The sequence below is a fragment of the Callospermophilus lateralis genome, chromosome 18, assembly GCF_048772815.1.
Source record: "Callospermophilus lateralis isolate mCalLat2 chromosome 18, mCalLat2.hap1, whole genome shotgun sequence".
In the NCBI taxonomy this organism is placed as follows: domain Eukaryota; kingdom Metazoa; phylum Chordata; class Mammalia; order Rodentia; family Sciuridae; genus Callospermophilus; species Callospermophilus lateralis.
Genome location: NC_135322.1, coordinates 6,844,315 through 7,061,715, shown reverse-complemented (window position 1 = coordinate 7,061,715; position 217,401 = coordinate 6,844,315). Strand labels below are relative to the sequence as shown.

The 217,401-nt window shown below is 50.9% G+C and overlaps 17 protein-coding genes, 1 long non-coding RNA gene and 6 other non-coding genes across 54 annotated transcripts; 17 read left to right on the top strand and 7 right to left on the bottom strand.

Moving 5' to 3' along the window:
- The first annotated feature begins 1,095 nt into the window (after positions 1-1,095).
- Cd37 (CD37 molecule) lies at positions 1,096-6,705 on the top strand. Of its 6 annotated transcripts, XM_076838546.1 has the most exons (9): positions 1,096-1,174; positions 1,746-1,820; positions 1,929-2,001; positions 2,941-3,065; positions 3,162-3,236; positions 3,867-3,971; positions 4,573-4,812; positions 5,320-5,403; positions 6,417-6,705. In XM_076838546.1, the coding sequence occupies exons 2-9, from the start codon at positions 1,752-1,754 to the stop codon at positions 6,498-6,500; spliced, it is 855 nt and encodes a 284-aa protein (XP_076694661.1). In that variant the 5' UTR covers positions 1,096-1,174; positions 1,746-1,751; the 3' UTR covers positions 6,501-6,705. The 6 variants fall into 6 exon arrangements, with proteins under 6 accessions (XP_076694661.1, XP_076694663.1, XP_076694660.1 ...); XM_076838548.1 differs by lacking the exon at positions 1,096-1,174 and having other exon boundaries at positions 1,662-1,820; positions 4,603-4,812; XM_076838545.1 differs by lacking the exon at positions 1,096-1,174 and having other exon boundaries at positions 1,662-1,820.
- A 150-nt stretch (positions 6,706-6,855) lies between these two features.
- On the bottom strand, positions 6,856-21,538 carry Tead2 (TEA domain transcription factor 2). 7 transcript variants are annotated; one of them, XM_076837988.2, is made up of 13 exons: positions 21,479-21,538; positions 19,529-19,766; positions 19,092-19,156; positions 18,597-18,659; positions 17,639-17,650; positions 17,303-17,410; positions 17,138-17,196; positions 14,757-14,821; positions 13,616-13,758; positions 10,945-11,118; positions 8,874-9,044; positions 8,143-8,295; positions 6,856-7,476 (listed from the first exon to the last, which is right to left on the bottom strand). In XM_076837988.2, the coding sequence occupies exons 2-13, from the start codon at positions 19,758-19,760 to the stop codon at positions 7,363-7,365; spliced, it is 1,359 nt and encodes a 452-aa protein (XP_076694103.1). In that variant the 5' UTR covers positions 19,761-19,766; positions 21,479-21,538; the 3' UTR covers positions 6,856-7,362. The 7 variants fall into 7 exon arrangements, with proteins under 7 accessions (XP_076694103.1, XP_076694102.1, XP_076694099.1 ...); XM_076837987.2 differs by having other exon boundaries at positions 21,440-21,515; XM_076837984.2 differs by having other exon boundaries at positions 19,529-20,238; positions 21,479-21,495.
- On the top strand, positions 20,705-27,679 carry Dkkl1 (dickkopf like acrosomal protein 1). The gene is made up of 6 exons (XM_076837992.1): positions 20,705-21,101; positions 22,029-22,164; positions 23,190-23,361; positions 23,808-23,948; positions 24,072-24,161; positions 27,318-27,679. The coding sequence occupies exons 3-6, from the start codon at positions 23,209-23,211 to the stop codon at positions 27,624-27,626; spliced, it is 693 nt and encodes a 230-aa protein (XP_076694107.1). The 5' UTR covers positions 20,705-21,101; positions 22,029-22,164; positions 23,190-23,208; the 3' UTR covers positions 27,627-27,679.
- A 6,715-nt stretch (positions 27,680-34,394) lies between these two features.
- Positions 34,395-37,799, bottom strand: LOC143384498 (uncharacterized). The gene is made up of 3 exons (XR_013089345.1): positions 37,737-37,799; positions 35,942-35,998; positions 34,395-34,839 (listed from the first exon to the last, which is right to left on the bottom strand). It is a non-coding gene; the product is annotated as an uncharacterized LOC143384498 (long non-coding RNA).
- A 2,309-nt stretch (positions 37,800-40,108) lies between these two features.
- On the top strand, positions 40,109-61,585 carry Kash5 (KASH domain containing 5). Its single transcript, XM_076839102.1, has 19 exons — positions 40,109-40,151; positions 43,161-43,265; positions 43,716-43,902; positions 44,359-44,423; positions 45,509-45,575; positions 45,837-45,998; positions 46,567-46,684; positions 47,001-47,051; positions 52,527-52,604; positions 52,894-52,950; positions 53,237-53,296; positions 54,033-54,097; positions 54,259-54,346; positions 54,803-54,925; positions 57,933-57,991; positions 59,589-59,634; positions 61,081-61,145; positions 61,234-61,338; positions 61,441-61,585. The coding sequence occupies exons 1-19, from the start codon at positions 40,109-40,111 to the stop codon at positions 61,583-61,585; spliced, it is 1,689 nt and encodes a 562-aa protein (XP_076695217.1).
- Positions 61,586-65,311: 3,726 nt separating this feature from the next.
- On the bottom strand, positions 65,312-66,120 carry Pth2 (parathyroid hormone 2). Its single transcript, XM_076837626.1, has 2 exons — positions 65,993-66,120; positions 65,312-65,486 (listed from the first exon to the last, which is right to left on the bottom strand). The coding sequence occupies exons 1-2, from the start codon at positions 66,115-66,117 to the stop codon at positions 65,312-65,314; spliced, it is 300 nt and encodes a 99-aa protein (XP_076693741.1). The 5' UTR covers positions 66,118-66,120.
- Positions 66,121-68,591: 2,471 nt separating this feature from the next.
- Gfy (golgi associated olfactory signaling regulator) lies at positions 68,592-71,631 on the top strand. The gene is made up of 3 exons (XM_076837430.1): positions 68,592-69,759; positions 70,822-70,995; positions 71,432-71,631. Exons 1-3 carry the CDS (start codon positions 68,592-68,594, stop codon positions 71,629-71,631), a joined length of 1,542 nt encoding a protein of 513 aa, XP_076693545.1.
- A 1,488-nt stretch (positions 71,632-73,119) lies between these two features.
- Slc17a7 (solute carrier family 17 member 7) lies at positions 73,120-82,418 on the bottom strand. Its single transcript, XM_076838881.1, has 12 exons — positions 82,357-82,418; positions 78,026-78,278; positions 76,941-77,059; positions 76,587-76,701; positions 76,420-76,507; positions 76,132-76,218; positions 75,898-76,040; positions 75,169-75,318; positions 74,900-75,032; positions 74,160-74,270; positions 73,630-73,757; positions 73,120-73,413 (listed from the first exon to the last, which is right to left on the bottom strand). Exons 1-12 carry the CDS (start codon positions 82,416-82,418, stop codon positions 73,120-73,122), a joined length of 1,683 nt encoding a protein of 560 aa, XP_076694996.1.
- A 3,266-nt stretch (positions 82,419-85,684) lies between these two features.
- Positions 85,685-91,109, bottom strand: Pih1d1 (PIH1 domain containing 1). Of its 3 annotated transcripts, none has more exons than XM_076838693.2 (10): positions 90,888-91,109; positions 89,984-90,077; positions 89,283-89,349; positions 88,643-88,822; positions 87,344-87,405; positions 87,176-87,257; positions 86,724-86,853; positions 86,443-86,518; positions 85,931-86,074; positions 85,685-85,810 (listed from the first exon to the last, which is right to left on the bottom strand). In XM_076838693.2, exons 2-10 carry the CDS (start codon positions 90,071-90,073, stop codon positions 85,769-85,771), a joined length of 873 nt encoding a protein of 290 aa, XP_076694808.1. In that variant the 5' UTR covers positions 90,074-90,077; positions 90,888-91,109; the 3' UTR covers positions 85,685-85,768. The 3 variants fall into 3 exon arrangements, with proteins under 3 accessions (XP_076694808.1, XP_076694810.1, XP_076694809.1); XM_076838695.1 differs by lacking the exon at positions 90,888-91,109 and adding an exon at positions 90,508-90,699; XM_076838694.1 differs by lacking the exon at positions 90,888-91,109 and having other exon boundaries at positions 89,984-90,486.
- On the top strand, positions 90,849-103,239 carry Aldh16a1 (aldehyde dehydrogenase 16 family member A1). The gene is made up of 17 exons (XM_076838692.2): positions 90,849-91,042; positions 95,123-95,225; positions 95,592-95,718; positions 96,259-96,437; positions 96,528-96,605; positions 96,771-96,952; positions 97,037-97,189; positions 97,513-97,698; positions 97,814-97,909; positions 98,112-98,248; positions 98,395-98,500; positions 98,597-98,727; positions 99,045-99,212; positions 99,392-99,593; positions 101,976-102,161; positions 102,384-102,506; positions 102,961-103,239. The coding sequence occupies exons 1-17, from the start codon at positions 90,953-90,955 to the stop codon at positions 103,120-103,122; spliced, it is 2,409 nt and encodes an 802-aa protein (XP_076694807.1). The 5' UTR covers positions 90,849-90,952; the 3' UTR covers positions 103,123-103,239.
- A 4,525-nt stretch (positions 103,240-107,764) lies between these two features.
- On the top strand, positions 107,765-115,435 carry Flt3lg (fms related receptor tyrosine kinase 3 ligand). Of its 7 annotated transcripts, none has more exons than XM_076838932.1 (9): positions 107,765-107,822; positions 108,141-108,207; positions 108,615-108,728; positions 108,915-108,968; positions 109,235-109,378; positions 109,771-109,909; positions 112,391-112,563; positions 112,661-112,729; positions 115,248-115,435. In XM_076838932.1, the coding sequence occupies exons 2-8, from the start codon at positions 108,175-108,177 to the stop codon at positions 112,706-112,708; spliced, it is 705 nt and encodes a 234-aa protein (XP_076695047.1). In that variant the 5' UTR covers positions 107,765-107,822; positions 108,141-108,174; the 3' UTR covers positions 112,709-112,729; positions 115,248-115,435. The 7 variants fall into 7 exon arrangements, with proteins under 7 accessions (XP_076695047.1, XP_076695049.1, XP_076695048.1 ...); XM_076838934.1 differs by having other exon boundaries at positions 115,215-115,435; XM_076838933.1 differs by having other exon boundaries at positions 114,501-115,435.
- Positions 115,436-116,397: 962 nt separating this feature from the next.
- Rpl13a (ribosomal protein L13a) lies at positions 116,398-120,155 on the top strand. Of its 2 annotated transcripts, none has more exons than XM_076838795.2 (8): positions 116,398-116,489; positions 118,318-118,390; positions 118,654-118,719; positions 118,829-118,930; positions 119,128-119,213; positions 119,388-119,447; positions 119,779-119,901; positions 120,043-120,155. In XM_076838795.2, the coding sequence occupies exons 1-8, from the start codon at positions 116,475-116,477 to the stop codon at positions 120,127-120,129; spliced, it is 612 nt and encodes a 203-aa protein (XP_076694910.1). In that variant the 5' UTR covers positions 116,398-116,474; the 3' UTR covers positions 120,130-120,155. The 2 variants fall into 2 exon arrangements, with proteins under 2 accessions (XP_076694910.1, XP_076694911.1); XM_076838796.2 differs by lacking the exon at positions 116,398-116,489 and adding an exon at positions 116,539-116,726.
- Positions 118,432-118,515, top strand: LOC143384591 (small nucleolar RNA Z195/SNORD33/SNORD32 family). The gene has a single exon (XR_013089384.1). It is a non-coding gene; the product is annotated as a small nucleolar RNA Z195/SNORD33/SNORD32 family (small nucleolar RNA).
- LOC143384590 (small nucleolar RNA Z195/SNORD33/SNORD32 family) lies at positions 118,970-119,054 on the top strand. The gene has a single exon (XR_013089382.1). It is a non-coding gene; the product is annotated as a small nucleolar RNA Z195/SNORD33/SNORD32 family (small nucleolar RNA).
- On the top strand, positions 119,253-119,322 carry LOC143384592 (small nucleolar RNA SNORD34). Its single transcript, XR_013089385.1, has one exon. It is a non-coding gene; the product is annotated as a small nucleolar RNA SNORD34 (small nucleolar RNA).
- Positions 119,517-119,602, top strand: LOC143384594 (small nucleolar RNA SNORD35). Its single transcript, XR_013089387.1, has one exon. It is a non-coding gene; the product is annotated as a small nucleolar RNA SNORD35 (small nucleolar RNA).
- A 1,542-nt stretch (positions 120,156-121,697) lies between the features above and the next one.
- Positions 121,698-124,488, top strand: Rps11 (ribosomal protein S11). The gene is made up of 5 exons (XM_076839100.1): positions 121,698-121,806; positions 122,675-122,806; positions 122,985-123,060; positions 123,334-123,463; positions 124,311-124,488. Exons 1-5 carry the CDS (start codon positions 121,792-121,794, stop codon positions 124,432-124,434), a joined length of 477 nt encoding a protein of 158 aa, XP_076695215.1. The 5' UTR covers positions 121,698-121,791; the 3' UTR covers positions 124,435-124,488.
- LOC143384593 (small nucleolar RNA SNORD35) lies at positions 123,137-123,223 on the top strand. The gene has a single exon (XR_013089386.1). It is a non-coding gene; the product is annotated as a small nucleolar RNA SNORD35 (small nucleolar RNA).
- Positions 124,489-131,568: 7,080 nt separating the features above from the next.
- Fcgrt (Fc gamma receptor and transporter) lies at positions 131,569-143,223 on the top strand. Of its 2 annotated transcripts, XM_076838024.2 has the most exons (7): positions 131,569-131,681; positions 132,013-132,099; positions 132,492-132,743; positions 132,860-133,135; positions 141,417-141,686; positions 142,327-142,443; positions 142,718-143,223. In XM_076838024.2, exons 2-7 carry the CDS (start codon positions 132,027-132,029, stop codon positions 142,825-142,827), a joined length of 1,098 nt encoding a protein of 365 aa, XP_076694139.1. In that variant the 5' UTR covers positions 131,569-131,681; positions 132,013-132,026; the 3' UTR covers positions 142,828-143,223. The 2 variants fall into 2 exon arrangements, with proteins under 2 accessions (XP_076694139.1, XP_076694140.1); XM_076838025.2 differs by lacking the exon at positions 132,860-133,135.
- Positions 143,224-143,836: 613 nt separating this feature from the next.
- On the top strand, positions 143,837-157,472 carry Rcn3 (reticulocalbin 3). 2 transcript variants are annotated; one of them, XM_076837959.2, is made up of 7 exons: positions 143,837-143,885; positions 144,285-144,532; positions 147,286-147,488; positions 149,140-149,312; positions 154,201-154,261; positions 156,213-156,412; positions 156,959-157,472. In XM_076837959.2, exons 2-7 carry the CDS (start codon positions 144,291-144,293, stop codon positions 157,064-157,066), a joined length of 987 nt encoding a protein of 328 aa, XP_076694074.1. In that variant the 5' UTR covers positions 143,837-143,885; positions 144,285-144,290; the 3' UTR covers positions 157,067-157,472. The 2 variants fall into 2 exon arrangements, with proteins under 2 accessions (XP_076694074.1, XP_076694073.1); XM_076837958.2 differs by having other exon boundaries at positions 143,849-143,911.
- On the bottom strand, positions 151,310-151,383 carry Trnaa-ugc (transfer RNA alanine (anticodon UGC)). The gene has a single exon. It is a non-coding gene; the product is annotated as a tRNA-Ala (tRNA).
- Positions 157,473-163,876: 6,404 nt separating the features above from the next.
- On the bottom strand, positions 163,877-182,142 carry Nosip (nitric oxide synthase interacting protein). Of its 2 annotated transcripts, none has more exons than XM_076838856.2 (9): positions 182,108-182,142; positions 168,432-168,502; positions 167,797-167,902; positions 166,496-166,577; positions 164,967-165,126; positions 164,759-164,877; positions 164,463-164,650; positions 164,274-164,382; positions 163,877-163,988 (listed from the first exon to the last, which is right to left on the bottom strand). In XM_076838856.2, exons 2-9 carry the CDS (start codon positions 168,499-168,501, stop codon positions 163,917-163,919), a joined length of 906 nt encoding a protein of 301 aa, XP_076694971.2. In that variant the 5' UTR covers position 168,502; positions 182,108-182,142; the 3' UTR covers positions 163,877-163,916. The 2 variants fall into 2 exon arrangements, with proteins under 2 accessions (XP_076694971.2, XP_076694970.2); XM_076838855.2 differs by lacking the exon at positions 182,108-182,142 and adding an exon at positions 181,722-181,905.
- A 43-nt stretch (positions 182,143-182,185) lies between these two features.
- Prrg2 (proline rich and Gla domain 2) lies at positions 182,186-188,421 on the top strand. Of its 7 annotated transcripts, none has more exons than XM_076838862.2 (8): positions 182,186-182,260; positions 183,025-183,079; positions 183,689-183,785; positions 184,095-184,276; positions 184,465-184,504; positions 186,428-186,575; positions 187,379-187,513; positions 187,841-188,421. In XM_076838862.2, exons 3-8 carry the CDS (start codon positions 183,701-183,703, stop codon positions 187,857-187,859), a joined length of 609 nt encoding a protein of 202 aa, XP_076694977.1. In that variant the 5' UTR covers positions 182,186-182,260; positions 183,025-183,079; positions 183,689-183,700; the 3' UTR covers positions 187,860-188,421. The 7 variants fall into 7 exon arrangements, with proteins under 7 accessions (XP_076694977.1, XP_076694974.1, XP_076694978.1 ...); XM_076838859.2 differs by having other exon boundaries at positions 183,629-183,785; XM_076838863.2 differs by lacking the exon at positions 182,186-182,260 and adding an exon at positions 182,305-182,322.
- A 263-nt stretch (positions 188,422-188,684) lies between these two features.
- Positions 188,685-214,457, top strand: Prr12 (proline rich 12). Of its 2 annotated transcripts, XM_076837952.2 has the most exons (15): positions 188,685-189,221; positions 190,751-190,863; positions 191,847-192,008; positions 192,093-193,181; positions 193,368-195,403; positions 195,873-196,539; positions 197,957-198,411; positions 205,470-205,586; positions 205,827-205,960; positions 206,244-206,722; positions 209,777-209,902; positions 210,025-210,122; positions 212,353-212,499; positions 212,591-212,686; positions 212,907-214,457. In XM_076837952.2, exons 1-15 carry the CDS (start codon positions 189,136-189,138, stop codon positions 213,051-213,053), a joined length of 5,952 nt encoding a protein of 1,983 aa, XP_076694067.2. In that variant the 5' UTR covers positions 188,685-189,135; the 3' UTR covers positions 213,054-214,457. The 2 variants fall into 2 exon arrangements, with proteins under 2 accessions (XP_076694067.2, XP_076694065.2); XM_076837950.2 differs by having other exon boundaries at positions 192,093-195,403.
- The last annotated feature ends 2,944 nt before the right edge of the window (positions 214,458-217,401 follow it).

The window sequence follows — 217,401 nt, the reverse complement described above, 5'->3', positions numbered from 1 at the left end:
CAACTTCACATGTTTTGTTATCAACGAGAGGAAGAAATGATAAAAAGCTGTACAGGAATGTGAGTTCAAAGGGAAAACGTTTTTTTTTGTTTTGTTTTGTTTTTGTGCCAGGGATTGAACCCAGGGGTGCTTCACCACTGGGCCAATCCCCACCCCTTTTTGTGTTTTATTTAGAGTCAGGGCTTTGCTAAATTGATGAGATTGGCCTTGAACTTGGGATCCTCCTGCCTCAGCCTCCCAAGTCACTGAATCCCACCATGCCTGGCTCCAGGGGAAAATTTGTATGCTGATTGGATGGATAATAGGGAGAATGTGATGACTCAGAGGAAAGTGGAGAGAAGACACAAGAGAGATGTGCTTAAGCAGCAAGATCTGGCTTTGGGTCTGGCAGTATGGAGGAGGAGAAGAAGACAGCATTGGGGAATTGGCATAATGACTGGGTAGATGGTGGGGCTGCCTCAGATGGAGAAACCAGGTGGAGAGAATTGGGGGGAGCTCTAAAGCTTTGTATGGAATGTGGTGACGGTCCCAAGGACATCCAGGAGTAAATTGGGTAGAGCTCAGCAGAATGATTTAGAAATTAGAAGATGAGGACTGGGGATGAAGATCAGGGTAGAGTGCCTGCCCAGTGTGTATGAGATCCTAGGCTTAATGCCCAGTGGCACAAAAAGAAGAGTCTCATGGAGCTGGGTCCTCACAGGCCTGTTTCCCAGAGGCCAGTGGATGACTGGGTAATGGGGAAACCTCCAAAGTTGGACATCTGTGAGGGATCTGGAACTTGATAAGGGCAGGGAGCCTCTGGGGACTTTAGGGGCAACTGCAGAGGCTGCTAGGTGCCATCTAGCACCCTGGCTCCTCTGTGACCTCCTCCCTTCAGGCTCCAGGGGCAAAGGCAGGAAGTACTGCCTGAGGCTCACTTCCGGCTTCGCTGAGTGTGCTGGCACCACCTGGCCCCCTCAGCACCCCCAGGGACCTTCCCACCTCTGGCCCATAGCACTTTCACTTCTCCCAGGTGCCCAGCCCCTGCCCCCCGGCATGTGGTAGCACTCTGGTCTAGAACAGCACAGATTCCTCTGAGAGAGGGGGGCAAAGACAAGTGGGAGACAGAGGAAGGAGGAGAGGATCCCAGAGAGAAGGGACCAGAAACCCAGAGAGAGGGAGAATCGAGACACAGGTGTGGGAACAGACTCATAAGAGAACAGAGGCTCTGTGAGAAGAAGCCAGCCAGCCAGAGAAAGACTGAGACCCAGGGAGAGAGGGTTAGAGACCTAGAGAGGTAGGGAAAAGAGACCCAGAGCAGGGAAATGGGGACAGAGCAGATGCAGCGATGGGAAAGCTTAGCAGGCCATGAGGTCAGAGTGTCTGTGAGGTCGGTTGCTGTCCAGAGACAGCCCTGGGATACTGGTGCCCAGACAGATGTCAGTAGATTAGGAGTCCCTGTGGATCCCCCAGCAGGAGCCATGGAGACCTGGGAGGGACCACCCACAGTGTCCTTGGTGACCACCAATTCCAAGGCCCCTCAGGTACAAGAGTGCGTCCTGGTGAGGCGGGTTAGAGAGACAGAGTCATCTCCAGTGAATCGGACTGGGAGGGGCCCCACCCCTCCACCACTGGAACTTCCTCTTTCTGTGTTCTTCCTCCTCTTGGCCTTTCTTTGTGTCTCCTCTCGGCCTCTGTCGCTCTGCCTGTCTCCCGGCTGCCAACACCTCTGTCTGGTCCATCCAGCCAGTCACTCTCCACTCTAGGTGAAGATGTCGGCGCAGGAGAGCTGTCTCAGTCTCATCAAGTACTTCCTCTTCGTTTTCAACCTCTTCTTCTTTGTGAGTTGCCTCGCGTGGCTACCCAGCCCCAGCCCCAGCCCCAGCCCAGCCCCATTCGTCAACCTCATATCCCCTGTCCACTGTCACACTCTCATCTTCCTTCCCCAGGTCCTGGGAAGCCTGATTTTCTGCTTCGGCATCTGGATACTCATTGATAAGGCCAGCTTCGTGTCGTTTGTGGGTGAGGGGGCTGGGGCAGTCAGGGAGGGCCTTCCTGTAGCAGACCTGGACCCAGCCTGCCACCAAGCAGCCTCCCGCGGTCTCCCTTATCCTAACGAGGCCAAGAATGCCCAATTCCCCAGGCAGATGACAGCCTCACCACTGTCACTCGCTTCTCAAAGCCTGTCTTCCTCTGGAAAATGGGGTTGTGCGTACCAATAATAATAACAGTGACAACAATATTCATTTCTCAAGCTCTTCCTGTGTCAGATCTTGAACTGATGTTCATCAGGTCCTCCCATAAACCTTCCCATCTCTTGAGATTCATAGAGGGGAAGTCCCTTGTTGGTGTCACACAGCAGGAAGCAAAGGGCAAAATTAATAGACATAATGAAAGTAAGCTCATATTTACTAAGTGTTTGCCTTGCATTAGGGTTGGATTCAACTTATGCTCTATGTGTCCAGGTGCAATGACACAGTTATTCAGGAGGCTGAGGGAGGAGGATCACTTGAACTCAGGGATTTGAGGCCAGACAGGCAACAGAGCAAAACTAGATCTAAAAAAAAACTCTAGGAAATAAATGTCATTCTCTTGGCTTCCAGGGGTTTTAAGTGACAGAGGCAAAGTCACAGAACAAATGATGGGGCTGACACTATCAGTGTGAGGAGGAGTTAAAGGAGGAAAAGAGAAAATGAGAGCCAAATAGAGGGACACAGATGCTGATGGGGGAAAACACAGGTGGGGAGACAGTAGAGAGAAACTCTTAAAAGAGAAACAGAGACTCAGGATGGGGCAAAGATGGTCCCAGAGAAAAGCAAACATTCAGAGAATGGGAGGTCCAGGGCACAGGGAGAGGCCCCCAGGACACTGCACAGCACTTGGGTGGCTGCCTGGGTGGGGCATGGAGTTGCCTGGAGCTGTGTACTTGGGTCCACCATCACTGCCTCTCACTTCTTCCAGGTTTGACCTTCGTGGCCCTGCAGATCTGGTCCAAGGTCCTGGCCATCTCAGGAATCCTCACCATGGGCCTCGCCCTCCTGGGTTGTGTGGGGGCCCTCAAGGAGCTCCGCTGCCTTTTGGGTCTGGTGAGTGCCCTGCCCACTGGCCATCCTCAAGAACACTTCCCCATCGAAAAAGGCCAGGGGAAAAGGTCAGCCTGACCTCTCCCCTCTACTCACTAGTATTTTGGGATGCTGCTGCTCCTGTTTGCCACGCAGATCACCCTGGGGATCCTCATCTCCACTCAGCGGGTCCGGGTGAGCGCCTGTCAATAGCACCCCATCCCTGGCAGCTGAGTAGGTAGTGTGGGGTTTGCAGGAGTGGTGGAGAGATGGGGGGGGGAGGGGGGGAAGCAGATAGGCACTGACAAAGAAATAATCAGCAGAGGAAGATGGAAAGAAACAAGGATACCGAAGGACAGAGATGCAGATACAGAGGCTGACAGACACAGAGAAAGAGACAGAGAAAGACACAAGGACATAAACAGAGGGAGGGAAACGCAGAGATCCAAAGTCCAGCATGGTGGCCAGCCAGCAGTCTCAGATAATCAGTCACTCTGGAGGCTGAGGTGGGAGGATCACTAGAGTCTAGGAGTTCAAGGCCAGCCTGGGCGACATCAGCCCCTGCTGATGGAGGAGGGTGGGGAGGGAGAGAGATGGAGAAATAATAAGTCCCAGAAATGCTATAGACACCTAATGACCCCTAGAAATAGAGGATGATAGAAATGCATAGAAAGAGATTCTGAGCAACAGAGAAACAGCTAACCATTCAGGGAGGGACCAAGTCAGTGCAAAGATATGCCCAGGAACCCGTTGGCACTGAACAGCCTGGGAGGGGCTGGAGTGGGATGGGGCTGATGAGGCCCAGCCTCACCCACAAACTCTCAGGTGGAGAGAAGAGTGCAGGACATCGTGCTAGAGGCCATCCAAAACTACCGTGCTGATCCGGAGGAGACAGCGGCCGAGGAGAGTTGGGACTATGTGCAGTTCCAGGTACATGAGCCCAACCCCGAGGTGTACCCCTTCTCTAGCTCCAGTATTCTAACAAGGCTCAGTTCAGCTCGATCCACCAAGGAGATTCCGCCCTACTGGGCCCAGCCTCCAGCTCCAGGGCTCGCTCATTCTAACCCCACCCCCGACATGGCCCCACCCCCAGATAATAATATAACTGGCTCCTACGTAGCCCTGTACCCCGACTCCGCCCTCTTCCTCAAGACCCCGCCCCTGCCCTCACGAGGCGGCGGGAGTGCCAACAGCTCTGCATGACCCGGTGCTGGAACCTCTGACTCTGACAGATCCCAACCCTTGAAGAGACTCCACTCCCTAGATATGTAGCTCTGCAGCCATCCACCTAACCCTGGGGGAGGCAGTCTTGCACCTCCGACCCAATCTCCGCTTCACAACGTGATGCTTTCTTCTAGTCCCAGGTCACCCCGTGACTCACATCTCTCCGTGTTCTTAAGTGTCTCTCCTGGCCCTAGCCCTGGCTCCATCGCGATCCCAGCCCAGCTCACCTTTCCCTGCCCTTCATGAACCACTCAGCTCCCTGCTCCCCGCCATGACCTGATATTCCTGACTGGTATCCCTCTCTCAGCTGCGGTGCTGCGGCTGGCATTCTCCCCAGGACTGGTTCCCGGTCCGCGTCCTGAGAGGCAACGAGTCGGAGGCGCACCGCGTGCCCTGCTCCTGCTACAACTCCTCGGCGGCGACCAACGACTCCGCAGTCTTCGATAAGATTATCTTCCCCCAGCTCGGCCGGTTCGGACCGCGGGCACGACCCAGGCACAGTACAGACATCTGCGTGGTCCCTGCAAATGGCCACATCTACCGCGAGGTAAGAAAGGGTTGGAGGAGCTGTGGCTGTGGCTCAGCAGTAGAGTGCTTGCCTGGCACGTGCGAGGAGCTGGGTTCGATCCTCAGCACCACATAAAAATAAATAAATAAAATAAAGGTACTGTGTCCAACTACAACCAATATATATATAAATAAAAGAAAGAAAGGGGCTGGAGCAGAACTAACTCGACCAGACTGAACAGTGGGGGTGTGGCATGGGGTGTCGCCTGAGGTGGGGGGTGAGAGAAGGGTGGGGCTTGAACGAACGGAGGGGCGGGACCCTCCAAAGGGGGCGGAGTCTGATGAAAGGGCGGGGCCTTAACGCTGAGGTCAAGGGCGACGTTTGGGAGAGCTGAGGCGGCTGTACAGGAGCCGATTAGAGAATCCGAGCAACAGGAAAAAAAAATGGGTCGGTGTCTGAAAGGAGAAGGCCAAACTGGAGAATATTAGGGTTGGGCCTGAGGGCGAATCCTAGAAAGCTGCCTTTAACCTTTCCCTATACGTCCAGGGCTGCGCACAGAGCCTCCAGAAGTGGCTGCACAACAACCTCATCTCCATAGTGGGCATTTGTCTGGCCGTCGGTCTACTCGAGGTGATTTGGCTCCGCTCACACTCGCGATTGGCCCTAGTTTATAGACAGACCTACCCTTAACCCTAAATCCTCGGGTAACCTGGGAAGGACGCATGCGTCACGGAGTCCCGCCCCTCCTGGCTCTCGCGCTGACGCCTCAGGATGGGAGGGGGCGGAGACCTAGCTTCGGTGAGCCCTGATTGGCCGTAGCAGGAAAGCCTCCTGTTATTGGCCACACTATCCCTCCCCTTTCCTCGCAGGTGAGTGTGATGGTGCTGAGCTTACAGCTGCGGCGCAAAGCACCCCGCCCGGAACCCGAGCCACAAAAGCCGCATATGGGTCCGGGTACTTCAAGCCCTCCGCCCTGCCTTAGTGCTGACAGCGGTGGCGGTCGCTGTGGCGTCCTCACCAGCAGCGGGCGTACCAGTGCTTCGTGGGGTGGATGGGGCATGGCCGGTGCTTGCCCCAACTGGGGTGACAAAGTCCCGCAGGGCAAGCTTCCCATGGCCCTGGGGCCCTGGCGGCTTTCGGATCAAGAGGAAGAGCAACCTGATACTGGGAGTTCTAGCGCAGAGGTGGAGGCTGAGGTGGACGTAGAAGCTGAAGTGGAGGGGGAAACAGATGAACCTCCAGAATAAAGGACCCTCCGCTTGCTTCCGACCTGAGAGCTTGCTTCCGACCTGACTCCTTCTCGGCTCAACCTCGCCGCCTACCCACCTGTTGCCACAGGGCTTCCCCTACTTGTGGTTCCTGGACTCATCACTGCTGTAGCTCAGCTTATCATTCTCTAGCTCTCAACTTACCCACTTCTTCCTCTAGCCCCACCCATTTTCTACCTACACCACCCCCCCACACACACACACAACACAGGAGCCTAGGAGCCTTATTTTCTTACCTAACCCCACCCTCTGACTTTTCTGCTTCCAGGGCCAAAGTCACCCCTCACCCCCTTCACTGGAAGCCCTTTGTCATCTCTGATCGCGTCTCCTTTCTCCATAGCTCGGCTTCATGACGCTCTCCATATTCCTGTGCAGAAACCTGGACCACGTCTACTACAACCGGCTGGCTCGATACCGCTAGACCACACCCCGACCCCTTCAAGTGCCCTGGACTTGTAAATATTTGTTTCCCTTGAGCCCTCCACCTCCTCATTCCCTCGGGGACCCAGATGTCTGCCTGGCCACTGCCACCACCTCCCCCAGGGGACCTGGGGCTTCCTGCCCCACACATACTTCCTTTCCTTGACTCATCTGTTGGGCTACCACCTCCCACAAGATTATTTTTCACTCAAACCTCAAATAAATCCCCTGCATTTTGGTAAAATAGCCTTATTCTTTGTCAGAACACAAACCAAAACGCTTTGAATGGGGAAAGCAGCAATCTAACCCGAGGCTCACGTAGAAGAAGGGAGATGAGATTAGAAAGAAGCACCCCTCTCTTTACCCAGCTGCGAAAAAGTCACAACCTAACACCCACGTATAAATACGTTATATTTTTTAAAAAACAAAATATTTGCAGGGCCCACCTGGCTCTGCACAGAAAGGTTAATCCTCAATTTGTGACATCACAGATCAGAAGGGGGGGCAGACATTTAGGGGAGGAGACAGCTGGAAAAAAGGAAGGAAGACAAGCCAATGTGGAACCAGGGCCTGCCAAAACATCCAGAAGAGAGCTAGAGGTCAGGAAACCAGTGGTGTACCTGGGGGTGGTCTTATTCCTGTCCCCAATCCCTGATGCTCAGGAGTTTCAGACACCCCCTGTGAGGTCCCAGTACTGGGGTCTATCTTCAGTCCTGGTTTGTTCAGCTCACCAAGCACATTTGGGGGTCCTTTCTAATAGGAGACAGTCCTCGTTGTTCAGGCCTCTGTGGTCAGCCCCTTTCATCATAGCCCCCTTCCCAAATAAGAATCGTGAAGAGAGCTGAAGGGTCCTTCCTAGGAGGAAGGTGTTCTGGGGTTGAGCCAACTGTGGGCTCCTTCTTCAGTCCCTGACCAGGCGGTAAATGTGGTGCTGGGCCCCACGCTCACTGGTGGAGACCTCGAAGACGTAGGCGGTGCAGAGCAGCAGTTCCTGGGTATCTCTGTTTGTCACCACCTGCCAGGGAAGCCAGGAGAATGGGCTTATGCTTAGAAGGATCCCTGGGGCCTTCCCAGGCTACCAGGGGACTCCCAGCAGGCCTCTTTACCACCTGCCAGTAAACCACATTATGTTCCCCCAAGTAAAAAGGTGCCCAATGGGTCAGGTTCCCTGGACAATAGGGATTGTCCCTAAGCTGAGGAACAGCAGTGGAGAGGCCTCGAATCCTACCACGTCATATTCCCCAGGTTTCAGAGATCTCCACCATGTCATAGGTAAAAAGAGTCACCAGATGCCACAGTCAACAGGTCTCTACCTCAGCACATCCCCCCAAATTAAATGGACTCCCTTTAGCTCATGATCCCTGAGCCAAGGTAGATTCCCTGGGAAACTAAGAATCACCTTGAGGTGTCCCCCATGTCAATTTCCCCAATGAGAGGGATCCTCCTATGTGAGAGTGCTGTAAAGTCCCCCATCACATCAGCTCCCTAGGGGAACAGAGCCTATGAGCTAAGGGTCATCTCTGGAGTCCCTATTGCCTCAATTTCCAGGATGAGGGTTCCCTGTGGAGCTCCCTCTGCATCAGTCCCCTGGGTAAAGGGATCCCCTAAGCTAAGGATCTGTGGAGAGCACTCTTCTCTACGTCAGGGCCCCTGTTCCAGCCAGACCCCACCCCCACGTCACCTGGAGGATGGTGAAGTTCTCAAGGACACTGTTCATCATGTATCTCTCGGGCAGCTGCCGCAGCTTGTGCAAGAAATTCACCAGGTACTCGCACATAGGTGAGCGCAGCAGGCGGTACACAAAGCGCCCGTCCTCTAGCTGGGCCCGCTCCGTCTGAATGGGGACAGGGAGTGGGGAGGACAGTGGCTAAGACACACACAGGGCACCTAGGAATGGAGCCCAGCATGCCGCTCAGATGCCACACTCACTTCCACCACTGTCTCCCCTCCAGCAACCCACCCTCAGTGCCCAGAGACCAGGCACTGAACACTCAGTGTCTTCTGACATAGGATCTGAGCAGGCAAACCAGAAACCCCTCCACGTCCTCTGAACTCTCAACAACCTTATTGGACCTCCAAACCCTCCAAGACCCTTGCCCCATGATACCTACAAACTGTACTTGAAAACCCCCAAGGTCCCAGCAAGCCCTAAATGTGACTTCTGAACCTCTTTGCCCTGCAAATCCTTCATATCCATAGTCTTTTGAATCTTACTGACAATCTTCACACCTTTCCACCCTCAAAATGCCCCCTATCTGTGGCTTCCGAAGCCTGTATTAGCTCCAAGCTCACACACTAAAACCCCCAGAAGCTGCGACTGCAACCTACACCCCACAAATGCCTGTGCCATCATGGCTCACGGTCTGTGTGGCACCCCCAGAAGGGAGATGGCGCCCACACCTCCAGCCTCACCTCCACCTTCTCCACCACCTGCTTGCCAAAGGAGCAGACCTTGGAGGAGCAGGTGAGGGTCATGTGCTCCAGGCTCTCGTACTGGCTGCTCACTCCATAGAAGCCACCGCTGCTGCCGCCACTGCTGCCAGCCCCCGCCTCCTCACCACTTGGGCCCCAGTTCAGGTCCGCCTGGGAGATGGGGAAGCACAGGGTGAGTAGGAGGGGACATCTTTATAAACCCTGCCCCAGAGCCTGGTTTCCTGTTGCCCCTGTAGTTGTCCACCATCTTCCTCAGCTTTCAAAGTTCCCGTATCTCCATGAGCTGGTTTCTGGAGAAGACCCACACATCCCATCAGTATTAGAAAAGTCTGGGTCCTCAAAATGGTTCTGACACTCTCTCCCCAGTAGCCAAGGAATTCTGGAATTCATATTTTTCCCCTTGAAGCCCTAACATAAGAGTTCAGCCCCTTCCATGGGCCCAGTTACTAAGGAGGCAGTTACCCCTAGCAACAGGTTGAGACCCAATGGCCTCCCTCAGAGCCCTTCACTACCTTGGTTGTTAAGGTAAATACTACTCCCTAGCAACAGGGCTGGACTCCTCTCCAGAACACTCTCCAGCACTTTCAGCTGGTGCTCCCAGGTAAGGCCCCCTCCGTCATCCCAGATGCCAAGTGTGCAGACAGGTGGTCAAGTGTCATTAGACCAGGAGGGGCCTAATGAAGCCTGAGTCTGAGCCACCTCCTTGGGAGGTAGAGGATACCTCTCCTCTTCCTAACTTTAAGTTGTTAACATCTTGCCAGGTCAGTCTCCTCAAAAGCTCGACTCCATCCTCCATCCTGGCAACAGGACCCTGTGAAGCCAGGCAACACCCAAGCCCTTATCAGCAGGCTTCCTAAGTAGGTGTCTCTCAAGACCTGGGAGTTGGTGGGGCCTGTCTTAAGCCCTAACAGTGCCCAAGATCTCTGCAGCACATACCTAGAGTCATCTTGGGCCTTCACACCACAAATCAGAAAGCTTTAAAACCATAGTCAGTCATACCCAACAAGACCAGGACAGCTCAAGGCCCCAGCAGGCTTTCTCCTGAGAGACTAGATCCCTCCACCACCCTGGTTACCTCAGGAGTTAACATCCCCTTGAAATTCAGAAAACATTTGTTGAGCCCCTGTAGTGTCAGTTATTATACTGGACACAAACCAAATAGGCCTAAAAAACACCCAAGATGGATCCTTAGTCACAATTATATACAGTCATCCCTTGGTTTCCATGGGTACTGATTCCAGGATTCCCCATAGATTCCAAGGTCTGTAGACCCTGAAGTTCCTCATATAACCTACACACATGCTCCTGTATACTTTAAATCACTTCTAGGTGACTTATAACACCTCATACAATGTAAATGCTATGTAAATAGTTGTTATACTGTATTGTTTAGGGAATAATGACAAAAAAAAAAAAAATCTGTACATGTTAGCACAAACACAACCTTCGTAGCCCTAACTACATTTTCTACCTGCAGCTTGATGAATCTGTGGATGTGAAATCCAGATACACCAAGGGCTGAGTATGTATAGCACCTGGTATCAGGTATAATAAACGTTCAATAAATGATTGTTAAATACAGAACTTTACAAAGCCACTCCCCAGCTCCTTTAGTCACTTCCCCAGGGCAAGACATTCTCTAGCAATCTGGTGGAAACTAGCAAAGTCTCAGTCCCACCTATAGAGACCAGAATCCTCCACAACTCCATGGGCTAAGGGAGGTGGCTGTTCCTTAGCAACAAGGTTGGTGTGGTCAGGTGGGGCCTGGAGTGACCTGAACGTGGAAAGCCAATCCTAAGACACATTACTCCCATGACTTGGGGTGGCAGCCTAGTGGGTTCTGGGGAGTCTCAAGTGCCTCCATCCCGCTCCAGGGGCTGGACTCCTCAGCATTCCTTCTTGCAACAGAGACTGACACTCAAGCCCTGAGGACTGACCCGTAAGGCTCAGGCTGTCCTAAGAAGTCCTGAGACTCTTCCATCCAGCAAGTGGCCTTAGCTGGGATGTCACATGGTCTTTAAGCACTTTTGGTTTTGCTTCCAGAACTCACCCAGAACTTGACCAAGAAAAAGGCATGTGGAGGGCCTCGATCATACAGCTCCCGCAGACCACCCTTTTTCTCAGGAAATTTGTCGTAGATCTGCCGGACATCCACACTCTCCAATGGCGGTGCTCCAGGACTGGGACAATGCTGACTGATGTGCACAAACAGGTGCCTCTGGTACTGAGGAGGGGCAACCGTGAGTGGGGGGTGGGGAGTGGACTGGACTCCTGACCTCACTGCACGAGGCCATCCCACACTGTCACCATCCCCACAGACCTACCTGGTGCTCCACATTGTTCACTGGTACACTGTTCACACCCATCTGCCCCCAAAAGCACTCCCAGTTCCTGGGCCCCCAGCACGACCCCAGCCTCCGCTCTGAATTCCCAGTCTCCACCGTCTCCCCTCCATCTCATTCCTCACAGGGCTCTCCAGAGAGCACACCCTGGCCCTTTCCTGTCCATAGTCCTTCCATGGCTTCCTAGTGCCTCCAGGAAAAACCCACAACCCAGCCCTGTACACAACAAGTGCTCATGAACATTCAATGGATGGATAGGTGGTTGGATGGATGTATGGATGGGAATCCACATAGCCCATATCCAAGACTCCCTATCTGTCCCCATTCTCATGACTTCTTAATTTCTCCCATCTTCTCCTCCAGTATAAATCTTCTGTCCATCTTTCCAGACCCAAGTTAATCAAATCCACCTAACTCCGGAAGCCTCCTTTGATCACAGTCAGACAGGATCTCTCTACTCCCATCCTTTCCATGGTTCCCCAATTGCCCTTAAGAAGCAGCAAGCTGAAAACCAGCAGCACCCACCCATCCCCAGCCTCACCCCCTCCCTACTACTCTATTATTTGTTTCCCTGGAAATTCCATGCTCTGCCCATCTCTACTCCTGGAGCATCTAATGCTGCACACGGCAAACCCCTATGCAACCCTCAAAGCCCAATTCAATTACTGTCATCTCAGGAAGCCTTTGCTGACTCCCCGGGAGAATTATTCCTCTGTATTTCCACAAAAACTGAGTTTCCTCAATGCCAGCACATACTCATTATTCAACAGACATGCATTGAGAAACCTGCTGTATGCAGACATTATTCTGTCCTGGCACTACAAGACAAAGTCTATGACCTCATGGATTTCACAGTTTACTGGCAGGGAAAGAAAACTTAAAAATCAGCCTACAATTAATGTAAATTTCAAGGAGCAATGTATGCTATGAAAAGAAATCATAATAAAGAAGCTGAAAGTGACGGCACCTGAAATTTTCATCAAGTGGTTTGGGAAAGCCTATGAGAAAATAAACTGTCCTGAAGGTATGTGATTATGAGTCACGACGTGGTCTGAGGTTTGCACATTCCAGGTGTGTTCAAGAAAGAGCAAGCAGGTTGGTGTGGCTGGAGCAGACTAAACCAGTATGAGAGGACAGAAGGTCCAAGCAGAGAGGGAATGGAAAGGTACAGATGTCTTTTTTTTTTTTTTGGTACCAGGGATTGAACTTAGGGGTACTTGACCACTGAGCCACATCGCCAGCCCTTTTTTTTTTTTTCCCTTTTTTGTATTTTATTTAGAGACAGGGTCTCACTGAGTTGCTTACCACCTCGCCCTGTTGCTGAGGCTGGCTTTTGAACTCATGATCTTCCTGTCTGTCTCCCGTGCCGCTGGGATTACAGGTGTGTGACACTGCACCAAGCAGGTGCAGATCTTTGTGGGCAACTGAACGGACTTTAATTTTTCCCTCAAGTGGCATGGAAAGATTTTAACCTACTCTAATTCAAGTTTTAGCAGCATCACCATTTACTGTGATTGGTGATTCCATTGGTGCTTGTGTGGCTATGGATTCAAACTCCTTTTCACTGCACTAAACTACATTTCCCAGGTCCCTTTGCAGTTAGCTGGAACCACATGATAAAGTATTAGCCAATGGGATGTAACCAGACTTGATCAATGCCACATCCAAGCCAGAGGCAAAAAAAAAAAAAAAACCAGAATAATCTCGCCTCTCTCCCTTCCTCCATCTGCTGGCCAGATGCAGAGAATCCAGCAACAGATTTTGAAGTCCTAGAAAATGGCAGAACCATAAAATGGAAGGAGCCTGGATCCCCAAATCACCATGTGGAAGATTCCTGCTGAACACCTACATTGAAATATGAGTAAAAAATGTCTACGGTGTTCAATGCCTGAAAGCTGAGAGTTGTTTCTTCTAACAGCTAGCCCATCCTGACTAGCACAGCATCCATCTTCATCCTATCCAAGGAGAAATCTGAGCCCCCAGCAATAAGATCTGCTTCTCCAGGTTCCTAATGTATATCTCAAAAACCTATCAAACAGCAGGAATTCAAATGTGTTTGGTGAATGAATGAATAGATGGATGGATGATGTCCTGAGGAGTTTCTCTGATCTTCACACCCTGAGACCCCATGACCTTCCAGTTCCTTTATGCTAGTGGTTCTCAAAACGTGGTCTCTGGGACCAGCTGCCTCAATATCATCTGGGAAGTGGTTGGCGATGCAAATTCTCAAGCTTCCCATCTAGATCAGAAATTCTGGGGGTGGGGCCCAGCAGCCAGTTTCACACGCCCTCCATTCAGGGAGGCACCACTCTATGCATTCCCTCCCCATCACCCTCAAGTTCCCAAATCCCCCAGTGACAATCCCAAAACCTCACTCACAGAGTCAACTGCATCGGGTGGTTCCACAAAGGCTGAGAACTCCACTAGCTGCAACCGGGCAGTGCCCAGAGCCCGAGCCTGCCAGGCTGGCGGTGATGGGGCAGGTGGAGGCAGGGGTGAGAGGGCTTGGGGAGGCTCGTACCCTAGAAAAAGAGAAGAAAAAACAATAAAAATGGCTAACATTTACTGACTATCTCAGGCACTGTGCTCTCTTGCCTGCCTCCGCTTAGAAGCTGAAAAAGCTAAATACTCACTTTCCCAGCCTCCCATGCAGCTAGAGGTGGCCATGTGACACAGTCCTGGCCAATGAGACGTTAGGGGAAATCTGCTGGGGGGCTTCTGGGAAGGAGTTTCTTCCTGAATAAAAAAGACAGAACTTTGGGAGGAGAAAGTTTTTGGCCCTGGCCAAGTCCTGCTTGAGAATGTGATGTCTGGGGTTAGAGAAGCCATCTAGCCACAATAAGACAGAGGCCAAGGGAACTACAGAGATGCCAATCCTGATATTGTTGAGCTGCTGAACACAAAGGCAGCCCACCTGCAGAGTTGTTATGTGGAATCATTAAAGCCTCTACTATGTAAGGCACTAGTCGTTTGGATATTATATTACTTGCAGCCATAGGTATTGGACTTGCTCTTTCACCAGTTAATGTTGATGTTGAGGGTCACATCAGCATGGACTTCTGAAAACCATCTTGGCTGCCAGGTGGGAAATGGAAGTGCCATTGAAGAAAGCAGATGGAAGTAGGTCCTGGTGCTACCCTAAGAACCCCTAGAGCCAGCCATGCCTGAAGCCACAATTCTGGACTATATGTTACTTGAAACCAGTAAATTCTTTTTCTTCACTCTATTCAGTTTTATTTGGGTTTCTTTCTCTTGCAACTGAAAGAATCTTGATAATACACTTCCCAATGTCTTATAAACTAGCACGTGGCAGAACACGAATCCAGGATGTTTAGATACAGAAGCTGTGCTCCTAACCATTGCAAATTCTGCCACTTACCTTTCCAAACAAACACCCTCCCCCCGGCCAGACACCCTGCCTCGGTAAGAATGTGTTCCCTGACTAATGGAAGGTTGAAGGAGAGACCTGGGGTCAAAGGTAGAGAGGGCACACAAGGAGAGGAAGATAACAGACTCTTACCTGGGAGGTCAGTAGATGGGGGAGTCAGTGACAAGGAGAACGGTGTCTGTGAGAATGGCTTCACGCTAAGGGACAAAGGAAGCCAGGGTCAGCAGAGTGGAGAGGTGCAGGGAGGCGGGGACTGCAGACCCTGTGCTAACACATTACGCGCATGGTCTCATTGAACACTCACACCCAATGAGGTAGGTGTAATTACTGCTCTTCTCATTTTGCAAATGAGGAAACTGAGGCAAAGAGAGAACAATCAACCTGCTCAAAGCCACACAGCTAGGGTGAAGTGGAGCCTAGACTCAAACCCAGTGCCTTTCATAAAATGCCAGAAAGAGAAGAGAAAGCAGGTCTTAAGAGATGGGAGAAGACACAGAAGATGGAGGGTTTTGAGAAAGGAGAGATTGAAGGGTGAGGAGTATTGGAAGAAATGACTAGACATCCAGCCAAAGGCCAGGGTGGGAAGGCCATCCAGTGGAACTTTCTGTTTGATGGAAACATTCCACGCAATGCAGTAGCCACTGGCCACATGTGACTGAGCAGCAGCATGGCCAGCACACCTCAAGAACTGAATTTCCACATCATTTAATTTTAATGTAAATAGCCACCTACAGCTAATGGCCATAGGTTCAGACACAGCCCCAGAAGCCCAGAGGTAGCCCAGGAGAGAGGGTGGTGAGGAAACTTGGGAGTCAGAGGTCAGGAGAGAAGTCAAGGGTCAAAAGACCAGGATCAGAAAGGAGCTCCAGGGACCTTCGGACCCCACCTCCCGGGGCCTCTGCCCCAGTCCTTGTCATTTCAGTTCTGAACGCTAAACTCCAATGCTCTGCTATTGACATGATTTTTTGTCATCAGGCTCATTACTCTAATGCTACCTTCTCAGAAAGGGCTTTCCTGACTCCTGTCTAAAACAGAGCTCTTGAGGCTGGTGGGTAGCTCAGTGCTGGAGCTCTTGTCCAGCAAGTGGAAGGCCCCCCCAAAAAATAAACAAAGTAAATAAAATAGAGCATGTGTACCCTGCTTTATTTCTCAGTCATTCCTTTTCTTATTAATTCTTAATGTTTACATGTTTACTGTCTATCTCCTCCCCTCCTCAACTATATAAGCTCCATGAAGATGAGGATTCGGTCTCCCTTGTTCACTGTGGGATCTCAAAACTGAACACAGCACCAGGCACTTTATAGGTGCTCAGTAAATACCTGACTGGCCATTTGCTAAACACTGGCATCTTTCACTTCCTGGATCTCACCACTTTCCTACTTCAGGGTGCTATTTTCTCTGCCTGAAATACTCCCACCCCCATCCTTTACCTGGTTAAGCCTTCCTCGGTCTTCAATGTTATCTCCTCAAAGAAATCCCCAGAACTTTCTCTTCCAACCTAGAAGCTCCCGTGGTTCTTCACAGCACTTCACACATCTCAATTTCATGTTTTTATGTAGGTGATGATTTAATTAACATTCAGCACCCCAACACACACTTGAATATCAGCTCCATGAAAGCGGGGAGCCCAGCACTCAGTACAGTGCTGGTGAACAGCCCCTCCTGTAATGGCTTCCTGGCAAACCTGTGATTCCTTCAGCCCCAGGGACTTGTTCTAACATTCTCCTCTGTCCACAGTTTAATGTCTCCACTCCCAAACTGGATACCCCAGTCTGTCACCTAACCCTTTCTCTGCCAATACCCTCAACACTTCCCTGGGGCCACACTGCCCTTCCAATACCCAGGCTGGGTCCACTGGTTCCTCTCTGGGATGGAAAATGCCCTTCCCATGAGTCTCTGGAACTCCCCTCACCAGTCCCAGCAGCCTCTGGACATACAGAGGCTCCTAACACCCTGGACTTACAAGTGCCTTCCCATGAGCCTCTGGGGCCCAGACGATCCCTCTGGGAAGCTGTTTTCTCATAATATCCTCCAGGCCAAAACCCACTCCTCTCACAGGCTGCACATCTCCAGACAGCCCCTCCAACTCAAGTCATCAGCCTCCTCCCTCCGTCCCAGCCTGACAGGGCCTATGGCATCCCTTCTCCTCTGGGCTCCTGCTGCCCCATCCCCTCCCCACTAGCCCAGCTCAGACCCGGTCCTGAGCACTTCCTATATGCAGGTCCTACGCTAAACATTATACACAGGTTAAACTCATTTATCCCAACAGGGTTAAATCCCAACAAGGTTGTGAGACAGTTATTGCCCCCCATTTTAGAGATGAAGAAACTGAGGTTCTGAGCACTGAAATCACGTACCCAGGGGCCCATGAACAACAAGGAGCAGGACGAGGATTCACATCCAAATAGCTTGGCTCCAGAATTTGTGTTCAAAAGAGAGTTGGAAGGTGTAAGGTGAGGTCATAAATGTGGAGGGTGGGGGTCAGGTGCCAAGCCAGAACACAAAGTACTCACTCTGGAACATTCCAGGGTGGGCCAGAGCCCCCTGACCAAAACTGGAAAAGTTCAGTGGCCTAGAAAGAAGACAAAGAAGGTGGGGGGCGGGGTCAGGCGGTCCTCTGTTGGCAACTGCAGGCCCACCCCTCCAGCCCAACCCCCACAATTCCCAGCCTAGGCCACCTGAGGACCAGCAGGACCCAGTTTGGCCTGCAGGGAGGGTGCTGAGATGAGCTGGGCAGAGGACATGGTAGCCATCGTCTGGAAAGCCTTGTCCTTAGAAACCTGGTCCTGGGGGGAAGTTGAAGGTCCATATTAATGGGGGACACCAGTCAACACTGCTAGGGGGGACAATAATGAGGCGGGGCAAGGATGGGCGATACAGACCCAGGGAGTCAAGGCAAAGGGTCAAAGGAGGGTTAAGCCCTTTCCCCAGTGCCCTCTATCCCTCCTGGTCTCCTTAGGGATGGGGCAGTTGTCTGGGGTAAGTGTATGTGGGAAATGGGCAGGGGCACTTACCACATTCAAGGCCTGCAAAGAAGTGAGGGAAGGTTCCACAGGAGGAAAGAAAACACCACTTAGGAAGGAAGCCTGGACTCCCCCACCTCCCTACCCTACCAGCCTGCCCAGCCCTGGCACCCTGAGCTGAGCAAGGGGGGGAGTGATGGATGGATATGGATCAGCAAGCAGAGGTGGCCAGCCCTAGAGAGAAAAAGGGCTTTCTGCGACCAGAATAAAAGACCCTAATGAGAGTTTCTAAGTCAAGAAAAAGCCGGAAATAGAGGTTTCCAGATGCCCAGGCAACAGGAAATGAGAATTACAGAGCCCCAGGGAATAGAAGGTAAGTGTTTCCTAATCCCAAGCAGAACAGAGAGGGAACAGACACAGTATAGAAAAGGCCGGAAGCAAAGGTTTTCGACACAGAGAGAAAGGAAGGGAAAGCTTCCTGGTACAAAAAAAGAAAAAACGAACAGGAAGTGATTATCTCCAAGTCTAAAAGAAGAGGCAGAGAAGACCTTATACCCAGAGGGACAGAAAATGAGGGCCTCAGACTAAGAAGAAATAGGAAATCCAGAAGACAGAAAAAAAGAAAAAGAAAATGGATATGAAAATCTCCAACAGGAAATGAAGCTTTCTGAGCACAGAAAGAACAGCAGGCCCCATGGGGGCTGGAGATGGGGGGATGAACCAAACGAGTCAAAGAGGAGGCCCTCAGAGCACAAGAGGGGAAAAGCAATGAGATCACCAAGAAGGACCAAGAGCAGAGGGAAGAGGGACAACAGCACTAGCCTCTGGGGAGTCCCCACAGCCCTGCCTTCTTCCCTATCCCAAGCTCAGGCTCCTCCCTTTCTCAGGTCTTTCCCTATCCAGGGTCTCAGTACCCCCAGTCTTCTGGGTCTCCCTCCCCATCCCTCTGGGTCTCGGCCCTTCCCCCAGGTCTCCATCTGCCCCTCAGGGTGTCTGCCTGGGCATTTACCTTCAGTTTGGACTGGATTTCCCTCGATTTCCTTCGAGCCAAAACCTGGATATGACTAGAGACCTGCAGTATTGACGGAGAAGCAGACTGAGCTCACAACCACCCATCTCTGTCCATTCCCCCTTCCTTCCCTCAGGTGCCCCACAGAGCTGCCAGCACTTGAAGGGTGACAGGCAGACAGGTCATTTCTGCAGTGTTCAAACACGTGGTGCCCACAAGCTGTTTTTCCCAGGAACTAACACCACTCATCTTTCCTGACCCAGCAAATCCAGGCTCCTGTCCTGTCTTCATCCTTCCCTCTTTGACTTTTTCCTGGTCTCTCTGTCTGCTAGGAAACTGCTGTCAAGCAGAGAGACCAGGCCTCCAGACATGCCAAGGACACAAGCAAAAACACATGAACCAGAACCTCCTTTTGAGCCTGAATTAGCTCATACAAAGATGGCCCTAAAGGGACAAGCTGGCCCCAGACAGAAGCCCCAAAATGGGTTCTGAGACCTGTTTGCGAGTCCGAGTCTTCCCTGTTCTCAGCTTGATGTAGCGGGCAATCAGTTCATTACGACCTGAAGAGTCAAATTAAAACAGAGTTAGACCATTAGGAGAACTTCCCGACAGAGTGAACACCAGAAAAGAAGAGAGTAGCAACAGTCCCCAAAGGGTTATAGCAAGCTGGGGGGCTGGTCTCCTCACTTCTATGGGGCCAGACTGCCTAGGAGTACATCCCATCCCTGCCACATAACTAGCTCTGACCTTAGACAAACATCTTGACCTTCCCAGGCCCGCTTCCTCACCTGTGCAAATGGTGATGCTGGTTTCTAACTGAGAGTCACTGGGAGGGCACAATGCATGTTTTCAAGGACAATGCTCAGAGCTCCATAAGTGTTGGCTACTGTTATTACTCTGTGGGGGGTCAGGTCAAAAGCACTGGAACTCACCATACATCTTGCCTTCATCAGACAGAATGATTTTCCGACGGCCACATGGCGGGTAGATGGCCAGGGCTTCCTGGAAGCTCTGCTCAATGTCTGGGCTCCAGACACCCTCTGCATCTGGGCCCCCGTCTCCCCCAGCCCCCTCGCTGCCGCCGGTGCCCTCTTCACTGCCTTCCTCACTGCCTGTCCAGCCGCTGCCATCGTCCAGGGGGGCCCCAGCCCGGGGTTCCCCCATTTGGGCCTGGAGGAACACAGAGCTCAGCGGCCTTCCTCCCACCCAAAGAGGCTTGCAGCTGTGAGGGCTAGGAGTCAGACCCCCGAGCCTGAGGGAGGAGAGCTGGGTCCTGAACCCCTCCCTGGGTCTGAGGGAGAAGGGCTGGGGGTAGGACTCCTAGGTCTGCGGGATGGGGACTGGGCCTGGACCCCTGGGTCTGAGGGAGGAGGGCTGAGGCCAGGACTCCTGGATCCTAGAGGAGAAAGGGGGTAGATTTCTGGGGTAGCTTAGGAGAGCTGTTCTCCCCTGAGTTTCCAGAGGAACTTAGATTAAGATGAAGTTCGGAATACCCCAGAGTAATGCCAAGGGCCATGAAGGTTGAAACTCTGGGTGCAGATTACTGGTTTTAAAGAGAGGAGCCGTGTTATTGTCGAAATGGAGAGTGGTGAAACCTTCTAGTCCCGTCCAAGAACAGGTGCTAGGATGCCAGCGGCAGCTGCTAGAAGAGAAGGGGGAGGGGCATCGGCCCAAGGCAGACTGTGCATAGACCCAGAGAGAGGGGGCAGAGACCAGAGTGAATGAGATACATCCAGAGAGAAGCGGACTGACATCCAGAGAGAGGAAGAGGAGGAGGAGGTCAGAGAGAGAGGCAGAGAGATCAAATGAGATAGGAACAGAGACTAGGCCGAAACTGATACGGAGGCCAGGAAAGAGCCACAGAACCACAGGCTGGGGGACGGGGAAGCCCACAGAACCACAGGCTGGGAGCCAAGGGCACCCACAGAACCACAGCCTGGGGGACAGGCCGCCTGGCCATCTGGAGTGCCAGAACAAAGGGCCCAGGCGTCCCCTCCCCCAGCTTCCCACAACCCCCGTCGGGGAGGGGCTGGCCAGTGAGGGCGCCTCCCCTCCGGCCCTCGGCCCCGCCTCCTCCCTTCCCCCCGCGCCGTGGGCTCAGATCCAATCCAAGTTCCCAGTGACTTTCCGGAGGCCGGGAACAGGGAAAACTTTTTCCAATACAACCCGATCCCGCCTCCTTGGAGGCTCCACGTCTTTCACGACTTTCCCAGGACCCCAGAGTCCCAGGTTCCCATCCCCCTCCTTCTTCGGACCCTGGACCCGGGGCGGAGGCAGACAAAGACCCCAAGCCGAGTCCAGTGGCGCTGCAGCATTCAGGACCCCTGTAGGCCAAAATCCCAGCCCAACCCTCCCCCATGTGGCCAGACAAAGGGACGGAGGAGCAGGGTAAGAAAGATACCCCCTAATTTACCGCTCCAGTCCACAAATCTCCGAAAAGACAAGAAAGAGCATCCAGGACTCCAGATAGTTTTTTCGTCTACCACCCAGGACCCTTCCTCTTTGGTAAGGGAGATCAGACGCCCATAAATCACACGAGCTCACCAGTTCGGTCAGAAATACGCAAGGGGTCTTTCTCGCTGCAAAGGGACACCGCTCACACTCACGCACCGCACGCCCGGGCCTGGGTCCGCAGCTCTCAGCCACTCCCGCGCGCACACTCCCGGACCAGACCCGTCATCAACACCCTAACTCCCTCGAAAGTTCCAGCTCCACACTTGGGCTCGGTCACGAACGCAAACTCGGGCCCCCAGGCAAAAAGAGGGCGGCGAGCAGTTGCGGGACGGTCCCACAAACACACGCCTCACCTCATCACGCATAACTTCCCACCCCAACTCACACACCCCAAAGCAGGATCCCGACTCCCGCCGGCGCCTTCCTACCTCCCGGCCTGGGGCTGGGGAGCCGCGGGCGGGCGGGGCGCTGCCAGGGAGAAAGTTGCCGGGAGCTTTGTTTGGGAAAAGTGGGAGGGACCGGAGGGGGGGCGGGCCCGGGAGGCCGACTGCGGGAAGGGGAACTGTCGGTGACAGTTTGGGGAAGGATTTTTGCTCCGGGAGAGACGGAGTCTTTCTGGAAGCTGGGAGGGACTCGGGATTCGGATGATTGGGCCCTAGGAGAGGAGGGGGATTGGGAATTTGTGCTCCTGGGTGTGAGGGGGGCGATTGGTTGGGAGCCGAGAAACCTGTGTCTGAAGAAGGGGGCTGGGGCCGAGACTCCTGGGTCTGAGGGCGGAGGCACCGGGATCTGGACTTGTGGGTGCGATCGCGGAGAGGTCGAGTCCCGGGCTCCCCGGGCTTGTGTCGGAGATGTAGAAGTGATGTGAACACAAAAAAGTCGTATTGTTATCCCCAACTTTATTTTTGAAGACTAGTGTCATGGGATGGATTTTAATTGATTTCTTATGACAACACAGCATCCTTGTGTCCTTACCAGAATTAAGAGTCGTGAGCAAGACCCTCGGAATTTACTGGAGGTCCACAGAGGCGCACACTCCCCCATCCCCAGGCACTAGTGGACGATGGCAGCTGACCAGGACCCCGAGAGAGCCTCGGAGGCTACGGGAAGAGAGGTAAGGTCCCTGACTCCTTAAAGATGAAGGGCTCAGTGTTCTAACTCACAAGACTAGAGGAGGATGGCTCCAGACCTTTGGGTCCTGAAGGAGAGGTAGTTCAGGTTTAGGGTTCCTTGGAAGATGGAGTATAGGACTGTGTTTCTGAAGAAAACGTGGCTTTTTAAGTGGAACCGGAGAGGGAAAAAGAGAAGGGACACGTAGAAAGGCTCAGAAGTAGACATCGAACTGAAGAGTGAGGGAACTAGAAGAACCACTCGGACTCTGGAGTTTCCAGAGCACAAGGAACTTGAGAATGAAACAGCGCCGGAGCCAGATAAGGCGCTGAGGCGGGGCCCAGGTGCGGGGGCGTGGCTCGACGTTACGGGGCGTGGCCATCTGCGATTAGTGGAAGTCTCGGATGGGCGGGCCGGAATCAGAGAACACCTGCAGGGCCGAGGTGGACCGATAGGGGCGTGGTCCGATGAAAGAGGCGAGGCCCGGGAATGAGCGCGCGGCTCCAGGCTAAGGGGTGTGGTTAACAAAGAATGTGGGCGTGGCTCTGTCCTCAGGGGCGTATCCCTGAAGTAAAGACCTGGCTCTTGGGTGACGTCAGCAGGTGGGGGCGTGGTCAGACAATAGAGGGTGGCTACGGCTCGAGCGTTGGCTCGAGACCAGAACTGTTTGGATTTTAACAGTCCGTGGCCCGGAGTGGTCCGGTGACCGGAGTGGTCCTGGAGTCCGGTGGCCAGCCGGGCTGTGGTCTAGCATAAGGGCGGGGCCCAGAAGAAGGGGCGGGGCGTGGGCAAAGGTGAGGAATGAGAACCGTGTCTGTAGCAGAACCCAAAAGAGCTGGGTCTGGAAGGCGGGGTGGCTAGGCTGGATGGAAGGGATGGGGGTAGAAGAAAAGGGGAGTAGGGGCTAATCGGCATGGTGTGGGGAGTTGCCTAGACAGGGACCGGGCAAGGGGCAGGAAAGAGGTGTCTTGGGCGGGTGATGAGTAGCCACTGCTGGGATGAGGGTTCTAACTCCTTCCCTTGCCATAGCCTCCTCTCCCATCCCGCAATGTGGCATCCGCTGATTCTGCTGCTGCTCCGGTCCGCCCTGGCGCCCCTCTCCTCTGCGGCCCCAATCCGCGAAACTGACTCCCAGGAGATATCCTCGGGTTTTCTAGGCCTCCAGAGCCTACTCCAAGGCTTCAGTCGACTTTTCCAGAAAGCAAGTGATGGCAAGGGTTGCTTGGAAGAAGTAGTGAAAGGTTTCAGGAAGACAGTGAGAGACAGGTCAGGGCCGGGCATGGGATCAGACGGGGAAAAGACAAAGAGACAGGGCAACAAAAAAAAAGAACGAGAGGAAAAGTAACAGTCAAGGAGAATGGAAGATGAGACTGGAAAGAGAAAAAGGAAGAGGAAGAGGAGGAGAGGGGACAGGGACAGAGAGACAAATTGACAGGTGAGGGTCAGGAATGGTAAAGCAATTGAACAGAGAGTACAGACCAGACAAATGAAGCTGGTAAATGAAAGATTAGGTTCTAAGGATCAAAGCACCTAGAAGAAAAGTGATGGGAGGGACTGGGAAAGACCTCTAGGGCATCCTGGCAGGGCTGCAAATGCACTGGAGAGATGTGAGGTCCAACAGCTTACTGGTTACCCCTCTGGCATTAGGATGACCTGCTACGGGGTCTGGACAGCTTCTTCTCTGCACCCATGGACTTCCGGGGCCTTCCCAGGAACTTCCACCAAGAAGAGAACCAGGAACGTCACCTAGGGAATAACACCCTCTCCAGTCACCTCCAGATCGATAAGGTGAGTATGCAGGAAAGTCCCTGGTATCTCCCCATCAACCCTCCCTCTGCAGTACCTGTTGGGCGGGGAGGGCAGAGGAGGAAAGTAGGTTTACTTTCACTCTCTTAACTCATCCTCTCACAGGTAACTGACAACAAGACAGGAGAGGTGCTCATCTCCGAGAAGGTAGTGGCATCCATTGAACCAGAGGGGAGCCTGGAAGGTGACTGGAAGGTTAGTACATGCCCTTTCCCTAAAGTGTCAAGTCCCCAACATTTTCTATAGTTTAGGAGGAGGGAGGAGGAGTTGATCCACCTCCTCTCTCTTTGTGGAATTACTTCTTTCTAGGCCTCAGCTTTGTAACCTGCCAACTCAGAAAATGAGATTTACTACCTCAGAATACACCCCCAACTATTTACTAAACTCCAGAGGGTTTTGTGAGCTCCAAGTGTTTTGAAAGTAAGCCAAATAGGATATTGTGGCACACCCCAGACTGAGACAGGAGGACAGCAAGTTCAAGATCACTCTAGGCAACTTAGTAAGACCCTGTCTCAAAACAAAAAAAAAAATTAAAAAGGACTGAGTGTGTAGCTCCATAGTTAAGGGCCCTGGCTTTAATCCCCAGTACTGAAAAAAAGGAAGGGGGAAGACTGCTGTTGTAGTTCAGTGGTAGAGTGCTTACCTACCATGCATAAGACCCTGAGTTCAATTCCTAGCACTGAAAAAAAAAAAAAAAAAAAAGTAAATCAAGAAGTGCTTTTGATTGCAAGAGCTTGGTAAGCTCACCCTTGTAAACTTCAAAATGTGTAAGTGTTCTGAAATCCTCAGAATATTTTTTAAAATCTCAAAGTTCTTTGTCAACCTCTACCTTATAAACTGTAAGATGTGTTTTTTAATCCAGTTGCTTTATGAACTCCAAATACTTGTTGTACTTCACCTTTATAAACCTCTATGTGTGATTCTAATCCCAAAGTGCTTTGCAGTCATCAGAGTATATTTACCTAAAAGTTTTAAGAATCTCAAAGTGCTTGGTGTATCCATGGGGTTCCCACATTCTTATATAGTTGTTTTAAATTTTTCAAACTATAACAATTATATACTGCAAAAGAGCCAGTAGAGGGATTTTTTAAATATATATATATTTTTAGATGGACTCAATATCTTTATTTTATTTATTGATTTTTATGTGGGGCTGAGGATTGAACCCAGTGCCTCACACTTGCTAGGCAAGTACTCTACCACTAAGCCACAACCCCAGTTCTGGGATTTTTAAATGTCCCCAAACACAAAGAAATGATCAATGTTTTGAGGTGATAGATATACCAATAACAAGAAAAAAGTACAAACCTACAAAAAAAATTTTTGTTCTTGTTGTTTTTAAAATAGTATAGTCATTGTATTCCCTTTTCCATAGGCCAAAGTTTCTCAACCTCAGAGCCATTAGCATTTGGGGCAGGACAGTCCTCAGGTGCCGACCTGGACACTGTAGGATTTGTGTGTGTGTGTGTGTGTGTGTGTGTGTGTGTGTGTGTTGCTGGGAATTGAACCCAGAACCTTGTGCTTGCAAGGCAAGCACTCTACCAACTGAGCTATGTCCCCAGCCTGGCACTATAGGATGTTTGACAGCATCCTGGCCTCCCATTGGAAGAAAGTAGCACTCCCAACCCCGCCAATTGTGACAACAAATGTTTCCTGATTTGGATTGAGAATACCTGGAGTAGATTCATAACTTGTTAACATTTTGTTGACATCTGGATACTTCACCTCTAAATACATCAACAGTATCTACTAAGAAGAATATATTCTCCCTCAAGACCTAAGTACACACCTCAAATTTAATGTTGTTATCACTCTCTTCTTTTCTTTTTTCTTTTTTTTTTTTTTTTTTTTGGTGCTAGGGATTGAACTCCAGGGCACTCGACCACTGAGCCACATCCCTAGTTCTATTTTGTATTTTTTTTAGAGATAGGGTCTCACTGAGTTGCTTAGTACCTCGCCATTGCTGAGGCTGGCTTTGAACTCCCAATCCTCCTGCCTCAGCCTCCTGAGCCACTGGGATTACAGGCATGTACCACTGTGCCCAACTCCCAAACTGTTATCTCTTTGCTAGGACTGCCATAACAAAGTGTACTACAAGCTAGGTAGCTTAAAACGCAGAAATTTCTTGTCTCAAAGTTCTGGAGGTTGGGTATTCAAGATCAAGATGTCAACAGAGATGACTCCTCCTGAGGGCTGAGTGAAGAAATCTGTTCCATGCTTCAACATGGCTTCGGTGTTTCACTAGAAGTCTTTGGTGTTCCTTGGCTTATATATGCCTTGCCCCCCAATCTCTGTCTTCTCTTTGCCTGGCGTCCTCCCATTGTGTCTTTCTATGACCAGATTTCCTCTTTTCAAGGAGTCATCATCCTAAGACCTCATCCTAATTAAATCTGCAATGACCCTTTTCACAAATAAGGTCACATTCTGAGGTATTGAAGGGTAGGATTTCAAAATATGATTTGGGAAGCTGGGCACAGTGGTGTGCACCTATCATCCCAGCAGCTGGGGAGACTGAGACAGGAGGCTTATAAATTCAAGGTCAGCCTTAGCAACTTAAAGAGGCTCCCAAGCTACTTAGTGAGACCCTGTCTCAAAATAAAAGATTAAAAAAGGATTGGGGAGGTAGCTCAGTAGCAAATTGCCTCTAGGTTAAATGCCCAGTATCTCCCCCCATCCCCTGCCAAAAAAAAAATGTTTAGATAGATAAAAAGATATATACATATGTATATGTGTGTGAATTTGGTGAGAATAGACACCTCCTACAGTGCTTCTCAGACCTCCGTTTGTTACAGATGCAGACACTGCAACTGCTTGGGCAAGTCCAGATGGGGTGGAACTCACTAATTTACATGCCTCACAACAGCAGCCCACACATTGAGTAGCAAAGACCAATAAACAAATCAGCCCATATTCCCATTTGCCATTTGACTTAAAGCTGCCCTTGAAATCTGGTTTCATTTTTGATCCAGGATTCAATCAAGGATGACACGTTGCATTTATGGCCATGCTTGTTTAGTAAGCCCAAAAGCTTTTAATCCCAAAGTGCTTTGTCCATTTCAAACTGCCTTCAAAACCTCTGAAAGTGCTTTGTAATCCCAAAAGGCATTATAAACTCCAAAGCACTCTGTTATACATCCCTTTTGAAACCCCTCAAAAATATATTTTCAGTCCCAAAATGTTCTATAAACCTGAGTATTTTTAATCAAGTGTTTGCAAACCCAAGTGCGCAGTAAACCTCAAAGAAGCTTTTCAAAGTCCAAAGCACCCTATCAGCTGCATAGGGGGTGGACAATCCCATGGGAATTGATTGCCATGGGTGTGCTATTTGGTTTCCTTGTTCTTCCTCCCCAGGTACCCAAGATGGAAGAGAAGGAAGCCCTGGTTCCCCTCCAGAAATTCATGGACAGCTTTCACCCAGAACCTCATCCCCGAGTATCTTTCTGGATCATGAAGCTGCCACGGAGGAGGTCCCACCAGGATGCCCAGGAGGGTCACTGGCTCAGTGAGAAGCGGCATCGCCTGCAGGCCATCCGGGATGGGCTCCGAGAAGGAAGCCATGAGGAAGTCCTGGAAGATGGGACCCAGGGCTCCTCCCACTCTAAGCTGCCTGCCCGCAAAACCCACTTCCTGTACATCCTCAGGCCCCCCCAGCAACTATAAGAGTGGGGACCGGAAACCCACACCAAATGGAAATAAAATTCTTCTTACATCAAGCAGCACTATTTCCTTTGGGGATCTGTCCCCAAGCCCTGGCCAACCAGACCACAATAGTTGCCCCCAGTCTGAGCCTGAACACCATGTCCAGCTGTTCTAGCTCTCACCTAAGTCTCCAGGTTTGGTTTTCTCATTCATATTCTGTCTCCTGGTTGAGCAACTCCATCCCCTGTGGCCCCATTTATCCACTCAGTCCTCTGACCTGTTACCTCCAGCCTGCTCTGTCCTCCCAGCCCCTAACTCTCACTTCAGTTCTCTCTTTCCACTTAGTCCCTGAATTAGTTTCCTCTGGATGCCATAACAAATGACCACCAACTCAATGACCCAAAGCCATACAAATGTTCTATTCATAGATCAATAGGTAGGAAATCCAGGATGGCTCAGCTAGCCCTCCGTCTTGAGTTTCAAAATCAAGGCATCAGCTGGCTGGGCCCTTGTAATGGGGCTCTGAGAAGAAGTTGCTTCCCACTCAGGTTTTTGGCAGAATTTAGTTCAAGTCATGAGTGAGCTATGCCATTAATATAGACCAAACATATATTGTCTTTCCACAATGTCAGAATTTATGAAATAATAAGTTAACAGGGGCTGGGGTTGTAGCTCAGTGATAGAGCTCTTGCCTCACATGGTGGAGCACTGGGTTCCATCTTCAGTACACAAAAAATAAAGGTACTATATCCATCTAAACTAAATATTTTTTTAAAAAAGAGTAAATTAACAGGCTACATCAACTTTAATTCACAAAAAAATACTCATGGTTCCCTTGGTGTCATGGCCAAGGCAATTATGCATTCTTTTATTCAATTCCAAGCTTAATTTCTAATATCTGTAACACTCAGGTCACACATCATACTTCACACAATGATGTGGGTTACAGAAAGACTAAGGAAGGATTAAGGCAACCACAGGGTTACAGGATGCTGTGCCCAGAACAGAGACTGACCCTAGATATTAATGGAAAGAGTCATCTTAGGTGGTCAGACAAGGTTTTTTTTTAATTTATTCTTATCAGTTATACATGATAGCACGATGCTCTTTGATTCATTGTACATAAATAGAGCAGAATTTTCACTTCTCTGGTTGTCCCAAAGTAGGGTCACACCATTCGTGCAATCATACATGTACCTAGGTACCATCTTTCCTATCCCCATGCCCCCACCCCCCCACTTCCCTTTGCCCCAAACAAAGTTCCTCCATTCATCCCATGCCACCCCCATTATGGATTAGCATCCACTTATCAGAGAAAACATTCAGCCTTTTTTTTTTTTTTTTTTGAGATTGGCTTACGTCACTGAGCATGATATTCTCTAACTCTATCCATTTACCTGCAAATACCATAATTTTATTCTCTTTTATTGCTGAATGATACTCCATTGTGTATATATACCACAGTTTCTTTTTTTAATATTTTTTAGTTCTAGGTGGACACAGTATATTTTTTAATATTTATTTTTTAGTTCTAGGTGGACACAATATATTTCGTTTTTATGTGGTGCTGAGGATAGAACCCAGTACCTCAACCATGCTAGGCGAGCACTATACCATTGAGCCACAACCCCAGCCCCACAGTTTCTTTATCCATTCATCTATTGAAGGACATCTAGGTTGGTTCCACAGTTTAGCTATTGTGAATTGTGCTGTTATGAACATTGACGAGGCTTCATCGCTGTAGTATGCTGTTTTTAAGTCCTTTGGGTATAGACCAAAGAGTGGGATAGCTGGGCCAAATGGTGATTCCATTCCAAGTTTTCTAAGATTGGCAGCACCAATTTGCAGTCCCACCAGCATTGTATGAGTGTGCCTTTTTCCCCACATCCTCGCCAACACTTATTGTTGTTTGTATTCTTGACAACCGCCATTCTGATTGGAGTGAGATGAAATCTTAGAGTAGTTTTGATTTGCATTTTTCTAATTACTAGAGATATTGAACATTTTTTCATATATTGAGTTGATCAATTGTATATCTTCTTCTGTGAAGTGTCTGTTTAGCTCCTTAGCTCATTTATTGATTGGGTTGTTTATTGTTTTTTTTTTCCTGTTAAGTTTTTTGAGTTCTTATATATATCCTAGAGATTAGTGATCAATCTGATGTGCATGTGGCAAAAATTTGCTCCCAAAATGTAGGCTCTCTGTTCACCTCATTGATTGTTTCTTTTACTGAGAAGAAGCTTCTTAGTTTAAATCCATCCCATTTATTGATTCTTGATTTTATTTCTTGTCCTTTAGAGGTCTTGGTAAGGAAGTTGGGGCTTAATCCAACATGATGAAGATTTGGGCCTACTTTTTTTTCTATTAGGCATAAGGTCTCTGGTCTAATCCCTAGGTCCTTGATCCACTTTGAGTTGAGTTTTATGCATGATGAAAGATAGGAGTTTAGGATCTGGGGTTGTGGCTCAGTGGTAGAGCACTTGCCTGGCATGTGCGAGGCACTGGGTTCGATTCTCAGCACCACATATAAATAAGTGAACAAAATAAAGGCCCACCCAACATCTAAAATTTTTTTTAATTTATTTAAAAAGATAGGGGTTCAGTTTCATTTTGCTACATATGGCTTTCCAGTTTTCCCAGCACCATTTGTTGAAGAGGCTATTTGTTCTCCAATGTGTGTTTTTGGCACCTTTGTCCAAGATGAGATAATTGTGTTTATGTGGGTTTGACTCTGTCTTCTATTCTGTACCACTGGCTTACATGTCTATTTTGGTGCCAATACCATGCCATTTTGTTACTAGAGCTTTGTAGTATAGTTTAAGGCCTGGTATTGTGATGCCCCCTCCTTCACTCTTCTTGTTAAGGATTGCTTTGGCTATTTGGGGGTCTCTTTTTTTTCCAAATGAATTTCATGATTGCTTTTTCTATATCTATAAGGAATGACATACAAGGGTTTTAACCAAACAATTCAGCAGAGATGAAAAGGAAAGAATTCAAATGGATGGCAGTTACTACAATGTTAGCCTGAAGTGTTTGAAGTGAGGAGTCATGCATTACTGTCACCAGTAGCATAAACCTCTCTTGAGCTGAAACCCAGGGTCAGAGAGCTAGAGGTTCATCCATGTTGCAATTTTCCTGTATAAGATTCAAGACAAGTAAACAGGTGACAGGGTCAGGTGCCACTGTGTCTATTCTTGGGATACACTTTATTTTATGGATCTTAAATGAGATGGTTATATTTTATTAGGTTGACAAGCTATTGTCTGTTTTTTTTTAACATGTGCTCCTGATTTAATTTGGTAAGTTGACACAAGTTATCAAGTATTGTTTGTTTACTTGAATAAACAAGATGTAGAGTCATGCTACCTTGGCACCTGTGGAGTTACTCAAAGTGGAGTAACTCATGGCACATTACTGCTTTATAAAATGGAGTAACTCTGTGTTAAGCACAGCCTGAAAACTGTTGTTTTTTTCTTTGTTGTTGTTATCGTTTCTACTGAGGATTAAACCCAAGACTGCTTAACCACTCAGCCACATCCTCAGCCCTTTTTTATATTTTTATTTAAAGACAGGATCTCACTGAGTTGCTTAGGGCTTCGCTAAGTTATTGAGGCTGGTCTTGAACTCGTGATCCTCCTGCACTGCTGGGATTACAGCTGTGTGCCACCAAGCTCAGCCTGAAAACTACTGTTTGATAGACCATGGAATAACTCTCCACACTTGGGCTTCTGGGACTGAGACCTGCGTGTGTCTTCACTGGTAGCTGGGTGTCACCTGAGAAGAAGCCTTTCTCCAGTTCTGTCAGGTTTACCAACATCTCAGACCCGGCAATCCAATCTCATACTTGGAATCCCTCTCACTTCCCCTCCTATCCTGTCTCTAGTATGCCTTCTCTTCCTCTTCCAGCAAGAGACAGTTCTATGTTTTCAGGGTTCTTGGAATTGGACCTGGACAGCATATTCCCAGGCTTTCAGGACTTAGAGGGCAGTCACCTTTGGAGGACCATTATTCTGCCTACCTCAGGTACTGACTGCGTTATCGTTCATCTCTTTCCTCTCATTCCCTGACTTTCATTTTACATACCAATTCCATCTGTGGCTTCTTGTTTCTCTCTGTATCCCTGTCTGTTTGGATATGATTTGTCCCCCAAGAGTTCATACTGGTTCCCAATGCGGCTGCATAAAGTGTCACCAGCTGGCTGGGCTGGCAAGTAAAAAAACCACACAAACACAGAAATACCTTTTTGGGGGTCAGGATGGCCATGAGACCTCTGCTCCCACGCTGGAGGGCAAAGGGAGCTAGGGAGGCAAGAGGCAAGAAACCAAGCACAAACTGAAACTCCCTTCTTTATGGGAAAAAGCCATTTGGTAGAAACTTCCTCCCAAATAAGGCAAGGGATTGGGTTTTGACAGGTGATGCTTGGTGATGTCTTGTGGTCAGCAGATTGATTGACATCTTAGAAAGCCACACCCATCTCAAGTGCTGTGTGGGATCACAGGCAGAGCAAGAGAAAAAGCACACATATGTCACACAGCCCATTCAGGCAGTAATATCAGGCCAGTCCACTCATACACTCAAATGTGCATAGTTCACACATACCGCCCACGGATGGCTCGCGACAATAAAGAGGTGGTGGGCCTTTGAGAGATGGGACCTAATGGAAGATGATCAGGTCGTTTGGGCCACTGCCCTTGAAAGAGATTTAGTAGTTCACATGGACCCTCTTAGTTCTGCAAGATTGGGCTGTTGTGAAAGAGTGAGGCTGGCCTCTCTCTACTCCCTGGCTTCCTTCTCACCATGTGATGTGGCCCTCTTTAAACATATTCTGACCATGATGTGCTGCAGTGAAAGGGGCCCTTACCAGAACCATAGCCATGCAATTTGGACTTTTAGCCTCCAAAACTATGAGTTAAACAAAATTTTCTTTATTAAATACCCATACTTGGGTATATCGTTATTAAATACCCATGGGTATTTTGTTGGAGCCATGGAAAATAATACCTAACTCAGACCCCATCTCTGCTATGCCTGATGCCTCAGTCAAACCTGAAAGTCATGGGACCCTATCTCTGGAGGCCTGCCCACTTTGTCCTTCCCCAGAACATCTGCTATATCCTGTGAGACTCCCCCACCATGGCCTACCATCTAGAAGGCAGATCTGGGTCTCTCAGTACTGAGTCCCACAGGGGACCCGGACACAGCTTTCTCTATTGAAACCCCGTTTCAGGGTTGGATCACCCCACAAACAGATGGGCATACTCAGGAACCCAGGAATGCACATGTATAAATAAAAGTGACCTTTTTTTGAAATTATATATTTGGTAATTCCAAAAAACATATCAATATGGTCCTCATGGGGAACATCAGAACTTGATGAAACGTTCACTTTCCCCATTCACCTCTGTGCCATTAACAAATAGATATTCTGTTGATGTGTCTTTGATAAGTGTATTTGTTTGCTAGGGCTGCCAGAGCAAACCCGTGGACTAGGTGTCCTAAAAAATTATATTCTGTTGTGGACCTAGAAGACCAAGATCAAGGACATTTGGTTGCTTCTGAGGTATCTCTACTTGGCTGTGTTCTCACTCTCTCCTCTTGTGGTCTCTTTTATATGTATATACATGCCTGTGCCGAATTTTTTCCTCTTAGAGGGACACCAGTTAGATTGTATTAGGGTCTACCCTAGGAAACTCATTTTATTTTAATTATTTCTTTAAAAACCTTATTTCTAAATACAGTTACATGCTGAGTCTAGGGCTTTAAACATATGAATTTTAGGGGGTGGGCACTATAAAATTTGTAACAATAAATACTCTTGCATATTGTGTTGATGCCTTATTATGTGTGTATATTTAATCTACATCAGAGGTATTACATATCTCATTTGATGGGGCTTTTTTTTTTCTCCCAGCACCATCTTCAAGATTCATCCACAGGGATGGGGATGTGGCTCAGTGGCAAAGAATTTGCCTACCAAGCATGAGACTCTGGATTTGATCTCAAAACATAGCAACTGCCCTACATTTTCTTTTATTAACTTTGGGTTTTACCCTTTGCATTTAGGACTTCATTAGCAACTAGTATCCACCTTATATTATTATGTTCTCTTGTGGCAGGGACACAGGAATAGGGCAACCTCAGTCCTTTTAGTGCTCAGGATCCTTAAAGGCCTAACTTAGACCAACTAGAGGAAGAAAGCAGTAAAGGATAAAGAACAGAATACTCATCTCTCTTGGACTTTAATTCCTCCAAGAAAACCCCACAGGATGGCCCAGTCACAAAGACTGATCTCAGCATCTTCCTCCCAGTGGCTTCAAGTGAGAGCCCCAACATCTACTTGGTTATCCAGGGCTGGTGTTTCCTCGTGTCATCCTATTTTTTTTTTTTTTGGCGGGGGGGTGTTGTTGTTGTTGTTGTTTTTAAAAGAAGGTGTTCATAACAGAATTTTTTAAACTTTTATTATTTTTTATTTTTATTTTTTAGTTGTAGTTGGACACAATACCTTTATTAAATTTATTTATATGTGGTGCTGTGGATTGAACCCAGGGCATCACACATGCTAGGCAAACCTCTACCACTGAGCCACCACCCCAACCCCTACTTTTATTATTTTTATTATTATTTTGGTATTGGGGATTGAATCCAGGGGTGCTTTACCACTGAGCTACATCCCCAGCCCTTTTTAATTATTTTTTGTAGTTGTAGATGAACAGCATATCTTTATTTTATTTGTTTCATTTTTATGTGGTGTTAAGGATCAAACCCAGTGCTTCACACATGCCAGGCAAGTGCTCTACTACTGAGCCACAACCCTAGCCAACATTCATTTACTCAACAAATATTTATTGAACTCCCAACACTGTTTCAGGCACTGAAGTTTAAGCTGTGAACACAGCAACATCCAGCTTCAGTGGATTCAGTAGAGGAGACAGACTGAGGATGAATAATAATAATAATAATACATACTGAGTGAGGATGAATGCTGTACATGATAACATAGTGTGAGGCAAAAAGGAAATTCAAGGGCGAGATTTTTACAGAAAGAATGGTCAAAGAAGGACACTCTGACATATGAGCAGAGACTGAAACGAAGGAATGGGGTGAATTCTATCTCGGGGAATTCTGGAGGAAAAGACTTTCAGACTGAAGAAACAGTAAACACAAAGGCCCTGAGGTCTGAAATGATTTGGCTTGCGCAAAAGTAAGGAGGCCAGGGCTGACAGAGCACAGTTATCTGTGGAAAAAAGATCATAAAAAATCATGTGGAGCTTTTGGTTGATATTGAGTGTTTATGTTGTCTACTTGCAGGGGCAAATAATCTAAGTGTAATAATTAAGGAAGTAATATGAACTTATTTACTCATCAAAAATATCATCCAGGGCTGGGGCTGTAGCTCAGTGGTAGAGCGCCTGCCTTACATATGTGAGGTACTGAGTTCAGTCCTCAGCACCACATAAAAATAAATAAATAAAGATATTGTGTCCATCTACAACTAAAAAGTATCACCCAATTATTAAGTATAAACCATAAACAAAAATATTATCCAAGTCAGGTACATAACACATGCCCATATCCCAACTACTCAGGAGACCAAGGCAGGAAGTTTGCTAGTTCAACGTCAACCTGGGCAACTTAGAGATATCCCATATGGAAATTTAAAAAAAAAAAAAAAAATATATATATATATATATATATATATGTGTGTGTGTGTGTGTGTGTGTGAGTGTGTGTGTGTATATATATATATATATATATATATATATATATAAAGGGTTGAAGAGGTAGCTTAGTGATTAAATGTTTCTGGGTATAATACCCAATATTGAAAAAGAAATAGAAAGAAGAAAAAAGAGAAAATAGCAATTTTCATGGGGGACATGATTACATATATATGGAAAATCCAAAATAATTTACAAATAAATTATTAGAATTAGTAAATTTATCAAGATTGTTGTATATGGCCTCAATGTACCAAAAAATCAATTATATCCCTAAACTTTAGGAACAAAAATAACTTATCAAAAAATGTTAAAAGGAACAATAGCATACAAGATAAAATGCCTAGGATTAAATTAACAAAAAATGTGCTTAGTCTAAACAGAAAACTATGAGACATTCCCGAGATAAATTTTAAAGATCTAAATAAATAATTCATAGCAAAGTATTCATAATGGCCAGAAAATCAAAAACAACCTAACATCCATCATGAGTAAAATGGTTAAGTAGTGGCATAGTCATACCTTGGAATATTATACAACAATGGAAAGAATGATTTACCATGCTACATAATGAATTCACAATGTTGAGCAAAAGAAGCCATAATAAAAACTGGTTACCTTTGGGGCTGGGAATATAGCTCAGTTGGTAGAGTGCTTGTCTTCATGCACCAGTCCCTGGGTTGATCCCCAACACAAAAAAAGAAAAAAAAAAGTGGTTACCTTTGGAGAAGGTGTGAGGAAAGCTTCTGGGCTATGGACAATACTGTGTGTGTGTGTGTGTGTGTGTGTGTGTGTGTGTGTGTGTGTATGCAAATGTGTGTGTTTACATGCACAGGTAGTATTTCATTAATATACTATTCTATAAAAATCCCATTGAGCCATAACTTAAGATTTATCACTTTATGTATGTTACAACTATTCTAAAAACATTTTTTTCCAGATTTTACAAAATAAGCCTGATCTCAAAAGGGAAAGAAAAGGAGAAGAAAAACTGAAAGAATAAACAGAATGAATGATAGAATAATAATAAAGGGGCTGGGGTTGTGGCTCAGTGCTAGAATGCTTGCATTGCATGGGTGAGGCACTGGGTTCGATTCTCAGCACCGCATATAAATAAGTGAATAAAATAAAGGTCCATCAATAACTAAAAGAAGAAGAAGAAGAGAAAGCTAAGGGGTTCCATATACTTGCAGTAAATATTGAGAAACCACATGACATGTATTCTTATTGAACTCACGCAAGACCTCATGAGGTGGATATTTGTCCCAATTTAGAGAAATTGAGGTTCAGAAAGGTAATGTCACCCATCAAGGTCACACAGCAATGGCACTAGGTTTGCCTGATTCATCATCTCACCTTTTTAACCACTGGACGCACCATCTGCCCAAAGAGATTCCTTTCCAGGCCTTTAACAAAGCACCATCTGATATTCAAAATAGTGACTACAAATTAACAAGATGATCTATAAGCCTTTGATTAGCATCTTAACAAGTCATCATGATTTTCATTTCTGGTAAGAAAACTCAGAAAGGGTAAACCATTGTGTCAAGGTCACAGCTAGTAAGAGATGGAGCCAAAATTCAAACCCAAGAATATCTGACTTCAGGCCCACTGCCTTATCATCACTTTCACTGCCTGGTAGTTAAGAGGCCTGAATTTCACTCATTCATTCATTCCAACAAAACTTTTTAAGCGCCTACAATAGGCCAGGCCTGTTGTAGTTCCTAGTCTCCTCATGCACAGAACAGAACTAGGGGAGGAGGATCTGGGATGGTAGATACCCAAATAGATGAAACATGTCAGGAGGACCGCTACCGCAGAGTAAGTGGACAGTGCAGCAGGAAAAGGGCTTTCTGAAGAAGTGACAGCTGGTCTGATGGTTGGATGAACAAGAGGATTCTTTCTCGGAGTCTAACCTAGCAAAGGGGCAGAATGGATGGGACTGTGTGTGTGTGTGTGTGTGTGTGTGTGTGTGTGTGTGTGTTTGTGCGCGCGCAGTGGTGGAGATAGAACCCAGGGCTTCATGCAGTCCACCATTGAATCACGTACCCAGTCCTTCGATGGGATATCTGTCTACCCATAAAATCTAAGGTTTTTTTTTTTTACTCCCCCGCCCCCCCCAAAAAAGGAATAAATGGTTTAAGAAAGAAGCCTTCAGGACCTATTAATACAGCGTGACTGGAGTCATAAAAGGGCCCAGGAATGGACTGGGTTAAGGTGAGGCTAGACATCATTGTGACGGTGCAGGGCAACCAGGCACGGAATACAGGGCAAAAAGAGCCCGGCTTGTTGGCTGATAAGAAATGGGGGATGGACACAGAATCCTTCAGTCCAACTCTCCGCTACTCGGCCCTATTTCACCAATGCTCAAGGCAGAAAGGGACACAGCAGAGCAAGCCACACAGCCACCTACCCTTCGCGCCACCCGCCACAGACCCCGCAGCAGTCGCGCGCCGCTCAAGTACCACAGGCCCTGGACACCCTTACGCATGCGCGCCCACAGCTTTACAGGTAACTGGAGAGAGCCGGCGCCGGCCGCGGTGTGCGCCTGCGTCCCGGGAGGAGTCCGGACGGGGCGGGGCTTAGACACCGCCCTTCTCGGAACCGCCCCGCCCCTTTGAGTTTCTGGCGGGAAAGCTGCACGCGCGCTTCTCCCCCACCACGCGCAACTGCCGTTCGTCGTTCGTGGCCTCCAGCCGTGTCCCGAGACTGGGACACGACTCCAGGTACGCCCTGCGTGCAGCAAGGTTATCCAGAGTAACCCTTTCATAGTGTGCCTGAAATCCTGGCAAGGCTCCCCAAAACATAGGACAGGTTCCCCAGTACCAGTACCTTCCGAATTCTGTTAAAAGACCTCTTGAAAACCTGACCAAACTCCCTCAAGTGCTAAAAGGAACCCCCTAGGAAATATTGCTGGTGACCCCTGAAATCCTGTCAGAATCTTCTAGAAATTCTGGCAGACTGTGAAATCCTGCAAATTCCCTCCCAAGACCCAGAAATCCAGTCAGAAATGCAGGGACTTCCCAGAAATCCAGAGCCCTCCAAAAAAAAACATCCAATCAGAGACCCCATGAATTCCAGCCCAGACTTTCCTCCCCAGAATGCCTCCCGGGACCTCCTGCTGCCCTCCACCCAGGTCCCAGGCTTCCAGTGTATGGAGGACATGGCCCCCCTGCTCCCTCGGGAGCTTGTCCCAGGGCCCTGTGGAGCTCCAGAGCCTGTTGGCACACTTACAGGGACATGGCCCTGGCCCCTTCTGCCCCCTCCAGGATTCCTGGAGAGGTCTCTCTGTAAAGACCCCTCATTTTCTAGAACCTTCTAAAAGCTTCGGAGAAGTGTGCAGTGCCGGATCGTGTCTGGAGCAGGGAGAGCAGGGTCTTGGGAGCACTTGGTGAGGAGAGAAGGGCCGAGCAGCTCAGGGGCGGACACAGCACCCTCCTCCCATCTTTGGCCTTGGCCCGGGGTGTCCCCTTCAGCCCCAGGGGCTCGGGGTGTGGTTTAACTGCTAATGATGTCCCTTTTTCTCCTGAAAGTGTCCTGGAGTTCAGACTAATGGATAGGTCAATCTGGTTATAAATAGAGGAGGGACAGCACTTTCAGGCACAGGGGAAAGAGTCCCTAGCTCTCAGGGACCTCTAAAGGCTCCTCAGGGGCCTGTGAGGCAGAGTTGGACTTGAACAAGGAGAAGGGTGGGGTGGGTCTGGGCCTCAGGGGACCAGAGGTCATACTGAGCTGGAACCTGGAGAGCAGCAGGTTCAGAGGACAATGCTGAGCTCCCAAGGCCCATGGAGGGCAAGGGACCTGAGGTGGGCTAGTGAAAGAAAAAGTGTCAAAAAAGAGGCAAGGAGCTTCAGACACCTCTGTGTTTTTCCAGCCTGAAAGGCTGGGGCTTAATCTGGAGGCACTAGGGATCCATCAAAGGCTAGGAGCAGGAGAGAGACAGGGTCAAACTGTTATGAAAGGACAGTGGTCCAAATACAGGATAAAATTGCAAGAATGTCAGCTGCTGGGGCCATCTGGGAGCCAGACACAGCACCTCATTCAGCCAGGGGAGCAGAGACAGGAAGGCAAGAAGGGTGTCCCAGGCAAAGACCAAAGATGGGAACAGCCAGTCCAGTTTGAGGAGTAGTATATGGTTCAGAGTTGCTAGAAAATCAAGTGATTTGAGAAGTTGAAACAACTGCCCTGGCCATGCAGGGCCTTTGTTGCCACATCCAACCAGGCAATATCCCCAGAGCGCTGGGAAGCTATGGAAGGACACTGAGCAGGGAAGGGGGCAGGTCTCTTCTGGGACCCTATGGAGCTAGACTTGGCCCTATGGACAAGCCCAGGGAGAGGACATTGCAGGCCCAAGGCAGGGGTGTGGGAAAGAAGAGTCATTGGGAAAAAAGGATGGGGCTAGGGACTTGACAAGCTGGGGGAAGAGGGAAGGCCACATTATCTTCCTAGGGGGAGTAGTGGCTCCCACCCACTAGCGCCCCCACTTTGATCTCTGCTTACCCACTCCTCAGACCCCCTTTGCCAGCCCACACTTCCAATCCATAAAACAGGTCGGAGCAGGAGCTGTCAGGTTGAGGCGGGGGTGGAAACAGGTTCTGAGAGCCCAGAGGGCCTGGGGCACAAGTGGGCGGGTAGATCCCCACCTAAGGGTGATAATCTGAGAAAAACATTCCCCTGCTTGTCCTTCCAGGAGCTCTCTGGGCAGCTGGTCCCTTTCCCATCCCTTACAGTGATGGAGGGAGGCTGGTAGCTTCAATAGCAGCTGTGGAGCGGCAGGAGTGGCCAATGGACCTGCCAGAGGGCCGGGCTGGTGGTCCCGCTGCAGAAAGTAGGTGTTTGAGCCTTTGTTTGTCTTGGAGGAGGGAGAGAGAGTTGGGGGTGAATGGGCATCAGGCTGTGACTTGGACTCTTGGGAGACATGGCTTGGGTCACTGAGCAGGCTGGGCAGGAAGAAGCGGTGGTGAATTAAATGCCTACTTTGTACACGCCCTCCTAGCTCACCTGCTCAGGGAAGGTTGAGCTGTGCAAGAGCAGAGATCTTTGCACATGCTGTGCCACTCACCAGGAGCACCCTTCCCCAGTTGCCCACATACTCACCCCTCCTCCAACTCAGGTTGATGCTGGGATGGCACCTCTTACTCTAGGTAAAGCAGCTACTCTGTCACTCTTTTGCCTTCCCTGCTTCCCTTATCTTCAGAGCACTGGCATCTGTTTGTCACCTGTTTAGTCTCTGTTTCTTCCCTAAAGCATGAGCTCCACAAGGCAGCGTCTGTTTTATTCATTTTGGTATTCCCAGTCCCTAGAGAGTGCTAGCTCACAGAAGTATCATGCCAGTAATATGTAATTTTTAGTTATATTAAAAGGAAAGGAAACAAGGGAAATGAATGGTAATAATAGATATTATTTAACCTTATATATTCAAACTGGTATCTTTTCTGCTTGTAACCAGTATTAATATGTACTGAGGTATTAAGTCTTCAGATCTAATGTATACTTTATACTAACAAAACTTCTCAATTCACACTCCACCCAGTTCAAGTGCTGAAGAGCCACATGTAGCAAGTGGCTGCCCTATCAATGGCATTTCCCTAGAGTAATGCCTGAAGCATAGTAGGAACTCAGTTACTGTTGCCAAGCGAATGGATGGATGCAGATGTGTGGGTGTGATAGCCTGCTTGGAAGGCAGCTTCTGGGTCACCCTCTCCGCTAACCAGGAGAACTCAGTCTGACAGGAGAAGCAGCAGCCTTCTTAGAGGCTCTCAGGCATCACAGAGCACAACCTTCAGCTTTTTTTTCAAGGCCCCAGGACTGGACTCTGGCCCCAGGAGGCTTTCCAGATAGGAGAATCAGAGGCAGACACTAGGATGGGGGAACCCAAGCACAGGCTGATGGCCTAGTGACCACAAGCTAAACTTCGCCCACACCAGCAGAGGGCGTGCGGCCTCCAGGAACCATGAGCAAGGGCTGAGCCTCTGGGAGGCTCTGGAAGGAAAATGAGGGACACACCCAGAGATGGAGATGGAGAAAGCAGGTCGGGGAGGAAACAGAGATACAACAGAAGAAGTAAAGAGAAGACTCAGGGAACAGAGTCACCAAGACATGGGAAGAGAAGTACAGAGATGGAGAGACAGAAAAGAAAATAGGGGCAAGGGACATGGAGACAAAGAGGGGGAACACTAGTAATAGAGATTGGGGAAAAAATGGAGAGAAAACTAGAGAAGAGGCAAGGACAGAGAGACACTGAGGACGGAAATAAAGGAGAGAGAATAGAACAGAAATAGTGACATATTCCTTCAATGCCCTGCAGATGTGCTGGTCCTCAGAGACAGTATGATCTACCCAGCTTGGCTTTTCTTGGGCAGCAGATTTGGGCAGGTGAACTCACTGGGCCACAGAGTCCTTATCTATAACATGGGGTGGACACTAAGGAAGAAACCAGACTGTAGTTAAAACCTTGCCTCCCCCAGCCCTGGGTCCCCCGTTTTCCTTTCCAAGGGCTGAACCAAGAAGAATAGGTTCAACTAGAGGGCATCAAATTTTTCCCACAACAAAGAAAAGTTAAGAGGGATGAGAAAGATGACTCCTGTTTTGGACAGGTGACCTTGGGCAAATTTCTAAGTACTTGGTGCCTCAATCCCTCATCTGTAAAGCAGGGCTAACATAGCAGCCTCCCCTGGTTCATGTGAAGCCCTCAGAAGAGGCCTGGCACCTACTAAATGCTCAATAGATGTTCAATTCTATTTTTGAGTCTCTATCACATGCCAGGACCTCTGCCAGGCAGAGCCTTTCAAGATTTTGCTTCACTTTTTCTCTTGGAGGGAGGTAATATCACTCCCCTTTTTCCAGAAGAAGCAACTGAGGCTTAGAGGGACCCTTGCCCCATTCAAACTTGAGCCCAGGTTACCCAACCCTGCAACCTGTGTTCAGTGAGCTGCTGACTCCAGGTGTCCAAGGCCAAGGCAGGGACCTGAAAAGTTACTTCCAACCCTGAGAGAGAGGTTGAGCCAATCCAGTGGTGCCTGGAGAAGAGAATCTCCTCATGTTGCAGAGCATATTTTGAGTTCCTGCTGTGTGAAGTCATGGTGAATACAGTAGTAGGCAAACAGACCCTGGGAAACAGACATCCACATGTTCTTCACATACACAGATCTAGCCCTCCTAGCCCTGGGAAAGGGGGTTGCTCTACCCATCCCCCACGTTACCATTGTGGAGACTGAGGCTGCAAAAGGAGAAGCCTCTTGTCCAGAGACACGCAGCCAGGCTCTGACCCCAGGTTGTCTGACACCTGATGCAGGTCCTAATCGTTCTGTCACTGCCCACCTTGCTGGAATTGTCCCACTCCTCCACATCTCAGAACCGTGTTATTGCCACCCTTGCCTGGGGATGCCAGGTGGAGAGAGACTTGGGAGACCGGAGATGCAGCAGGCAGGATCGATGCAGGCTGCCCGCGCTTTATTGGATTGTTCCTGGCTCCTGGGCCCCCTTCACACTCTGCTCCTCCCAGACTCCTCTCTTTGTCCTCCTGCCTCTTCCTCTGAGCTCAGCTTGGGAGGGTGGAGAAGAGAGGAGGCTAGGGTGATCTCAGAGCTTGTTATCTGGGTTCCTGACACATGGGATACACAGAATTTCTGGCCTGAAAGAGAAGACACACATGGCAGGGATGGGGAGAGTTATTCAAAGACCCTCATGTTGCCTCCCCACCCAAAGCTACCAGCCCCAGCCCCAGGCAGCTCCCAGTGAACTCCCTCCCCTTTGTGGAGCCCAGGGACCTAGGACCTGTGTCACCCTCTTTCCTTTGGTCCTCTGACTGGTGGGTTGGGCCCTCTTGTCTCCTCAGTGTATCTCTGGGAGCAGCCTGAGGAGGTGAGCCCAGGACCATTGCTCAGCTTAGAGGAGCAGATACTCAACTCCACGTTTGAAGCTTGTGACCCTCAGAGGACAGGTGGGAGGGGCAGGTTGGGGGTTCGGGGAGCAGAGGGAGAGGATGGGGGTCTGGGAACTGGAGCCATAGAGAGAGGACTGGGCTACAGCTTCTTGGAGCAAATGGGTGACTCCGTGAATAAAGGAATGGCGGCCTTTCAAAATGAGAACTGGGGCCCTTGACAGAAGAGGGGTGGGACTTCTGGTGTCTAGTGGGGAAGGAGGCAGCCACAATGCCTGGAGAGGCACACAGTACTGCCCTTGACTTGATCCTCTTTGGCCCACTCTGTGAGGTGGGGTGACTGGGTTTCATTTCCAGGTGGAAAATTTGACAGAGAGGAAGGGACTTGCCCAAGGTGTCTCCACCAAGCTATGGGACAGGGATGCCACAAACCTAGCCAGTGACATCCTGTTCCCAAGCCACTGCCTGGCCTCACCCACCCAATCTCTTTCATGGTATGCTCTGTCCCAGGCACCGTGGCTGTGACCCACGTGCTGGCGTACCTGGAAGCTGTGACAGGCCAGGGCCCCCAGGATTCTCGCCTCCAAACATTGGCCCGAAGCCTGGACCCCAAAGGGGAGGGCCCTGGGGCCACTGTGGACTTGGACACCTTCCTGGTTGTCATGCGGAACTGGATTGCTGCCTGTCAGCTGCGTGGGTGAGTTCCTACATGGCCAACCCCCTCCTCTGAGAAGTCCTAAAAGCCAACCTCATACCTGGTTTTGCAGCTTGCATCCGCAGACCCGGGGACCTACTGTGGTTGGAATAAGACTGAGGAAGAGAAAAAGCGAAGAGATGGGGTCGGGGGGGCTGAGGACAAAATGCCTGGGATAAAGAGGCATGGGGGAGGGGACAGAAATAAACGGGGGCTGAAGATATGGGGAGTGCTTTGGGGGGCTGACAGAGGTCCCCCATCCCTTCACCAAACCCAGTCCCTGCCCCTCCTGCTCTTCCATCTGGCCCTGGGTAGTCACCATCTGGCCTCACCTTCCTTCCCACAGTGCCTCTCTCACCTGACCTGTCCCCTCCTCCCACCCACAATCCCCCTGCAGTGACAGGTCAGGATTGTGGGTTGGCTGCAGGGGGGCCCTAAGCCTCATCCCTTTGATAACAGGGGATTAGAGCTTGGAGAGGAGACCGCCTTGGAGGGAGCCCTGACCTCCCAGCAACTGCCATCTGGTGAGATTGCTATATATAGAATGAAGCAGGCAGGTCCAGGGTCAGCCAGTGGGGGGACTTCCCATGGGGCAGAGCAAGAGATAAGGTACAACCAAGCAAGGACCTTTGTTCCAGCCTGGAGCTGTGAGTTTGGCTTTCTAGGTGTCTCTGTGACTGCCCCCTGCCCACTATCCTCACTTTAACTTTTGGGTTTTTTTCCCTCCGCCTTGGGGATTATTTCTAACCCTTCTCCCCAAACTAGCCCTATTACAGAGGCCTACAAGGCCCTGCCTACTTCCTCTTCACACTCTTGGGCCGAAGTCCCTCTTGCCTTGGGAAGCCAGGGAATGCCCCAGGCCCACCTCCGGGCTCCCCACCAGCTCACAAGCCTGCAGGCCTTTCCCTCCTAGCCAGTCCTGCTCACCAGGTGAGGCCCCTTCCTTGTTGTTGGTTGGTTGGTTTGCTCACCATCCTGTGCCTAGGATCTCACAGCTAGGTGGCTGTCTGCTAAAAAGTGGCCATGTGATATTTCTCTCTCACACACACACACAAAAATGCAGTTTTCTTGATATTATCTCAGACCTCCTTCATCAGCCTTGGAGCCATGGAAAGACTATGAGCTGAGGAGAGACAGGTGAACTCTGGGCCAATAGGGGAAGGACAGGAGGGGGAGACCAGAGGCCAGGAGGTTAGGGAGGACACAGGGCAGGGGTCAGCAGGGGACAGAGAGTAGGAGTGGAGCAGAGAATCAGGGTACAGGGATGGACCTGGGTTCAGGTTGAGGAGGAGGCGGGAGCTAGGTAAGCTCAGGGGCTCTTGGATGGCATGGGAACTGGGAAGAGGAACAGGTTTGGGGAAGTTGATGTACTGCCCAGTGTTGGGCATAAGGAATAGGAAAGTGGGGCTATTCAGAAGATCCAGTCTGAGCTCAGAGTAGATGAGGAGCAGAAGTTCTTCATGATGGGGGTAACTAAAGCCCTGGGAGCCCAAGAGATCACCCAGAGTGAAGGGAGCAGCAGAGGAGCAGTCAGAGGAAGGGCGAGCCCAGAGCCCTGGGGCACACTGACATTTAAGGTGGAGTCCAGTACCCTCTTGTCTCCCTCCAGGATTCCCAGAAGCTGAGGAGCCAGCCAACCTGGAGAGTTTTGGAGGCGAAGACACCAGACCCGAGATGTACCTATCCTCAGACCCCTCCCTGCTTCTCCCACCCTAGCCCTGTTTTCTCCTGCCTGCCCAGGTCGGGGTAGGGATTGGGGTCCTCTGCGTCATGGGCGAGGCACACAGGCCTGTTGATAGCCTAGAAAGAGCAGAGGAGTCTCACTCCTGTTTCTGTTTCAACAGAAGAGCCCTGTCTCCCCACCACCAGAACCTCTACTGACCTGGGAAAGGAGGCAGGGACTCTGGCAGTGACCACAGCCCCTTTGCTACCGCCAGGCCTGCCACAGCTGACCTTCTGAGCAGCCTGGAGGACCTGGAACTCAGTAACCGGCGTCTGGCTGGGGAGAATGCCAAACTACAGCGCAGCGTGGAGACAGCCGAGGAGGGGTCAGCACGCCTCACGGAGGAGATCTTGGCCCTGCGCAGGCAGCTTCGCAGGTGGCTATGCCCCTACTCTGCCTCCGTCTTCCCGCAACCCCAGCCTGTCTCTCTGCTCTCCTGCTTAGTGACTTTGACTCTGCACCTGTCCATTTCTTCTTCCCCCTCTGTCTGTATCTTTCTCCCTTGTTTCTCTCTGAGTCATGTCTCTCAACCTGTCTGTTCTAGTCTGCCTGTATTTCCCTCTGGGTTCAGACTTCTCTCTTTATTCCTCTCCAGCTCTCTCTGACTCTCCATATCTTTGGTTTTTTCTTTTCTCTGTGTTCCTTGTGCCTCATGTCTGTCACAGTCCCAGTGTTTTAGTCTCCTACTCTCTATAGGTCTCTGTCCCACCTCCTCAGTCTTTTAAGTTGAAACTGGATCTCTGTCCCACTCTTATCTCTTGGTCTCTGTCCTTTCTTCTTTCTGGGTCTTTGTCCTGCCCTCTCTATCTCTGCCTCCCTACCTCTAGGTCTCTGTACTCCCCACTCCAGCCTGAGATTTCTCTGTGGCTGCTGTCTGAGTGGATCTATCTCTGCATTTCTGCCTTCCTCTCTTCTTGTGGCTCCTCTGCCCCTGCACTGCTCAGTACCCAGCAGGCTCTGCAGTTTGCCAAGGCAGTGGATGAGGAGCTGGAAGACCTGAAGTCTCTGGCCAAAAGCCTGGAAGAGAAGAATCGCAGCCTTCTGGCCCAGGCCCGGCAGACGGTGGGTGCTGACCCTGGCAGACAAAAGATGCCCTGCCTCTTCTCTCCTTCCTGGAGTGAGAGCAACAGAGCCTAGCAGTGAAGTGGGAAGGGGCGAGGTCACCTGGTTTCCTCTTTCACTCCAGGTCTTACAGTTCCCAGACTTTCTCAGGCCTGCCTACCACCATTCTCCTGATAATGGCGACATTTGGAGCCATTCTCCCAGCCCTGTGCTTCAATGACCCCAGGCCCTGATGTGTTCCCTGGGTGGGAAAAGGGTACTATGAGAGCTAGGAGACTGGAACTGAAGCCTTCCTCCTCTCTCTGGGGTTGGTCAGGAAAAAGAGCAGCAGTACCTGGTGGCGGAGGTGGAGACTCTGCAGGAGGAGGTAAGCTGAGGCCCGTATCACCCCTTATTCCCTAGTCCTCAAGGGCTTCCTAGCTCTAACCCTGCCTCCTGTAACACCCCAGCAGCCTAAGTTCAAACTAAAGCCTGCAGAGGGAGACCTCAGCATCCCAATGATTTGTGAATATCCCTGAGATCATTGATGACAAGAGCTTGGAGCACAGGGCCAGTGCCTGGGTTCACAGTAAAGCCACATACATAATAAGCATGTGCCATTCCCTCTTGTCATCTCACTGTCTTTGTCTGTACAATGAGTAAAACAGTGGCATCTCCCTTGGGTTGTGTGAGATTTAAACCAGAACATAACTTGGAAAGTTTCAGACACAAGGTAGGACACACAGGAAATGCTCCCTAAGAGTTAGTATGTATTAGCATTTTTTATGGTAAAAAGAACAGATTTTTCCAGGTATGGTGGTGTGCATACCTGTAATCCCAGCTACTCAGAAAGCTAATGCAAGAGGTTCACAAGTTTAAGGCCAACCAGGGCAATTTAGCAAGATCCTGTCTCAAAATAAAATGTAAAAGGCTGAGGATTTAGCTCAGTGGTAGAGCACTGAGTCCTGGGTTCTATCCCCAGTAATATGAGAGAAAAAAGAAGAACATAGACTTTGAAAGGTTTTGAAGTGAGTCTTGAATGTAGACCCCGTCTCTACCAATGATACAAGAGGCAGACTTTCAGTGTGTGGCTTTTCCTTTCCAAGCTTTAGTTTTTTGTTTTTGCTGTACTAGGAATGGAACCCAGGGCCTTATGCAAACTAGGCAGACTCTTTCCCATTGAGCTACACCCCAGCCCCCAAGCCTTAGTTTCATTCTCCAAGACCAAGGAGGAGGATTACCTGTTCAGTAGGTTGGTTGAAAAGATTAAATTTTGCCCTTTGCCTACCATATCATATGAAGTTCAGTCTAATTCTAGCTCCATTTCATCTGAAACAGGAAACATCATCTTAGTTCATTGTGGGTCTGTCTAGTTCTCTTAGGATGAAACACATGCATCAATTGATGAAACTCATCACTACTGCCTCCACTCCCCTGACCAAGGTAGCATCTAAGTTGCAGGCGATCCACACAGGGTCTCCAGGAAGCAGAAGGTCCTCAATGTCTGTCCCCTCTGCTGTTCACAAGATCAGTGATCTTCATTCCATCTGTTTCTCAGCCTTTGTCACCTCCACATCCATGGGGAGGCCAGCATGGCCTTCAGATCTCTGAACTTAACGGTCCTAGATGCAACTCCTGGCAGGATCCTTATCAGGGCTGGGTCTCTCACTTGACCATTTCTGAACTCTTTCAGGGCCACAGAGAAGGTTTGGCCACTTCTCTATGAAAGCCCACAGGGATTTCACTGGGGCCTCTCCCTCCATTCCCGACACAGCCATTTCTACTCTATCATTCCTACCCCTTCATGATTCTAAGACTGAGCTGAGAAGGGGACACAGGGCCTCTCAGATCTCCAGACTCTCCAACGGTTCTGTGGTCTACTGCATACGTCCTGTTTGCTCTTCACAGGTAGCTCAGGGCTTAGGGATGATGGCTCAGGGCTTAGGAATTGTTCTGGCCCATTTTCAGTCTATTGCTATGTGTTCTCACTCTCCTGCACCCTATTGCAGCTCTAAGGATCTCTGCCTAGTCTGAGCACATCATCTATTTCCCCCAAATCTCTTTGTCCAACATCTGGTTTATGACTTTCACACTGAAATCCAAAATTTTTCTGCTCTTCTGTGGCTTTTCCTTGAAAAATCTCCCCGCTGGAGCAGTGAGATCTCACAGCAGGATGGCTGCTGCAATGTGAGGCACGAGTGTAGACAGGATATGACGAGTTCTTGCAGAACATTTTTTTAAGAATGAGGAAAAAGTTTTCCCTGGAAGAACCTCCTTCCTAACAACTCATTGGCACCCAACAATTATAGCCAACAGCTCCCTGATATAATATGGCCACCAATGGGTTCATGATATTCTAAGGAAGAGAATATCAAGGAAATTGCAACTTCAATTTGAAGGACATGCATTTCCTTCACCAAACCCATGGCTGGGCATGATGGCACACACCTGTAGTCCCAGGTACTTGGGGGACTGAGGCATGAGGATCACAAGTTTGAGGCCAGCTTGGACAATTTAGTGAGATCCTATCTCAAAATAAAATAAAGGGGCTGGGAATGCAGCTCAGTGGTGGAGTATTTGCTTAGTGTGTGTGATGCCCTGGGTTCAGTCCCCTGTATGGGGCTGGGGTGGGGGTGGCTCTTAAGGAGGTGGTCTCTAGGTTGGTTTGGTGACTCACTGGGCTTTTTTGTCTGCTTATGGCTTCATTAACACAAATGACTCAAGAGCTCCCAGCCTCTTGTTCTCATTCAAAGCAGGACCAGGAGGTACCAAAAAATACCCCTCTGATGGCTTTTTCCTTCATGAAAAGAAAAAGCTTCTCCAGAAGCCCCTTGCCCCGTGCCTCACTCCTCACCCCCAGCACACTTCTCCTTTCGCACCAGCTAGAACTGGATCACAGGAAGGGTCAGAAAATCCTCAGCCTGTCGCTAGTCTGGGAGGCAAACAAGAAAGGATAAGAATGCCTGCTACATTTGATAACCAGCCATATCCCCCAGATCTGCCAAGATTTCCTTCTTCTTCATCCTCAAGTATGAGGCTGGCACTCTTCTTGCCAGAGTGAATCCTTGATAAAAACAAAAGGAACAAGAAGGGTGAATGGCAGCCAGTGGTCTCTAACCCCCCACCCCCACCTTAAGGCCCACTGCCAGATCAAGTGCCTTGAGCAGTGCTGGGGACATCCTAGGCGCTCGATGAACTAGAGCTATTCTTGGTTCCTTCCCCTCGCCCACAGCTGCCTAGCGAGCATCTATAGATTGAGTTCTCAAGTTACAGAGGATAATGCTGGAGTAACAAGACACTCAGAGCTCTGAAGCTCTGGGCAGTCTTCCTTTGGAGGACCCACAGAGCCAGCTTAGTTTACTGCAGAAGGAGGCAGGAGCAGATGAGTAACCAGGCTCCCTGCAGAGTGGCTCAGGATCTGGTCTGCAAATCCCCAACCAGGTGGACAGATGTTGACACAGCACTCCTGGCCTGTCCTTCCTCAGTCCTTCACCTGGCAGCCCAGGCCTGCTGAGACAGAGCGAGGGCGGCTGATGGAGGACTTGGAGCCTGGCTGGCTGGAGAGAGAGGAACTTGCCTGTGTCCCCTGGGGCACCAGGAGTGCTTTGGGTGAAAGGGAGTTCTGGAATGCCTCTGTGCCGCCTGATATGCATCTCCTGGTGACCACATCATCTCAGGGAAACTTGTAAGGCTGTTGGTGCCTAAAGACTTAAGACTGGAACTTGAATCTGGTGTGGGCTGCCCTCTCCTGGCCTTGGTTTCTTTCCAGATAACTCCCTTTGCCCCTGAGGACAATCCAAGCACTGCTGCCTCAGGAGGCCTCTGGCTCTGTTCCCACTTTCAGGCCCTGGGCCTCTTCAGAACCCCTGGTGCATTAGCATCATCTACTCTGAACTCCTTATGGCCAAGGTGAAACTGATTTTCTCTGTGCCCTGTTCTCCCTCGGAGATGCATCTGACTCAGAGGATTTAGAATCACACAGACTGAGTTTTGAGTCCATTCTTCCTCCACATAACCTTGGCCAAGTTTCAGTGACTCTACCTCCCATGTCTTCCATAAAAGAAGGAATAGTTAGGACAGTCAGACATGGCATTTCTCCTGAAGGGTATAGTGTGAGGTGTACAGCACCACCTCTGACGTCTTCTTATGAAAGCACAGAACAAGAGTGTGAAAAACCCCAACACGGTGTTGCACACCTGTAACCCCAGAGGCTCAGGAGAGTGAGGCAAGAGGATCTTAAATTCAAAGCCAGCCTCAGCAACTTAGTGAGACCCTGTCTCTAAATAAAAAATAGCTGGGATGTGACTCAGTGGTTAAGTGCCCCTGAGTTCAATCCCTGGTACCAAAAAAAGTCTGGACAGAGTCCTGAGTATACCAACCTGCTTAAAGGAAATAATGACAGGGGTATTTGGTGAGTATCACCATAGAGAGCAAGAATGATATTGGCCAAATGCAAATGTACCAACTCTACAGGGCAGATGACCTGGTTTCTTCCACAGATGAAGGACCTATAAAGTACCAGGGAGAGATTATTGTTACATTAAAAGAAATGAAATATTTGAGTCGATGGTAGGCCTTGTTTGGATCCTCATTCAAACCAACCATTAAAGACATTTTGGAGACAACCAAAATGAAAACAGCGAACACTGAGTATGAGATGATACTATAAATCACTGCTAATTTGGGAGAGGGTAATAATGGCCTTGTGATTTTACTAAAGGAAATAAGTCCTCAAGTAGGAGATAAATGCCAGAATGGCTATGGTAAAATAATATGATGCCTGGGGTTTGCTTTACATCTAGTTTAAACTCTAAAGAAAAGGAATAAAACTGGGAAAATGAATATGATAATTGGAACTGAATGACAGATAATATGGATAATGGTGCTTTGTTACACCATTCTTGTGTGTGTTTAAAAAATTGTGCCAGGCTGAGTGCAGTGGCACATGCCCGTAATCCCAGTGTCTTGGGAGGCTGAGACAGGAGGATGCCCGAGTTCAAAGCCAGACTCTGCAATGGTGAGGCACTAAGCAACTCAGTGAGACCCTGTCTCTAAATAAAATACAAAATAGGACTGGCGATGTGGTCCAGTGCCCCTGAGTTCAATCCCCGGTAACCCCCCCAAAAAAAATTGTGCCAGGCACAGTAGCACATACCTGTAACCCTACATACTCGGGAGGCTGAAGCAGCAGGATCTCACTCAAGTACAAGACAAGCCTGGGCAACTGTCTCAGAATTTTTTAAAAAATTCTAAAAGGTCTGGGGATATAATTCAGTGATAGAGCACTTGTGTAGCAAGTAAGTGCAAGGCCCTAGATTCAACTCCCACCAAAAAAAAAATATAGTGCAAAGTTAAAAGTTTATATATCATATAATATATAAATACCTGGTAAATATTATTTAATAAATAGATAGGTAAATGTTAACATTTACCCATTATGTGGCACATGCCAGGCACATATAACACTATTCTAAATGATTTGTTCCCACTAACGTTCATCAACATGTGTTGGCGTGAATTACTACCTGGGACAAGTTGCTCAATCCTTCTGTGCCCAAGTTGCCTTTATCTTTAAAACAGAGGATAATTAGTACATTAACATATGCAAAGTGCTAAGTGTTAGAAAGTTTTATTAATCCATTTAACCCTCACAGCAATCCCATGAAGTAAGTCCTGTTTATCTCTCTTTTTATTGATGGGAAGCCACACACAGAGAAGATATAGCTGAGGTCTCACTAGGATGGCTGAAGGAATTAATTAGGGACTAAGCTTATTATAAAGTGCTTAGGATGCACATCAAGTATTCATCAGATGTCAGCTGTTAGTGTCATGAATGTGACTGGTGGGCTCTTCCTTCCTCTAGAATGGGAAGCTACTGGCTGAGCGGGATGGAGTGAGGAGGAGGAGTGAGGAGCTGGCCACAGAGAAGGATGCTTTGAAGGTGCAGCCCCTCCCTGGTGCCCGGGAACTTCCCACCCTCCCTGGGGCCATTTTCACCACCACCAGTTAGAGCCACTGAGACCTGCTCAGAGCAGGGTCTTCCATCAAGATCAAGCTCTCAGGCTCCCAGGGCCACCCAGACAGCTGGGCTGAAATTCCCTGCAGTGCAGCTAATGCTCAGGAATTGGGCATTTGAGGAAAGAGCCCTGGGAGAGTGGGGCAGGCCAGAGGAGGGAAGGCCAAGGGGAACCAGGGAGGCCAGAGAGATGGACAGGCTCCTTCCTTGGCAGCGGCAGCTCTATGAGTATGAACGCCTCATTTGCCAACGAGACGCCATCCTGTCTGAGGTGAGGGGGCTGGGGAGGGAAATGGACTTGCCTTCCATGTACACCTGCTGTTCTCAGCCCCTAGTCTGGCAAGAAAAGTCCACCTGGATCTGATTCCTGGATACACAAACCAGAGGGGTCGGAGGGTTTCCCCAGGTCATAAGTGTGACTCCACAGGATTTAGAAGCTCTTTTCCCCAGTGTTCTACTTGGGCCCTAGCTCTACCCCCTGAACCCCAGCTGGACCCCAATGCCAGCAACCCTGGTCTGGGGAGCACCCAAACTCAGTCAGCTTTGGGCTTTCCCAGCGTACTCGCCACACGGAGAGCTTGGCCAAGACTTTGGAGGAGTACAGAATGACCACGCAGGTAGCCAATGCCTTCTGTCCACCTTGGCTCTCTTTACCTCCATCATTTCTGAAATTTTGCTGCCTCTCCTTCCCGTGCCTCTTTCTGTCTTCATGGATCTTTTTTCAAGTCTGCACATCTAATTTCTTTTATCCGTGCTACATGACTGTGGCTCTCTTTCCATCTCTTTTTCTTTGCACTTTTTCTCTTTTCCTTCCTCCCTCACTCTGTATTTCTCGGTTTCATTCTCTGTGGTGTCTTCTCCAGCATCTTCCCCATTTCTGTGTTTCTGCTTGGGCTCGCTGGAGTTCTTGTCTCTGACACTGGGTCAAGGCTACCAGTCTCTCTGGGCAACTCTGGTCTCTGGTCTCACACCCTGTGTTTCTCTCTGAGTCTTTCACCATCTGTGTCTCCCACTTTTCCATGTCTCTGCTTCTGCTTTCCTTCTCTTAAATTTCCTGGCTGTTTTCCGTTCTTGGTTCCTCTTGCTTTCTGCCTCTCTCTGATTTTTTTTTTCTTTTAATGGTGCTGGGTATTGGACCCAGGGCCTTGTGCATGCAAGGCAAGCACTCTACCAACTGAGCTACATCCCCAGCCCTTCTCTGAATTCTTGTTTCTCTCTGCTTTCTTTCCCCTGGTCCTTTGGTGGTATTTGTCTGGGGAAGTGAAGGGGATACAGAAGAGGAGCCCAGTGTGTGTTGGGGCGGGTGGATCAAAGTGGCAAGATAGGTATCACCATGTTCCACCTCGCTCACAGGAACTGAGACTGGAAATCTCACACCTGGAGGAACAGCTGAATCAGACCAGTGAGGGACCAGAAGAGTGAGTGGCATGTTGGAAGTGGGAGGAGGCAGGAAGGAACCCAAAGGCAGGGACACCCTGGCCTCCAGCTGAAGGTGGGCAGGGCAGGGACCCCAGGCAGGCTTACTGACAGTTGCAGGCAGGCCAGGAGATAGCCTTCCGGTGCCTGTCTGTGTGGCCAGCTTATTGGAAGAGGCCCAGGCAAGAAGCGCAGGCTGGACGACGCTGGTGCCCACATCACTGGGCTTGGAGATTGAGGCCATTTGTCAGGTGAGCCTAGTACCCTTGGAATATCCTGAGGGCCACCAAGACAGAAACTCCAAATGTCTCCCCACTTGACTCTCACACCTGGCCCAGCCCAGGGCTTCAGAACCCTGGGCAATTGGCTGCCAAAGAGACTCCCAATCCTCTCTAACTCTCTCTGTGTCTCAGATCCCAGCCCCAGAGCCATTGCCAGTGCCAGGCCCAACCTGACCCGGCATTGACCATCTCTATCCTGTCTGCCCGCCATGGCCATCTATTCCTTAACTATCTCTAACCCAGTCCCCAGCACCAAACCCTTTCCTATTCTTCCTTCCATGCCCTCCCAACCTCAGCTCCATACCAGGCCTTTTCCACCTCCCATCCTATTCCCAGCCCCACACTAAGCCCATCTGCAGCTCCATCTCTAACCTTATCTTGTGCCTTAGTGTGACCCTCTCTGACTCTGAAACAACTTCCTCACAGAAACAGGAAATGGCAGGTTCTGATCTCTCCAGTCCCCTGTGTGGAGTATGGCAGTGGGAGGAGGTCATCAATGAGCCCCAGGAGGAAACTGGATTTTCATCTGAAATCCTAGCTGGGGCACAGGTGAGCAGGGACGGGTATCTGAGACCACAAGAGTCTAGGAACTGGAAAAGGGGAGAACAACTCCATGGGCCACTCACTTTGGCTCCTCCTTTTACTTGTTTCCCATTCAATGAACAAATGTTTATTGAGGATCTGCTGTATGCTGGACATCCAGCCACAAGCCAAACGTGACCCCATCCCTGCCCTCCAGGGATTGCCTGCTGTCATGGGAGACACCAGAGAACAAAGTGAACATACGACTGGGCTGTGGCTTTTGGTGTTTTCTTTTTTCAGAAAACACTGTCAGGAATCACCTTACTTAATTCTGTAGGAAGATAAGTAAGTTGTATATCCTGTGGCCATAAGGATACATTAAGCATTTGTGGTTTTCTTTTTTTTTTCTTCCCAGTACTGGGGATCAAAACCAGGGTTTTGCACATGTGGGCAAGTGCTACCATGTAACTACCTCCTCAGCCCTTTTTCTTTGTTTTGAGGGGGGGTGGGGGCAGCAGGGGGGTGTGGGGGTGTCTCACTCAGTCTCACTCACTCACTGCTGACCTTGAACTTGAGATTCTTCTGCCTCAGCTTCCAGAGTAGCTGGAATTACAGGTATGTCCATCATGCCCAGCAAGCATTTATGTTTTGAAGAGGAGACACTTTTTTTTTTTTTTTTTTTTTAAATTTTGACACAGAATCTGGCTAATTTGCTTAGGGACTCGATAAATTGCTGAGGCTGGCTTTGGACTTCTGATCCTCCTGCCTCAGCCTTCTGAGCTGCTGGGATTACAGGTGTGAGCCACCATGCCCAGCCACGAGGCATTTTTAAGAAAAGCTTAGCAAGCTCACTATTAGATCTTGACCTCAGAAATAATCATTGTCTTCTAACTCCCATAATTATCTGAACAATATTTCAATATCATTTGAAAGAACTGAGTTAAGTTTTCCTCAGTGTCCACAACCTAAAAAGGGGATGTTTCATGACAAAATAATTTTTTTGTTAAAATAGTCAGTGAACTTGAGTATAGCTCAGTGATAAAGCACTTGCCTAACACACATGAGACCCTGGGTTTGATCCCCATCCAGCATTGTAAATGAAAAAAAATATATATTCCCAGCTTTATAAAAAATACTGAAATTTCTTGCTGGGCACAGTGGCACACACCTGTAATTCCAGCAGCTCAGGAGGCTGAGGCAGGAAAATTGTGAGTTCAAAGCCAGCCTCAGCAACAGCAAGGCGCTGAGCAACTCAGTGAGACCCTGTCCCTAAATAAAATACAAAATAAGGCTGGGGATGTGGTTCAATGGTCCAGTGCCCTGAGTTAAATCCCCCCCCCCACAAAAAATTGTATTTTCTTAAAAACTATACCACTTCAAACCTTCTCACTATCCTTAAGGAGAAATTTGTTCCTCTGGTCACTTTTTCACTGGGTTGAGAGGCCTGTCATCTCTCTTTACACCAGTGCTTTTCACTTAGCTCTCTTGCTAAGTGAAGAGGTGGGCATTCTCAGACCTCATCCTAGAATTCATGAGAAAATGAGGCTCAGAGAAAGATCACAGGTCCAGTCTCAGCCTCTTGGGGCAGAGCCACAGCCCTCAAAGGAAATGAAAGTTAGATTGGGCTTCTGGTTTGAGCTCTCAGGTGCTCCTGAGTGAGAGGCCTGAGAGGGGGAAGGCTGATCCAGGCCTCAGGGTGCCACTGGGCTGGGCCAGGACACACAGCTGGGTCACTCAGGTCCAGGCCCTTCTATGCTGAAGGCCTGATAGAGCATGCAGATGGGCCACTCCAGTGCAGGACAGTGGCGCTCAGAGAAGGAGTGTCTGGGAGATGGGGATGGGGGTCAAAGGGAAACTGACGTGAGAACTTATTTTGAGAAAAGATGCTAAGTTGTTCAAGGAATGAGGCCTTCCTGGGAACAGCCTGTGCAAGGCCTTGGGGTGTAAGACCAGTACTAACTTGGGAGCACCGGGCAGCTGTGGGGGGAGTACAGGGTAGCTAGAGGGGAGTACAGGGTAGCTGGCGGGGAATTCAAGGGATGAGGCTAGGAAGTTAATGAAAGGAACCTGACCAAGCTACAAGATTGGGTTTTTTTCCATAAAATCACAAAATAGTTGTGAGCAAGGAGGTACTGGATCAGCTCTGAGCATAGAAAGAACCGTCTGGGACCAACCAGAGGCAGTAAGGCCAGGGAGAAGGCTGGGGCAAGGAGGATGGAGCCTGTGTCAGGGAAGGATCCTAGAGATGGAGAAAAAGGGACAGAGAGTTAGGGTAAAGGGACAGGGCTGGGGACAGATGGGCTGCAGAGAGAGGGTGATCATGAGAAAAGAGAAGGAAAGACACTGAGCTTATCTTGTGACCATGAAGTGACATCTTGAGGGACAACAGGGCTATCAGAGGCAGTTGGGTACACAAGGCCAGAGGCAATGTATTTAGAAAACAGTGTCAAGTTGGCAGTTGAGGTCATAGGCAACAATGAGATATCTGTGGAGAAAACGGAGGTCCCTGGGTCCTGAGGGAGAGCAGATGGGGCCCCCCAAGACTGGGAACCAGGGAGGAGAAGGGGGTTGGGAACTCTGACCTCCTTGTGGACCCAGGTGAGAATGAGAGATTTTGGAGGTGTCCCAGGGATTTAGAGGACCTGGTTTACTGGGTCCTACAGCAAAAGGAGCCTTAACAGAATCAATAACAATGGCATTTTTGGCTTCTGCCCCTGGAGAGATAACAGAGTCATCTCTAAGTAGTGGGGAAGAAGAGGAGAGCTTAGAAGACAGTGGTCAGTTCATGGTCAGGTTGCAACCAGGAGAGCCATTGTATGTGGGGTCTGAGACGTGAGGAGAGTGGGCATGGCATGGGATGGGTGTGACTGACCCTCAGGGATGAGCATCTGAGTGAGAAAAGTCAGGGGAGAGCTGGCCTTTTTTGTTGTTTGTGGTGCTGGGGATTGAACTCAGGGCCTTGGGCATGCAAGGTAAGCACTCTACCAACTGAGCTATGTCCCTAGCCCTAGAGCTGACTTTTTTGTTTGCACAGAGCAACCCCGAGGGAGAGACAGCACATCTTGAAGAAGGAACAAAGGCGCCATTGCTGCGGTAAGAAGCTTGTTCCCCATTGAGCCTTCCCTCTGCCTCTGGGCGATGTCCCATCCATGGATGTTCACAGTGGGGACATGCCCCTCCGCTCACACAGTCATGTCTTTGCTAAGGGGACCCTGAGGCCTGTGGACTAGAAGATGAGTCAGTCCTCCGTGCCTCTGGGTCTTGGGAAGACAGACCCTGACCCAGACAGTTCCAGAAGATTCGCACCTGACTCTGCCAGCAGGGAGGCTTCTTGAGGACGTGATGCTTGAGTGGGCCCTGGAGGACTGAATCAGTCAGTCCTGGAGACATTTAGACAGGAAGACACAATTGTCAGACAGATAGGACAGCTCGGGGTCTCAGTCATTCTCTCCCTGAACATGAGGGAGAGAATGAGGCCTCCAGGGAACCCAGATCAGGCCCTTGGAGAGTTCCCAGTGAATTGTGAGATCATGTGGGGTTCTGGTGAGTTTCTGTCTATATTCCTGAATTCCAGCCCTGCGAGTCCAGGCCTCTGAGCATGAAGAAAGCACTAGATGTCTGAACTTACCCTGGAGCCTCTGGTTTCTTGTGGTGCCTCCTCTTGCCCCTCCCCTCTTTCAGGCTCCCGCTGCAGCAACTAATGAGGCTGCCTGCCATGGCCTCTAATTGGACTTGTCTGGGAAGAGCTGAGATTGGGCGGGCTAGGGGCTCTGGAGCTGTGACCTCCACCTGCGTCATCAGGAATAGAGAGAAGAAGGGGCTGAGCATTGGGGCGGGGGCGGGGGTGCTGATGCCATCTGCATTTCCGGAGTCGGGGAGCTGTGTGACCACAGATTGGGAAGCTGGGAGTGAGGGGGTAGTAAATACTGTGGCCTCAAAGGTAGCCAGGGTTGAGGGTTTGACTCCAAGAGGGGATGGACATGAAACTGCCTGGGTCTCAGATCAGAGCCCCATCTGACTGGAGCAGGGCTGGGCCTACAAGCTTAGGTCCTGTATTGGGTAGGAGTTGAGGAAACAGCTACAACCCTGAGAATGCTGGTGGTAATGGTGCTACAGGGCTGGATCCCAGTCCTCAGTGAAGGTGTGGACATCTGTGGAGCAAGGTCTCTGGAGCAAACAGCCTGGGCAGCTTGAGACCTGAGTCCCCAAAGAAGCATTGCAGGGACTCAGGTACCTGTGACTCAAGAAGGAGCAGAGGCAGGGAGTTTATACAACCTAAGAGAAATTACCTGGAGTGGGGCAGAGTTCAAATAGTTGGATTCTAGGGACAGGGAGATCTAAGCTGGAGTCCCAGTCCTCAGAGACCCAGGAATTCTGAGGCCTCCTTTGGAAATGGCACAAGCCACTGGGAATCAAGAGGGCATCTGCATGTGCCCTGGGTCTGAGAGAGCCAAGCTTTAGTTCCTGGCTGGGGGATAAAGGGAAAGTAGCAGCTGAGAAAGTGAATCTGAGCAAAGAGGCCCCCTTACCCTTGGGGGGAACACAAAAGATTTGATGAAAATTCCCCTTCAGGGTACCCCCAGGGCCATCCATGGGCATTCTATGTGAAGACCCTGCTTTGAAAGCTACCTTCCAGCCCCACCACAGGCACATGGGGAGGGTGTTTACAGTGACTTTGTTGTCAACTCAGGTTGTCCAGAAGAGAGGAAGAGGAAGAAGCGGAGAGCTTGGTCACGGTAGGCAGTCCCAGCCCCACTCCCAGCCCCCAGAAGCTGACTTATCAGCTTCTCCTCAGCCCCACCCCACACCCCCATTCCTCAGGAGCACAGAGAAAAATCATTTGGTCAAGAGATAACAAGGTCCTCACTGTAGCTAATGAGAGCAGATGGTGAGGTAGCGGGGAGACCAGGAGCCCAGTGGGCGGCCAGAATGTTCCCAGGAGATCCCCCAACCACACACACAGGGCTGTAGCCACCACACCATGGCCTCACAGACGTGGCTACACCCCCATATTACATAAATGCATACGTACATGCACCCACACACTGAGTGCACCCCTCTCCAGCCAGCCTCAGAACTCCCTCCAGAGTGCAGCACCCTGTGGTGAAGGAGCCCCACACTCTGGCTCCCTCGCTCCTCACAGTGTAGGGCAAGGTGGAGGCACAAGCCTGACTCAGGCAAAGGAAGGGAAAGAAATGGTGAAAAGAGGGAAGGCAGTCATAGTCCAGACTGAGGAATCCAGATCTGGACTGGAGTTTGCTTGGTCAAATGTCTGGCCGTGTCCGGATACTTGGGACTCCAAGGTCCAAACTGGCCACAATGGTTGCCCTTGAGGAAGCTTAGCTCTGAGCAGCCCTGTCCCAAAATCCACCTTCTCCATGCCTCCCCAGAGGCAGGCCCCACCCCAGCATCCCCACAGCTAACACGGAAATGACCTCACCCAGCTCTCAGGGTTAAGGACCACATGGTAAAAGGCCCTGCTCCATGCCTGCCCAGTAGCCAGTAGTAGTGAGGATAGCAATTGGAATTAGTATTCTGTTTTTATTGGTTTATTTCTGTCATCATCTATGGCACAAAGGGGTTGGGGGCGGGAAGGCCAGACCTATAGAGAGGAGTTCCTTCCAGGGAGACGAGGTAGCAAAGTGGGCTGGACCTGGCCCTTGGAGGAGTCTTTTTGGGCTTTACTCCTAAAGCACCTGCTGATTCTGGCATCAGCAAGAAGACTGTCCCAATCAAGGAGTGCCCGTGCTGTTATAGAGGCAGGGGCACCTGTGGAGGCCTTCTGCCCTCAGAGGCCTTAGAAATTTCCAAAATCAGATGGGGAGACTGAGAAGATAATATTGAATCGCTCCCACAGTGATCGATTGAGCGCTCTCTGGACCAGTCTCTGTTCTGAGCCCTGCCCCCTTTTTTACTTACATTCACTCATTTAGTCTCCATGGTAAGCCTATGATGTGGGGGCTGTCATCATCTCTGACCAGCAGGAGGGGAAAGCGAAACATGAAGAGGCCTGGTACTTGCCAAGGAACACACAACCAGAGCTGGTACAACTGGGAACCCACCCTGGCAGGGTGTCCCAGAGAAGCAGCTGCACTAGCTCCTGTGCTCCACCAGTGGGCCGACCAGGGGCCTCTCCCACTCAAGGATCCAGTGCCTCAGCCTTGTCTCCTTTATCCTCCCAGACTGATACCCCGATCCCTCTGGGAGACCCTCACCCTGAAAACATCCCAGGAAGCTCTCCTGAAAGGTAATGGGACCCATGGTGACAGGAAAGGTACTTGGGGGACAAACAAAAAGCTCAGCAGTGATTCCCTTCCCTTTTGTTTTCCCAGCAGCTCTGTTGAGTCAGAGTTCCAGCAAGCCCTGGTGCCTGTGGTGAAAGAGCTGGTCCCAGTCAGGAGGCCCTGGGGCCAATGCTGCCTGCACCCCCAGCGACTCAGGTGTGCCCTCGAGGCATTTCCAGAAGTGGGGAGATGGTCAGACATTGCAGAGACCATGGCTCCACTAGGACCCACTCTAAGCCCTTTCTTCTTCCCCACCAGGGTCACTCAGCACCCACTGGTCCCAGCCCCGATCCTGGGCCTGCTGCTACTGCTGCTGCTGCTCTCAGTCCTGCTGCTGGGCCCATCCCAGCCCCCTACCTGGCCCCACCTGCAGCTCTGCTACCTGCAGCCCCCACCAGTGTGAGGCAGGGCTGATCCTGCTTTCCTTCCCCAGGGAGCAATGTCTAGTTCCATTGCTCCCTCAGGGAGCTTTCTCCTGTTCCCTTCATTGTTATGCCACTGTTATTTGGGATCACCCAGAACTAGTACATAGGGATCCACATCCCATCTTGAGTTTTTATGTGAAGTCTCCTGGTTTTCTACTGTTGGGTACTCTGTTTCTTAATAATAGCAAAACACACCCAGCAATGGCTTCAGTACTAAAAATTATTTCCTCACCAAACAAGTCTGGAGGAAGGCAAGCAGCCACGGGCTCACAGCTGAGTCACAGCAGAGCCAGAGACCAGGGTCTCTGGGATTCTCTTGGCCCTTCCCTCATGCTCAGAAGATGGCAGTTGTTGTAGCTTCCTACATCACATCTGCAGGGCGAAGGAGAAGTGTCCTTGCTTTTCATAACAGAGAGCCACTGCCTCTCTAGAGTCACCCACAGTCTTGTGTTGAAGTCTCATTAGCCAGCCGTTTGTCAGGACCATCCCTCGCTGCAAGGCAGGCTGGGAGACCTGGGACTCTGAGCACCTTTCCTGGGGCTGGACATGTTGCTGCCCAAACTCAAATCTGTTAGCAAGGGTACATATGGGGAAAGCAGATAAATACCTGCCACAGCAACTCATTCATATTATTGAAAAACACTGCATGGCATGGACCATAAACAGGCTTAGTGGTCACCTGTAGACCTCTAGTATGTAACCTCTGAGGTTCTAGCCCTAAGCATTGCCAGGCAGCCTGGAAGGGGCTCCTGGACACTTCCCTGATCCCTCTTTCCTTCTTGCACTGTCCTAACATCAGAGCCTTAACTCTGTCCTGTCACCACCCCATGGGTAGGAGCCTGGGTTGGCCAAGTCCTAACTGCATCCTAGGTCAATAATGGGCAATCTTCTGTCTCCTACAAAACCTCTCACCCTTGTTGATATTTACCATCTTCATTGCTTTGATACATTATAATGCTACAAGCCCCTTCCCACCCTAACAACTTTAGTACATGGACTGAGTACTGGAAACACAGTAGGTTCCAGTAATATATTTTGGGAGGAACAGGGGAATATATGGAGACTAACAACCTCCTCCCCCCAAAATATATCACAGGACACCTACTTTGGTGTCCAGCACACAGTCTTGGTACTGAAATTATACAGGGAATTCTTCCCAGATAACTGACATTCTTTAGTCTTAAAAGACAGGTTCTGAATGGTTACAGTGATCAGGGGAGGGTGTCACTGGTAGAGGTAACAGTCTGTGTAAAGAATAGGTGGTAGAAGAGAGACCAGTGTGTGTGGAAAGAGGCAGGCAGCATCCGTTTGCTGGGATTTAGTTTATTTATTTTTGGTACTGGGGATTAAAAAAAAAAAAGATTTGCAGCCAGGGAAGGATTTGAAGCTGTTACAGTGTAGTGGAAAATAGTGTAGTGGAAAATAAAGAAGTGGGCAAGAACCCATGAAGGGCTTTGAACCTAACCTGAACTTCATTTCCAAGTGCCTGTGAAAGGGCATGAGCAAGGGAAGGCAGAACCCACTCGGGAGAACTACCTGCCAGGATCTGGAGAGGGGATGAATGAAGGGGTATGGCTGCAGGCAGGGAGGTGGGAGGAGTTGAGCTGTGGTCCACTTAGGAGAGAATGAGGCCTGAGCTGGGCTGGGCAGGTGAATGAAGAGGCAGGGAAGAGCAGAGAGAGGCAGGGCAGGAGGCATGGGGCTGGAAACTGACAGGCTGTGAAGGAGGGTGAAGAGAGAAGGACCAAGGACAGCACCCAGGGTCTGGTCCAGGCCTGGTGAACAGTTGGGTCATTCCTAAGACAGGGAAAACCTTTGAGGAGTAGTGGGTTTGGGGAAAGAGCTCATTTGGTGCCTGGACCCTTGAGCCCTCAGTCCTGAGCTCCTGGTCTGGAGGAGGAGTCCAAATGTGATAGTAATCAAATCTGGGGAAGGCTGAGTTTTCCTGGGAATGGAGTGGAGAGGGAAAGAGTTCCAGGTACTATTTTGTGAAAAGGCCTTTATTGCTAGGCAAGGGATCCAGAAGAAATCGGAGCATGGGAAGAGCCCAGACAGGTACCCAACTGCCACGCTCTCCGGCAAACAGGAAGTTTTCTTGCCAGGTCATAAGATTAAAAGAGTAAATACATGTGCAGTACTAGAATGAGTGCCTGGCATCCTGGCCCTGTGGGGTACACCTGAACCCCAGGGAGGGGCGGCTAAGGCAGAATCCTAAATTCAAGGTCAGCCCCGGCAATTTAGCTTCAATATTTTAAAAGGACTGGGGTGTAGCTCAGTGGTAGAGCACTGGAGGTCCTGGGTTGGATTATCAGTAAGTGGGGAATTACTGGCATGCAGCAACTGCAGATTAACATTTTAACCCATTTCCTCCTGAGAGTAGTGGGGAGTCTAGACTTTAGACCCTGTGCAGTTTAGATTCCAGTTAACCTTCTGTCTCTTACTAGCTCTAACAACTTGGGGAAATTGCTCCTTTCAGTCTTGTTTCTTTATTTGTAAAATTAGGCCAACTTAGGCTGGGGGGTGTAGCTCAGTGGTACAGCGCTTGTCTAGAATGCGCGAAGCCAGGGGGGTTGGGGTGTCAACACCGGACAGTTGTAGGATTACGATTACCCTTGGTTTTTCGGTTGACTCAGATAAGCGTAGTCCCGCCCCGACAGCCTGAGTAAGGGCCAATTGGGACTCCGACCGCCTCCCGGAAATGCGAGTTTCCACAAATCTGACAGCCCCGCCCCTCTTCCTGTACGCCAACTCTCGGCTCCACCCTCTTCTTCAGGCCAACCAGAGCCCGGTCCGCACGAGCTGCTCGGCCCCTCCCCGCACCCGCCGCGGGTTCAGTGAGCTCCGCTAGCAGCCAGGAGTGAGTTGTCGGGTCTCCAACGAGGGGCGGAGCTGGAGGACGGTCAGGCCTCTGGGGGAGAGGTGGATTTTGGTTGTTTCTCCTTCACCTGGACCCAGGGGGTCTTCCCCATCCCCTATCCAACTCACTCCCTGGAGACTGGCCCGGATAGTTTCCCAAGAAGGTCGCAATTCAGAAATCCAGAAGAAACTACTGGGAGCTACTGCGAGAGGCAGCTAATTAATGACCACTTTGCTAATAAAAGCGTTTTTCTGCGTGTCAGGCTGTGTTGAAGGCTTTTCTTGGGAGGGTTTCATTTGATCCCAATGACAGATGAGGAAAAGGAGGTGCACAGAGCTTAAACCCTTCCCAATGACTCAAAGCTAGTTTCAGGGGAGCCTGGGCTCAGATGCCAGAGTCCGCGTTCTTTCCTCCGCGCCCAGGGAGAAGCCTAGAGGTGATCAGAGAGAAAGTGCGAAATTGAGAGAAAATAAGAACTGAAGGAGAGAAATGGAGACCCGAAGGAAAAGGAAGTCCTGAAAAGTGGAGCAGAGACAACGCGGGGAGGGTGATTAAGAAGAGAAGATGAGTTTGAGAGGCAGAAGAGCAGAGAGAAGAGGCGGAGGTCTGCACAAGAGTGGGAAAGCAGGAGGGTGAACAGGCGGGGACAGACACCCAGAGAGGAAAGAGACCCAGAGAAGGAGGCAGAGGGGACTGAGCTAGACACCCGAGTGGCCGACTCAGTGCTGCCCGCGCGCTCTCTCTCACACACGCACGCACGCACGCACGCACACCCGGGTGGCGCTGGAAGGAGGCACAGGCGCGAGCTCGCCGCAGAGTCTTTATTAATGTGGGGTGGGCGGGGCGCTCAGGGCGCGTCCAGCAGCAGCAGCTTGTGCATGTACGAGTTCAGCCAGTGGCGGCGCTCGAGGGCGGCCAACAGCCTCGCACGCTCTCGGAAGGCCGCGTCGTCCGCCAGCGCCAGACTCCGCCGCAACAGTGGGGTGACTGGACCCCACGAGGCCCGGCCGGGGGTGCGGAGACTGTAGGGAGACGGAAGGACCCATTCCTGAGGCCAGGCCCCCGCCCATTGCAGGCGGTCCTGCCTGCGGTCTAACTCGAAGCTCCAATACTGCACCGTGGTCTCCCTGCCCGCCCCCCCCCCCCGCGTCCCCTCTCCTCTCAGTCGGTGTCTCTGTTTCTGTATATCTGTCCCCCGCCACCCCTCCCCAGGTCGGAATCGCTCTTAGAATCCAGACCGAGTCCCACGCACTTGTCGGGCCCCAGCGCTCAGCGCACTACCTGGCAAAATAGAACCCAATAAGCGTTGCTCCAAGAAGGAATCCGTTTCCGCACCGAGTCTCTCTACTCCTTTCTCGGAATCGGCCTTTGGGATCTCTTTCTCTTGCCGATTCTCGGTCCGCCCTCCCCCTAACATCCCCTCCGCCCCTTCAGGCCAGTCTCTGTCCTCTCTCTGGGTTTCTTCGCCCGCTCCTGGGGTCCCTCCGCACACCTCGGGTTCTCACCCCTCCCAGGACCTCGCACCTACCTGAAGATCCCGGCAGGAGGCAGGGCCACACCTGAGGCAGTGCGGGTGCCCCAGGGCACAAGCAGCAACAGCAGCAGCAGCAGCCGCCGCACCCGGGGGCTCCTGGTCACCTGGCGGGTCTCCATCACCTGTGGAGGAGAGAGAAGGAAAAGCTCCTACAGTCTAACCCGGACCAGAACCCCGGACCCCATCCTCCCTCCACCCCAACAACCTCCTGCAGGTCCCCTACCGCTCAGTGGGCTTGGGCAGCGACGCTGTAGCCCCCTTATATCTTTTCCACGGCCCCCGGCGGGAGTGACGCAGGCCGGGCTGGGGGCATTCGGTCAATTCCCCCCACAGGCTCATTAGGAGCCGCCTGCGATAATGAGGAGCCCGGGGTGGGGGCCTGGCCGCTTCCTTGGCGGCCACCAACTAATTGGGACCAGGAGCTGAGACCTGAGAAGAGGAAGGGGGAGAGACCGAGACACAGAGGTGGGCACAGGGTGGGTGTGTCAGAGGGATAAAAATAGAGACTGCAGAGGGACCATAGGAGCAGAAATCAGAGACACAGAAAGAGCCAGGGAAAACAAGAGAAAGGAGGAGAAACAGACAAATGGGAGAAACTGTCACAGGAAGGAAGGACAAAGAGGGTGACCAAGCAAGGAAAGGAGAGAAAGAAAGGAAGCAGCAGAGGAAGAGAGGCACAGGCAGGAAGAGAGAGAGAGAGAGAGAGAGAGAGAGAGCCAGGCCCCTGTGGAAGGTGGAGGGAAAATGCTCCCAGAGAGAAGGAAAGGAAAGATAGCAGTAGAGGGGCACAAGTTCAGAGACCCCCCAAGAGAGAAAGCAGACAGGGAGCAGGCCCCACAGTAGTGGGGGGGGCGAGGCTGGAAGTACCAAAGGGCTTCACGTGGGACATGAGCATCTGAATCCCAGTTCCCCAGAGAGGACATATACAGAGCTTGGATTCTTAGGTCTACGATTGGATGGGACAGGGACCCTATTTCCTGACTTTGGGAAGGAATTGCAGGGCACCTGGATTCCTGAATATGGGGAAGGAGGGAGCTGGAGGTCTGCATTCCTGGGTCTGATAGGAAGGAAATGGGGGCCCTGTCTCAGGGGGTTCAGGTAGGAAAGTACCAGGACCTAAATCCTTGGCTTTTGGGGGTTGGGCGAGGCAGAGGGCCAGACCCTTGGTTTCAAAGGGAAGGTAGTTTGGGTCACATCCTCCCCACATCACTCAGTCACTAACTCCCTTCTCCACTCAAAAGACACAAAAGAACTATGTCCTTTATCTCTGTCCCTTTAAGAACCTAAGTGCTGTTGCTAGGTTCCCAGGATCCCCGGGGAGGGGGTCAGGTGCGTCACTGTGCACCTCTGGGACCCTAGCTCCTGCAGCCCCACCCAGAGTCATTCTGCAGCACTGACAGGTCTTTGCATCTAGCTCTGCTCACCTGCTGTTATCTTGGACACCGTTGAGCAGGTAAGAGACCCCAAGTGACCCTGTCCCATCCAGGCATCTGCTGCCTCCACCTGCACCTGACCACAGACCAATGCATCTCTGTTCAGACCAGCCCCTGAAATGTGGAGATCCTAGCTCCATCCTTGATAAACAGGGAGACCCAAAGCTCCTGCCCCAAAGCTCCCCCCTGACCCAGCTGAGGAGTCCAGTCCTCCAGAGCCTATTTCTGGAGGGCCTAGGACTCAGAGCTCCCAAACTCCTTCTAACTGAGCCCAAGAGTTTCAGACCCCTATGTCCTTTCTCCCCCTATTCTCCAGCCCTGCAAGCCTTACTCCCTCAAATGTCTAGCATTTATTTATTTATTTATTTATTTATTTATTTATTATTTATTTTGATACTAGGGATTGAATCCAAGGATGCTTAACCACTGAGCCACATCCTCAGCCCATTTTTAATTTTTATCTTGAGACCAGTCTCACTAGGTTGCTTAGGGCCTCTCTAAATTACTGAGACTGGCTTTGAACCTGCAATCCTCCTGCCTCAGGCTCCCAAATCTCTGGGATTACAGGTGTGTGCCACTACTCCAGGCTTGAACTTCCAGTCTTCTAATCTCTGGAAAGAACCAGGGATTTAAAAGTTAGCGTCGTCACCCTGCAGTACTCAGGATCCTGAACCCCCATCAACCTTCTTGCCCAGAACCCAAATGTCTTCCTTCTCTCTCAGATCCCAGATTCCAGCCCAAAAGCTGTTCCCTGGGTTCCATGTAAACAATTGTTGAGTCAAGCAGCTCTGGAGGGTTTGTCCCCTGGGAGATGTGACACCCATCATAGTTAAAGTGCAGAATGTATGGGGGCTTAGAGAGGTGTCATGTTTTTCCAATTTTCTGGGACCTCTTAGAGAAACAGGTAAGGAAATTAACCACCACCCCCAAGAAGCCCAGTGCCTCTGTCTTCCTTAGCGACAGCGCACACAGCCCTACAGCCTTTGGGGAGCTGCAATGGGGTTCTGCTCCTTTCCCTGGAACCAAGCAGGGCCCTAGAGGGACCTGGTCCACTTGGGAGCCAGTAGAAGTGGCCTCTGGGAGTGGGTGGGGCTTAGGAGGCTTCGACCTTAACCTCTTCCTTCCTGCTCCTCCAACAGCTACAGGCATCTCCCAGAGCTATGAAATCTTTCAACCCGATCCTCTTCCTCCTCGTCTTCCTCCTGGCCCAGCTGGGTTCCAAGGCTGCCCCCTCAGCCTCTCCACCTCTTGACTCTGACTTTAAGGGGATGGACCATCCCTCTGAGACCTCCCCTGGTGCTTCTGAAAATTCCACTAAAGATTGGTCTAACCCAGAATTCCCTGGGACTGTTTATCCCGAGCCCTCTGAGACCCCTAATACGGTTTCTCCTGAGACCTCCCCCTTCGATGTCACTGAGACTCTCAATCTTCACTTCCAAGAAACTTCATACCCCAAGTCCCCTGAGACCCCTAAGCCTGAATTACACACAACCTCAGTGTCAGCTCCCCTGGATACCCCCAAAACTAACCCCTTCAAAGTGACAGAAACTTCTGAGACTCCCAAACCTGACCCGACTGGAAATCCACATCCAGGATACCCTGAGACCCCCAAACCTAATTTCTCAGAAACTTCACACCCAGAATTTCCTGAGATCACAAACACTGACCCTATACAGACTACACACCAAGAATTCCCAGAGAATCCTCAACTTAACACCACTGAAGTCTCACATGCTAAAACCCCTGAGGCCCCAAATCCTGACGCCACCAAGGCCCTTGATACCAAATCTCTAGAAACCCAGGACACTGATACCACTGAGATCCCAAAGTCTGAATTTCCTGAAACAAGCCATCCTGACCCTACTGAAACCCCCCATCCAGAGTCCCATGTGATCTACGCCAGCCCTACTGACATTCCTCAAACAGAGTCCCCCCCAACCCACTACCAAGATGCCACAGAGATCTCCATGACCTCGGAGCCTGAGACCTCCACTAGTCTTCACCCAGAAACGCTTATGGCCCTCGAGGGTGAAGTCACTGCCTTAAATGGACTGCACCTGAACCCCCCAGCAGAGACCCATACAGCCCCACAGCCTGACCTCTCTAAACTGCCCACCTCAGATTCTCCAGGGACCAGTGAGCTGAAGGCCCCTCAGGACTCTGGCCCTAAAGGGCCGGACACTCCTCCTCCCTCAGCCCGGATCGCAGGTCCCCCAGTTTCTCAAGAGCTCCCCAGTCAGCAGGCCCCTGCAACACCCCGACCTCAGAGACGCAGCCGAGGTGACAGAGTCAACACTATCATTGTGGTGGAGCGAGTGAAAGAGACCGGTGAGAGACTGGGCCTGGACCCCCGAGTCTGAGGGAGGAGGCTGGGTCTGGACCCTGGTCTGAGGGAGTAGGGCTGGGCCTGGACCCCTGGGTCTAAGGGAGGAGATCTGGGCTGAACCTCTGGATCTGAGGGAGGAGGCTGGGCCTCGACCCCCGGGTCTGAGGGAGGAGGCTGGGCCTGGACCCCTGGGTCTGAGGGAGGAGGCTGGGCCTGAACCCCTGGGTCTGAGGAGGGAGGCTGGATCTGGACCCCTGGGTCTGAGGGAGGAGGCTGGGCCTGAACCCCTGGGTCTGAGGAGGGAGGAGGCTGGATCTGGACCCTGGGTCTGAGGAGGGAGGCTGGGCCTGGACCCTGGGTCTGAGGGAGGAGGCTGGGCCTGGACCCTGGGTCTGAGGGAGGAGGCTGGATCTGGACCCTGGGTCTGAGGAGGGAGGCTGGGCCTGGACCCTGGGTCTGAGGGAGGAGGCTGGGCCTGGACCCTGGGTCTGAGGAGGGAGGAGGCTGGATCTGGACCCTGGGTCTGAGGAGGGAGGCTGGGCCTGGACCCTGGGTCTGAGGGAGGAGGCTGGGCCTGGACCCTGGGTCTGGGGTCTAGACCCCTGGTCTGAGGGAGGAGATCTGGGCTGAACCTCTGGGTCTGAGGGAGGAGGCTGGGCCTGAACCCCTGGGTCTGAGGGAGGAGACTGGGCCTGGACCCCTGGGTCTGAGGGAGGAGGCTGGGCCTGGACCCCTGGGTCTAAGGAGGGAGGCTGGGCCTGGACCCTGGGTCTGAGGGAGGAGGCTGGACCTGGACCCCTGGGTCTGAGGGAGGAGGCTGGGCCTGGACCCTGGGTCTGAGGGAGGAGGCTGGGCCTTGACCCCCGGGTCTGAGGGAGGAGGCTGGGCCTGGATCCCTGGGTCTGAGGGAGGAGGCTGGGCCTGGACCCTGGGTCTGGGGTCTAGACCCCTGGGTCTGAGGGAGGAGATCTGGGCTGAACCTCTGGGTTTGAGGGAGGAGGCTGGGCCTGGACCCTGGGTCTGGGAGGAAGAAACTAGATTGGATTGCCCCTCTCCTGCTTCAGGCGTGACTCTGGTGGGACGCCCACGTGGCGCGACAGGAGGGGCCCTGTGCCTGTTCTTTGCGGGGACGGGGCTGCTGATCGGCATCTTCCTGCTGCTGTGGTGTCTCTACCGCCGGGCGGCCCAACACCGGCCCTTCGCCCACCACCGGCTCCCTGACGGCGGGGAGGAGCCAGGTGAGTCCTGCTTTCCCTGGAAGGTCTGCAGTTTCCTTAACCTTCTGGGCACTTTAGGGTGCCCTGCCAAAAAATGCAGGACCCCATTCAAGACCAATAAAAGCCCCCCCCCCCCCCCCCCCGCGCCAAGGCCACGTCCTGCCCTCTAGTTATCTGAAGTTTCACAAACACATCCCAGGTCCTCCCCATAGCAGTTGGCACCGGCCCCTCCCCGGGCTCTGCAGCGGCCCTGATTGCCCCGCCCCCTTCAAGGCCCCGCCCCTTCCCACGGAACCACACCCCCTCCAGGTGCCCTCAACCTTTTCTTTAAAACCCAGTTCAAATGGATGGTCGGAATCTCTCCGATCTCCTCATCGGCCTGAGGCCCAGGAGACCGACAGGCCCCGGTCGCCAGACCCGTCCTCCTGGGGATGACCCCTCCCCTTTGCTTTCACAGTTTTGCATTTGGACACCCCGAAGGACCCCTACAACCTCTACTTTTATGCACCGGATGCCTGGGTCCCTTCACACATCGCCACCAAGCAGCCCCCTCCCACACCCCCACTACCACCCAAGCTGCCCCCGCCGCCACGCGGGGGTCGGCCCCAGCGCCTGGAGTCGCTGTCCCCGGCCACGCTCCCCAACAACTTCGTGTGAACCCCTTCCGGGCCCTCTCGGACCCGTGCGTTGCTAAGGGGAGGGAGAACCCAGAGGTCCTGTCCTCCTGGAAGGCTTGGCTGCTTAGTGGAGCTCCCCAACAGAGGATCCGAGAAACAGAAAACGCTTTTGCTGATCTGAGAATTGGGCTGAGGCCGAATAAATCAGGTGTTCCCACAGCTTGAGACCTCCAACCTGCGTTCTGGGCGGCAGGGGCAGGGGTCAGAGTTGGCTGTGACTGAGGAAGAAGGGAGCAGGTTAGTGGCTGGTACTTTGGGATCTGAGAAGAGGGTACCTGGATCTGAGGGTGGAGGGCTGGGGCCTGGACCCCTGGGTCTGAGGGAGGAGGGCTGAGGGTCAGAATTCCTGTGACCTTACAACCCAGGACGACTGAGTCTGTACACCAAAGCATTTTATTGGAGTGGGGCAGGGCAGGATTTACAATCACAGAGACAGACACCAAGACACGACCCTGCCCCAGGAAAAACACTCCTTTCCCCAGTCCCACTCCCTTTCCTGGGATTCTGTGACTTCTCCTACATATGTTCCCCAAATTCTAAACTGAAAGAGGGGTATCAGAGAGGGGAAGGATCCCACACTTTAAGTCATTTAGCCCCTGAGGGACACAACAAATGGCCACTGAGAAACTGCGGGTAGTCTGATACCACCCAGGAGAATAAAGTGCAAGGAATTGGGGGAAGAGGGGGCATCTTGAAACCACCATGGGGAAGTTCAATGGTGGTGGCTTCAAACCATTGAATTAATAGACTAGAGCAGCCACTATTTAGACCTGAAAACTGTATCAGAAAAAGTGCACGGGGGAGGGGAGGAAGGCATGTTGTTAAAACTGCCATTTTGGTTGTTTCCCTGGACGTTGTGCAAAGCTAGGGAGAAGGTTGGTGAATTTGGTGCATCAGCAGAATCTGCTGGTGGTAGGGGGGAGGGGGAGGGGTTGAAACCGCCGTTTTTTCCCTCAGAAACGCTGGTGAGAATGAATCCCTGGAATGGCGGGGATGGGGGATTGGTAAACCAGCCTAGGAAATGCAGAAGAGTTAGGAGAGATTTGGAAATTCTAGAGGAGGACCTTGAACTTTTCTGGGGAGGAGGACTGAGGAGTCTCAGGGATTAACCTGAGAGTCTCTGGGGTTAAAGGAAAGGAGGGGGTGCCTCAAAACCACAAGAGTAAGAGATTGAACTGTCGGTTCAAATAAAGCCCTGAAAGGAGAGATTTGAAACCACTGAGGCAGAACAAGTAGAGAAGGGAAACTTCAAGAGGAATTGGGTATTCTTGAAACTGCCAGTCTGCAGCTTCACTCCCCCTGAGAGGCAGTTGGGAAGGGAAGAGGTTTTGACAGCATTGGGGATAAGGGAAAGTGCTTCTTAGGCCTGGCAGGACAGAGAGGAGTAGGGTTCCTTGACACTGCCACTCAGGCCAAAGATGTATGAAGTGAAGGTCCTGGAAACTGCCATTCAGTGGGAGGCACATGGTCAGTAGTCCCGGACAGGGGGTGGGGGCCTGGGAGGCTGAACCGTGCTATGGGTTGCCCCATAGGAAGGAGGGGGAGCAGGGGGTGCTCCAGGGGGCTCCGCTTCATCCTCCATTTCACTTTCATCACTGCCAGCCAGCTGGTCATGGCCAACGAACCCACACTTCTCTTCACTCATCTCTTCGGGCTCTGCCCATGGCTGCTTCTCTCCAGAGGCAAAGACCCCATAGAAGATGACACCCCCATAGTGCACCAGGGAGGCAATTAGGAACACGTACTGCCACTCCTCCCGAGTCTGTATGTGGGACAACAGAGGATCAGGTCAAGTAAGAGGACAGACAGACAGGGGTAGAGCGTGGACAAGGTGGGGGCTTTGGGGGGATAAGCAAAGAAAGGGAGGCTGAAGTTCTGAGAGCAGAAAGAGCAAGCAGTGGAGCCCAGGTGACACACGTGGTCAAGAAACAGCCAGGCATACATCTGGAGGGCAAGGGAGCCAGGTCTGCACACTGACCTTGTGCTTAGTCATGGCACCCACGATGATAGGGCACACCATGCCTGACAACGTGCCCACGCCGTTGGAAATGCCCATGAGGATGCTGGCATAGCGCGGAGCGATGTCCAGGTGGTTTACGTTGAACCCTGTCATGGAGGCAAGCCACGAGACTTCACACCAGGACTCCCACGGGATGTCCCAGACCCACAGGGCAACTTCCTCTTTTTTATGGTGGGGAGGATACTGGGAATTGAACCCAGGAATCACTTAATCACTGAGCCACATCCCCAGCCCATTTCATTTTCATTTTGAGACAGGGTCTCCATAAATTGCTTAGGGCCTCATTAGTTGCTAAGGCTGGCTTTGAACTTTATCCTCCTGCCTCAGCCTCTGGAGCCACTGAACGCCCCCCCCCACACACACACACACACACACTTTTTAGTCCACCTTTTGTAAGGCAGGAAGGTACATTTCTGAGCCAGGAAGCTCCCTATAGCTCCCTATATGTCTGACCAACACCCCACAAGCTGTGGATCTGCGGTTCTCACCAGAGATGGCGAAGCCACTGAAGCCCACTGCAAGGACCAGGAAGGAGATGGCCACGCCTTTGGAGTGCGAGTAGCCGACCACCAACAGCAGCGTGGCTTCCATGCCAAAGCCTAAGGAGGGCCATGTCTCCTGAGTGCCCGCCAAGGCGGGGTGCAGGCTGCCCCAGACTCCCTGCCCAGACCGGTTCCCATCCCAATCTTTCTCTGTTCATCCCAGATGGGTGACCTCTGTACTGGGCCCAGGATTTTTTCTCATTCCTCCAGACCCAGGAGCAGGCCCCTGGTTTCCCAAGACCAGCCTTTGCCATAGTCCCCTAACTAAGCCACACCCGGAAGCTGCAAGATCTGAGCCACATTTGTGCACCTTCATGCCCTCCCTCTGTCACTGCCCTCCAACACACACACACACACTCAGTAGATAGCATGCCCCCTGCAGATCCCTGCCACTCATAGCCCCTAATGTCCTGCTCTGCCCAGTCACTTGAAGTCCTGCCCTTTCATACCCAGCTTGGTCTAGAACACCCGCCTTGCCCTTACATGCGCAGCCTCTGAGACTGGTGCATGAGAATCTGTTCCTCGAAGGCCTGCCTTCATCCCTCCAACCCCGCTATGCCAACCCCGTGCTGTCGCATTAACCGCGCCTTTGACTACGTCTTTAGGCCTCACCCATCACAGGATACCCACTCATTGTATTCGCCAAACATCTCTCTGCTCCGAGGGGGAGGTCCCAGACCACTCACCCCCGCAGTTCATCAATTTGCGCACGTTGGTGGTGGACATGATGCGGCGGCTCCGCAAGAAGTCCGCAATCTGACCCCCGATGGGCACGATGATAGTCATGACCAGATGGGGCAGCGCTGACACCAGGCCCACCTGCAGGAGCAGGTGTTGGGGTGCCGTCAGAGATTGCTGATTCGCTGGCTGTCTCTGCCTGCAGATGCTCCACCAGCTTCTCCCTGTCTGGGGATCCCTCTCTCACCCCCCGCCCGCGCCCTCCTCCTGGGCCTACCTTGCTGATCTCAAAGCCAAACACTTCTTCAAAGTACGCGGGCTGGGAGATGAGGAGCAGGTAGAATGTCCAACTGCGGCAGAAGTTAGCCACGATGATGGCATAGACTGGCATCGACGTGAAGAAGCGCCTCCAGGGTGTGTTAAATTTCTGGGGGTTGGGGAATGGGAGAGGCCGCTAAGATGGAGACCAGAGCTAGGTGCTTCTCCGTTTCCCTCCAGTGACCCCACTATAGTCCCGTAGAGATCCGTGGATCCTGAACTTACTGAAGCTTCTAGGGATCTAAGGGCACTGGCCATCCTATTTCCCCATGGGGACCCCAAGGGATTTCAACCTCACCCCAATATTTCAGGGATGAAGGGGTGGATCCTGGCTCTCCTGTGGCCTCTCAGGTTCTCAGGTGTCAGCCCTATGAGACCCTCAGGGACCCATATACATTGAGCCCAGGAGTTTCTCTATTCGTCAAACCCCCTAAATCTAAATTCATTCACCCCAAGGACTAGCAAACCCCCCACCTTCGGATCCTCCTCCGGCTGCTTTGAACCCCACCTCACTAGCAGTTCCAATTCCACCCACCTCCCGACCTAACCCCGCCCCCAGCACCTGCTAATCCTGTCCTCCAGGGAGTGTAATGGGCTCCTAGATTCTAGTTTTTGTGTTCCAGTCCTGTCTCCTCAAGTCACTTTCGAGCCCAGACATCCCTCCCGCCCGCGCAGCTTGGCCCCGGACCGTAAGAGGGTTCATGAGTTTGGCGCTCTCGCCGATGGCGTCCTCGATGTACTTGCGCTCCTCCTCGGAGATGCTGGGGTGCAGTGCAGGGGACTCATAGGAGACAAGCAACCAGAACAGATACCAGAAGATCCCGAAGCTGCCTGAAGGGGATCAGGAGGGCATGGGAACGGGGTGACGACGGGCCCCGCTCCGCCCCAGAGCCACCTGGATCCAGGCGTCGGGGTCCCTCACCGTAGACGTAGAAAACAGAGCTCCATCCCGAATACTGCACCAAGACCCCGGCGAGGGGCATCGCGACCACCGCCCCAGCATAGGAACCTAAGGAAGAGGACGCTGGCTAGAAAATTGGTTCATCTTCCCTGGACTCAGGAATGTGGACCCTCGGACCTTGCCTTCCTGGGACCCCAAGGGGTTTCAACCCTTAAATAGTGCAACTTAAAATAGCGGAAAGTCTGAAGGAAAGACCACACCCCTTCTCCCTCGGATGCAGGAATTGGGTCCTCAGCTCCTTTCTCTCACCGCAAAAGGCTGTCGTCGCCAGGCGACTCCGTTCTAAGGGAGGGGCCCATTTGCTCCAGATCCCGTGGCAGGCAGGGTATGTGACCCCCTAGGTAGGGGGGGAAAAAAGGTCAATGAGAAGAGGCGGGGTCGGATGGGGGGCGGGGTCGTATGAGGCTGGGCTTTACCTCTACCAACCCCTGCAGGATCCTCACGAAGATGACACAGCCGTAGTGGACGCGGGCAGCTGAAGGGATCAGCATGTTTAGAGTGGAGGTAGCCACAATGGCAAACCCGAAAACCCTGATGGGAAGGGTGGGAGAGAAAGATTTCTAGGATGCCCACCCAGCGCACACCAGGCTAGGCCCTATGTTCACTAGAATCCCAGGTCCCACCTAATCCGTGATTCCCACCTTCCACGGTTACAAGCCCTGGCCCAAACTCAGGCTCCTCCCATTTCCCTGGAGGCAGATCCCCAAGCTCAAGACACACTAACTCCTCTCAACGTAGTTTCCAGCCACCTTGAGTCCCCACCACCATACCTGTTGGCTGCGAATTTTTGGCAGATAAATCCTCCAGGAATCTGAGTGACAATGTAGCCCCAGAAAAAGGAGCCGTGTATGAGGCCGACAGTCTCTGGATCCCAGCTGAACTGGGCTTTCTGCGGGCCAAAAGGCACATCAAACCAGCCGCCCTGCCCCAGGCCCTGCCCTCCACCAATCACCGTCCACAGAATTAGCCCCTGGCCAATCAGCCTCAAGGATACCCTCCCACCCCCCAAACACATGCCAATCAAATATCAGACCATCTTCTGTCAGTCGACTAACCGCTCTTCACATTGCAAGGGCGAGTACCACCACTTTAATAACGGGGCCCATGGCTGCCTAGAATGTTCCTTCCGCCTGCTTTCCTACCTCAGTACCCTTCCCTGAATGTTCCAGGGCCCATAGCATGCGTGTGTCTCTCTACATCTATTCATCTTATAACCTGTTGGTGGGATGACCTGGTTAAGGTTTGGGCAGGGACAAGGAGCTGCTAAATTAGGCGTGGTCCTGATTGGAAGAAAACAAAAGGAGGACCTCTTGTAGGTAGTCCACAAACCAGGATTTTTCCCTGCTGAGGCAGGGGCATGGCCTCTACCATAATGAACTTAAAATAGTGGAAAGCCTGAGTCGGGCGAGGTTTTGGGACAGCCAGAGCAGATGGGGCAGAACTTAGGGGGCAGCGGGGCTTCAGAAAATAAAGGATCAAGTTTAGGGAGGAATTTGAGATAGGACTGGGATTAAGTAGATGTGAGCCAGGAACATGAGCGTGGGGCACAGGCGTGAACAAAATTACTGGTAGGTACGAAATGGAAAAGAGATAACACGTAGGGGACCTAATGGTGGGACAGAGTCTATTTTTTGCAATCAGGGACCCAAAAGGGGGCGGAGCTTCATTTAGATCTGGGCGGAGCTTAGGAAGTGGAGAGACTTGAAGCCAGATTAGAGCTAAGGAGTGAAACAGTCCAAGGCACTGAGGCTGTGGTTGGGAGGGGCGTGGCCTGGACCGAGTGTAAGTGAATGTGACGAATGTAACGTCATCGGGGTGTGGGCAAGGTGAGCACCCAGGCTCGGCCCTGAGCTACCTGCACCACCACGTGACCCCCGCGGTGGGTCGTGCTGTTGTTGACCATGGAGACGATGGCCACGCCCAGGTTGCAGCGGATGCCAAAGCTGATGCAAAAGCCCAGACCGCTCATGATGGCGATAATGTAGCGGCGAGGGAGGCCAAAACAGGTGCAGTCCACAACCGGCGGGTCCCGGGTCTGCGTTGTCACCGGGCGCCCATCAGCACTCAGCTCCAGTGTCTCCGCACCTTCCTGTCGCTTCTCCAGAAGGCTTTAGGGCAACAAGAGTCAAAGACTCAGAAGTCCTCACCCCCAGCCCCCAACTCCCAGTGACACAGGAGTCCAGTGCAAAGGCTCCTGCTTTTGGAAAACCAGAATTCTAAGCCCTCACCCCCTTCTTTGCTAGGAGTCCAAGTCCCTGGATCTCTTATCTCCCGTGATCCAGGAATCTAGTCCCCATCTCCATCTTCCTTGAACCAGGAAATTGAATCCCCAACCCTCCCCTCCCTCAGGCTCAGCATGAAGATTCTCACCCTGTTAACCTCCAACGCTGTCATCTCTCTCAACTCAGGACTTCTAGACCAAAGATCCCTTTGAGATCCAAGAGACTATGTCCCCAACACCCACTCCAAGGCCCAAATACTCTCCCAGCCCCCTCTTCCAGACCTCAGTCTATTTGAGGAAGCAGAGGTGCCAAGGAGAAACCTCAGCAAAGGTGTCAAAAGAACAGATGCTTCCCAGCTACCCCTGCCCTCCCCCATGGCGTGCCCTTCCCTGCTTCCAGGCCCCAGGTGTGGGGCTGACACCCAGCTGACTCCACCACTGCCACCAGAATCCCATTGCCCAGAACAAGGGGGTGGGGAGAAGGCCAGCGGGCCCAGGAATCAGGCAGCCCAGCCTGGGCATCCCTGGGGGACCTGGAGTTCAGACTGTCAGCCTAGGGCATAGGGAGGGGGAATGGCGGGTGGTGTCCTGGCAGGGGACAGATGGCCCTGGTAGGGAGATTGGCTCATTCCCCAGCGTGATTCTCGCCCCCGCCCATTCTGGATCCAGGATTGAGTCTGTGATGATGGATAGGGCACTTGGAGGGCCGCCTCAAACCCAGAGAGAGGCTGCAGGGAAAAAAGAGATGCCTTGAGTCAGGTAGGGAAGACCCAAAAGGAGCAGAATAGAGAGAGCCAGATCAGAAACACAGGGGGAGGGAGAGAGCGGAGAGTGTGGAGGACACACACCCGAGAGGGGGCACAGAAACCCAGAGAGTGGGACAGGGGCCCTGAGAGAGGAGGCAGAGAGTCAGAGAGGAGGACAGATAAACAGGGAGGGAGCAGGACAGAGACCCAGAGAGATAAGAACCAACACAGGACAGAGGACATGGATGCCGAGGGAGGGGACAGACACTCCAAATGTTGAAAGATGGAGAAGCTAGGAGACACAGGCGAGGCGGGCTGGGGACTGATGTGTGAGGTGTGGCCCCTCTCTGAGGCGGGTAAGCAGCCAGGGTATCGGGCTGGATCCCAGGAAGGGGCTAGAACAGATGGAGGCGAGGGAGACTGGGACGGGGGAGGAAAGAACAGCCAGACGGTCTGGGGGGAGGGAAGTGGAAGAGATGAGAAAACACAGCCATGCTCCCATCCCGGAACTTAAGGAGGTGGGGAGGGGCCGGTAAGAACAGGAGAGGTTAGAAAGAGGGAAGAGTGAACAGACCTGGGGGGAAGAGGACTGAGACCCAGAGAGAGGAGACAGAGATCTGAGACAGGTGGAACTGGAACCCCTAGAATGAATAATATGCAGGGACTCCCCTCAGGTACCCCCTGTCAGAACATGTCACCCAATGAGACTAGGCCTTGACCCATCTGTGACTGCAGCCCCTGAAATGTGATATTCATGGTGTATATTGTAAGATATCAGATCTCAAACCAAGATTTTATAATTGGGGGTCTCAGTATTCCACATCTATAAAATGGGGGCAAGATTAGCAAGTTACTAAGGAGGAACTGACAAGGTGATGGTAACTGTTTAGAAGACCAGCAACGCAGACAACAGAACAGAGAGGGAAGAGTCTGGGGGGAGATCCCCCTCCTGTCTCTCTGGGTGTCTGTCCTCCACACATTCCCCTCTTTGGAGAGATGCCTCGGCCTCAGGCATGGGGACTCAGCGATGAGGAGAAGCAATGTTTAAGAGATAGTTGACCAAAATGAAGAGGAGGTCTCAATTGCCCTTTCTCAGGAATGCACACTCTCTGTCTCCTTACGTCCTTTTGCTTTTCTCTTCCCATTGTACAACAAGGAAAGTGAGGTTCAGAAAGCAGAATCAAGGTCATCACAAGAATAGCAATAGCAACGGGGGCTGGAGATGTGGCTCCGTGGTTAAGCACCCCTGGGTTCAATCCCCCCCCCCAAAAAAAAAGAATAGCAATGGGGCCTGGTCCTTCTTGGTCCTCAGCTCCTTAGCTTTGCTCCAGCCAGTGTCTGACTCTCAGAAGGGAGGTATTCTGGCTCCTATCTCCCTGCATTCCCCTTCCTCCCATGTCCTTGTCCCAAGTCTCTCTGGGTACTGTCTGTTTCCTGGCCTCCACCCACTCTAGCATCACTCATCTCGAGGAAAATCTGCAGCTTCTGTACCAGGCTGAGGAGGGAGACTAGACTAATCTGGGTTCAAATGACAGGTCTTGTACTCAGCCATTGACACCCCCACTCCCAAATGAACCTAGAGGATGACATGGGATGTTGTGTTAGAAGAGGCATTCTCCCCTCTTCTCCAGCCTTCAAAGGGAACCCTGGGCTTTGGATGCAAATGCTCTTCTCTGCACCAACTAACTCCCTGCTCAGTGTCCTGACCTGAGCTCTGGGGTCTCCAGGGACCTAGGAGGCAGTTCAGAGAGGTGAGGGTAAGGCCGAGATAGACTGAGAGAAACCCAGACACAGATGAGAAACTGAGAAGCACAGACTGAGGGAGGGGGCCTAAGGAGCACATCCCTCCTGCTGCCGCCCCCCCAGCCCCCTCCACCAGCACATCTCTCTCGCTCTCCTGACTTCGCACTGATGTATTTTGAGAAACTCGTGAAAGGAGGCGAGAAAAAGGGTGGGGAGGGGATGGAAAACTGGGAAAAAGAAGGAGTGAAGTGCTCTCAGCTCCCCCTCTACACCCCCCCACACTGCGCCATCCCCCTGCCTCCTCCCTCTGTCCAGCCTTATTCCTGTCTCTCATGTTACTAAAGGGTGGGGTAACTTTGGAGCTAGGAGGTGATCTGCAGCAAGCAGGACTAATGTCAGACTTAGAAAGGACTTGAATGGCGTAGTGAGATGAACTGAGGATCAACCAAAGGTGGCATTGGGGCTGTGGGTCAAGGGCACAGGGTCTGAGGGCATGGGGGCGGAGGCACATTGTTAAGGAGGCTGTCTCCTTCCTGCACTGTGGCCAGGTATTTTTAGGCTTCTCTGCAGCTGAGTAATTTCTCTGACTTGGAGCCAGAGTTGGGGTTGGGTGAGAGACTGCAGGGGATGTGTCCATACTACCCTGAGGGACACCCAGGTCACTGGAGTCACCACCCTGGATGGGAGGAAGTCCCTCTCAGCTCTAGCCTGTATCCTTTGGGAAGTCTGTCCTACCCCAGAAGCCTAATTTTTTGGACTGCAACTCCCTTCTCCCCCAGGGACCTAGGATACCCTGGCCTCTGCCCCCCCAGCTTAACCCCCCTCAAGGACAAGGACCTGTGGGCCCCAATCCGCTTTAGCTTCAGATTAAACTCCCCGAGAGATAGAAAGTGAGAAAGACACAGAAAGATGGAGAGACCCAGGGTGGGGAAATACAACTCAGAGAGGCAGGAAGCAGAGATCCAGATAAAGAGGAGACAGAATCCCAAAGAAGGTGGTACCATAGATTCAGTGAAGAGGAAAGACCTAGAGTCAGGTCCAGAGTCAGGAGTTTATAATAGAGACCTACTGACAGCAATGGTCAGAGAAGAGGCGGAGGAGCAAGCCCTGGGCCTGGGATGGAGATCCAAAAAAAAAAAAAAGAGGGGACAGGAACCCAGAGATAAATGTGAAGAGACCCAGAGAGAGTGGTACAGAGACCCTCAGAAACAGAACAGAGACCCTGAGCAAGGGAGATGTACAGTCCCAGAGAAAGAGCAGCGCCCAGGGTGTCGTGAGGTGTAGAAAGAAATGAATGAGGTAATGGACAGACTGGACGGGGAGAACGGAGCTTTTGGAAACTAAGCGAGAAAACTGGACAGATGGGAGGACCCCCCCCCCCCCGACACACCACCCTAGGGTATTGCCTTGTCTGTTTGTCCTGCTACCAGGTGGGAATGAGCACTCTTCCCCTCCCAAGACCTCCACCAGGCTCACCGGTGCAGCTTCCCGAGGGCGCGACCCGCTAGCTTCCGAAACTCTTCCTGGCGGAACTCCATGGTGACTGCCCCTGACGCCGGTGCCCCCACCGATCCCCCCGCCCGCGGGCCCGGGCGGCCGCGTCCGGGCTCCCGGGGTCCGCCCCGGCCCGGCCGGCCCCGCAGCTCCGCTCGGGGGGAAAGAGGCTGCGAGTGCCGGCTGCCTGGGGGCTGTCACAGGACTCAGCACCGGGGGCGGGGCGGGGCAGGGGCGCAGAGAGGCCCCGCCTCGGCACACGCTAGATCCCGCCCCTTACATTTCAGGCACGCCCCTTTCCCAGCCCTCCCACCCTCGGTCTCCGCCTGTCCATTCCAAGACTACGCCTCTAATTTCTGAACTCACTCGGAATTACATCGCCCCCCAAGATGCCCCTCGCGTTTCACCCTCCCTGGGTCCTTCCACCCAGATTTTCTCTCCGCTTCTGAATTCTCTTCCTCATCCTAGATTTGGCTCCCCACTTCAGCGCCCCCGGAGTTCCCTCCTGCACTTTCATCCCTTGGAGTTCCATCCTTCCACTCCCGTCCCTAACTGCTTCTGTCGCCCACTTCCACCTCGCCCCGAATTCTGGCCCCCACTCAATTCACTCCCATCCCGCCCCATCTCCGGGTCCAGCGGTCTCATTCAGACGTCGTTTTCCTCTCCTTTAGGGAATTCTTTCTCTCAGTTCCCGCCCCTTCATCTATTCACACATTGTCCCCTCCAGTTTCACTCCACCCAATTTCTTCATCCTTGGGTTCCATTCCTTCTCCCCCTGAATCCATCAGCCTCTCAGTTCTACTTCTCCGCTCGCCTCGACCCTCTCCCAGTTCCTTCTCTCCCTGAGTTTCATTCCACCCTCTGAATTTCATTCCTTACTGTTATATCCACCCCCATTGCCCGTTGAGACCTCCGAGGTTCTCTCCCTACTCGGTGTTCTCTCCCCACGCCCCTGGAATGGCTGCGCTTTGGGCTCCGTCCTAGCTCCCTGGGATCTACTCCGCTCTTTAGGTGGTGTCCTCACGGGTTGAACTCGGGCTCCGCCTGTGTCCCCGCCCCCTAGGAACCCCCGCCCTCAGAGTTCTCTTGCTGCACTCAGGGATCTGTCCCCTTCCCCCGAGCCTGTCCTCCCCTGGGGTCCGTCTCGCCCTGAGTTCTGCTTTGGCCCGGGACTGTCCCCGCCCTCTGAGTTCTGCCTCCACCCCTGGATTCCAGCCCCCCGCCCCCGACAGTTCTCCAGCCCAGCCCCTCCGGGCTGAGTCCACATCCAGATCCAGGCTCCAGCTGGGTGCTCCTTTCCCCACCGCCTCCTCGCATCGGGCCGCAAATGCATTTGAGATTAAATTTTCATGATGCGGCCAGCGAAGAGGTGAGAGGAGCAGACGGCGCGGCAGGCGGGCGCCGAGAAGCCGGGAAACCACCGACCACCGTGTCCTCTGGCCTCCAGGAGGGACTGGCTGGGTCTCTGGTTCTCACAGTTTTGTCTGTGCTTGACAAACTCCCGGATCCCCGGGAGAAGACTGAGTCGGAACTCCTGGGTCCGAGGAGAAGCGGCGAAGCCATTCAGACGCGCCACCCTGTGGCAGCGAATCCGGGGCTGGGAGCGGAGGCGGCGGCTGGGGCTCGCGGCCAGGTGTGAGGGAGGAGCAGATGGTGCAGGGGAGGGAGTGGGAAGGGGGCCCCCGTCGCTGCCAAATCCTGGCCCTCGCCGGAACCATCACCATGGAGACCAAGGAAAGAGGAAAGGACGCAGCTCCACACTTTCTCCAGACGTAGGAATGAGTTCCTCGGCTGCTGAGGGAGGGTCCCCATCCGAACTACAAGTCCCAGAGGCCGCTGGACCTCACGAGAGTTTCATCTGACCCCATTTCTGCTGGGGAAGGGCAGTTGGGAGATGTAGTTCTTGGAGCCAAACTGATGAGGGTGCGTTGCGCCCTCTGGTGGACATATCAGCCACGTTCGCTTATTCACTCTGGGGCCACAGACCTATCTAAGGGCTACTCCCTCCAGCCCCAGCTCACTTGGTTCCCGCCACACTGGCCTCCTCCCTATTCTTCCAAAATTTACCAATGAAGTTCCTCCTCTTATTTATCCTCCTAGTGCTTACTATGGAAGCAGAGTGTTGGTACTAATTCATTAACAAACATTGAGTTTCTACTAAGAATCAGGCATTGTCTCACTGAGAATTCAACTCAGCCAGGGAAGATCAAAGTATAAAATCTGAAAAAAATTTCAGGCAATGTTCCAGAAAAAGGATGTGGGTGGCTAGGATGTAGCTCAGTGGTGCTGGATGAGCTTAGCATTCCAGTGGCCCTGAGTTCAATCCCCAGCACCAAAAAAGGGCCTCTGGGACAATGCATGTGTGAGAGGGTGGAGTAGAGAGCACATCTCCAACACAGGAAACAGCACTTGCAAAGTCAGGAGGCAGAGGACAACCTGATGGCTTGAGGTCTCAGAGTTTGGTGTTGTGATATGGAGCAGGGTTCCAGGAATGGGAAGCCCTCAGGTGAGGGGCAGGAGGCACTAGAGACAGTGTGATTGCCAACAGCCAACAGCCTTTTCTCTACATTTGGGTGCACGGGGAGAAATTCTGGTCAGGAAGTGCCCCCTTGAATGCATAACTACTGCATGGGAGCTGAAGAGAACTGAAAACTGGCAGATGAACTGGAGGATGCTAAGTGGAAATAACACAGAAGCCAAGAGAAGGTGGGAATAAAGGGTGTGGCCACTATCAGTGTGCCCGGGTCCCAACAAGAAGAGATCATATGGAGGCAGGAAGCGGGCCAGGCCACACAGAGCCTTGACTACTAAGGAGCCTGGACCTTCTCCTGGGGGCTCTGGGGAGCCAGAGGGCTGTGAACCAGAAAAGAACAGGGTCAACTCAGGATGAATGAAGAGAAAGAGAGAACAGGAGGCTGGGAAGGGGTCCATGGGAAGAGGATAGGCCTGAACTGGGGTGGGGACTCTGGGACTACAATCCAAGGTCCCTCTTCTCCCCCGGCTTTTTGTGTGTGTGTGGTGCTGGGATTGAATCTAGGGCCTTGTACATTCGAGGCAAGCACTCTACCAACTGAGCAATGAGCCAGCCCCCTTTTTTTCTTTTTTGGTACTAGGGATTGAACCCAGGGGTGCTTAACCACTGAACCACATCCCCAGCCCTTTTTTTTTTTTTTCATATTTTATTAAAGACAGGGTCTTGCTGAGTTGCTAAGTGCCTTGATAAATTGCTGAGACTGCCTCAAGATCCTCCTGCCTCAGCCTCCCGAGCGGCCCTCCCATTCTTCACCCCACATATCCCTAGCCAGAGACAGAACAAAGGCAAATATCTTTTATTTCAAGCTAGAGAAGCCACCAGTCTTTTCTCTACATTTGGATGCACGGGGAGAAATTCTGGTCAGGAAGGCACCGACAGAAGGGGCATGGCCACCATAAGTTGCTGAGAGAGTAAAAAGAATGAGAACTCAGGACCTGGAAGTACAGCCCAGCCCCTTCTCCCTCAGACCCAAGGGTCCAGGCACCCCATGTCCCAGCTTCCTCAATCCCCTCCCCCAGGCACCTTTCTCTTCCGATGAAAGGCTGCCTTGCTCTCCTCAGAGTTGATCCGCAAGGGGATATAAGCATCCAGGTGATACAGCTGCTGGGGACCCCCCATCACCAGGCGGTTCTCCCCGATTTCCAACGACAGCCCCAGGGCTCCATCCTGCAGATGTGGTGTAATCAGCTCACCCTCTCCAGCAATGGGACCATAATAGCATGACCCCAAAACAGAAGGCTCACATATTGGGAAACTACATTTAAAGGGCTATAGCATGTCTGAGGCCCTGGTTTTAATTCTGAGTTCGCACATCTCTCTCTCTCTCTCTCTCTCTCTCTCACACACACACACACACACACACACACACACACACACACCATCTCCTAGAAAAAAGGCAAAAGACAGTAATTAAGGAATTCCCTCAGGCATCCTCAAGGGAGCAGCAGAAGGCAGGCCTATTGGCCTCCTGGCACAGCTTACACAGGGCTGGCAGTGCGCATCACCCCACCATTCCAGAGCAGCTCTGCACTCACCAGTTTGGGGAGGTCAATTTCAGCCAAGAGGAGATCAGGCGCTTCCAGCCAAAGGTTCAGGTGAGGTTTCTCAGGGCTGTGGAAGAGCCAGGTCCAGAACTGAGGACAGCTGCCAGGCCTCTGTCAGCACAGGTGCCTGGCCTGGCTGCTGTTCCCCGTCTGCCTCCACCAGGCCCTGCTGCCAGGCAAGAGCACCAGGGCAGAGGCCAGTGTGGGGAAGGAGGACCAAAAGAGGGGTTTGGCGGTGGAGGGGAGTCTTTAGGGGATCTGCGAAGGCCCACCCTTCCTCAGCTGGCCGGGAGCTGGGCGTATACAGGTTCCCCAGCTCCTGGATCCGAGGACGCTGCTGGGAGCGGATGTTCTGCTGCGAGATGGAGCCCATGAAAGTCCGATTCTTCAACATGCGCCATTCTGAGGGTGGATTGCAGAGTGAAAATCACTGGGTCCCTTTGCTGTCTCAGGAGGTCCAGCCCAGCTGACCGCAGGGCCAGAGAAGCTCCGCCCCCTCCCTGGAGGCCTGGGTTCAGCCCATACCTGAAATTTTGCTCCAGGAAGACCCACCCTTCCCAGCATGCACCAATAAAGCCCACCCGAGATGTTCCAGGCCCCGCCCCCATCTGAACGCTCTGGGCTAGCTCCACCCCCTCCCTGGCCTCCAGAACCAAGCTAATCTCTCCCAAGGGTGGCACTCTGGGCTCCATTCCTTTCCCAAGGCCCAGGCCTCGACCCTCACCTGGATTCAGCTGCAAGCCATATTTGTCCTCAAGGCCCTCCCTGGCGATGGTAACCACGAGCTCCCGCAAGAAATCGCTGTTCTACATTGAGAAAGAGAAGAGTTGCAGTAGGGCTGAGGGCTGGAGGGAGAGGCCCCTACCCAGGTCTTACCCACGATTCCACCAACCTGCATCCTCCGGTAGAAGTCACTGTTGACAGCCACATCGTAAGCGGTACAGCCCTGGCCTTCTGCAGGGAGAGAAAGTGGATGAGATTCCTCCAGCCCCCCAGAGTAACCCCACAGCCCAGGCACAGGCAAAGAAACACCAACCAGGGATAGTAGCCACAGGGACCAAAGACAGAGACATCAGGGAGTGACAGTTCAACACACAGTCATGTGGCGTCCAGTCTTCTAGCCTCTCACCACTGGTTCCAAAGATCATGTCCCCAGGGCAGACCCTGTCCTTCCCCAGCTTACAGCCCTCAAGTCAAGGTCTGAGGCCTCCTGCCTGGTTTTGCGTGGCAGGCCCTGTGCTGTGTATCCCTCCAACCTCTAGGGAGATGCTTATTCCTCCTCAGTAACCTCAGCCTTTTCAACTTTTTTCATTCTTGATTACTAGTCAGTGCAATTCAATCATTCTATCCCCAGCTCCTCTAAAATCCTGTCCCTTCAAATCTTATATCTGACAACTCCTCCAAGAAGCCTCCCTCCAGGCCACTGAAGAGTCCCTTAGGGCTGCATCTCCTCCAAAGCAGCCCAAAGCACACCACATTGAAATAACATCCATCACTGGGCACAGTGGCGCCTGCCTGTAATCCCAGAGGCTTGGGAGGCTGAGACAGGAGGATCTCGAGTTCAAAGCCAGCCTCAGTAATAGGGAGGTGCTGAGCAACTCAGTGAGACCCTGTCTTTAAATTAAAAAAATACAAAATAAGGCTGGGGATATGGCTCAGTGGTCGAGTGCTCCTGAGTTCAATCCCAGGTACCCAAATAAATAAATAAATAACACCTATGCCCTCTGCCTGTAGCCATGACTGGGAGTTTCTCAAGGGTGAGATCTGGGTGTGATAAGTCCCATTCCTCTGGCACTGCCCAAAGCTTAGTCCCGGGCTTCTGGAGACACATGTGAATTGCAGAAAAAGATACAGAGGCAGAAACAGAGACAAGACAGAGGTGGAGATAAGGGAGAAGGGCAGAGGAAAAACCACAGACAAAAGAGTGAAAGCTGGCCTGGGACTAAGGCCAGAGAATGAGCTGATGAATGTAGAGCCCTCTGCCCACCCCTCCCCTCTCTGGGCGGGGCAGGAGCACCAGCCTGGCCAGGTGGGCAGAACCAGATCTCCTCAGGAGACTAGGGATGTGCCACCCACAAAAGGACTGGGGAGCAGATTTCTAGGGAAAAGGATCCTGGGTCCTGGGGGTCTTGGGTTTTAGAGAAGAAGGCACTTAAGAGGCCAGACTCCTGGGTCCTCTGAGGGCACTGACTTGCATCTAGTTCAGCATGTGGCTCTCCCAGACTCATGGGGATGCGAAACCCAGCCTGGTCCTCCTCCAGCATTTGAAGCAGCTCGTCCTCGGTCACGTCAGCCGGAGGTGGGATGGAGGGAGAGTGACAGATGTTGATGAAAACCTTCCCTTCTGAAGAGTTGGTCTTTATGCAGAAACCTGTGGGAGTGGGTTTGTCCTGACCATCTGTCTCTGCACAGCCTCAGTCTCCATCCACCCTTTTGCTGGGTCTGTTTCCCCTTCTGCGGGGGCTCTTTATTCTTTTTCTGGATCTGTTCCCCTTCTCCTTCCTAAGACCCCTGACCCTCTTACTGAGTCTCTGTCCTCCTTCCACTGTGCTCTCCATCCTCCATCAGCTCTTTCTGGGTCACCAGCCCTAGTGACTTCCCTGGGCATCAGACACACACACCAAGCCTTTATACCCTAGTGTTTTGCTCCTTTTTGTTCTTTACTCCCTGTGGTTCAGATGGGATGCTAGCCAAGCTCTCTACCACTCAGCTACATCCCCACCCCTTCTTTCCTCCTTCTTCTGTCCCCTGGCCTCAGAATCTATACTTGTTCTCTCTGGGTCTCAGTTTCTCTCTGAGATTCTTCCCCTCTGGGTTTCTGTTTTTCTCACCAGCCTGAGGTTGGATCTGTGTAGATTCTGATCTGGTTGTCTGGGCTTGATGGAGTTCTTTGGAAGCCTGTGGAGAAAACAGTCTTCAGGCTTGGAGTCTGTATAATCAGATCCCTCATTTATTCTTTAAATATTTATAGAGGTTTTTTTAAATTTTATTTTTTTAGTGCTGGGAATGGAACTCAGGCCTTTTGCAAGCTAGGCAAGAACTTTATCACTGAGCTTACATCCCCAGCTCTATAGCAATTCTTATATATGAGAGTTATAGTTGGCACAAAAGCTGGGCCTGGTGGTAGACACCTGTGATCCCAGTAGCTGGGGAGAGTGAAGCAGGAGGATCACGAATTCAAAGCCAGCCTCAACAAAAGAGAAGTGCTAAGCAACTTAATGAGACCCTGTCCCTAAAGTACACAATAGGGCTGGGGATGTGGCTCAGTGTCCAGTGCCCTGAGTTCAATCCCTGGCACCCCGCCCCCAAATTAGACATTCTATGTCCTCCTCCTCCTCTTCCTTCAAGTACACAAAGAACAACCCCAAACCCATTCCTATCATTTCTTGGAACCTAGCAAACTTTAAGCCAAGCAACTACAATTCCCATAGGCCTGTGAGCCCCGTAGTGCATCCCGGGAGCTGTACTCCCATCTCTGAGCACCAACACATGTTCCAGTTCACTGGGACCCAGAAGTCCAGTCAGTCCGCACCTGCAGCAGCAGCTCCTCGAACCGCGCCGTCTCATCATCCATCGTCTCTGTCTCGCTTAGCTCTGGCACCAGAAGCTTCGAGTCCGCCATGTCCCTAGGAAGGAAACCTAGGTGTCCTCAGTACCTTCGACGTGGCGAACTTTTCTTGGGATCCGAACTCTGGAGCCTGCTTCCTGCCCCTCAGTCGACTACCTACTCACTTTTCTATCGACTTTTCTATTCGAAAACCTAAGAAACTGGCCTGAGGCAACAATTTCATTCTAAATCAGACACGGTCGTGAAATCCTTTGGGAACCAGTATTCCAGGACGCACTCTCGATCCTACTTGCCAAGAGTGTGAACGGAAGCCATACTTCCCGTCCTTTGTAGACGAGCGACCAGAGTTAGCCACACTTCCGACTACCCCAATGCTCATTCACCAAGCAGGCAACCTTTAAATCACGTGCCAAGTCTGCAGCCACGCCTCTCCCCACAACCAATCAAAAATATGTCCTCAGGACGAAGTCCAAATGCCACCCTCCCACCTTTGCCTAACAACCACTGTTGACCAGATGACAGCGCCTTCAGGGTTAGCCACACACTAGATCCGAATCTCTAGCACAGTATTTGGAACGAAAAGCTGCACTTCCTATCTCCAATGCAAAAAAGGGACGGGAAGACACATCACTACGGGCCACCCTTCTAAACCCGGAGCCCTAGTGTTGGCAGGACACCCTCATTTCCGGTCTCCACTGTCTCCAGGCTTGCGCTCACATGTTTCAAACTACATTTCCCAGCACCAGCCTGTAGGCTGGGTCACCTGCCCCCAAGGAGGGAGGTAATGAATGGGACACGCCCCATCCCGTCGCCCCGCCCCTTCTCGTTGGTCCCGCCCTATCGGAGGGGGCGGTGCCGTCCTTCGGACCTCCAGGTTCCCTCTTTCGGCCAGAGCGGCCAGCAGTTCTTCGCGGAAGACGGTGCGGATAGGCGATGGCTGAGACGCGCACAGAGCTCCGCGCGCACGAGATCTTCACTACGCTGGAATACGGACCGGTGCCCGAAAGCTACGCATGCGCAACGGTGAGGACTTATGGCCGGCACTGCCCACTGCCTTCCCGCGACCTCGCGGCCGCGTCTTCCGCGCAAACTCCCGTGATCCACTGCGGCCGCAACGCAGCTCCGCCCCTTTCGGCTCCCGGGATTCCCGCCACTGCCTAGGACCCGGCTGCTGCTGCAGATCCCTAGTGGTTCTTGTGCTCCACCATCCTTAACGCCTTGTGATGAATCCCCAGGTCCCCTCCTTAGCATCCCTGTGTAGCTCGCTTGATCACCTGGAGACCTGCAGGACCTGCGCGGCTACTCCGTGCCTCCTTAGAGGCTCCTTAATGTTTGTGGGGTTCGACGGAGCTCGGCTCTTTAGATACTTCAGAACTTCCCGTAATTGCCTGCAGCCCCAGACTTCCTCCGAGGGCTCCCGTGATCTCTCTGGCTCTCAAAATACTCCAGGAGGTCCCATGATGCTTCAGGGCCCCTTAAGTTCCTCTTGAGGCCCCTGTACCCCCGGGTTTCCTCAGAACTTCCTAGGACTCTCGTGATCCCTCAGGGATCCTCCTGGGCTTCCCGTGGATAATTAGAGCGCCTGGAATTTTCTGTAATCCCAAAAGTAACGCAGAATTCCCTCATGGGGCTCCCTTGATCTCGCAGAGTCCTCCAAGGTATGAGGAGCCCAGACTTTAAAGAGGAGAGCAGGAGTCTGGGGCCAGCTGTGGGTCTGGAGAGGAGGGGGTCAGCATTAGGCTTGTCTCCAGTAGGGGTCTGCTTCTCCAGGTGATAACAGCTGAGATGGGAAGGAATAAGATCACATGAAAACGTGCAGGAGCCCCACATCCCAAAAAGAAACATTGATATCGTCTCTTGAGCATTGCTTCTAGAGTGCTGGGCAGGAGCATGCCCACTTGCATGATCACTCCAGGAAGCCCCAGAGCTCTGGCTTCCTGCTGTGGGTACAGGTTTGGAGGATTGAGAGGGCAAGGACTGGTCCTGGCATCTGGCCAAATGGCTGGGTCACTGACTGTCCCTGCATGGCGAATCCAGGAGGAGCAAAACTGGAGGAAAGACTATGAGTTGACTGTGCCATGGAGTCCACTAAAGCAGTGTGCCAGAGTCCAGTGCTACTTGGGCCTGTACTTCAGGACAGAAAGATAATTGAACTGTAGGAGCGACTGGAAGTGTCACTGTATAGATTCAGATAAGAGGATCTGGGACAAAGTACAGAGAACCCCCACACTTGGAGGCTGGTTAGAAATAGGATGTCCTGAAACAGCAATAATGGTATAATAGCTGATGTCTATTGGGTACTTTCTGAAGTGCCAGCCTCTATGCAAAACGTGTTCTCATTTAACCCCTAGAACAATTGCAAGATTATTGTCATAATTTTAGTAACAGCACCCAGAGTTGAAGAGAGAACTAATCTTGCCCATAGTCCACCCGGCTTAAAAGAAGTGAAGATCTGAACTTGAACCCATGCGTTCTGAACCCATGGTTTCTCCCCCACCAGCAAAGTTTTCAACCTTTGCTGTGGGCCAGACTCAACAAATGTTTTCTCTTTGGCCTGAGCTTCCTTTTTTGAAAATGTTCATTACTGGCCAGTTATTTCCATGTAAACATCTGGTATTCCAGCTCGTCTTGAAAAAAAATTCCAAAATTCGGCAACCTTTGGCTCCAGTACCCTGACAAAAATCATCTGGGACCAATTGCCACTGTCATAAATTAAATAGGTTGTAAGCTCTTAGTCTCCAGCAGGCCCTCTTCTATGTACTTGATCTGCCAGACATTATGGACATTCTTCTGGGTTTTTTCTTTTGGGGAGAAATTTTCCATAGAGTAATAGGCACTCATGAACTCCACTGACCCATCTCTCCACTTGAGCAGTGATCAACACTTCATCCGATGTTGATTCCTTTTATCTCTTTATTTATTTTTTTCTTTTTAGAGTAAACAAATCCCAGATGTAATGTTATGTCATGTTTCCTGTACTTTTTTATTTTCTTTCTTTCTTTTTTTTTTTTCTTTCTTTTTTGGTACCAGAAATTGAAACCAGGGCACTTAATCATTGAGCACATCCCAAGTCCCTTTTTGTATTTTATTTAGAGACAGGGTCTCTGAGTTGTTTATGGCCACACTAAGTTGCTGAGGTTGGCTTTGAACTCACAATCCTCCTGCCTCAGCCTCCCCAGCTGCTGGGATTACAGGCATGTGCCACTGTGCATGGCTACCATACAATTTTTTAATCTATTTCTAACAGATAAGGACTTATTTTGTTATATAATCATGCCATTATCACATTTCACAGCATTAACATTCTTTAATATCTAATGCCTAGTTCATGCTCACATATCCCTGACTTTCAAAATGCCTCTTTCCCCTGTGGGCATTTGTGTTCGTAACCTTGGGTGCAGGGTAATGTGTTAAGAGGGTGCTAAGAGAAGAGTTTGTAGGAGAAAAGTCGGAAGTATGCATTGGATTTAGCGACCCAGAACACATGAAGGGTGAGATCCAGTGAAGGCCAGGGTTAGAGTAGCATTGCTGGGCATGAATTGTGTGTAGTTCCTTTGTTCTTCACCACAGCCTTGTGAGAAAGGCACTGCGATATGCCCCTGTTCCAGAGCTTTAACAGAGGCAAAGAGTAGTATTATAACCCCCTGGTTAAGGTTGCACATCAGGAAGTATCAGAGCCAGCACTGAAACTCATGCTGACATCCAAACTCCCCTGGGCAACCTGTATGTGTCACACCGAGTGCTCAGGTGGACACTTCACAGGGGTCCTCACTGCTCCTCCAGGTGTTAACAGCTGAGATGGGAAGGAATAAGATCACATGAATAGGTGCAGGAGCCCCACATCCCAAAAAGAAACAGATATTGATATCGTCTCGTGAGCAGAGATAAATATCCTGCTGGATGTTTATGGTACATTTCCAGTCTTCCTAGACCAGGTGCAGTGGGCCAGTCTGGGGTCACTATCTCCTAGTAACAGCTGAATTATGTCAGGTTTCCAGGGAAACAAAATTAACCTGAGGTCATTTCTTCATGGATGAGAAAAGATTTTTATTAATTTTTTGTTCAAATTCTTCATGTCATTAAAAGTCCAAAGGACATCCTTCCTGTGTCACTGGGAATGTAAAATGGCACAGATGCTGTAGAAAACAGCACTGTTAAGCATGGAATTGCCATGTGACCCAGCAATTTCCCTCTATAGCTACGTGTACCCCAGAAGATCAAAGACATATATTCAAACAGTTTTGCACATGCGTGCTCACAGCAGCATTACTCATGAACCAAAAGACTAAAGCACTGTGAATGCCCATCTACTGATGAATGGATTAAAAAAAAAAAGTGTTTCTCCATACAGTGGACTAGTATCTAGTATTCCACCATTTGAAGAAATGAAGTCCTGATGCGTTCTACAATGTGGATAAACTGAAAACACGCTAAGTGAAAGAAACCAGATGCAAAAGGATCACATCATATGATCATATTTATAGGAAGTGCTCAAAATAGGCAAATCCACAAAGACAAAAGGAAGATTAGTTGTTGTTAGCGGAGAGGGGGAAATGGAAAGTGACTGCGTTCTGAGGATAGGTTTCCTTTTGGGTGATGAGAGTGTTCTAGAAGCTAGACACAGTGGCACACACATGTAATCCCAGCTACTCAGGAGGCCGAGGGTCACAAGTTGGAGGCCAGCCTTGGCAACTTAGGAGGGACTGGGGCTGGGAATGTAATTCAGCGGTAAAGAGCTTGTCTAACATGTGCAAGGCCCTGAGTTCCATCTCTAGTACCACAAAAAAGGAAGAAAATGTTTTACAACTAGATAGAGGTGATGAGTGCACAGGCTACTTTTTAAAATTACTAAAATAGTAAATTTTATGTATATTTTACCACACACACACACACACACAAAAAAAGATAACAGGGGTGGGGTGGGGCTGGTAGTGTAGCTCAATAGAAGATCATGGGCCCTGGATTGGGTCCCCAATGCCAAAAAAAGAAACAAGAAGAAACTGATGGACTGAGGATACAAGTGTCTCTTCCCAGAGGACTCAGGGTGGGGACCTAGCTGCTCCAGTATGGTAACAGGCCCTTTTCCAAACTCTCTTCCCCTAGGCCTGGCTGGACACTCAGGACCGGTGCTTGGGCCACTATGTCAATGGGAAGTGGTTAAAAACTGTGCACGGGGACATAGTGCCATGGTGGGACCCCATCTCAGGTATGAGATGTCCCCTGGTCATTAGGGGAAGGAGAGACCTTTGTGCCTTCCCAGCTCTTTGCTTAGGGCCAGAGGGCAGGGAGTAAGCTGGGAGGGGCTGCTGTCTGGTTCCTCCTGGTGGTAATCCTGCTGTTTTTCCAAGTCTCTATAAAGGCTCTTTGAAGTTGCTTTCTCCTAAAATCCCTTCCTTGCCTGTGGGAGGTGATGAGAGCAAACATCAGTGACAAAACAAGCCCAAAGGGAAGCTGGGGACCAGCTTCACTGCCCTAGACCTTCCCAGGCTCCAGGAGTCTTGACTTCTGCCAGTTCTCACACAAACGCCCCACATCTCTGCTCCCATCTCCGTACCCCAACTTTTCTCCCTAGGAGAGAAGTTGGCCACTTGCCTCCAGGCACAGAAGGAGGATGTGGCTGCAGCAGTGGAAGCAGCTAGGAACTCCTTCCTGAGCTGGAGCAAGCTCCCTGGAGCTGCACGTGCCCAGCACCTGACCAGGTGATGTAGCTGAGGTGTAGCCCTGGAGGTGGGGAGGAACTGCATCCCCCGGCATCCACTGGAGACTGGAAATGGCTACTCCATTTCCCAATCTCCCACTGAATTGATTGGCAGCTGAGTTTCATATTCCCAGCGTGCATTTGGGTCTTTAGTGGGCACAACATCCATTTCCCACCATTCATCTTGGTAGCCACAAAGCCTCTGTTTCACAGAATGTACTTGGGGTTCATCATGCCCCCATTTCTCAGCAGTTCATGGGGGTTATTCTCCAGCACGCATTGGGGGCAGTTAGGAACAAAGATTCCATTTCCTAAAATACAGTTGAGATTAGAGAACAAGAGTTAAGTTCCCAATATGTTTTTTTGGGGTCACTGGTGGCCAAGACCCTTCCACAGCACTCTCAGGGTTTGAGAATTTCCCCAACTGCATTTCCCATAAATCTTGGGTGCCCTCTGCCTCTGGTAAATTGTGAGGGTTCCCCAGAGGCTCATGGGCATCGATGTTGTCCGGGGTTGGACCCTCCCCATACTTCCCCCCTAGGCTGGCCAAGATGATTCAGAAGCACCAGCGGCTGCTGTGGACCCTGGAGTCCCTGGCGACTGGGCGGGCCATTCGCGAGGTTCGGGATGGGGATGTCCCACTGGCCCAGCAGCTGCTGCAGTTCCATGCAGTCCAGGCGTACACCCAGGAGGAGGCGCTGGCAGGCTGGGAGCCTGTGGGTGAGAACCCGGATCCCTGCACCAGTCCCCGCCTCCTGCGTGACACAGTGTGCTGGATCCGTCCTCTCATTAATTCTCTTTTCCTTGCAGGCGTTATTGGCCTCATCTTGCCACCCAAGTTCTCCTTCCTTGAGATGATGTGGAGGATTTGCCCTGCCCTGGCCATGGGTAAATGATGAGCTGGGGTTCCAGCTCTTAGATCTGAGAGCAGAAGAGATTGGGGATCTGGACTCCTGGGTCTGAGGAAGGAGGGCTGGGGCCTGGACTCCTGGGTTTGAGGGAGGAGGACTGAGGGCTAGATTTCAGTGTCCTTGAGTTGTCCTCCTTCCTCAGGCTGCACTGTGGTGGCCCTTGTGCCCCTGGCTTCTCCAACACCCCTCCTCCTGGCCCAGCTGGCAGGGGAGCTAGGATCCTTCCCGGGGATAATCAACGTGATCAGTGGCCCTGCCTCCCTGGGGCCTGCTCTGGCCTCCTGGCCTGGAGTCCAGAAGGTGGCCTTCTGTGGAGCCATTGAGGTATCTTCAGGGTTGGAAGTGGGGTGGGACAAGGCTGGGGCCTGGAGTGTCCTGCCCCAGCTGAAGCCTGCAGGGGTCCCTCAGGAAGGACGTGCCCTGCGACGGACGCTGGCAGGTGAGGGGGCTGAGCTGGGCCTGGCGCTGGGCACAGAGTCACTGCTGCTGCTGACAGACTCTGCGGACGTGGACTCAGCTGTGGAGGGTGTTGTGGATGCAGCCTGGTCTGACCGCAGCCCGGTGAGATCTGTGCACTCGTGTCTCCAACATCATGGGGGACCGCTGTGTCTCCGCAGACCTGGGGGCTTAAGTCTCTGTTCACTTTGTTGGTTCCTTGGATCTAAAAATGCTGTTTTTTTTAAGAACTCTCTTCATTTATCTGAGTGTCCATGTTCCTACTTTTCCATCCTCTGACTTCACTCTTAAGATCATCACTTTTCTGTACTCTTGCCCTGGGTTTGGTCCTCACCACTTCTCCATGACCCTCCTCCTCCCTCAGTCCCAGCCCTCTGTGCCCTCCCGTCTTCCCTATGTGGGCCCTGACCGTGCCCATCTCCTATCAGGGGGGCCTCAGGCTCCTTGTGCAGGAGTCTGTGTGGGATGAAACCATGAAGAGGCTCCAGGTACGCATGGGCCGGCTTCGAGGTGGCCAAGAGATGGATGGGGCCGTGGACATGGGGGTCAAGGAGCCTACTGCATATATCCTGGCCCGGAACTATGTGGAGGAGGCCCGGAAGCAGGGTGCACAGGTTAGCTCTGGGACATCCATGGTGGTACTGAGGTGGAGGAACCTGGAGACTGAACTCCTGGGTCTGAGGGAGGAGGGCCTATGGTGACTTCCAGATCTATTTCTCTCCTTCTTAGGTGTTCCAGGCTAGTGAGATGCCCTCAGTTAGCCCATTCTGTCCCCCAACCTTGATCACTGGTCTGCCCCCTGCCTCCCCATGTGCCCAAGCAGAGGTGAGTCCCTAGGGTGCCAGGAATCCTGTTCCATCCACTGTCCTCAGCCAGTCCTGGGCAGAGCACTCTACCTGTAGAAACCCTGGGAGGACCTGGGACCTGGGTCTGGGGGCTGCTGCCTGCTGTAGGCTTGTCCCCTAATGGGTGGGGTGATCAAAGGGGGCATTTGCCCAGCCACTGAGTTTCCTGACACCCCTTTCAGGTGCCATGGCCTCTGGTCATGGCCTCCGCTTTCCGCACAGCCAAGGAGGCCTTGGCCATAGTCAATGGGACGCCCCGCGGAGGCAGCGCCAGTGTGTGGAGTGAGAGGCTAGGGCTGGCGCTGGAGCTGGGCTATGGGTCAGTACTGACACTGTCCACCGGGGCGCAAAGGGCAGCCTGTGAGCATGGTCCGAGCACCTCTTCTCCTCCATCTCCTGTCTCCCTTCCCTCTGGGCCTCTTCCTCCCCACTTCCTGTTTTTTGATATCTCCATCTCCACTGCAGGCTCCAGATGGGCACAGTGTGGATCAATGCCCATGGCCTTCGAGACCCTGCAGTGCCCACAGGCGGCTGCAAGGAGAGTGGGTCTTCCTGGCACGGGGGCCTGGATGTGAGTGTCTGTCCTCTGGTCACCACCCCTATGTCGCTTTAATGCCTACTCTCACCTGTGTCCATCTTGCACCTGCTGATACCACTCCTCTCCTAGGGTCTGTATGAGTATCTGCGGCCCTCAGGGACTCCGGCCCGAGTGCCCTTCCTTTGTGAGAATCTGAACTATGACACCTTTGGCCTTGCTGTGCCCCCAGCCCTGCCAGCTGGTCCAGAAATGGGGCCCAGGTGAGCCATTCCAGGGCTCCAGGTGGGGAAGGAGAGGAAAGTTCCATCAGGCTCCACCAGCCAAGGGTGGGAGGACTGGAAGGAGGCTTGTTCGTGGCACTCCTGGGTCCCCAGTCCTGAGCTGCCTTCGGGGTCTTAGTGCCTCACACCCTGGGCCTGGTGAGTCTCAGTCCTGCCTGACAACGGTCTGTGCTGGTTCACAAGAGCAGAAGTTGAAAGTCCCCAGAGGCTCATGAGAGCTGGGGTGATCTGTGCAGCGGGGTAGAGCATGGGGTCTGAGCAGACTCAGGACCCCCTCACACTTCACTGGCACACAGCCCAGCACCTCCTTATGGACTCTTCGTGGGAGGCCGTTTCCAAGCCCCTGGGTCCCGGAGCTCCAGGCCTATCCAGGATTCTTCTGGCAACCTCCATGGCTATGTGGCTGAGGGTGGGGCCAAGGATGTCCGGGATGCTGTGGAGGCTGCTCACCAGGCTGCCCCTGGGTAAGAGGACTCACATGGGAAGTTTTGGGCCACGTGGTGGCAGCATTGGTCACGTGGGACCACCAATAGGTGGTGGACCCTGGGGCTTGGATCCCCAGGGTGGGGCTGCAGACAGAGGTGGGTGTCTGGAAAGCACTCGGACCAGAACACTACTCCCAGTGTGCATTGTCCACCCACAGCTGGGCAGGCCAGTCACCAGGAGCCCGGGCGGCCCTACTGTGGGCTCTGGCAGCTGCACTGGAGCGCCGGGTACCCGCCCTGGCCTCGAGGCTGGAGAGGCAGGGAGTGGAGCTCAAGGCAGCCAAGGCGGAGGTGGAGCTGAGCATTCAGCGACTCCGGACATGGGGAGCCCAGGCCCAGGCCCAGGGCCACACCCTGCAGGTGAGAGGGGTCTGTGGACAGAGCAGGCAGCCAGGCGGAGGGTCAGAGCAAAGGCTGTGGAATGAGCCGGGTTTGGGTTCAGGCCCAACTCCACCCCCTCCCAGCTGCATGGTCATCAGCAAGTGGTGTCACCTCTCTGCACCTGTTTCCTCATCTGTGTAATGGGCATCCGGCCCACCTCCCAGAGTAGTTGTCCAGATTAAGGTCATCGATGCAACTGGACCATAATCTCCATTTAGCAGATGTAACCATGATGGCTTTTCTATTTTTCCTTTCTTTTTTAATTGGTGGTACTAGGGATCAAACTCGGGCTCATGCCTGCTAGGCAAGCAGCTCTACCACTGAGCCACATCCCCAATCTATAATGATTTTTTTTTTTTTTTGACAAACGAGAATAGAAGATAGGAAATAATGCACTGCACAGAATATTGTCTCCTGGGATTTTTGTACTATTTATATACATATTATTTGGTTAAATATATGTATGGGCTTAGGCAGGCATGGTGGCATGTACTTATAATCCCAGTGACTCTGGAGACCAGGGCAGGAGGATTACAAGTTCAAGGTCAGCCTCAGCTGACCCTACAAGACCCTACCTCAAAATAAAGAGCAGTGGGGATATAGCTTAGTTTTAAAGTGCCCCTAGATTCAATCCCGGACACACACACACACACACACACACACACACACACACTCCCACACAGGTTTGATGTGAATGAATCATGGACCAGTGTCCCGGGGCACCACTGGAGTGCTCAGGAATAGGTCTGATAGAAAGATGGCGAGTCCCTTGACCTGTCCCCATGTCCTCCTCCATAAGTAGCATGCAGTTGGACAGTTTTACAGTTGTGATCAATCTCATGAATTTGTGAAAACTGAGTTAAGCGATCAGTGCCTGACAGACATCCAAGGACTCAAAAGATGTCTCCTCACGGCCGGCCAGTGAGCACGGGAAAAGATGCTGAGGTGGAGCCCTGTCTAGCATTGATGACACCTGGGTTCCAGCTCCTCACTGGGAAGGGGAGGGGAGAGGAGGAAGTCAGGTATGGTGGCACTTGTCTGTAATCCCAACTGCTTGGGAAGCTAAGGCAGAAGGATTGCTTCAGCCCAGGAGTTCAAGGCCAGCCTGGGCTACACAGTAAGACCCCCACCTTAAAACAAAGAACAAGTAATTCCTGGGTTTTAACCCAGGAAATGAGAGCATATGCCCATACAAAGATTTATGCACAGATATTCATCATAATAATGTTCACCACTATCTATAAAAACCTAGAAATGAAGCAACCAAAACATCCCTCATTGGGTTGATAGACAAACAAATGTGATACATTCTGACAATGGAATCCATCTCTGCCACCGTGACTCTGGAGACCACAAATATGCCACAGCATGGCTGGACACACGCCTGTAATCCCAGCCCCTTGGGAGGCTGAGGCAGGAGGATCTCAAGTTCAAAGCCAGCCTCAGCAAAGGCAAGGTGCTGAGCAACTCAATGAGACCCTGTCTCTAAATAAAATACAAAATAGGGCTGGGGATGTGGCTCAGTGGTCAAGTGCTCTATTACCCACCCCCATGCCCCAAAAAGAAGCCACAACAAGAACAAACTTAGAGTAATTACTCTGAGACAGGGAAGCCAGGTTAGGGTAGACACTGAAGCCTGGAGGGTGGCTCAGTGGCAGAGCCCTGGCCTAGCATGCTGGAAGCCCTGAGTTCCATTGCCCACACAGAAAAGAAGTTAAAAAAGTAAATAATACCACAGTGCAAATTATAGGACCCCATGGCTATACTAAATAAAAACTAATCTCTAAGGGTAGAAGGCAGATCAGTGATTGGCTGGGGACATGGAGGGCTCATATAGGGTAGCAGGTGGCAGGTGGGGATTAAGAGGCACAGGAATAGGGGAGAGTTCATGGAAGAGTTCATATGCATACTGCCAAAACTTGTCAAATTGTACCCTTTACAGTGTGTAGTTTGGCAAATGTCAATTATATTCAGTAAAGCTTTTGCAACACACACACACACACACACACACACACACACACACAAATCAGCCCACAGGCTGGGTTCTCAGCTCTTTGCACACATTAACTCATTTTATCCTAATAATAAATCTGTAAGGTTGGCACCGTTATTATTTTGAAGGTAGGCCATAGGCTCAGAGAGGTAAGTAACTTGTCCAAGGTTGCATAGCTGGTGAGTGGCTGTCTGGCTCTGGAGTTCTGTACCCTACACCATCACCTGGCCATATAATATTGGTGATGGTGTAGGGTACAGAAAAGCAAAGATGGGGATGTGAAGAAGAAAGGGGCAGGTGACAGAGAAGCCTATGGGAGGTCAGTCGGGCTCCCCTGCCCCACCCTTGACCTAACCCCTGTCCCTCAGGTAGCAGGGCTGAGAGGCCCTGTGCTCCGGCTTCGCGAGCCGCTGGGTGTGCTGGCCATCGTGTGCCCTGACGAGCTGCCCCTGCTTGCCTTTGTGTCGCTGCTGGCCCCTGCCCTGGCCCATGGCAACACTGTAGTCTTGGTGCCTAGTGGGACCTGTCCCCTGCTTGCCCTGGAGGTCTGCCAGGTACAGTCTCACCTGCCTATGCATTTTCCTGATGCTCCCCCCAGGTCTGCAGGAGCTCCGCTGTCTTCCCACCCTCTTTGGTAACCATAATAACCCCAGTCCCAGCATCCCAGCCTAAGCTGGTGCATTCCTCCCGGAGCCCAACAGCCACTCCCCTATGCACACTCCTGACCCGACCCCACTCCTCCCTAGCCCTGGGTAGCCCACTTTCTCACCCCCTAGGATATGACCACCCTGTTCCCTGCTGGCCTCGTGAACGTGGTGACAGGAAATCGGGACCACCTGACCCGTTGCCTGGCCTTGCACCAGGACATTCAGGCCCTGTGGTACTTCGGATCTGCTCAGGTACCCTTCTGGAAGCACCGCCCCACGCCCTGAGCACTCCTGTTGTTAAAGGCAAGGAGGGTCAGTGGTTTGTCCCTTTAGAACCCTGGTTGGTAAGAAAGAGGATCTCCTTAGCAACAAAGACATTGGCTGACCTGTTGCTAAGGACCACACCCTGGCAATTGAGTCAGGTCCAAAGTCTACCCTCTTAAATATCCCTTTGGCAACCAATGGGAACTCCCAGTCAACGGGGCCTGGAGCTCATTCCTTTGAGCGTGGGCGTTGAAAAAGAGGAAATTCCCTAGCCACAGGGTCAGCCTCTTTCCCTCAGCATCTGGAGGGGTTGTTTGCTAGGAGCCAAGCATCCAGCTAGGTCAAACCTTGAGGTCTCTCCAAAGAATCCTCATTGCTAAGGAAGCAGCTGCTTCGCAACCAAGCCTCTGGCAGTGCTAATCCTATCCTGTCCCCATCCCAGGGCTCCCAGTTTGTGGAATGGGCCTCAGCAGGAAACCTCAAGCCTGTGTGGGTGAACAGAGGCTGCCCGCGGGCCTGGGATCAGGAGGCCGAGGGGGCAGGCCCAGAGCTGGCACTGCGGGCAGCACGGACGAAGGCCCTGTGGCTGCCCATGGGGGACTGATATGTGAGTGCCATGCACCCCACCTCAAATGCAGAAGAGATGGATTCCAGCAGATGCTACATGCCTGGAACGTTCCTCTCGTGGTTCCTGGGTCCCCCAATAAACTGTCTGACCTGACCTGCTGTGTTTCTGAGGGAGGAGGGAACAGCAACTCTGATTTGTATGAACCCCTCCAGTTCAGCATCACAGTGGGTGGCTCCAGGACAACACAGCACTTGTGAGACAGATAAAGGGGACTCTGAGGGCCCCCATGCAGGGCAGTCTGAGGGGGCAAAAGGAGGAGTCAGAGGGAAGTCCCTGGAAGGCTCTGTTCCCGTGCGTGGTGTCAGGGTCCTTGTTTAAGTCTCCCATTGTTTACCCTGGCCAGAGCCAAGTGTGCAGGCACGTCTGTACCACAGCGTCTCATGAGAGGGAAATCTAATTGGCCAGCCTGAGCCAGGGGTCTGCCTCCGTCCAGGCTCTCCAGCCAGCATATCAACGTGCCAGTTGTCACCTCAGGTCAGGCATGTTCAGGGCACCGGGGGAGGCAAGTGCCAACGAGGCAGCACCGGCCGCCCAGAGCCCATGTGCTGGTGACAGAGGTGTGTGAGCTTCCTGTCACTGCTGCCACAAATTCCCACAAACTTTGGGGTTTAAAAAGAATGACAAAATGTTATCTCACAGGCAGCACGTGGTAGTGCACACCTGTAACCCCAGTGGCTCCGGAGGCTGAGGCAGGAGGATTGCAAGTTTAAAGCCAGCCTCAGCAAAATCGAGGTGCTAAGCAACTCAGTGAGACCCTGTCTCTAAATACAAAATAGGGCTGGGGCTCAGTGGTTGAGTGCCCCTGAGTTCAATCCCTGGATACAAAAAAAAAAAAAAAAAGTCACCTCACAGTTCTGGAGGTCAGACTACAATGAGCTTTGGTGAGCTGAAGTCAAGCCCCAGGCTGCGGCGGTGCTTTCTGCAGGCTCTGGGGGACCTGTCTTGTAGCTTTCTAGCTTGTCCAGGCCACCAACAGCCCTTGGCTCATGCCCCCTTCCTCCGCCTGCAGAGCCAGCAGTGGCTGACATCGCTCCTGGTTCACACTGACACCTGTTCTTTTGACACACCTCTGACTGGTTCTTCCTCTGTCATTTCTAACGACTCTTATAATGACATTGGGTCCACTTGGATTGTCCGGGTCATCTCCCCATCTCAGGATCCTTAATCACCTCTTCCAAGTCCTTTTTGCCACTTGGAAGCCAGAGGCACTACAGATTAGGATGTAGACATCCTTGGGGGCCGTGGCTCTGCCTGCCACAGGACAAGACAGAAGAGGTCAATTATCATGAAAAGGTGGCTCCCTGGGCTACATGAGAAGGGAGAGGAAGAGAGCAGGGAAGAGAAATGTTGTTGGGCAGGGTGGGCCAGGCTTTGCTGCAGTGGGAGTCACTGTGTGTTCTAGGGCCACAGAGCTCCTTTCTCTCATGTTGCCTGTCCATCAAGGATTTGGGGGTGGGGGGCGGCTGGTGCTCAGCGGTAGAGCACTCACCTAGCACGTGGGAGATCCTGGGTTCGATCCTCAGCACCACATATGAATAAATAAATAAATAAAGATTTTGTGTCCAACTACAACTAAAAAAAATATTAAAAAAAAAAAAAAAAAAAAAAAGGATTGGCAGGGTCCCTCTACCCTGGGAGTCAGCCAGGGAACTTGGCTAAGAGAGGCTGGTTTACTCCACTCTCTGTTGCTATCCCTGAATGAACCCAGGGGTACTTAACCACCAAGCCACATCCCCAGCCCTTTTTATTTTTTATTTTGAGACAGAATCTGGCTAAGCTACTTAGGGCCTAAGTTGCTGAAGCTGGCTTTCAACTTGTGATCCTTCTGCCTTAGCCTCCAGAGTCACTGGGATTATAGGCATGTGCCAGACTGGTAATTTGCAAAGAATAAAGGCTCATGGTTCTGGAGGCCAAGAGGAACTGCACCTGTGGAGGACATCTTCGCCGCATCAGCAGGAGGCAGAGGACATGACATGGCGAGATGGTGCTGACCTGCTAGAGAGCTCGCTTTCAGAGCAAAGCCACTTCCTCCGTAACCTGTCCTCCATTAATTAATGAATGGATTAATGTCATCATAACCCAGTCATTCCCTGCAAAGGTCACGCCTCTAAATGCCATTAACATGAATTTGGGGATTAAATTTCCAATCTGAAATTTGGGTGACGTAATCGAGTCATCGCAGAGGCCCCTACAGTGTACCTCTCACCATCACTGTCCACTCCCAGCCTGGGCAGCTTCCACCCAGAGGGGCCTGGCACTCTCACTCTCAGCAGTCAGCCAAGCAAGCCACACGACCCAGATGAGTTCCACAGGGCAGGTAGGCTGCGTCAGCACCAGAGCACCCAGGGAGGAGCTGAGCACCTTGGAGAGAAGAAATGGGGGAAGGCTGCTCATATCAGGGCCTTCTTATTCATTCATTCTAGGGATTGGACCCAGGGGTGCTCTACCACTGAGCCACATCCCCAGCCCTTTGTATTTTGAGACAGTGTCTTGCTAAGTTGCTGAGGCTGGCCTCAAACTTGCCATCCTCCTGCCTCAGCCTCCTCAGTGGGATTATAAATGTTTGCCACCACATCCAGCTAGTGCCTTTGTTTTAAAGGCACATAATATATCTGCAATGAAATCATCATTTCCGGGTCAGCTTACTCAGAGTCTGCCAACTTCATCTGGGCAAGAAATGTACCTTTCATGCACAGCCACATCCCCAGCACTGAGCTGACAGCACTGTGGGTACTCAGCATTGTAGTACCACAGCACCAGGTGTGTGCTCCATTCTCAGAGTGGGCCCCAGCCCCACAGGGTAAGGCTCAGTCCTAGACAAGTCTCTCCCCCCAGGCATCCACAAGCCACCTGTACTTCTGACCCACTGACTACAAATCCAGGGCTCTCATGACCTCTTCCGGTTCGAGAACTCTGGAAAGTGCTATACTCACAATCACAGTGTCATTAGAAAGAATACAGACCAGACTGGGCGCAGTGGCGCATGCCTGTAATCCCAGAGGCTGGGAGGTTGGGGCAGGAGGATCAAGAGTTCAAAGCCAGCCTCAGCAGCAGTGAGGCGCTAAGCAACTCAATGAGATCCTGTCTTTAAATGAAATACAAAATAGGGCTGGGGATGTGGCTCAGTGGTTGAGTGCCTCTAAGTACAAAAAAAAAAAAAAAATGAATGCTGAGGGCTGGCTGTACCGTTTCCAAACCCTCATCCCCCAGGGAATCAGAGCATATCACCTTCCTGGTGTACTGTGCTCACCAATAACAGGAGCCTCAAAATTTTTTTTTAAATATTTATTTTTTAGTTTTAGATGGGCATAATATCTTTATTTTACATTTATGTGGTGCTGGGGCTCGAACCTAGTGCCTCATGCATGGTAGGCAAGCACACTACCACTGAGCCACAACCCCAGCCCCCCAAAATCCAAAACTTTTACCCAGGCTTCCTCTGGTAGACAAGTCCCCAACACTTCCCAGAGTTTCACAAGTCTAGCTCAAATCCCCAGCTCTCTAATCACATAATTGGTCTTTCTAGTATGACCAGCCTCCCTCAGAATAAACTCAGCCGAGTCAAGGTGGCAACCATGAATAACAATGACACTCCTAATACCTGGGAAATTCCAAGGTTTTATCTCCCAGGAACCAGGGCAAGAGCCAGACACAGTCTCTATAATTCAGCAATGGTGAAGAAGGGAAGAGGTCAGGATCCGTTTGTGCGATCATTCAGCCAGTATCTGTGGAGCAGCTGCTAGGGCCAAAGAGTTCTAGAAACTCAGAAGGGGTAAAACTACCTACTGAGGACCTCCTGGAGCCCATGTCCCCTGGAAGAAAACAACAATGAAGATCAGAAAGCCACATGGTGCGTTAAAGGTGACAAGTATGAAGTAGGGGTGAGTAGGAATGCTGGGGGGACAGGGGCAGTTTCAAAAAGGGGTGTGTGCGATTTTTAAAGGGTGTCGGGAAGCCCCTGCCTGTGAATTAAGCAAACACCTGACTGAGATGGGGGTGAGCCACATAGGTGTCTGGGGCGAGGCCAAAACAGCCAGTGCAAAGGCCTAAGGCAGGAGTGTGCCCACCTCGCACACAGCAAGGAGGGCTGGTGTTGGAGAGGGACGGGAGGTGAGGTCAGAGGGGAGAGGGACCAGATCCTGCAGTTCCATGTGGACCATTGTTCTGAATGAGGGGAGCTTGGAGAGCCACTAGAGTCTAGGGAGCTGAAGCAGGGAGCCTAGTGAGTGGTGTCCCAGGCGGGAGGTGGTAGCAGGACCCAGATAATGGCAGTTGCAGTGGTGAGAATTGGTAGAATTCCGGCTACATTTTGAAGGTGTAGCCAATCCATTTGTTGATGGGCCTGCCAATATGCAGTGAAAGGCGCAGAGGCGTGGACTCCAAGGCTTTGGGCCTGAGAGCCTGGAGGGATGGAACTGCCATCTACCTTGGGGCGTTGAGGAAGATTTTGGGGTGAGGAAGGAGGTTTCAGGGTGGCCTGCGCCTGGCTTGGTGTTCCTTGGGCTTGGTGCTGTGCACGCCGTCTAGGCGAAGGCGCCACCTTCACCACCAGGGGACGCCCTCTGCCTCGACCCGATTCCACCTCTGCTCGCGGTCTCCCCCAAGAATTTCCTTTCACTTTCGGTCTCTGGCTGTCACCCAGCTTAGCCCTTCCACACCCAGCTGGGGCAAGCCTAGTGCGTGAGGAGAATGGGACTCCAGGTCCCCGAGGGGCGGGTCTGGGGTCCCCGTTCCTGCGGCTGAGGGAGCATGGCATGGGGAACCCCGTTCCCGGGTCCCTGACCTGAGGAGGGTTTCGGGGACCGGACGTCGGGGTTCTTGGAAGGGGAGATGAGTTTTCAGTGTAACTGGGGCTCACGCAGGAAGCCTGGGGGAGTAGGAGGCGGAAACTTAGCCACATCAAGGGCAGGAGGGAGGGGCGGGGAGGCGAAGGGGCGGGCGAGAAAGGGGCTGAGGGGTGCGTGTCCGAGACCAGCTCTTCTGTCCCTTCCAAGACCCGGCCACAGGCATGAGGGGCTCTCGGCAGAGATGATAGTGCTGGCGCCAGCCTGGAGCCCAATTGTGCGTATACCTGGGAGGAGGGGGGCACTAGGTCAAGATGGGCGAGCTGAAGGGGAGGTGGGGAGGAGTTGGGGGAGGTGGACAGGTGTAGTAGGTGGCAGAGATGGGCAGAGGTGTGAGGTCATGGGCAGAGGTGGGGAGATGGGCAGAGGCGGGGAAAGAGGTAGGGAGGGGAGAGATGTGGAGGGAGGTGGAGAAGGAGAGAGATGAGACAGGATGGATGAAAGTGGACGGTTTCGGTTTTGGACAAGAGACAGGAGTAGGCTATGTTGGGGAGAGATGGGGACACATCAGACAAGATGCAGGGGAGAGAGGGGACGGGAAGATCTGGAATGAGACCTGAGAAGGGGACAGGCAAGAGAGGTGGGGGAGGCGGAGGGGAGCTGACTGGCCCGTGGCCCCCATAGTCCTCACTGCTGCTGCTGCTGCTGCTGCTGAGCCCTGGCCTCCGGGGGACCCCCGACTGCTCCTTCAAGCACAGCCCCATCACATCCACTTTTGCAGCCACCATCCGCAAGCTGGTGAGCCTTCCTGGCTGGTCCCCTCCCCTGGGTCCCTGCTTGAGCTCAAAGTTCTGTGACTGGGTATCTGTCATCTCTCTCCCTTGGTCTCTGCCCCTTGCCCCAGGTCTCTGCCTTCCATCTCTAAGTCTCCATAGTTCTGTTTCTCCGGCTCTCAGCCAGGCCTAACCCTCTTTTCTCCTGCAGTCTGACTACCTGCTTCACGATTACCCAGTCACTGTGGCCTCCAACCTGCAGGACGTGAGTCATAGGTGGGATGGGCCTGGGACAGAGGTGGGGACCAGATGCAAGATTCACCACCCTTCAGGGGCCAGACTAGTGAGCCAAGAGCCTCCCTCTCCCTTAGATCCAGGGGTCCAGGCCCAGACTCCTCCCTCAGACTCAGGGGTCCAGGCCCAGCCTCCTCCCTCAGACCCAGGGAACCAGGTCCAACCCTCCTCCCTCAGACCCAGGGTCCAGGCCCAGCCTCCTCCCTCAGATTGAGGGTATGGCCTGTCCCTCCCCAGGAAGAACTTTGCAAGGCGCTGTGGCAGCTGGTACTGGCTCAGCGCTGGATGGAGCAACTCAAAACTGTGGCCGGGTCTCAGATGAAAATCCTCCTGGAGGACGTCAACACTGAAATACACTTTGTCACCTTATGTGCCTTCCAGGTCAGCCCTGAGCTCAGGGGATGAATGAGGGGAGGGTGCCTCCCAGGCACCGCAAGTGAAGCTCCGGAGCCTCACTGGGAGTTCTTTTGGCAGCAGAGCCCAAAGGGAGAATGAGCTGGAACTTTGCTCCCCTGAGGTCCCCAGGGACACTGCTGCTGGGTACCAGAAGATGGTGAAGGGCTCTACAATTGGGCCCAGGTTTCTTAGGCCCTGATGAGAGAGGCAGCTAAGGGGTCATGTCCCCTTGCCACCAGGGAGTCTGGGGATCTCAACTCTGAGACTCAGGCCTCGTTGGGTTCATTGCTGGATGTTGGTGGCAGGGAAAGCCCTGGGCTGGCTGGCTGGAGATGCTGGGGCCATGTGGCCGTGACATCTCCCTCCCCTGCTCCCAGCCCCTCCCCAGCTGCCTTCGCTTCGTCCAGACCAACATCTCCCACCTCCTGCAGGACACCCTCGAGCAGCTGGTGGCTCTGAAGCCCTGGATCACCCGCCGGAATTTCTCTCGGTGCCTGGAGCTGCAGTGCCAGCCCGGTAACGGCTCCCAGTCCCTGAAGCCCACTGGTACCCTCCTGTCCCTCCTGCTCAGTGTGTCCCAGAGGGCCCTTGCTATGACCTGCTATGACCTGGAGCAAGTTCATTCCCCTTTCTGCTTCAGTTTACCCATCTTTGAGAAGGAAGCTGTAGTCCCTGCCTGTGTCTAAGACACCCTGTCCACAGACACAGGCAGTCACTTATTTAAGTTTTAAATTCCTGGCTGCCATGTGGGGGGAAAATAAAGATGGATTCATTTTTTTCTTCAGGATTTTAATTTTTTTTTTTTTTTTTTTTTTTTTTGGTACTGGGGATTGAACTCAGGGGCACTCAACCACTGAGCCATATCCCCAGCCCTATTTTGTGTTTTATTTAGAGACGGGTTTTCACTGAGTTGCTTAGTGCCTCGCCATTGCTGAGGCTGGCTTAGAACTCATGATCCTCCTGCCACAACCTCCCAAACTGCTAGGATTACAGGCATGCACCATCATGTCCAACTCAATGTTTCTTATTTCTTAGCAAGTTAGTAGTTGTTTTATTTATTTAAAAAAATCTTTATTTATTTTATTTATGTATTTATTATTTTTATGTGGTGCTGAGGATGGAACCCAGCACCTCACATATGCTAGGCAAGCGCTCTGCCGCTGAGCTACAAACACAGCCCCCGAGTTGTTTTATTTTTAAGCTTTTTTTCCTTTGGGAATAATCATAGAAAAACTGCAAAAACATTAAGGCGATCCCCTGCCCTCCATGCCCAGCCTCTCCAGTTTACATTTGCTTGTTAATTAACTAATAGAACAAAATTAAACCCAGGAAATTGACATTGGTCCAATCCACAGAGTTTATTCGGATTTTACCACTTATTTATACACACTTGAGTGTTTATATGAGTTTGTGAGCGCTGCCGTGACAGAGCCCCACAGAGTGACTTAAACCACAGATGACCCAGTGCTGGAAGCCAGAAGTCTAAGATCCGCTGTCACCAGGGCCTGTGAGAGTAAATCTGCTCCAGGACTCTTTTGGCTGGTAGATGGCTGGCTTCTTCATGGTCGTTATGCTCTCTGACACATACATATGTATATATATTTTAAATATTTTTCATTGTAGATGGACACATACCTTAATTTTATTTATTTATTTTTATGTGATGCTGAGGAGCAAACCCAGTGCCTCACACATGCTAGGGAAGTGCTCTACCACTGAGCCACATCCCCAATGTAGGATTCTATTAAGATATCAATAATTTAATATTTTTATTTAATGCAATATCCCCCCAAACTCTATTCAGTGTTTAAAAAAAATTATTTAGTAATTCAGGTGCTGCAATCCCAGCTTCTCCAGAAGCTAAGGCAGGAGGATCACAGGTCTGAGGCCAGCCTGGGTAAATCAGTGCAACTCTATCTGAATACACAAATAAATAAATAAATCGGGCCAGGCTGTAGGGCGGTGGCACAGCGCTTGCTGGCATTTGCATGGCCCCGGGCTTCATCTACACTACTGCCAAAAACAACTCAAGTAACTCAAGTAACTGCAGCTCAGGGTTGACACACTAATCCGGGAAACAGTTGATAAACACCCAACACACAAATAAACAAGAAAGTAGCTCACTGTCATCAAATTAAAACAAGATGATAGAATCCTGAGCTGGGTTGTGGTTGGAAGTTACTGGAAGTTGGGAACAAAGGAATAGCCAGTGCCAAAGACCATGGGGCAGAAATCTGCCTGTTTAGGGGACATCAGGGAGGCCTGGGAGACTGAAGCTGAGTGGGTAGGAGGGAAGCTGAAGGCACAGAGAGGAAAAAGGGCCAGATTTGCAGAGCCCCAGGGACACCATAGGTTCATATATTGTATGTCACTGGGTTTGTTTATTTATTTACCTGCAGTATGGGGGATTGAACCCAGCACTTTGGGCATGCTGGACAAGCGCTCTACCACTGAGTTACACTCCAGCCTTTTTATTTTTTGAGACAAGGTCCCCCTGAGTTGCTGAAGCTGGCCTCCAACTTGTGTCCTCATGCCCCAGCCTCCTAAGTCTCTAGGATTACAGGCCTGTGCCACTGTGCCCAGCTCTGTTACTGTTTTATTATCTAAATGTCCATTCATTCACATACTTAAATTATAGGTTCTGGTGGTAAATAACCCAGATAAGGTTCCTGCTCCCTGGGGGCAGGGGATGGGGGTGGGGTCTCAGGACTGGGAGATGACAGGTACATAACCACTGGAGACATTTAAGTATGAAATAAAATATAACCTAAGAGCCAGGTTCTCGCCTAAGCACGCTGTGTATATACACTCGTGATTTTGTGTCAACCTTGTGAGGTAAGTACAATGATTATCCATCCTCATTTCCCTGGGGATGAGGCAGCTGCGGTCAGGAAGGGGAGGCTGGCGCCCATTGAGGTCACACAGCTGGCCCCAGCAGGACCCCTGCCTTCCCTGACACAACCCTTCTCCTTGTTCACTGGTCCCCTCTCTCCCCAGACTCCTCCACCCTGCCGCCCCCAAGGAGTCCCCGGGCCCTGGGGGCAACAGCACTGCCGGCCCCTCAGTCCCACCTGCTGTTCCTGCTGCTGCTGCTGCCTGTGGCCCTCCCACCACTGGCCACTCTCTTGTGCCTACGCTGGAGAAGGGTGAATGGCCGCCCTGCCCCTCAGGTGAGGAACAGGTGGGGGGGTGCAGAGAGATGGGAAGGGAATGGGGGGGCTGGAGGCTCTGCCTGCCCACCTGAGGCTGACCCTGTGGGGGCCACAGGTGCCCCCTGCCTCCAGTCCCCAGGGTGTGCTGCTTGTGGAGTGCTGACCCGGCTGGGGCCTCGTCTTGGTGAGTTCTTCTTCATGCTGTGGGGCCGGGATGTCAGGCCAGGGACTCTGGACTAAGACTGGAGGGGTGGGGGTGTACTGGGAGCCACAGGAGGGTTGTGGGCGGAAGAGTGGCAGGGCCGGTGCTAGGTAGGTGCTGAAAGACTCTTAGGGGCCCAGGAGGACCTGTAGAAGAAGAGACAGGAGGCCAAGGAGGAGGCCAGCAAGGGTCCACAGAGAGAGGTCAAGGTCTGGGTTCAGGGCAGAACGATGGAGGGAGAGTGTGGGGGCAGAGAGTCAGGGGAGGGGGTCAAGAAGCACAAGACTGGACTGAGCAGCTTGGTGGAGGATCTGACACAGATGCCCTCAGGTCTGGCCCAGTGACGGGGTAGCCAGTGGGGAACCGAGGGGGAAGCAAGATCAGGAGGAGACAGTGATTCAGGGGGGACCTGAGGGAACGAGGACCCTGGGAGATACTGGGTGCTGGAGTTTGCATGCCAGGACGGAGTGTCCTTCTGGGGCAGGAATGGCTGGGGACTGCCTTTGCTCAGTCCTTCAGGTGTTTCAGGAAGTTCAACTAGCCCCAGGGCAGTAGGCAATCAAGGGAAACCCAGGAGGGAGGAAAGAATCTGGAAACAGGTGTGGGGAGAGGAGGCAGGGGTAGCAGGAGGGAGGCCTAGAGGGACCTAGGGGAAACTGTACTCAGTAATCACTCTGGCACAGGCCTGGGGCTGGACCTCTCTACAGATTAACTCACTTCATTGAGAAGTGCTATTATGAGCCCCACTTCATACAGGCTGAAACCAAGGCATAGAAAGACAAGTTAATTTTCCAGAAGTCACACAGCTTGTGAGTGACAACCAAGATTTGATCCCAGGCTGCCTGCCCCCACCCCCCACCCCCAGCACCTTGAGCATGCTGGACAAATACTGCACCTTGGAGCTTCACCCCAGCCCTCAGCCTGTCCTAATCTAACACACACCCTTCACTTGTCTACCTGGGTTCCCTTTCCTTACAAGAGTCTCTAAAAATAGTCCTTTCCATCATAGGACTGTCACAAGGCTAAGTGAAGTGACACAAGGAAAGGCCCTCAGAGAAACACTGCCAAGTGGAAACACAATGAAGCCACATGTGATTTTCAATTCCCTAGTCCTCACGTCAAAAAAAAAAAAAAAAAAAAGGGAAAAGCAGCAGGTAACTTTAGACAGCACAGAGGCACACGCCTGTAATCCCAACAATTCAGGAGGCTGAAGGAGGATTGAATATTTGAGACCTCAACCAATTAGCAAGACCCTGTCTCAAAAATAAAATAAAAGAGGCTGGGGTTGTGGCTTAGTGATACAGCACTTGCCTAGCATGTGTGAGGCACTGGGTTTGATCATCAGAACTGCATAAAAAAATAAATAAAATAAAATGAAGGTATTATGTCCATCTACAACTAAAAATATTTTTTAAATAAAATAAAAGGGCTGGGGATCTAACTCAGAGGTAGCACACCCCTGGGTTGAATCCTCAGTACCACAAACACACACACACATAGAAAAAAAAGGTAACTTGAAATACTTTTTTTTTAAATATATTTTTTTAGTTGTAGGTGGACACAATGCTTTTATTTTTACTTTTTTTATGTGGTGCTGAGGATTGAACCCAGTGCCTCACCTGCACTAGGTGAGCACTCTACCATTAAGCCACAACCCCAGCCCTTGAAATACTTTAAATATTATGTTTTACTTTTTTTTTTAAGAGAGAGTGAGAGAGGGGGAGAGAGAATTTTTTTAATATTTATTTTTTAGTTATCGGCGGACACAACATCTTTGTTTTGTATGTGGTGCTGAGGATCGAACCTGGGCGGCACACATGCCAGGCCAGCACGCTACCGCTTGAGCCACATCCCCAGCCCCTATGTTTTACTTTACCTGTTGTATCCAAACTATAGTCAATGAAATACTTTACTCTCTTTTTGTATATTTCAGAATCAGTGTGTATACATCATGTCTAAAGTCAGATGACATTTTTCTTTTGTGTATGCACAAAAGAATGTATGCAGGGCTGGAACCCAGGACTTGCACACCCAAGGCAAGGGTCCACCACTGAGCTACAAAGTGACACATTTTTACCAGAACCGCTTGATCTGCATTTAACATTTAGGAGCTTTGCACTTGCAGAGCTTTGCACTTTGCACTTGTTTTCTTACTCTCTCAATAACTATATTATTAATTTCTTAAATTTAATAAAAATTGGATGAAATTTTAAAAAAAAATGCCTGAGTTGCCCCATAGTCACATTTGAAGTGCTCAGTAGTCACGCGTGGCTGGTGGCTAACCAGCTGGAGAGCAGGGATGAAGAACATTTCCACCATGGCACAAGATTTTTCTTAGACAGTGATGTCCTTAGACAGATGCCTGCTGCTCACTGGGAACAGAGTTGTTTGGGGCAGTCTGTGTGCTGCCTGGAGCTACGTATTTTCTTTCCCTCTCCTCTGTCCATGGATCCTCAAACAACCCAAGACGACGACATATTTATCATCCCATTTTACCCAGGACACTGAGGCCCAGCAAGAGGAGTCACTTATCAGAGGACACACGCCCAGTACACAGAGGAAGGCGGCTACAGACTGGTCCCTTTCTAGGCACCATTGCCCCTCAGGATGGAGGATACGCCAGAACTCAGCCCTCTGTATAAAGCCCTTGTCCCCATGAACTTGTATATAAATCATTATTTTCTACCAGTTCTGGTTGGACTTGTCTGTGGTTGGGACGGGTTATGAATGGGACGGCATAGGGCTTGAGTCTTGTTTAGTTAATGCAATGTTTCTGTTCAAGCCTCTTGGGGCCCAGAGCCTGTGCTAGGCAATTTTAAGACCCAGATGTGAGGCAAAACCAGCCCAGGGCTCTGGCGCGCCGGGTCTTTGGAGGAGTCCCAGGGCACCCCAGAGCGGGGGCAAGATGACACACACTCGAATGAAGGGAGCACAGACAGTGTGGGATCCCCCAGGAGGCATCTGGCCCAGGCTGGGATAGATGGGGAGGCTCTCTAGAGGAAAGGACTCTTGAGCCCAAAGGCACTGGGATCTTGACAAGGCAGATTCTGCAGTGAGCGTGGGCGGAAGACCAGGGAGGGCATCCCAAGCAAGAGAGACAGCAGAAGCAAAGGCCAAGAGTCTGGAAAGCGGAAAGCTGCTTTGGGATCCGCAGCAGATTGGTGCAGCCCCGGCATCTGGAAGTCATTTCTTCATCATCCACCTCCACCTGTTTCACAAAGGCGGATGCCGGGGCCCAGATAAGTGCAGCAGTTCGTCCTGCTCACCACGAGGCCTACCAGGCATCAAATCCACATCCCCTAACCTAGACTGAGCGCCTAAGAGCTGCCCTGGCGGATCTGCTTGCCCCCTGCAGGCCGTCACGTACCCTGCAACCCTCAGTCGCCTGATGGGGTAACGGCGACAAGTCGAGTGGAGCAGATCAGCAGCCCCTCAAAAAGATGGCTGCCGAGACCCGACAGCCCCACCCGACAGAACCGCCCCGCGACTCACGTGATCTCTAGCCCCTCACAGGCATGGCCGCCGAGTTCTGATCTGATTGGGCAGTCAGAAGACCGCCCGCCTCCCCCCCACCAAGGGCATCTCTGCGCACGCGTACAACACTTTAGCCAATGAGAAGACGGAAACTTCCCCGCTTCGCCAGTGCGGCGTTGCTGCCTCCGCCCTTGCGGCAAGGGATAAGAAACCCTGCGCCAACACTTCCTTCTTTCACAGGCGGCTGCCGAAGATGGCGGAGGGGCAGGTTCGGTGTCTGCGCGGCTGGGGTGGTGTGGGGTCGCGTGGGATCCAGTTGGGAACAGAGTTGGGTCCAGTATTCCCTTCTACATACGTTGTGAAGCTTCAGATCAGCTGTTAACAAAAAGGAGCTGGTTTTAGTGGGAGGGTAATCCGTAGGGATGTAGGAGAAACCGCGGCTGTTTTAAGGTCGAGGAGTGGCTAAAAGGCGGCAGTTTATTCCTTCTCAAGGCGAAGGGTGATGGTGAGAGTTTGTTTTACGGTTACGTCTTCCTGTCTTAATCTTGGGTAGCGGGTGGGAGCCCTTGGCGTCAGGTCTTTGTTCAGACTCCGGCCATGGGGAACACGCGGCGGTCAGACTGATGTCGGGCAATGGGAACCTGAGGCTGGGCCAAAATGGAGGCCACTGCCGTTGTGCCCAAGGCCTGAGCTGCTTCAGCCTGACTCGGGATCAAGGTTTCCTACAGCTTGTGGCATTTCAATGCGAAATTCCCTTATGCAGTAGGTTGAGAAAACTCGCCTTCCGAGTGATCAGGAATTGCTTTATTCCCCCTTGTTTTGGGGTTGCTGGAAGTAGAGAGCTGTTAACAGTTCCACAGCTATAGGACAAACTTTCGCCCCCCAAATCACCCCCCAGGCCCTCAGGGAACACCGTAGAAGCTTAGCTCTGTGTCTTATGTTGAACTGTTGAACGTATACTTAAGAGGGTGGTCCTTGGGGCTGGGGCTGTAGTCTAGTGGCAGAGCGCTTGCCTAACATGTGTGAGGCATAATTAGAGGATGGGGGGGCTGGGGTTGTGGCTCAGCGGTGAAGCACTGTCCTGGCATGTGCAGGGCCCTGGGTTCCATCCTCAGCATCACATAAAAATAAGTAAAATGGAGGTATTGCATCCAACTACAACTAAAAAAAAAAAAAAAGGATGGCCCTGGAAAGGATTTCCTTGTGAATTTCTTTCTGTAAGTCTGTGGTATTTGGACTCATTCCCAGGTAGGTAGAACTAGGCAAGTAGTAAGAGTCATCAAGCTTATGAGTACCTGTGAATAGCAGTGTGCACTGGTTTTGCCTGTTTATTGGCAATAGTCTTGAGGCAGATGCTAGCCTCATTTTTCAGGTGAGTTGTAGATTTGGGGCCAAGGTCACATTGTAGGGAAGTCTAGCTTAGGTTTAGATTTGATGCCACACCGCACTGCTTTCCATTAACTACACAAGTATGTATAACAACCATTATTTTATGCTGTCACATTAGTGCATTATGGTGTGCTTTATTAATGTTGAAGGCTTCTATTCTTGATGAGGAAGCTGAGGACCCAGGGATGCAGATCCAGCAAGGGCTTTTGATAATACTTGCTAAGTTCAGGGGTAGCATGCCTGTAGTACCCAGCTACTCAGGAGGACTGCTTGAACCCAGGGTTTTGAAGTCAGCCTGGGCAACCTAATGAGAAACTGACTCAGACTTAAAAAAAAAAAGTCCATGGTAAAAATTGCATTTTACATTTAAGAAGAGTTGGGTTATTAGAAGCCTGCAGTTTGACAAAGGTGACAACAAATTTTGTACCTGTATGAGCCAAGGACAGGAGTTGCCAGGTTTGGGTCATATCTTGGCTCATCCTTTGACAATCCAAAATGCAGTCTTAGGAAGGGAAAAGGAAGTTCCTTGGTTTCTTGTCCTGCCTGGTGATGCTGGATCAACATTTTGCTTCCCCTTGGTCTACTAACCCAAGTCTTGGGTCTGAGCTGGTAGAGGCCCCCAGGGGCAAGGTGAACTGGAAAAGAGTGGTTTCTTGAGGTGAGAGAGTAAAGCTGTCAGTTTTCTCATCCCTTCCTTGTCTCCGCAGGTCCTAGTGCTGGATGGCCGAGGCCATCTCCTGGGCCGCCTGGCGGCCATTGTGGCCAAACAGGTACTGCTGGGTAAGTCTGCTCACAATCCTCCCTGCCTTTAGTTCCACTTGCAGGTCAGTGATGAGCAACAATCACCATCTTTCGTTTGAGTCTCACGACTATGAGATCAACCCCATGCACCGCTCTGAGACTTGCCAGCCAAACTCTTCCCTCCCTGGCTCAGATTTTAGTATGAACCCAGCTCTGCCAATTGTGTGCAAGGGAGGATCCCTCTCCCTTTATTCTGCCCTTCCTAACCCTTCCCCTTCTTGAATGCCTCACCTTCCCTTTAGGCCGCAAGGTGGTGGTTGTGCGCTGTGAGGGCATCAACATTTCTGGAAATTTCTACAGAAACAAGTGTGAGTTAAACCTGTGATCATCGAGGGGTTAAGGTTTTTTTGCTAGAACTTTAGGGTTTGGTTGGGAACTGTTAGACAAGGCAAGCCTCATATTCTCCCCTTCCCTCAGTGAAGTACCTGGCCTTCCTCCGCAAGAGGATGAATACCAACCCATCCCGGGGCCCGTACCACTTCCGGGCCCCCAGTCGCATCTTCTGGAGGACAGTGCGAGGTGAGCTGGGCCTCGTGGGGCTGTGGGTGGTGGCAGCAGGCAGCCAGTGATGAGGACTTCTCCCACTTGTGTTCGAGTTCCCCAACCATGAGATGACTCCACATGCACTACCATCTGAGGCCGCCCCATGCCTGCCCTGGTGGGGAAGGGTGGGCATCCTCTAAGCCCCACTAAGGTCTGGCATCCTTTTGCCATAGGCATGCTGCCCCACAAGACCAAGCGAGGCCAGGCCGCCCTGGACCGCCTCAAGGTGTTTGATGGGATTCCACCACCCTACGACAAGGTGAGCCACACCAAGCCCCCAGCACAGTGTCGTGCATCCAGCGTCCATGATGTTACACAATTACCTACATTGTTTGAGCCTCATGAAAACATAACTGGCTGAGACGCCTACTGCAGCCAGCCTCCTTTGCCTAGTGTCTTTGCACTAGGTCTTTAAGCCCCTCTCCTCCAACAGAAAAAGCGGATGGTGGTTCCTGCTGCCCTGAAGGTTGTGCGACTGAAGCCAACAAGAAAGGTGAGTTCCAGGTTGGACAGCTCTAACTTGGTTTTAGGGTCTGCTGGGGTGAACCTGAGGTTCAAGACTGGCAAATGATGTTTTTTCTCACGATGGTCTGCGGATGCCACTGTGTGCAGTGCCGAGAACACTAAAGGCTTAGCTGATGCCAGGAGCAGGGAGCCTTTACACGGGATGTGCGTGGGGGGGGACTGAATTATTTATTATTCCTTTCCCATGATCCTCTAGGACAGTTACTCCCCTTGTGACCACCATAGCCTCAGTCCAGGCTCTTTAGGTTAAGAGGACTCCCATGTCTCCATGTCCTTAAAAACTTTCTCTGCCCCTCTAGTTTGCCTACCTGGGGCGCCTGGCTCATGAAGTTGGCTGGAAGTACCAGGCAGTGACGGCCACCCTGGAGGAGAAGAGAAAGGAGAAAGCTAAGATCCATTATCGGAAGAAAAAACAGCTTATGGTGAGGGCAGGGGTTGCCCTGGAGGGGACTGTGCTTGTAGGTGGGCCAGGCTGGCGAGGTCTTGCCCTAGAAGGTCTGCCTACATCCCAGCCTGAGGTGGAGAACCAGCTCCTAAAAACATTGTGTGTCTTTACCCCACAGAGGCTACGAAAACAGGCAGAAAAGAATGTGGAGAAGAAAATTAACAAGTTCACAGAGGTCCTCAGGACCAATGGACTTCTGGTCTGAGCCCAATAAAGACTGTTTATGCCTCATGTGTGGCCTGGCCTGCCCTTCCTCCATCGCCACCCTGGGATATGGGAGACCCAGGACAGCTCTCTGGGTGCCACAGGCAGCCTGGGACCTGGAAAGCTGACAGAGAAGGGCCTAGTCTTGGTCTCTTCTTCTGTTTCGGGAGGTTTCTTAAGAGTCGTATGGTCAGAATTTATGACCTGCTTATTCATGAATTTTTTAAAAAAACACTACCAATTACTTGCAGTGTTTTTTTAAAAATGAGCTGGAACACTAAAGGAGGGGGGGGGTCTCCTTGGCTACAGGGGCACCCACCTGTCTTAACCATGTGGCCATCCTATACTCTGTAGCTGAAGGAATGGGAGAGTACCTGCTGAAGTGGGCCAAGTTTTAGAGGTGCAAAGACTGGAAAATGCACTGCCCCTTTCCTTACCTCTGTTTTATGATCAAAAGCAAATAAATTATTTTTGAAGAAACGTGGCGTCTTTGCATATGTCCACTGTGGAGGTGGGCCCTCAGCAAAAACAGGGCTTGAAGAGGTTTCATGCAGGCCACACTTTCCACAAAAACCTAGTTTCCTCCTGGAACAGCCTTCAGTGTCCTAATAACCTGAAGCTGTCCCTTTCCAGCTCAACTGCAAAGTATTTGATTGCCACAATGCTCCCTACTGCCTGACTCCAGGGGTCAAAGCACCACAGCAAGTGAACTGGTTAATAGATAAGCACGTTAGGCCTCATCTGACACCAATTTTGACTGTTGGCTCTGCCAGTGTGAACCCCTGAGGGCATTGGGGTTGGGGAACACTTTGGGGACAAGCCCTTCACAGGTCAGGGCCTGCCTGGGTAGCCCTTTACCCATTTCAACAGTCACCAGCACCCACAACTTTGTGATGTTGGGAATTGAACCCAGGGCCCCACCACGCCAGGCGAGCGCTTTGCCACCGGACAGCCTAATGAAATACAACTCAAATATTCTGGTTCTCAGTCGCAAAAGTCACATTTTAAATGCTACTGCCCACCGAGTGCAGGTATGCAATAATTCCACGATCGCGGTAAGTTCTATTAGCGCCCTCTTACACAGAAAAAGGAAAAAGAATGGCTCCAAATAACCGTCTGGAAGTGAAACCCACCACTGCCAGGTAACTTTTTCATTCAACTTCTAAAAGATCCGGCAGCTTCCGCCCCTCGCAAAGATGGCGCCGCCGCAATGCTTCTAGGAACGGCCGGGCACCCGTCCCATAAAAAAGATGGTCGTATCACCTCTGGTTTGAAGCCTACCCGAACACAGCCACGCGGTCCCCAAATCCCACGTGAACCTACACCTCAGGGAAATGACGGCTTCCCCACGACTCTCGCGATAACACAAATCAAGCCAATCTGAACTAACGCTCCGGGAGCAATGACAGCCTGAAACTCTCGCGAGAGAGTTCAGGCTCTCGCACACTTCCCGCCCCCGAGTCTTTCACCATCATGGCCGCGCACTTGCAGTTTCCGATGCACAAGCTTGGTTAAAGCCGCCTGTCAATCAGAGTCGCTCTCGAGGCACCGCCCAAAGCCGTGTGACCCTGCCCCTTTCGTCACTTCCTTTACAGCCCCTGCGCAATCAATAAGGAAACCCGGACGCTTCGGTCGCTCTCTTTTTTTTCAGGCAGCCGGGAAGATGGCGGACATTCAGGTGTGTTCTCTGTGCTGTCCCGGAGTCTGCGGGGCTTGCTTCAGCCAAAGGGGCGAGTCTGGGAGTCCAGGATCTTGCGCCCCCGTTTGGGGTTATTCAGGGCGTCCCCGATTTCCTAGGGATGAATTAAGGTGGGCCATATACGTTTGCTTTAAGCTTAGATATCAGCTTCCTAAATCTTGCTGGCTCTTCACATTAATACACATTCAAGCGTTTTGGGAGCCATTACCCAAAAGCCCAAGGGTTAAGAAATGATATTTGCGGCCTGAGTCCTAAGGGCGAGTTCGGGGAGCCGTCGTTTGGTAGCTAAATTTGAACCCTCTTTGATTAAATAAGGAGTGAATGCAGCGTGAATGGTTTTTTTTTTTTTTTTTTTTTTAAAGAGAGAGTGAGAGAGGAGAGAGAGAGGGAGGGAGAATTTTAATATTTATTTTTTAGTTATTGGCGGATACAACATCTTTGTTTTGTATGTGGTGCTGAGGATCGAACCCAGGCCACACGCATGCCAGGCGAGCGCGCTACCACTTGAGCCACATCCTCAGCCCGCGTGAATGGTTTTGTGTCTTTAAAAATAATTATTGCTGAAAGGTGCCCAGGGTTCCTGGAGATTAAATTCGGCTGGCAGTGGGAGGTGTTCTAAAGCAGGCAAGCTGAAGTTACCTTGGGCTTAGAGACGTCTTTGAATTGTAGGTACATGGTGGGTGGCTGTGTTCTAGAGGATATTTCGGGGACACTGGTCCTCCGGGGCTGGCCTGTGGGGAGTAAATACTGTAGAGGATGGATCTGGAGGTTTGGGGGAAGGTCTTCAGGCCAGAAATCCATCTGCTCCAAGCTTGCAAAGTCACCAGCTTCCTTCTTATCCCTGTAGACAGAGCGTGCCTACCAAAAGCAGCCGACCATCTTTCAAAACAAGAAGAGGGTCCTGCTAGGAGAAACTGGGAAGGAGAAACTCCCTCGATACTACAAAAATATTGGTCTGGGCTTCAAGACACCAAAAGAGGTGGGGAGAACTCCCAGAAGAAAATGAGACTCCCTTGCCCCTGTCCACGTGCCTGGCAGGCTTGCCCTCTCAGTGGCTACCCTCTGGGCTGCTGGGAATTGTAGTTTGGGTCCCTGAGGTCACATGCTCAGTCCTCTTTTGTCCAAAGCTCACTCCTTTCTTTTCCTTATCTCTTCAGGCCATTGAGGGCACCTACATTGACAAGAAGTGCCCTTTCACTGGTAACGTTTCCATCCGAGGGCGGATCCTGTCTGGTGAGTAGAGAATTCTGGGGGCCTGAACTATTTGAATGAAGGGGCTTGGGGCCTAAATTCCTGGTTTCAGGGCACTGGCAGATGATGTCTGTTTTCACGATGGTCTTCAGATACCCACCAGGGGTACTGCTGAAAAGCCACTTGGCAAAGCTGATGCCAGAAGCAGGGGACCCACCCTACTCAGCAACCTCTGATTCCCAGCATGCCCTGGGCAACCCTTGATTCCCTTTCCTATGAGGCCTGATCTATGATTTATCTGTTTCCTCTGCCCAGGTGTGGTGACCAAGATGAAGATGCAAAGGACCATTGTGATCCGCAGGGACTATCTCCACTACATCCGCAAATACAATCGCTTTGAGAAGCGCCACAAGAATATGTCTGTGCACCTGTCCCCCTGCTTCAGGTGAGCCCGGTGGTCCCTTAGGGAGCAGCTAGCCAGGGTTACATTTATGTTAGAATGAAGTGCTTTTTGTTTCCTTTTTTTGTGGGTTGGTACCAGGGATTGAACTCAGGGGCATCTCACCACTGAGCACATCCCCAGTCCTATTTTGTATTTTATTTAGAGACAGGGTCTCGCTGAGTTGCTTAGCACCTCGCTTTTGCTGAGGCTGCCTTTGAATTCAAAATTCTTCTGCCTCAGCCTCCAAAGCCCCTGGGATTACAGGTGTGCGCCACCTCACCTGGCTTGAATTGCTTTTTCACAGAACATCTTTTGTATATGTCTTACCCGTGTTAGAGACTTAGTGTTCAGAGATAAACAAGGGTAAGGTCCTCCACCAGAGAGCACCTTGGAGCAGGAAGGACACCAGACCAGTGGGGAGAGAGGATGGGCAGTGGGATAGTACTCATAAGGGAGGGTCTTCTGGAAAAATGACTTGGGAACAAAGCAGGGGTTACTTGACAGGAGGGCTGGTCGCCACTGACTCTGGAGGTTTTGGACTTGGCTCAGGTGCCCATAGGATCCTCCATCCACTGGGGGATGCCACTGGCCAATCCTGGGAGCCTCCCTTTGTTCTTTGTGAAATGGAGATTTCAGTTGATGGAGACCACAGGCATGCTGCCCCACAAGACCAAGCGAGGCCAGGCTGTCCTGAGTGTCTAGGGGGCAGGTTGAATGGCAGCCGGAGCTTGAATGGGGTTACATTAACCAGCGTGGAACACCTTCAACCTGGTGATGGGGACAGAGGGTTTCCTTTAGAGGTCTGCTGAGGTAACCTCTTCTGAGGACATGCTCCTGCCTGTTCCCACAGGGACGTCCAGATTGGTGACATCGTCACAGTTGGAGAGTGCAGGCCTTTGAGCAAGACAGTGCGTTTCAATGTACTCAAGGTCACCAAGGCAGCTGGCACCAAGAAGCAGTTCCAGAAGTTCTAAGACTGGATGCCTGCCCACCCTCTAAAGCAAAATAAACTTATTTTGTAATTCACAGTCCAGACTTGGGATTTCTGTGCCCTCAGCAGAGGGAAGGATTGCCTTTGGGGCTGAGGATGGGCACACCTCTTGTCTGCTGCCCTTATCTCTGGATGTGGACAGTGCCACCTAAATTGAGATGCTGCCCTTCCTGTTTGGGTCCCTGTCACCTCTTGGTGTTAGGTATCTGATTTCTGATCCCCCAGTCTGGAGAGGAAGTAAGGGAGAGTGGGGAATCTGGCCTGGACTCATTGGCCTTGGTGAGGAGGCAAAGGGGAAGCAGCCGCGCTCTGTTGTGGAGGCTTAGTGGGCCCACTGTCTGAACTGTGAGGGTCTGGCCTTCCACTTGGGCCTCCAGTCTTCCTGACAGCCAACAAGGGGCCCTGTGAGCCCTCCCCCCAACCACACACAAGCCGAGGTGAACACCAGGCCCACTTAGAGATGAAACAAACCTGGGAGAGAGTGAGTCCTGTGCTTGGAGTCCCAGTGAGTAGGCTTCAGGGTACATGGTCTGATGGTGGCCAAGTAGGGCTGACCTGGAGCCCAGCTTTACAATTCTAGGGTTCAGGTGCAGGAATGGGGCTCTGGAAGCCCTAGTAAAGAGACCAACTGGGAAGAGCTGCAGAGTCAGGAGAGGAGTAGAGACTGCGTAGAATGGTAATGGTGAAAGACAAGGCCACACAGCCACCTTTGAGAAGGGCGTCCTTGATCCTCTGCTGCAGAGGTGCAGAGGCTCAGTGGGACAGGCTGCAAGGGCAGAAGGGGACTACAGAAGCAGCTGGAGAGACAAACCTTGAGCATCCCACAGGTGCACAGGCAGCAGGTCTGTAAAACAGCTGCTTGGAAATAGTAAAGGACAGGGCAGAAAGCAAAGATGGGGCTAGTAAGAGACCTGCCACAGCCGGAGTCCGGAGGGAGATGCTGAGTTGCCCCACTGCCTTCATCCACTGGGCCTGCTGATGCCGGGGTCCACAGGTCCCTGACCCCCAGACCTGTACCAGGGTCTAAGGCACAGCACTGGTACAAGGGTTGGGAGACAGGGCCTTGAGGAAAGGAGTTGCTGCTGCCTCTAGGGACGCCGCACCCAATGGGCCCAGCTTCTGCCTTTTACCCAAGCCGGGGAGGGCGGGGGTTCCTGCCAGAGGAAGTGGGCTCCCATCAGAGGGCAGGAAGGGGTAGGGACAGGTCAGGGGGGCACCGCCCGAGCTGCAGAGCCTGCCCTGCTGTGCTAGGTGGGGAGAGACCCAGCAGGAGAGACAGGGGCACAGACCTACAGAGGGGTCCTCAGACCCAGAGGGAGAAGACGGCCCTATGTAGCCAGAGGCGGGCAGGGGTGGGGACAGAGACCCAAAGGGATCTGAGGCCTCTCAGAGGTGCGGCCCCCTCCGGCCACAGGTGCTTCCGTTCCGGGTGGGGCTGCTGTGTTTACAACAACAGCCCGCTCCTCTGTTTCCTCCCAGCAGTCGTTGGGGCGTCTCCTTGGCACCCCATCACATCAGGTTACCTGGACTGCAGGCTGGAGCCAGACCTGCTGTGTCTGCCGGGACTGGTGGGTTGCGAAGACCAAGAATAAAGACCCTGGGGACCCCTCCACAGTTCTTTCACCCAAGGACTGGCCTTACTCAGAATCATGTGACACATGCCTAGGTCCTTGTCACAGCCTGAGCACATCCCCTCCCTCTGCTCTACCACTGTGACCTGAGCCCCTGCACCAACCCTTCCTCTGCTGTTCCCAGCCACCTTCACAGAGGCTCCCTCTCTGCCTCTGGCTTCAACTTTAATTTCCACCAATCTAATTCTATTTGGCAGAACCTCTAGCCCTGGGGTCACCCTGCCCTGCCTTATTGTCCTGTGTAGACAAGTGAAGCCTCATTCTCACTAATTTTATCATACAAATCCTGATATTGCATATTTCCCTGTGGTGAGCTGTCTTGTTGCCTGCTGGATGTGAGCTCCAGGTTACAGGAGATCCCAGTTGCACTGCCATTTTTGCAGAGAGATTATCTCCAGACAGGTTTTGGTTTATATTGGGGATTGAACCCAGGTGAACTTTACCACGGAGGTAGGTCCCAGCCCTTTTTTATTTTGAGACAGGGTCTAGCTACATTGCCAATGGTGGCCTTGAATTTATGATCCTCCTACTTCAACCTCCCAAGTCGCTGGAATTCCAGACTTTTGCCATCATGCCCAGATTCCAGGCAGGGTTTTGAAGCAGGGTCCTGGGTTTGCAATGACAGCAGGCTTCAGGTCCACTACTGGAAACAGGGCAGTTCTTGCTGTTTCATACTATGTGAAGCCCTAGATTCAGCCCAGAGGCCACCGGGATAGTATGTTACTACAGCAGGACCTCAGAAGCTTACAGCAGGCCCTGTGGATATTACATGGTGGCAATACCCAGGTTATTTTATAATTGGCCCATCAAGTCCCTTATATAAAACAGCATAGACAGGTACAGTGGCACATGCCTGTCATCCCAGCTATTCTGGAGGCTGTGGCTGGAGGATGGTAAGTTCAAGGCCAGCCTGGGTAACTTAACAAGACTGTCTCAAAATAAAATAAATAAATAAAAGGGCATATTTTTTACATAGAACTTTTTGCACATTCTCCCATGTAGTTGAAACCGTCTCTAGATGTCTTATAATACTCAATACAATGCAAATGCTATACAAGCAGTTGTTATACTATGTCAATCAGAGAACAAGAAGAAGAAAGTCTATATGGCTGAGGACGTAGCTCAGAGGTAGAGTGCTTGTCCAGCATGTGCAGGGGACTGAGGAGGAAGGAAGAGAGGGAGGAAGGAAGGAGGAGAGGGTGGGAGGGAGGGAGAAAGGGAGAGAAGAAAAGAATCTCTTAGAATCTGTACAGGTTCAATACAGATGTAGTTTGGTTTTTTTTTTTCCAAAAAAATACTTTTGATTCAAAGATAGTTGAATCTACAAGTAAAGTAGTAAATAATTTGTGAGTCGGGACCTGAGATCATTTTACTGAGATCTCCGAGTAGAGGACAGGGAGATCAAACTGGGGTGGGTTCTGTGTGTGTGAGCTACATTCCCAGACTTCACTGAGTTACTAATGCTGGTCTTGAACTTGTGATCCTCCTGCCTCAGCCTCCCCAGCCCCTGGGATCACAGGTGCGTCTGTGTGTGTTTGAGCAGCCCTGTGACTGTTTTGGCCTTGCTCTGAGCCACCTGCGGCAAAGTCCTAGAGTAGGTCCTGGCTCTATGACATAAATGAGATCCACAGATCGTTTGTGGGTTATATAGATTCTGCTATCACGATCTAGCAGGAAAGCAAAGGCATTCTAGAGAAATTTTAGGGGCATATCAAACCAAGCTGGAATCATTCATTACTGCCTTGATTCATTCTACGAATATTTATTGTTCAGGCTCCAAGGGATGGATTCAAGAGGGAGCAAGACGAATCCAGGGCTTGGTCCCCAATCTAGCAGTACCCCTGGGGATCTTGATAGCAGCCTGGCCATCAGTTACCACTGATGCCCTACTATGTTCCCCAGGTTCAGACTTTGACTCCCTAAAGCCTCTCAAATGAGACAGGCATAATTATTTTCCCCATTTTTCAGAGGAAAAAACAAGGCTCAGAGAGGAAACCCGGAAGGGTCAGATTCGGTTTAGAGCTCCGGTGTAATGGCCTCGTGAGGCCAGTGAGGGGCACTACTGTGCAGGTTCAGAGGAAGAGCAGATGTTCCCATGGCTCTTGGTAACAGCTCAGAGCTGCCTGGAACTGTTCATAGAACAGACACCCTGGGGGTGGGCTGGCTCCAGGGACAGCTCACCACGCAGTTGCTGGGGTCCACCCAAAAAGATCCATGCTTGGTGCAGTGCCCAGGTAGAACCTCCTTGAATTCAAAACGAAGGGCCCCACATTTTCATTTTGCTGTATGCTCTGCAAATTGTGTAGATGATGCTACCATAAGGACTTTCCACTATATTAGAGTGGGTCCCTGGGGACAGGATCCCAGCAGGATCCTGGAGAGTCCCTGTGAATGTCTAAGGGTGTTCTACTACAGCCCGGGGACATGCCCCTAGGAAGGGGACCCAGTGTGCATCAAGGAGGTTGCAGGCCTTTTTCTGTTGTGGCAGGCAGGAGGGAAGGACCTCACGTGGAATATTAGGGGAGACCCTGGGAGAGTTTAGCTAGAGGCCATTATAAGGAGCAGAAGAACATCCGGTTTAGCCAGCAGGCCAGCAGGAAGGACAGCAGATCAGAATGGGGACATTACAGCAGGGGCAAGGAGGGCATCATAGATGACTGGGATGGGCTGGATAATGGCTCCAAAGACATCCCTGCCCTAATCCCCCAAAACCTATGGTTACATGATTGTACGTGGTGAAGGGGACTTTGTATGTGTGACCATGCTAAGGTCCTCTCTCTCTCTCTCTCTCTCAGATGGGGTCTCACTATGTTGCCTAGATATCATTGGCCTCAAGTGATCCTCCTGCGTCAGTCTTCCAACTAGTGAGAATACAGGTGTCCCCTCACACCCAGCTCCAGAGCACCTTCTGACTGGACACAATGGCCATTAGAGTAGATTCCCAGGGGTATTGAAGTGACAGCTGATGGGACATTATCAGGACCCAGAACACATGGAGCTGTATATAACAATGGGTAAACCAGGACCTCAAGGACAGAGGAGTAAGATGATCTGCAACCACTGGGAAGCCCAGGACAGTGTCTCAGGATCACAGGAGGAAACTGGGGGGAGCCCAGGGCTGGTTGTCATGGCGGGGAAGGGGAATTGAACCCAGTGGTGCTCTACCATTGGGCTATATCCCCAGCCCTTTTGATATTTCATTTCATTTTATTTTATTTTTTGAGACAGGGTCCCACTAATTGCTCAGGCTGGCCTTGAACTTGGAATCTTCCTGCCTCTGCCTAAAGAGTGGCTGGGATTATTGGTGTGCACCATTTTGCCAAGCCACTTCAGGTGTTCTGACAGGGCTCTGGAAGTATAAAAGGAAGATTCAGTGTACCTAAAGGGACACCAGAGGCATATGGTAGGACACCAGGCCCTTTTTAGCAGGATCTCACATCCCTTATAGGGACTGAGGGAATAGCAATGTAGCTAGATGGAGAGGCAGGAGAGCGGATGGCCAGGAATTTTTAAGAGGCCGTTTGCTGGGTAGGTCATGGTACAGTGGTTTCAACTGTGTCTATTTGTCTGTCTGTTCCATCTACCTACCTTCCTACCAATCAATCATCCATCTGTCTATCCACCTGCACATCCATCTACCTACCTATTTTTCTATCTATATACACATCCACCTACCTATGGCCTGTCTCTCTGTTTATTTTCTGGTACTGGGAATTGAACCTAGTGGTGCTTTAACACTGAGTTATATCTCCTGCCCCCCCTTTTAATTTTGAGACTGTCTTGCTAAGTTGTTTAGGGTCTAAGTTGCTGAGGTTGGCCTCAAACTCACGATCCTCCTGCCTCAGCCTCCCAAGTTGCTGGGATTATGGGTATGTAACACTGTACCTGGCTTTGTCTTTTCTTGGGAGGTTCTGGAAGAATCTGGTAATAGAGCAAACCCACGAGTAAAGAGTGAATTTGGGGAGCCCCACTCACTTTTCGGCAGACATGAAAGGGATGAGAATAAACTCTATAGCAAGAAGACAGTACCCAGAGTGGTCCTAGAGCAAAGAGCAGCTGCAATTTTACTGGGGCCCAGAAATCATTTACCAACATCTGGGGTGAGCCAGGCATGGTGGTGCACATCTGTAATCCCAGCAACTCAGGAGGCTGAAGCAGGAGGATCTCAAGTTTGAAACCAGCCTCAGAAACTTAGTGAGGTCCTGGGGCTGGGGATGTGGCTCAAGCGATAGCGCGCTCGCCTGGCATGCGTGCGGCCCGGGTTCGATCCTCAGCACCACGTACAAACAAAGATGTTGTGTCCACCGATAACTAAAGAATAAATATTTTAAAAAATTCTCTCTCTTTCTCTCTCTCTCTCTCTCTTTAAAAAATTAATTAATTAATTAAAAAAAAAGAAACTTAGTGAGGTCCTAAGCAATTTAGGGAGACCCCATCTCTAAATAAAAAATAAAGAGGGCTGGGGATGTGGCTCAGTGGTTAAGCACCCCTGAGTTCAATCCCCAGTACCAAAACAACAAAAAGACCGGTGGTGATATGTCCACTCCACAGGACATTGGTATAAGGCTCCTAAAGGCCCTTACTCCAGGTCTCATTGTGCTAAATAAAGCAGGGGAATGAGATTATTAGAAGACCAGACCCATGGAGTTATAAGTGGTCAGTACAGCAGGGTACTGGCCATGGTGGCCTATCCTGAAACCATCTCATGGGCCATGAAGCATCTTAGGGGGCCACAGGAATGTTCTCTTAAGGCTCATGAAACATCTAGATGAGTTCTGGGGTGTGCTAAAGTGGGATATAAAGCTGGGCACAACGGCCATACCTGTAATCCCAGCAACTAGGGAAGATGAGGCAGGAAGATCAAAAGTTTGAGGGCAGCCTCAGCAACTTAGTGAGGCTTAAGCAGCTTAACAAGACCCTGTCTCAAAATAAAAAATAAAAAGGGCTGGGGATGTGGCTTAGTGGTAAGGTGCCTCTGGGTTCATTCCCTAGTAGCATAAACAAAACAAAAAGTGGTGGGCTGGGGCTGGGGCTCAGTGGTAGAGTGCTCACCTAGCATGCGGGAGGCACTGGGTTCAATCCTCAGCACCACATAAATGTAGGATATAGTGTCCGCCTAAAACTTAAGAATAAATATCGTTTTAAAAAGTCACTTAAAAAAAAAAAAGTGGTATACGGTGTGTCTGCCACACTAGGAGCTTGTTGCAGGACCTCGGAATATGTAAGTGGGGCAACTGGCGATGCAAGCAAGGCCCTCTGAGTGTCATGGATGGCTCTGAGAACTTTCCAAGAGTCTTGGCAAGACCCTGGACATAAGTGCCCAGGCTACAAGTGTTGGGTTTCATTCCCAGCTGTCTGAGCTTGCTAAGTGGCTGACACCCTCAAAATAAAGCACAGGCAGCAACGGAGAAAGAGGGAAAAAAAAAAAAGTTTCCAGAGAGGCTGGGCCTAGGGCCTGGGGTGTGTCTTGCAGCTGGGGGGTGGGGTTGGATCTTCTGGGAGTCAGGGAGCCAGCTCCGGGCAGGATGTGAGAGAGGAACTGGGGTCTCCAGTCACGGGAGGCAGCCAGAACTGCAGGCAGGAAGAGAACCAGGCGGCAGTGAGCAAATGGGGCCCAGCAGGAGGGCCGAGGAGGGCTGGGGCCTGGGCTCCCGGGTCTGAGGGAGGAGGGCTGGGCTCCCAGGTCTGAGGGAACAGGGGACCGGCAGATCTCCAAAAAATGAATCTCAGGCTATCCAGGTTCTGTAATTAATTAACCAAACCAGATCAAATTAGGGGGTGAAAGTTCATTGAGGAGGAGGGCATTGTTGTTATCCTGGACAGGCCCCCAAACCCTCCAGGGCTCCGGGTCTTGGCCTTGCCCACGGGTACCTGGGGAGGAAGGGGCGGGGTGGGGGGCCCAAGGAGTCACACGCCCCCTCCCGCCCCAGGTCGCCCTCTCAGCATGGGGGTGCCCTGGCCTCAGCCCTGGGCACTCGGTCTCCTGCTCTTCCTCCTTCCTCAGACCCGGGGTGCAGGTGAGGGGCCGCTGGGGCTGGGCCGCACTGGGGGAGGTAGGGAGGAAGGAGGTCCCTGGCGGGAAGAGAGGCCAAGGAAGGGAAACCCGAGTTCTCACTAGAAGCCCCTCCCTGGGCCTCCCTCCGGATTCCACGTTGTTTACCACTTTCACCTTCCTGGTGCTCTGTGCCTGGAAGCCACCCGTCCCCCTCTCTCTGGGTCTCTGCCCCCTCCCCGGACTCTCTGTTTCTTTCTGCGTCTCTGTCTCCTCCCACCTTGGGGTTTCTGCCACTCTCCCTGGGCCTCTGTCTCCCTCTGTCTGTCCCCCACACTCTGCGTCAGTCCCCTCCCCTCAAGCTCCAATTTAGTCCCTTGTCCCATGGATTCTCTTCACCTTTGCCTCTCTCCACAGAGAATCATCTGTCCCTACTGTACCACCTCACGGCTGTGTCCTCCCCTGCCCCGGGGACTCCTGCCTTCTGGGTATCAGGTTGGCTGGGTCCCCAGCAGTACCTGAGCTACAGCAGCCTGAGGGCTGAGGCTGAGCCCTATGGGGCTTGGGTCTGGGAAAACCAGGTGTCCTGGTATTGGGAGAAAGAGACCACAGACCTGAGAAACAAGGAGAAGCTCTTTCTGGACGCTCTCACAGCCCTGGGGAGAAAAGGTGGGGTCTGGCCCCCGGATCTGAGGGAGGAGGGCTGGGGTCTGGACTCCTGGGTCTGAGGGAGGAGGGCTGCCCCTTGCTTCTGAGTCCTGCTTACCTATGTGTGGGCACCCCAGGATCCTACACCCTGCAGGGCCTGTTGGGTTGTGAACTAGGTCCTGACAACGTTTCGGTGCCTACCGCCATGTTTGCCCTGAATGGTGAGGAATTCATGAGGTTCGATCCCAAGAACGGGAACTGGACTGGGGACTGGCCAGAGGTCCAGACCATCAGTGAGAAGTGGATGCAGCAAGCTGAGGCGGTCAGGAAGGAGAGGACGTTCCTGCTCAACTCCTGTCCCCAGCGGCTGCTGGGACACCTAGAGAGGGGCCGTGTAAACCTGGAGTGGAAGGGTGAGCCGCCTCCCAGTCTCTGGTTTAGACCATCCTCTCCACCGAAGTGTCCCTTGACCTTCTCCCTACGGTGTCCCCACACATGCCCAGAGGGTCTTTCTCCATCTAGAGCTGCCCTGCCTGTCTCTTTATGGCCCTCCCGTGTCTCCCCAGCACCCCAGGACAAAGGCCCAGTTGCTTTGCCTTCGTGTCCTCAGCAGATCTCTCCCGCCGCCAGTTCCTACCTGCCCATCCACCGGCACGCACGCGGCGGGCGCGCCAGGCCACGCCCCTCACAGCACCTGGCCACGCCCCTGTGCTGCTGCGCTCCAGTGGTCAGCAAGCGCACCTGTCCCGAGCCCCTGCCTGTCGGGTCCGCATTTCCCGCCCTCCTGGTTCTTCGAGGCCCCCACAGGATGCCTCCTCCTCTGAAAAGCCCTCCCTCAACTCTGTTTCCTCCCCAAAGGGTCCCAGACCCCCAGACCCCCATCTGTTCAAAAAATGTTGGCTAAATGCGTTTTCGGAGCAGAGCGCTGTTCGGGGCAAAGAGAAGAGTGGGGTCATGTGTTTGCTTCCGAGGCCCTGGGCTGCTGAACAAGACCGGTGTCTGGTAGAAAGCTGTAGAAAGTTCATTCTAGATGCCAGAAAGGAAAAGTAAGAAAGTAAGGACCGACAGGTAGTTTCTCTTTGAATTTTTTTTTTTTTTTTTTTTTTTTTTTTTTGGTACTGGGGATTGAACCCAGGGGCTTTGAACTTTACCATTTACCACTGAGCCACATCCCCAACCCTTTTTTTAATATAATAAAATATTATATATATATATATATATATATATATATATATATATATATACACACACACACACACACACACACACATTTTTATATACATTTTCATATATACATTTTTTTAAGACTTTTTTAGTTGTTGATAGACCTTTATTTATTTATATGTGGTGCTGAGAATCAAACCCAGTGCCTCACACATGCCAGGCAAGTGCCCTATCACTGAGCTCCAGCCCCAACCCCCATAACCCTTTTTGTTTTAAAATGGGGTCTCACTAAGTTGCTTAGGGCCTTGCTAAATTTCTGAGGCTGGCCTTGAACTTGTAGACCTCCTGCCTCAGCCTCCAAGTCACTGAGATCACAGGCATACACCACCAGGCCTTGCACTGGCCCTTTTTTCATTTCTTATTTTGAGACATGGTTTTGCCAAATTGCATAGGCTGGCCTTGAACTTGTCATCCTGCTGCCTAAGCCTCTCTAGTAGATGGAATTACAGGTATGCGCCACTGTGCCTGGCTGTAAATGTTTTTTTTTTTTAAATTTGAATCAGGAACCACCAGAGGTCCATGCATTGTATTGAGTTGTTTTTTTTTTTTTGGTACCAGAGCCACATCTCCAGCCCTATTTTGTAAACACTGAGATGCTTAGCCATGCTGGCTTTGAACTTGAGATCCTCCTACCTCAGCCTCCCAAGCTGCTGGGATTACAGGTTTGTGCCACTGTGGCCTGGCTTAAAATATATTCTTAGTTGTAGATGGAAACAATGCCTTTATTTTATTCATTTATTTTTATGTGGTGCCTGGGATTGAACCCAATGCCTCTGGCATTCTAGGTAATGAGGGCCACAGCCCTCTTTTTTCTTTCTTGTAATGATATATTTTACTTCTCCTTCTCCTTTTTTTTTTTTTTTAAATACTGGGAATTGAACCCAGGGCATTCTACCTGGGCCACATCCATAGCCTATTATTATTATTATATTTTGAGGCAGTGTCTTGCTAAGTTGCTTAGGGCCTTGCTAAATTACTGAGGCTGGCCTCAAACTTGCAATCCTCCTTCCTCAGCTTCTGGAGTCACTGTGATTATAGACATTCTCCACCATGCTCAGCAGAAGATCTTATTTTTATTATTATTTTTTTTTTGTGGTGCTGGGGATTGAACCCCGGACCTGTGCATGTGAGGTGAGCATTCTACCAACTGAGCTATATCCCCAGCCCAGAAGATCTTCATTTTAATGAAGTCCAGCTTATGAGCTTTTCCTTTCATGGATTGTACTTTTTGTGATGTACCTTGGAAGTCATTGCCAAGCCCAAGATCACCTAGATCTTCTATATTACCCCTGGGACTTTTATAGTTTTGCATTTAACATTTACGTTTTATATTTGGAACATACTTTATGGTTCAACTTCAGTTAATTTTGTGATCCTGAGTGTCTTTGAATTTGCTGGTTTCCCTATCTCTCTTTTTCTTTCCTAGCAATATTGCTTTAAAGGAAGTCAGTTATTTGTCCTGTTGGTTCCACCCAGGCTGGATTTTGCTGTTTGCATCTCTGTGATGTTGCTGAGCATGGTTCTCCTTCTGTTCTGTGAAGTGGTAGCCCATGTGCAGGCTCCATCAGGTTCTGGTTTGATTCTGCAGAGGTGCCCAGGCTTAGTGTCGTGCAGACTGTTGGCTCAGGTGCTGTTGTGAAGTTCTCTGTTGGTTTTCTCCCAGTGATTTCAGCAGCCATCATGGCTGACCATCATACTGATCCCTTATTTCATAAGGCAGTACAAAGGAGTAGTGTATTTTTGGTATGGATAACTTGAGAAATACCAGAGACAGGATTGCTGACATAACAGAAATTCATTTTCTCAAGTTCTAGAGTCTAGAGAAAGATGAAGGTTTCTTCCATAGCTTCCAGATGTCCATTTCCTCCTTGTGTCCTCACATTATGATTTTGCCTCTATGTGTTTGTGTCCTAATCCCTAATCTCCTATTTTTTTTTTTGTGTGTGTGTGTATGTGTGTGTGGTGCTGGGGATTGAACTCAGGGCCTTGTGCATGCAAGGCAAACACTCTACCAACTGAACCCCTAATCTCAGCACTTAATCTCTTTTTTTCTTTTTGTACCGGGGATTGAACACACTCAGCCACATCCCCAGCTCTACCCCTATTTTGTATTTTTTTAAATTTTTATTTAGAGACAGGGTTTCACTAAGTTGCTTAGGGCCTTGCTAAATTGCTGAGGCTGGCTTTGAACTTTCAATCCTCCTGCCTCAGCCTACTGAGCCACTTGGATTATTGGTGCATACACCATGAACAGTTAAAATAAATAAAACTTCAGTCAGGGGCTGGGATGGTAGCTCAGTGATACAGCACTTACCTGGCATGTGTGAAGCACTGGGTTAGAGTCTCAATACCACATATAAATAAGTAAAGTAAGGGTCAATTGACAACTTAAAAAGAAGAAGAAGAAGAAAATAAAAAACCCCAAAGTTCAGCCAGGCACAGTGGTGCATACCTGTAATCCCAGTGGCTACGGAGGCTGAGGCAGGAGGATCACAAGTTTAAAGCCATCCTCAGCAACTTAGCAAGGCCCTAATCAACTTAGGGAGACCCTGTCTCTAAACAAAAAATGAAAAAGACTGGGGATGTGGCAGTACTGGGGATTGAATCCAAGGGTGCTCTACCACCGAGGAGCTATGTCCCTAGCCCTAGCTCTTTTTGTTTTTTATTTTGATACAGGGTCTCACTAAATTGCCCAGGCTGACCTTGAACTTGGGATCCTCCTGCCTCAGCCTCCTGAGTCCCTGGGATTACAGGTGTGCACCACGGCACCCTACTAGGAATTCCTTCTTTTTTCAGGTCAAATATGAATTCATTGTATGCACAGAATGTATTGGCCACACTTTACCCATTCATCTATTATTGGATATTTAGTTTGTTTCCACCTCTTGGTGGTTGTAAATAATTCTGCAGTGAACGTAGGAATTCAGATACTTCTTAGGGATCCTGCTTTCAATTCTGCTGGCAAACACCAGAAATGGGAACGCTGGATCATGGGCTAGGCTACTTTCAACTCCTTTAGGAAACTCCATGGTGTCTGCACCACTTTACATTCCCACTAACCCAAAGGTTCCAATTTCCCCACATCCCTGCCACATTTGTTATTATTATTATTTTTGTTTGTTTGTTCATTTATTTATTTGTTTTTGATTGATGGCCATCCATTATTAAGTGTGAGGTGAAATTTCACTGTGCTTTTCATTTCTATTCTGTTGGATATCTTTTTATATACCTGTTGGCTATTTGTATTTCATCTTTGGGGGAAATGTCTGTTCAAGTCCTTTGCCTAGTTTTATTTTATTTTTTTGTTGTTGCCGTTTTTTTTTTTTTTGGGGGGGGGGTACTGCAGATTGAACCCAGGAGTGCTTAATCACTGAGCCACATCCCCAGCCTCTTTTTAATATTTTGTTTAGAGACAGGGTCTTGTGAAGTTGCTTAGAGCCTCGCTAAGTTGCTGAGGCTGGTTTTGAACTTCAGATCCTCCTGCCTCAGCCTCCTGAGCCACTGGGATTACAAGCGTGCACCACCACACCTGGTTGTTGTTGCTTTTTTTTAAAATTTTTTTTTAGATGTGCATGGACCTTTATTTTATAAATTTATTTATATGTGGAGCTGAAAATCAAACCCAGTGCCTCACACATGCCAGGCAAGTGCACTACTGCTGAGCCATAGCCCCAGCCCTTAAATCTTTATTTAAATATTTATTTATTTTTTGGTTGTAGTTGGCACAATACCATATATATATATATATATATATATATATATATAGAGAGAGAGAGAGAGAGAGAGAGAGAGAGAGAGAGAGTTGTAGATGGACACAATGCCTTTATTTATTTATTTTTTTAATGTGGTGTTGAGGATTGAACCCAGTACGTCACTTGTGCTAGGCAAGCACTCTGCTACTGAGCCACATCCCTAGCCCTATTTTGTATTTTATTTAGAGACAGGGTCTCACTGAGTTGCTTAGTGCCTGCTTTTGCTGAGGTTGGCTTTGAATTTGAGATCTTCTTATCTCAGCCTCCCAAGCCTCTGGGATTACAGGCATGTGCCACCATGCCCAGCAACCTTAAATCTTAATCTTAATTAGAATATGATGAAAGGTAAGGGGCAGGTTATAGAAATTATATATATATATACCCACAAAACTGTTCACTGAAACCACTACTCAGGGGTTTTGTTTGCTTTGTTTTGTTTTTGCTAAGCAAAACCAAAGGCCAGACATATTTTCCGTGCTTGAACTTAGCCCAAGTTGTAACTATTTTACCTTAGAGGCAAAAGGGGTGTGGCAGGGTGTATAGCACCCAGGACAATACATATTTGCTGGAAAACAACAGTAAACACAAGATCGGACACAGAACTGCTGATGACCACAGCCTGGCCCCTTCCAGCTGACCTTACTGGGCAGCAAATTCTGCCAACTCGCTGGAAAAGCAAGTCTGGGAGAGAAACACTGCGTGGCTTCCCACTTTGCAAGAGTGCTGAGTTTGTTTTCTGCTGAGCACCTATAACCAAGATCCCAACCAAGATCTGAGACTGCTGAGATCCACCCTTGCTGGAGGGAACTCCCAAAGCAACACCCAGCCCTGGCAGGCGGCTCAAATCCCTTTTACCCATTTTTCAATTTTTTAAGTTTTTTTTTTTTTTTTTGTAGTACTGAAGATGGAACCCAGGGCCTCATGCATGCTCTACTTCCAGGCTCCACCTCCAGCCTCATTTTGCCCATTTTTAACTGGATTTGTTGTTGTTGCTATTGTAGGAATTTCTTGTATATTTTGGAAATTAACCTTTTATCAAATAGATGGTTCACAAATATTTTCTGCTGTTCCATAGATGAACATTTCACTCAATGGTTCCCTTTTCAGTTTGGTAGTCCCGTTGTCTAGTTTTGCCTTGCTGCTTGGGTTTTCAGGGTCATAGCCAGCATATATCTAGGAACTCATTGTCTATGTTAGGAGGCTATCTCCTATGTTTTCTTCTAGAAGAATTTTTTTTTTTTTTTTAATGCTGTAGATGGAGTCCAGGGCCTGCATATGCTAGGCAAGCACTCAACCATTGAGCCTCCAGCACCCTGAAAGGTGTTTTTTTTTTTTTTTTTTTTAAAGAGAGAGAGAGAGAGAGAGAGAGAGAGGTTTTTAATATTTATTTTTTAGTTATTGGCGAACACAACATCTTTGTTTGTATGTGGTGCTCAGGATCGAACCCAGGCTGCATGCATGCCAGGCGAGCGCACTACCGCTTGAGCCACATCCCCAGCCCCAACCATTTACTTTTTTTCCCCTTTATTTCGTTAAGGCGGTCAATCATATTGACTGATGTTTTTCAATGTCAAACGGACCTTAAGTTCCTGGAATAAATTTCACTTAATCATGATGTATTGTTCCTTAATAAATCACTGGATTATATCTGCTAATATTATATTTAAGGATTTTTAGACACTAGCCGTAAATTCCTTTCTTACAGTGTCCTTGTGAAGGTGTTACCAAGATTGTGCTGGCCTTGGGCTGGGGATGTCCCTCAGTGGAATAGCCCATGCCTAACATGTTTGACCTCTAATGCTCTACCATTGAGCCTGGTACTTAAAAAAAAAAAAAGATTAAAGATTGTGCTCTGGCTTCATAAGATCTACTCGAAAATGTTTCTTCTTTTGCTATTCTCTGGAAGAGTTTGTGCAAGAGTAGCAGTGTTTGAGATGGGTATTGGTGGCACACACCTGTAATTGTAGTGTCTCAGGATGTGAGGCAGGAGGATCACAAATTTGTGGCCAGCCTGGGAAACTTAGTGAGACCGTGTCTCAAAAAATAAAAAGGGGTAGGGATGTTTCTAAGTGGTAGGATTCCCCTGGGTTCAATCTCAGTATGGGGGGAAGTTTTGTGAATTCTTCCTTCATTGCTTTGAAGAATAATTCACTAACTTGTGTCATCTGAACCTAGATTTCCTTTCCTTTTTTTTTTTTTTTTTTGGTGGGGAGTGGGGTGCTGGGGATTGAACCCAGATGCATTTAACCACTGAGCCACATCCTTAGCACCCCTTTTTTTTTCTTCTTTTGAGATAGGGTCTAAGTTGCTGAGGTCCTCACTAAGTTGCTTAGGCTAACTTTGAATTTGTGATCCTCCTTCCTCAGCCTCCCAAGGTGCTGGGATTACAGGCATTTGCCACTAGGCCTGTCTTTTTCTTTCTTTCTTTCTTTTTTACTTTTTATTTTTATGGTGCTGGGGATGGTGATGGGGTGGAGCACCTCTAGTGCTGTACCACTGAGCTATACTCCAACCCTGGACCTTGAATTTTATTCATTGAAAATATAAAAATATACATGGGAGCTGGGGTTGTAGCTCAGTGGTAAAGCACTCGCCTAGCACCATCAAGGCCCTGGATTCAATCCTTAGCACTACATAAAAATAAATAAATAAAATAAAGACATGGTGTCCAAACTACAACTAAAAGAATAAATGTTTAAAAAAAATAGACTGAAACTTAAAAAAAAAATCTAATGTATATTTTTAGTTGTTTATGGACTTTTAAAAATTCATATGCAGTGCTGAGAATCGAACCCAGGGCCTCACATATGCTAGTCAAGCACTGTACCACTGAGCCACAACCCCAGCCCTAGACTAAAACCTTTTTTTGACAGGACTACTTAAGTTTTTAATTTCTTCTTGTGTCAGTTTTGGAAGGTTGTGTTTTTCAGGAATATGTCCAGTTAATTTTTATTTTCAAATGTATTAGTGGGAAGTTTTTCATAATATCCTCTTACTCTCTTTTTAGTGGATTAAGAGTATGTCTCTGGGGCTGGGGATGTGGCTCAAGCGGTAGCGCGCTCGCCTGGCATGCGTGCGGCCCGGGTTCGATCCTCAGCACCACATACAAACAAAGATGTTGTGTCCGCCGATAACTAAAAAAAAAAATAAATAAATATGAAAATTCTCTCTCTCTCTCTCTCTCTCCCTCTCTCCCTCTCTCTTTAAAAAAAAAAAAAAAAGAGTATGTCTCATGTTCCTTCATCTGACACTTTCATAGCCTATGTCCCTTTCCCAGATTTTTTAATGGTGCTGGGGGTTGAACCCAGGACCTCATGTATGCCAGGCAAAGGCTATACCACTGAGCCACGTTCCCAGCCCTCTCTTCCATTTACACACAAACATTTTGTCTGTTTACCTTGATTGAGCTCCATGAGGATGATGTCTTTTGTCTGGTTCACTGCTTTGTCCCCAGTGCTTTGAATGGTGTTGGGCACCTGATTCACTTCCACTGCAGGGAAGAAAGGATGAGAGGTGGAGTTTTGAGGCCAGGGCTCTTGGGGTGGGAGGGGTGGGTCTCTGTAGCCCTGGGAGGGCCCTCTCCTTTGGCCACTCTTCTCCATGCTGGTCACAGTACAGGGCACAGGAATGGAGGTCTCTCCCCTTCTGCCCAGCCCTGCACTGCACCTGACCCTGGGGCCCCAGGCTGGGCCTCAGGCATGCCCCTGTGTTTCTGCAGAGCCACCATCCATGCGCTTGAAGGCCCGGCCCAGCAGCCCTGGCTTTTCCGTGCTCACCTGCAGTGCCTTCTCCTTCTACCCTCCGGAGCTGCAGCTTAGGTTCCTGAGGAATGGGCTGGCAGCTGGCTCTGGAGAGGGCGGCTTTGGTCCCAATGGGGATGGCTCCTTCCATGCCTGGTCATCACTCATCGTCAAAAGTGGCGATGAGCATCACTACTGCTGCATTGTGCAGCATGCGGGGCTGGCACAGCCCCTCACCGTGGAACTGGGTGAGGTCCCACTGAGTGACAGTCCTCCCTATTTCTGTTGCCCTGTGACTTTCCAGAGTCTGGCCTTCCTTCTTAGTCCGACTGCATTGTGCCTGCTAATGCCTGTTGTCCCCAAGTCTGACTGCCTTCTATTCTGCTGCCCCTGGCCTTATGGACTTTGATCACCTGCAGCCAGTCATCCTGAATCTGGCCATCTTCCATTCTACTCTGCTGGTCTTCATAGAGTCTAATCATTTGTTTTCTAGCTATGCCAATCCTTACCAAGACTGACCATGTACTGCCTTGTTGCCCACCCTACTGCAGCTGGGCCCTCATCAGTGTGACAGCCCTTTCTCAATATGGTTCTTTTTTTGTGTGTGTGCTGGGGATTGAACCCAGGGCCTTGTCCATCAAGGCAAGCACTCTACCAACTGAGCCATGTCCCCAGCCCCTTGCTATGTTCTTAATCCAACCTGAGGACATTCTACTCAAACCCAGGGCATCACCTCTCTGATCTTTCCTCAGCCCACCCTGATCCCCAGACACTTGGTGCTGGGAGGAATCTCGGGGGTTGGGAGGAACAAGGACCCCCAAATTCCATGCCCTGACTGCCAGGGGCTGGAGGGTCTTTTCGATATCTCACAGTATTCTCTGGCTGCAGAGTCGCCAGCCAAGTCCTCGGTGCCTGTGGTCGGAATCTTCATTGGCTTCTTGCTGCTCACGGCAGTGGCTGCAGGAGGAGCTCTGCTGTGGAGGAGGATGAGGAATGGGCTGCCAGGTGTGGGCCAGAAAGAGGACAGAGACCTCAGAAGAGAGGAGGACACTGACCTGGGAGGACAGAGACTTAGAGAGGGACAGAGGCCAGAGAGGGGTGTGGACTCAGAATGGCGGGGAGGGGGAGCAGAAGCCCAAGGGGGGGGAAGGGGCAGGAGAGGGAGGAGAGAGTGACCCAGAGATAAGACAGAGAGAGATATGCACATGAGAGAGGGGTGGTCAAAGACCCACAGGGTCTGAGAGATTCTCTGACAACTCCCCATTTCCTCTCTGCTTAGCCCCTTGGATCTCTTTCCGTGGGGACGACGTGGGAGCCCTCCTGCCCACTCCAGGCCTGCCCGAGGATGCGGACTGTCAAGATATAAATTCATTCCCAGCAACTGCTTGACCATCCCCACTCTGGTTGCTGATAGCCAATATTGGCATGTCTCTTTTGTGCTGAGACCTCCTGGAATCCTGGCATCTCTGAGCCTCCAGAAGGAGTCCTGGGCCCTCTGTTCTCCCTCTGGACCCCTTCTCCTGTGGTCTGCCTCAGTTTCCCCTTCTAATGTATATGGCTCTTTTCCACCTCCACATACAACATGAGTTTGAGCCCTAATCAGCCGTGCTCTCAATCATTTTCAGGTTTCAAGCAGGGGAGGTCAAGGAGTGGGTGGGGGAGTGGATGGGGTGAACCCAGTGCTGGATCTCTCCTGCTCCTGCAGCTGACATGTTGCTTAGTGGAATCTCGCAGTTTCACATACGGAATCGTGTAATTCTCATGAATAAATTTCACAAATATTAATGGAATGCCTATACCGTGCCAGACATTTTAAAAATTCTTGGCTGGAATCTGACTTCAACTTTTCTTGGTGGAGCAGAAAAGAATTGCGCCCTGTTCCACAGAAGGGAATGCCTCCTCCAGACCCCCGTTCTCCTCTTTCTTACCACTTGGACGAAGGAAAAGGGAGAAAAATACACCTCTTTTGTTTTTGGTGGGGATTGAACTCAGGGGCACGGGACCACATCCCAGCCCTATTGTGTGTTTTATTTAGAGACGAATTCTCGCTGAGTTGCTCAGCGCCTCGCTGTAGCTGAAGCTGGCTTTGAGCTCGCGATCCCCCTGCCTCAGCCTCCCTGGCTGCTAGGACTACCGCGCCACCTAAATCTCTCTCTTTTGAGGCCCGCTCGAGGTGGTCGCCCGGCGCCCCGACGCCTGCCGGGAGTTGTAGTTCTTCCCCGCCGCGTCGCTCCGGCGTGGCCCACCCAGCCTTCCCCCGTCGCCCAGTTGTCTTTTGTGGACGTGGCGAGGGGCTACGGCGGCGCTCCCAGAGCTCACTGACCCCGCCCCCGGGACCCTCGAGCGCGCTCATTGGGCGGAGGGCGGGGCCTCTGCGCTCCCGGGGCGGGGCCTAACTGGAGAGTCGCCAAATTGGGCATCTTTGGAAGAAGGCACCGCGGAGTGTGGTGAGCGAAGGGAAGCTGGCAACCGGGTAAAGGATGGGTTTGGGGGGCTCGGGTCAAGCGCAAGGGTCCCAGTCGGAACCCTTGGGGAGCCTCCCTGATACTCCCTGGCCAACACTGTATCCTGCTCTTTGCGTGGGACGTGCGCCACGTTTCCTCCTGAACCCACCCCTCGGCTCTGGGATCCTTCTGGGACTCTTTCAGAAGATCTGGGCTCCATAGATGGAGTTACCTCTGAGTATTCTGCCCTTTCCCCCATCACCAGCCCTTCTTGAGCCAAAACATTTTGTAGTCAACTCCCATCTCTCTGTCCTGACCTAAGCAATTCCCTCCCTCCTCCGTTTGTCCCCTTTCTGTTTTCATTCCTATGTTCCCTGACTCCTGGCCTCTGTCACTCCCCAGGGACAGATGATGTGGCAACTATCATTTCTGCTGCTTCTATTGCTGCTGAGGCGCGGGGCACTGGGGAAGCCGTCCCCTGACGCTGGCCCTCATGGCCAGGGGAGGGTGCACCAGGCGGCCCCTCTGAGCGAGGCCCCTCATGATGATGCCCACGGAAACTTCCAGTATGATCATGAGGCTTTCCTCGGACGGGAAGTGGCCAAGGAATTCGACCAGCTCAGCCCAGAGGAGAGCCAAGCTCGTCTGGGGTAGGAGAGAGATTTGGGGGTGGGAGTATTCAGAGGTGGGGGTTTGGGGGAAGTGATGATATCATTTATGAGGGGATAGAGGCAGGGGACTGGGAAAGAGATGGCATGGACTGGATAGGACTTTGGTTCTTTATGAGAATCCAAGAATAAAGTTCTACTTCTCCTCCTGGGGAAAACCACATGTAAATATTGAGGCCTCAAGCCAGGCGCAGTGGTGCATGCCTGGAATCCCAGTGACTCGGCAGGGTGAGGCAGGAGGATGAAGGGTTCAAACCCAGCCTTAGCAAAAGCGAGGCCCTAACTAACTCTGTGAGACCCTGTCGCTAATGAAATATAAAAAAGGGGTGGGGATGTGGCTCAATGGCTGAGTGCCCCTGGGTTCAATCCCTAGTACAAAAAAAAATAAAATAAAAAATAAGAAGCCTCAAGATATGACCTTTGAGGGCAGCAAAATCTGGAGTCCAATTCTACCCCCACATGACTCTGTCCCTTTGTCGCAGGTACCTCCCTTTCTTGAGCCTCGGTTCCCTGTTTTATAAATGGGTCACCAGTTCACTGTGTCAGGGATCCACAGGGAAAATAAGATTTGGTGCAGATGGAGCCCAGCTGGGGGAGGAGGATGGCTGAGCCCTGAGTTTCAGGGTGAGTTAGGTTGAATGGGGTCTTGCTACAAACTGGAAGGGATTTGTCTAATCTTTATGTTGGGGAGATAAGGTCAGAGTGGATCTGGGGACACGAAGACTATGCAACCATTCCCCACTCTGTGTGTGCATTCTGATGATGCTCATTCAGCCCATAGATGTTTATTGAGCACCTATCATGTTCTGCATGATAAAGTCACAGCAGTGAACAAATCAGACAAAACCCGCTGCCTGTGTGAAGTTTACATTGTAGTGAGGGAGACAATAATAAACCAGTAAGTATAAAATGCATCAAATAGAGAGAAATGCATCAGAGAAAAATAAAGCAAGGGAGTGAGGAGTGTGGAGGGGAAAGTTGGTGGAGGGAGAGGGTTGCAATTTTAAACAGAGGAGTGGGAGGAGTGGGAGGGAGCCTCAATGAGAAGGCAATATCTCTGACCCATGTGAGTATCTGGAGGAGTAGCATTCTAGGCAGAGGGAATAGTAAGTGCATGGGCCCTGAGACAGCAATGGGCCTGGTATGTTTGAGGAACAGTGAGGCCCATGTGGCTAGAAACAGTGAGCAATGGGGAGAGGAAGAGGGCAAAGAGGGAACAGAGGGGTCATATCCTGCTGGGCCTTTTGGATCATAGTGACAAGCTAAGCTGTTCTATGAATGAAATGAGAACCATAGAAGGCTCTGAGCAGAGGGAAGAGGTGAGCTGACTTAACAGAATTCCTCCAGCTGTTAGTGGGAAGAGACTCTAGGGAAGCAAGAAGCCGGAAGCCCGGCAAGGAAGCAATTGCAACAGTCCAAGCAGGAGACATGGTGATGGTGGCTAGATGAGGGTGGAGACCTAAGTGTCCCGGGCAGGTGTGCAGGCTGGATGGGGATGGGTGAAGAGTAGTGAGGCTGGACACTGCAGCGCACACCTGTAATCCCAGCGAGTGGGGAGGCTAAGGCAGGAGGACTGTAAGTGCAAAGTCAGCCTCAGTCACTTAGGGAGGCCCTAAGCAACTCAGTGAGAACCTGTTTCTAAATAAAATATAAAAAGGGACTAAGGATGTGGCTCAGTGGTTAAGCACCCCTGGGTTCAATCCCTAGTATCAAATAATAATAACAACAACAACAACAGTGGTAGGACACTACACTTAGCACAGCACTAACTACAATGCCAAGCACTTTCAAGGTGCTGTACAAAGTTTAATTTAGTTAATCCTTAAGTCACTCTGTCGAGTTGATATTGTTATTTAGCCCCTTTTTACGGCGGGTTAACTGAAACACAGAGGGGAAGTCAGTTGCCCAAGGCCACCGAGCTGGCAAGAAGAGGAGGTAGGATTCGGGCCTAGAATGCCTGACTGTGGACCCAGAGGCATCTGGACTCTCAGAGCAGGATGTGAGTTCCGAAGACCCTGGCAGAGACAGCCTGGCGCCTGCGGGGAACTGCAACTCCAGGAGGGCTGGGTGGTTGACCAGGACTGCGGCAGGGTCGCCAGGAGAGAGGGGAGGGGCTACAGAGTCGTCTTAAGAAGCCTAAAATGCCACCTAAAGTGGCCTGACATGCGACCGGGAGGCGCACTGCAGGCCAACAGAACATGGAAAAGCAAGAGTTGCGGGGTTGCTTGTGAAAGACTCAGAGTGGAGCTGAAAGGAGAGGGACCTGAAATTGACCCGCGCAGCCAAGGGGAAGGGGTAGGATCTGAGACGGCGAGGGCTGGGGCTTCAGAGCCAGTCCCGGGACCGGTGCCCGGCGGGCTAGGGGAGAATGGGATGCCAGGCTCCTGCACCCCGCCCCACCTCGGTTCCGAGAGGGTTGGAGCTGGTGCAGGGTGTGGGGTGAGGCCCGAGTGCAGGGCGTGGCGCTGAATCGTGCTGGGTCCTTTCACGCGACCCCAATTGGAAAGGGGAAGACTGGCCTCTGGGGGCGGCATCTTGGCCGAGAGGCGGGACCTGTGGCAGGCGCAGTCCCAAGTAACAAGTGTCCCTCCTGGATTCGCCCGCAGATGGTGGGCTGCATTTTCAGCTCTGCCTGGGGGCGGGGTTCTATCTCGGTGGGGGCGTGGCTTGGTACATGGGGCGGGGCCTGAGATGGGCGGGCCCAGGATTGACATGTGCTCCTCCTTGACCTGCAGGCGGATCGTGGATCGCATGGACCGCGCTGGGGACGGGGACGGCTGGGTGTCGCTGGCCGAGCTTCGCTCGTGGATAGCGCACACGCAGCAGCGACATATACGCGACTCGGTGAGCGCGGCCTGGGACACGTACGACACGGACCGCGACGGGCGTGTGGGTTGGGAGGAGCTGCGCAACGCCACCTATGGCCACTACGCGCCCGGTACGCGGCGAGACTCCCCACACCACACTGTGACCCTGACCATCTTGACCCTTCGTCTTGAGGACCCTTAGCCCATTACAAAGAATTCCTACCTTTGCCCCGATCCACTTTTAGGACCCGTCACTCCTGAAACTCCCGATTTCTGACCTGTTGCTTTTCGTTCTGATTTCCACACCTCTATGACCCCGTGACTGGCGACTTTACATCTCTGGCCAGGGACACCTGCTTGGTTTTCCTGATCCCTGACTGTGACTTCATCCTAAAACTCTCAAAGCTATTTGCCCCGACCCCTGACTCGTAGTTTTTCCTCTTTGTTCCAACACCCCAGGCCCAGGCCCCTCAGGGCTCTTACTTTCTCCTTCCTGCCTCCTGGCCTCACCCATTTCACTGCTGCCCGCTGCTCCAGAGGGGTCTTTCCACACCGAGAGCTGACTCTGGCCCTTTCCTCCTCAAGGATCCCGTGGGTCTCCAGGAGACTGTCACAGGTCCTGCCTGGCCTTTCTAACTCTACAGCTTTTTTTATATATATATATATATATATTTAGTTGTAGATGGGTACAATACCTTTGCTTTATTTTTTATTTTTTTAATGTGGCGCTGAGACTCAAATCCAGCGCCTTGCAGGTGTGAGGCAAGCGCTGAGCCACAACCCCAGCCCCTCTCCAGCTTTTTTTTTTTTTTTAATATTTTTTAGTTACCAACGGACCTTTATTTTATTTATTGATATGTGGTGCTGAGAATCAAACCCAGCGCCTCACACATGCTAGGCAAGCGCTCTGCCACTGAGTCACAACCCCAGTCCCCAGCTTTTTTTGGGGGGGAGGGTACCAGGGATTGAACTCAGGGGCACTGACCATTGAGCCACACCCCCCAACCCTATTGTCTCACGGGAGTTGCTTAGTGCCTCACTTTTGCTGAGGCTGGCTTTGAAATCTCGATCCTTCTGCCTCAGCCTCTTGAGCTGCTGAGGTTACAAGCCTGCGCCACCCCGCGGGCTCCAGCTTTGTTTTTTATTTTTAAAAACTTTTTTTCTTTGGTGGTGCTGGGGATTATTATGCATGTGAGGCAAGCCCTCTACCAACTGAGCTGTACCCCAGCCCTATTTTTTTTTTTTTTGCATTTTTCTGCCCCAATGGATCATGTGTGGTTTCCTCCACCTCACCAACACTCACTCAGACCTCTACACTCTGCACACACCTTTCCCTCTGAAATGCCGGTTTTCCCTCCTCTGTCAAGAAACCTAAGTTAGTACAACTTATCACATCAGAGTAGGACTTTGGGGCCAAATGGCTGAGTGTCAACTCAAAGTCCACTGTTCCTGGTTGCAGGCCCTTGGGGCAAGTTATTCCTTTCTTTGGGACTCACTTTTTTCATTCAGGTAGTGAGAATAAATGGAAGAACCCATTTTATTTGCCTTTTGGAGGATTAAATGTAATACTGTTTAGCATATAATAAATAAGCTTTCACTTAGTTAATATATAGAGTATATTATAACCGTATATAATAATTTTATATACAATATATGTAAATATATATAAATTATTGATATATATTAATTCTTTTGACTTCCATGGAAGTCTTCTTGTCCTCTGAGTTGGGTCTCCTTTGTCTCTTCCTAAGCTGTCTCTCATAGAGCTCTGTCCTTGTCCAGGGGAAGAATTTCATGATGTAGAGGATGCAGAGACCTATAAGAAGATGCTGGCTCGGGATGAGCGGCGTTTCCGGGTGGCTGACCAGGATGGGGACTCCATGGCCACTCGCGAGGAGCTGACAGCCTTCCTACACCCAGAGGAGTTTCCTCACATGCGGGACATCGTGATCGCTGTGAGTGGGGGTGGGAGGAATCCACTCCCAGCCTCAGACCCATGGTGTGATCCCAGGTCCCGCCTCCCAGACTTACCTGGGGCAGATAGATAGTCACCTTGGTTCCCTGCATCTTCCCCAGGAAACCCAGGCCTCGAACACATCAGAGGAAGGTAACACTTCCCATTTCAACTTCCCGATGCCCAGTGTCTAATCTCTCCTTGCCAGACCTTTGTGTGCTCACATTTGGGATCCAGGTCCCCAGCCTGCCCTCAGACTCTGAGACAACTCTTGCTAGTCCCTGTAATTTTACAATTTCTTACAAGTTTTTGCCAAAACCTGGGTCTATCATATAGTGAAAGGACTCCTCCCTCCCTTCTACTGGGGATTGAACCCAGGGGCATATTAACACTAAGCTACATCCCCAGCCCTTTTTATTTCTTATTTAGAGACAGGGTCTTGTTAAGTTGCCCAGGCTGACCTCAAACTTGTAATACTACTGTCTCAGACTCCCGAGTCTCTGGGATTACAGGAATGTACCACTGCACCCAGCAAGATTTTTTTTTTCTTATTATTAAAAAGTAGGGCTGGGAATCCCAGAGGCTGAGGCAGGAGGACTACAAGGTCAAAACCAGCCTCAGCAACTTAGCAAGATCCTGTCTCAAAATAGAAAATAAAAAAGGCTGGGGATGTGGCTCACTGGTTAATAATCACTAGGTTCAACCTCTGGTACCCACTAGCCCCTGCCAGTGGGAGAGTGCTTGCCTAGCAGGCATCCCTCAGCTCTATCTCCAGTACTGGAAAAAAATAAAAGACTTAGTATTTCATAACCTATTTCAGAACAGTTTTAGGTTCATGGTGTAACTGAGTGGAACAGAGTGCTATGGGGTTTCCAATGTGTCCCTGCCAAACCCATGCAGCCTCCCTGACTATCAACATCCCCTACCAGATGGTACATGCCTTACAATTGATGATACTACATCGACATATATGTCACTGTCTCCCAGAATCCATAGTTTAATTAGGACTCACTCTTAGTGGAAGAAATTTTTACTCATGTTCACCATACTTTTCACCATTTTCCGGTATTTTAAAAATCTTCTCAAATATTTCTCAAATAAGTAACATATGTATGTGGTTAAATGCCCAAAAGATACAAAAAAGATGAGTAATCTCTTCCCCTCGCCTGTTTCCCCATCCCGACCTCCCAGTCCCATCCCCACAAGCAACCCCTTTCTTGTGTCCCCATTCTCAACGCTTCTCCAAGGGACTATGGAAAGGTGATTAGAACAGGGACTCTGGGGCCAGATGGCCTGGGTTCAGATCCTGGCCCTGCAAGCTGCACAACCGTGTGACCTTAGGGAAGTTACTTGACTTCCCTGGAACTTAATGTCCTCATTTGTAAAATGGTGGTGCTAATAATGGACCCAAAATCAAAGGTTGCCATTGGGACTAGATGAGTCAGTAGAGGTAAAACTATAAAATTGGCCTGTGGAAAATACATCTTATACTTTTACCAACAGAATCACTTGTTGTATGTGTGGTGCTAGGACTAGAGTAAGTGCTCTACCACTGAGCCACACCTCCAGGCAACTATGATTTATTATTATGATTATTTTTATAGCAGAAGCATGCATATCTTCTCTTTTTTAAAAATATTTTTTTAGGTGTTAATGGACCTTTATTTTATTTATTGATACATGGTGCTGAGAATTGAACCCAGTGCCTCACATGTGCTAGGCAAGCACTCTCCAATGAGCCACAACCCCAGCCTGCATATCTTCTCTTTATCTCCCCCTTTTTTTGGGGGGGTGGTACCAGGGATTGAATTCAGGGTCACTCAACCACTGAGCCACATCCCCAGCCCTATTTTGTATGTTATTTAGAGACAGGGTCTCACTGAATAGCTTAGTGCCTCACTTTTGCTGAGGCTGGCTTTGAACTTGTGATCCTCCTGTCTTAGCCGCTGGGATTACAGGACTGTGCCTCTGCACCCGGCCCTTCTGCTTCTTTATTTTTTGTGATGCTGGGGATCGAACCCAGGGTCTTGTGCATGCAAGGCAAACACTCTACCAACTGAGCTATATCCCCACCCTCTGGCCCTTCTTTATCTCCCTTTTTATATAATCATTAGCACACTCTATTATGTTTCCCCCATATTCTGTTTTTCACTTAACAATGTATTTTCTTTAAAAAAAAAATACACCTTTGAGTATTGTCACGTCTCATGACTAAAACACTCAGGGTCACTCCAGGTGAACTGGGCTGCAGGAAATAATCACACAGGGACAGAGAAATACCTTTTTCTTTGGGTCTTGTGATGGCTCCTCTGACCTTAGGGGTCCATGGAAAGAAAGAGAGAGAGAGAGAGCGAGCACAAGCGCGCTGACCCTTTTTGTTGGGGAGAAGCCATTCCAATGAGGCAAGGGGTGAGGTTTCAGGGGGCTGAGTCTAGCTTCTGATGTCTGCTGTCAGCAGATTGACTGACATCTAGGGAGGCCACGCCCATCTCATGAGCTGTGTGGGGATCCCGGCAGAGCAAGCCCCCAAACAGAGGGGCAACGTGGGTCCAGGCCACTTTGAACACACACACAGCCCATGGCTGGCTTTTGCCACATCTCCACATTCTCATCACTCAAGGTCAAGGGCACTGGGTTCCTATGTGGCAGCTCCCTACAGAGGGTGTTCTGTATACACTTATGAGAAACGGTCTAATCCTTTTTTTTTTTTTTTTTTTTTTTTAGTCGTATATGGATGCAAGATCTTTACTTTTTATTCATTTATTTATTTTTTAAACGTGGTGCTGAGGTTTCAACCAGGGCCTCAAGCATGTGAGGCAAGTGTTCTACCACTGAGCCACAACCCAGCTTCTGGTCTAATCCTTTTTGTAGCTACATAGTATTCCTCTGCTGCTGTGCTGTAATTTGCTTAACAGGATCTGTTGCAAGGCCACTGGGCTTGGTTCTGGTTGCTGCTGTTACACAGAATGCAGAATAACCTTGAACAGATGGGTCACTGTTACACACATCAGTAGAGATACCTGTACTGCTGGCATGAAACTGCTGGGTCAATGAAGATGTGAACATGTAGCCATGTTTATTGAACGTTATTTGTTCAGCTTCACAACAGCCCTTGGAGGTGGGGCTTCTGGTTCAGAGATATATGCTGAGGCCCAGAGAGGAGAGGTGGCATCTTCCTGCCAGGGACATTGGCCAGCCTAGTCTGATCCACAGACTCCCCATCCCATAAAGCCCAACCTCCTTCTCTTACAGCAGATAATATTGCAACATCCCTTTATCATCCGAGTTTACATCATTTGAGAAATGCTACCTGAGCATGTCCTACAGCAGACACCCTTCTAACACCTGCCACGTTGATTTAACCATCATGGCAATCCATGCAGCTGGGCTGTTGTTTTTGTTTTATAGCTAAGGATATCTAGGCACAGAAAGGTAAGGTGACTTGGCTGATAGCACCCAGATGAGAAATGATACGACATGGATTCAAATGCAGAATCCATTGTCTAAAGCAGGGGTCAGCAAACAATATCTCTCAGTTGAAATCTGGCCCACAGCCTGTTTTTGCAAATAAGGTTTTATTGTAACACAGCGATAGGCATTTACTTCCCTAGTGTGTGTGACTGATTTCAGAGTCCAAGTGCAGAGTCGAATCATCACAACAGAAACTGCGCAATATGAAAAAAAACAGAACTGTTGACTGTCTGACCTTTTACATAAAAAGTGACTAAACTGTGGTTTAAACTTACTTCTGTCTGCTTTTAAGTTTATGGACAATGTTACTACACACTGGATTTCAAAACATGAATATCAGCTGCAACTTTACTGTAGAATAAAAACTAAAAGAATATCATTCACAATAAATAATAGGGATTTCAGTATGTTAGTGTTGTAGATTTATCAGATTTAGAAACCATACAGGACAGATGGGTGCGGTGACGCACATTGTAATCCCAGCGGCTCAGGCAGAGGGATAGCAAGTTCAAAGCCAGCCTCAGCAATTTACCAAGGCCCTAAGCAACTCAGTGAGACCCTGTCTCTAAATAAAACACAAAATAGGGCTGGGGATGTGGCTCAGTGGTCGAGTGCCCCTGAATTCAATCCCCAGTACCCTCCCCACCAAAAAAGTATTTTCCATACAATATTTTATCTTGGTAAAAGTATTTATCCCATTCAACATTTGGGACATATTTATACTGAGCAATAATTTGCTTATTTGAAATACAGATAGAACTCATCCTGTAATATAAGTATACCCCAAATATTGGGTGGAAATTATACTAAAGAATTATTTGTTGTTCTTCTGGAATTCCACTGTAATTGATGTGCTGTATTTTATCTGTCCATTCTAAATTTTTAGTTGAAACTTAACTGCTCAGAGACATGGGGTGTCAGATGTCTGCACTATCTTATAATAAACTAATTTGAATGTAAAAGTGGGGAACAGAAGCTGTTTAGTTCAAGAAGTCCAGAAAAAGCAAAGAATAGAGATGTTGCGGGTGCATCAGAACCGCCCATAAGTGCGCTATGCCTATAGATAAAGCAGACTGAGGGTCTGGGTTCTGCTAAAGATGAAGGGGTCTCTGCCCTACGCAAGTGTTGGTGGGGCGTGAGAGAGTGGTTAGGGAGGCAGACATGAACCTACGCAGTGCTGGACATTGGGGGCCCCTGGCTCTTGCCCACTAAGTGCAGGTCGTGGCTGCACCATCACGAACCCCAGAAAGTTCCCAAATTTCCTACATGCCCCCCACTATTGCAGCTGCTCCATTGCTTGCCCCACAGCCATCCCAGAGCCAATTTCCCCAAGAGAACTTCACATCCTGACCCCAGGGTCCAGCCACCCTTGGGAGATGGGTGCACTGAGCTCCCGCCCGATTCCTCTTTCTTTCTAGGAAACCTTGGAAGACCTGGACAAGAACAAAGATGGCTACGTGCAAGTGGAGGAGTACATTGGTGAGTGGAACCCATTTCTGGTGCGCCTGTCCTTCCTGTGCATGGTGGCACCAGGTATATACTGTCTATAGGAGAGCAGCCGCCCTCTGAAGTGGAGACGAGGATATTGCTTCAGTTCCTGCTTCACCTGGCGTTTACCCAGCACCTTCTGTGTGCCAGATGCAGAAAGCACCTTTTATTTATTTAATTCTGGTACTGGGGATTCAATTCAGGGTGCACTATCATTTAACCACATCCCCAGCTCTTTTATGTTTTGAGACAGGGTCTGGGTTGCTGAGGGTGGCCTCAAACTTTCAATCCTCCTGCCTCAGCCTCCTGAGTCTCTGGCTGGTGTATTACTTTGGCTCCATTGTAAAGTAGAGCCATTATAAGTTGGGCATCATCTCCCCTGACCGAGATCACCTCCTCATCAGAGGTGGGCAGGACTTGAGTGGGGGCAGGCAGCCCCAAGTTCCCATCCTGATGCCCAGGCTGGGCCGCTTCCCTTCCCTGGGGGCTCTAGGGACCCATGGGTGGGCAGGACCCCAAGATCCCCCAAAGAAATGTAACTGCTCAAAGGTGCAGGGAAGCGAATGAGGGGAGGACTGAGCTCACACCTGCCCCCCCTGGGGATGGAGTCACGGAAGATGCGGGTAGCAGGGTGTCAGCTGTGAGCCTTTTGCCGCTCCCCATCTGCCACCTTCCAGCCCCGTGACTGTCACTGAGCCCCACAACGGCTCTGTGCCCTGGTCTCCTCATCTATAAAAAGGGGTGATAGAGCCCCCGCCATGTGTACCCACACATGTGAGTTAACTCATGAGCAGGTCTTGGCCACGGACACATGGGCTGGGAAATGCTGGCTTCTGTCAGGGTGATCAGCCTGGGTTTCCTCTTGGGGTGACAAAAGCATTCTGGAATTAGATAGAAGTCTGGTTTCACAGCATTGTGAATGTATTAAATGTCAGTAATGGGAAATTTTGTTATATGTTTTCTTTTTTCTTTTTTCGGTCCTGGGGATTGAACCCAGGGCCTTGTACATGCAAGGCGAGTACTCTACCAACTGAGCTACATCCCCAGCCCCTATTTTTTTTTAACCACAATTAAGAGCTGCACACAATTCCCACCACTGTGATCATTTCCTATAGGAAAGAACCAAAGTTGGCCTGGAGCAGTGGTGCAGGCCTATGATCCCAGAGACTTGGGAGGCTGAAGCAGGAGCATTGCAGGTTCAAAGCCAGTCTCAGTAATAGCAAGGCACTGAGCAACTCAGTGAGACCCTGTCTCTAAATAAAATATAAAATAGGTCTGAGGATGTGGCTCAGTGGTTGAGTGCCCCTGAGTTCAATCCCCGTACCCCACCCCCTCAAAAAAAAGAATCAAAGTTGAGCACGGTGGCACACACTTATAATCCAGCAGTTTGGGAGGCTGAGGCAGGAGTATTGCAAGCTTGAGGCCAGCCTCAGCAATGTAGCAAGACTCTGTCTCAAAATAACAAATGAAAAGGGCTTGGGGTGTAGCTGAGTGGTTGAGTGCCTCTGGGTTCCAGCCCCAATAAGTGCAAAAAAAGAAGAAGAAAGAATTGAAGCCAATGAGAGACTCCTACGAGGACAAATTAGAGCCAGCCAGACTGTTCTGAGGGAAGGTTTTAGTATTTCCTCTTTTCTGGCCTTCTTTCTCCCTCCTCGGAGGCCTGCTCTGTGCCGGGCTCTGGGCCACCCAACTCACAGTATCATGTGTGCATTAACCAGATCTGTCATTCAGTCAATTAAGCAAATCAATTTCATATGCTACATAGTGATCGCCTGGAAGTCAGGTTTGTTACTAATTCCAGTTAAGCAGAAGGAAAACTAAGAGTGAAGTGAGTTGCCCCAGGTCATGGGCCGAGAAGTGTCAGAGCCACGGTTGGATCCCAGGCCTGCTGGGCCCCCAGAGCTGCCCCTGACCACACCCGTTCTCTCTGTCCTGGTCCCAGCCGATCTGTACTCAGAGGAGCCTGGCGAGGAGGAGCCGGCCTGGGTGCAGACAGAGCGGCAGCAGTTCCGGGACTTCCGGGATCTCAATAAGGACGGGCGGCTGGATGGCAACGAGGTCGGTCACTGGGTGCTGCCGCCCTCCCAGGACCAGCCACTGGTGGAGGCCAACCACCTGCTGCACGAGAGCGACACAGACAAGGTGCGCCGTGGGGCAAGGCAGGCGCTCAGGAGGGTGTTGGGCTGCTGTGTGGCCATGGGCCCCACCTGGGCAGTGGAGGGATAAAGACGGAGGGACAGAGGCTGGGTGCAGTGGCCCACGCCTGTGATCCCAGCCTCTCAGGAGTCTGAGGCAGGAGGACTGCAGGTTCAAGGCCAGCCAGCCTTGGCAATTTAGTGAGACCCTGTCTCAAAAAAAAACAACAAAAAAAAAAACCTGGTGATAGGAGTCAGCGACAGAGCAGCCCAGGTCCAGTCCTCAGAGCTGCAAAAGACAAAAAGAAAGTAGGAAAAGAAGGGAAAAAGAAAGGAGGAAAGGAAGGAAAAGCGGCGGGGATGTCCCTCAGTGAGAGCACCCTGGGCTCAATCCCAGTTCCAGGAAAGAAAAAAAAAGACGGATGGAGACCCAGAGGGAGAGGGGATAGAGATGGGGGAAGGGACACAGACCTGGGGGCATACTTAGACGCAGGCAGGGGTCCCACAAGCAGAGCCTCGAGTTGTCCCTGCTGACCTCTGACCCTCCCTCCAGGACGGGCGTCTGAGCAAAGCCGAGATCCTGGGCAACTGGAACATGTTCGTGGGCAGCCAGGCCACCAACTACGGGGAGGACCTGACCCGGCATCATGATGAGCTCTGAGGCCCAGCATGCCCACTCCAGCCCATGGTCCCACCGGGTGACCTGAGGAGGGGCCGCAGCGGCCAGACCCCTCCTGATGCAGCCCTGCAGGATGCGGACTTATCCCCCATGGCCCCTGGCCCCTGGGCTCTCAGGGATCCACCTGTGTCAGCTCCTCTCCCCAAGATACCTGGGGCCCGCCTGCCCCACCCAGGGGCTCTCTATTTCTCACCAGCAGAATCTTCCAGCCCAGATCCAGGGGCCCTCCCCTCCGGTTTGGTTTCCAAGAACCTCCTCTAACTGCCCCAGCCCCAAATCTGAGCCTCGACCACAATACAGAAACTCCCAGGGCCTCCCTGGGCCCCGCACTGCCCGGAGGACGCCTCCCCTCTGCAGGGAGGCAATAAAATCCAGCCCTGGGACCTTGTCTGTGTATCCGTCTCTCTGAGCAGCTGTGGTCGGCAGGGGAGCATGCCGGATCTGGGGGTTCAGGCAGGAGGGGACAAAGCACTTGAAGGAAGGGTGCTGGTGTTGGTGGGGCTTGAGGGTGTTCGTGAGATGAATAATAAAACAAGCAGCCTGGACCCTGCAGCCTCGCACAAGCCAGCCAGGAAGCCCTGTCCTAGGGGAGGAAAGAGATACATCAGCATAAAGTATTGTTCACAGTGAGAGACGTTATAAAGCAGGGTAAGTGGCCAGCTAGTGTGACTGGGAAAGGCCTCAGTGGTGAGCAGGGTGAGGGCACAGGGAAAGACAAGTTCCAAGGCCCTGAGGCAGAAGTGGGCCTGGTGTGTCTGAGCATCAGCAAGGGGGCAGCGCAGCTGGAAATGAAAGGGCAGGAGGGGAAGGGCAGGAGGCCATGGCAGAAAGGGGCTGGCTGTGGTCAGGTCGTGGTGCTACCTGCTTGGTAGAAAGTGAAAGAGAGACCCAGAGGGGCAGGGACAGAATTTACTCTGACATGAGAGCCACTGGAGGGACCTGAACTGAGGAGGGTAATAAACTGACCTGGGTTAAAACAGGAACTTCTGCTGGACGTGGTCCCTGCGCCTATCACTGGGATGTAGAAGCAGGATGCCAAAGAGAACGGCTGTGGGGTTCCAATTTTAGGACATTTGAGAACAGGAAAAAAAGAGTTTAGGGGTTAGAGGTCAGGAGCCCCCCCCCCCCCCCCCCCCCCCCCCCCCCCCCCCCCCCCCCCCGTAGAGGGGTCAAAATGAGCCTGAAGGTTATTTCTGGGGGACTGGGAAGTAGCCAATTTATCAATTTTAACAATGTATCACAGTAATGCAAGAAGTCAACAGGGCGGAGCCTGGAATGAAGCTCAGTGTAGAGCGCTTGCCTACCATGCATGACACCCTCAATTTGATCCCCAGCACTACAAAAAATAATAATAATTAATGATGATGGTGGTGATGGAAACACGGGAGGGTAAAGGGATAAATGTGAACTCTGGACTTTCCAGTATTTATTTTTTTTCCCAGTGCTGGGAACCAAACCCAGGGTCTCACGCATATCAGGCAACGGCTCTACCACTGAGCTACACCTGAGTCCCACCACTGATTTGTTTTTTATTAACTTGAAACAGGTCTAAAAATTTTGGCTTATTAATTTAAAAAAAATGCTAAAGAATTAAGAAAACATCCCTTTTAAGGGATTCAAGACCCCTAGACCTATCCCCTAAATTTGTCCCTTGGGAAAATGATGGAAATAACCAGAGTTATACAATAATACAGACCAAAACAGAGAAAACTGACATCTTAGGAACATGAAGCCGGTTGCCGTGGTGAATGCTTGTAATCCCAGAGACTCAGAAGGCTGAGGCAGGAGGATGCCAAGTGTGAGGCCAGCTTTAGCAACTCAGGAAGACCCTGTCTCAAAATAAAAAATAAAAATGTCTGAGGATGTGGCTCTGGTTAAAGCACCCCTGGGTTCAATCCCCAATACCCAAAACAAAAACAAACCAAAAAATAAATAGAAGTAAAAAAGGGCCCAGGAATGAAGCTCAGGGGTAGAGGCTGGCTTAGTATGTGAAAGGCAGACACTGAAAAAAACAGAATATTCTAGGTACCCGCCTTTCTAGTACCCTTTCGGATTTACATGCTTACCTTCTTGTCGCTTACTTCTTCCAACTAGGACTGTGGATTTCCCCCTGGTGTTTCAGCCACCACTCAAGACAGGCTAGAACCCGCCCCAGGATAAATATACACTGCACAAAGTGGGGCGCAGGGGCTGCAGCCTGTAATACCATTGATTCAGGAGGCTGAGGCAGGAAGAGCGCAAGTTCAAGGCCAGCCTCAGCAATTTAGAGAGGCCCTCAGCAGCTTAGCAAGGCCCTGTCTCTAAATAAAAAATAAAAAGGACTGGGAGTGTGGCTCAGTGCTAGGTGCCCAGGGGTCGATCCCCAGTCAGTACCAAGGCTGTACAAATGAGGAACTCCCTCTGAGCCTTTCCTTTTCCTGAGTGTCAAGTCCCCTTAAGCTCCTTCCTGCTTTTATCCATTTTCCATTACTTTTAGGAAATGTTTTATGTTTTATCCAGTTTTTCATAGTGATTTGGGCGAGTTTTGGAATTTGAATCCAAATATTGTGACTCCTGGCTTTTAATTACGATGACATTCTGCCCTCTAGTGGCTGGAGGTAGCGAACTGGTTTATGTGCATTAAGGGCGTATTTGTAGATCTCTGGGGCTTCAGGGACATGGCGCTACATGTTTGAAAACTTTTTTTTTTTTTTTTTTAAATCACAGTAATACCCTCACACAGCAACAATATTACTCGTACAGAACCACTTGTGATGGAATTCTGCCCAGTATCTTGTCGCCTTAATGTCTCCCTGTAGAAGTGCTTTTGCTTAAAAAAAAAAAAAAAAACTTGCTGGGTGTCATGGTAAAAACCCTTGAGATTTGGGAGGATGAGGCAGCGGATGGTAAATTCAAGGCCAGCCTCAGCAATTTACCAAGACCCTGTCTAAAAATAAAAACTAAAGAAGATTGGGGATGTAGCTTAGTGGTAGAGTGCCCCTGGGTTCCCAGTACAAAAACCCAAACAAACAAACAAAAAACTTTTGCATGTTTATTTATTTAGTAGTGCTCCTTACAGGCAGACAATGGTTTTGAAGTTCTGATGATTGAATCTAGGGTCTGGAGCATGCCAAGCAAGTGCTGTAATATGGAGATAATATATCCCCAGCCCTTTTAATTTTGAGACAGGGCCTCCCAAAGGTGCAGAGACTAGCCTCAAATTTTTTTTTTTTTTAAAGAGAGAGAGAGAGAGAGAGAGAGAGAGAGAGAGAGAGAAAGAGAGAGAGAGAGAAAAAGAGAGAATTTTAATATTTATTTTTTAGTTTTCGGCCGTCACAACATCTGTTTGTATGTGGTGCTGAGGATCGAACCCGGGCCGCACACATGCCAGGCGAGCACACTACCACTTGAGCCAAATCCCCAGCCCCTAGCCTCAAATTTTTTTTTTTTTTTTTTTTTTTTTTTTAAAGAGAGAGTGAGAGAGAGAGAGAGAGAGAGAGAGAGAGAGAATTTTTTAATATTTATTTTTTAGTTATCGGCGGACACAACATCTTTGTTTGTACATGGTGCTGAGAATCGAACCCGGGTAGCACGCATGCCAGGCGAGCGCGCTACCACTTGAGCCACATCCCCAGCCCTAGCCTCAAATTTTTGATCCTCCTATCTCAGCCTCCTGAGTTGCTGGGATTACAGGTGTGCACCACAGTGCCTGGCTTATCCTGATTTTTTTACAACATAATTTTGCCTGTGGTTTCTTCTTTTCATTGTTATATACAGCTGTGAAACCCATTCTACTATTGATAAACTTTGGGGTTATTTCTAACTCGGGGATATTACAAATGAAGCTATTAACATTCAGGTTCCTGTCTGTGTAGATTTTAGGTATGTGTGTAGGAGGCAGGTTGCTGGACCAGAGAGTGGGCGTATCTTTAGCTTCAATACATATTGCCAATTGTTTCCCTGGTTTGCACACCCACCAGCGCAGTAGAAGCTTCCAGTTCCTCCACATTCTCACCAACCCTTATGGGAGGAAAGTTTGAACAGTCTCTTCTGCTTTTAGTTCTACTGTTGGTGACCTCTACATCTCCAGATCAGCAGCTCCAGTCCCCAGTCCCCAGCCAGTTCAGTGATGCTGGGAGGGGAGGAGCCAACTGGAGATCTGATTTAGTTTTTAAAGATGAGATAATATTCACACACCATAAAACAAACTATTTGAAGTTTGTAATTCAGTTGTTTTTAGTAAGTTGACAAGGTTGTGTGGCATCATCACTAACTCAGGACAATTTTCAGAATAATTTCTCCCATTTTTTAAATTTTTTTTTTTTTTTTTTTTGGTACTGGGGATTGAACCCAGAGATGCTCTACCACCAAGCTACACCCCAGCCCTTTTCATTTCAAATTTCTTGAGACAGGGTGTTACTGGGATTTCAGCTATGTGCCGCTGCACCAGGCCCATTTAAAATATCTTTCCAGAGCTGTGATTGTGGCTCAGTGGTGAAGTGCTCGCCTAGCACATGTGAGGCACTGGGTTCCATCCTCAGCACCACATAAAACTAAAAAAATAAAAGTATTGTGTCCATCTACAACTAAAAATAAAATAAAACCAAAATCTCTTTACAAGTAATTCTAAGTGTCTTGATGCAGCAGGAGCCATCAGTGGCACCCTGCACACCACCAGTTCGTCTGGTTCTTGCTCTGAACTTGAGACTGAAATCTGCCCAGAAAAGGATTTGTCTCATTTCAAATCCTCTGAGCCTGCTGAATCTGCGGTCCTACTCCTGCTTCCTTTCCTGGTTACCTTTGAAACATTGCACCAGAAATTAGAAGCCCCTTTTTTGAAGCGAGGACCTTGACCCACCCATCCTTCCCTAAAGTCAGAGGCTGTGGGGTAAAAGGACACTTGATGAAAAATGGAAGTCTTTATGTAGAGCAGGGTGGTAGTGGTTGCCTGCATCACACTTTAACAGGATTGGGGTCCTTTATTTTTAACAGGGAATTAAACCCGGGGGAGCTTAACCACTGAGCCACATTTCCCAGCCCTTTTTGTATTTTATTTAGACACAGGGTCTGGCTGAGTTGCTCAGGGCCTTGCTACATTGCTCAGGCTGGCTTTGAACTCATGATCTTCCTGCTTCACCCTCCGGAGCTGCTGGGATCACAGTGTGCACCACTGGGCCTGGCTACCATTGGGGTTCTTGAGGGGCTCTGAGAAAACTGACAGGGCTCAGGTAGTTGAGGGGCAGACAAGGGTTGGTGATGATCAGGGAAAGGGGATGATGGGACACACTCTGGGTTTAAAGGGATGGGGCTGGAGCTTGCTGGGGTCCTGGAGCAGGAACTGAGGGGGATTTCTGAGGGGCTGGGGGCACAAAGGATGGGGTAAAGTTGCGAATTGAGCTAGGTCTGGGGTGGTCTCTAGCAGCTGGCCTCTGGGGCACTTGGCTTGTCACTCCCTTGAGCAGTGTGTCTCTGGGCACATGCCTTCTCAGCTTTTGTGGCCTGTTCTGAGATGGGCAGAAGCATCCCTCTCCCTGGACTACATAAATCAGGGCTTCAATGAGACTCGACTGAGAGGCAGGAACTGAGCCAGTTTCCAGGGGCTGGGGCCCCAGGAGTTGGGAGTGAGGGCCCTCAGGGACCTAGAGGTTCTGAAGTGTCAATGGGTGCAAACAGCAGGCCTGGGTAGCGGCCCAGGGTGCAAGGATAACACCACTGCCCTCTTGCTAAAACCTTTTCCTGCAATCAGATGCACTGCCCCTGTCCTTCATGGGCCAAGCCTTGACCAAATAGCAGTCAAGGACACTCCCTTGGTTTCAGATGGCATCCTGGTCCTGTGAATCCTGTAAGGACATTGGGGTGATAAAGACCATTTGCTTAAGTGGAAAGTAGGTTGTTCACCAAACAGACTGTGCTTTGCCCTCTTGCCTGGTTGACAACCTGGGAGATTGGAAGGACAAGACCCGGGTACTGCTCTGAGGCAGGAGTGTTCTTTAACTTTATAAAAATTTTAATTGACTGCATGTTCTAGTTTTCCATACTATTCAGGGACCACTTTTGTTAATGTTCTCAAAAACAAAGCTTTAAGGGACACAGCCCTCCTGGGCCAAACCTGAACTCCACCAGGCCAGGTCCATGGCTCTGCTCACCTCCACCCTCTCTTTTCCTCCCCCAGCTTCAACCTGCACAGTACTTCACTGCCTCTGGGCCTTTGCACTTGCGGTTTCCTCTTCCTTCCAATTCTTCAGCAGTCAAGTGTGGGGGAGGGTGTGGCCAGGCCACGTTTTCTAGACTGAAGGACGTGGGCCCTCTTACAGGGCCTTGGCTCCTCTGAGCGTCAACACACTTCACTCAGGAAGGCTCTTCCTGCACATCGAATGTGCTTTAAAGCTGGGACGGGGTGGTGTATTGACAAAGGACCAAGGGATTTCTATTGGACTTACTAAAGTGGTGTCCTCACATGGTCCCAGTTCAGACTGACTTCTGGCCATCTCCACTGATTTTAATGCTATGCTTTTGCATCCAATTTGCATCCATTCAGAATTTGCTGTTTGTGGTATTGGAGATTGAACTCAGTTAGAACTGAGCTACATCCCCAGCCCTTTTTATTAAGACAGGGCATTAGTTGCCAAAGCTGGCCTTGTTACAATCCTCCTGCCTCAGCCTCCTGAGTAGCTGGGATTATAAACTACAGCAGGTTTCAGTGCTTAGTAAGTCATTGTGACAAAACATTCCACATTCTCAGCCTGCATTTTCCAGGTCGCAGGCGGCCTGCTTCCTTGGGTGCCTCCCTCTGATGCAAATGAAGACCACGTGTCCAAGTGCACCCAGTGCTTTATTAGGTTTCCCACCCGGGCTAGGCCTGCATCACAGGCCGGGACTTCTCGGCCTGCAGCTTCACTCCGGAGCCCGCGAATCCTGTGCCACCCTGAAAAAGGTGGGAAGAAGGGTCAGATGGAGGTGGCCCAGGTTAACCACAGGCTCCAGGTGGCACTAGGGTTCCAAAATCGATCAAGGTGAAGTACAGCCAGCAGGGAGATTGGGCGTGGGAGAGCCAAGTACCCAGGAGCCTGGCTGAAGAACACAGGTGGGGTGGGGCTGGGACCTAGGGAGACTGGGAGGAGTTCCAAGGGAGGGAGGGGTGTGTGGAAAGGCAAGAGGTGGGGCCTGGGAAGAAGGGGAAGGGGAGTGGAAGAGGGGGCAGTCAGCTCACCCGCTGGAGCACAATGATGTCGCGCTCGGTGAGCTTGTCGCCATTCACTGGGTCCACCATGTCCTTCCGAATCAGCTTCTCCACACACTCAAGGGTGACCACTGCCCCACTGCAAGGAAGGTGCATAAGTCAGCCTGAGAGCCACGTCCCTTAAGCCCACTCTACTTCCCTCCTGGTCAGGAGACTCACGAGGGCCTCAGCACGGCGCACGGTGTGGCATTGCTCAGGCTGTCACGGGTCACTGCGCACACGTAGCGCTCGCTGCGCGTGATGAGCCCCACGCGGTCCACCGAGTCATCGAGTGGTGTGAAGCGCACGGGCGTCAGGTCTGACATACGCAGAGGCTTCCCTGACATGGGGCAGGTCACGATGCGCGACTGCAGGGATGGAGGCGGGCAGCGTTAGCAGGGGACTGGTGCAGGTGGCGAGATGACAGGGAACCTGTGAGGATAGGTGGGGACCTCCGCAACACTGAGGGAGCTCACTGGCTTCTCCAGTTTGGTGGCCTTGGCCTCCGGAGTCAGCGACGGGATCCAGAAGCTGGGTAGCGCTTTGTCCTTGTCTTTGCTCGGGGGACCCACGCTGGGCCCAGGTTGGGTATCATCTGTGGGGGAGGGAGAAGCTCGGATGGGTACCGTGGAAAGCACTAGGCCTGTGGGGCCCCTACCCATTTGCAAGCCCACTTCCTGTCACCTGGGCCAGTCCCTGCGATGACCTTAGAAGTGAAAGGGTTGAGGGGTCGGCTCATGATGGCTGCCTCCTTCTCCAGGAAGCCGCGGACTTGGTCCTGGGCTGCTGCTCGCTGCAGCTTTTTCTGCTCCTCTCGCTTTGCGCCTCTTTGCTTCTCGTAGGCCTAGAGACCAGAAGGGAATGAACCAAGCATCAAGTATTCACAGGCCACCCAGGGGAGTAGGGGTCCCCTTCATAGTGGGTAAACTGAGACCACATAGTGGCCACTCTGGCAGAGGTTAGCCACTGCCCCAGTGCACCTTTCCCAGGCTGTCCTGTACTGCACACGGCCCAACACCTTGCTTGTCCCTCCCCTACTGTGGGACAATTAGGTCATTTCCCACTTGGCCAGTTTGGGGCTTAGTGTTGTCTTTGTCCCTTGACGACAGAGTGGTCAATGGTCAAGAGTGGTCAAGTGGTCAATGGTCACTGGCTAGAGCTTGAATGCTGGGGCTCAAACCCATCTTTGTCACCCTGTGGCCTGCCGTGACCCCTCCAGGCTTCAAGCCTGTTTTCCTTCTTGTTTTTGGTACTGTAGACTGAACCCGGGGTGCTCTACCATTGAGCTACATCCCCAGCCTTTTTTTTTTTTTTTTTTTTAACTGTGAAACAAGGTCTCACTAAGTTGTCCAGGCTGGCCTTGAACTTGTAGTCCTCTGCCTCAGTCTCCAGAATCACTGCAATTACAAGGATGGTGCCTGGTGCCAGCAGGGCTTCCAATATGGTCACCGTAAGGGAAAACCTGGTCAGGGACAGGGCTGTGGGGGGGGACATGGGTGTGGAGGGAGCCATTTGAGACAGAAAGTTCCACAAGGGGACCGGAAATGTACCTCAGTGGTACTGTGTATGTACAGCATCAACCTGACTCTCAGAAAACGAGGCAGGGGGAGGAAGGGTACAGACCCACCATGCCTCAACTACGGTGATAAAAGGACCCCTCCCACCACCAAGTGGTTCTGTCCATGGAAGGCTGGCCCTGGCTCTCTGCTCTGAGGATTTGCATCTGTTTTCACCCCCCATGCACTCTGCAAGCTCCTCTGATGGCCCTGTCCACCTGTTTTACAGATGACAAAACCCAGGCCCACAGTGAAAAGGTGACATCCACCCACTTAGCAAGTCTTCACTAAGCACCCACAGCCTCAATGGGGACAAACTTGCTCTTTACCCCTGGAGCCTGAGTCTAGTGGGGGACATCAGCACAAACGAGAAAGCACATGTAAACCTGCAGCTATAACTAAAGAAGAGGTGATGAGGTCAGACCCAGAAGGCCCAGGACCAGGGGAAGGTTAGAGTCGCTGTGTCTGGGATTTAAATCCGGAGAGTGGGAATTTTTCACCAGAAGGGGGAGGGGCATAGCATACTGAGCAGCAGGACAGCACAGGCAGTGGCCCTGCGGGGAGGAACTGAGACCAGACGGCCCAGAGTGGCTCTGCCATGAGCACAGAGTCAATATCACCTGCCCACCTGTTTTCCTTTCTCCCCATCCCCAACACCTTCATTTGCCGGGCGATCTCCTTCTTCTGGTGCAGAATGTACTCCAGGATCGCCTCCCGCTCATACAGGTAGCCATCTGGGCTGCAGAGAGAGGGAGGATGAGAGACCAGGGACCTGGCCCAGTCATATGGCCAAGGCCCAATAAGCACCCATCCAACATTAATTCCCTGCCCTGTTGGTCCTACAGTATTTGGCTCAGTTCAGTTCTCTGAGATAAATTCTCCTTTTTTTTTTTTTTTTTTTTAAATGGTACTGGGGATTGGCCTTAGGGCTTCGAGCACTGAGATATGTCCCTAGTCCTTTTTATTTTTATTTTGAGAAGGGGGTCTTGTTAATTTTCCCAGGCTGGCCTTGAATTTGTGATCCTCCTTCCTCAGCCTCTGTAAGCACTGGGATTATGGTTGTGCCCCACTGTGCCCCGCTTCTGAGGTAAATTCTTATATTAGTCCACGCTACTGATTCTCGTGGCTTCGGAGCATGCTGTAGCTTGGAGGGGAAAGTCTTGTGCCATCGAGGGTGAACCCAGCAGGCCTGGGCTGCCCAGACCTTCTGAATTCCAAAGAAAGGACTAGTCTTTGACAGGCTCCTGGGAGCTTCTCTAAGCTCCTACAATGTCCTACCTGATAACGGTGTCTTTATTTATCTGGGGACCGTGGGCCATGGGGTGTCATCTTGACCTTCAGAGTGGCTGGAGGCCAAGGTCTGTCAGCTGGCCATCAGTCATGTCTGTGCAACCAACTGCCAATCAAAACCCTGGATACCAAGGCCAGGGGAGCTTCCTTGGTTGGTGATGCCCCAAGTGTCATCACACACAGCCCACAGGAGGATTAGCACTGGCCACCCAACTTGCACAGGATGCACGCAAGCTCTGTCTGGACACCCCAGGTGCCTATTCCTATTGCTCATGGTAGTCTGCTGCCTTTCACCATAACAAACTGTCACTGCGGATCTGACAGGTTTGATGAGTTCTGTTAGCTCCTTTAGGGAATAACTGAACCTAAAGGTGGCCTTGGAACCCTGAGCAACAATCGGCTCTCATTATCTTTGTCAGAACCTGTTGCCTTGCTGAAGCCACTGCCTTGCTGTCTATACCAGAGCCCTTCTCATGGCCAGGCAGTGGTCAAGGTCATAAATACATGAAACAGGACCAGGATCACGCCCATGCCTCAGATGAGAACACTGGGGCACTGAGAGGCTACAGGGCTCGCCCAGGGCACCCTGGCTGTGTAGGCAGCTAGACCCACGCGTGAAGCCCCCTCTGCCTGGTTCCCTTACCCTCCCACCCTTGTCCCCAGCTCACGTCACCACAGGATCATGGCAGGGCTGCAGAGACAGGCAGCAGCAGTCAAAGTCCTTCACAGCGTCCCGGCTCAGTCGAATGTTCTGGGTCCCATAGCCCGACGCCGCTGGGGATAGATTTGGACAGTGATGGAGAGGCAGAGACAAGAGACATGCGCCTACCCAATGCCAGAGGAGAGAGCGCCACCAGAGAGCCTGGGGGCAAGCAGGAGTGAGCCAAACAGGCCCGGCACCTCCATCCTGGGCTGAAAGGTGGTCAAGAGCTGATGTCAGCATTGGGCTGCGGCTGCACGGCCTACAGGAAAGTGCTGGTTCCCAGAGGCGAGACAGGCCCCATGGCTGACAGCTCACACTGAGTCCCATGCTGTGCCGTGACCCAGTGCCTGCGCTACTACGTCCAACCCCCTTGGGACAGGCCATAACAGGTGCCACCTCTCACAACTTAAGATTGGGAGGAATGCATAAATCCTGTGAGTGCCTCCAGGGACACTGGGCCAGGGAGGCTGTCACGCCAGTGGTCATGACCATCAAGTGCCTGGTGAGGGGGGAAGGGCGCTCGCAGGATGCACAGTGGCAAAATCAGGGGCGCAGACTGAGAAGGTGACTTTGAGACACTGCAGGCCCCCAGCTCAGTACCTGTGTCCTTCTTCTTCTCATGGTAGGTGTAGACGGCCCCCGCCGTGCAGTTCTTGCCATGCCGTGTCATCCTGGGGAGGAAGGGACAGTAGTAAGGCCGTGCTGACTGGATGCTGCTCACACTCAGGCCTTTGTGGCCCTCAGAGCTGATCTCCCCTTTGGATGGGAAAGCTGGTACATACGGTCACGGTGCCTCCTCCAGGAAGCCCACCCACACTCACCTGAACTCACCCTAATATAACCTTTAATGACAAAAGAATTATTTGTTTGGAGGTGGGAAGAGGTGCAGACCAGGTGGCCTAGCTGTGCCATTCACATTTTTAAAAAAGACATCAACTGGGTGCAGTGCATACACCTGGAATCCCAGCTACTTGGAAGGCTGAGGCAGGAGGATCGCAAGTTGAAAGCCAGCCTCAGCAACTGAGTGCCACCCTGTCTCAAAATAAAAAAATAAAGACAGACACCAAGGTAGACTTCACTTCAGTCTAAGTAGTTAAGGGGCCCATCGTGGGCTGGGGATGTGGCTCAAGCGGTAGCGCGCTCGCCTGGCATGCGTGCGGCCCGGGTTCGATCCTCAACACCACATACAAAGATGTTGTGTCCGCCGAAAACTAAAAAATAAATATTAAAAATTCTCTCTCTCTCTCCCTCTTTCACTCTCTCTTTAAAAAAAAAAAAAAAAAATAAGGGGCCCATCGCTAGTAAGCCCCTGTGGCTCCATAAGCCCACTCCACCTGCCTTCCACTCCCATCTTTATGGACTCAATTGTGGCCAAGGTATTTGTCTAAGCGCTTGGCCCCATTTCTGTCCACCAGTCCACTAGCCAGTGATGAATGGGTGGAGGATGATCGGTCTGAGAGCAGCTCGGAGTGGGGCTCTGCCTGAGGAAGATGGTGCTGAGCACCTCTTCATGTGATCAGTGATGACTGGCTACATATAAAGAAATGTCTACTCAAATCCTTTGTCCATTTTTATATTAGGCTATTTGCCTTTTTTATTGCTGAATTATAAGATTTCTTGACATACATGCTGAATATAAGTCCTTTGTCAGCTCTGATTTACAAATATTTTCTCTATTCTGTTATTTTTTCAGTTTCTTTTTTTTTTTTTTTTAATATTTTTCAGTTGTAGATGAACACACAGTACCTTTATTTATTTTTATGTGGTGCTGAGGATCGAACTCAGTGCCTCACACATGTGAGGCAAGGGCTTTACCACAACACAGGCCCTGCTTTTTCAGTTTCTTGATGGTGTGTGACAAAACTTTTTTTTTTTTTTTTTTTTTTTTAAGTTTACTGGCGATGGAACTCAGAAAGGCACTCTACCCTCAAGCTATACTCCCAGCAGCCCCCCTTTTTTTATTCTGAGACAATTCTAAGTTGCTCAGTTTGACTTTGAATTTGCAATCCTCTTGCCTCAGTCTCTAGAGTCACTGGAATTACAAGCATGTGCCACTGTGCCTGGCAAGTTTTTAATTTTTATAAACGACTTACCTAATTTTTTATTTGTTGCTTATTTTTTGGTGATGTATCTAAGAAGATATTACATGAGCCAAGATCATGCAGTTTATTCCTATATGTTCTTCCAGGAGTTTGTAGACTTAGCTTTTACACTTAGATTTCTGTTCTGTTTTCAGTTATTTTTTTATACAGTGTGAGGTAGGGAACCTGTTTTTTAGTCTTAGTTGGACACAGTATCTTTATTTCTATGTGGTGCTGAGGAGCGAACCCAGTGCCTGATGGCGAGCACTCTACCACTGAGCCACAAACCCAGCCTCCCGCCCCCACTAACCCATTTTTTTTTTTTTTTAAAGATGAACTCCCCTGAAGCCCATAGGTTTTAGCAGGACTCCCTCTTAGTAAATAGCTAAACGAGCCAGTTCAGCAGCCTACATGTTCTTTTAACCCTTAAAAGGATTTTAAAAAATTATATTCATATCTCCCCCATCTTAAGTTACCATCTAAAAATTTTCCTGCTGGGCATAGTGGTGAATGCCTATAATCCCATCAGCTCGGGAGGCTGAGGCAGGATCCCAAGTTCAAAGCCAGACTAGGCAATTTAGAGGAGGCCCACAGAAACTTAGCATGAGCCTGTCTCAAAATAAAAAATAAAAAAGGAGCTGGGCTCGGTGGTGCAGGCTTATAATCTCAGTGACTTGGGAGGCTGAGGCAGGAGGATTGTGAGTTCAAAGCCAGCCTCAGCAAAAAGCAAGGCACTAAGCAACTCAGTGAGACCCTGTCTCTAAATAAAATACAAAATAGGGCTGGGCATGTGGCTCAGTGGTTGAATGACTCCGAGTTCAATCTCTGGTTCCAAAAATAAAAAGGGCTGGGGATGTGGCTCAGTGGTTAAGTGCCCTTGGGTTCAATTTTTGGTAAGCCCCCCAAAATAAATAAATAAAACTAAAAATTCTCTTAAGGGCTGGGTTTGTGGCTCAGGGGTAGAGCACTTGCCTTGCACATGTGAGGCTGTGGGTTTATTCCCTAGCACCACATAAAAATAAATGAGCAAAAAATAAATAAACAAAATAAATGTAGTATGTCCATCTACAACTAAAATAAATAAATAAATAAATATATATATATATAGATATAGATATATAGATATAGATATACACATACATACATACATATTTAAAAAATTCTCCTAAGGTTAGTTACAAATAATACAGTTTCCAGTTTACAATTTAAATCCTGACATTTTAGGGCTGGAGATGTAGCTTTATGGCAGAGTGCTTGCCTAGCATGTGCCAAGCCCTGAGTTAAACTCCCAATACCCCCCAAACAATAAAATAAAACAAAACAAACCAAACAAAAAGGGCCATCTGCCCCGTCTTTTGTAAAAAAAATAAATAAATAACATCTTGACATTTGAATATAATGTTGTGTTGCCTTTTAAATGTAGCTAAATCTAAATACCTTAATAATTTGATACACACATACATCATTCATTTGAAAAATGCAAGAAAAAGCTGCTTTAACAGAAGGAAATATTTACATGTCCTATTCTTCTCTTTCAACTAGTATTTTTAATTCTAATTCTTTCCCTGTCACCCACTTGAACTCAAAGTTATATCTATGTGCTCAAAAATATTTCAGTGATTACCCTGTTATTTCTCTGCAATAAAAAATATTAATAGGAGCTGAGTATAGCAGCACACACCTGTAATCCCAGCAATTCTGAACACTGAGGCAGGAGGATTGCAAGTTCAAGGCCAGTCTCAGCAACACAGTGAGACCCTGTCTCAAAATTTAAAAATCAAGCCAGGTGTGGTGGTACATACCTGTAATTCCAGCAGTTCAGGAGGCTGAGGCAGGAGGATTGTAAGTTCAAAACCAGCCTCAGCAATTAAGTGACGCTCTAAGCAACTTAGTGAGACCCTGTCTCAAAATAAAATATAAAAAGGGCTGGGGAAGGACTGGAGTTGTAGCTTAGTGGCAGAGCACTTGCCACTCATGCGTGAGGCACTGGGTTCGATCATCAGCAGCACCACAAAAATAAATAAATAAATAAACAAATAAAATAAGGTATTGTGTCCATCTACAACTAAAAAAAAAAAAGGCTGGGGGGCTGGAGAGCTGAGATTGTGGCTCAGCAGTAGAGTACTTGCCTAGCACGTGCGAGGTACTGAGTTTGACCCTCAGCACCACATAAAAATAAATTAATGAAGTAAGGTATTGTATCCAACTACAACTAAAAAAAATTTTTAAAAAAGGACTGGGGATGTGGCTCAGTAGTAGAGCACCCCTGGGGCTCAGTCCCTACTGCAGGAGTGGGGAAACAGATAGAAAATTTATTTTTATTCACATGATCCTTACGTTCTCAGTCAAAATATTCTTCTAGCCAGGTGTAGTGGCTCATGCCTGTAATTCCAGTGACTTGGGAGGCTGAGGCAGGAGGATCACCAGTTCAAAGCCAGCCTCAGCAATTTAGTGAGGCCCTAAGCAGCTCAGTGAGACCCTGCCTCTAAATAAAATACAAAATGGAGCTGGGATGTGGCTCAGAGGTCGAGCACCCCTGAATTCAATTCATGGTACCCCCAAAACAAAACAAACAAAAGGGGTGGAGAGGCTATAGGTCAGTGGCAGCGGGCTTGCCTAGCACGTTTGGGGCAATAGGTTCCATCCTTAGCACAACATAAAAATAAATAAAGGCATGCTGTCCATCTACAACAACAAAAATACATAAGGGGGGAAAAAGGATGGGTTGGGGATGTGGCTCAGTTAGCTCAGTGATAAACTGCCCCTGGATTCCACTCCTAGTATCAAAAAAGAAAGAAAGAAGAGAAAAAGATGAAACAAAATTTCTTCCAGATCAGTAGTTCTCTAAGTGTGGTCTTAAGACCCCTGTGGGCCCTCAAGACATTCCTAGGGAGTCTTCGAGGCAAAATTCTTATCATAATAGCATCAAGACATTATTTGCCTTTTTCATTCTCATTCTCTTGAGAGTAGTACAGTGGAATTTTCCAGAAGCTATGTGAGGAATGATATTGCAATACTTCCCTGCTGTGGGGAGAGCAGACTGGTACAACCACTTTGAAAATGAAATGTCAATGCCTACTAATGTCAAACATATGCCACCCTACAAGCTACCAACGCCTCTCCTACTTCCCTGCAGAAGAGCATCTGTCTCCCACAAGACATATCCTAGAGTGCATTATTTGGAACTGCTGATAAACTAGAAAATACCCAAATGCCTGAGCATATGGATTAAAGGAACTGGGGCACAATCACATAATGGGAATACCCAGCAATGACAGCAAACAACCTACTGTCAGGCTGAATCTCCCAATACCATGTGGGTGAGAGAAGCCAGACACAAAAGAAAATTTACTATATGATTCCATGTATATGGAGTTCAACAACTCACAAAAGTAATTATGGGCTGGATGTGGTGGCTAAGGCAGGAGGATCGTGAGTTCAATGCCAGCCTCAGCAACTTGGTGAGGCCCTAAGCAACTTAGTAAGACCCTGTCTCAAAATAAAAAATAAAAAGGGCTGAGGATGCGACTCAGTGATAAAGCACCCCTGGGTTCAATCCCTAGTACCAAAAAAAAAGTAATGTTGTCTTTAGAAACTGGGTTCCTTTGGGGAGCGGAAGTGGCTGGGAGGGGCCTCCAGGCAGCCCTATGAAAGCATGCTCTCTTTCTAGATTTGGCTGCAGGTGGCATGGGTGTGTTCACTTTGAAAAGCCGCTGACTATATGGTTGTTTTCTATTCTTCCTTGTATTTGTTCTAGAAAGAAACTAACTGGGGGTGGGGGGGACTCTGCTCCTCTCCGGAAATCATTCTCCAGGGGCCCATCAAGCATGTTCTGATTCTGCACTGTGGCTACCATGTTGTCCTAATACGATGCTCCCCCTTGATTTAACACCTGTGGATAGACTTGAGCATCTGCAACACATAGCCTTGTATCCAATGTCATCTAGGATGCATGCAAGGTTACATTTAGGATAAATTCTATCTATCCATCTATCTACCACCTACCTACCTACCTCTGTGGTACCAAGGATTGAACCCAGGAATGCTTTACCACTGAGTAACATCCTTAGACCTTTTTATTTTTTAATTTTGAGGCAGGGTTTCACTAAACTGCTAAGCCTGGCCTCAAATTTATGATCCTCCTGCCTCATGCCTAGCTCATTTAGGATAAATTCTTAGAAGTGGAGTCATAAGCTCAAAAGGCATGTACATTTAACATTTGATGATCGTTTGTTGCTGGTGTGCCTCAGGAGTACAGGACTTGCCCATCATGTGGGAGGCCCCGAGTTCTATCCCCAGAACCATAAATAAATAAATGAATTGGCCCATCACTCTCCATGCAGACTGTCAGGCTAACACGCCTCCAACGACCTCAACCTTGCAGCTCCACTGACCTCGCAGCTCCACCACTGGATTTCCTGTGAACACCCCCAAGCTGTGCCCTGTCAGTGTAAATTATACTATGGAAAATGTAGCATCCAGGGCAGACAAGAAGATACTGTAATGCCTCCAATCCACAAGGGACTCATCTGGAATAGTCAGTCCTACTATAATGCCATGTTCTTTCACAGCAATATGCAAAACTTGCAGTGCAAATCATGGGGTGCATAGAGGACAAGGAGTGTGGTACGGCACTTGTAAACTGTCCAGGATGCTGAAAGACACAGGAGGCTAGAAAGACAGAGGTGAGTGGTTTTACGGGCATGAAATGGTTAATAAATCCATACCCACTCCAAAAGATATGGCACTTGACCTTGACAAAGGCATGTAGTTTTCCATGGAAATAGGCATCGAAGGGGACATCCTATGAGTTGTTATGAGGTGGTGGAAGAGGGTTATCTGAAACTTGATGGAAAGTTCTAGTACAGCTGTGGATGGATGTGGTTCCTAACATATGTAGGGAACGGAGGTAGTGGCAGATGTTTCTGGAAAATGTGTGCTTTCTGTATTCCTACACTCTTGTTTCCTCTGTATGTAATGTTCTGAATCCACTTAGTCTCTTTCTCATGGATGCATGGAAGCAAATGTGAATTTTTTTTTTTATGCTCAATTGCTCCTAATATACCACTGCATTGGAATAAGTTCATGTTTTTTTTTTTTTTTTAAAGAGAGAGTGAGAGAGGAGAGGGAGAGAGAGAGAGAGAGAGAGAGAGAGAGAGAGAGAGAGAGAGAATTTTTTGATATTTATTTTTTTTTAGTTATCGGCAGACACAACATCTTTGTTTGTACGTGGTGCTGAGAATCGAACCCGGGCTGCACGCATGCCAGGTGAACACGCTACCACTTGAGCCACATCCCCAGCCCATAAGTTCATGTTTTTAAAATATTTGTTATAGAAAAACTGACTATACATGGAACTCCAGCAAACTGACAGGCAAAAATCAGCTACCTCAACAGAAAAATAAGCAAAGATCGAGCTGCTGCTTCACCCCTACCAGCAGGCAGCTAAGACAGGCTTGGTGGGGCTGGGCAGTCACAGGACTGCTGGGTGGCGTATGGCAGCACGAATAGGTCAGCCATCCCCAGATACTGCTACTGCTGCTTTGGCACACACTTCAGCTCTCGGGCACATATGTCCCAAAGACATTCAAGCTACCCACAGGGGAGCAGATAAAAGGCTGTTCACAGCACCGCTGTTTACCCTGGAGGGGAGCCGAAGGCCACTGAATGTACTTCCCTGAGAGAATGGATAGTGAAATGCAGTGACTGACCATCAGGGGGACTGGCCGGCCTTGAACTGCAACCATCAACACCAAGTGTAGGCCCAAGAACACTGACCAGCAAAAGGCTCCACACTACGCAGCCTTTCACGTTAAAACTGGAAACACCAGGCTCTCCTGGCTGCAGAGCTCTCTCCCCCTCTACCTACGTTTGTTCAGAAGGCAAGTTTTGGTTTTAGCAATATTTACATAGTCGCAGACCCTCATAGTTTGTATTTATGACATATGGAGATGTCTTCTAACCCCTACTCCAATCATCTCTCTTACCCCAGAAAGGGTCCTTCTGGGTCACTGTGCCCTCAAGGCCGCCATGGTGTTACGTGCAGAACTGACCTTGACAGAACCCCCAACTTGACCCCAGCCCCTTCCGAATTGCTTCTAAAATACCAACTGCATTGGAATAAGTTCATGTTTTTAAAATATTTGTTATAGAAAAAAACTAACTATACTGACTATACAAGCCAGGCCTCTCCTCTGACTTCCCAGGCCCTAAGCCTCCCAGAAAGTGGCCAGCACCTGCCACCTCCCCTTGCTTATGTGCCACCCACTCCCCAGGCCCAGCCCCTTGGCTTCTGCCCCAGCCCCCCCAACTGTCACTCATGAAGGTCGTGTTGACCTCATGGACAAATTCCCCATTCTATTCTTAGTTGTCAACTGCCTTGACCCTCTGTGGTATTTGGCACTGGGCACCCTGCTTTCCCAGAGATGAGCTGGCTGGGTGTTATGTGGCCAGGAACAGAGGTTTCCGTGTGGATGGGGAATGTTCCCTCCATGAGTAGGAGGACCTGAGAGAGGAGCCTTTTTAACTTTCATGGTTGGTATGAGAATGAACACCAGGGACAGGCTTGACCCCTGAACACATGACAACCCTTCAAGCCCCTGCTGTCATCAATTATCTAACCTCAACCACCTGCCAAAAGGTCCCATCAGCATCTCCACTTTGCCGATGGGCCACCTGAGCCTTAGAAGGGGAACCATTTGCCTAGGTCAGTAGTTCTCAAAGTAAGGCTCAGGGACCCCAAGGCCCCTAAGATATTTTCAGGGAGTCCAAAAAACTACTTTTTTATATTACTAAACATTATTTACCTTTATTCTCCTTATTCTCTCACACCTATACAGAGTTTTCCGGAGGCTGTGAGCTATGTAAGAATGTCGTTGCTCCGGTGGTTAACTGAATGTGCTGTGTGCATTCTGTCCTGGGTTTTAAAGGTCTTTTTTCTTCCTTCCCCACAGGATTGGGGATTGAACCCAGGGGCACTCTATCACTGAGTCACCTCCCCAGGCCCTTGTATTTTTTATTTACAGATGGAGCCTTGCTAAGTTGTCCAGGTTGGCCTCGAACTTGTGATCTTTCTGCCTTAGCCTCCAGAGTAAAAAAAGTTCTTTTCTTATGCCAATGGAAAGAAACCAGGCACAAAAGGCCATATAGTGTACAATTTCACTGACAAGGAGTATCTAGAATAAGCCAAGTCAAAGAGACAGAAGGTGGATTAGTGGCACCACAGGCTGGGGGGTAAGGAGAGGAATGCAGAGTGACTGCTGGTAGGCACAGGGTTTATTTTGGGGGTGATGTAAATGTTCTGGAAACAGATAGTAGTAATGGGTATACAATACAGCCAATATACTAAAACCCACTGAACTGTTCATTGTTTTTTGGTACCAAGTATTTTATCAGAGACACTTACCCACTGAGCCACATCTTCAACCCTTTTTATATTTTTTAATTTTTTTAAAGTTGTAGATGGACACAATACATTCATCTATCTATTTATCTATTTATTTATGTGGTGCTGAGGATCAAACCCAGGGCCTCACACATGCCAGGCAAGTGTTCTGACACTGAGCCACAACCCGAGCCCCAAGCCCTTTTTATTAAGACAGGGTCTTGCTGAATTGCTTAGGGCCTCACTAAGTTGCTAAGGCTGGCTGCAAACCTGTACTCTTCCTATGTGGGCCTCCTGAGTCACTGTGATTACAGGTGTGTGCCACCATGCCCAACACAGGGTATATACTCCAGCAGCAACAACTTTTAAAAGTATCTATTTTATTTTATTTTCTGATGTGGCAAATATTGGTTGATACAACTCACATAACCTGAAGCTCTTAGAAGTCCTTCATGATTCTGAAGTTCCCGAGATAAAAAAGGGAGAGACTCCCTGGCCAAGGGTAGACGGGGCTGCCAGGCAGTAGGGCAGGATTTAGGGGAAACTCCAGAAACTGAGTTTCCACTCCTACATTCTTTTGTCTCCTCAGTCAGGCCAATTTCAAAACAGAAAACAGAACTACTGCCATCTGCTGTCACCAACATTTCAGAGGAAACAGCCAAAAGAGCAGGACCCACAATAACACCAATTATTATGTAGCATCGCCCCCACTTTACAGGGAGGCCATAGGCAAACAGAAGCCACCAGCTGGGAAATGGCAGAGCTGGGATTCAAACCCCAGGCTCTGGGGCTGCCAACCTCCCCTTTTTTAATATTTATTTTTTAGCTATAGCTGGACACAATACCTTTATTCCATTCATTTATTTTTATGTGATGCTGGGGATCGAACCCAGGTCCCCCCGTACGTGAGCGTTCTACTGCTGAGCCACAATCTCAACCCCGGGGCTGCCCTCTTAACCAGGTACAGGCCACCAGGAGGTCCCATTCTAAAAATAAAGGCCAATCTATTTCTTCCTTCACTCAGTCTTCAAGATCCAGGGTATATTCTACTCTTTTACACTACTAATTCAGATGCTAAATTTTCACTGGAGATACTAATTTTTTTTGGGGGGGGGCAGGAGGTGGGGGAGGTAACCAGGGATTGAACCCAGGAGCTCTTAACCACTGAACCATATCGCTAACGTTTTTATTTTTTATTTTTATTATTTATTATTTTTGGTACTAGGGATTGAATTCAGGGACACTCACCATTGAGCCACATTCCCAGCCTTTTTTTGTATTTTATTTAGAGACAGGGTCTCACTGAGTTACTTAGCGCCCCGCTTTTGCTGAGGCTGGCTTTGAACTCCTCCTGCCTCAGCCTCCTGAGCTGGGATTACAGGACTGCACCATCGTGCCTAGCTTATAGTTTTTTATTTTGAGACAGGGTCTTGCTAAGTTGCTTAGGGCCTTGCTAAGTTGCTGAGGCTGGCTTTGAACTTGTGATTCTCCTGCCTCATGCTCTGAGCCACTGGGATCACAGGTGTGTACCACTGCACCCAGTTTCACTAAATGACCTACATTTAGATTTCATAAAATTGAGTTGCAAACATTGATTCCCACACCCTGATTGTTCCATACTTAAAAGTTTTTCAATAATTGAACCAAATATTGGTGTTCAGATTCTGAAGAGTTTTTGTTTGTTTTTAAATATTTTGTTTTACTTGTAGTTGGACACAACACCTTTATTTTATTTTTATGTGGTGCTGAGGATTGAACCCAGAGCCCTGCGAATGCTAGACGAGCATTCTACCGCTGAACCACAACCCCAGCCCCTAAAATTTAGCTCACTGGTCAAAGTGGCTACATATCAAAATGCTCCAGTCTCTTAGAACCTAGTGGCTGTTGTACTGGCCACCGCGAACAGCACGGTGCTAAGATAGAACTTCTTAACAATATGCCCACAATACACAAACATGATACTGATTTCTTAATATCATGCTTGGCCAGCTGGTGTTTGAATTACCCTGATTATCTCCTAACCGTCTTTTCCTGAAAAGAATGTCTAACCAGTGGCTCTTTAATGGTGGGGTCAGAAGTCCTTCAAGAACCTAAAAAATACTATAGACTTTCTCCCAAGAATGTTGGAAACCAAATAGGTGTTCTGGTGCATGCCTATAAATCCAAGCTACTCTGGAGGCTGGGGCAGGATGACAAATTTGAGGCCAGCCTGGGGAACTTAGCAAGAGTGTCTCAAAATAAAAAATACAAAGGGCTGGTGATGCTCTCAGTGGTAGAGCACCCCTGAATTCAATCTTTCATGCCAAAAAAAGAAAGTTTTTAAAGACAAAAGACAAGTCAGTATTAAAATGGGCAAAGGGGGCTGGGCTTGTAACTCAGCAGTAGAACACTTGCCTAGCCTGTGTGAGGCACTGGGTTCCATCCTCAGCACCACATAAAAATTAATAAAACATAGATATCATATCCATCTACAACTAAAATATATTTAAAAACAATTTTTTTAGTTGTTAATGGGCCGTTTATTTTTTTTTATTTACTTGAGAATTGGACCCAGTGCCTCACGCATGCTAGGCAAGCACGCTACTACTGAGCTGCAACCCTAGCTCCTAAAAAATATTAAAAGAAAAAATGAATAAAATGGACAAAGGATTAGAACAGACATTTCTCCAAAGAAGATCACAATGGCCAAAAACACACATGAAAAGATGTTTAATATCATTAGTCATTAAGCAATTACAATAAAAACCACACTGAGATACCAATTTACACCCCGTTAGGATGAGTACAGCATGACCAAAATGACAGATAGCAATAGGTGTTGGTGAGAATATAGAAATTGGAACCCTCACAAATAACCATGGGAATGAAAAGGGGTGCAGCCACTTTGCAAGTTCCTCAAACCCTTAAACAGTCAGTATTTACCCAGCAATTCCACTTCTAACAGAGGGGAAAACGTATGTCCACATAAAAACTTGCACAAAAAATTCTGACAGCATCATTATTCATAATACCCCAAAAGAGGAAACTCTCTGTCAAATGATGGAGACAATGTAGTCTATCCTTTACAGTGAAATATTATTCAACCATAAAAAGAATGAAGTACTGCTATATGTTACAACACTGGAGAACCTTGAAACAGATGCCAGGTAAAAGAAACCCACAGAACACATATTGTATGCATTTAAGTGTAATATGCAGATTAGACAAATCCATAGATATAGAATGGAGATTAGCAGATGTCTAAGGCAGAGGTGGGGGTGGAGTGGAAAGAACTGGGAGAAAATGTGGAATGAGATTTCTTTTGGGGATGATGAAAATATTATAAAAGTGATAGTGGTGACAGTTGCACAACTCTGAACATGCTAAAAACCACTGAACTGTGTACATGTTAAATGGGTGAACTGTGTTACATTAATGATACTCCACTAAAGCTGATTTAAAAAAAAAAAAACAGATGGTTGGCTGGATTTGAGTTGGCCCTACAGACTGTAGTTAGCTGACGATTAGATGGTGGAACTAGTGAAATGAAACTCTAAAGAAGCAAAAAGAGCCAGGTGTGGGACTGGGGTTGTGGCTCAGTGGTAGAGCATGCTAGCCTCCCACATGAGGGGGCCCTGGGTTTGATCCTCAGCATCACATAAAAATAAACAAAGGCAATAGAGGTATTGGGTCCAACTACAACTAAAAAAAGAAAGAGCCAGGCGATGTGGTGCACCCCTGTAATCACAGTGACTGGGGAAGCTAGGGCAGAAGGATGGCAAGTTGGAAGCCAGCCTCAGCAACTTAGTAAGACCCTGTTTCAAAATGAAATGTGATGTAGTTCAGCGGTAGAGCATCCCTGGGTTCAGTCCTCAGTACAAAATAATAATAAAAGTAATAAAATAAAATATAAAAATAAAAAGAAATGAAACAAACAAAAACCCAAATTCTGATGGTGAGATGACCCAACAGAATAACTGTTTCAGTTTCTTAAATGAACCCATTACACCAAAGGGGTAAAAAATCCAAAACGGTGGAGCGCAGAGGGGGCTGGCTGTTCTACATTGAGAGATTTAAGCCTGACAAGGTGGCCCACACTGTAATCCCAGCTACGGGAAAGGCTGAGGCCGGAGAATCGCAAGTTCAAGGCCACTTTCCACAATTTAGGAGACCCTGTCTCAAAATAAACATTAAAAGGGCTAGGGGTGTGGCAAAAACAAAACGGAAGAAAAAAAAAAAAAAAAGGTCTGGGAGACTAGCTCGGCAGTAGAGCGCCCGTGGATTCAGTATTGGGGCGGGGGGATCTTGAACATTCTCATAACAAAATATTAATACCGATCCTTCAAGGTCCAAATTCACACCGAATCGACAGCACAGTTAGGATGCAAACCAAGGACTGTCTGATCACAAAGCTCCACAAAAGAAAAAGTTAACCCCAACACCAACCTCGAGAGGGAAGAGACTGTCAAAGGGGTACAGAGAAGGCAACCGCAGGTGGACTGCACAATCCACTACTGCCCGCTCGCCCTCCTCATCCTAGTGAGGCCTCCTTCCTCGACTCCCACTTGTCAGAGCCCCGGGAATCCCAGCTCCTCCTTCCACTGGGACCTCCGACCCACCGCCAACAACCGCGGAACTGCCCGAAAGAGAGCTGGCTATTTCCAGAGGATGCTGGGAAATGTAGTTCAGCCTCCAACTTGGATCATCGGGAGAGCTTGAGTTATGACAGCGAATCGAGAATTCGAAATACTGCCCCTGTCTCCCTCAGAAACCCAGGGAGATAGTCCGAGAAGGACCGCAGCAACATTATCCCTCCAACTCCTAGAACTCACCTCACAAACGACGCCTCCTCGCCGAGTCGCTCCAAATGTGCCCCTACACCGGAAAGAAGTGCTGTTTTCTCACTCTGCTCCACCTACTTCCGCACTGCCGCAGATACCGGAAGTAAAGGTGCCCCTAGTGGCGGGGGTGCCTCTACTGGCTGGGTAAGTCCTTTCTTTTTTCTCTTCCTCTCTCCGGAAACCTGAGAGACAACTCGAAGGTTCCGGTTAGTGAAACTGGCGCGACTATGGCGAACGCTTTGTATATACTAGGCATTTCCTATAGCGGACGATTTCCTATTTTAATTCCAATGCTTTTGAAACTCTCCAAGCCAGATTTCAAGGACTAACCACCTCTCCTTGAGATTGGGATGCCTACATCCCCAAATATAGTATTTATTTTTTCATGCTACAGCTTTACAGGTAGAGAAGTGAGAACACCTCTGTTCCCATTTTATAGATATAGCAATAAAGAAATCGTAAGTCAAAGCCATTGAAGTCATTCTCAGAAAATAGTGATTTATTGCGGTATCGCCCGACTATACCAGGGACCAAGACATATCGTTTCTGTCAATTTCTAGGTATCTGGAGAACCAAACATTTATTTCCCTAGCTCAGCCAGGCAGGTTCCACGGGGTAGCCGAACCCTAAGGGGTCGGGAGTGGGGGGTGGGGGTGTGGGAGGAGTCGATGCAAACCCAGTCCCCTAAATGCCCAAGGGTATTGAGGAGGTCTCTAAGGATCTCTGGCCCTTAGGCCCTTTGTCCTAAGGTCCCTTTAAATACTTTGTCCCTAACCTGAGTCCCGCCCAGGGCAGGTAATCGCAAGCCCCGCCTCTCTGCTAGAAACCGAGTCTGGTTACCGGGAACCAAGTACCCCTTCTCCCTCCCCCCTCCCCTCTCCCCTACCCCTTTTCACCTCTGGCTACAGCTGGCTGAAGAGATCCCGATTAAGGAGGAGGGGCAGTGCTCACAGGTCTGGGCAGGTAAGTGAATATTCCTAGAGGCAGAACCTGGTTTGAAGACCCTGGTGTTCTTGCTCTCCACCACTTTGAGGCCCAGAAGTTTGGGACCCCCAGACCCAGGAGCCTAGAGCCCCTGTTTTCTCATGCCCTCTAACTCCAAAATACAGAACCCTTCCACTCCTGTAGTCTTGGATCTCTGTGAGTGGATGTGGCAATGGGCAAAGGGAAGTGTAGGTGGAAATTGCCAGGAAAGAAGGAACTGATCACCACCGGACCTGTTTATGAGCACCTACTACGTGCCAAAACCAGTGTTGGGTGCTGCAGACACAGTGGAGGACAAGCACTCCTGTGCTTATCTCTAGAGGAACACGGCCTTCCTCCAAACACTGGCTCTGACATTTGCAAACTGTATGACTATGGGTGTTATTTTACCTCTCTGGGCCTTGGTTTGCTCATCTATAAAATGGGATAATAATAGGACTGCTTTGAGAATTAAAATGAGTTGATACAGGTCCGCAGAATGCGGGCTAGCTAAGTGCCAGCTCTTACTTTCATGCATGACGGGTCCAGGAAGAGACTCATTCCCCAGGGACTGAGGCACCTGTCATCTATACTGTACTTTGTTCCAAGTGACCACAAAATATGAAGGGCCACCCTTCTCTGCTGCTGCTCTGTATGGGATTGACAACCTGCCTGGATAACTCACCCAGTGGAAAGCAAGACCAAAGTGAGTACTGGGGGAAGAAGCTGTGTGCAGAGGCCTGTCAGGAACCCTTGCTGCTGGTCCACTCTTCCTTGCCCCAGAATGGAAAACCAGCCCATCTTAACTCAAACCCAGACGTCAAAGCCCCTTCCCAGCCCCTTCTCCCAGAAGACCCCATCTTATGTCTGCAGCTCTAGGGACTCTCTATTTTTCTTTTTCTTTCTTATTTCTTCCTTCCTTCTCCTCTCCTTCTCCGCTGGGGCTCAACTCAGTGCCTCACATGTGCACGGCCGCACCCTACCACTGGGCCCTATGCTCTTCTCATGTCTTTAGGACCAGACTTCTTCTTGGGTTCCACAGAGGCCCAGAGTTTCCTGGGCAGCCACAGGCGGATTCCAAGAGCCAATCACTGGGACTTTGAGCTGTTCACACCAGCGAACCTGGAGCGGGAGTGTAATGAGGAAAAGTGTTCCTGGGAAGAGGCCAGGGAGTACTTTGAGGACAATACTCTGACGGTGAGGGCTGGGGGTGAAGGGGACTGGAGTTTGGGGCCCTCTGTCTTCTCCATGGTGGAGGTGGGAGGTCCTGGCCCTCAACTTCCTCCTCCTGCGGGTCTTATCAAGGTGGACTCATTTTGGGGTGTTGTGGATCCCCCACTTGATTTGCTGTCTTCCCTCCTTCTTCTCCACCCCTACCCCTCAAGGACCGCTTTTGGGAGAGTTACATCTACAATGGCAAAGGAGGTGAGTTCCGGCTGAAACCTTTTGTTCCAGGCAGCCCCTTTCCGTGGAAGCCAAAGTAATGGGAAATTAGGCAAAAGAATCAGCTGCCCTTACCCTTATTAAGGAGACCCCTCCCTTGATACTGTAGCTCCTGTCTGAGACTCACCACACATACCCTATAGCTTTCAGGGGAGGCCCCACATCTCCAGGAAAGGGAACATGCCATGGAGGGAAGGGCTATAGCCCTGGAGCTCATCAGAGGGGCAAGTGCACTGAGCCCCAGCCCCTTTGGGGTTTGCTGGTTACTAGGGGGGGCTGCTCCTTAGCAACATGGGCAGAGCAGGAGGCTTGGCCATCCTTACCTGTCCAGTTTACCCACCCCCGGCCCCTTTTCTGAGTTCTGAGGCCCCATCTTGGCTGCAGCTGTTGCTAAGGGGGGCTGCTCCTTAGCAACGGGGCCTGGTCAGGCCAGACTGAGGAAGCCTGAAGCACTACCTGGCTGGCTTCCCCTCCCCCACAGCCCCATCCCAGCTTCAGTGGCCTGGTTGCTAAGGCGGCCTTCTCCCTAGCAACTGCGCCTAGCTGGAGGACCCAAGGCTCCCTGCCCACTAGAGGATCCCCCTCTGGGTACCAGATGCCCCACCCCCTGGTGGCCTGGTTGCTAAGGTGAATGCACCTTAGCAACAGGCCCTAGGCCTGGGCTGGAGTCCTCACATTGGAGCCTGGTTGCTAGGGGAGGTAACTCCTTTGCTACTGTACTAGGGAGGTCTAGTGGTTCCTTGAATCTACCTGAAACCTGCTTGAATTGGAAGGACCTGCCTTCTCAGTGCGGGGTTTTCTTAAGGAAGTCAAAAAGTCCCAGTGATTTAGTTTGAAGGAAGCCCCTCCAGCCCCACTGTCAATAAAACTGCCTCCAGAAATAAGTGCCAGCAAAGCCTCACAAAAGAGGTCTCCCTGTGCTCCCTCAGATTAGCAACAGGTCCATGTGAGTTTTGGACATATAATTATTAGGAGGTGTTCCCTAAATTTCTCTATGAAGTGAACGCTTCCTAGCTGTCTGGTAAACTCGGAAACCTGCAGATTTTGTCCTTCCTTTAGAGTTGAGGCCTTACTTCTTGGTGACCTGGTTGGTAGAAGGGGTTGCATTCCAGAGCAGGCAGAATTGCTAGATAAAATATAGGAACCCCACCTCCCCCCAACTCCCGTGCTTCCTGCAACAGTTAAATTTAAACTTAAGATATACAATGAATAGTTTCAAAAGTATAAGTGTATCCTAAATACTGCATTGGATATTCTTTTTTTAAAATAATTTAGGTGGACACAATATCTTTATTTTATTTTTTTATGTGGTGCTGAGAATTGCACCCAGTGCCTCAGGTGCTACCACTTGAGCCACATCCCCAGCCCCTGGATATTCTTTTTTTTTAATATTTATTTTTTAGTTGTAGTTGGACACAATAACTTTATTTTATTCCTTTTTATGTAGTGCTGGAGATGGAACCCAGGGTCTTGAATGTGCTCTACCACTGAGCTACACCCCAGCCCATTGGGTAGTCTTATACTGAAACTTATCTGTTGTGTATCTGAATTTCACATTTAACTGGGTGTCCTATATTATTATTGGCTAAATCTGGCAATGCTAGGGGCCTCTTAAAGCCACCTGAGCTCTGTACCCTATCTTCAATGTGCCAACTGCTCACTGAACAGATGGATCATATAGGAAGTTGTGCCCTGACTCTTGGGGACCAGGACACCCCATATCCAAGCAGGGTCTATGTTGTCATAGAGATTTAACTCCCCTTTTTTAAAATCCCAGATGAAGTTATCACAGGCTTTTATGCATTTGAGCCCACAGAGCGTTCACAACCTGTGAAGTAGGGGTGAGGCGATTTGGATATTGGAGTGGATGGCAGTCTCTGAAGCAGTGGCTCCCTCTATCCACAGGACATGGACGAGTGGACATAGCAGGTCTGGCGGTGGGGCTGACCTCCGGCATCCTGATAATTGTCTTGGCTGGCCTGGGAGTCTTTTGGTATCTGCATTACCGACGGAGCCAGGGCAGGGGCCAAAGTCAGCAATCTTCTTCCCAAGAGTAAGGGGGCTTCAGGAGGGAGGGGCCAGGGGAAGAGAACAGGGGACAGAGAGAGATTTGACCTAAGGAGTTGGGCTCAGGATTGGGGGCAGGATGGCACTGATAATAGATATGTAGAGACAGGCACATGGAGAACGTGTCAGCTGGCTTGGGTCTAGTTCGGGCAGCTGTCAGGCTAGTAGTAGGAGTTCTGTCAACATTTGCTGCCTGCCTATCTTTGGGTACCAGGTTTCTGTGAGATTATCACTCCAATATTGTACGTGATGAGGCTGTTTTTGTGCAGCTTGTGAGCCATGGTTGTCTCTGGCATGTCAGTTTCCATGGTGACAGGGTGCAGCATGTGTTGTGTGTGCTGTAAGTTGTCTAGGTGTGTCTTTCTCACTAGCAGGGTCTCAGAGGATGTCTAAGTGTCCTAAGTTGTAGAAGTATACTGGGTTTGGGGGGGCGTTTAGGATGAGTTATCTGGGAAATTTGTGATCCAGTGTTTCTCTGGATCTGCTGAGTTCTGTTTCTGTGTGTGTCTACCTACCTACCTCTCTGCAGGCAGTTTCTCTATTACTCTGCCTGTATCTGGTGTATGTTCCAGTGTCTGAATGACAGCCTGCATCTGTGGTTTTGGATTTATGTCTGCTTGTCCATGTACACCTGTTCAGGAGCTTTTCTGCATGTAGGGATAGGCTGAAGGTGACCCTCCTTTCCTCTGGTCAATCTTTCTTCCACCTCTGTCCCCCTGTGTTTCCTAGTCTGTTTTTCCTCTCTATCCTGTAGGTTCCTCCTGCTAACTGCACCTTTTCTGTCCCCAGGGCCGGACTCATCAGCCCTTTGAGCCCTCCAACGCCCCTACCTGCACCTCCACTCCTACCCCCAGGCCTCCCCACCTACGAGCAGGCGCTAGCAGCCTCTGGTGTGCACGACGCACCCCCACCCCCTTACTCTAGGTACTGGGAGGGCTTCTATCAAGGGGCGGGGCGATGAGGGGGAGGGCACTGTCGGAGGAGGGGCGTAGGTCTAGGGGCGGGATTTGGAATTTGGGGCTTATCACCGGGGGCAGGGCTTGGAGTGCGGGGGGTGGGGCTGCATGCAATTGTCTGTAGGGGCGTGGCCCAGCGTTGTGAGAGAGTAGCATTATAGGGGGGTGGGGCTTATGCCCAGAGGGTCAGGGATTGGCTGAGAAGCCAAGGGCGGATCTGAGTGGTCTCGGTTGCGGGGGTGTGGGGTGGGGACAGCCGGATCCTTGACTCTCCTCCATGCCCCTCCTCTTGTAGCCTCCGGAGGCCTCTCTGAAGATCTGCTACAGAGTCCCGGCTGCCCGAGTTGTGCCCCTGATTCACACCGGATTCCGGAAGTCCCCAGGCCTCTTAGATTCTGGAGTTGAGCTTGGGGGTTGGAGGGATTAGGGGTCGTTCGACCCGAGGCCTATCCCGTCACACGTGTTTCCGCCGCTTACGGATACACGCACGTCCCCGGCCGACGTGTTGCGGAGTCAAGGACCTTGCCCCTAGCGTGCCCCCAGGCTCTCCTGACTTGGGGCAGTCGACCAGTCCCGCCCTCGGTGTAGGCAAGCGCGCGTGGAAACTCAGACCCAGTCCGACAGGCCGGGTGTGTGGTCTTGCGTGTGTATCAACCTTCTCCCTCGGATGCCACAGGGCATGCACACGCGGAGAGCCCCGCCCGTGCACCCTCGAGTCTTAGGGTAGACTCGGTGCGCGCACAGGAACGCCTCGTAATCCAGAGAAAGGGTAGGGGGATATATTTGCAAGTGTGGTCGGCAGGGACAGGCTCGTGTTGTATCGGGAAACCGGACTTGAACTGTTCCCCTGGATAAAACCCTTTGGAAAGGAAATTTTAAAAGGATGAAACAATAAAAAATAAAAATCTCATGAACTGAACCGCGTTCCCAGGCGCATCTGCGCGCGGTGGAGCTGATTTTCTATACAAACGCTGTGCCCTACACCCCCAGGCTCTGCTAGCGCTCAGTCGTTCAGTCTCTCCCTCTCTCTCTCTCTTTTTTTTTTTTTTTGCATTTGCACGGGATTGTGGGAGGAAGCGGAGCGCAGCCAGACACCCCGCCGCCCGCCCCCCTTCCCCTCCCCCCTCCCCCAGCCGCCTTGTGCAAAGATGGCTGCACCGTGAGCGCAGAGGAGGAGGAGGCGGCGGCGGCGGCGGCGAGAGAGCGAGCACCCAGCGCCTGCACCCACCCTGGGGCCGCCCGGGACGCCCCCTCCCGAGCGTGCTCCCCCTCTTCTCTCTTGCAAGCGCCGGGGCAAAGGCGGAGACAGCGGGGTCCCTCCCCCCCTTTCCCTCCTCCAGGGGGAACCCCCCTTCCCCCCTTCTTGGCTCAGCGGCTGCACCCTCTCCCTTGCCCGCCCCTCGGTCCCTGCCCCCTCCCTCCCCCGCCCGGGGCCTTCCCGGGCCTTCGGCGGCTGCAAAGAAAAAAAGAGAGCGAGAGAAAAGGGGGAAAAAAAAAGCAGCGGAGGGAGCGGCGGCGGAGGAGAGCGCGCGCGCGCCCCCTCCTTTCCCCCTCCCTCCCCCTCCCCCCAATTTCCACCGCGGCCAATTCATGGACAGGAACTACCCCAGCGCCGGCTTCGGGGACCCGCTCGGCGCCGGGGCGGGATGGAGTTACGAGAGGTCAGCGAAAGCTAGGTAAGGAGCTGAGGGTGGCCTGGAGAAAGGGGCCAAGGGGTGGGGGCCGGCCCGGCCGGGCCCGCCCGGCGACGCGTGCATTGCAAACTCCCCTCTGGCTTGCGAGGGAGCGGCCTTCTTCGGTTTGTAACAACGCCGCCGCCCCAGTTTGCAAATTGCAAACTCCGCTAAAGCCAGCTCTGGCTTGCAAAGGGAGAAATGCAGCGGGAAAATAGGGGTGCAAAACAATTTCAGATGGGAAGGCCTTCAGAAGGTGGGAGGGACTCCGAAGCAAGGCCTGGGCTTCCCCCCATCATTGGATTCCCAGCTTGCTGACCCCCCGCCCCCCCCGCCCCCCGGCGCCCCTGGCTCTGCTCTTGCAAAGGTGGAAGGAAAGGAGAATTAAAATGCAGACCTGGGGGTCACGCACCCCCTCCTAGGTCCTATTGTTCCGGGATTGAGTGAGGCTGAACCACTCGGGCCCTCCCCCCAACAAATTCCGCGCGCAGAGTGGGCATGGGGCCCCGCCCCCTTCTTATGCTAGGGTTCTGTGTGTGTAGGGGGGGGTCTGGCACTTGGGACACGCCCCCTTTAACTCCCCACCCCCAGAGGCAGAGAATCCTAGTTGATGGCCATGAGTGTGTTTGCCTTCTTGAGTCCCGGCCGCAGATAGAGGGCCGTTGCATGCACAGTAGAATGTTTGCCGGGTGTGTTTGTGTGTGGGAACATGAGTCCTGAGAGTGCGTGGCTGGCAGTGTGTTCACCTGTGAATCTCTCCCTTTCCTGCTGCTTTTCAGTGTTGTACCCTCACTCTTCACCTGTCCCGAACCCTTCCTCCCCATACCTGGGTTTCCCAGTGTGTCAGGATTTCTCGTGTGTGACTCCTCCGTCTGAACCTTTTCTCCCCCATTTGCCTACATACCTGGCTTTGCATGGGCCCATGCATTTGAACCTTAACCCCTGAGGATGGACGGTATTCCTGTTCACACTTGTACCTGGTACTTTCTCCGTTCCTATCCCCTCCCCACCCCCAACTCCTGCGTTATTGAGAACAATCTACCTCCGCTCACGACTTGGTTTGCAAAACCCCATGAAGTTCAGGGGCTATGCCATTCCAGTGAAGTTGTCCATGTGCACCTCTGCAGTTGGCTCTACTGTCTGTGTTACCTTCACACTGTGTGTGTGTGTGTGTGTGTGTGTGTGTGTATGTGTAGCAGGGGGTCTTGGTAGGAGGAATATACCTTTTATATTTTCAACTCAGAAAGCTTCCTCCGACTTGCACTCTCTTCACTTGTTTGTCTCTGTGTGCCTGCCTGTGGAAATGTGAGAATATCCGAGCTTTATTTATTGAGGATCTAGAGTGAGGGCCATTTTTGTGGGTCTTTAATTGGCAGCCCAGTTTCCCTGTCTTCTTCCTTTAGAGCCCAGGGTTCCTTGGGATAACCCCCTCATCAGCTGGAAGGTTCCCCCAAACTCCCCGGGGATTTCCTGAGCTCCCTTCTCAGAAGGCAGCTTGGGAGGACATTCTGACATTTCCCCCTTCTCCTCAGCTTGGTCTATGGCAGCTCCAGGACCTCGCACCCCGAGACGGACATCTTACACCGCCAGGCCTATGCGGCCCCCCACCCACTGCAAAGCTATGCCACCAACCACCACCCGGCAGGTACGGCCCCATCCCGCCCGGCTTAGCCTGGCCCTCCCTCGGAGACAGCTGGTTGGCTGCTGAAAGTTCCGCCCATCCTAATTGGCCGTGCCCTGTGTCGTGGCCCTCCCCTTGCTGGCTCTCCTCTGATTGGTTGAGTGTGAGGCTGCTGGTTGCTGCTTAATTTCACGCCGGATTCGTTTGCCCTGTCTCTCTGGTCCCGCCCCTTTTGCTCAATTGGCCGGGTCTTTTCAGCCCCCAAATCCCACCTTCTCTTCCAGGCTTTTCCGCCTCTCTCCAGCTTACCCCAACCCTCTCCCTCAGGGTTCATCCCATTAGCTCCCTTGCCCTCTGAATTCTTCCTGATTCTCTTTCCTGATTGTCTCCAATTATTTGGCTCTCCCTCTTTTAACTTAGATTTGCCCACTGCTTATACGCTCCCTTTGGCCTTGCCTCCCACGGTTCTGATTAGCTTTCTTGCTTTGATCCTGACATATCCCCCCCCCCCCTTCCCCAAATGTACCAGCAAAGAGACTGTGCATCCACTTTGACCTCTGACCTTCCTGATCGGCTCCTTCCCGCTCTTCCTCCCCATCTGTTTTTTCCCTGGATCCTGCTACCCTTTTCACTTTTTTTTAGATCTTTCTGTGACTCCTGTTGTCTGTATTCTCTCCTTCCTTACTAGAATTGCCCACATCTTCTGCCCGCACCCGCTTACTGAGGATTCTGCCCTTTCATCCTGGTCTCCTTCACTTTGGGATTTTTTCTACTCTTTTAAAACTATTGCTTCCCACCTGGGCTCTCTGCACATGCTTGGATTGCACCTGTTTCTCCTTTACTTTCTCTTTTTCTCTCCCTTTGGCCATCTCAACTTTATTCTGCCTTTTTGTCCTCTTTGGACTTGCCCCACCCATTTTCCTAACTCCACTTAGTTTGGCTATTTGCCTTCCTTGACCCTGCCTGGCCTCCCACCTGCCTAACTCTGCCTTCCTGTCCCTGGACAGGCCTCTCTGGACTCTTCGACACTGGCCTCCACCATGCAGGCTCAGCAGGGCCCGACGCCTCCGTCATGAACCTCATTTCCGCCCTGGAGTCCCGGGGCCCCCAGCCAGGCCCCTCTGCCTCCTCTCTCCTCTCCCAGTTCCGTAGTCCTTCCTGGCAAACAGGTAAGCACAGTGCCGCCCCTGGAGGGTTAGGGTGGGGCTGGCTTGTGGTCTGCTCTGACCTCCCGTCTTCTCCATCATCCCTAGCCATGCACACACCAGGCCCCACGGAACTCTTCATCTCGGGTGCCCTACCGGCTTCCAGCACCTTTCCGTCCTCCTCTGCCCTGTCTGCCTACCAGCACCCAGCTTCCTTCGGCAGCCGTCCCTTTCCAGTACCCTCGTCCCTCAGCCTCCAGGACCCCCCATTCAGTCCTCCTGCTAATGGGCTCCTGTCCCCTCATGATGTGCTGCACCTGAAGCCTTCACAGGCACCCACGGTACCCTCCTCGTTGGGCTTTGAGCGCCTGGCAGGAGGTGGCGTTCTGGGGCCTGCTGGCCTTGGCCCGGCCCAGACTCCCCCTTACCGCCCTGGACCCCCAGATCCACCCCCACCTCCCCGCCACCTCCCCACTCAGTTCAATCTACTGGCTTCTTCTTCCGCTGCTGCCGCCGCTGCCGAACAGTCCTCCCCACAGCTCTACAACTTCTCGGGTGCTGCCCCAGGCCCACCGCCCCCTGAGCGGGCCCTGCCCCGCCAGGACACCGTCATAAAGCACTACCAGCGGCCAGCCAGTGCCCAGCCCCCACCGCCTCCGCCACCAGCCCATGCCCTCCAGCACTACCTGAGCTGTGGGGGCAGCTACCCTTCCATGGGCCACCGGGCTAACTTGGCCTGCAGCCCCTTGGGCGGTGGGGAGCCCTCCCCGGGCTCTGGTGAACCCAGCAAGGCTGGTCCCAGTGGAGCCACGGCTGGAACGTCAGGTCGGGCCACGGGCCCTGAGGCAGCTGGGGGTGGTGGGGCCGGAGGTGGTGGTGGAGGTTATCGCCCCATCATTCAGTCGCCGGGTTATAAGACAGGCAAAGGTGGTTATGGAGCAGCTGCTGGGGGTGCCACTAGGCCCCCACCACCTCGCTCTACTGCCACACCCAAGTGTCAGAGCCTGGGTGGTCCGGCAGCAGCCTATGCCACGGGGAAGACCTCTGGGGCAGGTGGGGCTGGGGGCCAGGCCTATTCTCCTGGTCAGCCCCAAGGGCTCCTGGGACCACAGGCCTATGGGCAGGGGTTTGGAGGGGGTCAAGCACAGGACTTGAGCAAAGGACCCAGCTACTCAGGGGGTCCCCCACAGCCTCCTGGTGGCCCACCACCTCCTGGTCTAGCCACATGTCAGAGCTACTCTCCAGATCAGCTGCAGGGGCAGCTCTATGGGGTACAGGGAGAGCCTTACCCAGGCCCAGCTGCCCACTCCCAAGGGCTGCCCACAGCCAGCCCCTCGCTCAGCTACAGTACTGGCCATTCCCCGGCACTCTCAGGCCATGGAGGTGGCTGGGGACCCGGCTCCCTGGGAGGTGGTGGGGAGGCCAGCCCATCCCACATCATCCGTCCTCTCCAGTCGCCGCCAGCTACTGGCCGCCCGCCTGGAGTCGGCTCTCCAGGAGCCCCTGGCAAATACCTGAGCTCAGTCTTGGCCTCTGCCCCGTTCCTGGCGCCCCCAGGAGCTGGTAACTATGCAGCTGGAGCAGGTGGCTACAAAGGCAAGGGCGATGGCTCTGAGCTGCTGGCAGGCCCTGGTGGGCCTCCAGCTGAGCGCACTGAGGATGAGGAATTCCTTATCCAGCACCTCCTGCAGGCACCTAGCCCACCTCGGACCTCGGGGGCAGATGGCTTAGTGGGCGAGGATGGGGCAGCAGATGCCTCCAAGGGACTTGGGGGTAGTGGCGGGGCCGGGGGAACGCCAGGCACACCCTATGAGTTGGCCAAGGAAGACCCCCAGAGGTACCACTTGCAGAGTGTTATTCGAACCAGTGCCAGCCTGGATGAAGGTGCCACGGCAGCCCTGGAGTTGGGCCTGGGGAGGCTGAAAGAGAAGAAGAAAGGGCCAGAAAGGGCTGGCGAGACCCCTGAGGGACTGGCCACCTCAGTTGTCCACTATGGGGCAGGTGCCAAGGAGCTGGGGGCCTTCTTGCAGAAAAGTCCACCACCCCCACCTCCCACTGCCCAGCCTGCTCAGCCCAACCCCCATGGCCTCCTTCTGGAGGCTGGAGGCCCTGACCTCCCGCTGGTGCTGCCTCCACCTCCACCACAATTGCTCCCCTCTGTCCTCAGCCATGCTCCTAGCCCCTCTCCTAGCGCCCCCAAAGTCGGTGTCCACCTTCTTGAGCCAACCACACGTGATGGGGCACCCCAGCCACCACCGCCCCCGCCTCCACCACCCATGCCCCTCCAGCTCGAGGCCCACCTCCGCAGCCATGGCCTGGAGCCTGCAGCCCCCAGCCCCCGTCTCCGACCAGAGGAAAGCCTAGAACCTCCAGGTGCCATGCAGGAATTGCTTGGGGCTCTGGAGCCACTGCCCCCAGGGCCTGGTGACACCGGCGTGGGCCCACCTAACTCTGAGGGCAAGGATCCTGCGGGTGCCTACCGAAGCCCCAGCCCACAAGGCACCAAGGCCCCACGCTTTGTACCGCTCACCTCCATCTGCTTCCCTGACTCCTTGCTCCAGGACGAGGAGCGCAGCTTCTTCCCCACCATGGAGGAGATGTTTGGCGGAGGGGCAGCAGATGACTATGGCAAGGCTGGGCAGCCAGAGGACGAGGGTGATCCCAAGGCTGGTGCTGGCCCTCCTCCAGGCCCCCCTGCCTATGACCCCTATGGGCCCTACTGCCCTGGTCGGGCATCTGGAGCTGGGCCTGAGACGCCGGGCCTGGGCCTAGACCCCAACAAGCCACCGGAGCTGCCCTCCACGGTCAACGCTGAGCCGCTGGGCCTGATCCAGAGTGGGCCACACCAGGCGCCACCCCCACCCCCGCCTCCCCCTCCACCGCCTCCACCACCTGCCTCGGAGCCCAAGGGTGGCCTCACCTCGCCCATCTTCTGTTCAACCAAGCCAAAGAAGCTGCTCAAGACGTCCTCCTTCCACCTGCTGCGACGCCGTGACCCACCCTTCCAGACGCCCAAGAAGCTGTATGCCCAGGAGTATGAATTTGAGGCCGATGAGGACAAGGCCGATGTGCCTGCGGACATTCGCCTCAATCCCCGGCGCCTACCTGACCTGGTTTCCAGCTGTCGCTCCCGGCCAGCCCTGTCACCCCTGGGTGACATCGACTTCTGCCCACCTAACCCGGGCCCTGATGGCCCCCGGCGCCGAGGCCGCAAGCCCACCAAGGCGAAGCGCGATGGTCCTCCCCGGCCCCGGGGAAGGCCCCGGATCCGCCCACTGGAGGTCCCCACCACTACTGGTCCAGCCTCAGCCTCCACACCTAGTGATGGGGCCAAGAAACCCCGGGGCAGGGGCCGTGGCAGGGGCCGAAAAGCCGAGGAGGGCGGGGGCACCCGGCTGGAGCCCCTGAAGCCACTTAAGGTGAGGGGAACTTGGTCTTGTAGGGGCTGAGGATGGGATGTGTGAGTCATAGAGAGAGGGAAAGGTTGGGGTCATGTTATTGACTCTAGGCACTAGGGACATAGGTCAGGCTGAGGAATGGGATTCCAGTATTGCAGCAGTGGTGAAATCCATGAATGACGTGTGGTCTAGCAGAAATGGGCCATTAGGGCTTGGGTTCTTGGGTCCTTGACGGTGAAGGATGAGCAGTCCAGCGTCCTACAACCTGTTCTTATGGGAAGAGGATGTGGGTACCTGAACTGGCCGGTAGCAAGGAGAGATCAGTGAGTGTTTGGAGGGAAGAACTGCAGCCTCATGCTTGAGAAGGGTTTTCAGGGCTCAGTGCTAGCCCGCCGTAGGCTGAGTCTGGGAAGTTGGATTTCTGGTTCTTAGGTGAGGGGGCTGGGGCCAGGACCCCTGGGCTCTGACTTCCCACTGTCCCTGTGTCTAGATCAAGTTGTCTGTGCCCAAGGCTGGTGAAGGGCTGGGAGCCTCGTCAGGCGATGCCATGTCGGGTGTGGACCACAACAGCCTGGACTCCAGCCTGACCCGGGAGAAGATCGAGGCCAAGATCAAAGAGGTAGAGGAGAAGCAGCCAGAGATGAAGTCAGGCTTCATGGCCTCCTTCCTGGACTTCCTCAAGTCAGGCAAGCGCCACCCGCCACTGTACCAAGCAGGCCTGACACCCCCGCTCAGTCCCCCCAAGAGTGTGCCACCTTCTGTGCCAGCCCGAGGCCTACAGCCCCAGCCGCCCGCTGCACCCACTGTGCCACACCCGCCACCTGCTGGCGCCTTCGGGCTGGGGGGTGCGCTGGAGGCTGCGGAGAGTGAGGGGCTGGGGCTGGGCTGCCCTTCGCCCTGCAAGCGGCTGGACGAGGAGCTGAAGCGGAACCTTGAGACGCTGCCCTCTTTCTCCTCGGATGAGGAAGACTCCGTGGCCAAGAACCGGGACCTACAGGAGAGCATCTCGTCAGCCATCTCTGCCCTTGATGACCCACCCCTTGCTGGGCCTAAGGACACTTCTACCCCAGAGGGGCCGCCCTTGACCACTGCATCTGCAGTCCCAGGGCCACCCCCTCTCCCCGGGCTCCCCAGTACCAACAGCAATGGCACACCTGGTGAGCTCCAAGAAGGTCGTCTGGGGGTGGAGCAGGTGTTTTAGGTTATTATGGTCACCAGATACAGTTGTTCAGGTTACAGACGGTTTAAGGGGTTTCACTATAGGTGGTGTAGGACGTAGCAGTGGTATTGTGCTTGAAGGTGCTAAGTGGACTAATGGGTCCCAATCCGGGCCCTGGAGAATTGCTGGGGTCAGGGCAGGTTATAAATTATGAGGACAGGTTTTGAAGCTAGTGGGGAACATGGGGCTTGAGAGGATCTATGAAGAGCAGTGATGTGCAGTAAGGGACAGCAGGGCGTGCGGAGCAGAGGGACTTGGAGACAGGTAGGTCTCGTGGGCATAGGGTTCTCTCTGGGATAAGCTATAAACAGAAACTACAGGACTTTAGTGGGAACAGAGGCATGAGAGGGGGGCATTAAAGGGGCTTGAAGGGTCAGGAGTGCAGGGAATCAAGATTTGGTGGGGGCTTGTAGAAAGATGGGGAGTAGAATGAGAGGGTGAGGCAGAACAGAAGTATCTGGGGAAACATGGGAAGTACCAGGGAGTTCTAAGCAGAGAGAAAATATCAAGGTCTGGAGAGCCTTGGAAGGGCTGAGAAGGGCACAGCATTGAAGAAGTGGCAGTTTTAGGGGTTGGAAACTCCTCAGAGTTAGGAACTGTTAAAACACCTGTGGGGCTCAAAGAAATAGCATCAGGAAGGAAGATCAGTGTTGGTCCCCCGGTTGGGGAATACCCTGGGGAAGACAGGGAAGGGCCCAGTGAAAGACAAGACCCAGAGATTGGCTTCAGAGAAGGACCAGGCACAGTGGCACACGCCTGTAATCCCATGACTCGGAGGCTGAGGCAGGAGGATGGCAGAGTCCGAGGCCAGCCTGTCTCAAAATAAGTAAAAAAGACTGGGATAGAGCACCCCTGGACTCAATCCCCAGTACTAAGCGGGGAGGAACCTGGGTTTTGTGATGTAGGCCTTTAATCCCGGTGGCTCAGGAGGCTGAGGCAGGAGGATCCTGAGTTCAAAGCCAGCCTCAGAAACTTAGCAAGGCCCTAAGCAACTCAGCAAGACCCTGTCTCAAAATAAAATCTAACAAAAAGGGCTGGGAATGTGGCTAAGTGGTTAAGCACCCCTGGGTTCAATCCCTGGTATTGAAGAAAAAAAAGCCAGACAAAGGCTTCAAGGGCTCAGAGATGATTGAGGACTGAAAAAGGCCGTAGGGATGGGAGCCTGGCTTCTGGGGCTCTGTGTAGCTACTGGAACTGGGAAAGGGCCCCCCCTTCCGCTGGTGTGGCAGAGGGCTTCTGGGAGCCTTAGTCCTGCTTGGTGACCGAGGCTATTAGTGCATGAAGGAATGTTTAAGATAAGAGAAGCATCAGAGACAGTGAATGGCATCCAGAGCTGATGTCCTTCTCTCCCCCAGAACCCCCGTTGCTGGAGGAGAAACCCCCACCCTCGCCGCCTCCTGCCCCAGCGCCTCAGCCTCAGCCTCCACCACCCCCACCACCGCCTCCACCAGCACCAGCCTTGCCCTCACCACCCCCACTGGTGGCCCCTGTGGCCAGCTCGCCGCCTCCAACGCAGCCACCCCCTCCACCAGCCCTGCCCTCGCCGCCTCCGCCTCCGCCACCACCAGCCCCGCCAGTTGCCGCCCCACCAGTTGCTCCCCCACCAGTTGCCCCTCCTGAGGAACCTGCTGCCCCGTCCCCTGAGGACCCCGAGCCACCGGACGCTCGGCCCCTGCACCTGGCCAAGAAGCAGGAGACGGCAGCTGTGTGTGGGGAGACTGACGAGGAGGCTGGCGAGAGCGGTGGGGAGGGCATCTTCAGGGAGCGGGACGAGTTTGTCATCCGTGCTGAGGACATCCCTTCACTCAAGGTGAGTCCCGGCCCCCCAAAACTGGGCCTGATGGATTTGGTCATTTGGAGTATTCACTGAGTACCTGCTGGGTGACAGCCTCATCTCAGGAACTGCAGGTGTGGTTATGGCTGAGACAGACTTGCCAGGGCCCCCTCGAATTCGTCGTCTCCCTAGAGGTGGACAGTATGTTCTGGGGGCGCCATGGTGCCCCTGAGAGGGTACTAGTGTATGTGTACGTGTTACCAAAAACCAGGATTTAAAACGATCACTAATGCTTATCCCAGTGTGCGGTGGGTGCTGGGGGCCCAGAGAGGAGCAAAGGCTCTGCTCTTGGGGCCTTAGAATATAACAGGAGTAGCGGAGAGGATGCTATTCATGGTCCCTGATGCTTCTCTTGTCCTTAAACACCCCCTCCTGCGCCAATGTGAGCAACCTGACATACGACCCATCAAAGGAACAGCTGTTGGTTTGGAGTGCGCGCTGTGCATCAGGCGGGATCTGAGGTGCTTGTGGAGACCCACCCTTCGCCACTCCAGTTACTCTAGAGCAGGGGTTGGCAACCTGGGGGCCTAATCCAGCCTGCTGCCTGTTTTTACAAATAAAGTTTTATTGGTACACGCTCACGTCTGTTCACTGACATGTCATCTCTGGCTGTTTTCCCTGTATAGTGGCAGCGTAGAACTGGTCCACGGAGCCAAAAATTATTTTCTTTTTGCATTGTTACCGAAAAAGTTTGCTGGCTTTGCTGTGTGTGGTTTGTGGGCACGTAGAATTGAATCAGACGATTAACATGATAGGTGCCAGATGAGGTTGGTGATGTTGAGGCCAAAGTAGTGCTTGCTTTGCACAGGGCATGAGAAGGAACCCGTGCTCAGTAGGTCAGTGGGCTGCCGTCACCCTTATGGTGGCACCAAAGGACAAGGCCGTTCTCTTCATCAGTCACCGTCATTGAGTGTGAATCCTCAATGGAGCAGGATCAGTGTTTGGCCCTTGACGTATTGTTTTGTTGAATTGAGTTTGGGTGTTGGTTCTTCCCAAACACAGATGGAAAGATTATGGTGTCAAGTAATCATAAAAATAAGAACTATCACTGCATTTTCTTCATGAGTGTTTTGTGAGGTGAGCTGAACCTTTTTATTTATATGCAGTGCTGAGAATTGAACCCAGGGCCTCAGGCATGTTAGGCAAGTGCTCTACCACAGAGCCCCAACCCCAGCCCTGAAGCTATTTTTATTCTGTATTATTGTTGATCTGTTTTATTGAGGGAAAAGTACTCGGCTTCCAGTCACCTTCTGGCCTGTCCCATTTCCACTCTGCTTTCTGCCCCCAGCTCCCACCCTGTCAGTCCCAGGGATCATATCCTTCCATCTGTATTCTGTCTCCAGCATAATTTTGACACATTTGTAAGAGATGTACAAGTTATAAGGGAAAATGCTTTAAGGAGTGCCCGTGACCCCGGTACCAGAACATTCTCTGTGCCTCCAGTCTCAGGCGTCCCTCCTTGGCCCATCTTCCCATGTCCCCAGGCTCATACTTAGTGCTCTGTGTATATTATCTCAATTTGTTATCACAGTTTCTGAGACTTGACAGACAGGTGAGGAAGACTTGAAACAAGCAGCAGCGGTAAGAATGCCACCAACTCTTTTACTTTTTTTTTTTTTTGGTGCCAGGGATGGAAGCCAGGGGCGCTAAACCACTGAGCCACATCTCCAGCGCTTTTTTGTATTTTATTTAGAGACATGGTCCCGCTGTATTGCTGAGGGTCTTGCTAAGTTTCCGAGGCCGACTTTGAGCTCCCGATCCTCCTGCCTTAGCCTCCTGAGTCCCTGAGATTCCTGCTATGCGCTGCTGCACTGGGCCACGTTTTTATCTTTCTAATTATTCTTCCTTGGGCTGGGGATGTGGCTCAAGCGGTAGCGCGCTCGCCTGGAATGCGTGCGGCCCGGGTTCGATCCTCAGCACCACATACAAAGATGTTGTGCCTGCCGATAACTAAAAAATAAATATTAAAATTCTCTCTACCTCTCTAAAAAAAAAAAATAATTATTCTTCCTTATAGAGACTGTTATCCTCATATTTTCAAAGGAGGAAATTGAAGACAGGTCAAGTCCTTCCTACTAAGGGTTATTCTTCCCATTTTATAGGAAAGGCAGCCGAGGCTCAGAGAGACAAAGTAGCTTCCCAGGTGGATTTTGCAGCTGGAGATCCACACCCAGCCTTGTCAGCCCAGGAGCCCCCGCACTCAGCCCCAGCTGTGCACTTGGTCTATTCTGGTCAAAAGGTGGTAACAGTGGCCAGGGGGGTGTCATAGCTGGCACTGGGCCAGATGACCCTGGGGTGAGGCTCACACCATCCCCATTTCACAGATGAGGAAGCTCACCAACACACAGAGGGAGTCTCTCTGCTAGCAGGTGCCTACATGGGATGGGGGCCAGGGCCATCCGACACCACTTCCCAGCTGGCGTGGAGCAGGGGAAGGGGCCAGGCGAGGACTCAGATGCTTAAAATACAACTGGAGTGTGCATTGTGGTGGGGGGCACAGAGCCACAAGCCTGAGCCCTGTGGCGGGCACCCGGGTTCATGCCTGGCCCTGGAGACAGGGCCAGCTGGCAGCATGTTTAGGATCCCAACTTTGCTGTTGACCTGACTTAAAAGAATCTCAGCCACTTCCCAGCTAGGCTTCTGTCCATCTTCCTGAGCCTCAGTTTCCTCATCATGGCCAATCACGTCAGCACCTCTCTCATACGTCTTATGGACCGGAGGATCAGGGCTTGCCGTTCTCCAACAATCTGTGACCTGCCAAGGTTTTGAATGTTTGCTGTTACTCCCCTTGGGGACCCTGGGCAGGCCTGAGTGGGGCTTGGCAAGTGTTTCCTGTGAAGGGTCAGATGACATTACAGGCTTCTCAGGCCACATACAGCCTTTGCGATGGCCTCTGCGACAATCTTCTTTGTGACTCTGCTGTGGCTGTTGGTGGTGGTTTTTATAGTCCTTTAAAATAGTTCAACCACTCTGAGTAGCTCTGTGGTGAGAGAGCTCTCTTGGACTCTGGCTGCAGTTCCCCAGTACCACAAAAACATGAAAACAAAGCTTGTTTCAGAACAACAACCCAAGAGAAGAATCTTGTGAACTGTTTATGTGATTTTAAACTTTCTTATCCCCACACTTACAAAAAAATAAAAACAGTCAAAATTAGCCACAGGAATATATTTTACTTAACCTAAATATCTAAAATATCATTTCAACCTGTAATTGATACAGAAACTTTTGGGGGAGGGGTGGTATTAGGAATGGAACCCAGGACCTTGTGCGTGACAAGTGCTCTACCACTAAGCAATATCCTCAGACCCCAGCAACTTGATTAATGAGTTTTAATATGATTAAATGAGGTATTAAGGCAAAAATAAGCTGGGTGTGGTGGCACAAGCCTGTAATCTCAGCAACTCTTGGGAGGCTGAGGCAGGAAGATCACAAGTTCAAAGCCAGCCTCAGCTAAGCAACTCAGTGAGACCCTATCTGTAAATAAAATACAAAATCAGGCTGGGGGTGTGGCTCAGTGCTTAGGCACTTCTAGATTCAATCTCCAGTATCTATCAATCAATCAGTCAATAAAATAGCTAAATTGATTTACTTTCTTTTTTCGTGTACTGGGTCTTCAGAATCTCTGTCCATTTCATGCTTGTAGAACATCATTTTTCCAGGGCTGAAAAGCTGTGTAGGGGGCGGGGCTATTGAAAGACAGTAGGCTAGTTGGCTCTATGTCAGTGTCTCTTCTGTAGAATGGGAATGATGTTTAATTCCCAGTGCTTGGGGATGTTTTGAAGATGAAGCAGAATGCAATACTCCAAAGATGTAAAGTGGAGAAGGGTGTGAGCCATCCTAGAGGTAGTGAGTAACCTGTGCAAAGTCCCTGTGCTATCGGGAAGCATGGCATGTTTGTGATGTGCAAGCATTAAGTGGCTGGACCGTGAGTGCTGAGTCTAGGAAGGGACCGGATCCTATAGGACTCAGGGTATTGTGTTTAGGTTGATGGTCATTGTTGAAGGCCTTAGCCTCTGCTGCTAGTGCCCCTGGACAGCAGGGAGGTAGAGAGGTGACTGGAGAGGTATCCAGGCTGAGATGGCCATCTTTCCATAACTGTGTCCTGTAATTCCTGTGACTGACTTCCCTGTTGATGGGATTTTTTTTGTTTGTTTGTTTTTAAAGAAAGAGGGAGGGGGAGAGAGAGCGAGAAAGAGAGTTTTTTAATATTTATTTTTCAGTTCTCGGCGGACACAACATCTTTGTTTGTATGTGGTGCTGAGGATCGAACCCGGGCCGCACGCATGCCAGGCGAGCGCACTACCACTTGAGCCATATCCCCAGCCCCAAGGGATGTTGTAGCTTTATATTTTTTCCCCTTCAAGACGGGTCTGACTGTGTTGCCCAGGGTAGCCTCAAACCCCAGGGTTCAAGTAGTCCTCCTGCTTCAGCCTCCAGAGTAGCTGGGACTACAGGCATACCACCAGACCAGCCAAGTTTTCTTTTAAATAGGGTGTCTAGAGGGGCTGGGGATATAGCTCAGTTAGTAGAGTGCTTGCTTTGCATGTACGAAGCCCTGGGTTCGATCCCCAACACCACCAAAAAAAAAAAAATGGGTGCTTTTAGCTCAGTTGCATATAATCCTGGCTTAATTTATCATAGCTCAGATTCTCAAGAAAGGATCTGATTGGTCCTGCTCAGTATTTGGGGCCAAGATAGGCTTAGTGACCTGCCCATCTGTTTACTGCCCCTGGTCAGATCCCCAATCAGCTGTGGCTTCCATTGTGTAGGGTTGTGGACAGGGCAGTTTCCCTAGTGACTGAAAGTGGGTGTGGCCAGTGTTATGATTGACATGATGAGAGACTGGAAGGGAGGGGCTTGGTACTGACTGGCCTTGATTGGGGAATGGGCAAAGATGATGCCAGGGTATGGTCTGATGGCCAGGTGGGGTCCTGGGTGGAAGAGCAATGTGGGGAAAGACAGAGCCTTGTCTACTGTGGTGAACCTGAGGGGACCCACCTTGCTAGTCAGCAGATTTCTCAGAGGATACAGATAGGGAGAGGGTGGAGCCTGAACAGGAGGTATTCCCCCTAGCTCTGATGACTTCCTAGAAGGTTCTTGAGAACTAGAACAGGAAGTATCATGAATATGATACTGGGACTTATCTGCTGAGCTTTAAAGGGTTGGGATAGCCTGTTGGGCAGGGTGCAGGAGAAGGGAGAAGACACTGAGGTAAACTCTTTTGCCAGGCTAAGGGATCTGCATTGGGGGGCCCTACACAGCTTTCCAGCAAGACAGGGTGTGGTTCTTCATCTTTGAGCCTCTGATCTGGCCCCTGAGGTCACTGAAAGGGAGGAATAGGAACCCTGTGGTATTTTGGAAAAAAGGATTTGGTTAGGGTGCCTGCATTCCTGTCTCTTTGGCCTCAGTCCTATATGAGACACCAGCCTTTCTGAACCTCCTGTCAACAGGTTATTATTCGCCCCCCCACCCCTTGTTTTACTTTTCGTGTGTGTGTGTGTGTGTGTGTGTGTGTGTGTATTTAATTTGAATCACTAGTAGTGTTCAATCAATCTTTCTCTCTCTCTCTTTCTGTCTTCATAAACCCTTCTTTGCACTCCTGGCTAATGATCCAAGAGTCAAAAAATTGAGAATTGAGAGTGTGAAAGCAAATTGCCCAAAACTAAGCATAGATAGCCATTACCTGGCATTCAGGACCCCACACTGGAGCTGGTACCCATGGCAGACATCACTAATAGATCCTAGCACTTGCTACTGGTGAATGCGAAGCTCAAGGCAGCCATGACTAATCAATTGTAGTATCATCTGAATTTTGTTGATCATTTGACTTGGATTCTTTGCATGTAGAGACTGCCCTTCATTCATCACTGGGTTGTCACAGTGCCCAGGGTACATTTCCTGCTCTGTTCTTATTCTTACTTATATTATTAGTCGTTTTTTTCTAGACCAAGCCCTTGCAGGAGACATGTTCCTTCCAGGGACTCACATAGGCGTCACCTCTTCCAGGGAACATTCTTGGATTCAAATTAATTTGAGGCCCTTCCTCCAGGGTCTGCCGTGTTGGGGGAATCAGCATTAGCACATTTTACTGTGTGTGCCTCCTCTACTGTTCCCTTGGATGCCCAGGGTCAGATGCTAAGTCTGACCCACATCCTTTGGCACTGGGCAGGGGGTCTGAGTGTTTGTGTGGGGAAGAGAACAGGCAGGACAGAAGCGGAGCCCTTCTATTCCTGTGTTCTCCCTATTGTGGATGGGTGGATGAAGTGGGCTCAGTAACTTGTCACCTGTTTTTTCTTGGCATAATCCACAGACCACCCTGTTTTGTTTATTTGCTTGTCTCTGTGTCAATGAAGGACCCACAGAAGACTTTGTTGGTATCTTAGTCCCTTCAGGCTACTGTACCAAAATGCCCTAGACTAGATGGCTTATAAACAACAAATTGATTTCTCACAGTTCTGGATGCTGGAAGTCTGAGGTCAAGGTGCCAGCATCTTTGGTGTGGTGGCTTCTTGGTTCCTTGCTGTGTCCTCACATAGTAGAAAGGAGCAAAGCTGCTTCCAAAGGCCCCAAACCCTAACACCACCACAGTGGTGATGAGGTATCCGTGTGTGAATTTGGGGGGACATGAGGATTCAGTTCATGACAGTGGGTCTCATTCATTGCTGAAACCCTGTTACCAGCTAGGGTTTGTGTCTGTCCAATGGTGGGTGGATGCTCAGGGCTTGTCAGTACTTTAAGTCACACAGGAAGCTTTGTACTCTCATACCGGAAAGCTAGAATAACTCAAGTCCTTTGGCAAAAGAATAAACAGCCTGATCAGGAATTATCAGCTGGGCAGTGGGAAATCAGGGCCAGATTTGAGTGCAGCCCAGGGCTGGGGGCCTCGTGGGGCCAAGGGCTACTTGTCAGTAGGTGGTTTGTGCTTGAGGACTCTACTTTTCTTTAAGGGGATAGTGAGGGAAGCCAGGGGACAGGGATGGGAACAAGAGGTATGGGAGCAGGGGCTGACCCTGCCTGTCTCCCCTCCCTTTCAGCTGGCACTGCAGACAGGGCGTGAGCCCCCACCCATCTGGAGAGTCCAGAAGGCGCTTCTGCAGAAGTTCACTCCGGAGATCAAGGACGGCCAGAGGCAGTTTTGTGCTACCAGCAACGTAAGCCTGCAGAGAGGGATAAGGACCTGGGGGCCCCAGGGGGATGCCTGTTACCAGAATCCCCCTCAGGCTCGACTCTGACCCACCCTGGCTCTGAGGTGCCTCTGGAAGGAAGTCTTCAACTCCCGGCAGGCTGCAGACAGCTGGCTGCCATGGTGTCCCTGGGCAGGGTGGGAGCCTGGGTGGCGGCTGCCTGGCTGGTGTAGACAGACTTTGTCATGTGCCTCTTTCCCTCCTTAGTATTTGGGGTATTTCGGTGATGCGAAAAACCGGTACCAGCGCCTCTATGTAAAGTTTCTGGAAAATGTCAACAAGAAGGATTACGTGAGGGTGTGTGCTCGGAAACCCTGGCACCGGCCCCCGGTGCCAGTCAGGTACTTACAGTGGGGAACAGAGGCAGGTGGCAGGCAGCTCCCATGTGCCTGGAGATGGGACACTTGAGAGAGGGAAATAGGGGCAGGGGGTGGAGACAGAGGGAGGGGACAGTTCCAGGGAGTGGGGTATGGAGAGCCACATAGGGAGACAGGCAGAGAGGGGTCAGAGACCCAGCATGAGGGGAGGTGGCATTTGGAGAGCCGTGGTCCAGGTGGGGATTTCCAAGGAGAACTGGGGTTTCTTGGGGGCTGCTGACTGTAGTCCTTCTCTGAACTCTTCCAGGCGCTCAGGGCAGGCCAAGGGCCCTGCATCGGCAGGGGGCAGCTCTGCACCTCCGCCCAAGACCCCAGCACCACCTCCCAAACCTGAGACCCCTGAGAAGACGACATCCGAGAAGCCCCCAGAGCAGATGCCTGAGTCAGCTGTGCCCGAGTCCCCCGCCCCTGAGAAGCCATCCCCACCACGACCTGTGGAGAAGGAGAAGGAGAAGGAGAAGGAGAGGGTGACACGAGGGGAGCGGCCATCACGAGGCGAGCGGGCCACCGGTGGGCGACAGGCACGGCCAGAGCGGAGCCTCGCCACAGGACAGCCTACCACCTCCCGGCTGCCCAAGGCACGGCCCACCAAGGTGAAGGCCGAGCCACCCCCTAAGAAGAGGAAGAAGTGGCTGAAGGAGGCCGTGGGCAACGCCTCGGCAGGTGGGGGCCCACCAGGCAGCTCCTCCGACTCAGAGTCATCCCCGGGAGCTCCTAGCGAGGACGGTGAGGCCCCCAGCGGCTGCAGGCCCAGGGAGTGGTGCGGGCAAGGGCCTCGGGCCTTCAGAAGGAGGCAGGGCTGAGTGTCAACCAGAGGCCTCCAGGTAGCCTCAGCAAGATGGGAGCAGTGGTAAACTACAGATAAGGCAAAAGCCAACCACCCCGTGCCTCCCAGCTACATGAGCGGCTGTTCTCTGAGAACAGGCCGCATGTTACCTGCTTCCCATTGACAGCTGCCCTGAGAGGTGGATACTGTGGGCCCCAATGCAGATGAGGAATGTGAGGCACCACAAGGGTGCGCGCAGCCTGGATTGGGTCCTACCAGAGTTGCATGCAGATGGCAGTGCCCCAGGCTCAGTTCCTTGACACAAAAGTGCTCCTTTGGCTCAGTACAGGCAGATCCCCAGGGCTGAGGAGGACATGGGACCAGCCTCTATCCTGGGGCTCAGAGATGATGGTGTTTCCTGTGAGTCACTGGGTGACCCTAAGGAAGGGGCATACCTCTTTGTGCCTTGGTGACCTTGCCTGTAAAATGGGCTAGTCAATAGAGCTTGAAGAAGAATGCTTGCCCAGAGGAGGCACCTGATGGGACCCCATGTCTGCCTGGTGCACGGCTGTGTTCCCAGGGCTTAGAAGGTCTGGTTCACGATGACAGTAGCGACGACAACTGTACTAACATGAGGGGGGGGGGTGCGTATGTATATATACGTAAAGTAAAAGTAACAGCTTAGTGGTACTGAATGCTCACGTGCACTCAGGCTTCCCCTGGAGCGTTCATTTTACTGCTTGTGAGGCTGAGGTAGAAGGATTGCAAGTTCTAGGTCAGCCTCAGCAACTTAATGAGACCTAATCTCAAAAAATAAAAAGGGCTGGGGCTGTAGCTCAGTGGTAGAGTGCCCTTGTGTTCAGTCCCCAGTGCTGGGAGAAAAATAATTCATTTTAAAGCTGAGGATATTGAAGCACTGAGAGGTTACATGACTTACCCAAGGTCACACACTGTTAGATGTACAGCAGGGGTAGTTATCAACAGAGACTAGAAATACAGCAGGTCGAGTATAGAGACGTAGAATTCCCTTCCACAAAAGCCCTGATATAGCAGAAGGTTCATGGAAAATAAAAACCTCCTTCTCAAGGTTGTTTGGCCCTTTCCCACAACTTTGCATTAAGCTCAAGCCCTGTTTTTTCCCTGTGGCAGCCCCATAAACCTCCCCCAAACCCTGAGTTCGTTCTCCTGGTTTCCTTCTGTCTGTACTTGCCTCAAACCCATGACAGAGGTGGCCCAGCAGTCCTGCAAGTGAAGTCCTGCCAGTAGGAAGGGGCACTAGGGCATGGGAATGGCCTGACCTTTTAAACAACTGCCAGGTCTGGGTGTAGCTAGCACTGTCATTTCACATCCTATTGGCAAGAGCAGGGTCATGTGACCACATGAAGCTGCCAGAGGGAGCCTGGGAGATGTAGTTTCTCAGCTTGGTAGACGGTTCGACTAAGAAATCAGTGGTCTTTCCTTCTCTTGACTCTAAATTTTCTTTTCTATTTTTTAATTTGTGAGGGGGATATGTTGGGAATTGACTTTACCATTACACTGCATTCCCATTTTTGAAATTTCCAGACAAGTTCTTGTTAAATAGCTGAGGATCTCACTAAGTTGCTGATGATGGCCTCAAACTTGGGATCCTTCTGCCTCAGCCTCCCAGGTTGCTGGCATTACAGGAGTGCACCACTGTGCCCTACTTCATTCTGTCTTTTCTTTAAAAAGCAGGTCCATCGATCCAATTCATACACCGTGTCAATCCCCTTGGTTGCTTATTGAATACCTCTGACTTGACCGTTCCCACAACTTTGCATTAAGCTCAAGCCCTGTTTTTTCCCCTTGGCAACCCTACAGACCTCCCTAAAACCCTTAGGTCCTCTGAGTTCCTTGTTCTGGTTTCCTTGTGGTAGGGACAGCCAAGCTACGCAGTCACAAGGCTAGATCATTCTGGAAGCCATCTTCACCTCTTAACCACTGCTCACCCTCACAGTTGGACAGTCTGCAGCCCACTCCTTTTGCTGTGACTGACCCTAATCTCCATTCATTCCTGCAGCCCCAGCCCAGTTTAGCCTCATCTCCCACCCTGGCCTTGATGCTAGCTTGATCTCTGAATCCTGTCCCCACAGTCCTGCTTGACCACTGTCCTTTTGTGTGGTCTACTGGGCTAGATTGCAGCTTCAGTCGCCATGGGGCCTCAGACGGGATTTTCTTTATTTATTTTTTATTTTTTTTTTTGACCCAATACCTTATTTTATTTATTTTTATGTGGTGCTGAGGATCAAACCCAGCGCCTTGCACGTGCTAGACGAGTGCTCTACCATTGAGCCACAAACCCAGCCCCATCAGAGGGGATTTTCTATATGTATTGCTATCCCTCCTCTGCTCACAGATCTCTGTGGCTCCCTAGTACCTACCAGAAGAAGCCCTTACCCTTTCTGCCTCATGTTGGAGAACTGTGGTGTGGCCTGCACTCACCTATGCAGGCTCCACACCTGTTGCCCTCCTCAGTCTTGGGCCTTACGATGTGATCTCTCTGACTCGACTCACTGTTTTAGAAACCAGCTTTGCTGTTTCTTTAGGCTTAATTGAAGCCACACTGAAAATGCTTTTGCTTGTCCCTCAAGACTCAGCTCTTGGGGGGGCATGGTGGCTTACACCTGTAATCTCAGCAACTCAAGAGGCTGAGGCAGGAGGACTGCAAGTGTGAGGCCAATCTCTTCAACTTAGCAAGACCCTGGCTTAAAATAAAAGGACTAGGGATGTAGTGCAGTGGTAAAGCACCCCTGGGTTCATTCCCCAGTACCAAAAAACCAAAATAACAGAAAAATCCCTTCAACACTCATGTGACGATGAAGCTTTGCTGCCTACCCAGGCGGGGTGTAAAGCTCCTCTGAACTCATTGTGGTGCCTCTGATTCCACCAGCAGACTTGGATTTCTCTCCTGATCCTCAGTGTTGAGAGTAGTATTTGCCACACAGATGGCATCAGGCAAAGGTGGACTAGTGAGCCTACATCCCATTTTCCCCCAGAGCGGGCTGTACCTGGGCGTCTACTGAAGACTCGGGCGATGCGCGAGATGTACCGGAGCTACGTGGAGATGTTGGTGAGCACAGCCCTCGACCCGGACATGATCCAGGCCCTGGAAGACACGCATGGTGAGCTGGGTCTGACGGAGGAGGGCTGGGGCCTGGACTCCTATCTGAGGGAGGAGGCAATCTGGGGACCCCAGCCCCTTTGCATTGGGCTGTGGCTCTCTTGACACCACCTTGTCTTACAGACGAGCTGTACCTGCCACCCATGCGGAAGATCGATGGCCTCCTGAATGAGCACAAGAAAAAAGTCCTGAAGCGGCTGTCACTGAGCCCCGCCCTGCAGGTGCTTAGGGCCCCACGTAGCGGGTATTTGCAGCCCAGGGGGCAGGCATGGAGGAGACCTGTGGGGGGACTATTAGAAGGGAATCTCTTCCCTGGGCTTAGCTGGGAGAAAAGCTGAGGGCAGGAGTATCAGAAGAGGTACCTGGATTCCAAGCAGGCCTGGAGGCCGGATAGAGGTGGGCTGGAGGCCTTGGAGGGTGCGGGGTTGGGCATCTCAGCAGGGCACCGTAAGGGAGGAGGAGCTCAGAAACACGGCCTGCACCCAAGGCTGGCACTAGAGCAGCTGATCCCTGGGCTTCTCTGTAACCATAATGCAGGCGCTCAGAATTCTAGGCTTCACTGTGCGGTCATCTGTGTAATTTCCCTTCCGGAGTGGCCTCAGGTGCATTAGGGCAGCTCTGAGAACACCGAGATCCAGGGTTAGTCCCTCTCTGAGGATTCCCGGTGGGGTGTTAGTCTGGCACTAAGAATATTAGGTTGACTCCAGAGTTCTGGGATAGAATGTTAATCTGGCTTTAAAAATACTGGGACAGTATCTGTGTGACTCTGAGAATTCTGGAGTGGAATGTTAGGCTGACTTGGAGATATACAATGGGATGTTAGTCTAACTCAGAAAATGGGATAAAGAGTTGGTCTGGTCCTGAGATTTGTGGGTAGGATGTTCATTTTGCTCAGGATTCTGGATGGTACATTAGGATGACTGTGAATTTGGGAATGAGTATATTAAGAATTTTATATGGTAAATCCCAGGATTTACCATATAAAATGGTAAATGGTAAATCAGGAGGCTGAGGCAGGAGGTCCATGAGTTCAAAGCTAGCCTCAGCAACTTAGGCCCCAGGCAACTCAGCGAGACCTTGTCTCTAAATAATAAAAGAGGATAGGGGATATGGCTCAGTAGTTAAGCACCCTTGGGTTCAATTCCTGGTACAGATGATAATAATAATAATAATTGTATATGTTAAATTATCAGTGCTGGGTTTGAAAATTCTCGGATGAGTGTTAGGTAGCTTGGAGAATTAGATTTTGACAATTTTATAGGATGTTAGTCTAGACTGTGAATTTTAAGGTTCACTGTTACTCTGGTAGTGAGGATTCTGGGTGGTGTGTTATGCTTGGCTCATGCTATAGTTGCATTCCAATAAACCTAGCTTAAATTGGAAATCTCGTAAGTTGAAAATGAATTTAATTACCTCACCTTCTGAAATCCCAGCTGAGCAACACAGCAAGCTGTGTGGTTTCGGCTGTTTCATGTCACAGTTGTAGTGACTGACTTGAGAGCTGCGGCTCACCATCCCTGCCTAGCATCTCTAGAAAGGATCAGACCACATAATGCTACCCTGGGAAAGCATCCAAATGCAGATCCAGAGTTGTTTCTACTGAGTGTCTATTGCTTTCATACCACTGTAATGTGAAAAAGATCATAAGTTCAAACATCACAAGTTGGGATCTGTCTATACAGAGTATTAGGATAGGTCTGAGAATGATGGGGTGGAACGTTAGCCTGGTTTTAGAATTCAAGGATTCAGCCAGGTGCAGTGGCACATGTCTGCAATCCCAGCGACTCGCGAGGCTAAGGCAGGAGGATGTCGAGTTTAAAGCCAGCCTCTGCAACTTAGGCCATGAGCAACTAGTAAGACCCTATCTCAAAATAAAAAATAAAAAGGGCTAGGGATGTGGCTCAGTGGTTAAATGTCCCTGGGTTCAGTCCCCAGTAACAAAAGAAAAAAAAATTGAGATAGGGTCTTGCTCAAACTTGTCATCTTCCTGTCTAAGCCACCATGCCTGGCTCCTACACCAAATTCAGAATCAGTTTAAAAGTCCAGAGAACTCAGGGATAGTTGTAGGCTGGTAATGGGAAATTGGGGTGAAACATTAGGGTGACCTTGAGAATCCTTGGATTTGATCTTAGGTTGCCTCTGATGCTTCTGGGTAGGATATTGGTCTGGTTCTGAGAGTCCTAGAATAGATGGTGAAGCTGTTGCTAAGAATTCTAGGTAGAACTTGGTCCCTCTGAATTTCTGGGCGGGGCCAGAAATCACAGTGTGAGCGTCACTGGACAGGCCCAGGCATTTCTGTCCTTTGAAGAGACCCAGACCTTGGCGTGTATCTTTCAGTCTATAGTCTAGGGGAAACTGAGGCACTGAATGACTGGGGATCTGAGACCTGGGTGTTGGGTTGGGTATGTAGATCTAGAGAGGTGGCCCACTGACCCCCTTGGCTTCCCACAGGATGCCCTGCACACGTTCCCACAGCTGCAAGTAGAGCAGAGTGGGGAGGGCTCCCCCGAGGAAGGGGCGGTACGACTGCGGCCTGCTGGGGAACCCTACAACCGCAAGACGCTCAGCAAGCTCAAGAGGAGTGTGGTCCGAGCCCAGGTGGGGAATCAGGCTGGAAGAGGGCTGGGTGGGTGGGGAGCCAGTGCAGAGCAGACCAGAGGGTCTGAGGCTTCTCTACCCCTCCCTCCAGGAGTTCAAGGTTGAACTGGAGAAATCGGGATACTACACACTCTACCATTCACTCCACCACTATAAATACCACACCTTCCTGCGCTGCCGAGACCAGGTGAGCCTCTTCCCCACAGCACCTGTCACCCTGGGAGTCCCACATTCGTGACCTCTCTGGACCCAGGAGGCCAGACCCCAGCCCTCCTCACTCAGACCCACAAGTCCCCAAGTCCCATTTGTCTTGGGCTTAAGAATCCAGCTGCCAGCCCCTCCTCTTTAGAACACTGATACTGAGACCCCAGCCCCTCCCTCCCAGCTTTGTGTTTAACTCCCTGCAGACCCTGGCCATCGAGGGCGGCGCAGAGGACCTGGGCCAGGAGGAGGTAGTCCAGCAGTGCATGCGGAACCAGCCATGGCTGGAGCAGCTCTTTGACTCCTTCAGTGACCTGCTGGCCCAAGCACAGGCCCACAGCCGCTGCGGGTGACCCCACCCCACTTGGGGGGGGCACCTCCTCCATGAACCGAGAATTGGGACAGAACTGTGTCCTCAGGAGCTAACCCCTGGGCTCCGTTGCTGCCAGGATGGGGGGGTCGCTGGTCAGGGTGTGTCCATGCTGCCCCCCCAGGGCAGGGTTCAGAGTTTGACTACCCCCTCTCCCGAGCCCTCTCTACTCCCTCCCTATTCCTCCCACTGTTCGGTGTACAGAGAAATTATTTATATATATGTATAAATGTCTATTTAGTAACGGTTTCCCTCCCCCCTGTCCCAATCCCCTGCCTCCATGGCCATAGCCCTGCCCCCTCCACCTTGTACATAATGTATAGGAAAAGTCTATGTATGGTTGAGGGGGGGCGGGGTGGCTTCAGAGAGCTGGGGGAACCCCTCCCTCCCAAGCCCCCCATACAGGCCAAGATCTTTGCTAAAGGCCATCCCTCCCCAGGGCATTCAGCGACGGGTGGGAGGGGGAAAACGCATCTTGTTAATTATTTTTAATCTTATTTATTGTACATACCTGGGGCAGGGTGGGGCTGGGGAGGTGGAGGGGGGGGAGAAGGTCCCCACCCTCTACCCCTCCCACTCCTTTTCTACAGCAATTTGTCTGTGTCTGTCCCCCACCCACAGCCCCCTCCCATTGTCGTCTGGATGTGGTTCTATTTTTTAATGGGTCCCTCTTCCCTTCCTCTGCCCTCTCTGTCCTGGCCTCCCTCCCCCCCACCCACCATCCCTAGTCTCTTGCTCTTTCTTGGGCTTCTGTACAACTTACCTTGTATACACTGTGTACACACAACCAGCCAAACAAAACCCAACAGCAAACACTTTACTGTAGGCTGGAGTATCTCTATCCTGCGACGTTTTGGGTGGGCACAGGGTCTGGAACAGGGCTTTTCAAGAACTCTGGGAGGTAAATGGCCTGAGGTTGGTGTGTTGGGTGTGGGCTGTGTACCAAACCACCCCAGTATGAAATCTAATGGCTTCAAATAACAAACACTAATCATCTTCAATTCCCCAAGATCAGGAGTTTGGGGCCTAGTCTCTACTGGCCTAGGGTCTGTCATGAGGACACAGTCAAAATGTTGGCCAGGGTGGCAGCCCTCTGAAGGCTTTTAGCTGCAGGATCCACTTGCAGGGTGACTGTGGCTGGAGTTCTCAGTTCCTTGCCATTGAGCCCCCATCGTGGAGCTACTTGAGCATCCTTACAACATGGCGGCTGATGTTCCCACAGAAGGAGTGATCCAAGAGAGAGCTGGAGGAGGCCACCAGATTCTAAACTCCTAATCTCAGATATCATATCCCAACACTTTGGCTACAGTCTGCTAGAGCAGTCTTGAGATTCAGCATATGTATACTCAATGAGAGGGGAATTAAACTTCACTTTTTCTTTTTTAAACTTGTTTTTTTTACTTTCTGGTACTGGGGATTGGACCCAGGGCTGCTTTACCACTGAGCTATAAATCTATCACTTTTTATTTTTTATTTTGAGATAGGGTCTCCCTAAATTGTTGAGGCTGGCTTCAAACTTATGCTCCTCCTGACTCATCCTCCTGAGTTGCTGAGAAAACACCATGTTTTTTGTTTTGTTTTTTTTTTTTAATTTTTAATTTTTTAGTTGTAGTTTGACCTAATACCTTTATTTGACTTAACTTATTTTTATGAGGAGCTGAGGATTGAACCCAGGGCCTGGAACATGCTGGGTGAGTGCTCTACTACTGAGCTATAACCCCAGCCCCAAGAGAAAACACCATGTTTTGAAGGGGAAAGTACATGAATTTTTTTCTTCCTTTTTTATTTTCCTTCCTTCTTTTTGGTACTGGAGACTTACCACAGGACATTTTACCACTTAGCTACAGCCTCAACCCTTTTTATTGTTTATATTGAGACAGGATCTTGCTAAGTTTAGGGTCTTAGCAAAGTTGCTGAGGCTCGCCCCGAATTTGTGATCTTTCTGTCTCAGCCTCCCCAGCTGTTGGAATTACAGGTGTACACCACCTCGCCCAGCTGTGAATTCAATTTTTTTTTTTTTTTTTTTTTTTTTTTTTGGTGCTGGGGATTGAACCCAGGGCCTTGTGCATGTGAGACAAGCACTCTATCAATTGAGCTGTATCCCCAGCCCTTAAAATGTATTTTTCAGTTACTACAGTGACTTCAGGAACTAGTAAACTTTTTCTTACTTTCTAATTTGAGGATGACTCTGTTTCAGAACTCTTAAACACCAAGGTCCCGGGGTGGGCTTGCAATTTCTAGAGACTGGCCTACATTTGTGGATAAAGTCCTGCATTGTTAAACCTTGCTATTCAAAGTATAGCCATTACTTTGGTGTCCCCAAAAAGCTGATGGAGATGAAGGGTCAGATCTACTGTGTCATAACCAGCTCTTCATTTTTTTTTTTTTTTTTAAAGAGAGAATTTTTTAATATTTATTTTTTAGTTATCAGCAGACACAACATCTTTGTTTGCATGTGGTGCTGACGATCGAACCCGGGCGGCACACATGCCAGGCGAGCACGCTACCAGTTGAGCCACATCCCCAGCCCTTCATTTTGTTTTTAATGCCCCTGGAGATCAAACCTGGGCCTCACGACGGCTAGGCAAGTACTCTTCATTTGGCCATACCCCACACCCAGGATTGATTCCAGGGGTGCTTTGCCACTGAGCCATATCCCCAGCCCTTTGTATTTTGAGATAGGGCCTCACTAGATTGCTAAGGCTGACCTCAAATTCACATATTTGGCTCCACGTCTTTTTTTTTCTCCTGGTACTACAGATTGAACCCTAGGATCTCTACAATGGAGCTGTAGCCCCAGCCCTTTTGGTTCTCTTATTTTATTTTATTTTTTTTTAATATTTTGAGACAAGGTCTCAGTAAATTACCCAGGCTTACATTAAAAATATGTGATCTTCTTGCCTCAGCCTCCCTAGTCACTGGGATTTTAATCATGTGCCACCATTGCTCAGCCAGAATCCACTTTTAAATTAAATCCTAGCTGGATGCAATGGCACATTACCATAATCTCTGCTACTTGGCAGATGAGGCATGAGAATGGCAAGTTCCTGGTCAACCTGGGCAACATAAAGACAGGAATATCAGAATTTTGAAATCAACTGGCAGTACTGTAGAACCCAGTCTACAAAGTAGTGAACAGGCTGTCATTCTAGAACCTGGGTGCTCATTTTCAATTCAGACCACAGGTGTTCCAGACATGTTCTGAGACAGGGTGGAGACATCAATGTCCTAGGTTCCCTTCCAAATGAACTGAGGAAGAACTCTTGCAGTTCTAGAACCTTGGTGTTGTCTAGGTGGTCACATTGCAGATTTCAGAACCTGGGTCTTCAGAATGCAAGATGGACAGCAGCATTCAAGAACTGCAATGGGAGAGTCACTGATGGACCATGAACTTCCTAGAGAATCACTGAGGACTGAGGGTGGACTACTGGTGTCCTTGAACTGTGGCCTTTAGCATGTGAAAGTGCAGCTACTGATGGGAAGTGACACACTTCAGTTTCTGGATTAGGCTCTCAAATGGGCCAAAGGCACCAGGATTGGCATTGTCCAGAGATCAGACAAAGTGGACGGAGTATCTTGAAGGTGATTGATGGAGCAAGGATCATTTATTCCTTTAGCAGTAGCAAAACATTCGTTGGCCCTTTGGAACCCAACTGCCCAAATTTGAATACTGGCTGCCGCCAAGCAAGTTGGCTAACAGCTCCCATCCTCAACTTTGTTTTGTGTAAAATGGGCTACTGTCACTGGGAAGATGAAGTGCTTTGAAGCACCTAGATGGTGCACAGCTCCTGCTCTCCATGGCAGGAGAACCCAGGAGGCTTGGCAGAGGTCTAAGGCATGACAAAAAGAAAAAGCAGGCAGGAAAGATGAATAAGGACAAGGACATCAAAATGAGAGAGACTTAAAATTGTCAGGGTTTGCCAAAATGCATGGGAGGGCAGGAACCTTACAGAGGAACTCGGCACCAACACATGCCTAGGGACATGCCAGCCTGTTCGGTATTATCTCAAGTTTTTAGAATGGCATTAACCATGAACCTTCCAAAAATGGCCTGCCAGTTGTCTTTTTGAACCTTTATCTGGCCACAAACAGGAACTTGTCACCTTCTCAATGTGCATTTTGGCCCTATAAGAAGATGGGTGTCTGGAAGGAATTCAACAACACAGGAAAGATTCAGATCTACTGGGGAGTGTCAATAAGGGACCCTGGGGGAAAAAAGTAGGCAAAGGACCCCCAATTAGGGCTGACGTAGAAGTGTCAGACCTTGTCTGGAAACTGAGAGAAATGTTTCCTCCTATAGTTCACATTCCCCCACCCAGCAGGGGTGGGCC

Bases quoted from the DNA above. Each gene is read 5' to 3' on its own strand.
- Cd37 (XM_076838546.1), top strand. From the start codon at position 1,752: ATGTCGGCGCAGGAGAGCTGTCTCAGTCTCATCAAGTACTTCCTCTTC. The intron at 3,972-4,572 runs GTACATGAGCCC...TCCCTCTCTCAG, and splicing joins GGGACTATGTGCAGTTCCAG to CTGCGGTGCTGCGGCTGGCA. The intron at 5,404-6,416 runs GTGATTTGGCTC...ATTCCTGTGCAG, and splicing joins TGGCCGTCGGTCTACTCGAG to AAACCTGGACCACGTCTACT.
- Tead2 (XM_076837988.2), bottom strand. From the start codon at position 19,760: ATGGGGGAACCCCGGGCTGGGGCCCCCCTGGACGATGGCAGCGGCTGG. The intron at 18,660-19,091 runs GTCTCAGAACCC...TCAATACTGCAG, and splicing joins AGACTCGGACTCGCAAACAG to GTCTCTAGTCATATCCAGGT. The intron at 9,045-10,944 runs GTGAGTTCTGGA...CCCATCTCCCAG, and splicing joins TTTTCTTGGTCAAGTTCTGG to GCGGACCTGAACTGGGGCCC.
- Dkkl1 (XM_076837992.1), top strand. From the start codon at position 23,209: ATGTGGCATCCGCTGATTCTGCTGCTGCTCCGGTCCGCCCTGGCGCCC. The intron at 23,949-24,071 runs GTGAGTATGCAG...ATCCTCTCACAG, and splicing joins GTCACCTCCAGATCGATAAG to GTAACTGACAACAAGACAGG. The intron at 24,162-27,317 runs GTTAGTACATGC...CTTCCTCCCCAG, and splicing joins GCCTGGAAGGTGACTGGAAG to GTACCCAAGATGGAAGAGAA.
- Kash5 (XM_076839102.1), top strand. From the start codon at position 40,109: ATGGACCTGCCAGAGGGCCGGGCTGGTGGTCCCGCTGCAGAAA. The intron at 45,999-46,566 runs GTGGCTATGCCC...TGCACTGCTCAG, and splicing joins CTGCGCAGGCAGCTTCGCAG to TACCCAGCAGGCTCTGCAGT. The intron at 59,635-61,080 runs GTAGGCAGTCCC...TTATCCTCCCAG, and splicing joins AAGCGGAGAGCTTGGTCACG to ACTGATACCCCGATCCCTCT.
- Pth2 (XM_076837626.1), bottom strand. From the start codon at position 66,117: ATGGAGACCCGCCAGGTGACCAGGAGCCCCCGGGTGCGGCGGCTGCTG. The intron at 65,487-65,992 runs GTAGGTGCGAGG...GTCTCCCTACAG, and splicing joins CCTCCTGCCGGGATCTTCAG to TCTCCGCACCCCCGGCCGGG.
- Gfy (XM_076837430.1), top strand. From the start codon at position 68,592: ATGAAATCTTTCAACCCGATCCTCTTCCTCCTCGTCTTCCTCCTGGCC. The intron at 69,760-70,821 runs GTGAGAGACTGG...CTCCTGCTTCAG, and splicing joins GGAGCGAGTGAAAGAGACCG to GCGTGACTCTGGTGGGACGC. The intron at 70,996-71,431 runs GTGAGTCCTGCT...TTGCTTTCACAG, and splicing joins TGACGGCGGGGAGGAGCCAG to TTTTGCATTTGGACACCCCG.
- Slc17a7 (XM_076838881.1), bottom strand. From the start codon at position 82,418: ATGGAGTTCCGCCAGGAAGAGTTTCGGAAGCTAGCGGGTCGCGCCCTC. The intron at 78,279-82,356 runs GTGAGCCTGGTG...GTTGCCCTAAAG, and splicing joins GCCCTCGGGAAGCTGCACCG to CCTTCTGGAGAAGCGACAGG. The intron at 73,414-73,629 runs GTCAGTGTGCAG...TCCCACATACAG, and splicing joins GTGCCATGACTAAGCACAAG to ACTCGGGAGGAGTGGCAGTA.
- Pih1d1 (XM_076838693.2), bottom strand. From the start codon at position 90,073: ATGGCGGACTCGAAGCTTCTGGTGCCAGAGCTAAGCGAGACAGAGACG. The intron at 86,075-86,442 runs GTGAGTGCAGAG...CCACATCTGCAG, and splicing joins AAATTGACCTCCCCAAACTG to GATGGAGCCCTGGGGCTGTC. The intron at 85,811-85,930 runs GTGCCTGGGGGA...TTACTCTCTCAG, and splicing joins CCTTTCATCGGAAGAGAAAG to CAACTTATGGTGGCCATGCC.
- Aldh16a1 (XM_076838692.2), top strand. From the start codon at position 90,953: ATGGCTGAGACGCGCACAGAGCTCCGCGCGCACGAGATCTTCACTACG. The intron at 95,226-95,591 runs GTATGAGATGTC...TTTTCTCCCTAG, and splicing joins ATGGTGGGACCCCATCTCAG to GAGAGAAGTTGGCCACTTGC. The intron at 96,606-96,770 runs GTAAATGATGAG...CTCCTTCCTCAG, and splicing joins TTGCCCTGCCCTGGCCATGG to GCTGCACTGTGGTGGCCCTT.
- Flt3lg (XM_076838927.1), top strand. From the start codon at position 108,175: ATGATAGTGCTGGCGCCAGCCTGGAGCCCAATT. The intron at 108,208-108,614 runs GTGCGTATACCT...TGGCCCCCATAG, and splicing joins CGCCAGCCTGGAGCCCAATT to TCCTCACTGCTGCTGCTGCT. The intron at 108,969-109,234 runs GTGAGTCATAGG...GTCCCTCCCCAG, and splicing joins TGGCCTCCAACCTGCAGGAC to GAAGAACTTTGCAAGGCGCT.
- Rpl13a (XM_076838795.2), top strand. The intron at 118,720-118,828 runs GTGAGTTAAACC...CCCTTCCCTCAG, and splicing joins AAATTTCTACAGAAACAAGT to TGAAGTACCTGGCCTTCCTC. The intron at 118,931-119,127 runs GTGAGCTGGGCC...CTTTTGCCATAG, and splicing joins CTTCTGGAGGACAGTGCGAG to GCATGCTGCCCCACAAGACC.
- Rps11 (XM_076839100.1), top strand. The intron at 123,061-123,333 runs GTGAGTAGAGAA...TCCTCTGCCCAG, and splicing joins CCGAGGGCGGATCCTGTCTG to GTGTGGTGACCAAGATGAAG. The intron at 123,464-124,310 runs GTGAGCCCGGTG...CTGTTCCCACAG, and splicing joins CACCTGTCCCCCTGCTTCAG to GGACGTCCAGATTGGTGACA.
- Fcgrt (XM_076838024.2), top strand. From the start codon at position 132,027: ATGGGGGTGCCCTGGCCTCAGCCCTGGGCACTCGGTCTCCTGCTCTTC. The intron at 133,136-141,416 runs GTGAGCCGCCTC...GTGTTTCTGCAG, and splicing joins TGTAAACCTGGAGTGGAAGG to AGCCACCATCCATGCGCTTG. The intron at 141,687-142,326 runs GTGAGGTCCCAC...CTCTGGCTGCAG, and splicing joins GCCCCTCACCGTGGAACTGG to AGTCGCCAGCCAAGTCCTCG.
- Rcn3 (XM_076837959.2), top strand. From the start codon at position 144,291: ATGATGTGGCAACTATCATTTCTGCTGCTTCTATTGCTGCTGAGGCGC. The intron at 147,489-149,139 runs GTACGCGGCGAG...GTCCTTGTCCAG, and splicing joins CTATGGCCACTACGCGCCCG to GGGAAGAATTTCATGATGTA. The intron at 156,413-156,958 runs GTGCGCCGTGGG...CCCTCCCTCCAG, and splicing joins ACGAGAGCGACACAGACAAG to GACGGGCGTCTGAGCAAAGC.
- Nosip (XM_076838856.2), bottom strand. From the start codon at position 168,501: ATGACACGGCATGGCAAGAACTGCACGGCGGGGGCCGTCTACACCTAC. The intron at 167,903-168,431 runs GTACTGAGCTGG...ATCTATCCCCAG, and splicing joins TGAGAAGAAGAAGGACACAG to CGGCGTCGGGCTATGGGACC. The intron at 165,127-166,495 runs GTGTTGGGGATG...TCTGGTCTCTAG, and splicing joins AGATCGCCCGGCAAATGAAG to GCCTACGAGAAGCAAAGAGG.
- Prrg2 (XM_076838862.2), top strand. From the start codon at position 183,701: ATGAAGGGCCACCCTTCTCTGCTGCTGCTCTGTATGGGATTGACAACC. The intron at 183,786-184,094 runs GTGAGTACTGGG...TCATGTCTTTAG, and splicing joins CAGTGGAAAGCAAGACCAAA to GACCAGACTTCTTCTTGGGT. The intron at 184,277-184,464 runs GTGAGGGCTGGG...CTACCCCTCAAG, and splicing joins TTGAGGACAATACTCTGACG to GACCGCTTTTGGGAGAGTTA.
- Prr12 (XM_076837950.2), top strand. From the start codon at position 189,136: ATGGACAGGAACTACCCCAGCGCCGGCTTCGGGGACCCGCTCGGCGCC. The intron at 196,540-197,956 runs GTGAGCTCCAAG...TCTCTCCCCCAG, and splicing joins CAACAGCAATGGCACACCTG to AACCCCCGTTGCTGGAGGAG. The intron at 205,587-205,826 runs GTAAGCCTGCAG...TTCCCTCCTTAG, and splicing joins AGTTTTGTGCTACCAGCAAC to TATTTGGGGTATTTCGGTGA.